At 47.4% G+C, this 280562-nt stretch overlaps 15 protein-coding genes, 1 long non-coding RNA gene and 3 pseudogenes across 73 annotated transcripts; 10 read left to right on the top strand and 9 right to left on the bottom strand.

The window, feature by feature from the left end:
• Positions 1–16730: 16730 nt before the first annotated feature.
• Positions 16731–27391, bottom strand: LOC143646602 (uncharacterized). 2 transcript variants are annotated; one of them, XR_013157550.1, is made up of 4 exons: positions 27208–27391; positions 25066–25230; positions 21500–21601; positions 16731–21367 (listed from the first exon to the last, which is right to left on the bottom strand). It is a non-coding gene; the product is annotated as an uncharacterized LOC143646602 (long non-coding RNA). The 2 variants fall into 2 exon arrangements; XR_013157552.1 differs by lacking the exon at positions 25066–25230.
• A 14454-nt stretch (positions 27392–41845) lies between these two features.
• Positions 41846–52119, top strand: KAT5 (lysine acetyltransferase 5). 9 transcript variants are annotated; one of them, XM_077115694.1, is made up of 14 exons: positions 41859–41981; positions 45031–45260; positions 45708–45776; positions 45867–46003; positions 46265–46447; positions 46537–46611; positions 46710–46784; positions 47132–47380; positions 47458–47547; positions 48840–48980; positions 49065–49158; positions 51145–51304; positions 51412–51493; positions 51592–52119. In XM_077115694.1, the coding sequence occupies exons 1-14, from the start codon at positions 41908–41910 to the stop codon at positions 51724–51726; spliced, it is 1794 nt and encodes a 597-aa protein (XP_076971809.1). In that variant the 5' UTR covers positions 41859–41907; the 3' UTR covers positions 51727–52119. The 9 variants fall into 9 exon arrangements, with proteins under 9 accessions (XP_076971817.1, XP_076971809.1, XP_076971810.1 ...); XM_077115695.1 differs by having other exon boundaries at positions 41860–41981; positions 46292–46447; XM_077115698.1 differs by lacking the exon at positions 41859–41981 and adding an exon at positions 45360–45426 and having other exon boundaries at positions 45136–45260.
• RNASEH2C (ribonuclease H2 subunit C) lies at positions 49847–53329 on the bottom strand. The gene is made up of 4 exons (XM_077115703.1): positions 53116–53329; positions 52833–53023; positions 52635–52754; positions 49847–52330 (listed from the first exon to the last, which is right to left on the bottom strand). The coding sequence occupies exons 1-4, from the start codon at positions 53285–53287 to the stop codon at positions 52304–52306; spliced, it is 510 nt and encodes a 169-aa protein (XP_076971818.1). The 5' UTR covers positions 53288–53329; the 3' UTR covers positions 49847–52303.
• Positions 53330–65659: 12330 nt separating this feature from the next.
• Positions 65660–66507, top strand: LOC143645850 (charged multivesicular body protein 4b pseudogene; annotated as a pseudogene).
• Positions 66508–68173: 1666 nt separating this feature from the next.
• LOC143645849 (cysteine and tyrosine-rich protein 1 pseudogene) lies at positions 68174–68642 on the top strand (annotated as a pseudogene).
• A 9276-nt stretch (positions 68643–77918) lies between these two features.
• Positions 77919–87629, bottom strand: AP5B1 (adaptor related protein complex 5 subunit beta 1). 2 transcript variants are annotated; one of them, XM_077115693.1, is made up of 3 exons: positions 87378–87629; positions 80606–80776; positions 77919–80509 (listed from the first exon to the last, which is right to left on the bottom strand). In XM_077115693.1, exons 2-3 carry the CDS (start codon positions 80753–80755, stop codon positions 78008–78010), a joined length of 2652 nt encoding a protein of 883 aa, XP_076971808.1. In that variant the 5' UTR covers positions 80756–80776; positions 87378–87629; the 3' UTR covers positions 77919–78007. The 2 variants fall into 2 exon arrangements, with proteins under 2 accessions (XP_076971808.1, XP_076971807.1); XM_077115692.1 differs by lacking the exon at positions 87378–87629 and adding an exon at positions 81130–81174.
• A 588-nt stretch (positions 87630–88217) lies between these two features.
• OVOL1 (ovo like transcriptional repressor 1) lies at positions 88218–98910 on the top strand. The gene is made up of 4 exons (XM_077115691.1): positions 88218–88451; positions 94806–95023; positions 96582–96771; positions 96975–98910. The coding sequence occupies exons 1-4, from the start codon at positions 88352–88354 to the stop codon at positions 97268–97270; spliced, it is 804 nt and encodes a 267-aa protein (XP_076971806.1). The 5' UTR covers positions 88218–88351; the 3' UTR covers positions 97271–98910.
• On the bottom strand, positions 90103–170802 carry LOC143646594 (uncharacterized). Of its 39 annotated transcripts, XR_013157524.1 has the most exons (13): positions 168469–170802; positions 166626–166781; positions 151248–151403; positions 138545–138809; positions 113003–113093; positions 105257–105374; positions 101271–101363; positions 100471–100567; positions 99035–99554; positions 98072–98224; positions 97043–97159; positions 93097–93216; positions 90103–92004 (listed from the first exon to the last, which is right to left on the bottom strand). XR_013157524.1 is itself a non-coding variant. In XM_077115686.1 (10 exons), the coding sequence occupies exons 8-10, from the start codon at positions 99499–99501 to the stop codon at positions 97236–97238; spliced, it is 870 nt and encodes a 289-aa protein (XP_076971801.1). In that variant the 5' UTR covers positions 99502–99554; positions 100471–100567; positions 105257–105374; positions 113003–113093; positions 138545–138809; positions 151248–151403; positions 166626–166781; positions 168469–170802; the 3' UTR covers positions 97167–97235. The 39 variants fall into 38 exon arrangements, 4 of the variants coding, with proteins under 4 accessions (XP_076971805.1, XP_076971801.1, XP_076971803.1 ...); XR_013157521.1 differs by lacking the exon at positions 101271–101363; XR_013157515.1 differs by lacking the exon at positions 99035–99554.
• On the top strand, positions 102080–166595 carry LOC143646305 (LIM domain-binding protein 2-like; annotated as a pseudogene).
• A 211-nt stretch (positions 170803–171013) lies between the features above and the next one.
• On the top strand, positions 171014–184758 carry SNX32 (sorting nexin 32). Of its 2 annotated transcripts, none has more exons than XM_077115683.1 (13): positions 171014–171428; positions 180549–180647; positions 180976–181062; positions 181151–181272; positions 181481–181604; positions 181776–181880; positions 182044–182149; positions 182324–182399; positions 182660–182699; positions 183441–183527; positions 183615–183774; positions 183907–183992; positions 184314–184758. In XM_077115683.1, the coding sequence occupies exons 1-13, from the start codon at positions 171393–171395 to the stop codon at positions 184365–184367; spliced, it is 1182 nt and encodes a 393-aa protein (XP_076971798.1). In that variant the 5' UTR covers positions 171014–171392; the 3' UTR covers positions 184368–184758. The 2 variants fall into 2 exon arrangements, with proteins under 2 accessions (XP_076971798.1, XP_076971797.1); XM_077115682.1 differs by having other exon boundaries at positions 180952–181062; positions 184314–184757.
• A 975-nt stretch (positions 184759–185733) lies between these two features.
• CFL1 (cofilin 1) lies at positions 185734–189415 on the bottom strand. Of its 2 annotated transcripts, none has more exons than XM_077115684.1 (4): positions 189125–189415; positions 186968–187275; positions 186613–186689; positions 185734–186396 (listed from the first exon to the last, which is right to left on the bottom strand). In XM_077115684.1, the coding sequence occupies exons 1-4, from the start codon at positions 189125–189127 to the stop codon at positions 186284–186286; spliced, it is 501 nt and encodes a 166-aa protein (XP_076971799.1). In that variant the 5' UTR covers positions 189128–189415; the 3' UTR covers positions 185734–186283. The 2 variants fall into 2 exon arrangements, with proteins under 2 accessions (XP_076971799.1, XP_076971800.1); XM_077115685.1 differs by lacking the exon at positions 189125–189415 and adding an exon at positions 188618–188718.
• On the top strand, positions 187193–197045 carry MUS81 (MUS81 structure-specific endonuclease subunit). Of its 4 annotated transcripts, none has more exons than XM_077115674.1 (16): positions 187193–187682; positions 191957–192086; positions 192295–192380; positions 192904–193002; positions 193100–193168; positions 193357–193442; positions 193974–194114; positions 194315–194410; positions 194505–194626; positions 194712–194812; positions 195343–195459; positions 195555–195650; positions 195809–195937; positions 196046–196149; positions 196723–196806; positions 196882–197045. In XM_077115674.1, the coding sequence occupies exons 1-16, from the start codon at positions 187587–187589 to the stop codon at positions 196946–196948; spliced, it is 1623 nt and encodes a 540-aa protein (XP_076971789.1). In that variant the 5' UTR covers positions 187193–187586; the 3' UTR covers positions 196949–197045. The 4 variants fall into 4 exon arrangements, with proteins under 4 accessions (XP_076971789.1, XP_076971790.1, XP_076971791.1 ...); XM_077115676.1 differs by lacking the exon at positions 187193–187682 and adding an exon at positions 191463–191862; XM_077115673.1 differs by lacking the exon at positions 187193–187682 and adding an exon at positions 191464–191862 and having other exon boundaries at positions 194715–194812.
• Positions 196453–204364, bottom strand: EFEMP2 (EGF-like fibulin extracellular matrix protein 2). 4 transcript variants are annotated; one of them, XM_077115680.1, is made up of 11 exons: positions 204123–204364; positions 203105–203216; positions 202820–202868; positions 201974–202180; positions 201466–201588; positions 201068–201184; positions 200803–200922; positions 199434–199553; positions 199218–199344; positions 198772–198967; positions 196453–197941 (listed from the first exon to the last, which is right to left on the bottom strand). In XM_077115680.1, exons 2-11 carry the CDS (start codon positions 203213–203215, stop codon positions 197780–197782), a joined length of 1332 nt encoding a protein of 443 aa, XP_076971795.1. In that variant the 5' UTR covers position 203216; positions 204123–204364; the 3' UTR covers positions 196453–197779. The 4 variants fall into 4 exon arrangements, with proteins under 4 accessions (XP_076971795.1, XP_076971793.1, XP_076971792.1 ...); XM_077115678.1 differs by lacking the exon at positions 204123–204364 and adding an exon at positions 203994–204012; XM_077115677.1 differs by lacking the exon at positions 204123–204364 and adding an exon at positions 203550–203633.
• A 7366-nt stretch (positions 204365–211730) lies between these two features.
• Positions 211731–215113, top strand: CTSW (cathepsin W). Its single transcript, XM_077115671.1, has 10 exons — positions 211731–211858; positions 212071–212155; positions 213004–213117; positions 213483–213634; positions 213736–213832; positions 213912–213992; positions 214106–214231; positions 214432–214496; positions 214592–214789; positions 214881–215113. Exons 1-10 carry the CDS (start codon positions 211772–211774, stop codon positions 214989–214991), a joined length of 1116 nt encoding a protein of 371 aa, XP_076971786.1. The 5' UTR covers positions 211731–211771; the 3' UTR covers positions 214992–215113.
• Positions 215114–215346: 233 nt separating this feature from the next.
• On the bottom strand, positions 215347–219343 carry FIBP (FGF1 intracellular binding protein). The gene is made up of 10 exons (XM_077115672.1): positions 219145–219343; positions 218727–218925; positions 218401–218527; positions 217505–217605; positions 216879–217012; positions 216485–216593; positions 216340–216403; positions 216009–216095; positions 215826–215923; positions 215347–215471 (listed from the first exon to the last, which is right to left on the bottom strand). Exons 1-10 carry the CDS (start codon positions 219227–219229, stop codon positions 215402–215404), a joined length of 1074 nt encoding a protein of 357 aa, XP_076971787.1. The 5' UTR covers positions 219230–219343; the 3' UTR covers positions 215347–215401.
• Positions 219344–222040: 2697 nt separating this feature from the next.
• Positions 222041–224352, top strand: CCDC85B (coiled-coil domain containing 85B). Its single transcript, XM_077115666.1, has one exon. The coding sequence runs from the start codon at positions 222182–222184 to the stop codon at positions 222788–222790; it is 609 nt and encodes a 202-aa protein (XP_076971781.1). The 5' UTR covers positions 222041–222181; the 3' UTR covers positions 222791–224352.
• Positions 223634–229228, bottom strand: FOSL1 (FOS like 1, AP-1 transcription factor subunit). Of its 2 annotated transcripts, none has more exons than XM_077115665.1 (4): positions 228896–229228; positions 226880–227077; positions 225118–225309; positions 223634–224705 (listed from the first exon to the last, which is right to left on the bottom strand). In XM_077115665.1, exons 1-4 carry the CDS (start codon positions 228995–228997, stop codon positions 224295–224297), a joined length of 903 nt encoding a protein of 300 aa, XP_076971780.1. In that variant the 5' UTR covers positions 228998–229228; the 3' UTR covers positions 223634–224294. The 2 variants fall into 2 exon arrangements, with proteins under 2 accessions (XP_076971780.1, XP_076971779.1); XM_077115664.1 differs by having other exon boundaries at positions 225118–225225.
• A 13087-nt stretch (positions 229229–242315) lies between these two features.
• Positions 242316–244504, bottom strand: C9H11orf68 (chromosome 9 C11orf68 homolog). The gene is made up of 2 exons (XM_077114959.1): positions 244377–244504; positions 242316–243684 (listed from the first exon to the last, which is right to left on the bottom strand). Exons 1-2 carry the CDS (start codon positions 244502–244504, stop codon positions 242928–242930), a joined length of 885 nt encoding a protein of 294 aa, XP_076971074.1. The 3' UTR covers positions 242316–242927.
• A 394-nt stretch (positions 244505–244898) lies between these two features.
• On the top strand, positions 244899–247075 carry DRAP1 (DR1 associated protein 1). The gene is made up of 7 exons (XM_077115663.1): positions 244899–245007; positions 245261–245333; positions 245436–245529; positions 245829–245948; positions 246061–246154; positions 246422–246510; positions 246856–247075. Exons 1-7 carry the CDS (start codon positions 244966–244968, stop codon positions 246959–246961), a joined length of 618 nt encoding a protein of 205 aa, XP_076971778.1. The 5' UTR covers positions 244899–244965; the 3' UTR covers positions 246962–247075.
• Positions 247076–280562: the final 33487 nt, after the last annotated feature.

The following is a 280562-nucleotide window of genomic DNA, read 5'->3' as shown; positions in this document are numbered from 1 at the left end:
TGAATAGATTCACAAGCTGTGGTATAGCTCCGTAACAGAATAGTATACAGTCATGAAAAGGGAATGAACTATGAAACGCATAAATCTTAGTCCCATAAGACTGAATGAAAAAAGTACATAAACAAAGGGAAACATATAATATGGTGCCCTCTTCATAAAAATAAAAGTTAGCAAGCCCAAACAATGTAATATAGACATGCATATATAAATGGATATTTTTTCTTTAAAAACATAATCAAGAGAATAATAAATACAGAATTCTGCACGGGCATAAAGAAGGCAGGTACAGGTGATGAGCAGGGGGTTAGGTATAAGTCACAGGGGAGTGTATCTATGCTCTCGAGGTCTGCAGCAGCTACACTGGTTTTCTTTTTCTTTCTTTCTTTCTTTTTTTTTTTTTTTAACTTTTTTATTGTATAGTATAACATACATACAAAGCAAAGAAATAAAAAAGCAATAGTTTTCAAAGCACTCTTTAACAAGTAGTTACAAGACAGACCCCAGAGTTTGTCATGAGCTATAATATGATCCTCTCAGATTTTTCCTTCTAGCTGCTCCAGAATATAGGAGGCTAGAAGGCATAAATATTTTTTTTAGCATTACAATCGACTTTTTTTTTTATGAAAAATAACGTATGTACAAAAAAGCAATAAATTTCAAAGCACAGCACTACAATTAGTTGCAGAACATATTCAGAGTTAGGTTTGGGTTACAATTCCAATATTTTAGGTTCTTCCTTCTAGCTGCTCTAAGATACTGGAGACTAAAACATATATCAATGTAATGAGTCAGCATTCATATTCATTTGTTAATTCCTATATTCTCTGTATAACTCCACCATCACCTTTGATCTTTCCATACCTCACTTTAGGGGTATTTGGGCTATGACCAGTCTAACTTTTTAACGTTGGAAGGGTCTGTCACTAATGTGGGGTAGGGAGATGGAACTATCTGACGTTCTGGAGAGGCTGGGCTAGGTTTCAGGACTTATCTGGACCAGGGACCCACCTGGAGGTTCTAGATTTCTGGAAAGTTCCTCTAGTGCATGGAACCGTTGTGGAATCTTATGAATTGCCCTAGGTGTTCTTTAGGATTGGCTGGAATGGTCCTGGTTGGGGGTTGGCAGGTCATGATAGGTAGCAAGGTCTACCTGAAGCTTGTGCAAGAACCACTTCCAGAGTAGCCTATTGACTCTATTTGAACTCTCTCTGCCATTGATACTTTGTTACACTTCTTTCCCCCGTTTTGGTCAGGATGTAATTGTTGATCCCAAGGTGCCAGGTCTGGATTCCTCCCTGGGAGTCATCTCCCATGCCGCCGGGGAGACTTTCACCCCTGGATGTTATGTCCCACTTACGGAGGAGGACAATGATGTCACTTGCAGAGTTGGGCTTAGAGAAACTGAGGCCACATCTGAGCAACAACAGAGATCCTCCAGAAGTAACTGTGAGGCATGCCTAAAGGTAGTCTAAGCTTCTCCACTACCTACATAAGCTTCACTAGAGTAAGCCTCGTGATCCAGGGCATGGCCTATTGATTTGGGTGTCCCTAAAGTTTGGCACAGTATCAGGGGATTCCCTGATGGTAAGGTTTAATAGTTCTGTGGTCTTTCTCCCCTCCCTCAGGGGACTTTGCCAATACTTTTTTATTATCTGCTTAATATACTCTAGGATGTTTCCAGACATTACAATACTCTCTCCAAGATTAAAAGACCTGTTTCTTATTCTGTGCTCCCTATGTTTCAATTGTTCAAATGAGTTATACAGATAAATTGAATTAGATTAGGCACTGCAGAAAATTTCAGTTCCAGATCAAATAAAACTTTCTTCCATTGGTCTCAAAGAGTATGTGTGGTTCTAAAATAAAGACACTCTCTTTCTTACCCCTATGTTCTGGATTACTTTAAGCCCAACCTGTTTGGCTTCATTCTTATCACCAAATATCAGGTTATATATATATAATAGCCTCTCAAAATCCAGAAATAATAATCACTACTCCGGATTTAATGTGTTTGGTCTAAAAGCTTACAATCTAGGCCTCTATTTTCTTATAAGCATTTTTCTAAAGGTGACCATACCATGGTTGTTTTTTTGTTTCTGGCTTATTTTGTCTCACCAAATGTCCCACATGTTCATGCACATCGTTGCATGCCTCACGACTTTGTTCCTTTTTGTAGCAGCACAGCCTTCATACATAAGTATACACCATCGTTCGCCAACCTACTTCTCCGAAAGTGCATCCTTCAGCCACCTGCATTCATCAGGCATCATGTAGAGGACCCAAAGTCCCCAGTCCATCAACGTTCTCAATTTTAGATAATTTCATCGTTCCCAAGAGACAGAAAACCAATAAACACACCCGCACCAAATAGGAGATCTAAACCTCCTCTTAACTCTTGTCCTTCCCCCCATCATTTACCTCTGCTGTTGCTGTGGTGGTGCTGATGGTTTCTTTCTAACACAGCTCACAGCATGCGATAGCAGTTCTCCCCCGTACCCTGGATTTAAATACTCTTTATACAAGAGTCATATCTTTGAAGTAATTCTTACGGGAACTCATTCATATTTCTAGTGTGACTCAGTGGGACATGTAGGTCTATACAACCCCTTTCAATCTTGTTCATCTTCAATATGGTAATATTATTTCTAGACCCACTAGAGAATCACTGTTACTTCTATCTATTCCCTTACATTGGAGTTCAACCTCATTAGCTAATCAGTTTGTGACTCATTTTTATCTGTGCCTATTTTAAATGGATAATCGTCTCTTTTTGGCTGATTCTTTAAGCTAAAAAAAAACCCACAACTACATGTATTATGACACTAAGAGAGAAAAATGTTTATTCCAGAAGTTTTTGGTAGGCACTCTACAGGGTACTAGGTATTTATTAAATGTATTATGTTTGATTTATTTGTGTTATTTTCAATATACTTACACTTTGTATTACAGTATATTCTGGCATGTGATTCCGGTTGACTTAAGGAAATTGTGTATATTTTGAATTTATGAGATCTATAGTTTCTCATATGGAAAGAACCATATTTAACAACACTGTATATGAAACTGGGGAAAAAACAGTTATTCAAGCTGTCTATTTTGGGACATTATTTAACTAAGTGTAGTAGATTAGACACAATGTTTAAAAGGTTTCTAAAGGATTGCCATACGACCCAGCAATACCATTGCTGGGCATCTACTCAAAGGACTTAAGGGCAAAGACACAAACGGACATTTGCACACCGATGTTTATAGCAGCGTTATTTACAATTGCAAAGAGATGGAAACAGCCAAAATCTCCATCAACAGAAGAGTGGCTAAACAAACTGTGGTATATACATACGATGGAATATTATGCAGCTTTAAGACAAGATAAACTTATGAACCATGTAATAACATGGATGGACCTAGAGAATATTATGCTGAGTGAATCCAGCCAAAAACTAAAGGACAAATACTGTATGGTCCCACTGATGTGAACGGACATTCGAGAATAAACTTGAAATATGTCATTGGTAACAGAGACCATCAGGAGTTAGAAACGGTAAGATAATGGGTAATTGGAGCTGAAGGGATACAGACCGTGCAACAGGACTAGATACAAAAACTCAAAAATGAACAGTATTACAATAATACCTAATTGTAAAGTAATCATGTTAAAATACTGAATGAAGCTGCATCTGAGCTATAGGGTTTTTTTTGTTTTTGTTTGCTTGTTGGTTTGTTTGTTGTTGTTGTTTTTTACTATTATTACTACTTTTATTTCTTTTCTTTATATTAACATTTTATATCTTTTTCTGTTGTGTTGCTAGTTCCTCTAAACCGATGCAAATGTACTAAGAAACGATGATCATGCATCTATGTGATGATGTTAAGAATTACTGATTGCATATGTAGAACGGTATGATTTCTAAATGTTGTGTTAATTTCTTTTTTTTCTTTCCGTTAATAAAAAAATAAAAAAAATAAAAAATAAAGGTTTCTAAAGGAGCTTATTTATCGGATACTCTGAATACAATTCTCCCGTTCTCCATGTTACTAAAGACTGAAATACTGACATCTAGTGGCAAATATCTAAGCAACTAAGAAGGTAATTTAGAAAGATACCACCACAGCTCACCAGAGAAAATAATTTATTTGCATATCTCTGAAGTTGTTAGAAATTTAATAGCATATGTGATTTAAATATATATAACAGAAAAAATAAGCCCACAATTTTTTTGAAGAGTCTTTGTTCATTTACTTAATATTTTGGCAACTATTGATAAACAAACCCATAGAACTTTAAGTCTTATAATATAAAAGTATCAGAGACCTCCTAATCCACACAGGATTGTCTGAGTTCTGTAAATTTTCCTAAATGGAACACTTACATGTCAAGAATCCATAAAGCCTAGAAGGATACCTTTATTCATTTATTTTTACTTATATATATATTTTTTTTAATTAAAATTTTTTTTTAAACATAACAACATACAAACACGAACATTCTTACCATATGATCATTCCATTCTTGGTACTTAAACAATAATTCACAATATCATCACATAGTTGTATATTTATAACCATGATCACCTCTCAGAACATTTGCATCAATCCAGAAAAAGAAAAAAGAAAAAAAAGTCATACATACCATACCCCCTTCCCCTGTCCCTCACCGATCATCAGCATTTCAATCTACTAAATTTATTTGAACTTTTGTTCCCCCTATTATTTATTTATTTTTAATCCGTATGTTTTACTCATCTGTCGATAAGGTAGATAAAAGGAGCATCAGACACAAGGTTTTCACAATCACACAGTCACCTTGCGACAGCGATGTCATTATACAATCATAGAAGGATACTTTTAAAATCTGGGTTTTTTACATAAAGTCAGACTTTCTAATGTTAAGTAAATGTTCTCTTAGAATCACAGGTTTTGTGGGGTTTTTTTTTTGCTTTTATTTATTTTTATCTTTTTCACTTTTTTTTATTGTGAAATATAACATATATACAATAAAGCAATAAATTTCCAAGTACATTTTAACAAGCAGTTATAAAACAGATTTTGAAGTTTGGTATGGGTTACAGTTCTATGTTTTTTTATTTTTGTCTTCTAGCTGCTCCAAGACACTGGAGCCCAACAGAAATATCAACATAATGAGAATCACAGGCATTTAAAGGTAGAGTTGGCCTCATTTTTCCTTTTACCAATATGGAAACAGTGACTCGCCTTAGGTCATACAGCTGTCCAGGACAGACTCATGCCTATATATATATATATTTTTTTACATGGGCAGGCACCGGGAATCGAACCCGGGTCCTCGGGCATGGCAGGCAAGCACTCTTACCTGCTGAGCCACCATGGCCCACCCTCATGCCTATATCTTGATCTTCCAACTTCAAGCCATTTTCCAATCCTCTTATACCCTGATGCCCTCATTTAAAGACTTCTAGTAAGTGCATAAACAACTCATACTATGGCAAGTATACACAAACACATGCACCTCATGTTATAAATAAATGTTTCCTAAGACACTGAATTAATCACATTTTGGAAGTCAAATCAAACTAAATATTTTAAGCATGCTTTCTATTTTACAGGAAATCTGAGGCTAAGCTCCTCTCTGTCCCTCCTTCTCCTATGAAATAACCCCCAACTTATCTGTTTTATAAACTGTATTGTATATAGGGCAACAAGGCACACTTATAATATGTTAAAATCCTCCTTTGAGATATGAGGTAGGATCAATGGAGAGTGATTTTCCAAAGTCTACACAAGAGGTTTTCCAAATGAAGAGCAGGGTAGCAGCATCGGCTTTTCATATCTTTAGACAACATATAATTTATTCTTGTGCTGCCTCTCCAGAGGGTTTACTTGGATGAGGCAGAGGTCAGAAAAAAAAAATGATGATTATAGCATGATGCAAAGATAGATTTCAACTCTCAAATTTAAGAAGAAGATTTCTAATGTTTCTTCTCCTTCATTCTCCTAATATGCTGTATTAGATTGATGAATTTTCTTATGTTGAACCATCCTTGCATTCCTCAGTTGGTCATTGTTTCAGTTTGCTAAAGCTGCTGGAATGCAATATACCAGAAATGGATTGGCTTTTTACAAAGGGGATTTATTAAGTTACAAATTTACAGGTCTAAGGCCATGAGAATGTCCAAATTAAGGGATCATCACTCAAGAAAGGCCAATCTCATCTGGGGTTCCTCTGTCAGCTGGGAAGGCACATGGCTGGCATCTCCTATTCCTTTGCTCCCAGGTTGCCTTTCTTTCAGCTCCTGATTCCAGCATCTGTGAGTCCTCACTTAGCTTCTCTGGGGCAAACTCTGGTTTCTTCTCTTAGGTTAGCATCCGATTTGTACTGTTCAAGGAATTTGTCCATTTCATCCAGGTTTTCTAATTTGTTGGCATATAATTGTTCATAACACCCTCTTATAATCCTTTATATTTCTGTAAGTTTGGTAATAATGTCCCCAATTTTATTTCTGATTTTAGCTATTTGTGTCCTTTATCTCTTTTTCTTGGTTAATCTAGTGAAATGTTTTGTTGATTTTATTGATCTTTTAAAAAACCCAACTTTTGATGTTGTTGATTCTTTCTATTGTTTTTCTATTTTCTATTTCATTTATTTCAGCTCTGATCTTACTATTTCCTTCCTTCTACTAACTTCAGATTTCGTTTACTTTTCTTTTTCTGTTTTCTTTAGTGTGAGTTAGTTATTAATTTGTGCTACTTATTCTTTTTTAATATGGGAATATAGACCTATAAATTTCCCTTGGTACAGCGCCTTCACTGGGTCTCATAGGTTTTGTTATATTGTATTCTTGTTTTCATTCATCTCAAGATATTTCCTAATTTCCTTCATGATTTCTTCTTTGACCCTTTGGCTGTTTAATAATATGTTGTTTAATTTCCACCTGTTTAGAAAATTTCCAGTTTTCCTTCTGTTACTGACATCCAGCTTTATTCCATTGTGGTCTGAGAAGATACTTTGTATGATTTCAATATTTCTGAATTTATCAAGATTTGATTTCTGGCCTAATAAATTATCTACCCTGGAAAATGTTCTATGCGTACTTGAGAAGAGCGTGCATTCTGCTGTTGTTCAGTGAGTGTTTGGCACATATCCGTAAGGTCTAATTGATCAATAGTGTTGTTTGTGTCCTCCATTTCCTTACTGATCTTTGGTTGAGATGGTCTAGCAATTACTGAAAGTGGTGCATTGATGTCTCCAACTATTATTTTAGAACTATTAGTTTCTTCCTTCAATTCTGTCAATTTTTAGCTTCATATATTTGGGGCTCTGTTGTGAGGTGCATATATGTTTATGATCACTATATTTTGTTTCTGGACTGAATCTTTTATCGATATATAATATCCTTCTTTGTCTCATAACCTTTTTTGACTTAAAATCTATTTGTCTGACAATAATATAACCAGTCTGGCTGTGTGTGTGTATGTGTGCCATCTTGTGCATATTTTATTATTGGTAAAATGGAAATGGTGATTTTTGCTCTAACTTACAAGTTTGCTCTAAGGATCAAATGAGTAACATCAAGAGGCTTAGAAAGGTTTGGAACATTATACATATATTATTTTTTTTAAACATTTTTATTGTGAAATATAACATATATACAAAATAGCAATAAAGTTCAAAGTACATTTTAACAAGTAGTTTTAGAACAGATTTCAATGTTCGGTATGGCCTACAGTTCCACAATTTCAGGTTTTTCCTTCAAGTTGCTACAAGACACTGGAGACTAAAAAGAAATATCAATATAATGATTGAATAGTCCTACTCATTTGTTAAATCCTGACTTCTGTTAAAAGTCCTCCTTCTCCTTTGAGTCTTCTCCCAATCTTTGGGGATATTTGGCCTGTTGTACTTTCTGAAAAGTAAACTTAATGTGAAACTTTTGTAGGATCTCAAATACAGGTGCTTGGGCCAGGAATGCATTGTTGATCCGACGATGCCAAGACCAGGCTCATCCCTGGAAGTCATGTCCCATGTTGCCAGGGAGAATCACACCCCTGGATGTCATTTCCCATGTAGGGGGATTGTAATGATTTTACATACACAGTTGGGCGTAGAGAGAGAGAGAGAGGCCATATCTGAGCAACAAAAGAGGATCTCTAGAAGTAACTATTAGGCATAATTATAGGTAGATTTAGCTTCTCCACTACAGAAAAAAGTTTTGTAAGAGGAAAGCCTCAAGATCAAGGGCTTGGCCTATTTTTGGGAGTCCCTAGTGTTTGAGACAGTATCTGGGGTTTCCCAGGTGGGAAAGTTTAATAGTTCCATATTTTTACTTCAGCCCCTCAAGGGACTTTGCCAACATATTTTTTCCATCCACCCAATTTATTGTACCCATTGTCCCTCCTATTATTTATTTATTTTTATCCACATTTTTACTCATCTGTCCATATCCTGGATAAAAGGAGCATCAGACACAAGATTTTCACAATCACACAGTCACATTGTGAAAGCTATGTCATTATACAATCATCTTCAAGAATCAAGGCTACTGGAACACAGCTCAACAGTTTCAAGTACTTCACTCCAGCCACTCCACTGCAACATAAACTAAAAAGAGATATCTATATAATGCATAAGTATAACCTCCAGGATAACTTCTTGACTCTGAAATCTCTCAGCCACTGAAAAGTTTCTTTTGTCTCATTTCCCTCTTCCTCTTTTTGGTCAAGAAAGCTTTCTCAATTCCTTGATGCCGGGTCCTGGCTCATCCCGGGAGTTCTGTCCCACATTGCCAGGGAGATTTATACCCCTGGGAGTCATGTCCCATGTAGAGGGGAGGGCAGTGAGTTTACCTGCTGAGTTGGTTTAGAGAGAGATGCCACATCTGAGCAACAAAAGAGGTTCTCTGGGGGTGACTCTTAGGCCTAATTTCAAGTAGGCTTAGCCTATCCTTTGCAGGAGTAAGTTTCATAGCCCAAGATTGGGGGCTCGGTCTATGGTTTTGGTGGTCCCTACTGCTAGCAAAAATATCAGGAATTCACCAAATGAGGAAGTTGAATATTTCCTCCTTTCTCCCAGTCCCCCAAGTGAACTTTGCAAATACTTCTTTATTCACTGCTCAAATTACTCTAGGCTATATCAGGGCATCACACTAACCTGGACAAACCAACAAAATCTCACTCCCTATTCAAGATTCCATGTACTTATGGTATTCAACTAAACTGATCGTACAAGTTAAAATAGATTATGATCTACCCACAATATAAATTTTGCACCAAATAAACATCTTTTCCTTTGGTCTCACAAAGAAGTTGAAGTTTTAAAATATGGACAATATCATCCTTTACCCTCTATTCTGATTTACCTTAGTCCTATCCAGATCAGCTTCATTCATATCTCTAATCAAATCTCATCCCTTTTTCGACTTTTTAGCCAGTTGCTATATTGGGTAATGCTGACTTTCATAGACGTAGAGCTCTAACTCAGGTGTCACATAAATACCCACAGTTTCAGGGAATGACCAGGTTATAAACAAACCCCTTAGCATCTCAGAATTTAGAATTAATAGGCACACCTCCTGAATACATGTGACTGCTGTTAGAACTTATAATCCAGGACCCTTCACAATAGACCCCAACCTGATAACCCATACTCCTGACTTTAGTTCACCAACTTCGTATGTTATAGTTAGTCCGTATGATTGAGGAATGATGATACTTGTCTTTTTGTTCCTGACATTTCATTCAACATACAGTCCTTAAGATTCATTCACCTAGTTTCATGTCTCACAACTTCATTCCTTCTTGCAGCCACCTGAGTCCAATGAGTGTATACACCACAGTTCCCTGTTCAACTCCTCAGTTGTTGTACCCTTAGGTCACCTCCATTTGAACTCTGCCACCATAAACATCAGTGTGCAAATGTCCATTTGTGTCTCCACACTCAGTTCCTCCAGGTATATACTGAGCAACGGGGTTTCAGAATCATATACCAATTGTGGTAGTTAGATTCAGTTGTCAACTTGGCCAGGTGAAGGCGCCTAGTTCTATTGTTGTGGACATGAGCCAGTGGTATGCGAACCTCATCTGTTGCTGATTACATCTGCAGTCAGGTAGGAGGCGTGCCTGCTGCAATGAAGGATGTCTGACTTAATTGGCTGGTGCTTAAGTGACAGAGCTCAACGTAGCACAGCCCAAGCTGCTCAGCATACCTCATCTCGGCACTTGCAGCTCAGCCCAGGTGTTTGGAGATTCAGAGAGGAATCACCCCGGGGAATGTTGTTGGAACCCAGAGGCCTGGAGAGGAGGCCAGCAGAGATTACCCTGAGCCTTCCTACGTAAGAAAGAACCTCAGATGAAAGTTAGCTGCCTTTCCTCTGATAAACTAACAAAATAAATCCCCTTTTATTAAAAGCCAATCTGTCGTGATGCCCCGATGAATCCCAGAGTGATTCGATCAGTGAGTGGAAAAGTATTTGCAAAGTCCCCTTCGGGGAATGGTGAGAATGGGGGGAAAACTCAACTTCCCCAAGTTGAATTCTTGATACTCTCACAAGCAGTGTGGACAACCAAAGCTATAGGCTGAGCCCCCAGTCTTGGGGTTTGTTCATATGAAACTTAACCCCACAAAGGATAGGTCAAGTCTACTTAAAATTTAGGCCTAAGAGTCACCCCCAAGAGAACCTCTTTTGTTGCTCAGATGTGGCCTCTCTCTCCAGCCAACACAACAAGCAAACTCTCCACCCTCCCCCTGTCTACGTGGGACATGACTCCCAGGGGTGTGGACCTTCCTGGCAACATGGGACAGAAATCTTAGAATGAGCTGAGAATCAGCATCAAGGGATTGAGAAAAACCCTAGAACGAGCAGAGACTTAGTATCAGGGGATTGAGAAAACCTCGACCAAAAGGGGAAAGAGGGAAATGAGACAAAGTGTCAATGGCTGAGAGATTCCAAACAGAGTCGAGAGGTTATCCTGGAGGTTATTCTTACGCATTAAGTAGATATCATCTTGTTATTCAAGATGTAATGGAGAGGCTGGAGGGAACTGCCTGAAAATGTAGAGCTGTGTTCCAGTAGCCATATTTCTTGAGGATGATTGAATAATGATATAGCTTTCACAATGTGTGATTGTGCAAACCTTGTGTCTGATGCTCCTTTTATCTACCTTGTCAACAAAGGAGTAGAACATATGGAATAAAAATAAATAATAGGGGGAACAAATGCTAAAATAAATTTAGTTTGAAATGCTAGTGATAAATGAAAGCGAGGGGTAGGGGTATGGTAGGTATAATCTTTTTTTTTCTTTCCTGTGTTCATTTTATTTCTTTTTCTGTTGTCTTTTTATTTCTTTTTCTGAATTAATGCAAATGTTCTAAGAAATGATGAATATGCAACTAAGTGATGATATTGTGAATTACTGATTATATATGTTGATATTTTATTTGGTTTGTTAATTTTTTATATTAATAAATAATTTTTTTTTTAAAGTCAATCTGTCTCTGGTGTGTTGCATTCTGGCAGCTAGCAAACTAGAACACCAATACTTCCTAATTACTGCCCAACACACTCTGGGATGCATCCGGGTATTATGTTAAACTGTACAGAATTACAAGCCTCATTCTCATTTGGGTTCCACGTATTGGGTTGTTTAAACAAACTACTCAGACTGATTGAGCTAGATTGCGTGCTATAGAAAATTCAGGTTTTGGGCAAAATGAACCTCTCTTTCTTTGGTCTCATCCAGTAGGTGAAGTTCTAAAATACAGACACTGTCATCCTTTACCCTGTATTCTGGTTTACCTTAGTCTTAACCAGATCAGCTTCATTCTCCTCTCTAATTGAAGCCTGATCTCTTTTCAGTTTTTCAGTTGTTGTATGCAGCGGTGCTGACCCTCAGAACTGCAGGACTCCAGCTCTGCGTCTTAGGTGTCACACAGGTACTCAAAGTTCCAGGGAAATACCAGGTTATACACATATAGCGCAGCATCTCAGAATCTAGAAATAACACTTAAAGTTCAGGAATAAATGGGACTGCTATAGCAGTTTACAACCTAGACCCCAATTTTCTTATAACTATTTTTTAAGAGTGCATACACTATTTGCCCTTTTGTTTCTGCTTTATTTTGCACAACATAATGTCCTCAAGGGTCATTCACCTCATCGCATACCTCACAACTTCATTCCTTTCTGTAGCTGCACAATATTCCATCATATGTCCAGCCACAGTTCATCATTCTACGTCTCAGCCAGAGCATCCTTCAGCCACCTCCATCCACTGGGCATCACGGATAATGTCCAAAGTCAACATGTCTCACATTATCTACACTTGGTTGTACAGTCATCATCACTCAATTTTAGACAATTTTCATTGATCCAAAGAGAAAAAATAACAGACAAACATAGCCTCATCAAAGGGAAACTCGGAAGCTCCCCTTAACTCCTATCCCCTCCTCCCCACAATTATTTACCCCTAGTATTGCCTTGGTACTGGTGATGTCTTCTGTTAAATATAGATCATAGCATGCAATAGTAGTTTCCCCCTTATATCCCTCTATTATTGACTATTGGCATAAGAGTCATACCTTTGAAGTAGTTCATGCAAGAACTTATTTATATTTCTACTGTTAACAGGTGAGATACATGGCTCTGTACAACCCCTTTCAATCATATTCATCTTCAATATGGCAATATTACTTATAACCCCTCTCAAGAACTATCATCATTTCTATCCATTCCCATATATTTAAGTTCAACCTCATTAGGTAACCGCCATCTATCTCTAGCTCCTGTGTATCTCCGGGTCCTCTATATTCTACATCATAAGACTCTGAGAAATCATACAGTGTCTATCCTTTCGTGTCTGGCTTATTTCATTCAGCATTATGGCCTCAAGGTTTCTCCATTTTGTCATATGCTTCAAGACCTCATTCCATCTTACTGCTGAGTAATATTCCATCATGTGTATGTACCACATTTCATTTATCCAGTTATCTGTAGATGGGCATTTGGATTGCTTCCATCTTTTGGCAACTGTGAATAATGCAGCTATGAACATCGGTGTGCAAATGTCTGTGCGTGCCACTGCTTTCAGCTCTTCTGGGTATATACCGTGTACGTGTAGTGCTATTGCTGGGTCATAGGGCAACTCGATACTAAGTTCCTAAGGAACCATCAAACTGTCTTTTATAGTGGCTGTATCATTATACATTCCCACCAGCAGTTCATAAGTGTTGCAATTTCTCTACATCCTCTCCAATATTTGTAATTTCCTGTTTGTTTAATAACAGCCATTCTTTTCCTTAAATTTTTAATGTATTATTATTATTTATTTATTTTTATAGGTATATATTATATATTCACATACCATGTAGTCATCCAAAGTGTACGATCAATGGTTCACAACATCATCATTTAATTGTGCATTTATCATCACAATCGACTTATTTTTCTTTTTTGTGAAAAATGGCAAATATACAAGAAAGCAATACATTTCAAAGCGCAGTGCAACAAATAGTTGTAGAACAGATTTCGGAGTTTGGTTTGGGTTATGATTCCACAATTTTAGGTTTTTACTTCTAGCTGCTCTAAGACACTGGAGACTAAAAGAGATATCAATCTAATGATTCAGCAATCATACTTCGAGATTGGAAGCCTCACTATTGTTAAGATATCAATTCTCCCTAAATTTACCTGTAGATTCAGTGCAATCCCAATGAAAATCCCAGAAGGATCTTTTAGTAGAAATTCACAAGCTGATTCTAAAGTTTATATGTTAATGCAAAAAACCTAGAATAGTCAAAACATCTTTGAAAAAGTACTAGTTTGGAAGTCTTAACCTATTTTATTTAAAAACGTATTTTAAAGCTGTAATAATTGAGAATATAGGGTATTAGCCTCAAGACAGACATAGAAATCATTGGAATAAATTAGAGAGCCCAGAAAGATCTAATACATAGACGGTCAACTGATTTTCAACAAAGGTAGTAAGGCAATTTCAGTGGGGGGAAGCATAATCTTTGCAATAAACTGGAGCAATGCAAAAAATAAAAAATCTCAATCCCTATCCTACACCTTACACAATAAGCTGTTTCTTGTTTCTGTTGATAGTCACTGGTGGTAATTCACCTTCGCGTATTTGGTGGCTGTTGATTGTGAGATCAAACCACAGTCTTGTAGGCTCAACTTGTGAAAGTTTTCCTCCATGGAGGGTTTGTTTAGAGGTTTGTTTCTGTTTCTATACTCTTAGTATGGGTGGAGGAGGGGTCATTGGGTTCATTTTAGGACTAATTTAGTAGGTTTAGTTCCTTTAGTTCCAGTGGAAGTCTCAAAATCAACTTTTTATCTCCATTTTTGGTCTAATGTTAACTACACTTGGAAAATACTAAATACTTCAATTTTGCCGTCACTCTGATAAAATTAATGATTTTGTAAACCATTACTTTATATTAATATAGCGTTTACATTAATAAAGCAATGTAAATATTTTCAATAAAGTAATTCTAAATAGCTCTTTTGTTGGAGTTTTTTTTTTTCTAATAGAAAAGAGCAAAACTAGTTCTAAACTTCCTTGTTTAGGTAGGGGATTTGGAACCAAAAGTTATCAGTCAGGTTTTGTTTTGTTTTTGACACAAATGAGAAACATTTGCACCCATTTAATATGTTTCTATAACACTCCTAAAAACAATTTCTGGGTGTTGTTCCCCCAGGCACGATTTGGAAGCCTGTGAATCAAAATTCAATCAAACAAGAAAAGTACACTTTCTATGCTTAAAGAAAGCACTGCAATGTATCGCCTTCCCAGCTGCCAACAAATTAATTTACTTTACTTTAAATGCAATCCATCCTAGGAACACACACCCCTGGGAACCAACACCCTCTGCCCCCCCTCCAGCACTCTAACAATAGCTAATGTTTATTGAGCACTGGCTGCATGCCAGATGTTGAACTAAGTACTACACATGGGTTATCATTCGAATCTAAACTTACAGCCAGCCTTTGAGGTAGATGTTGTACCATCAATATCTCACATTACAGATCAGGTTGCAGGTTCAGAGACTCTAAGTAACATGCCCAAGATCACAGAGTTTAGTGGAGGAGCCAAGTTTTAAACCTAGCTCTATTGGACTCAAGGACTGGCATTTAACCACTCTCCTTTCCTTCCATCTCAAGTGCAGATACCTACGTACTGTGGCTGGAGAGACCTTCAGAGGCCCTTCAAGTCTGCCATGAAAGAAGTCATCTTCCACAGGGTCCCTTCAGCTCCACATCTGGCCTGACACATGGGTAGCTCAGCCAAAGGGATGCCCACAGCAGCTCGGGCTGTCCAAGGTCCTTTCTAATGTAGAGTCAAAATCTGTCTCCCTCTGGCTTCCATGAGATAGTCCACCTTGGGCCTTATGAAACTTTATAGAAGACATAGGGCTGCTCCCAGCCCTAGGAAGTCTGCTCAGGTCTTGACTCATCTTGTCTTTAGATGTCATGACCTTCCTGGGATAGAGCAGACAAAATCCCATCCCTCATGGAGTTGACATTTTAAAGGGGAGCCAGAAGATTACGATGGGTTGGAGTAACGACCCCTTCCCCGTTATGTCCTCTCTGCTCCCAGTGGCTCTTTCAGACTTCCCAGATCTAAGACCCTTTGGAAAGGTGACCCCAGATGAGGCATCTGCACATAGCACAGGACCCTGGGGCTTGCCGTGGTGGCCCTGGCCAAGCTGCCCAGGCAGATCCTGGAGGCCTGGAGTGGCCAAAGTTCCAGCATAATCCCAGAGCTTCACTTGGACTGAATCCTGGTGAAAAAGGAAGGAAAAATCCTGCCTCCCTGTCTCTGTACACCTGAAAAAGCAAGACAGGCCCCATCCACTCTCCTGCCTGACAACTCTCAAACCCCAGAGCCCCCCAGATGTCTGCTGTTCCCCCACCCGGGGCTCATGGCACTTCTGACTAAATTCATGCCCTCCCTGTCTCCATCTCCAAAGCTGAATGTCTCGCTTATCTTTTCTCCCTGCTCCCTGCCCCCTCTGCGCCATTTCAGACTGTTCCACATCTTCTGTCCTCTTGTACCTCCAAAATCTCTCTCCTGCACAGACGTGGCCCAAGGTCAAGCATCTCTGCTGGTCCTGGGTACTTACACCCCCAGTACGTAACTCTAACAGATGTTTGTAATAGGAGAACATTTTGAGATAGTAGCACAGGTCCAACACATACAAACACACACACCTTGCAATTCCTGTGACCTTCCTATTCAGTGACTCAGGACACAGTGGAGCAAAAGAAGTCACGATGCTGGTTTCAGTGGCATAGATTTGCAAGAAAGAATGCTCAAATATTTAGCCAACCACCTTGCTAAGGGAATAAAGAGAGGAGGAGGAGAGGAGACAGGAACAGCAGTGGAGAAGTTGTGGTGTCTCAGGAAGAGCCTATGTCCCAGACCCCACTGACCCTCACCCCCAAGCTGAGGCTTGAAATGCAAAGAACCCCAGTGCTCTAGTCTGCTAGCTGCCAGAATGCGATAGACCAGAAACAGAAAGGCTTTTTTTTTTTTTAAGAATTCTTTTTTTATTAATTAAAAAAATTAGCAAAGAAAACATTAAGATATCATTCCATTCTACATATACAATCAGTAATTCTTAATATCATCACATAGTTGCATATTCATCATTTCTTAGAACATTTGCATCGATTTAGAAAAAGAAATAAAAAGACAACAGAAAAAGAAATAAAACGATAAAAGAGAAAAAAAAGATTATACATACCATACCCCTTGCCCCTCGCTTTCATTTACCACTATTTCAGACTGAATTTATTTTAACATTTGTTCCCCCTATTATTTATTTTTATTCCATATGTTCTACCCTTCTGTTGATATAGTAGCTAAAAGGAGCATCAGACATAAGGTTTTCACATTCACAGAGTCTCATTGTGAAAGCTATATCATTGTTCAATCATCATCAAGAAACATGGCTACTGGAACACAGCACTACATTTTCAGGCAATTCCCTCCAGCCTCTCCACTACATCTTGAAGAACAGGGTGATATCTACTTAATGCATAAGAATAACCTCCAGGATAACCTCTCGACTCTGGTTGGAATCTCTCAGCCATTGACACTTAGTCTCATTTCACTCTTCCCCCTTGTGACTGAGAAGGTTTTCCCAGTCCCTTGATGTTAATTCTCAGCTCATTCTAGGGTTTTTCTCAGTCCCTTGATGCTGAGTCTCAGCTCATTCCAGGATCTCTGTCCCACGTTGCCAGGAAGGTCCACACCCCTGGGAGTCATGTCCCACACAGAGAAGGGGAGGGTGGTGAGACTGCTCATCGTGTTGGCTGGAGAGAGAGGCCACATCTGAGCAACAAAAGAGGTTCTCTTGGGGGTGACTCTTAGGCCTAAATTTTAAGTAGACTTGACCTATCCTTTGTGGGGTTAAGTTTCATATGAACAAACCCCAAGACTGGGGGCTCAGCCTATAGCTTTGGTTGTCCACACTGCTTGTGAGAATATCAGGAATTCAACTTGGGGAAGTTGAATTTCTCCCCACTCTCACCATTCCCCGAAGGGGACTTTGCAAATACTTTTCCAGTCACTGATCAAATCACTCTGGGATTCATCGGGGCATCACTCTGGACAAACCAACAAAATCTCATGTCCTACCTGAGATTCCAAGTACTTATGACGTTCAATCAAACTATCTACATGAGTTATATCAGGAAATGCTCTAGTCAAAATCTAAATTTTGTAACAAATAAACATTTTTTGCTTTAGTCTCACACATAAGGTGACATTTTAAAGTATTAATTATCATCTATTTTCAGCACCCTGCAATAATGACATTCCTTTGTTCTTCCTCATGCAAAAACATTTTTTAAATTTGTACATTGTACATTTCACTATTATAATACACTCTAGGCATTCCTAGATTATACCATCTCTATCTTTAACATCTATCTTTCTTTCTGATTTCATTTATGTCCCCAGCCCTCCTCCCTCTATCATTCTCTCATGCAGCTTCATTCAGTATTTTAACATAATTACATTACAGTTAGGTAGTATTGTGCTGTCCATTTCTGAGTTTTTGTATCCAGTCCTGTTGCACAGTCTGTATCCCTTCAGCCATCTCATGAAAAGTTCCCACCCACAGTTGGGTGGGTCACATCTCCATGGACAATCAAAAATCTCCCACCCAGCAATACTGAATGAGGATTAAAGGACATGGCTTTTCTGGGGTCCACCACAGATTCTAACTGGCACACCCTTGAGTTGCTAGAGCCCCAGAGACCACTGCTGTGTTTCAAGGCTGGAGCCAGGGTTCAAGGACATCCTGAGGGATGGTGGGTGGTGGGTGCCTTGTAGGGGCTGCATGGAGCCCTGGGGCACCTGAGAAGGATGGGGCACAGGAGCAGGTCCAGGTCCGACGAGAGCAGTGCAGTCCTGGCATCTGGTAGACCTACCAAGACCTTGCGCTAGGGACAGGGAGAGCCAGGATGCAATCTTTGGGACCAAGCCTCTTCCCAGTCAATCCCCAATACCCACCCCCTAACTCAGACAACCATTGATCTGCTTTCTTTCTTTTCTTTTTCTTCTTTTTTTTAACTTTTTTTTATTGTATAGTATAATGTATATACAAAGCAAAGAAATAAAAAAGCAATAGTTTGCAAAGCACTGTTTAACAAGTAGTTACAGGACAGATCCCAGAGTCTGTCATGGGCTACCATACCATCCTTTCAGATTTTTCCTTCTAGCTGCTCCAGAATATAGGATGCTAGAGGGCTTGAATATTTTTTTATCATCACAATCGACTTTTTTGTGTGAAAAAGAACATATATACAAAACAAGTTATGAATTTCAAAACACAGCACCACAATTAGTTGTAGAACATATTTCAGAGTTTGACATGGGTTACAATTCCACAAGTTGAGGTTTTTATTTCTAGCTGCTCTAAAATTTTGGAGACTAAAAGAGATATCAATTTAATGATTCAGCATTCAAATTCATTTGTTAAATCCTATCTTCTCTGTATAACTCCACTATCAACTTTGATCTTTCCATCTCTCTCTTTAGGGGTGTTTGGGCTAGGGCAATTCTAACTTTCTTATCTTGGAAGGATCTGTCACTAATATGGGGTAGGGAGATGGAAGTATCTGAGGTTCTGGAGAGGCTGGGCTAGGTTTCAGGACTTATCTGGACCAGGAACCCATCTGGAGGTTGTAGGTTTCTAGAAAGTTACTCTAGCACCTGAAACCCTTGTGGAATCTTATATTTTGCCCTAGGTGTTCTTTAGGATTGTCTGGAATGGTTCTGGTTGGGGGTTGGCAGGTTACAGTAGATAGCAAGGTCTAATTGAGGCTTGCGTAAGAGCAACCTCCAGAGTAGCCTCTCGACTCTATTTGAATTTTCTCTGCCACTGATACTTTATTAGTTAAACTTCTTTTCCCCCTTTCAGTCAGGATGGAATTGTTGATCCCAAGGTGCCAGGTCTGGATTAATCCCTGGGAGTCATCTCTCATTTCGGCAGGGAGACTTTCACCCGTGGATGTCATGTTCCACGTAGGGGGTGCTTTCTTTTTTTTTAAAAAAAATTTTTTTTTGAAATACACTCAAGCTTATAGGACAGTTGCAAAATTAACACAAACTCCATAAAGAGAACTCCAACATACCCCCTGCCCAGGTACCCAGATCCATCAATATTAACTTCTTTGTCACATTTGCCATATTATTCTATATATCTATCCATCCCTCATTAATTCATTTTCCAAATACTTGAATGTAGGTAATGTTTAATATACTCTTCAAACCCTTAATATTTCCATGTACATTTTCTAAGAGCAAAGATATTCATTATGTAACCACCTTAAGTGCAGTTACCAAGTTCAAGAAATTTAACATTGACATGAAGTTTATAGTCTATGTACCAGTTTTTTCATAAGTTCCAATAATGTTCCTTTGAGCCTTTTCTCCTCCCTTGCTAGATCTCATCCAGGATCATGTATTGCATATAATTATTATTAGTTACCACTTTTAAAAAATCGTGGAAACATAATATAGCAAAAACTTTCCCATGTCAACCACTCTCAAGCATTTCATTCAACGAGATGAATCACATTTCCAATATGGCGCTCATTTCAACATCTGCCATGATTAAACCATTACCATCTCCCCAAAGAGAAAACCTACACCCATTAAACATTTCCTCCCCGTTCTCCCAACCCCACATCCCTCATTTCTGTCTCTACAAATTGCATATTCTCCAATATTTTCTTTGTGGTTACTATGGGGCTTAAACTTAAAATCCTAACTCCGGAACAATCTCATTTGCTTTGATGCCAACTTAACCTCAATAGTATAATACTATATTGCTACATTTCTCCATATCCCCATCTTTATCTAATTCTTGTTGCAAATTACATGCTTAGACATTACGAGTCCAAAACCACTGATTTAGCATTATGTCATATGCATTTGCCTTTCAGATTCTCTAGGGTGATAAGAGTGGAATTACAAGCTAAAAATACAATAGTACTGGCATTTGTATTTACCCATGTCATTACCTTCACCAGAAATTTTTCTTTCTTCATGCAGCTCCAATGTACTATTGTCCTTTTATTTCAACCTGCAGAGCTCTCTTTAGCATCTCCTGGAGGGCTGGTGACAACCTCCTTCAGCTTCTGTTTATCTGGGAATGCCTTCATCTCTCCCTCACTTAAAAAAATATTTTTATTGAGATATCTTTACACATATACAGTCCATCGAAAGCATACAATCAATGCCTCACAATGTCATCACATAGTTGTGTTTTCATCACCATGATCATTTTTAGAACATTTGCACCATTCCAGAAAAATAAATAAAAAGAAAAAACTCATACATCCTATACCTCTTACCCTCCCCTTTCATTGACCACTAGTATTGCAATCTACGCATTTTTTTTACCCCTTATCCCACTTCCCTGATTATTTATTTATTCACTGTCCTTAATTTTCACACATAAAGGGAGCATCAGACACAAGGTTTTCACAATCACACAGTCACATTGTAAAAGCCATATAGTTATACAAAAATCTTCAAGAATCAAGGCTACCGGAATACAGTTCATCAGTGTTCAGTCATCAAGATGGATCGGATTTTTAATAAAAGGGGATATATTAAGTTAAAAATGTATAGTTCTTCAGAATGATAAAGGCAGCTAACTTTTATCTGAAGTTCTGTGTTACTTGGGAATGCACATGGCGATGTCTGCTGACTTTCTCTTCTGCTTTCTCTTCTGGCTTCTGGGTCCAACAGCCTTACCCGGGGCAACTTTTTTTCCCTGGGGCTGAGCTGCGAGTGCTGAGATGAGGTCTGCTGAGCTGTCTCTGGCATGGCAGGCGAGAACTCTGCCACTGAGCCACCACGGCACTGCCCTCTACCAAACACATTTTAAAAAGTTCTTAAAAGGTGAAATTCATTTTAATAATATAATCTTTTTTACCAATACACACAAATATTATTTAACATGTAATTAATATATCAACTATTGATGAGATATTTTACATACCTTTTTCCATGCAAGTCTTCTGAAGTCACTTTACACTGATTAGCACATCTTGATTCAGATGTCAAATTTTCATTGGAAATACTTGTTCTGTACTTAGATTGCCTAAAATTTATATTTGAAGAATTAGATTCACATACTCAAGTTATTTCAAATAACTTAGACATTTTCCAATAACTCAACCAAGTATCGATTTTTACATTTAAATTTAATTGAATTAAAATAAAATAAAATTGAAATTTTCAGTCCCTTTACTGATTTTGCCATTTCAAATTCCCAACAGTCACATATAGGAAGTAACTATCACATCGGACAGCGCAGGGCTAGACCAATCATTTAATCTAAGATGCAGAAAGTACACATTAAGAAAAAGAAATAGGTATCATCAGTGTAAAAAAAAACTAGTACAGGGCAGGCCACAGTGACTCAGCAGGCAGAGTTCTTACCTGCCATGCGGGAGACCTGGGTTTGATTCCCCGTGCCTGCCCATGGGAAAAAAAAAGAACTAATACACCATGACCAAGAAAGAGTTAAAAGGGTACTCTTAAGGCCCAGGAAATTTACAACATAATCAATTATGTCAACGAAATAAAGGAACCATCACCTAGTTTATGAAACTCATCAGCTATTTTCAATAAAAGTTCTAAGTAAAATAGGCCAGAAGGAAACTATTTTATATAAGGAAAACACTCAGCAGTATCCTAAATATCTGAATACTAAAATAATTTCAACTAAAATCAGGATGTATGAATACATTTATTGTCACTGTTATTATTTAGCACTAACTTGGAGTTTGGAGGAAATGCAATAAGAAAATTAATGGTATAAATTTTGGAAAAAACAAATATTACTGCTTTTGCCAAATGTATTAAAATTTCACCTAAAAGACTATGGTGAAAAAAGATTTAAGAAGAGAAATTAAGATAATAAGGAAGAGAATATAAAAAATTAATAGCCTTCCCATATTCTAACACTAAGCACCTTAATTTGAAAAATGAGAAAAAACACTCCAAATCATAATAGAGAAAAAAAATGAAAAAATATTTAAGAACAAAGTAATCAAGAAAAGCACAGGGCCAATACAGAGAAAATAATTAATATATCAAATGACATTCTTAAAAAATTCAGTAACTGGAAAGATACCAGGTTTTTGGAGGGTAAGACATAACAGCATTAAAAAACTACTTTTCTTTTATTTATTAATTAAAAACAAAAACTACTTTTCTCCAAATTAACAGATTCACTGAATGCAATTTCAATTAGAATTCTAACAGAGTTTCTTTTAATTGGTTTAAATGATCCAAATGCTTACCTGGAAGAATATAAGCCTGAGAATAGCTAAAAAATATACGACAAAGCATAGTGAGAGGGTCTTGTCTTACCAGGAAGAAACCATTAACAGCCGTTATAACCAGATCAATATGATTTTGGCAAAGGAATTAGACAAACAGATCCATGCAGCTGAATTGGGAATAAAGAACTAGGAAAAATCTATTTGAGAATTTAATACATAACACATGTTGCATCACAGTTCAACGGAAAAGGGTTGGCTTATGTAATGAGAGGTGCCAAGACACAGTTCCCTGATCAATTGGATGAAAATGCAATCGAGCTTCTCTCACACCAGCCTCCAAAATAAGTCCCAGAAGGAGCAAACCGTTTGCTCAAAAAATTAATTTTATTTAAAAATTGCCAAAATTTACGAACAATCTATACCCACCAAGCAACAGCTCCCCTTTTCTCCTCCCTTCATCCCCTGATAAACTTGAATCTACTTCCTGACTCTATGAATTTGCTATTTTCAAATATTAATAGAAATGAAATTATTCAGCATTTGTCCTCATGGGCCTTACTTATTTCACTCAGCATAACATCTTTAAGCCTCATGCATGATGCAGCCTGTTTCTAGAACTTCATTCTTTCCTTTGGCCGAAAAATATTCTACTGTGTATGTACCACATTTTGTTTATCCTTTCATCTGTTGATGGACACTTGGATTGTTTCGACCTTTCAGCTTTAGTGAATAATGCTGCTATGAACACTAGAGTACAAGTATCTAAGTCCCTGCTTTCAATTTCTTTAGGTAAATATCTAGAAATGGAATTGCCAGGTCATATGGTAATTGTATATTTAACTTTTTGGAGAGCTGCCATATTGCTTTTTATAGTGGTGGCTGCACCATTTTATACTCCCCCATTAGGATCAAACTCTTAAATGTAAAACAATAACACAATAAAAATCTTTTAAGACATTTTAAAGACATTCTTAACCAATACTTGAAATCCAGAATGTATAAAGGAAAAGATGGGCATGACTTCATAGCAAATGAAGTGTGGGAATGGGCACACGCTCATGGAATTCTCTGGTCTTACCATGTTCCCCATCAGCCAGAGGCAGCTGGATTAACAGAACGGTAGAATGGCCTTTTGAAGATTCAATTGCGGTGCCAACTAGTTAGCAATATTTTGCAGGGCTGAAACAATGTTCTCCAAGAGGCTGTACATGTGCTAAATCAGCATCCACTCTATGGTGCTGTTTCTCCCATAGCCAGAATCACTGACCAAGAATCAAGGGAAATGGGAGTGACACCACTCACTATTACCCCAAGTGATCCACTAGAAACATTTTTGCTTCCTGTCCCTGAAACCTTAAGCTCTGCTGGTCTAAAGATCTTAGTTCCAAAATGAGGAATGCTTCCACCAAGTTAAGACTGCCACCTGGCCACTTTGGGCTTCTCATGCCTCTGAATCAATAGGCAAGGAAGGGAATTATCGACTTGAATGATTGATTTTGACCATCAAGGGGAAATAGGACTGCAACGACACAATGGAGGTAAAGAAGTGTTTTCCTAGGATGCAGAAGATCCCCTAAGGCGTCTCATAAAACTACCATGCCCTGTGATCAAAGTCAATGGAAAAATGCACCAACCCAATCTGGGCAAGACTATCATTGGCCCAGAAACTTCAGGAATGAAGGTTTGGGTCACCCCACCAGACAAAGAACCACAGCCAGCTGAGGTGCTTGCTGGGAGTGAAGGGAACATGGAACGGGTAGTGGAAGAAGGTAGTGATAAATATGAACTACAACCACGTGATCAGCTACAGAAATGAGGACTGTAATGGTATGAACATTTCCTCCTTGTTTTGTTACGAGTATGTCTGTATATGTACATAAAGCAAATATCTTTGTTTTTTTCCCTATCAGCCTCCCCATTGAATTGTTCATGTCATAGTAGTCAAGTTATAGGATATCAAGTGTAAGAGTGAATATTACTCAAAGACTTGCACCTTAATTCTGGAGAGATTTAGTGCATTTCTGGTTCTGTGCAGGAAGCTGAGTATTATTAGGTGAAAAAATAGATTTATTATTGTTTTAATTTAGAGATTAGCATGATTTAAGGTGATGTGTATAGCTGGCAAGTTGACAAGGGGTGGACTGTGATAGTTAGGCTCATGTGTCAACCTGGACAGGTAAGGGTGCCCGGTTCTCTGAACAAGAAAACACTGGTCTAACTATTACTGCAAGGACATTTCGTGGACTTAAAGCATCAGCAAGTTGATTGAACTTACCGCTGATTATATCTGCACTCGACTAAGGAGAGTGTCTTCAGCAATGAGAAATATTTAATCCAATCAGATGAAGGCTTTAAAAGGAGAATTGATGACTTCAGTAGTCAGTAGAGAGAACTCTAGTAGTAGAAGTAGTTCAACTCTACTTCAGCCAGCCAGTGACTCCTGGGGAATTCATCAAAAAAAATCTTCATTGGAGTTGCCAGCTTGCAACCTGCCCTACAGAATTAGGACTCATGCATCCCCATAGCTTTGTGAGACACTTTTATAAAGTCTCACACTATTTACAGATATCTCCTGTGGTTCTGTTTCCCTAGAGAATCCTGACTGATACAACCAGGATTACCTGAATAACTTAATTGATGAATAAATGGAGAAGAATAAAATTATCCCATCCAAGTAAATTCCAACTTGTTGATATAGATACTTGCTCCTTCAAGCAAGTGGAACATAATTCCCCACTCTTTAAGGGTGGGCTGTGTATAGTGACCATATATAGTGAAAATTTCTGAACATTTTCACGGTCATTATGAACAAAGAAGATCTGAGAAAATCTCACAGCCAAGGCGAGCCTAATCAGACCTGGGGACTAAATACAATGTGGTACCTTGGTGTGCCCTGGAAAAGCCATATTTAATCCTAATCAATCTTGTGGGGGCAACCATTTCTTCTAATTTCTATTCAGTACTATAGGTTGAAAACTTGATTGGGTTATCTCCACTGAGATGGGACTCACCCACTTAGGGTATTAACCTTTCATTAGAGGGAGATGTTGACCCCACCCATTCCAGGTGGGTCTTGATAGTAAATTATTACTGGAATCTTTTAAAAGAGGAGGCATTTTGGAAAAGGCTTGAGATTCTGAGAGAGCAAAGAATGATGACAGAATGATGAGAGTGATGAATTACAGCGCCCACGCCACCAGGCACCTTTGGAGATGAAGGATGAAAACGGCCCTGGGGGAGCTTCATGAAACAAGAAGCCTGGAGAGGAAGCTAGCAGATGTTGCCATGTATGCCACGTATCTTTCCAGTTGATGAAAGTTCAACTGGAACATCATCGGCCTTCCTTGAGTGATGGTGGCCACTTGTTGGTGCCTTAATTTGGACATTTTTATAAACTTGATTTAATTGGGACATTTTCTTGGTCTTAGAGAAATTCCTTATTAAATGCCTCTTTTTTAAAGCCATTCAGTTACTGGCATATCGCATTCTGGCAGTTAGCAGACTAGAACACTTGGCATGTAATGTTGACTAGAAAAAGATAAAACTAAGGAGAAAGAATAGACTGTAGTTAATCATAATGAATGTACATTGACTTATTAATTATAACAAATGGACCATGCTGATATAGTACAATAAGACAGGAAACTGGAACTTGTTCACATGATAAATCTCTGCACCGTCTTCATATATGTTCTGTAAATCTGAAAATATTTTAAGATTTAAAATATAGCACATTGTTATATATGTCCTGACACATACATTTCATCTAGTATTCCTATTATTAATTACTATGAATCCTCTCCATTAACTAATCCTGTTTTAATAATATTTATGACCCAGAAAATAATCTGATGATACATAATATCAAGTAAAAGTCTATTATACATTTTGATATTTAAGTAAAAAAAAAAGATAGGCATATCTGACTAGGTACAATTTAAATGTATGTGTGCCAAAAGATGTTATAAATGAAGTAAGGGAACAAAGAAGATTTGAAAGGAGAAGACAATAGCTTAATAATTACCCATAAGAAGAGATTTAACAAATTCAGAAAGTGACAAACAATACAAGGGGAAAGTGAGCTAAGCACATAAAGAAGAAATTCAGAGCAATCCTTCAGGAAGGAGAGGGGTAGGAGATGTTACTGGAGCTGATCATTTGAGTCTCCAGTAGAGGACTCAGGTTTGAGGAATCAGAGTGAAAAAAAAAACAACAATTATTCACAAACTTTGAGCAACTCCTTAGCAGCTTTGTTTCTAATAAATACTATATTAAGAAATATTCTGGACTTCCGGAGAAGATGGCGGCTTAGTAAGACGCGCGGATCTTAGTTTCTCCTCCAGAACAGCTACTAGGGGAGTAGAAACGATACAGAACAGCTCCCAAAGCCACAGCAGAGATAAAAAAGACAGCGTACCCCATCCTGGAACGGCTGGCTGGCTGAGAGAACCCGCTCTGGTGAGATCGCCGAGGGGCGCGGGCCTTACCGGGCGGGGCGGCAAGCGGCCGGAGTCCCTCCCTTCCCCCTTCCCGGGCCGGCTGGGAGAATTGGAGAGGCGGTCCCTTCAAACCGCGGCAGCTGGCGCCCACACCACGCGCGGCCCCCCGGACCAACTGAGAGAATTGGATCGGAAATCCCCAGGCCGCGGAGAATGGCGACTGGGGGGGGGCCTTCCAAACCCGTGACTCCCCGGGAACAGTGCACTCTCCCGGGCGGGCCGCTGCCGCTGGCGCCCTCCCGCCACGCTTGGCGCCCCGGGCCGACTAGGAAATTCGGACGGGCGCTTTCCCGGGCTGCGGTGGCCAGCGACCCTCCCCGCGTTCGGACCCCGGGCAGGCTGGCACTCTTCCAAGCCGCTTCAGCAAAGTTAAAGGACCCACAGCACCTTTTACTGGTGGGACCCGCAGACAAACGTGTGCCACGAGCGCCACCTACTGGGCAGGATAAGAAAAACAGAACCCAGAGATTTCACAGAAAAATCTTCCAAACTTTTGGATCCAACACCCAGGGAAATCTGTCTAAATGCGCAGATGCCAGCAGAAGATAACGGATCAAGCTCAAAAAATTGAAAATATGGCCCAGTCAAAGGAACAAACCAATAGTTCAAATGAGATACAGGAGCTGAGACAACTAATGCTGAATATACGAACAGAAATGGAAAACCTCTTCAAAAACGAAATCGATAAATTGAGGGAGGACATGAAGAAGACATGGGCTGAACATAAAGAAGAAATAGAAAAACTGAAAAAACAAATCACAGAACTTATGGAAGTGAAGGATAAAGTAGAAAAGATGGAAAAAACAATGGATACCTACAATGATAGATTCAAAGAGACAGAAGATAGAATTAGTGATTAGGAGGATGGAACATCTGAATTCCAAAAAAAAAACAGAAACTATCGGGAAAAGAATGGAAAAATTTGATCAGGGTATCAGGGAACTCAAGGACAATATGAACCGCACAAATATACGTGTTGTGGGTGTCCCAGAAGGAGAAGAGAAGGGAAAAGGAGGAGAAAAACTAATGGAAGAAATTATCACTGAAAATTTCCCAACTCTTATGAAAGAACTAAAATTACAGATCCAAGAAGTGCAGTGCACCCCAAAGAGATTAGACCCAAATAGGCATTCTCCAAGACACTTACTAGTTAGAATGTCAGAGGTCAAAGAGAAAGAGAGGATCTTGAAAGCAGCAAGAGAAAAACAATCCATCACATACAAGGGAAACCCAATAAGACTATGTGTAGATTTCTCAGCAGAAACCATGGAGGCTAGAAGACAGTGGGATGATATATTTAAATTACTAAAAGAGAAAAACTGCCAACCAAGACTCCTATATCCAGCAAAATTGTCCTTCAAAAATGAGGGAGAAATTAAAACATTCTCAGATAAAGAAGAAATTCACAGAAGAAAAACTCCAGTGGTCAACAAAGGAAAAGATGCTTATGGTGACTAGTAGGGTAGAAAATGCAAGTGCAAGTTATACTGCCACAGTAACTTTACCCATCAGTTTGGCAAGAATTTTAAAAAGCTCTAACAAACTCCTGTTGCTGGTGGAGATATGGAAATGAACTTTCGTGCATTTCTGGGGACTCCATCCTTTAGACTCTATGCAGAGGTTGTATCGTTGCAACTGCGTCTGTGTTGGCATAAAACTGGGAAGAAAGCAAAAGCCCATGCAGAGTCAAATGGTTGGCTTCTGCAGTGGGTTGAACAATGGCCTGGGAGATGAGGTGTGTGCTTGAGTGGTGTCTCAGCTTCCCTTTTCCTGGAGGAAGAGATGCCAAAGCCATGGGAGGTAACTTCTCTTGCTTGCTCTCTCTCCCTTCTTCTCCCTCTCTCTCTCTCTCTTTTTCTCTCTCACCTCCTGCTCCTTCCCTCCCCACCACTATCCCCATGGGTGATCCTGCCCAAACCATAACTTATGTTGCATTTTTTACAATACTTTATGTGTTTTCAAGTTAAAAAAAAAAAAGAATAAATTCTGAATCTTTTTTTTTTTTTTGCAACAAGCTTATATTAAAAGGTTCAGAGATTTACTGGGAAGATAAGATATAATGAATGCAATCAATGCAAAGGTTTATTATTAAGAACCAATATGTTGCAACAAGACTATATATTTTAATAACATGCCAAAATGATCTCTACCTGATGCAGACATTGAATAATAGGAAACAATTAAAGAAGGAAAGATGAACACAAGTTAAGTGACAAATTGAAATTCACTTACAAAATTGAAAAATAATAACGCACATTTTTAATATTTAGAAGTTACCGTTCTCAAAAGGAAATTTCAAACACACAGAGCATCAGTTTCCCTTTCTGATAGCCTTGATCATTGTTTCATGACAAATATTCCGGCTGCAGGAAAAGTTCTCTTCATTTTGTAATGAAGTTGGTCAAATGGTTAAGGGGTTATCCACAGGCATCTTCAACTTGAGGGATGCGTTGCTCCATAGAAGCTCATTTTCTCTCCCCCCTCCCCTGCCCTGGGCAGGCACCAGGAATCGAACCCGGGTCTCTGGCATGGCAGGCAAGAACTCTGCCTGTTGAGCCACTGTGGCCTGCCTCATTTCCTTTTTAAATGATGACAATATTTTGTCTACTTGCCCCTATTTTGGATTTGCTGTTGAAATCAATATTGTTAATTCAGATTTCAGATCAGAGAATTCCGTGACACCCACCCCTTTCTCCTGTAGGTCAGAGAATAACATGAACTTGACCTTCAAGTGCATCAATGTTTTGGGCTCTTGCCTTGGCCTGGAGATGGGTAGATCTTTTTGAACCAGCCATGTGTCCTCGTTGATTGTTAAACTTCAACTCTCATGAGCAGATTATAATACCTTTTCCAGATTTTTTAAAATTGATTTTTCTCAAGATCAGTGTGAGTTATGTAATTTGTGGGGCACAATGCATAATGAAAATGCTGGTCCCCTTGTTCAAAAATTAAGAATTTCGAGATGGCAATGGCAGAGCCTTAAGCCAAATACAGGGTCTGTCTGAGCGTGGGGGCCCTGGGTGATTGCTCCATTCACACACCCACGAAGTTCACCCTGTGTAGGATTCAGCAAAATACACATTTCCCCCCAAATGCCAAGAATGCCGGCATGGAAACACTAGGTGTGAGAGCAGATGGTTGTGCTCAGTGGCTGCCGCAAGCCTCTCACCACCCTATGAGCTGTCAGCTTGAGACAAAGCCAATCCACTGACTTGTTGGCATGGAGAGGCGGAAGAAGGCTGGGGGTACGACGATTCCATCTTTGAGTCATTGGCCAACCAATGACTCAAAGGGGCTGCCACAACTCCAGGAAGATAACTGCACAATTCCGGTTTACTGAGCCAATTTATTCATGGCTTTTGATTATTGACAACTGTGCTGGTTTGAAACTCTTATGTACCCCAGAAAAGCCATGTTTTAATCCTGATCTAATCTTGTGGGGGCAGACCTATTGCTTCTGGTGGAAACTTTGATTGGATTGTTTCTATGGAGATGTGACACACCCAGTTACGCGTGTACCCTTTCAATTAAATTTGGTGACATGACTCCACCGATTCAAGGTGACTCTTGATTAGTTTACAGGAGTCCTTTAAAGAGGAAACATGTTGGAAAAAGCTCTGAGCCTACAGGAGACCCAGATGTTTGGACATGCAGAAAGAAAATACCTCTGGGGAAGCTCTTTGAAACCAGAAGTCAAACATCCCCAGCAGATGCCAGCCACGTGCCTTCCCAGCTGACAGAGGTGTTCTGGAGCCATCGGCCTTTCTTGGGTCAAGGTATCTTTTTCTGGATGCCTTAGTTTGGACATTTTTACAGACTTGAAACTTAAACTTGTAACTTAATACATTTCCTTTATAAAAGCCATTCCATTTCTGGTATATTGCATTAGCAAACCAGAACAACCTCCAAGAATGTCCAACTGGGGCGGGCCGCGGTGGCTCAGCGGGCAAGAGTGCTTGCCTGCCATGCCGGAGGACCCCGGTTCGATTCCCGGCCCCAGCCCATGTAAAAAACAAACAAACAAACAAAATATAATAAAACAAGAAAATGTTTAAAGATGTTTCCCTTCCTTCCATCCTTCCTTCCTTCTCTGTCTTTCCTTCCCTTCCTCCCTCTCTCTTAAAAAAAAAAAAAAAAAAAAAAAAAAAAAAGAATGTCCAACTGATACATGTCCTAATGACACTTTGTTGTCATCCTTGCAGCCCCCTCTGGCTCTCCTCCAATTGCTTTCTTTTTTTTTTTTTTCCCCACAGGGTCTGAAGCTTAACTTTAGCAAACAACAGACACCTTTATTCTGAACCAGATCCTGCTTGTATACTGCAGGGTAACAAAAGGCATGCCTGCTTTTCCCGAGAAAACAAAGTACTTGACTTTCTTCATACTTAATGTAACCATTTGGGGGTAAAGGAACATTCTGTTCCTCCCAGACTGTTCCAAACAAAGCAAGTAACAATCTCCTGAGTTTCTTGCCCACCCAGGGATGCCAGCTGCTCCCAACAAATTCTGCAGGTCTTGTTTTAACCCTTTGGCGCTTACAGTTTCCTGTTCTTCATTTCACTTATTTCTGCTCTAATCTTCATTATTTCTTTCCTCTGTTTGCTTTGGAGTTAGTTTGCAGTTCTTTCTCTAGTCCTTTCAAGTGAATGCTTAATTCTCAATTTTTTCTCTTCTGTTTTGACATAGGCTTTTTTTTTATTAATTAAAAAAAATTAACTAACACAACATTTAGAAATCATTCCATTCTACATATACAATCAGTAATTCTTAATATCATCACATAGATGTATGATCATCATTTCTTAGTACATATGCATCGATTTAGAAAAAGAAATAGCAAGACAACAGAAAAAGAAATAAAATGATAATATAGAGAAAAAATAAAAATAAAAATAAAAAATACAAAAATATATAAGAAAAAAAACAACTATAGCTCAGATGCAGCTTCATTCAGTGTTTTAACATAATTACATTACAATTAGGTAGTATTGTGCTGTCCATTTTTTTTTTTTTTTAGAAATCATACCATTCTACATATGCAATCAGTAATTCTTAACATCATCACATAGATGCATGATCATCGTTTCTTAGTACATTTGCATCGGTTTAGAAGAACTAGCAATATAACCGAAAAAGATATGGAATGTTAATACAGAGAAAAAAATAAGAGTAATAATAATAAGAACAAAACAAAACAAAACAAAACAAAAACCTATAGCTTGGATGCAGCTTCATTCAGTGTTTTAACATGATTACTTTACAATTAGGTATTATCGTGCTGTCCATTTTTGAGTTTTTGTATCTAGTCCTATTGCACAGTCTGTATCCCATCAGCTCCAATTACCCATTATCTTACCCTGTTTCTAACTCCTGCTGAACTCTGTTACCAATGACATATTCCAAGTTTATTCTCGAGTGTCGATTCACATCATTGGGACCATACAGTATTTGTCTTTTAGTTTTTGGCTAGACTCACTCAGCATAATGTTCTCTAGGTCCATCCATGTTATTACATGCTTCATAAGTTTATCCTGCCTTAAAGCTGCATAATATTCCATTGTATGTATATACCACAGTTTGTTTAGCCACTCGTCTGTTGATGGACATTTTGGCTGTTTCCATCTCTTTGCAATTGTAAATAACGCTGCTATAAACATTGGTGTGCAAATGTCCGTTTGAGTTTTTGCCCTTAATTCCTTTGAGTAGATTCCCAGCAATGGTATTGCTGGGTCGTATGGCAATTCTATATTCAGCTTTTTGAGGAACCGCCAAACTGCCTTCCACAGTGGTTGCACCATTTGACATTCCCACCAACAGTGGATAAGTGTGCCTCTTTCTCCGCATCCTCTCCAGCACTTGTCATTTTCTGTTTTGTTGATAATGGCCATTCTGGTGGGTGTGAGATGATATCTCATTGTGGTTTTGATTTGCATTTCTCTAATGGCCAGGGACATTGAGCATCTCTTCATGTGCCTTTTGGCCATTTGTATTTCCTCCTCTGAGAGGTGTCTATTCAATTCTTTTTCCCATTTTGTAATTGGGTTGGCTGTTTTTTTGTTGTTGAGTTGGACAATCTCTTTATAAATTCTGGATACTAGACCTTTATCTGATATGTCGTTTCCAAATATTGATTCCCATTGTGTAGGCTGTCTTTCTACTTTCTTGATGAAGTTCTTTGATGCACAAAAGTGTTTAATTTTGAGGAGCTCCCATTTATTTATTTATTTATTCAGTGCTCTTGCTTTAGGTTTAAGGTCCATAAAACTGCCTCCAATTGTAAGATTCATAAGATATCTCCCTACATTTTCCTCTAACTGTTTTATGGTCTTAGACCTAATGTTTAGATCTTTGATCCATTTTGAGTTAACTTTTGTGTAGGGTGTGAGATATGGGTCTTCTTTCATTCTTTTGCATATGGATATCCAGTTCTCTAGGCACCATTTGTTGAAGAGACTGTTCTGTCCCAGGTGAGTTGGCTTGACTGCCTTATCAAAGATCAAATGTCCATAGATGAGAGGGTCTATATCTGAGCACTCTATTCGATTCCATTGGTCGATATATCTATCTTTATGCCAATACCATGCTGTTTTGACCACTGTGGCTTCATAATATGCCTTAAAGTCAGGCAGTGCAAGACCTCCAGCTTCGTTATTTTTCCTCAAGATGTTTTTAGCAATTCGGGGCACCCTGCCCTTCCAGATCAATTTGCTTATTGGTTTTTCTATTTCTGAAAAATAAGTTGTTGGGATTTTGATTGGTATTGCATTGAATCTGTAAATCAATTTAGGTAGGATTGACATCTTAACTATATTTAGTCTTCCAATCCATGAACACGGTATCCCCTTCCATCTATTTAGGTCTTCTGTGATTTCTTTTAGCAGTTTTTTGTAGTTTTCTTTATATAGGTTTTTTGTCTCTTTAGTTAAATTTATTCCTAGGTATTTTATTCTTTTAGTTGCAATTGTAAATGGAATTTGTTTCTTGATTTCCCCCTCCGCTTGTTCATTGCTAGTGTATAGAAATGCTACAGATTTTTGAATGTTGATCTTGTAACCTGCTACTTTGCTGTACTCATTTATTAGCTCTAGTAGTTTTGTTGTGGATTTTTCCGGGTTTTCGATGTATAGTATCATATTATCTGCAAACAGTGATAGTTTTACTTCTTCCTTTCCTATCTTGATGCCTTGTATTTCTTTTTCTTGTCTAATTGCTCTGGCTAGAACCTCCAACACAATGTTGAATAATAGTGGTGATAGTAGACATCTTTGTCTTGTTCCTGATCTTAGGGGGAAAGTTTTCAATTTTTCCCCATTGAGGATGATATTAGCTGTGGGTTTTTCATATATTCCCTCTATCATTTTAAGGAAGTTCCCTTGTATTCCTATCCTTTGAAGTGTTTTCAACAGGAAAGGATGTTGAATCTTGTCAAATGCCTTCTCTGCATCAATTGAGATGATCATGTGATTTTTCTGCTTTGATTTGTTGATATGGTGTATTACTGTATTAGTTAGGGTTCTCTAGAGAAACAGAATCAACAGGGAACACTTGCAAATATAAAATTTATGAAAGCGTCTCACATGACCGTAGGAACGCAGAGTCCAAAATCCACAGGGCAGGCTGCGAAGCCGATGGCTCCAATGGATGGCCTGGATGAACTCCACAGGAGAGGCTCACCAGCCAAAGCAGGAATGCAACCTGTCTCCTCTGAGTCCTCCTTAAAAGGCTTCCCATGATTGGATTTAGCATCACTAATTGCAGAAGACACTCCCCTTTGGCTGATTACAAATGGAATCAGCTGTGGATGTAGCTGACATGATCATGACCTAATCCTATGAAATGTCCTCATTGCAACAGACAGGCCAGCGCTTGCCCAATCAGATGAACAGGTACCACAACTTGGCCAGGTTGACACCTGTCCCTAACCATGACAATTACATTAATTGATTTTCTTATGTTGAACCATCCTTGCATACCTGAGATGAATCCTACTTGGTCATGATGTATAATTCTTTTAATGTGTTGTTGGATACGATTTGCTAGAATTTTATTGAGGATTTTTGCATCTATATTCATTAGAGAGATTGGTCTGTAGTTTTCTTTTTTTGTAATATCTTTGCCTGGTTTTGGTATGAGGGTGATGTTGGCTTCATAGAATGAATTAGGTAGTTTTCCCTCCGCTTCGATTTTTTTGAAGAGTTTGAGGAGAGTTGGTACTAATTCTTTCTGGAATGTTTGATAGAATTCACATGTGAAGCCGTCTGGTCCTGGACTTTTCTTTTTAGGCAGCTTTTGAATGACTGATTCAATTTCTTTACTTGTGATTGGTTTGTTGAGGTCATCTATGTCTTCTTGAGTCAAAGTTGGTTGTTCATGTCTTTCCAGGAACCCGTCCATTTCCTCTAAATTGTTGTATTTATTAGCGTAAAGTTGTTCATAGTATCCTGTTATTACCTCCTTTATTTCTGTGAGGTCAGTAGTTATGTCTCCTCTTCCATTTCTGATCTTATTTATTTGCATCCTCTCTCTTCTTCTTTTTGTCAATCTTGCTAAGGACCCATCAATCTTATTGATTTTCTCATAGAACCAACTTCTGGCCTTATTGATTTTCTCTATTGTTTTCATGTTTTCAATTTCCTTTATTTCTGCTCTAATCTTTGTTATTTCTTTCCTTTTGCTTGCTTTGGGATTAGTTTGCTGTTCTTTCTCCAGTTCTTCCAAATGGATAGTTAATTCCTGAATTTTTGCCTTTTCTTCTTTTCTGATATAGGCATTTAGGGCAATAAATTTCCCTCTTAGCAATGCCTTTGCTGCGTCCCATAAGTTTTGATATGTTGTGTTTTCATTTTCATTCACCTCGAGGTATTTGCTAATTTCTCTAGCAATTTCTTCTTTGACCCAGTCGTTGTTTAGGAGTGTGTTGTTGAGCCTCCACGTATTTGTGAATTTTCTGGCACTCCGCCTATTATTGATTTCCAACTTCATTCCTTTATGATCCGAGAAAGTGTTGTGTATGATTTCAATCTTTTTAAATTTGTTAAGACTTGCTTTGTGACCCAGCATATGGTCTGTCTTTGAGAATGATCCATGAGCACTTGAGAAAAAGGTGTATCCTGCTGTTGTGGGATGTAATGTCCTATAAATGTCTGTTAAGTCTAGCTCATTTATAGTAATATTCAGATTCTCTATTTCTTTATTGATCCTCTGTCTAGATGTTCTGTCCATTGATGAGAGTGGTGAATTGAAGTTTCCAACTATTATGGTATATGAGTCTATTTCCCTTTTCAGTGTTTGTAGTGTATTCCTCACGTATTTTGGGGCATTCTGGTTTGGTGCGTAAATATTTATGATTGTTATGTCTTCTTGTTTAATTGTTCCTTTTATTAGTAGATAGTGTCCTTCTTTGTCTCTTTTAACTGCTTTACATTTGAAGTCTAATTTGTTGGATATTAGTGTAGCCACTCCTGCTCTTTTCTGGTTGTTATTTGCATGAAATATCTTTTCCCAACCTTTCACTTTCAACCTATGTTTATCTTTGAGTCTAAGATGTGTTTCCTGTAGACAGCATATAGAAGGATCCTGTTTTTTAATCCATTCTGCCAATCTATGTCTTTTGATTGGGGAATTCAGTCCATTGACATTTAGTGTTATTAGTGTTTGGATAATATTTTCCTCTACCATTTTGCCTTTTGTATTATATATATCATATCTGATTTTCCTTTTCTACACTCTTCTCCATACCTCTCTCTTCTGTCTTTTTGTATCTGACTCGAGTGCTCCCGTTAGTATTTCTTGCAGAGCTGGTCTCTTGGTCACAAATTCTCTCAGTGACTTTTTGTCTGAGAATGTTTTAATTTCTCCCTCATTTTTGAAGGATAATTTTGCTGGATATAGGAGTCTTGGTTGGCAGTTTTTCTCTTTTAGTAATTTAAATATATCATCCCACTGTCTTCTAGCTTCCATGGTTTCTGCTGAGAAATCTACACATAGTCTTCTTGGGTTTCCCTTGTATGTGATGGATTGTATTTCTCTTGCTGCTTTCAAGATCCTCTCTTTCTCTTTGACCTCTGACATTCTAACTAGTAAGTGTCTTGGAGAACGCCTATTTGGGTCTATTCTCTTTGGGGTGCGCTGCACTTCTTGGATCCGTAATTTTAGGTCTTTCATAAGAGTTGGGAAATTTTCAGTGATAATTTCTTCCATTAGTTTTTCTCCTCCTTTTCCCTTCTCTTCTCCTTCTGGGACACCCACAACACGTATATTTGTGCAGTTCATATTGTCCTTGAGTTCTCTGATACCCTGTTCAAATTTTTCCATTCTTTTCCTGATATTTTCTGTTTCTTTTTGGAATTCAGATGTTCCATCCTCCAAATCACTAATTCTATTTTCTGTCTCTTTAAATCTATCATTGTAGGTATCCATTGTTTTTTCTATCTTTTCTACTTTATCCTTCACTTCCATAAGTTCTGTGATTTGTTTTTTCAGTTTTTCTATTTCTTCTTTATGTTCAGCCCATGTCCTCTTCATGTCCTCCCTCAATTTATCGATTTCATTTTTGAAGAGGTTTTCCATTTCTGTTCGTATATTCAGCATTAGTTGTCTCAGCTCTTGTATCTCATTTGAACTATTGGTTTGTTCCTTTGACTGGGTCATATTCTCAATCTTCTGAGCGTGGACAGTTATCTTCTGCTGCTGGCATCTGGGCATTTAGTCAGATTTCCCTGGGTGTCGGACCCAACAAGGTTGTAAGATTTTTCTGTGAAATCTCTGGGTTCTGTTTTTCTTATCCTGCCCAGTAGGTGGCACTCGTGGCACACGTTTGTCTGCGGGTCCCACCAGTAAAAGTTGCTGTGGGTCCTTTAACTTTGGAAAACTCTCGCCGTCCGGGAGGTTCGCCAGCCGAAGCGGCTTGGAAGAGTGCCAGCTGGCCCGGGGTCCGAACGCGGGGAGGGTTGCTGGCCGCCGCCGCCTGGGAAAGCGCCCGTCCGAATTTCCTAGTCGGCCCAGGGTGCCAAGCTTGGCGGGAGGGCGCCAGTGGCAGCGGCCCGCCCGGGAGAGTGCACGTTCCCGGGGAGTCACGGGTTTGGAAGGGCCCCCCCCCCCGTCGCCGTTCTCCGCGGCCTGGGGATTTCCGATCCAATTCTCTCAGTTGGTCCGGGGGTCCGCACGTGATGTGGGCGCCAGCCGCCGCGGTTTGAGGGGACCGCCTGTCCAATTCTCCCAGCCGACCCGGGGAGGGGGCAGGGAGTGACTCTGGCCGCTTGCCGCCCGGTGAAGCCCGCGCCCCTCGGCGATCTCACCAGAGCGGGTTCTCTTAGCCAGCCAGCCGTTCCAGGATGGGGTACGCTGTCTTTTTTATCTCTGTCGTGGCTTTGGGAGCTGTTCTGTATCGCTTCTACTCCCCTAGTAGCTGTCCTGGAGGAGAAACTAAGATCCGCGCGTCTTACTAAGCCGCCATCTTCTCCGGAAGTCTCCAATTGCTTTCTTTTTTTGAGTATATAGCTGTTAGTTTTTTTGTTTTGTTTACATTTTCCTTCCACTTCTCATTCAAATTTCTCTTAAGAGGTGTCTCTTTGTGCTGCTTCCATTTCCTTGCCTCCCTCACACTCTGGCTTCTTCCTGTCCCCATGTCTGCAAGGAACTCCTCTCTGGGCTCTGTGAAGAACACCCCGCTGTCCACTCCAGCAGGCATTTTCCAGGCCTTTCTGCCATCTGTGCAGGGGATCCCCAGATCCAAGCCTTCCCTGTGGGCCCTCTGCCCAGCTCAGGCTCTCGGCCCCACAACCTTCTGGACATCCCCACTTTGAATCTAGCAAGCTCAACCACCTCACATCATTTGCAAAATACAAGGCTGTGTTCAGTTTTTCCATAAAGGGACTGTGATTTATTAGAATAAAGATTCTCCTTCCAAAGTAACTGAGACTCCCAGAGATCTTGGGTCTAGATGGAGAACTGCTAGCCCCCAACAGGCCAAGATCCCTATCTTTCTCTCACCACATTTTGTCATTCCTCAAGCTCCTGCCCCCTTCAGCCCTTGCCTCCACAGCTGCAAAAACTTTCTAGTTAGACTCAGGTCTCCACTCGATTGAGCCGTGTCCCCAATAATCCTTATTCACTCAGCTCACCTTTCTAAAACTTGAATCAGATAACACCATTCCTTTGCTCCGAATTCCCCAATGGCTCCCACTGCCTTTAAAGCAAAACATGGCTTTGATACAAGTGCCACAAAGGGCCCTGTGAACTCTCAGACCTCTGGATTATCCTCTGGGACTGTCTCCCTATTCACATTCGCTTCTCTCGTTCTTGGAATAAATGAACTACCCCCACCCTCCCTGGCTTCTGCACTGGCCATTCCTTCCCAGTGGGATCTCACCTTCCCCAGATCTTCTAATGCTGTCCCTTTTCATCATTAAGAACTCAGGTCACATGTTCTCCTTCAAGGGACATCCTGGCTGCCTCCTAACAGCCACTCCACTCTCCCCCATCCAGCAGCTACTGTGTTGATGTGACTGACCCACCCCAGCTATGCGAGTCAAAGCCAGTCAGGGTAGCCCTAGGCCCTTGATCACAGAAACTGGCTGAGACATTGGCAAATTCCCTAAGATGGTTCAACCCAAGGGGAGTTCAGGACTTTCCTGCCATAGCTGGGAAAGAGATTTCTCACTGGACATGACCATGGACACAGGTGGGTGGCCTTGGAGCTGTGGGCTGCAATCTTGCAACTGTAAAGGGGAGTCGGCCTTAATGTGGAAGAAAGGCAACCCCAAGGAGTTGGGAGTGGGAAGACATAAAGAAACCTGAGTTGCTGGTGACACTGTTGAGTCCGGGGATGACACCCTTCCTAAAGCTTCATTGTGCCTTTGGGCTTCATGGGACAAGACAGTCCCTGATTAGTCCAGCTTGAATGGGGCTTTGTGCTACTTGCAGGGGGAGCAATTTTGACAGACAGCTGTCCCAGAGACCTAGAGACCTGCACTGGCAGCCCCACCCTCTCTGACATTCTGTTTTATCATTTCACAGCACTTTTTGCAAACGATCATTTTTGTTTTGTTTTATTGAATTGTTTATGTCTGTCCCAATAAAGCAGGCACCTCATCTGTTTTCACTCATGTTGCTGTCCCAGGGTGTGGCACACAGTTGGTGCTCGATTAATATTGGTGCCCAAAACCAATATTCATGTGTTAACTTGGCCATGTGGTGGTGCCCGGCTGTCTGGTAGGGCAAGCGCTGGCCTGTCTGTTGCTATGAGAACATTTTGTGGACTTAAATCATGATCACATTGGCTGCACCCATAGTTGATTGCATTTATAATCAGCTAAGATGAGCGCCTTTTGAAATGAGGGTGCTTAATCTAATCACCGGAAGGCTTTTAAGGGGGATTCAGAAGAGACAGTCACTCTTCCTTCCTGCTTCAGCCAGTGAGCCTCTCCTGTGGAATTTGTCCAGACCCTTCATTGGAGCCACCAGCTTCACAACCTGCCCCATGGACCTTGGACTCTTACACTTCCATGGTTGTCCAGCCAGGCTTTCCTGAGAGTTCGTTGAGGACCTCATTGGAGTTGCCAGCTTGCAACCTTAGACTTTACATTCCCATAGTTACATGAGACATTTTATAAATTTTATATCTATCTCCTGCTGATTCTGTTTCTCTAGAGAACTCTACCTGATACAGCCCCCAACCCCTTTCTATAGCTAACAACCACCCATCCTCTAAGCCTTAGGTCAGGCATTGGAAGCTCCAAGACCCCTCCCTATATGCCACCTGGATCAGCATCTCTCCTGAGCCCCGGGTTGCCCACCTTACAGGATTAACTCCTGTCTGCCATAAATGTCAGTTCACATCCCTGGCTCTTCTTCAATGTCAGGTGCTTCATCCATTTGACAAGTTTTAGCTGGATGCCTCCTGTGAGTGTGACACTATTCTAGAAGCTGGGAAAATAGTGGAGGACAAAACAATAGAAACACTGCCTTCATCCCAGAGTGGGAAAGACAAACCAAATGAATAAGGAAAATGTATGATTTGATAGCTGGGGATAAATGCTCTGAAAAAAAAAATGAAGTGGATGAGGAATACAGGGTGGAGGGGAGCGTGGGGACAGGTTTAGCTGGGGATGTGAAAGAAGACCTCATTGGAAAGGGGGCCGTTTTGGTTTCCGGAGCTGCTTAAGCAAATACCATGCAAAGGGCTGGCTTAAACAATGGCATTTCAACAGCTCATAGTTTTGAGGTTAAGAAAAAGTCCAAATCAAGGCATCATCAGGGCAATGGTTTCTCCCAGAAGCCTGTGGCATTCTGGGGCTGGCTGCTGGAGATCCACGGTGCTGGGCTTCTCTGTCACGTGAAAATGCCTGTGGCGTCCTCTCCTAGTGTGCTGGTCTGAATCCGTGGTGGACCCCAGAAAAGCCATGCCCTTTGATCCTCATTCAATATTGCTGGGTGGGAGCATTTTGATTGTTTCCATGAAGATGTGACCCACCCATTTGTGGGTGGTAACCTTTGATTAGATGATTTCCATGGAGGTGTGTCTCCACCCACTGAAGGTGGAGTTGCTTGCTGGAATCCCTTAAAAGAGGAAACATTTTGGAGAGAGTCCCTTTTTGGTAGAGCCACGAGAAAGCCAGCAGATGCCGCCATGTTCGCCATGTGCCCTTCCAGCTGAGAGAGAAACGTTGAACGTCGTCGGCCTTCTTGAACCAAGGTATCTTTCTCCGGATGCCTTAAATTGGACATTTCTATAGACTTGTTTTAATTGAGACATTTTCTTGGCCTTAGAACTGTAAACAAGCAACTTACTAAGTTCCCCTTTTAAAGAGCCATTCCGTTTCTGGTATATTGCATTCCGGCAGCTAGTAAACTCGAACACCCACCATCTCAGTTCTCTTTTAGCTTCTGGTGAGTTCTAGCTTCTTACTTCCTCTGGCTTTCTCTTTTAATGTCTGAATTTCATTCTGCTTGTAAGATATAGATAGGATTAAGACCCATTCTGATCGAGCTGGGCCACGCTTTCACTGAAGTCACCTCCCCCAAAGATGTTACTTACAATGGGTTTGCACCACAGGAATGGATTCAGTTTGAGAACATGCTTTTCTGGTACTTACAGCTCTGAACCACCACAGTGCCTTTTTTTTTTTTTTTTTTTTTTTTTTTTTTTTTGGTGCATGGCCCAGGAATCGAACCTGGGTTTCCTGCATAGAAGGTGAGCATTCTACGCTGAGCCATCCATGCACCCCACAGTGACTCTTGAGCAAGGACTTGTATGATGTGAGGGTGTGAGCCCCGTAGACAAATGGAGAGAAAATGTTGCAGGCAGAGGAAACAGCAAAGGCAATGGGGGAGGTAGGCGCTTCCTGTGCCCCAGAAACAGCAAGGAGGCCGGTGTGGCTGGAGTGGGTGACGGTGGGGAAAGATGAGGTCAGAGTGGTAACTTGTGTGTGTGGGGGGAGATGAATTTGTGCAAGGACTCTGAATTTTACTCTGAATAAGCGGGAAACCACGGGTGGGTTTGGATCATCAAAGGGACGTGGTGTCAATTATATTTTTAAAGTTCCCTCCTCTCCTGCGTATGAGGCTATTGCAGTAGTCCTGGGTGCATCTGGGTGATAATGGTGAAAGCAGTGAGAGGATGTGCTGATGGGTTGACTGCAAACCAAGCAGAGAAATCAGGGATGACTTTAAGGTGTTTGGTCTGAGCACATGGAAGGATGGATTCGTGACTGACACGGACAAGAGAGATGGTGGGACAAGCAGGTTGGGAATGAAAATCAAGGGTTTGGTTTTGGACACGCCCTTCAGACATCCAAGTGGAGATGGTGAGTGCGCACTGAGTCTGGAGATCACGGGAGAGGTCTGGGCTGAAGATATAAATGTGAGAAACCTCAGCAAGTGAATAATACTGAAAGCCATGAGCCTGGAGGGGATCAAGAAGGGAGCAAGTGTAGATAAAAGTCCAGGAAGAGGACCCAGCAACGGAGATGAGGAGTGGCAGAGGAAGGAGGAAGGAAACCAGAAGAGTGTCGTAGCCCAGACGCCAAGAAAAGGGTGTTTCAAGGAAGAGGGAATGGCCAATGGTACCAAATGCCACTGAGAAGCGGCCATTAGATTAGACGTGTGGATGGGAGGGGCTGTCACGAATGACCTTGGCCAAGAGGCAGGGCTGAAATCTGCCTGAAGTTGATTCGTGGCAGACTCTCAATAAACATTGTCTGCATCAGTGAATGACCAATTTCAACTGCCTTCCTTTCGGTCTCCCTTTCTGTTCTGACTGCCCCAATTCTGGGACACCGCCACCAGGTGATCTCAGCACAGATGCAGTCTTTCCCCAAATACAACTTCAAAGCAAACCCTGGTGGGATGAACATGTGAACAACTGGCATAAGGATCATCTTTGTGGGATCGTTTGCAATAGGAGAAATTGGACACAACACGAAACTGGCTATGACAGCTAAGAGGCATCTAAGACAACAAAACACTGAAAAGCCATTAAAATAGTGCTTCAGATACCTCACAAGGCTTCAAGTTTACACTGCTAAGTGAACAAGCTGATAACAGCAGAGTGCACACAAGAAGAAACTATTTTTGTGTTGATCAGAAAATAAAGCAGGGGTTGACTAATGGTTTCTGTAAAAGGCCAGACAATAAATATTTTAGGTTTTGTGGGCCTTGTACTCAGTTTTAGAGTGAAGAGAATCAAAGACAATATATGAACGATGAAAGTGGCTATGTTCCGATAATACTTTATGGACCCTGAATTCTGAATTTCATATAATTCATGCAATTTCACACAATGTTCATGAGCCACAAAAGTTCTTTTGTTTTTTTTCCCCAATATTTAAAAAAATTAAAATCCTTCTTAGCTCATAGGCTGTAGGAAAGCAAGCAGTGGGTTGGATTCGGGCTGGTGGCCACCATTTATCCACCTTTGCTTTACCGGAGAGTCAAAATGTTCACGGTGTCCATTGCCCCGTGATGATGTGAGTTTGGGCTTTCTACTCCCTTACTGTGGTCTGTGTTTTGGAATATTTTCCCCTCAGATATGTGCATGGCTCATTCCCTCACCCCTTAAAATCTTGGCTCAAATAATACATTGTAAGCCACCTGCCCAAAGCACTCTAAAATTGCAACTAAACTTTAAAACTTACATTGCTCGATTTCTTTTTTGTTTTCCATCAGTTATCACTCTTTAATATCCTAAACGATTTATTTTTTCACTGTGTTTAGTATTTACTATTTCTATCGCAAAAAATGTAAGCTCCATCAGGGCAGGGGTCTATTTTGTTCGCTGATGTACTCCAGACTCTTCGAATAGTGCCTGACACATGGAAGGGACTCGCCATATATTTTTGGAGTATATGAATGAATAATCCACACATCACTCTCTAAAATCAGAAACCTAATATGCAAAAGAACAAATCTAGACATCTTTGTAAGTCCTCATCTCTAAGGGACGAAGGCCACATATTTGGCCCGGCATGCAAGGCCCTTCCCAGTTTGAGTCCCACCCACTTCTCCAGCCGGGAATAGCTGCCGCCCCCTCTCTAGACCCCCTAGGTCCGCTCAGACACTGCACGCCCCCGCCGGACACACGCAGTTCACTGCCGGCCACACCTCTCGCCGCCACTAGGGGACGCCCGAGCACAGCCGCAAGACACAAGCAAACATTCGTCCCACGTGACCCGCCCGCCTCCACGTGACCGGCGTCGCACCCGGTGGGCGTCACGTGACAGACTTGGTTTTCCTCCAATCGTTAGGCACGGAGGGGGAGGGCTTCCACCTAGGACCCGGCCCAAGACTTGGGACACCCGGTTTTCCCGCCGGCCCATCGACCCGGCCCCCGGCTTCTGGCTGGGCGGCGTAGTCTCCGGCGTCTCACTTCTCAAACGGCTTCAGGAGGCCGCGGCCTGCAGCGTGCTCAGTCCCGGAAGTGACGCCGCCCAGCGGAGCCGGAAGGGCAGTGGAGGGAGGGAAGATGGCGGAGGTGGTGAGTCCGGTGCCCGGGGCGGGGCGGAGGGAGCCAGGGGAGGTGGGTAGAACCCGAGGCCCCCCAGTAGCCGACCCTGGCGCCGCGCTGTCTCCCCAGGGGGAGATAATCGAGGGTTGCCGCCTGCCCGTGCTGCGGCGGAACCAGGACAACGAGGATGAGTGGCGTGAGTGACGTCGGGGGGCGGGGCTAAGGAAGCTAAGGGCGAGGGGCGGGAGTGAGACAACCGACTCCCGGGAGGGGGAGGAGCGCAGGCGAAGGAGGGGCGTGGCCTCTAGCTGCTACGGGATGTCCAGGGCGGGGCTTGGAGAGGGAAGGTGTTTCGAGATTGAAGAGGGGCCCGGTTTGGGCGAGAGCTTCCAAGTGCTAGGAATTGGGGATCAGGCTTGGGGGTGGAGTCTTATGGCCTGGCTGGGTTAAGGCCCCCTGCCTGTGTTCTTCCTGCAGCTCTGGCCGAAATCCTGAGCGTGAAGGACATCAGTGGCCGGAAGCTTTTCTACGTCCATTACATTGACTGTGAGTTCTGGGCCGGGGTGAGGTGGGGCTGTAGGACAGGTTAGGGGGCAGCCTCTGGCATTCCTTCCTGAGCCATTCCCACTACCGCAGTCAACAAACGCCTGGATGAATGGGTGACCCACGAGCGGCTGGACCTAAAGAAGATTCAGTTCCCCAAGAAAGAGGCCAAGACTCCCACCAAGAACGGGCTTCCTGGGTCCCGCCCTGGCTCTCCAGAGAGAGAGGTGGTGAGTAGGTCCCCTCTTCCCTCTTCTCTCCTGCCTCCTGCTTCTCTCATCTTTTGGCCTCAGGGGCTCCTCAATGGGCACTAGGCAGTGTCCTCCCACCCTGGCTTCAGCCTGCAAAGGATGGGGGACCAAATTGCAGACACAGCTTCCAGAGTCCAGTGGCTCTTTTTGTGTCCTTGAGAGGGCAGAGGGTGGGGTTTGATCACTTGGTGCTGAGGCCCCCTTCCTCCCGTTCCCCAATCCACCACCATCCCACCCCAGAGGAAGACCCTGGACCTATCTCTACAGCCGGCCTCCGCCCAGGCCAGCGGGAAGACTTTGCCAATCCCGGTCCAGATCACACTCCGCTTCAACCTGCCCAAGGAGCGGGAGGCCATCCCCGGTGGCGAGCCCGACCAGCCGCTCTCCTCCAGCTCCTGCCTGCAGCCCAACCACCGCTCCACGGTACCCTTGGCAATTCCAGGGACCTTGCTTTTCTCTGAGGTCCCACCTTCTCTACCTTCTGACCCACCTTTCTTGGTTTCTCTCTGCAGAAACGGAAGGTGGAGGTGGTTTCACCAGCAACTCCGGTGCCCAGCGAGACAGCCCCGGCCTCCGTTTTTCCTCAAGTGAGTTTTCAAAACTATCTCTTCTTCCCTTCTTTTCTTTAACCCTTTGACAGCCCCTTCTCACAGCCACCCTTCTGTTCCTACCATTTCACCTGCAGAATGGATCAGCCCGTAGGGCAGTGGCAGCTCAGCCAGGACGGAAGCGGAAATCGAATTGCTTGGGCACTGATGAGGTGGGTCTGGGCAGCAGTGAAAGAGGGAAGCTGGGTGAAAAGGAGGGAGTACAGGTAGAGTGGAGAGTTTAGTGACTTTTATAAATAAATGAGTTCGTGGGCAGCAGTGGCATTGGCAGGATTAGGAGTCAGGCAGAGCATGGTTCAGATCAGTCACTGGGTGATCTTTGGCAAGTTATCAACCCCTCTGGGCCTTAGGCTCTTTGCCTGGAGGGTGGGGATTATACTCCCTCCCTCATAGGGTTGCTGTGAGGCTTGGACAAGGAAGCCTAGGGCAGGGCTTTGTGTGCTCTGAAGTGTCCTGTTTGAGTTCCCATAACCTGGTGTCTTCCACTGGCCCTGGGCAGGACTCCCAGGACAGCTCAGATGGAATACCGTCGGCACCACGCATGACTGGCAGCCTGGTGTCTGACCGGAGCCACGATGACATTGTCACCCGCATGAAGAACATTGAGTGCATCGAGCTGGGCCGGCACCGCCTCAAGCCGTGGTACTTCTCCCCGTACCCACAGGAGCTCACCACGCTGCCTGTGCTCTACCTCTGCGAGTTTTGCCTCAAGTACGGCCGCAGCCTCAAGTGTCTGCAGCGTCACTTGGTATGAGGGGTTCCAGGAGGCTGTGTTCTCAGCTTCCCCCATTCTGCTCCCGCCCCTGATCTTCCTGTCTTCCCCAGACCAAGTGCGACCTGCGGCACCCGCCAGGCAATGAGATTTACCGCAAGGGCACCATCTCCTTCTTTGAGATTGATGGGCGCAAGAACAAGGTTAGTGCTGGGACAGAGGAGAATTCTTGGCTCTGGGGGCCTGGAGTGAATGCAAACGGGCAACCTTTTCCTGCTAGGAAAACACTGACCAGTCTGGCCAGTGGAGTTGTTCAGCCCATTTATGTGTGCTGTGGGCAGGGACTAGGAAGTACAAAGATGAGCAGGAAATACACTCTTTTCTCTCTGAGTGTTCACAGCCCATGGGGGAGACGGAGTGCCAATAGCTACTTATGTTCTAGTGTGATAAGTGTCATGAAACAAAGGGTCAGTTATTAGGATTCAAAGAAGGTGGTGAGCAAAGTTCTAAAGAGGAGGTGGCCTTTGAGTCTTGACATGAAGGACTGGGGGATAAGGGAATTCGAAGAACTGGATTTCTGAAGGACAGCTAGGGAGTACTTAAATAGCACATGTGAAATGTGAAGATGATTCTGATTAACAGGCAGAGAAGAGAGGATGGGGCAAGGTGGTAGGAAAGATGTCAGAAGGGCAAGAATGGAGGACCCTGCAGGTTCGGGGCTTTAGACCTGTCTTAGGCTGGAGCTGTGGGAAGGTAGGAGGAAATAATCTGAAGAGACCGTTGAGTGTAAGGCTCCCCTCTTCCCTGGAGCCTGGAGGGCAGTGAGAGAGAGGCAGGCCCCTAGGATGGCATGTGCAAGCTCTGCCTTGGTGATGGGGAGCCTGAGAGGGAGATGCTGCAATGACCAGTGTTCTGTATTACCGAGTGCCAGTGGGCAGCAGGGAGTTAAAAGTACATGTTTGAATTGCTGGAGGAACTGTGCTTAGAGGTAAAGAAGCAAGGTTAATTTTGGTAGGACAACCCCTAAGGCTGTAATTTTGTTACATTCCAGAATTCCTTGGCTTCTTTGTAGAATGGCAGATCTGTTCCCAAGAGGTGTAACTGGGAGAGGGGGGTGGTGGTTGCATGCTTTGACAGCCAGACTCCTGAGATGGTTACGTGGGCAGAGGCCAGTTTCTCACGAACCTTGGTCAGAGTCTGACTTTGTTGGGACATAACTGTTTGTTCAATATAGCAAAAGATGGTGGGGGGCCCTGGGGCAGGTCTGCATGGAGCTCTGGGGAGCAGGATAAACCTGCCCAGCTCACAGGGAGGGAGGCAGGCGGCTGGACTGGTGCACAGGCTCCTTGGCCCTGAGGAGTGGTCTTGCCAGGGACAAAGGCTTACCACCTACCAGCCTGGGGCATCGCAGGAGCAAAGCAGCGTCCAGCCACCCTGGGGCAAGAGGTCATCTTGAGGCAGTGTCCAGAGTGGTGACAGGCCTTTTCCTTTGCAGAGTTACTCCCAGAACTTATGTCTTTTGGCCAAGTGTTTCCTGGACCACAAGACCCTGTATTACGACACAGACCCCTTCCTCTTCTACGTCATGACAGAGTATGACTGCAAGGGCTTCCACATCGTGGGCTACTTCTCCAAGGTTAGCAGCTCAGCCAGGCGGTCCCCCCAGTCCTGCCTTGAGCCAGGTCCTGTTCCCTCACACTCACCTATCCCTCTTCTCTAGGAGAAGGAGTCAACAGAAGACTATAATGTGGCCTGCATCCTGACCCTGCCTCCCTACCAGCGCCGGGGCTACGGCAAGCTGCTGATTGAGTTCAGTGAGTACCTGTGATGGCCGCACGGCTGGGCCTGGTGCCAGGGCCCCACCACCTGTGTCCGCAGTACCTGCTGCGTTGCTGTACTTTTCAAACCTGGCGGGGCAACCCAGTGCCAAGAGAGCAGGCCTAAAACAAGTATGGGACCCTACCAAGAGTTTCTCCCTTTCAAGGGTTACCTTCCTGCTCTTCTGGAGTTGTTTCTCAGCCCTCCCTCCCTCTTGCTTGGCCAAGGATAAAGGCATTGCCCACCTTCTCCTGTACCTGCCCGGGCCATGGGTAGAAGCTGATTGTGCCATGATACAAGTTCTTGGGCAAGAACCAGTGCTTAATTTCCCCATTTGTCCCCCAAGCCTTGCAGACAGGTATTCAAAATGCTGTTAACAGATATAAGCACCAACTTGCACAGATTTGTTCCCTGCTCTTTCTATTCAGTCAGGTCCATCTAAAGCACAGAAGGGACCCAACCCCCTCATCACACACAGGCTCTTCAGCATCCTCTCCAACCCTGAGGCCACGTCTGCTTTCCAGGTCTTATCCCCCGACCCCACCCTCAGTTCAAGTCAGCACTCAATCCACACAACAACCAGCATTTGAGAAATTTTGCTGTTTTTAAGCTCTCTGATCTGGGGAGACAGTGAGGGAGCCTTAACTGGCTAGTGAAGACAACAAAGCTTGACTTGGTTCATGGTGATAGTTCATATGAGAAATTTTATTAGTCATGGGATACCAAGATAAAATCACATTTTCAGGAAGCTCTCAGCCTGGTAGAGCAGGCAGGTGTTTCAAGGAATTCAGTCAGAGTGAATTATGGATACAGGTGGGGACACCAAGGACGTGTGACATTTCTGTGCAGCACGGTCAGGGAGAGCACCAAAAGCATTTTCCGGGAAGCTCAGGGATAGATGGTTGGTGTTCACTGGGGAGCCAGTTCCCTGTGGCCTTCATTGACGTGCCGGGGCCACAATGCAGTGTGCAGCTCACAAGGCTGAGCAGGAGCCCCTGTGAATGCTTGATTAACCCCTTCCTCTTCAGTGCTTCCCCTCTCCAAACACCAGTCTCTTTGTCTCTCACTACTGATAACTTGGAGATCATGAAAGATCGAACAGAGGTTAAGACAGGCCGATAAACATGTACTAAGGGCAGAAAAGCAGAAAGTGTATAGGTCCAGTATGAGACTGGTTGGTTCTAAGGGTGAGGAAGGCTTTTTAAAGATAGTGGAGACATTCTAGGGCCCTGACATGGGAGAAGGAAGATCTTGCCAAGATATGTAACCAGTTGGCTTCAGAGGGTCTGAGGGTCTCTTCGGGAGCTGGCTGCCAGTGCCCAGCAGAAATGCCTCAGGACCCAGTGCCTAGATCGCAGCCTGGTAGAAGGGAAAGGGCTACTACAGAGTTCAGGGCCATCACTGGGAGAAATGGCCTTGGTCTTAGAAGAGTGCTCCTCCTCTGTGGGTCCTCACAACCAGCCAATCAGGCCACCCTAGGACAGCAGAAGACTCTCCCAAGGCCTCAGCTAGGGGGAGGGTTTGAGAATTCAAACATCCTCAGGCCTGGACTCTGGATGGGGGCCTGCTTCACTTCCCTCCTCACATATCCGAACCCAGCAGGGAGTCTGGGATGACCCAAGGCAAATATATGGCATCTCCTTCCCATAAGCCATTCTCTCTGCACCTTGCACCCTTCTGCCCTCACTGGCTTCTGAGCACCTGGGTGAAAAGTGAATGCTCCATAAAGGAACAGCCAGGTGCCAGCACTTGACATTTGTTATTAATTGTACAACAGACCAAAGAAATAGGTGACTAAAGAAATAGGTGTTAGTCCTTTATGAGGAAACAGACACAACAGACAAGCAATCTACCCATGGTCACAGAAGTACCGAGTGGCAGGATTGGAATGGGGCAAGGCAGTTTATACCAGCAAACCATACTCTTAAATGTTGGTTGCATTAATCTGTGACCACTTACCCTCTCCTACTCCATTGCTTTAGGCTATGAACTTTCTAAAGTGGAAGGGAAAACGGGGACCCCTGAGAAGCCCCTCTCAGATCTTGGACTCTTGTCCTATCGAAGCTACTGGTCCCAGACCATCCTGGAGATCCTGATGGGCCTGAAGTCTGAGAGTGGGGAGAGGCCACAGATAACCATCAAGTAAGCAGGCATCTGGGGAGGGCATGGCCTGTCTGTCCCTGGGCTTTCTCACTCCCTCTGGGGCAGAGATGAGGACCCTAGAGGACCTGACCTTTGCCCTCCCACAGCGAGATTAGTGAAATCACCAGCATCAAGAAGGAGGATGTTATCTCCACCTTGCAGTACCTCAACCTCATCAACTACTACAAGGTAGGGGGCAGGCATGGGGAGACAGGTGGAGTGGGATAGGGTGCACAGAGTGCAGGCCTAGGGTGGGCTGACCCCGTCTGCCTCTCTCCCCTACCCAGGGCCAGTACATCCTCACTCTGTCAGAGGACATCGTGGATGGGCACGAACGGGCTATGCTTAAGCGGCTCCTTCGGATTGATTCCAAGTGTCTGCACTTCACTCCTAAGGACTGGAGCAAGCGGGGAAAGTGGTGACCAGGCACTGCTGTGGCAGCACCAGTACAGCTGGCAGAACTGGGGCTAACAGCCCATCCTGCCTCCATGGGGTCCTGAGAGGCACCTCAAGGGAGATGGGGCTGACTGCCCCAAAAGGAGAGGACAGGGCCGGCTGGTGCCCAGCACCAGGCAAGCTGAGCACTCAGGCCCACTCCCAGGTCAACTGGTTGCAAACCCAGTCTGTTCTGAGCCAGGGACCAGGCAGCTGTGTATAGTGCGATGGGGGGTGGGGGGGATCCTCTGTTCAGAGGGCTGGTTGGGTGTAAAGATTTCTCTTGTAAAGTAGAAGTTGGGGTGGGTATAGGCTGCAGAATTCTAGCCTCTCTTGCCCCAGTTTCCCCACCCCTGGTAATAAATTGTTTCTAAAGGTTAGAGTCATGAAAGGTTCCTGTGCTGGGGGGAAGAGGGCTGTGCCAGCTTCGGACTTGGAGGTGCCACAGACTCACAGGTGTTGTGAAGAGTTGGTTTATTGGCTGATGGGATCAGTGGCTCCAAAGTGAAGAACTGGTTTATTGGAGTGAAGGATTCCGCAGCTTTCAATTTCATGCGCTGGTTCTCAGTCCTCAGACACCTGTGCATGAATCTGCAAAGGAGTCACCTCCAGGGTTGGATTTCTAAAATACAGTGACTGGGTGGCCTACCTACGGGAGAGATCCAACTGCCTGGAATGATACTTACTTCTAGATAGGCCAGAAAAGAGTGGCAGGGAAGCCAAACTGTCTTTCACCAGCCTAAGAGGCCCAGACTTTTACCTACCCCATTGTGCTACCCGAATCCACTAAGGCAGCAAGATGCTGGACAACCGGACTCTAACTTTGTAAGGCACGGGAGGGGAATAGGCGAGGTCTCAGAGGCTCGGGAGGGAGAGGGTCCACCCTTCTACTCACCGCTGCAGCCAGGCCTGGCCACGCCAGGGCCCCACGCACTTTAGCATCCGGGCCAGGTATGGTCTCCAGACCCCATAGGGTAAAACGGCTGAAACTGGAGGTGGCCCCCATAAAGCGATCCTGGGGAAGGGGCTCGGCTCAGCCTCCCGGCCGCAGCCCCACCCACACCTCCTTCCAGCCCCATCCCCCTTTGCTCACGAAGTCCCGCTCCAGCGGCTCCTGCTCCTCTTCCTCGGCGTTCCGCGAACCCCCCAAGAAGTCCTGCTTCCCTTCGAGCCCTGTTAACACCTCTCTCTCCTCTTCCATCGTCAACACGTATCCCACGAGGCCGGGCGGCACCATCAGCTCCTCGCCGCGAAGACTGCGGCCCCGAAACGACACCTGAAGCCCTGGCGGGGGTAGGGGTGGGGGCTCAGCTGCAGCCGGACGCAGGGGGCCGCGCGGGGGCTGCCGGGAGCCGCGGTCCAACCCGAGCGCTCACCGTCCGGGCCCCGGCGGACCGCGGGCGTGAAGAAGCAGCCCACGGGGGCGGGCCGGTTCCGCGGGACCTCACAGGGCAGTAGGTGTAGCGTGGCGGGGGCTGCGCCGCGGAGCGTGGTGGGGCGCACGTGGACGCGCTGCTTCTCGGTGACCGCCTCATCGCTGCTCTCCATTGTCCCGCCGCCGCGATCCTGCTGCTCGCCGCCCAGGCCGAAGCTGGCGCGTCAAGCGCGCGGAGCCTCTCGGGAGGCCGCGTTGGGTCAGCGCGGAGCCTGCTGGGAAGTGTAGTCCTTACTTGTGGCGCCTCCGCAGGATCCGTCCCTTGAGTTCGAGTCCCAGCCTTTATTCTCTTTCATTTGCTTTTAATGATACATGCTCATTATAAACAACTAAGAGGATTCCGAAAAGTATACCTTTTATATTGAAGTATAGGATTGCTCACTGTTAACTTACTAGGAATAGCAACCCTTCCTCAAATGAATTTAAGATATTTTATTGGAATTTGTGGTTCGTCTTCGAAACCTGAGTTTGGGTGATTTTAGTTATACAGAAGACTTTTTTCTTTTTTGTGGGGAGCCTCATTTTTTCAAAACATTTTTATTGTGAAATATAACATGTACAAAAAAGCAATAAATTTCAAAGTGTATTGTAATGAGTATAAAATAGATTTCAGAGTTGGGTATGGTTTTTGGTGCTACAATGTTAGGTTTTTCCTTTTGGCTGCTAAAAGACACTGGAGACTGAAAGAAATACCAGTATAATGATTCAGCAGTTATACTCATTTGTTGAATCCTGCCTTCTCTGTTATACCTCCTCCTTTGATCCTGCTCTGAATGTTTAGGGGTGTTTGGTCTATGCCTATTCTAATTTTTTTATGTTGGAAATGGGTGCTGATAATATGGGATAGGGGATAGAACTAGTTGATGTTCGGAGAGGCTGGCTTCTCTGAGTTTTAGGACTTAACTGGTTTAAGAACCATCTGAAGGTTGCAGGTTTCAGGAAAGTAATAGAACCCTAGTTTTTTTTAACTTTTTTATTGTATAGTATAACATATACGAAGCAAAGAAATAAAAAAGCAATAGTTTTCAAAGCACTCTTCAACAAGTAGTTAAAGGACAGATCCCATAGTTTGTCATGGGCTAACAAAAGATCCTCTCAGATTTTTCCTTCTAGCTGCTTCAGAATATAGGAGGCTAGAAGGCATAAATATTTTTTTATCATTACAATTTACTTTTTTTCCTTTTTTGTGAAAAATAGCATACATACCAAAAAGCAATAAATTTCAAAGCACTGCACCACAATTAGTTGTAGAACATATTTCAAAGCTTGACATGGGTTGTAATTGTAATTGTAATTGTAAAAAATACATAGGTTTTTAATTCTAGCTGCTCTAAGATACTGGAGACTAAGAGATATCAATTGAATGATTCAGCGTTCATATTCATTTGTTAAATCCTATTTCCACTGTATAACTCCACCATCACCTTTGATCTTTCCATACCTCTCTTTAGGGGTGTTTGGGCTATGGCCATTCCAACTTTTTCACATTGGAAGGGGCTGTCACTAATATGGGGTAGGGAGATGGAACTATCTGATGTTCTGGAGAGGCTGGGCTAGGTTTCAGGACTTATCTGGACCAGGGACCCATCTGGAGATTGTAGGTTTCTGGAAAGTTTCTCTAGTGCCTGAAACCCTTGTGGAATCTTATATATTGCCCTAGGTGTTCTTTAGGATTGTCTGGAATGGTCCTGATTAGGATTTGGCAGGTTATGATAGGTAGCAAGGGCTACCTGAAGCTTGCATAAGCGCAACCTCCTGAGTAGCTCTCGACTCTATTTGAACTCTCTCTGCCACTGATACTTTATTAGTGACACTTCTTCCCCCCTTTTGGCCAGGATGGAATTGTTGATCCCACAGTTCCAGGGCTGGATTCATCCCTGGGAGTCGTCTCCCATGTCGCCAGGGAGACTTTCACCCCTGGATGTCATGTCCTACCTAGGGGAGAGGGCAATGATGTCACTTGCAGAGTTGAACTTAGAGAGAGTTAGGCCACATCTGAGCAACAACAGAGGTCCTCCAGAAGTAACGCTGAGGCATGCCTATAGGTAGTCTAAGCTTCTCCGCTACCTACATAAGCTTCACAAGAGTAAGCCTCGGGATTGAGGGCACAGCCAAGCCCTAGATGTTCTTTAGGCTTAACAGAAATAAAATAAAATCTTAACAGTATCCTGTGTATTCTGCTGCGCTTAGGGGAATGTTCTATAGATCTCTGTTAGGTCTAGCTGGTTTAGAGTTGTGTTCAACTTTTCTATTTCCTTATTAATCTTCTATCTAGATGTTCTTCCCATTTATGAAAATGGGTATGTTTCTCTCTTTCAGTCAGAATACAAGGATCTTGGAACTAAAGGGTGGAACTGAGAGCGACTTCTTTCACTATTACACATAATGCTTGTCTCACATTTTTTTCAGCTTCTGTTTGAGATGGTTTTTATATTTACATAAAACTTGCAAAAATAGAACAAAGATTTCCCATGTACCCTTCACCCAGCTTCACCTAATAGTAACAACTTACGTAACTATAGTGTAATTATCAAACCCAGGAAATTAGCATTGATACAATACCATTAACTAAATCTGTAGACATTATAGAATTGTGCCTGCATCCGGTCCTGATTCTGGATCCCACATTGCATCTAGTTTTCATGTCCTCTTGTCCTCTATCTGTGACAGTTTTTGACCTTGACACTGCTGAAGAGCACTGGCCAGTTCTTTTGTAAAATGTCCCTTAATTGGGGTTTGTCTGATGTTTTCCCATAATCGGTGATAGGAATTCATGGCAGGAATACCATAGAAGCAATAGTGTGCCCTTGTCAATGCCTCACATCCCTGCATTCATTAAATAGCGGTGTTAACCCTGGCCACTTGGTAAGTGTCAGGTTTCTCCTCTGAAAAGCCACTATTTTTTATTTTTTAATCAGAAGATGCCTATGCAACCAGTTTCTCTTCGTAAGTTTTACCCACTTATTTAGACATTCATCGGTGGTTCTTGCTTGAAACAATTATCGCTATGGTGTTTGCCTGATGGTGATTTTCTATTTCCAACATTCTGTCTGTATTTATTAATTGGAATTCTGGAGCTGTCCTTTCTTCCCCGTATATTTATTCAACTGTGGATTTATAACAGCATGGGCTCTTGGATATTTATTTTATTCTACAGGTTTTAATCTGTTGCTATCATTATTTATTTTGTTGCTCAAATTGTTCCAGATTTGTCCATTGAGGGATTCAAGTTCCCTGCCTTTGTATATTCAACAAGTCCCTGTCATTTTAAAAAATATATTTTTATTGAGATTTAATTCACATGCTAGCCCCCCCTTTAAACTTTACAACTCAGAGCTTTTTAGTATATTTATGAGATTGTGCAATTGCATTACCTAATTCCAGAATATTTTCAACAACCCAAAAAGAAATCCCATACTCAGTTTCTCCCCAATCCCCCTCCCCAGCCCCCAGAAACCATAAGTCTACTCTCTGTGTCTTTGGATTTTCCAATTCTATATATTTCAGATAAATGGAATAACATAATATTTGGCTTTCTGTGTGTGTCTTTTTCACTTAGCATAATGTTTTCAAGGTTCACCCATTGTTTTGGTTTGTTAAAGCTGCTGGAGTGCAATATACTAGAAATGCAATGGCTTTTAAAAAGGGAATTTATTAAGTTGCACATTTACAGTTCTGAGGCCATTAAAACGTCCAAACTAAGGCATCCAGAGAAAAATATCTTTTTTATGCTGTATGGTGGAGGTCACATTTTGTTCTTTTTCCATGTGAATATCCCCTTATTGCATATAGCACCATTTGTTGACTTTTGTTTGGTTTGGTTTTACATTTGTTTATTTGTTTGTTTGGGAAGTGCATGGGCCGGAAACTGAACTGGGTCTCTCACATGGCAGGTGAGAATTCTACCACTGAACTACCTTTGCGCCCCCTAGAGAATGCTAAAGAAAGACCAGTGGGTCTGAAACAGCTGTCAGCTGGGAAGGCACGTGGCCACCTCTGCTAGCTTTCTCTCCTGGCTTCTTCAAAGGGCTTCCCCAGGGGCGTTTTCCTTCTGCATCTCCAAAGGTCTTTGGCTGTGTGGGCTCTAAAGCTTTTTCCAAAATGGTGCCATCTTACAGGACTCTAGTAAGCATCCCTACCTACGATGGGTGCAGACACAGCTCCAAGGAACCACCTAATCCAAACATCCCCCCCCACACAATTGGGTGGGTCACATCTCCATGGAAACAACTTAATAAAAAAGATCCTACTGCAAAATATTGAAATAGATTAAAGAACATGACTTTTCTGGGGTATACAACAGTTTGAAACTGGCATGCATCAGTACTTGATTCCTTTTTATGGCTGATAATATTGCATCATATGGATATACCACATTTTGTTTATCCATTCATCATTTGATAGACATTTGAGTTGTTTCCACTTGCTGGCCATTATGAATAATGCTGCTATGAGCATTCATGTAAAAGTTTTTGGTTGAACATATGTTCTCAGTTCTCTTTGGTGTGTACTTGGAGGGGGATTACTAGGTCACATGGTTACTTTGTGTTTAATTTTTTTAAGGAATTTCAAAAATTATTTCCAAAGTGTCTGCAACATTTACATTCCCACCAGCAATATATGAGGGTTCCGAATGCTATACTCTCATCAACACTTGTTAGTATCAATCTTTTTAATTATTCCACTCTGGTGGGTATGAAGTAGTATCTCATTATGTTTTTTTTATGATCATTCCGTTCTACATATATAATCAGTAATTCACAATACCATCACATAGTTGCATATTCATCATCATGATCATTTCTTAGAACATTTGCATCAATTCAGAAAAAGAAATAAAAAGACAACAGAAAAATAAAACAAAAACAGAAAAAAAATTATACATATCATACCCCTTACCCCTCCCTTTCATTGATCACTAGCATTTCAAACTAAATTTATTTTAACCTTTGTTTCCCCATTATTTATTTTTATTCCATATGTTCTACTTGTCTGTTGACAAGGAAGATAAAAGGAGCATCAGACACAAGGTTTTCACAATCACACAGTCACATTGTGACAGCTGTATCATTATACAATCATCATCAAGAAACATGGCTACTGGAACACAGCTCTACATTTTCAGGCAGTTCCCTCCAGCCCCTCCATTACATCTTGGATAACAAGGTGATATTTACTTAATGTGTAAGAATAACCTCCAGGATAACCTCTCGACTCTGTTTGGAATCTCTCAGCCATTGACACTTTGTCTCATTTCACTCTTCCCCTTTTTGGTCGAGACGGTTTTCTCAATCCCTTGATGCTGAGTCTCAGCTCATTCTAGGATTTCTGTCCCACGTTGTCTGGAAGGTCCACACCCCTGGGAGTCATGTCCCACGTAGACAGGGGGAGGGTGGTGAGTTTGCTTGTTGTGTTGGCTGGAGAGAGAGGCCACATCTGAGCAACAAAAGAGGCTCTCTTGGGGGTGACTCTTAGGCCTAAATTTTAAGTAGACTTGACCTATCCTTTGTGGGGTTAAATTTCATACGAACAAACCCCAAGACTGGGGGCTCAGCCTATAGCTTTGGTTGTCCACACTGCTTATGAGAATATCAAGAATTCAACTTGGGGAGGTTGAATTTCTCCCTGTTCTCACCATTCCCCTAAGGGGACTTTGCAAATACTTTTCCACTCACTGATCAAATCACTCTGGGATTCAACGGTGCATCACTCTGGACAAACCAACAAAATCTCATGTCCTGCTCAAAGTTCCATGTACTTATGTTGTTCAACCAACTATCTACATAAGTTATATTAGGAAATGCACTAGTCAAAATATAAATTTTGTACCAAATAAACATTTTTTGCTTTAGTGTCACACATAAGTTGAAATTTTAAAATATTAATTACCATCAATTTTCAGCACACTGCAGTAATGACATTCCTTTGTTCTTCCTCATACGAAAACATTTTTAAAGTTTGTACATTTAGTCACTATCATTATACACTCTAGGCATTCCTAGATTATACCATCTCAATCTTTAACATCTATCTTTCTTTCTGATTTCATTTAGGCTCCCTGCCCTCCTCCCTCTATCATTCTCACATTCAGCTTCATTCAGTGTTTTAACATAATTGTATTACAGTTAGGTATATTGTGCTGTCCATTTCTGAGTTTTTATATTCAGTCCTGTTGCACAGTCTGTATCCCTTCAGCTCCAATTGCCCAATATCTTACCCTATTTCTATCTCCTGATGGTCTCTGTTACCAACGAAATATTCTAAGTTTATTCACTAACGTCAGTTTATATCAGTGAGACCATACAGTATTTGTTCTTTTTTTTTTTTGGCTAATCTCACTCAGCATAATGTCCTTACATACTTCATAACTTTATTCTGTCTTACAGCTTCATAATATTCCATCATATATGTATGCCACAGTTTGTTTAGCCACCCATCTGTTGATGGACATTTTGGCTGTTTCTAACTCTTGGTAACTGTAAATAATGCTGCTATAAACATTGGTGTGAAAATGTCCTTTTGTGTCCTTGACCTCATGTCCTTTGAGTAGAGACAGCATATAGATGGGTCCTGCTTTTTAATCCATTCTGCCAGTGTATGTCTTTTGATTGAGGAGTTTAATCCATTAACATTTAGTATTATTACTGAATGGGTAGTACTTTCTTCTACTATTTGCCTTCTGGATTTTATATGTCATATCTAATTTTCCTTCTTTTTACCTTTACTCATAGTCTTCCTTTCTACACTCTTCTCCACATCTCTCTCTTCTGTGTTTTCGTATCTGTCTCTAGTGCTCCCTTTAGTATTTCTTACAGAGCTGGTCTCTTGGTCACAAATTCTCTCAGTGCTTTTTTGTCTGAAAATGTTTTAATTTATCCCTCATTTTTGAAGGACAGTTTTGCTGGATATAGAATTCTTGGCTGGCAGTTTTTCTCTTTTAATAATTTAAATATATCATCCCACTGTCTTCTCACCTCCATGGTTTCTGCTGAGAAATCTACACATAGTCTTATTGGGCTTCCCTTGTATGTGATGGATTGTTTTTCTCTTGCTGCTTTCAAGATTCTCTCTTTCTCTTTGACCTCTGACATTCTGATTAGTAAATGTCTTGGAGTACGTCTATTTGGATCTATTCTCTTTGGGGTATGCTGCACTTCTTGGATCTGTAATTTTAAGTCTTTCATAAGAGTTGGGAAATTTTCAGTGATAATTTCCTCCATTAGTTTTTCTCCTCCTTTTCCCTTCTCATCTCCTTCTGGGACACCCATAACACATATTCATGAGCTTCATATTGTCATTCAATTCCCTGAGTCCCTGATCATATTTTTCCAATTTTTTCCTTATATTTTCTTTTTCTTGTCATATTTCAGATGTTCCATCCTCCAGTTCACTAATCCTATGTTCTGCCTCTCAAAATCTAGCATTGTAGGTTTCCATTGTTTTTTCATCTCTTCTACCATGCCTTTCATTCCCATAAGTTCTGTGATTTGTTTTTTCAGACTTTCCATTTCTTCTTTTTGTTCATTCCTTGCCTTCTTTATATCCTCCCTCAATTTACTGATTTGGTTTTTGATGAGGTTTTCCATGTCTGTTCGTATATTCTGAATTAATTGTTTCAGCTCCTGTATCTCATTTGAATTGTTGGTTTGTTCCTTTGACTGGGCCATATCTTCAATTTTCCTAGTGTGATTTGTTGTTTTTTGCTGGCGTCTAGGCATTTAATTACCTTAATTAGTTTATTCTGGAGATTGCTTTCACTTCTTTTACCTAGGGTTTTCTTGCTGGATGAATTTGTTGTCTATCTGTTCTTTGACATTCAGTTCAGCTTTTTCTGGACCTCTAGCTTAGGTTTTTTTTAACAGAGGAGAATTTTTCAGTTTTTGTTTCTTGCCCTGCCTCTATGGTGCCTTTCCCCCCCCAACCCTTAGGAGGGTCTAGTTAGGTATTAAAGACCCCAGCTGGATTTTCCCAGACCAACTGGCCTCCTATCAGGAGGAAAGAGTCACCTGCGTCAGTTTTCCCTGAGGGTGAGACCCAGCAGGTTGAAAGACTTTCCTGTGAAGTCTCTGGGCTCTGTTTTTCTTATCCTTCCCAGTATGTGGTGCTTGTCTGCCTGCAGATCCCACCAGCATAAGATGATGCAGTACCTTTAACTTTGGCAAACTCTCCCTGCTGGGGACATGGTGGAGACAGAGGAGAGGTTGTAGGCTGGTTTTAATGGCTTCAAATTACCAAGCCCTGGTGTCTGAATTACTTGAGGGAGGGATTCCACCTGAGTTGGGCTTCACCCCTCCCCTGGGGAAGGCACAGGCTCCAGACAAGCCCTCAAACACACTTGTTTCTGCCTATGCCTGGGGCAGTTGCAGCCTGAGAAGCCCTGTCGCTGAATCCAGAGGCAGTCAAGTCTTTGCAGAAACACAGCCACAGAAACCTCTGTTTCCTTTTTTTTCTTTTTCCATCAGCCCTGCTCCCTTGGTGCTGGGGCAAAAATGAGCAACCTCCGCTTTGACCAGGTTCACCTGAGTTGGGGGCCTATTTTTAGTAGTCAGAATTTTTAAATTAATTCCACAATTTACATTTGGTTGGGCTCAGCCCCTGCTGCTGGTAAAGTCTCTTTCCTTTTCCCTCTAGGAAGCAGCCTGTGGGGGAGGGGTGCCGGCCACAGTGGCTTGGGGCACTTACAGTTCTGAGGGGGGGCTAGCAGCCGGTCCAGCTGGTCCATACTGGGGTACACTGTGTGTCCAGCCACTGACGTGGCCCCAGGAGCTGTTCTGTACTGTTCCTGGTTATTTAGTAGTTGTTCTGGAGGACGAACTAAAACGAGCACATTGCTAAGACACCATCTTGGCCCAGAAGTGAACATAACATCTCATTATGTTTTGAGTTGCATTTCCCTAATGACCAATGATGCTGAGCATCTTTCCTGTGCTTATTGGCCATTTGTGTATCTTATTTGGAGGAATGTCTATTTAAATTCTTTTTCCATGTTTAAATTGTGTTATTTGTTTTTATTATTGAGTTGTAAGAATTCTTTATATATTCTGGATGCTAGATCTTTATCAGATATATTATTTGCAATTTTTTTCCATTCTATGGGTTGTCTTTTCACATTTGTGACAGTGCCCTTTAAATACAAAGTTTTAAATTTTAATGAAGGCCAATTTAGCTATTTTTTCTTAGGTTTGTAGCTAAGAAACCATTGCCTAACTCAAAGTCAGAAAGTTTTATGCCTATGTTTTCTTCTAAATATATTATAGTTTTAGCATTTACACGTATATTTTTTATCCATTTTGAGTTAATATTTGTATATACTGTGAGGCAAGGGTTCAAGTCCATTTTTCTCCACGTGGATATCTAGTTGTCCCAGCATTATATGTTAATAAGACTGTTCTTTCCCCATTAAATGATCTTGTCATCCTGGTCGAAAACCAAGCAGACGTATGTTTATTTCTGGGCCCATCATTTATTAAGTACTTCCTTACTTTCTGGCATCACAAAATGTTGCATCTTACCTTGTATTTTCCTTACCTAGCTCTGGAACCAACTATTTATACAAGCAGCCCTAATTTCTTTTGTTTGGAGAATGAGGGAACTAGGTGTGTCCATTGCTACTTGAGTATCATTGCTTCAAGGCCCTCTCAGTGGACATAACTAAAAAATATGTGTGTGTTTGTATAGAAAGTGCAACTAAAGAGTCAGTGACAATTAAATGCAACACGTGACCCTGGAATGGATCTAGCAAGAGAGGAGAAAAGGCTCAAAGAGCTATTATTGGAACATATGAAAGAATTGAAATATAGACTATAATAGACTTAATGTAATTTATGTTAAATTTCTTGAACTTGATAACTGCACTTAAGGTGGTTACATAAGTGAATATCCATGTTCTTAGGAAATGTACAAAGTCCTAGTAAGGGTTCAAGGAGCATGATATATACAACCTACTCTCAAGTGTTCAGAAAATGGATAGACAGACAGGTGATAGCTAGCGAGATAGATGATAGAATGATATGGCAAATGTGGCAAAATGTTAAAATTGGTCGATCTGGGTATGGGTGGGGGGTAGGGGTATGTTGGATTTCTCTGTATGGGATTTGTATTATTTTTCTAACTTGAAAAGCTCAAAAATAGGGCGGGCCATGGTGGCTCAGCAGGCAGAGTTCTCACCTGCCACGCCAGAGACCCGGGTTCATTTCCCGGTGCCTGCCCATGAAAAAAAAAAAAAAAAAAAGCTTAAAAATATTTCAAAATAAAAGGTAAAAAAATAAAATTTTTATTTCAAAGTGAAAAGTAAAAAATTAAATTAAATTAAAAGCTGTTCATTGAACTGCTTTCTCACCTTTATCAAAAATAAACTGGGCATGTTTGTGTGGGTCTATTTTGGGGTCTTCTATTCTGTCCCGTTGATCTATGTGTCGCTTCCTGCACCGTTACCATGCTGTCTGGATTACCATAGCTAGATAGGTCTTAATCCTGGTAGAGTGGTTATTCCCACTGTACTATTCTTTTTAACACTGTTTCAGCTATTCTAGGCCTGGTGCCTTTCCAAATAAGTTTCAGAATAAGCTCTCTATGTCCATTTAAAAAACGCTGGGATTTTGATAAGAATTGCATTAAACCTACAGATCATTTGGGGGAGAATTTACATCTTTATTGTGTTGAGGCTTCCAATGCATGGGTGTGATATGTCTGTCCATTTATTTAGGTCTCCTTGTAGTTCTTTTTTTGTAATTTTCAGCATAAAGATCTTGTACTTGTTTTATTACATTTATATCTAAGCATTTCATTTTGGGGGCAGAGTGATCATAAATGGTTTTCTGTTTTTCACTTTGGTTTCCACATGTTCATTGTCAGTATACAGAAATGTGATTGATTTGGGGTGTAGTAATGGTATCCTGTAACCTCGCTGAGCTCACCTATTAATTCTAGGAGGTTTTCTGAAGATTCAGTCGTCTTTTGACATAGTTTATGGTGATTTTTCCCATGCAAATTTTTAGGTAGTTGAAATGACCAATCTCTCCTTTTTTTCTTTCTTGCCTGTAGATTTTGAGTCATAGTCAGAAAGACTTTTCTATGGTACAATTAAAGAAAAATTTACCCAGGTTTTTTTTCCAGTACTTGTATTGCTCCATTTTTATATTTAGATCTCCAGTTCATTTGGAACGTATTCTTGTGTATAGTATGAAGTATGATCTAATTTTAAGTTCTTCCAGATGGCTACTCAGTTGTCCCAGCATTATTTGTTTAAAAAGTCCAAGTTTGGACTGGGACAGGGCAAGATGGCAGCATAGTGAGGTGTGAAATTTAGTTCATCCTCCAGAGCAGCTAGTAAATAGACAGACACTGTATGAAACAGCTGTTTCAGGGACATCAATGACTGGACACACAGCGTGCACCAGTCTGGAAAGGGTGGAACAGCTGAGACCCCACACATAACTGTAAGTCTCCCAAGCCATGGAGGCCAGCACCCCACCACCACCACCACAATGGGCATGGCAGGCTGGTTCTCCAAGGGAAAAGGAAACAGATTTTACTGGTAGCAGGAAGCTAGCTCAACCAAGCTCCAATTGTGGAATCAATTGACAAATTCAGATTGCTGAAGACAGACCCAGAGCACAGATAAACCTGGAGAAACACTAAAGGAGCTGAGAGTTTTTGCCCTGGAAGAGAGGGGCCAAGCTGACAGAAAAACAAAACAGAGGCTTTTTGAGTAGGACAGTACAAAATAGTGGAAAAGGGCTGGACCCAAAGTAAAGGGAGTATAGAGCCTGGGGACATATATAGAGCCAAATATTAATTCCAGCTCTTGATTGGCAAACCCGGGGAGCTGGGATCTGCCTCTGAAAATGCTCCCCCTTCCCCACCCCCCTTTTTTTTTAACTTCTTAACAGCTCATTCGATAGAACTGCTGGCCCTCTTAGACTTCAGCACTACCCCAGGCAAGGGAGGAATTAAGACATCTCTGAGAGGCAATGTAAGTAGGTGAATGGGTGAATGGGGACAATTCCCTAAAGGATGTATCTTCCCCAAGGAAACGGGGATGGGGCCCAGCTCCTGTGGCAGCCCTCCTTCAGGGAATTCGGGCCCCAGGGGCTGGAAAATAGAAGTGATCTAAGCCTACCCTATACCTTAGCCTCTGTCTTAACCACAACGCTGGCAGGGAGAGGCTGCTCAAATTAAAGGCACAGAATCACCCTACCCTTGTGGGAAGCTGTGGGCAGAGAAGTGCCATGTGCTGGGCATGACAGGGGAAACACAGAGCCTAGAGGCTTCATAGGAAAGTCTGACAACCTGCCAGGCCCTACACACAAAAGAAAATAAAGGGGTGGGGGCCTGTGGGAGGTGGCGCGTCTGAGCCCAGCTGCGGGGCGGAGGCGGCGGCGAGGCCTGTGGTGGCCGGGAGCTACGGAGTCGGAGGCGGGCGCCGGAGCTGAGCCGAGCGGAGCCGGAGCGGGCAGCACAGGCCCGCGCGGCGAGCAACAACCATGTCGGTGTTCGGGAAGCTGTTCGGGGCTGGAGGGGGTACGGCGGGCAAGGGCGGCCCGACCCCCCAGGAGGCCATCCAGCGGCTGCGGGACACGGAGGAAATGCTAAGCAAGAAGCAGGAGTTCCTGGAGAAGAAGATCAAGCAGGAACTGACGGCTGCCAAGAAGCACGGCACCAAAAACAAGCGCACGGCCCTCCAGGCACTAAAGCGCAAGAAGAGGTACCAGAAGCAGCTGGCACAGATCGACGGTACACTGTCCACCATCGAGTTTCAGAGGGAGGCCCTGGAAAACGCCACCAGCAACACTGAGGTGCTCAAGAACATGGGCTATGCTGCCAAGGCCATGACGGCTGCCCACGACAACATGGACATCGATAAAGTTGATGAGTTAATGCAGGACATTGCTGACCAGTGAGAACTTGCAGAGGAGATTTCCACAGCTATTTCCAAACCTGTAGGGTTTGGAGAAGAATTTGATGAGGATGAGCTCATGGCAGAATGAGAGGAATTAGAACAAGAAGAACTAGACAAGAATTTGCTGGAAATCAGTGGACACGAAACAGTTCCTCTACCAAATGGTCCCTCTATAGCCCTACCATCAAAACCAACCAAGAAGAAGGAAGAGGAAGATGACAACATGAAGGAATTGGAGAACTGGGCTGGATCCATGTAACTGGTTTGGCCTCAAGCTGGGCCCAGACAGACGCTGGAGGCCTGCAGCAGCGAGCAGGCGTGTGGGCATATGGGGCAGGCAGGATGTAGTGCAGGCAGGTTGCCAATCGCTCTCTTTCTCACTCCAAAGCAGTAGGGCCGCATCACCCCTCACTCTGCACAGCATGGTCTGCACCCAGCGGGATGGATGGGGGGTGGGCGGGTGGGGGGGGTGCCTGCTGTTTATAATGTTGAATTTCGAGAATTTTGAAAGCCGCAGGAGAAAAGCAATCCATCACATACAAGAGAAGCTCAATAAGACTATGTGTGAATTTCTCAGCAGAACACATGGAAGTGAAAAACGAGATGAAATGAAAATATGATAGAAAGAGAAAAAAACTGCCTATCAATAATTCTATACCCAGAAAAACTGTCCTTCAAAAATGGGGCATGCAGAAGTACTCGGAATCTCAGGTAGGACATGAGATTTTTCTGGTTTGTCCAGAGTGATGCCTCGATGAATCCCAGAGTGATTCGATCAGTGAGGGGAAAAGTATTTGCAAAGCCCCCTTCGGGGAATGGTGAGAACGGGGAGAAATTCAACTTCCCCAAGTTGAATTCTTGATATTCTCATAAGCAGTGTGGACAACCAAAGCTATAAGCTCAGCCCCCAGTCTTGGGGTTTGTTCATATGAAACAACCCCACAAAGGATAGGTCAAGTCTACTTAAAATTTAGGCCTAAGAGTCACCCCCAAGAGAACCTCTTTTGTTGCTCAGATGTGGCCTCTCTTCTCCAGCCAACACAATAAGCAATCTCACCACCCTACCCCTCTCTACGTGGGACATGATTCCCAGGGGTGTGGACCTTCCTGGCAATGTGGGACAGACATCTTGGAATGAGCTGAGACTCAGCATCAAGGGATTGAGAAAAACCCTAGAACGAGCTGAGACTTAGCATCAAGGGACTGAGCAAACCTTCTTGACCAAAAGAGGGAAGAGGGAAATGAGACAAATTGTCAATGGCTGACAGAGTCTGGAGGTTATCCTGGAGATTATTCTTATGCATCAAGTAGATATCATCTTGTTATTCAAGAAGTAATGGAGAGGCTGGAGGGAACTGCCTGAAAATGTAGAGCTGTGTTCCAGTAGCCATGTTTCTTGAGGATGATTTAATAATGATACAGCTGTCACAATGTGACTGTGTGATTGTGAAAACCTTGTGTCTGATGCTCCTTTTATCTACCTTGTCAACAGATGAGTAGAACATATGGAATAAAAATAAATAATAGGGGGAACAAATGCTAAAATAAATTTAGTTTGAAATGCTAGTGATCAATGAAAGCGAGGGGTAAGGGGTATGGTAGTATAATCTTTTTTTTTCTTTCCTGTGTTCATTTTATTTGTTTTTCTATTGTCTTTTCATTTCTTTTTCTGAATTAATGCAAATGTTCTAAGAAATGATGAATATGCAACTAAGTGATGATATTGTAAATTACTGATTATGTATGTTGATGTTTTATTTTGTTTCTTAATTTTTTAATTAATTAATAAATTTTTTTTTAAATGGGGCATGGTGGTGAAAAAAGACTTTGTGCCCAGAATAGCCTGGCCCTGGCCAATGTACCCCAGGTCCATGGAGTCACACCCTGACAGCCCAGAGTTCCTTCCAAGGCTCCCTGGGCAATGGCTGGAGCCCCACCCATGCCCTCTCTAGGGACTGCTGCTCACTCCATCTGACCACCCTCCATCCCCTCTATCCCCTCCAGCTTCTCCCTATTCTGGGCTCTCCCTTGGCTCCAGCCCTCTCTTCAGTCCACCCACCCGTCTATCAGTGTGCACAATTTCCAGCCACTGGCTTGGATGGATGCACCAAGGCTGCCAGGGCTTCCAGGGATCTTGCTTCCAAAGTTGATCCTGTTCTTTATCTATCGCAGACAATTGCCTTGCTCAGTACAGCAGAGACTGCAGATCTTACTGCTGTGATGGAACCACACCCTTCTGTTGCTTCTACTATGCCCACATTGACAATATCCTCAGGCACTGCCATTGCCAGCATTGTGATTTTTGGAATCCTATTCATCATGAGGGTCATAGCCAGAATTGCCACCTGCATCTGCATGTGCATGAAAAGCAGCCACAGGACCTGGGAGGGCGTCATCAGGACCACCCACATCAACACCATCTCCTCCTATCCTGTGGCACCACCCCCTCTAGTTACGACTATGAGAAGGAAGACTCTGCAGACTTGCCTCCACCATTCTCCTCTACACTGCAGGCTTCAGCACAGCCTTCTCCACCCATTCTGTATCCTGGAAATTCATGGAAATAATTCCTCTCCCACAGCAGAATATGTGCCCATCAATGGTCTTGCCCAGAACAAAATGCCTCTACTTGTAAGCATTCAGGAAAAAAAGTACTCAAGAGAATTCTTTGTGAGTCAGACACTATTTCAGGTGGAATGTCCAGGTTAAGAGATCCAGGGCTTCTATCCTGCTCAGAGCTAACCTTCCTGGAACATAATGCTTGGTTCTCTGGGACCACATTTTAAGAGATTTCCTGGTCAACTTAATTAAGCACATTCAGAGAAGAGTAAAATTGGTAAAACATTTGAGAATCAGGTAATTACAGAATAGGTGTATGAAATAGCAATATCAATCCTCAGAAAGAGAAGACTTTTGCGTAGGACCAGGGAGTAACTTGGCTTGCAGAAAAAACTTTACTCTATGTAGCTTTTAATGGCAGAACTAGAACGGTTCAATCTTTCATTCATTGCTCAATGCATTTGGAGTGCCTAACAGCCTTGTACTGTTTGAGGCATTGATTAGAAGTTACAGGGAGGGAACTTTGGTCTTAGTATACAAAAGATCATTTTAACAATTAGAGCTTCCTCACTGATGACGTTTGCTTTGTGAAGCCCCCTGTTACTAAGACTTTTCTGACAAAACCTGGCTGACTATCTAGTAAGAGAAAAGGTATAGAAAGGAATCCTAAACCAAATAGCAGATGGGTCTTTCAGACCCTAATAGTTCTGTTCATGTTTTAGGTAGGGCTGAAGTGAATTTCATTGCCTCCATGATGAACATTACAGGAATAGTTGAATAGTATCCATTTAATCGGACAGTTAAAATAGGATCAGAAGGACTCAACAGCTGCCTAAAGCCAAGAACTCTTTAATTCTAGCTATTGCCACCTAAAAATTATCTGACTTTGTTTAGTGCATTATGACAAAGTTAAAAAAAGTTATATCATGTTCTACAGGCAACAAACACTTTTCTTCAGAGCAAAATATATAAAACCAAATATTGCCACTAGATTTTATATCAAGGAGTGAAATTTCAAAACTGGACCATGAAGAAGAGATAGAACAGACTTACAAAAAGCAGTGAGAGGGGGAGAAAAGGAAGTTAGATTCCTTTCTGTGGCATTCCATTCTGATATAGTTTAGACAGATCTTTCATAACATTTTTGATAATCTATTCCCTTTGGAAAACTTATACAGTTGATGGAATGGTTAACATATTGACATAAAAAAGTTACATGTGAGCAAAATGCAAATATTGTGCAGTGCCTACCTTTAAGAATAAAAGCATCAATAAATAATTATAATGTGCCATGTTTTGCTGCAAGTGACCTTACTTGCAGCAAATATTTTTATTTGTATTCTTTCATGTATTTAAAAATTGTACAGTGAGCAAATATTGAGAATAGATGAGATTTTTCTGCCATTTTGCACTTAAACTAAAAATGTTTAATCTAGGGTGGGCCACAGTGGCTCAGCAGGCAGAGTTCTCACCTCCCATGCCGGAGAGACCCGGGTTTGATTCCCAGTGCCTGCCCATGCAAAAAAAAAAAAAAAAAAAAAGGTTTAATCTAGTATCATCACCATAATTCAATGAAACCTAAAAACAGTATTAAGAATTTTATGAAATAAAACAATCAAAACAAACGTCTTGGGTGGGCCACGGTGGCTCAGCAGGCAGAGTTCTCACCTGCCATGCTGGAGACCCAGGTTCAATTCCCGGTGCCTGCCCATGCAAAACAAAAACAAAAATGTCTTAAGTCATAAACTACAGTTTCATTGATATAACTGAAAAATTATCAGTGAGGTCTTTTTAAAAACTATTTAAATTGACAGATCTTCACACACATATAGTCCATACATGGTGTACAATCAGTGGCTCACATTATCATCACATAGTTATGTATTCATCATCATGACCATTTTTTAGAACATTTGCATCACTCCAGAAAAAAAAAAAGAAAAAAGAAAAACTCATACATCCCATATGCCTTACCTATCATTTATTTATTTTTATCCACGTTTTTTTTCCTCATCTGTCCATACCCTGGATAAAAGGAGCATCAGACACAAGGTTTTCACAATTACACAGTCACACTGTAAAAGCTATATCATTATACAATCATCTTCAAGAATCAAGGCTACTGGAACACAGCTCAACAGTTTCAGGTACTTTCCTCCAGTCACTCCAATACACTATAAACTAAAAAGGGATATCTATGTAATGCATAAGAATAACCTCCAGGATAACTTCATGACTCTGCTTGAAATCTCTCAGCCACTGAAACTTTACCTTGTCTCATTTCTCTCTTCCTCCTTGTGGTCAAGAAGGCTTTCTCAATCCCTTGATGTCGGGTCCTGGCTCATAGCGCGAGTTCTGTCTCACGTTGCCAGGGAGATTTACAGCCCTGGGAGTCACGTCCCACATAGGGGAAGAGTAGTAAGCTCACCTGCCATGCTGGCCCTGAGAAAGAGGCCACTTCTGAGCAACAAAAGAGGTTGCTTACTGGAGCCCTTTAAGAGGAAACCATTTTGGAAAGAGCCACGAGAGCCCATGTAGCCAGAGGCCTTTACAGATGAGAAAGGAAAACACTCCCAGGTGAGCTGCATGACACAAGAAGACTGGAGAGAAAACTAGCAGACATTGCCATGTTTGCCATGTGCCTTTCCAGTTGAGAGATACTCTGAACTTTGTCGGCTATCTTGAACCAACTTATCTTCCTCTGGATGCTTTAGATTGGACATTTCTATAGCTTTGCTTTAATTTGGACATTTTCACAGCATTAGAACATGCAAATTTGCAATTCAATAAGTTCCCATTTTAAAAGCCATTCCATTTCTGGTATATTGCATTCTGGCAGCTTGCAAACTATAAGAGAGACTAAAAGGAAATATCAATATAATGATTCAGTAGCCATACTTATTTGTTAAATCCTATCTTCTCTATTGCAACTCCTCCTTTTCCTTTGATCCTTCTCCCGATCTTTAGGGATATTTGTGCAATGACCTTCTAACTTCTTCACGTTGAAAAGGGGTATGGGGTAGGGGGATGGAATTGGTTGATGCTCTTAGAAAGAATGGTAACTCTGTATTTCAGCACTTGTCTAGCCTAGGAACCATCTGCAGGTTTTAGGTTCCTAAGAAATAAACTTAGTGAGTTAATCTTTTATAGCATCTCAGATAGAGCCCTGGGTATTTTTTTAAGGGTTTACAGAAACCATCCCCTTACTTTTACCCTTTCTGAATCATATTGTTTTAAGTGTGGATGCTCTAGTAAAAGCATACAGTTGGGCCAAGACATTTGAGCCAAATTTAAAATCTTTTTCTTTAAATAGATGAGTTAATCCATTTATGTATCAATACAACTGAATTGTTTGGTCTCAACTCTATCAGAAGCTTTTATAATTACGTGTATTTTGTGTGTGTATACTGAAGCGCCTGATACTCAAAAACGCTTGGGTTCTGGAGAAGCTTCAGAAGGCTGCCTGGGGAGCACATCTATGAGAAAGGAAAACCCCTTCCCCCTGCAATGGCTTTCCAGAGACCTCTACTGACAAAGCTTAACGATGAGTTACTGGCAAAAGAAAGATAAAGGGCCCAGACCCACTTTCATGAGCAGGCAATGAAGGTGAATTTGGAGCTGAAAGATACCTTGACTTATTTTCCTCTTTCTTTCTCCCTTCTTCTCTCATGCTATTATTTGCATTTTTTCTACTTTATCACAATGTAAACATTTGCATGGTCAGGTTCATATGTCAACTTGGCCAAGTGGTGGTACCTGTCTGTCTGGTTGGGCAAGTGCTGGCCTGTCTGTTGCAATGAGGACATTTCATAAAATTAAATCATGATCACGTCAGCTGCATCCACAGCTGATTCCATTTGTAATCAGCCAAGGGGCGTGTCTTCTGCAATGAGTGATGCTTAATCTCATCACTGGAAGCCTTTTAAGGAGGATTCAGAAGAGACAGGCTCTCTTCCTGCTTCAGCCAGCAAGCTTCTCCTATGGAGTTTGTCCAGACCCTCCATTGGAATCATCAGCTTCACAGCCTGCCCTGCGGACTTTGGACTCTGCATTCCCACGGTCACGTGAGACGCATATATTTTACATTTGCAAGTGTTCCCTGTTGATTCTGCTTCTCTAGAGAACCCTAACTAATACATCTCCCCTCATTTCCACCTTTGTTTTAGTCTTAGATCTATATATTCACTGTAAATGAAAGGCTAAAATTTCTCAGTCTTTTATATTGGGTGAAATGCATTCTCTGGCAGTATTTAAAGAAAGACTAATGGGTGCAGAATTGGTGCAAAATTCCTTAAGTATTTGTCAACAGTCAGAAAACTGTTTTTGCTACTTGAATGACAGTTTGTCCGTATATAAAATCTTTGGCTCACACTTAAAAAAAATGCTGCTCTGTTGTTGCATGTGCTTTGAAAAGTCTGATGTCAGTCTAATTCTTTTGCCTTTGGAAGTTATTGGCTCTTTTTGCCTATGGATTTTTTAAAAAATCTTTTAAATCTAATGTTTTATTAGAATGTGTTACAAAGGAGGAATTTACTCAGTTAATTTTCCCAGATACTCAGTAGGGTTCTTTCAATGTGTAGATTTTTTTCCTGGTAAGTTTTCTTCGATTATGGTATTAAATAGTAGTTCTGTACTACTGCTTGGTTTTTCTTCAGGGACTCCAACAGTACGAATGTGATTCCTTCTTTGTCTTCCATTTCTGCTACTGTCTTCTGACTCCTTTTACTTCTTTATCTCAGTTTCATTCTCTTGTCTCCTGTCTCTCTCTCTTTTTTTTTTTTTTTTTGGTCTCCCGTCTTTTTAATTAAATTTTTATTTGGGTCTATTTCTCCTTTGGGCCTCTTATAATTAATCTTTATTTCTAGATAAAATTATTGTATGTTTCTTCTATTTCTTTCCTGAATTCAATCAACTTTCTTTTCATTTCTTTCTGCGTTTATCTGTTTTGGTTTTTTGCTTTAAAATTGCTCATTGAAGGTGATTCTTCATATCTGCAAATGCTTGTGTTGAGTATATTGAGTTCCGTTTGGAGTATTGTCTTACACCTTTCTTTTGCTTCTTGAGTGTATGACTATTCCTTGGTTGATATGTAATGAAATTCATTTTCTGATTTTTTGCAGTAACTCTGTATAGACCTGTTAATTTTTTATTGTTCATTTTTGTGGTTTGGGGGATGCTTCCCAGGATTCCTAGTTTAATGCCACCGTCCCTCTGTCACTACAAAGGGAGGTGACATAGATGCCTTAGTGTGTTCGTTGGTTTATTTTGAGGATGGGGGAGGGGTTTTATTGCTGTTGTTTTTTGTCTTGCAAGACCATAAAATTTCCCCATTTGCTTCCCTTTCCATACAGTGCTGGTGTGAAACGATGTATGTCCCCTAGAAAAGTCATGCTTTAATCAAAATCCCATTTCATAAAGGCAGAATAATCCCTATTCGATACTGTATGTTTGAAACTGTAACCAGATCATCTCCCTGGAGATGTGATTTAATCAAGAGTGGTTGTTAAGTTGGATTAGGTGATGACATGTCTCCACCCATTTGGGTGGGTCTTGACTAGTTTCTGAAGTCCTATAAAAAAGGAAAGATTTTGGAGACTGAGAGAGATTCAGAGAGAGCAGAGCAGAACGACAGAGCCACAAGAAGCAGAGCCCACCAGCCTGTGACTTTTGGAGATGAAGAAGGAAAACGCCTCCTGGGGAGCTTCATGAAACAGGAAGCCAGGAGAGAAAGCTGGCAGTTGACACCGTGTTCGCCATGTGCCCTTCCAAATGAGAGAGAAACCCTGAACTTCATTGGCCTTCTTGAACCAAGGTATCTTTCCCTGGATGCCTTTGATTGGACGTTTCTATAGACTTGTTTTAGTTGAGACATTTTCTCGGCCTTAGAACTATAAACAAGCAACTTATTAAATTCCTCTTTTTAGAAGCCATTCCGTTTCCGGTATATTGCGTTCTGGCAGCTAGCAAACTAGAACACATACCCACTGCCAAAGGCTGCTTCTCCTTTCCTTTAGGCCTTTTTGTTCCCCTGAATATATGTATTTTAAAAAGACTGTCCCTTCAAATCACCCATACCTTTAAATTCCTTCCCTGAGTATGAACTCTGACCTATCCAGACACAACTTAGTATTTTCAGATTTAGACCAGACTTAGTCTTTCTGGCAAGATCTTACACCAACCCTAAGCCTCATTGCCAATTCCCCTTTTCTCTCTTCCCTGCAGTTCTCTCATTCGATCTTTGCTGCAAAGCTTTGTAGCACGGATGGAGCCGTGGGAGCTGCTGCACTGCAATTTGGCTTTTGTTTGGCTTGAGCATTTATTTATATATACATACATATATATAGTTTACTTGCAGCTTGGTTTTGTGTAGTTCTGTGGTTGTCTGTTCTCCTTGTTGCATATTGTTTTGAGGGGAAGTGCCTCAAGATGAGGACTCAGCCTGCCGCCATGGTCTTCTGCTACCTGGAAATCTCACAAAAATGTTACTTCCCATCCCTACAGCTCCTGGCTTCGCTAGTTGGAGTCCTGAGTGCCCAGGGAAGGAAGGCGGCATCCCCGATGGGGAAGCACCGAGGAGGTTCTCCTGAACTATAAGTGAACACTGCCCTCTGCTGTCCCTTTCGCCCTCCTCACACCTTCTAACCTACCGCTCCAGGGTGTCCCCGTGTTGGCCGGGGCAGCTGATCCCGATTCTGAAAGGGTGAAATTGTCGCCGCCACACGAGGTCAGGGAGGAGTCTGCCGCATGCAGAGAATCCCCTGGGCCATCTCCGAGACTTCCAGATCCAGCGATAATGCAAAGGCTTAAAGCCACCCAGAATCAGGAGGACTCAGAGCCCTTGGGAGGGAAGGTGGGAGGCGCCTCAAAGGGTAAAGAAACCTGAAGGCAAAAGGAATATAGAAGGGGTCGGGAAAGAAAAAAGTTACAAATACCAACCTAGGGTTGACAGAAAAAAAATACAGGATGACCAGATAAATTTGAACTTCTGAGAAGCGATAAAGGAATGTTTAATGTCTCATGCAACATTTGGGACATATTTGAGCTAAAAATTATTCATTTGGGTGGCTTTAATGATGTCTTTGGGACATTACACAAAAGAGGACCCCTCTTTCTTCCTTATGTGTGCACCTATATTCATCAGTAGCCTTCTCCAGTTCTTTCCACGTACAAAATGCGTGTTGCTGATGATTCACTTCACAGTTCAGTGTATTTGTCATAGCGGGTCATGGGGAGATTGCGGCTGCACGGTTCAGAGCCCCCAAACCTACGTGAGCTCCAGCAATGCACTATTTTGCCCTGGCTCTGAGGCTGCCTGGATTCCTCAGGCAGAGCTGCCCTCCCGGCCAGGTCCAACCCCCCTTCAGTGGGATGGGGAAAGGACCCAGGGCATCCGGAGGCGGAGACCCGGCAGCTGGTGAGCAAGTGATTGATAATATCCACAGAGGTGAACAAAGTGACTGGTGAAGACGTTAGGTGTCCCCTTTTGGGGTGGAATTTTGGGTCGCCTGAGGATGGTGTGTGGACACTGAGTTTGAAAAGACGTTGGCTCTATCCCCACCCATAAAGCTGAAAACTTACTGACCCTGCTCAGTCGACGTCAGCGTCTGCATGCCCTGTGATGTGGCAATTCTGCTCCCGGGGTGTATCCCAGGGGAGCTGTCATGCAAGTCCACAGAGGGACGCATAAGAATGTGCACTGGGGCACACTGAGGTGGGGGGAGCTGGGGGCCAGCCGGTACCCCTCGCCAGAAGAGCGGGTGGACAAAACGGGAAGGATGCACGGGCGGATGGACAAAGGGATGGGTGGCTGGTCCTTACATGGATCGATTACCTTAATTTTAGGCTCATGCCGCCTTCTGCTTCTGAGGACAACAGGGAAACGACACTTTCTGCAGCCCTTGCCGCTAGTTTTGCACAGGTTAGATACACTCCAGGTGATGTGGACGGGGACAGAGGGGCCGAGGCCACACGCCCTGCAGGCCCAGCTTGGGGAGGATCAGACTTTTAGCGGTAGTGCCAGGTCTCTGCCTTTGTGGGTACCAGGAGGGAGTGGGGGCAGTCCCTTGCTGTGTTTAGTGTGCGGGCTCAGCTTCCTGGATGCTAAGTCGCTGGACTGGAGGGTGTCCCCCACCCCATGAAGCTTGTAGGCCTGACCAGGGGTTCCCGGGGTGGCTTCCAGAGCCCCACTTCTGCAGCCCTTGCAAGCACCTGTTTCTGTCTTAAATCTCTTTTGGACCCTTCCTGACCCAGCAACGGCTTTTCCCAGGTTACACTGCAAGTTACAGCCAGAGCTTGAGCTTGGGGCAGGTCTCCCACCTCTATCAGTTCCCCCGGACCCTTCTTTTCTTTCCTAGCCGCCTAGGAGGAACAAGACTGGCCCATAAGGAGCCTGGAGGAGCAGAGGCAGCAGAAGAGACCCTTTCCCCAAGCCACTGGTCACTTCCCATCCAGGCCCACTGCCCGCTGCTGCTTCCTCGGCATGCTGGGAGCAGGCCCAGGGCAGAGTGCTGGCGACTCGGTGTTCAGTGGCCTTGCAGCATTCTACCCTGGCAGCATGCTGATGGAAACCTGCCACCGGATGACAAAACACGGCTACCAACCAGCTGAGTGACCGTAAGCACGTCCCTCATCCTCTCTGGCCCCCAGATTTCCTCATCTGTGCGGGACTCGGCAGGGTTGTCGCAAGGATTAAATGAGGCAACACGCAGAGAAAACACCAGCTTTGTGACAGCGGCAGAACTGGCCTCAATAGATCTGTCTCTGCAGTGTCTTGCATGTTTGGAAAAATGGGTCTAATTCTTGCATGTGGTGATTCCTAAGCGGACTGGGTTTCTTAGGAGCTGGGGGTAGGAAAGGCCAGCTTGGCTGGAGCCTGGGTCCTACAGTCCCCAAACAGTGCCAGCGGGCCCCTCCCACAGCTGTCCCCAATGGCCTGGGGAAGCCTGCCAAGTCAAGGAAGGAGGCACTGGCCTCTCCAGCCTCCTCCCTCTTTCTGGCTGGCAGCCCACCACCCTATCTAGCCTGAGCTCCCCGGGGCAGGGACCCTGCAAACTTTGGGATTTGAACAAGGCGCCAGCTCCAGCCTCGTTCCCAAATTGCTGGGTGGCCTTGGGCAAGGTCAGACCCTCCCTGGAGAGCAGAAAGAAGGATGTTCGTTCTCCCATTCCCTCGGTGGGGATTCTGGAGACTCCTGGTGCATCCGGGTAGAAAGAGATTAGTTTGGACGCTTTCCCTGGGTCCGTTTTCCCCCATCCCAAAAGGAAACAAGCCAGGTGCACGCAGGGTGGCTTCTGTTTGCTTTTATGAAAAAGGCATGGGAGCGTGCCCGGGCTCTGGGCAGCCTGGCTTAGGCCCCCTACAGGGGCCCCAGGGCTCAGCCGGCGGCTGAGAGCCCGCGGAGAAAGTCCCCGGCCAGGGGCAGCACAGCCCAGTCGTCGGTGCGCAGGGCCACGGGCACCCCGCCCGCTGGTGTCGCCTGCAGCCGCAGCAGCAGCCTGGAGGCCGGGGGCAGGCGGATGGCCACGGAGTAGCTGGTGGGGGGCTGGGCCGCCACCACGAAGGGTTCCAGGTGGCGGGCTACCAGGGCCTCGAGCCCCTGCGGCCCCAGTGGGCACCACACCCGACTCTCGGCGCCCTTCGGCAGGCAGGAGGCCCAGAGCTCCTCGAAGAAGTCCGGCCCGGCCCCCCCAGGGGGCTGCGGGAAAGGCAGGAAGAGGCTGGCAAAGTCCACAGTCACGGGTGGCAGCCGGGCGTGGCACGTGAGGCCGGTGGGTGTGGTGTACAGAGCCTGGACGTGCAGCTGCGTCGGGGCTGGGCGTCGGGGCTGCAGCGGCAGGGCCAGAGGCAGGGGGCGGCCCGGACGCAGGTGGGGCACGTGGACGGCGCCCAGGGGTGCATAGAGCTGCCCCTGCACGCGGAAGCGCAACTCCAGGGAGTAGAGCGGCTCCTGCGCCTCCACCTGGAGCTGCAGCACTGGGTCGGGGCCCTCGGCTCTGCGGGGACCCACACTCAGCCGCAGCGGGGACAGGGCCTCCTGCACGGTCAGCGCCGCGGCAAAGCCCTGGTTCTCGGCCACCAGCGAGGAGGTTAAGGCAGGGGCGGCAAGCGAGGGGCCCAGAGCCACCCCCAGCTTGGGGCCTGCCAGGTGGGCCAGGAGGATGTAGTAGAGGCGGGCATGGTCCCGGCCATCAGGGTCCTCCAGCTGCCCGGCCAGCTCCTGCAGGAAGTCCACCAGGCCGCCCCCACCCCCTGCCCACAGCAGGGCCCGGCAGACCCGCAGCAGGGCTTGCTCCAGGCCCCAGTCCTTGCAGTGGGCAGCTGCCGCCCGCAGGAAGCGCAGGGTGGCAACGGGGGCCTCGCCGTCCACCACCTTTGCCAACATCTGCAGATGCCAACGAAGAGCCCCGTCACTGCCCTCTCTGGACACCACCTCCTGCCGCAACATCACCCCCAGGGGCTTCCCCAGCTCGGGGGCCACTCGATCTAGGAAGTCCACAAAATGGGGGGCCAACGCCGGCCGGGCCCGGTACAGTTGGGCCAGCCCATGGGTCAGAGAGTTCAGCACCGCGGGCTCCCCTGCCAGGCAGCAGGCAACCAAGTAGGAGGCCTGGAAGCAGAGCGTGGCCGAGGCCCGGGGGCCCCCCTCTAGGGCGGCCATCTGCCGCACGCCGGCCAGCAGGTCCTGCAGGTAGCGCCGGGGGCTCTGAGCCTGGACCTCCTCCTCCTCTTCTTCCTCTTCGCCCTGGACACTGAGCAGGCACAGTAGGTGCAGGCGGGCCAGGAGACCTAGCGGGTCGTGCAGGAGGCTGGGCAGGAGGCCGCGGCACTGCCGGGGCCCGAGCAGCAGCGGGGCGGCCTCCTCCCCCGTGGGGCCGAGCGGCCAGTTCTCGGGGAAGCTGAGCAGGCAGTGCAGGTAGAAGAGGTGGGCAGGCACGGGCAGGGCGGGGTGCTGGGCGGCCAGGGCAAGCCGACGGAGCAGCAAGGCCTCGTCCTGGGCTGTGAACATGGCCTCGCCGAAGGCCGCCTTCAGCGCCAGCACAGCGTGCAGCAGCACCAGCTGGGCCGTGCCCAGCAACCGCACCAGCTGCGGCTTGAAGAGCGCTGGTGGCTGTCCCCGCCTGCCCCGCAGGGCCCAGCCCAGGAGCCAGAGGAGCTGGGCCTGGGCCACAGGAGTGAGCAGGTAAGAGGCATCCAGGAGCTGGGCCGCGACAGCCCGCAGCTCCCGCGCCTCCTCGGGGCTGGGCTCGAGCACTTCAAGGCCCCGTTCCTCCTCCTCGGCCGCCGGCCAGCTGGGCGCCTGGGCCTGGAGGTGGCCATCACCTTCCCCAGCTAGCGTCCAGTCCCAAGGAATGGTGGGACTGCGGACATCCCCTGAGGAGCAGTCGCCAGCCACGAGCTGGTCCTGCAGGCTGGCCCCAGCCCTGGCTTGTCCCACCAAGGTGTTGTGCAGGACCAGGCCCAGCAGCAGGCTGAGGGGCTGGACGGGGCCCTCCCGCCCCAGCAGGCCCCGCAGCAGGCCCAGGCAACCCCCCAGCAGCCCCGGCCTGCAGCTCTCCAGCTCCCGCAGGCACTCGCACGCTGTGGCCTGCAGGAGGTGCTGCTCCGAGGCAGGGCCAAAGCCTCGACCCAGATCTCGGCCTGAGGCCAGGCCCAGCAGCAGGGGCAGGAGGCGGCCCGACGCCCCGGAGGCGGGACCCAGCGCCCCTCCTGCTGCCAGGGTTGTGGTGGCCGCCAGCAGCAGGGGCCGCCGGAGAGCAGAGGGCCGTGGGGGTAGAAGGACCAGGGTGTCCAGGAGGAAGACGGCAGCAGCTTCGGCTGCAGGGACGTCGGGCCACAGCAGGGCTGGGTACTCCAAGGCCAGGGTCAGCAAAGAAACCTGGGTGGGGACGGGTGTTGTGAGCAGCGTGATGATAACGGTCAGGGGACTGGGGTGACCAGAAGGCCCAAGGCTGAGGATGCGTGAGGGGCCTACCTTGGTCTGTTCACCCAACTTCTCGCTCCTCAGGTCACTCAGCAGGTCACGGCCCAGACCCTCACCCTCGGGGCCTGCGAGGAAGGCGGATGGGCTGGCCCGGAAAGCCCGGAGGCGCTGGGCCCAGGATTCCCGGCTCAGCGGCCCCATGGCGGCCAGGCACGCGGACGCCTGCGTGGACGGGAGGGAGGCCCACGCCGTGAAGACGCGCCGGGGCCGCCAGAGGGCGCCCGCAGCCGCCGGCCCCGCGCCCGGCCCCCGCCCACGCCGAGGGGGCTGCCGCCTCCCCTGGGTGGTCTCGCAGCTCCCAGCAGGGCTCGCCCGCGGCACCCCCCCACCCCCACCCCCACCCCGCGCGCCTCCCTCCCACGGGTGTCGCGGGGGGGCCCCGCGGGGTAGGGGCGCGGGCGGCGGGCGAGGGGTGCGTGCCGAGGACTCGTCAGGCCGCCCGCCCCCGGCCGCCACCGAAACCGCAGCGCCGCCCGCGCCCCCGGCGCCCGCGGTAACGGGCCGGCGGCTCTCACCGGGCCTGACTCAGCGGCTCCTTCCCGGCGGGCGGCGGCGCGGGGGCGGGCGGGCCGGGGCGGGGCGGCGCGGGGGCGGGGCCGTAACGGGGCCGCCGCCTTCCCCGCCCCCGGCCGGCAGGTGCCGACTCGCTGGTTTCGCTGGGGCTGAGTAACTGTCCCGCCGCGCGCGGGGCGCCCCCCTGCCCCGAAACCGCCGCAGGCCCGCGCAGGGGCGGTGGCGCTGGGGGGGGCCCGGGCTCCGGGACTCCCGGGTGCCCCACCCCCACCCCGGAGCCGCGACTGCGACCCCCGGAACCCCCGCCGCCCGGGCTCCGCCAGCGCCTGCCCGGCTGAGGTGGGGGGGCTACCGGCGCGACCCCCGCCGGCGCCCGGGCGCACCCCCTCCAGCGCCAGCCGCGTCCCCGTGGGGGGGGGGCAAGTGGGGGGGGGACGGCCCGGGTTCCCAGGGTGGCCGCTGGGGGTAGCGCAGGGTGCGGCCCCGGGCGCCCGCAGGAAGTGCGCGCCGCGGCCCCTGCGGAACCGGTCGGGCGGGCGCCGCGGGGCTTGGCTTGGCTTCCCCGACGCCGGGCCTGGCCCCCCCCCCCCCCCCCCCCCGCCAGTCCCGCTCGGCTTGGGGGCGCGGAGCCGGCGCCGGGGTCGAGGCCGGGCGGGAACCGCTGACCTCGGCCCGAGGCGGCCGGCAGGGGGCGCGGCAGCCGGACGCGGCCAGGCCGCCGGGCTCGGGCCACGGGCAGGGAAACCCGGAAGCAACGGGCCCCCGACGCGGGCCGAGCGGACGGGCAGGGCCTGGCGGGCCGCGCGGGGCGCGGGGCACGGCCCGGGAAGCCACGGCCCGCGAGCGGAATGGTCTCCTTCCTCCCAGACCTGGGGCCAGGCAGGACCAGAACCCAGCCCTCCACTTCTAGAGGACGACCCTGGGAATTCGTGGGGGGACACTCAGAGGCTCACGGAGCAGCTCTCCACCGAAGACGCCCCACTCATCGCGGGTTTGCAGGGCACAGACCCGCGGGCCACCAGACCCTGCCTCCCGCCCTGTGGCTTCTGGCTCTAATCAGCGGGTCTTGAAGATGAACCTGGTCTAAGCCCCCATGCCAGCCGCTGCCATCTCATCTCCCCTTCCCCCCCGCTGGCAGGGACTGGGGTGGGGTAAGGAGAACCGGGAAGGAGGATGTCTGGGCCGCCCGTGCCCAGGGTGCATGGGCCCACCCGGAGGGACAGGTCCAGCCGGAAGGCCGGGTCCCGGCTCCTTTGGGCCCTGGTGCTGGCTCCACGTCTGACTCACAGGCGGCAGCCTCAAACCACTTCCCTCTACGTGCCTCAGTTTCCCTGTCTATAAAATGGGAGTGATGACTCTGCTCAGGAGGTAGTGGGTGGGGCGCCAGGGTAATTAACCCTCAGATGAAAAACACAACCCGGGTGAGAGCAGCCCAGGAGAGGGAAGGCTGTCTAGCTTCCCGGTCCTTGAGGTCCAGCGGGTGCTGATAACTGCACGTGTGCAGCCCTCTCGGCTCCCCGGGCGGGAGAAGTGGTTATTAAACCCCTTTTTGCGGTGGAGGAGGCCGGCTTCAAAGGGCCCCGGAAGCCAGGCGCCAGCTCTGGCCCCAGTTCAGCCTCTGCCGACCTCCAGCTTTTCTGAACCTTGGCTCCTTGGGGCCAAGTGTCTGAAGGGAGGGAACTCATGGGGGGGGGGGGGTGGCGGGGGCACCCAGCCATGTCCCTGAGGCTGGGACAAACACATCCACATCAAATCACCGCAACCCAGGATAGGTACCAGATGAGGACAGGGGGCCCAGAGAGGCCCAGCCATTTGCCCCAAATGACACAGGTCCTAAGAGGTGGAATCGGGGGATTTCGCCAACAGCCACTGGCTGGTCCCACACAAGGGGTGAGCTCAGCCTGCCAACACCGTGGGCAAGGGTGTCCCCGAGTCCCCAGGCAGCAGGCCCACCCCGGAGAGCAGCCCCCTGCTCAGTGCCCACACCTTGTCCCTTCCCTTCCTGCTGAGCTTCCACCCTCCCCCCGTACAGCCTAGTTCTGGGGAGGCATTGGACACAGGCATGGAAACAGGCAGGTCATCCTGAGCCTCAGTTTTTCTTGTCTGTGAGATGGGCGGGACAATTAATTCCATCCTCAGAGCTTCAGTTTCTGGGATTATCAGGAAGCTCTAAAAAGAACATTAGGCAGAGCCCTAGAGACACAGTAGATTAGTGGCGGCCAGGAGACTCCTTTTATAACACCATTTTTAATAACTTTGAGGTAGAATTCACGTATCATAAAATGCATGCCTTCTAGATGTACCATTCAGTGGACTACGGTATATTCAGGCTGGTGCTCTGGACACCATCTCTAATTCCCGAACCTTTTTCACCACCCCATACCCATTAGCAGTCACACCCATGTCCACCCCCACTCCCATTCCTAGCTCCTGGCCGCCACCAATCTGTGACGAGAGGGCTGCGGAGACGGTGAGGGTGAGCTAAAGTGATGCCAGAGCAGCTTGGCAGCTGGACCCGTGGCCACGCTGCTCTCCCATTTCCCCTACGCCCAGCCACCCCCCAGCTCCACCAGGGGAGCCTCTGCCCACGTGCTGCACCCCCCTCATCTTTCCCCATCTGCATCTAGCCTCAGTTTCCTCACCTGTAAAATAGGGGCTAAGATTCGTACCTCCCTCATGGGCTGTTGTTTAGATTAAAAGGGCGAATGTAAGAAAAGTGCTTGAGATGGGGCCTCGCGCTCTTGTCTGTGACAGTGGAAAGTGCAACAGGCAAAGGGCCCTTCTCGGCTCCTGCCAGTGCTGGAGACGTCCTAGGCTGTCCAGGCAGAAGCATGCGTTTTACTCCATGGCTTCCCTAAAACTTCTGAGCTCAAACTGCCGGCCACATTCTCTTAATCTGGAAAGATAGGCATGGCCCGGCCTGAGACCCTGTCCACCCCACCCCCACCCCCACCCCCACCCCACCCCTGACACACTCAGACAGGCCCGTGGCTTGGAAACCATCTAGATGCTGGCACATCCCGAATTTCTACCTGCAGCTTTGCCCCTGCCCTGAAACTCCAGCCTTGCTTTCCAGCAGCCCACCCCAGCATGGACACTGAATGCACATTTCAGTCTTAACTAGTCCAAACAATCGCCATCTCCCCTGCCGTCACCACCTGTCCAGCCCCTAGCCTCTCCATCTCAGTAGCTGGCACCTCCACCCAGCCAAGTGCTTAGTCCCAAACCTCCACATCATGCTGAGCTCCTCCTTTCTTTGCACCCCATGTCCACCATACCAACAAGAGACTTCTGTTCGATTTCATGCAACTTCTAAAAGGTAAATCCAATCATATAACTCCCCTACTTACAATATTTTAATGGCCAAAAAAGATTGGCCTTAGAATATCATAACCTTGTCTGTCTTCCAGTGGATCCTCTTGCAAAAGTTAGCTCAACCAAAACCATTCCAGCCAACCCTAAAAAACACCTAGGGCGTTATATAAGATTCTACAAAGGTTCCATGCACTAGGGTAACCTACTACTTCCAGAAACCTACTACCTCTTACCTGGGCAAGGTAAGTCCTGAAATGCAGAGGGCCAGCCTCTCCAGAACATCGACTAATTTCATCCCCCATCCAATATTATCAACAGGCCCTTCCAATATGAAAAAGTTAGAATGGGCATAGCCCAAATACCCCTAAAGAGTGGGAGAAAGATCAAAGGTGATAGTGGAGTTATATAGAGAAGATAGGGTTTACCAAACGAGAATGATTGCGGAGTCATTATATTGACATTTCTTTTAGTCTCCAGTATCTTAGAGCTGGTGGAAATGAAAACCTGAAATGGTGGAATTGCAATCCATACCAAACTCTGCAATCTGTTCTACAGCTAATTTTGTGATGCGCTTTGAAATTTATTGCTTTCTGGTATTTATGTTGTTTTTCGCATGCACAAAAATAAATTTCTTCTAGCCTCCAGTGTTTTGGAGCAGCTAGAAGGAGAAATCTGAAATAGTGGAATGGTAACCCATAACAAACTCTGAAATTTTCTCTGTATCTACTTATTGAAGTATACTTTGAAAATCATTGTTTTTTCTTTCTTTCCTTTGTATAAATGTTATATTTTACAATAAAAAAACGCTTAAAGAAATAAAAAAGAGACGTCTGTTCTACCTTTGGAACACACCTGGAATTGGCTTTCACCCTGGCTCAGCCTACCGTCATCTCCTACTGGGACTATTGCAGTAGACTCCCTGCTGGCCTGCTGCCACTCTCATGTACACTGTCCCTGCACACACACACACACCCCCAATTAACTCACACAGATACACTCCTTTCTCTCCGCAGCAGGCCATATGGCTTCCAAACCCCACAGCTTCCCACTATACTGAGTCTCACATGATGTAGCCTGGCCCATGTCTTCAGCCTCATCTCCTATACCCTCCCTTCTCCCCACGTTCATGATTCTGTCCATCGCACACACACAGTAGGCTCATTCCCACACCAGGGCCTTCGCACCAGCTGTTCCTTCTGCTGATGGTGAGCTTCCTCGCTCTCTGCCTGGCTTCTGCCTCTCACTGTGATCTCAGCACCCCCACCCACCTTCCATCATGTTTAAAGGATCTGCAGCACACTAGCAATTGCCTATTTCTTTGTATGCCTTGCATCACAGAATCTACAGTGCCTGGCTTATAGTAGGTGCTCAATAAATTTCTGCTGAATGAGTTAAGGAATGGATGAAGTGACATTCCTTATGAACGAATGAATGAATGAAGGCATTGTGCAGAGCGCTGGGTACACAGAGCAGGTCCCTGCTTTCGTGGAGCAAAGTCACATGTATGTCACTCCAGAGCCACCCATAAACCACTGGCCATACACACGGGCAGTTTGTGGGTCACATCTAACGCAGAAAGTTGTTTTGTTTTTCGCACGCATAAAAATAAATTTCTTCTAGCCTCCAGTGTTTTGGAGCAGCTAGAAGGAGAAATCTGAAATAGTGGAATGGTAACCCATAACAAACTCTGAAATTTTCTCTGTATCTACTTATTGAAGTATACTTCGAAAATCATTGTTTTTGAGCCATTCTGTGTTTTATAAAAAAAATTGAAATGGCATTTTGAAAATTGGTAGATTTCACATACAAATCCACATTTCCAGTTTCTCTTGGAAAAATGGAAAGCTGTGGCCGTGATGGATTTCTGTACCCGAAGAGCACTGATTGGGTCTACCCCCTTGGAGAGGCCTGTTCTCCACGGTCCCCAACCTCCCCACCCTCCCCGACAGCCAGTGTTACTTGCCTTTTGTCACTGAACTGGCAGTATTGCTTCCCTTATAATAAAGAAATGTGCTCTGGATCTATGCTCTATCAAAAGCTGGAAAATGAAAGGCTAAAGGGTCACATGAGTCAAGAAAAATGGGACACGCAGTCATTCCACAAACGTTTACTGAGCACCTACTATGTGGCGAACACAGCTGGAGAGGCTGGAGATAAAGCAGTGAGAGACATCAACAAAAATTACCTCCCGCACCGGGCCTCGACCCGAACGTTGCATGGAAGTTTCTGCGTACAAGTGGGGTATTTGGACTGGCTGTCTTCACCCCCTGCATTCATCCACCTGCCCTGTAGACATTTGCCTTGCTCCCCTGACAAGAAGGGCCACCTCCTGAGTCCAGGGTCATGGGGAAGGGTTTGTCGCAGTACCCGCCTACTGCAGGATGGCCCAAGTCAGGGTCTGGCGCAAGATTCATTCATTCACTGAATTCATCTCGCCCTGGGGTAACCACAGCTCTCAGGAGAGTGTGTCCTGGAGGGCACCAAGCACTCCCCGGCTCCTAAGGAAGGGTGGGCATCCCTCCAGCTGGGCCTGGGGGCCTGGGCTGATCAGGATGGGTGGGGGTGGGACATCGGCCAAGGTGGGCTGTGGGAAGGAAACGGACCGGAGGTGAGCTCTCTGCGGTGGCGGCAGCGGGGACACAGGCGGCTGCGCCTGCCGCTCACGGATCCTCCGCCCTCAGCTCTCTCGTGCCAGATTCCCCACCACCACCACCCCTCGCTGCACCCGAAGTCCGGCCGTCTGCAAGAAGGATGAGGGGTTCTGCGGGTCTGGCTCTCGGTGGCCCCGGCGCTGCGGTTGGGCCGCCAGAAGACCTGCCGCGGGGCTCGGCGCTTCCAGTTTTGCATTTGCGCGGCGCGCGCCCCGCCTCCCCGCGCCCCGGCCTGAGCGCTCCTGCGGCCCCGCGTGCCTTCCTGCACGGCGCCCAGCACATACCTCAGGGCTGAACACCACGAATTGCTCAGCCAAGCCTTTGGGATCCAGGGACGCCCGGCCCAGGCCCGGTTCAACAAGTGTGGGCCGGGCCGCCCGCTCCCGCCCGGCGGCTCCGCGCCTCCCCGTGCGCCCCAGGCGCGCCAGGATGGCCCAGTCGGGCGAGTTTCATTTCATCACCCGCCGAGCGTGCGAGCACCCGGTGCAAATAACGTTGCCCCCTCCCTTCCCCTCCCCTGTTCCCTCCGAAACTCCCGCTTGCAAACGCTTACACACCCGGCTGGAGCGGGGCGGGGCGGGGCGGGGCGGGGCGGGGCGGGGCGGGGCGGGGGCCGGGCCGGCTGGGCGCTCGGGTACTGGGTGCGGGGTGCCCTGAGCTCGCCTCCTTCCCCTCCCCCGCCCCCCCCCGCCCGCCCGGCGCTCCGCCAGGCCACCTCCCCGGCAGCGGACTGGAAACCGGTTCGACAGGTAACAAATAGGTGGGTTGTCACCGTTATTTCCCAACGCATGCGCCGTCGCTCCCGGGGACGCTCCAAGATAATTAGATCGGATCACTCCCCCCACCCCCCGCCCCAGCCACCAACACACACCGCCGCGAGCCAATAAAGCGTGAACCCGTCGGTCCGGATCGTACTTTAAGACTTCCCGAGCGGCCGCGGGGGACGCCAGTCGAGCCGGGAGACGCTGACCCGCCGCTTCCCCCGTCGCCAGCCCGCTGCACCTGGCCGCAAGGGACGCGGTGGCGAGGAAGCTCGACGACAGCTCCGCGGAGTTGGCAGCGGGCGCGCGCGCTCCGAGGCGCGGGCTCTCGGCGGCCCGTGGCGGCGCTTTGGCGACTCCTTCCCGGACTTGTGCCCCCGCCTCCAACTCAACCCGTCCCGGCCCGGGCCAGGAGGGCCGCCCCCCACCACTCCCTGCCACCACCACCCGGGACCCGAGGCTCCGCAGCGGACCGCGCGCGGCGACAGGGTTGGAAAATGCCTCGCGCGTTTCTGGTGAAGAAGCCGTGCGTCTCCACGTGCAAGCGCAACTGGAGCGAACTGCCCGACGAGGAGCGCGGCGAGATCTACGTGCCGGGTGAGGGGCCCCCTCCGCGCCCGGAGCCCCCCGGGGCCCCACGCCCGCCTGGGGCGGCCGCCTCCTGGGAGGGGAGAGCGGGCAGCGCCGGGGGCGGTTATGTGGATACCGCCGGCGGGCGCCGGGATTTAATGTTTAAGCGGCCGCGGCCCCGTTAACCCGCGGCTCGGCCGACCCCGGGGCTGCGGGGGGAAGGGCAGGGCCGGCGGAAGGAGGCGGCCGGGTGGGGGCGGGGACGGGGCCGTGCCCGGGCGCGGGGCTGGGGGCAGGGGTCTCCGGCCCGCGTGCCTCTGCCCTCCCCTCCACGGGCCCGAGCCGCGGCGCAGGGGAGGCAACGGGGTGTGTCACCGCTCGGGCGACCCCCCGCTCTCGCATCGTAAATCCAGAAAGCCGGGACTTTTATGAGGCGGGAGGAGGGCATTGGAGCGATGCCATTTTGGGGGGCAGGGAGCCGAGCTGGAGTTTCGGCCGAGATTTATGCTAAACGTAAGAGCTGGCTCCCCCTGCCCGACAAAACTGATGGCCAGGAGGTGCGGCCGAGGTTGCTGAGAACCGGGCCGGCGGGGTGGGGCGCAGGGCTCCCCGAGTTTACCGGGGGCTCCCGGCCGCGGGCCCGCGGAGCGCCGAGGCAGTGGGGAAGGCGCCCCGCTCATCGTTAAGGCGAAGGTGGGATCAGGTCTCTCTGTTAGAAGCGTTCTCCCGTCCACCTTGCAGAGGACACAGCGTTCAGAGAAAAGTGATTTTAAGGGGCCCACCCCACAGCGGGGCGACCGAGCCCCAGGGAAGCCGGTGTTTCCGGTTAATTTTTGGAAGACGCCTTGACAGCGTCGGAGTCAACTTTGAATGAGTAACTCCAGTTGTTTCTTGGTTCTTCCTCCCCTGGCATCTTCCTCTCTGAGCCCTGAGAACACTTCTGCTCCCTCCTTCTGGCCTCCTTGCTCTCCCAACAAAACTTAGGGTGGAGAGAAAACCAAGTTCCCTCCGAAGCCCCCCTCCAGCGGCCTGGGGGTGGGGGAGAACTGAACATCCTGCCCAGCGCCTCCACGGGGAGGGGGGGTGGAGAGGTTGTAATTAACCAACCGACTCTGACCCTTGATCTGCCAAGAACCCTGGCACCGCCCCAGGCCTCCTAGGAAGGTGGTGAAATGGGGGGTGGTGAGGGGCCTTGTAAGGGCTCTTGCCTCAGTTTCCCCTTTGAATACACTGTTAGGGACCGTGTGTGGAGTGCCGAGGTCTTTGTGGCCGGAAGGGACAGGACCTGATGACGGATGGCATTGGCAGGGCAGTTTCAGAGCTTGCCCCTCCCTCAAGCCTGCCTTCTGCATCATTCATCTTTAAAGCAAGGCAATGTGCCAGAAGTCCCTAATGGCCCCAGGGGGGGAAACTGAGTCAAAAAGGCACGCGAGTTGCCTGGCCACATGAGGGGGATTAGAGCGAACCAGGATTCCGTCTAGGGTTTCTTGCTTTGCCAAGTTTGCGGGTGAGCTGGCTGGTTCCCACCTCCTGAGGGGGTGCCCCGGGGAGCCCACTTTCCTTGCCCCTACCTCCTCCCTCACCTGTGTTTGACTTGCTGCTAAGCTGCTCCTTGGGATCTGATAAATTGAACTTGGACTGTGGTAAAGGTGAGCTGAGCCTTGAATGAGACACCGTGTGCTGTTATTTTTAGTTTTATTTCACATCCCAATCAGTAACAGATCAAGTGTTGACTTTTAAAAAGGACAAAGAAATTCCGTTTGTTCAAATCATTGACTTCCTTGCACTCTAGTGATTTTCCCCGATGCAGCTCCGGGTAGCCTGGAGTGCAAGTGGGGGGCAAGAGCCCCGCACCCCAGGGGCAGCCCCATTGGGTGCTGGGGAGGGCCTCCAGGTGAGCAGAGATGTGTGGGCAGCTCGGATGATCAGGCTGATGGGGGGGGTGGGAGTCAAAACTCGAGGGGGCAAGTGAGATTTTGCCCCCATCTCTGGCAAGGGGTGAGGGGGGGCCGGTGGGGTCAAGTAAAGCGGAGCGGTTAAGGTACCTAATGTTACCTCTAAAAAACCCTTGTGTTTCCCTGGAGAGTTTTCCCAGTGGAGTTGGAAGTGAGAAAGGGAATGTTCCGGGCCCATGCTCAGCTGCCCCAGGTGGCCTGGCCATTCCATCACCAGCCAGCCATGACCCCAGCAGCCGGCTCGGCACAGCTCCTTCATCCGCTTCACAGACTCAAGGCCCGGCACGTTGTGACCAGCGAGGCGCTGACCCTGTCCCACTGGGGGGCACGGCGGGGTCTGGGGAATGCGAAGGCCTCTAGCTCTAACCTTCCCCCTCAGGGTCCCGGGAGACCCTCGAGGCTCACAGACGGCCTGGAAGGAGCAGGTTCTCTGAGTGGAAATGCTGGGCCCAGTCCGGCAGCCCGGACAGTCACAGCAGCCCTTCTCCTGGAGGCGCAGGAGAGGATCTAGAGGTTCCCACTTAGACCGCAGAATCTTCTTCCTCGGCCTCACTCTCCTCCCGAAACTGAGGAAAATTCTGGCAGTGGGCGTGTGGGCTGGGGAGGTGGCTCCATCCACCCTGGAGAATTGTAAGGGTTCGTGGTTACGCAGCCACCTATTTGGGTGAGAGGCCCAGAGCCCTGGGCCCTGCCGCCACCCCTCGTCTGGGCATGCTGTTGGCCTTGGTCATGCCAGTGTTGACAGTGGAGTGACTGCCTGTTGAGAGCAGAGGCTGAAGGGACGTGCTGGCTCCCTGGCTGGTAGAATAGGGATGGCACCTGCTTCTTCAGCCCCTGCCCAGGAAGGGGAAGGGAAGGCGCTGGGCGAGAAATGAGCCTGGACACGGCAGTGAAGTTCTCCCAGCCTGGGGCTGCTGGGGACTCCTCCAGGCCCCCGACCACCCACACCTCCCAGGCTCCTCCAGAGCTGCTGGTCTGGCCCTTGCAGCCTATCCTGCTGGCTTGTCAGCAGAGGCACCACCCAGAGGAGGTGCGCTGGGCTGAGCGGTGGGAGACTGGCCTGACTTTCCTGCAGCAAGGCTCAGTCTGGCTCGGCCGCTAGGTGGTGTGGGGACGTGAGCAGCGTCCTTCCCAGGGTGAGCTGGGAGGGCTTTAGAAACTTAGCTTGGACTCCAGGGTTCTGTGGGGGCAGGAGAGATTAGGCTTCGGATGGTTATTCTAATAATTCCTGGGCAGGGTTTGATGCTTGCTGTGATCTCCAGGGCCTGGCAGTGTCAGCAGGCAGCCAGGCAGGGGGTGAGAACAGAAGAACCCCTTGGGCCCGGGCTCGAGGGACTCCTCCTGTCCCACCTGGGTGCCTTCATCCAAGCCACTGAGCTCTTTGTTTCTTGGGTGTCCCAAGGCAGATCGCCAGGCTATTGTCCCAGAAAGAGAAGCAGTGAGGCTGAGTTCCCTGAACACGGGCAGCGAAGGCTGGCTGTCGTTGATGGCAAGTTGCATATAAATCTTGTTCATTCGCAACAAGTATTTCATGGTATCCGCCAGGTGTGCCCAGGCCGGCGCCACTGGGAGAATGGGAAGGATGCAAAAGGAAGCCCGGATCCTGGCAGCGCGTGGCGTCCACCCTGGTGTGAGGGCCGAGTGCACGGTTTTAGCTTCATTATGAAAAGCGGTTGGGAAAGGGGGAAAAGATACTGCCTGAGAGAAAAACTCTTGGCACTTCACAGACTGGAGACAAAAGGCTGAGAGACAGGCCCATTGTGTGTGCAGGGCTGCCTGCCTCTGCCAGTTGGCTGGCGCAGGCTTCCTTGCTAGCTGAGCTGCAGGCGCTGGAGGGGAAGCGCCCGGGGACCCCTGCCCTTCCTGATAAGGGTACAAGGCTGCCTAAAGCCAGCCCGGGCTGTGCTGACCCACGGGCTCCCATTTGCCATCCTTCACCTAGTGTGGTCAGCAGGGAGACCCAGGAGGCCCAGTACCCTGCCAGCTGTTTCACTGGCGCTTCCTGAAGAGCTGCATGACCTGGTGCTCTGTCCAACCCTCTGGACCTGCAGATCTCAAGCCATCCTGGAGGGGATGTGCTAAGCGTCAAGGGGCAGCCCCTTCCTGCCTCATTTTCTGCTCTGGGCCCCTGCCCTCCACAGCATCCAGGCCCAGACAAGTCAGGTCAAAAGGAAGGGGACCTGCAGCCCCCTGAGGGGGTAGGGAGAGGGCTGGATGGTTTGGCCTTGCCACACTCCTGGCCATGGGCAGGCGATAAGTAGCCACCGAGGCCGCCACCTTGCTGGAAACATCTAATTAGGGGACAGAGCAGCACAAGCAGGGGCCCAGCCAGTTCTGCGTCCTGCCCTCTGCCACCCAATGACACCCGTTGGCAGGTGCAGACGCCGAGAGCACTCCCAGTGCACCCACGGGGGTGGCAGGCAGGCAGGCGGGTGTGTATGTGTGTGTCCGGGGTGAGTACCCCCTCCCTGGCCACCAGGGCACTGCTCGTCCAGCCTCCCCCGCCCCTGGCTCAGGGGTGCAGCCTGGGCAAGCTCACTCCCTGTGCCCTGGTCCTTGGGACTGCTGTCCTATCAAGGTTTGTGTGCAAGGGGGAGAGGCAGGCCAAGCAAAGAGGTTTCTCCCCAAACCTGCTTGGAGCCCAAGGCCTCTCCTCTAGCGGAGCAAGGGAACCCAGCGGGACAGCCCATCTAGCGCTGAGACCAGCAGGCCCTCACCTGCCGCAGCCTCCTCCCTCTGCTGCTCAGAGGTGGGGCAGCCGGGCTCCACATCTGGGATCCCCATTACACTCTCCAAAGCTGCAAGACAGGAAGGCAGGGCGTCCTGTAGGTCTCCACCTGGATGGAGAAACGGGGGTTCTCGTCCAGTGCTGCACCCTGGCCGTGACCTTCCACAGCTGGGAGACTGGCATCGAAGCTGCCAGCACTGACACACACCATGCCCGCCCCCGGCCCCCCACCCCCAGCCCCGACCACCGGGGCCTGGCGCCAGCCCAGAGGCCAGGCTGGGGCCCGGCGCGGGTGAATCAACTCCCGGAATGAGGTGGCTCATTAAAGTCGCCCGGACAGACGGACGCCAGTGCCAGCAGAACGGGTTCTGGGCGGCGGGCAGGCGCATTCTTCTCCCGTCAGACCTTTGTTGTGTTTTGAGGGGGCGAGAGCTGGGGCCTCTCCTGAAACTCTGGTGCTTTCGTCTTTACCTTGTTCCATGACTCTGCTCCTCCCGCCTTCCCCACCACCCCGTCTGTCCACCTGCGACCACCCACTGGGTCCCAAGGAGGGAGGCCCTGGTTGTGCCTGTCTCAGCGGTTGGGGAGGGGATGGGGTGCAGCCCCTTCCAGTGCTGCCATCCGAAATCCGCCGCCCAAGCCCCTCTCTCGGAAGCTGCTCATCCTTCCCTTCCAAGGAGCCTCTCAGGGTCTCCTTCTGAAGGCTGGGCCGTGTTCCTCGCTGATAGGTTTCCCACGCAGAACTTTGGCATTTGGGAAGAAAAGTAACTAAGCTGAAAAATTAGATCGTGCGCTGCAGCTCTTGTCAACTGGGAGACCTGTCAGCTCCGTGTCACTCAGAAGAGCTCCCCGCCCTCCCATCTTGCTTCCCTGGGCCCGTTTAATGTGAGGTGCCTGCCAGGGGAGCGGCCGCGTCCTAGGGCCGCCAGGTATCGGGGCCGCCCGCTGAGGGAGCCCGGCCCACCCCCCGCTGCGGCCAGCGGTCCCCGGCGGGGGAGCGGGTTGCGTAAGCGCTGGGCAGGCCGCCAGGGCACTGTTAGGCTGCGTCCACCTGCTGCTCCCTGACCTCCTCCCTGGCCCGCCCAGCCGACCTGTTTGCGTGCAGAGCGGGGGCCCAGCCCTGGCGGGGAGCCCCGGAGCCGGGGGTGTGGGGGAGGCCCTGAGGCCCGCCCACCCTCTCCAAGGCCAGCTACTAAACCTGCCTGGTGGAGGGGCTCGGACAGGTACAGATCCCCAGGGACCCTCCCGGGGCGAGGGTGAATCCCCACGAACTGCCCCTGGGGCCAGGCCCGGCCGGGGTGCCCTCTGCCCTGCAGGAGCGGGTATGAGGCCTGGAATGCAGAGGGACAGGCCCGGGTGGGGTACGCAGACAACTCCGGAGGGGTAATTGGCAGGGCAGGTTGGGTCCTCCCAGTTCCGCTAAGACACAAATTACTCAGTGGGCAGGCCTGTGGGCCGCGCTGCTTGGCTGGCGTCACCTGTAATTAGCTTAATGGGGTGGGAGGGGGAGGGAAGTGCAGCATGCGCTGGGCTGGGGCAGCCCTGCTCGGCTGCATGCCCAGAGAGGGAGGGGTGCAGGCTCCAGGTGCCAGGCCAGCTCGAGGCGGGGACGCCTTCCTGGGACCCCACTGGCCCCTCGTCCCCCACCCCACCCCATGCCCACCCCAGGCCCTCACCTGGGTCCTCTCCTCTCCCCAGTCAGCCTGGGCTTCTGCCTGCCGCAGCCCTACCAAGAGCCGGAGCCATCCATGGCCGAACCACCCTCTTGCCCACTGGCTTTGGACATGAGCCTTCGGGACCCCAGCTACAGCGTGGCCCCGGGGCCCTGCGCAGTGGCCCAGCTGCCCTCTGAAGACGTGGGTCGCTTGGCGGAACCCCAGGGCCGAGACCACAGCTTCCTGCGCACCAAGATGAAGGTAATTCCCTCCCGCGCACCAAGGCCAGCGGCGCGTGTCAGGGCCAGGGTCTGGCTCTGAGTCAGGGTGTGGATGGAGGACTGCAGGGGGATGAGCCCAGCCGGAGCCCGGATGTGGGCGGACAAGGAGAGGAAGAAGTCTCGAGCGGGAAGGCCATTCACTGGGGAGAAGCAGCAGGTTCTGATGGCACCTAAGCCCTTGGAGTCCACATCCAGGGGTTTCTTAATTTAATTTCTGGCCAAAAGAGGCAATGAAGCCCATCCTCATGCAGAAGCCCTAGGAAAGGAGGCGAGGTGTGAGCCCCGCTCAGCATCATCTAGTGGGTGAAAATGTGCTCTGGCAGCGACACGGTCGTTAACCCTCCCTGGGGCATGTGCCCAGTGAGTGCCACTGAGCCCAGGTTGACCTTTTCAACCCCCATGTCAGGGTCCGTGGCCTCCCATTGAGGGCAGGGCCAGGCTGAGCAAGCCCACTGCGCTCAGGGGTCCGTAACACAACAGAAATACCCCAGCCTTCAAGGGCCATCCCTGGCTGGGTCTGCGTTCCTGAAAGCTCCAAGATCTAGAAGCTTCTGCCAGCAGAGTTCTCAGGGAAGGGTGCTCAGAGTGCTACCCTACGTGCCAAAAGTGGCAGTGGGATGGAATGCTGTTCTTTCCTTTCCCCCACAGAGGCCCTGCAGAGGGCAGGGGAGAGGGAAGAACAGCCCCTAACCCCACTGCCTTTACTCCTAGCCCAGGAGTCCCTGGGTACAGGGAGGACCTGGACCAGTCAGAGGACAGAGGGAGCAGGACAGCAGCTGAGCTAGAGAATTGAGTCCTGACCCCAAAGGGTCTTGATAACTGGCAACAAGGGACATCTGCCCAGGTGCCCAACGGCCAGCGCCCCAAGCCCCGAAGGAGGGAGGGGTGGCGTGAGGGTGTGTGCCGAGTGCCAGGGCGTTGCCAGTGACAGGGCCACCCACAGAGCCCAAGCAGCCACAGGGATGTGACCAGAAGTGGAGCATCGGGCCGCACGTCGCCCTGTGCTGGCCAGCTGCACCTGGACAATTGCTGCGAGTCCTCTGGGCAGCGTCCTTTAAGGGATGTAGAGTGGCATCCAGGATTTCTGCAAAATCATCCAGGGCGGGGGTGCAGGGAGAAGAGGGGGACGCAAAGGCAGAGTGAGTCTGGCCCAAGTAGCAGGGCACGGGGGCCCCCGATACTAGTCTCTACTTTTGTATATACGCTTGACATTTTCCATAATTAAAAAAAAAAAAATGAAAAAGGCTTACAGACAAAGAGGGTCATAGGTGACCAAGGCATTCAAACCAAGCTACACCAGGCCCACTCCCATGGATGAGCAGAAAGTAGAGACAAGTTTGGCTCGGTCGCCAGCAGATGGCCGGGCCAGGTGACCCTAAGGTCCTTTCCAGCCCTGACACCCCTGAACCGTGAAAGCAGATGGCCTGGAGATGTGGCCTTGGAGGGAGCGCGGGCACTGTTTCCCGCAGGGGCTGGCGCTGGTGCCCTGCAAAGCTGCGCAGCTGGGTGCCCGTCTCAGACACCTCCCTCGCCTGCAGGTGACCCTGGGGGACGGCCCCAGCGGGGACCTCTTCACCTGCCCCATCTGCCAGAAGGCCTTCACCTACCAGCGCATGCTGAACCGCCACATGAAGTGCCACAACGACGTCAAGAGGCATCTCTGCACCTACTGCGGGAAGGGCTTCAACGACACCTTTGACCTCAAGAGACACGTCCGCACCCACACGGGTAAGGGGGCCGCCCGGCCCGGCCCTGCCGGCGCATCTCTCCTCCGGGCCCCAGTGGCCTGGGAGGGCATCTTAGGGCTCGGGGCAGGGTTTTCCTCCCTGTGTCCAGGACGCAGGCTGGCAGCAGGCCCTGTGCGAGACGGGCTGGGGGCGCTGCTGCCTCTGCCCCAGCCCCGACCCACGCTCCCCCCCTGCCCCCCACAGGCGTGCGCCCCTACAAGTGCAGCCTGTGCGACAAGGCCTTCACCCAGCGCTGCTCCCTGGAGTCTCACCTGAAGAAGATCCACGGTGTGCAGCAGAAGTACGCCTACAAGGAGCGCCGGGCCAAGCTCTACGTGTGCGAGGAGTGCGGCTGCACGTCCGAGAGCCAGGAGGGTCACATCCTGCACCTGAAGGAGCAGCACCCCGACAGCCCGCTGCTGCGCAAGACCTCCAAGAAGGTGGCTGCGGCCCTGCAGACCACGGTCACCTCCCTGCTGCAGGGCGGCCCCCGCCTCTGAGCCGCCCACCTGGATGTTTCCCTCTCAGGGGGCTGAGCCTGGGAGGACGAGCGCATGGATGCGCCCCAGTGGGAGCGGCAGGCCCAGGGAGCAGGCACGGTTTCCCCCAGTGGCAGGACTTTCCTCCGGGGGGGGGGGGGGTGGCCCTGCTGCCCCCGCCCTCCAGAGCACAGGGTGGGCGCTGCTGGTCCCCCCGGGCGGTGGAGTCCAAACACCTGCAAAGGGCACCAGTGGGAAGCTGGCGATAGCCCCCTGTTCACTGTGTTGAATGCTCAGGGCTGCCGGGAGGCTCAGCGCTTCCGACAGGGAAATGCACACACGGGGCCCAGCCGTGGGTGTGTGTGTGCACACATGCATGCGTGCATGCGTGCACACAGGCGGCCTTTCCACAGATCACCTCATTTTGCAGATATCAACTACAAGGTGCCAAGGAGGTTTTATTTCCTTTTTTAAAGATGACAAATGTACAGATATTAATATATTTTTGGTGCCTATGGCAACTGTTTTTAAGAGGGGCATGGAGCTGGCTTTTCTCCATCCCCACGTGGTTCTATTTATCCTGGACATTTCACCCCTCCTTTGTGCCCTAGCCCTGACCCACCGCCCAGCCCACACACCTCCCGGTATATTTAACCTACGACCATCCCCAGCTTGTGCCCTGAAGGCCAGACTGCGTGCTCTGCTCTTCCCCTCCTGCCGGACAGCACACGGAACTTCCCCTCTTCCCTCCCCTGTGGCTCTGCCTCCTTCCCTGGCTGTTCCAGGGCAGCCTCCAGGTTACTCGGGATCAGAGGAACTCACCCTCCCAGAGGCCGGGCACCTGTCAGCTGCGGCTCTAAAGGTGAGCACAATGGGATGCTGAGCTCTAGGCAGGCCCAGTCTACTGCCTGAAGTCCTGAGAAGGGTGCAGGGCCAGACCCCAAGGCCGCTTTTTGCCTGATCGAGTCATAAACCCTAGGCAGTAAAAAAACAAAAAATGGGGATAATCGGCAAACACATCAGAAACCCTAGAGGAAGAAAGTACTAGATGGTTAACAGATTTTAGTTTGGCCTTTTTTTTCTGGCTGTTTTGCAAATGGCCAGGCGGGGGTTTGGAAGGCTGGGGATTTTTGAGCAGCATCTCTGGGCTGTGCCTGAGGGAATGGGCAAGGTCTCCCGGGCTCGCTTGGGTTGCCTCCTGATAAAAGGAAAGTCATCACACTTTGCAGCTGTCTCTCAAGTAACACTCTGGGTCTGTGTCATGTGGGTCACGGGGGGAGAGATGGACAGGCGGGGCCAGAGGGCCAGCCAGTGCCTTGAAGCCACCCCCTAAGCAGGACCAGCCTTGGGGTCCCTATCCAGGCCTCAGGAAAGAAGGAGCCTTCTCCTGGCTTCCCTCGCCCTGTCCTCTGCTCCTGAACTAAATGCAGCCTGCATCCGCAGACCGCTGTTCACTTGACTTTATTATTATTATTATTTTTGCAAGTGTCTGTACAATGCTGTATTTTGGAAGTTATAAAAGAACATGATCTGGAAGCTCTGTTTTTGTTTACACTCCTGGACCCACGAGTTCGATATCCACCCGAGGGAGTCATAAGACTCTGTGTTGTCTGTTTTATTTTATAACTTTTCCCGCAACTATTAAAATCAGAGAACTTCTACCCTTTGCTACTTTTCTGTTTTATTTTGGTTTTTGTTTGGTTGGTTTTCGGTCTAATAGGCCTCTTTCTTTTGCCTGAAGGGCAATTAATCAAAACAAACAATCAATTCTCTTCGAAGCTTTACCTCTTTGCCAGTGGGTAAAGACAGGCGCCTGGCCCGGAAAGGTGAAGGGGCCTGTGTAGCATCTGGCTCCAGGTACCAGGTGCATGGCTCCCACAGGGGCCTCCCTCGTCTGTCTTGCATCTGCCTGACGCCCCTGCAGCCCCTGCAGCCCCCGCGTCCCAACAAGCCCACATCAGGCCACACCTCCAGCGCATCAGCTCCCTCAGTCCTCCATCCACCCTCCAGGGTAGCTGCTGACGCCGCCACGCGGCAGAGAGAAGTTGGGTAACTGGCCCAAAGTCCCACGGCTGGCAGGCAGTGAAGGTAGCACCAGCAGCCACTGCGCTCCAGTCTGTGCAGCGGCACCGCCATTTCGCCTCATGGGAACGGGGAGAGGACTTAGCGGGAGGCTCTAGGAAATGTAGAAACTGCCTGGTCTCGCCATCCCCTACGTGGACCAGAATCTCAGGTGAGGGCTCTTCCACCATGAGCAGCCAGCTGCAGGAGGAAGAGGGCTCCCAGGCCTCTGCCGCTGGATTACCTTCCAGGAGGCATGAGAAAAATTTGGTAAGAAAGGGAAACACTGACTGCCCTCTCTAAATCTCCCCACGAGAAGCCCAGAGATTTGGAAAGAACTTGTAACTCTCCCCAAGTCTCTTTAAATAGCCAGACAGGCTTTCTCCCATCTCTAGAAGCCTCCCAATTTGAAGGTCCGACTGAGTGCCACTTTAGCGTGGGCCAAGATCAGCCATAGCCCATTGTTGGGAACTCAGACAATTAATTGCCGAGAAAGGACAAACTCCCAGCAAACTGGACGAACCCCCAGGAGACCAGGGAGGGTTGGGGTGGAGGGCTTTGGGGCTTTATTCGGGCCTCTGCTCTCTCCTCCCAAGAGCTCTCTGGAGTCCTCAAAAGAGCCAGAGCCCTTCCCTGGCCAGACAGGCACATCTCAAGGGCCCAGAATGTTCTCCAGATTCAGTAGGGTGCTGTGGGAGAAACAAGAGAAGCACAGACGGCTCTCAATTGACTGGGAAATGAGGCCCAAGTGGAGGAGAGAGACCACTCCCTGTCAGCCTATAACAGAGGACAAATGGCGTGGCCAGACACAATGCCACAGACTCACAGAAAGGAGCGTTTCTGCAGTGAACGCTTCCTGGAGGAACTGAGGATCTAAACAGGGCAGAGGAGGAGGGAGGGTGTTTGGGGAAGGACCAGAGACTCAGAAGAGAGATGCAGTGTGGGGTAGGCCAGAGGTTCTCAGCATTAGATCAGCCATCTGGGTGGGAACCTTACTTGTTGCTTCATTCATTCATTGAGAACACGGGTTTTTGTTTTTGGTTTTGAGTACCGCCTAGGTGCCCAGAAGAAGACAGGAAAAGATTCTGAGAGATAGGAAAGGTGGGTGGGACTTAGCAAGACAATATGAAAAAGGAGAGAGGTAAAAAGGCCTATCTTACACCTAAAAGAGAAAAGCTAGCAGGCCACGGTGGTTTAGTGGCAGAGTTCTCGCCTGCCATGCTGGAGACCCAGGTCTGATTCCTGGTACCTGCCCATCTGAAAAGAAAAAAAGAGAAAAGCTGCCAGTGTAGGGTGGGAAAACTTTACATCATCAGCAAGTGCTAGTAAGATTTTAACTTTATGTTTTTATGTATTTCTTAAATTTTCTTATAATGATCATATATTATTTTTACAATCAGAGCAAAATAAAGTTATAAAACAGTTTAAGGGGGTTAGTTTACTAGAGGCTCAATACATCAACAGGGAGATGGAGCTGCCAAAAAAAAAGCTAATATGACCTCGGGCCACTTGTGGTCTCCAGGGTCTGCATGGCAGGGAGAGGCGTCTCTGGGTGGGGGAGGCAGGGTGGGGGCCCAGCCCACCTCCAGCCCTGTCTGTGACCTTGGCCATGTCATCTGACCTCTCGGTTCCCGCAGCTACAGGACCAAGTGGTCTCAAGGGTTCTAGAGTCCCTTCCTGTTACAGAGATTTCATGTCTCTAGACCCCAGCTAGATAAAACTCTCAGGGAACTTCACTGACAAGCTGCAGCAGAGACAAGGAGGGCAAAGGCCCGGCGGAGGTCCTCTGTGGGAGCCTGACTGTGGCTTGAGGAAGAGGGGATGGGCTCTCTCCAGGTGGCTCCAGAGAGGGAAGAAGGTGAGTAGTAGGTGGGGACAGATGCTTCCGAGGGGAAGCCCCAGAACCGACACGGGAAGGCTGCAGGCAGAGGCCAGGAGCCATTTGTTAGGGATCTTAAACCTCGGACAGAAGTCTGGCAGTCATCTTCAAGGCTCGTTCCATCATGAAATTCTATAAGGTCAGGCTGATGGGCTGTGGCCATGACTTGGGGACCTAATCACCATTCCCAGGAAGGCACCAGCCAGGGAGGAAATGCAGGGAACAGAAAAGAAAGGAAAAGAAGACGTCACAGTGAGATCGGTTGGGAGGCTGTACCCACACTCTTGGTTTGGGGTAATGGGTGCCTGGACTTGTGGGCAGGGGCTCCCTGCACTGTCATCACCCTTTCTTGTCCTCTGGGGCCTCCCAGGACAAGACCACTCCCTCGGGCAGCTGTGTGACCTAGAACGGCCCACCCTCTCCATAGACCCAGCATGTTCCAAATCAACATGTCTTCATGCTCATGTGAGGCCCCCGTCCCAATTTCCTAGTCTGTTTCGGTAGTCCCGTCCCCCTGGTCTCCAGGCTAACCTTTCCATGCTCTGTAGCTCCCATATCCAATCAGTCCGTGCCCCCCACCTCTGTCCCCTGGGAAGGCATCCGTGGGCTCTGAGGACATGTGCTGACAGGACACTGCCGAAGGGTGGGTTTAGGCAGGGCCTGGTGATGCTGCCCATTAATCTCACAGCAGCAAGTCTCATTTTCTACGACAGGGACCACGGCATCTGGGACAGGGGGTGAGACCAAATCAAGAGGGGATGCTCCTGACTGAGAGTCCTGGGAGCGAACATGTGTTTTGGGCATACACATACACAACCACCTGTCGCTTTCATTTGCTGAGCACCTACTATGTGCCAGGCAGCAGCTCCCATTTGCTGAGCACCTACTACATGCTAGGAAGCAGCTTCCATTTGCTGAGCGCCTACTATGCACCAGGCAGTGGCTCCCATTTGCTGAGCACCTTCTATGTGCCAGGCAGCAGCTCCCATTTGCTGAGCTCCTACTACATGCCAGGCAGCAGCTCCCATTTGCTGAGCTCCTACTACGTGCCAGGCAGCAGCTCCCATTTGCTGAGCGCCTACTACACGAGGTAGCAGCATGCTGGCTTCTTTCTGACCTCATCTCTGATGCCCACAACATCCCAAGGAGGTAGCTATTATAGTTCCTATTTTTAGACAAAGAAATTGAGAGTTGGGATTAAACATCTTGCTCGACATCATGCACCACGTAAGTGACGAAAGCAGGATCTGACACCAAGTCTGTGGACACTAAAGTTTGGGCTCTTTTCTCTTGGAAACAGAGATCCTTCCCACTCCGTCCTTCAATCATTCAGTTTCTGGATGCTTCTGTTCTGGACCATGCGGTCTGCGGAGGCATCAGGTACACCACGAGCAATACAGCCCAGTCCCTGCCCTCCACGCAGGGGAACAGATGGCTGCACACTGGGTGACAACAGAGGGCAGCAGGAAGGGGCAAGGCTGTCCCGGGGCTCGCGGGAGAGATGGCCTAAGCTCCCAAATGTCTCCCAATATCAACAGAATGGAGACAGGAGAGGGGACAGGCGCACAGTTGAGCACTCCCCTCCCCCACATCTATCCAGGGTATTGGGCAGGGGAACTCATTCCAACTAGCCTGAGAGCTTGGCACCATTATTGTCATTTTATAGACGAGGACAGTCAAACCTAAAGAGGTTAAGAAACAGCTGACCGAGGTCAGTTGCCGTGTATGACCTGGCGGAGCCGCCTGGCTGCAAGCCGGGGCACTCCAGGGCACCACTGCCGGCCCAGGAAACACGTGGAAACCGAGGGAAGAGACGGGAGACCCCTGGGCCCAACTGCAGGGATGAGCCAAAGACCTCTGGGGAGCCAAGAGGGGCAGGGCCTAGCCCGGGCCCCAGGAATGCCCGCTGTGTTGTTTCCTGTTAAATGGCAGCCACCGCTGTCTTAAATATTCCTAACTGGGAGAAAGGGCAGGAGAGGGACGGGAGCGGGGCGAGCACCGGGAAGGGCTTAGGGGAATCTGGGAAGGGCCGGGACATTCCAAACCCACAGGTGCGCTGGGCCCAGCGCTCGCCCCGCCCCCACCCTGCGCCCCTCCCTACAGTCCCAGTTTTCCAGAGCGGTGATCGCGTAAGAAACTCATCGTGTCCCGCCACCTCAGCTGGACCAGTCCAGCCGGCTCCTGCCCGGTCCCCTCCCTGCCTCCCCCGCACGAGCTCGGGCACTCCGGGTAACAGGCCCCGGCGCCTCCCCCTCCCCACGCGCAGGCAGCGGATGAGTTGCTGAAGGAGACCTGGAGAACTGGAAGGACCTGCGTCCCTTCCGCCTGAGGCACAAACGAACTTGCCAGCGGTAATAACAGGGCAGAGGAGCGGACCCAACTGCCTTGAGACTCGGGAAGAGGGAGGCTGCCTGCGCCCCGCTGCCCAGGGCACCCGTGCGCGCCCGCCGTCAGCGCCCGGCTCGGTGCCCCGGGGCCCCTGGAGAGTGGGGGGGCCACCCACCTCCCACCAAAGGATTCCCTCTGACTCCAATATCCCCACACGGTTTCACGATTCTTCTAGAAAGTTCTAAGAGGCTCAGGGATTTCTGGAGCCTTTTGCAGGAACCTCTGGCAGAGCCTCCCCACCCCCATGGGGGCAGCAGCCCATAGAAGGGGGAGGAGGGGAGGGTCTGGGCAGATGGGAGGTGAGTGCACAAATCTCAGGCAGCCCTAATGGAGCCCAAAGGAGGCCAGGGTGCTTCTGGGATGAGCACTGGATGGGGAACCCTCACCAACATGCCCTCGTTTGGAGTTTGGAATTTACACTAAGATGCACAGACTGGGGAGATTTTGTCAAAGAGAAAGGAGTAGAAAAAAAGAGCAAAGAATCAGGGGTCTGGGTGGGAGAGGCAGGAGAAATCAACTTGTACACAAATTCAGAGCGATTCTGGAATAGCGGATGTCCAAATGAGTCTTTAGCAGGTAACATTTTTAGCCTGTTTTAGATTTTAGCCTTCTTAATATAGAGTTCTTTTTTATCAATAAAAAACACATGCCATGGAAAATTGACAGATAATATGGATGAGTTATTCATTAAAAATTTCAAATGATAAAAATCATTTGGGGAAAATATGACTTCATTCACAATCAAAGAAAATAAAATAAAAATCAACCACCTTTTAACTATAAAGAGAAGTCAATGATAAAACGGGTTAAAGTATTGGCAAAGTAGAAACAATCTAAATGTTTAACTGTAGAGTACCATTAAAAATGATCATGAAGTATTATGTATTTACTAAACATGATATAAAATTTAATAACAAGAAAATGTCTACAATATATTAAGTAAAGAAAGCAGGTGTCAAAACCGTATTCTGAGGTGGTCATATCTTCCATTTTAGTAAACAAAACAGGGACACCTATGTCTCAGAAAAGTTATGGAAGATTTACCAGCTCACTGTTCCGAGTAGAAGTTATTGCTCAGTGGCAGAATTGTGATTTTTTAAAATTTTCTTCTTTTTGTTTGTCTATAGTTTGTACTTTTCTGCAATGATCATACAGCTTCTGTAGTGAAAAGAAAGCTTGGTGATTTTGAAAGCATTCTTGGTGGGGGAAATGTACCATTTGCCTGATGTCTGTATATACCCTTCTCTGGTTTAATGGTCATAGAAGTAAAGGTGGGATGGAAATGGGTAAGAGGAAGGCTGGGGGGTGGGGGGATGGGAACAGACTGTTTGAGGTCACTTGGGCTGCAGGAATAAGGAGGAGGAAAGAGCTCCAGGAACCCTGACTTCTGGTGTGAGAGCATGCCACCACAGAGACAGCACCAAGTGAGCTGAAGTCAGAGCATGTGAGTCTCAATCCTGGGTCTACCAGTTGACCTTGAGGAAGCCATTGAATTTCCCTGAGATTAAATTTCAACACCTACAAATGGGAGCTACAGTAACAGGGCCTTATGGTGAGGATTCATGGAGATAGCACATAAGAAGGCGCTCTGAAGTTTACAGCACTGAGCCAATGTTGGGGGATGCAGTTCATAATACTCATCCCTAGTTAACCCCCTTTGCCTGTACCTGTTTACTTACTGATGTTTGGGCAGAAAACGCTTGGGGGCTGAGTTGGGTGGACCGAGGATGCCATGGCTTGTCATTTTAGGAGACTGGGAGAGGCTGGGTGGTGGTTCTGGTTGGATGGGTCCCCACCCTGCACGAGACAAGGGGAAGTCATGGCTTCTGGGTGGAGGCGGTGAGCATACTCATGAATCACAAGCCCCTCTCGCCGGGACTGGTTAGCTCGTACTGACAACTCCACGAACTGCTTCCCGCAGTATGGCCCCAAACATCCTCAAAGAGCACCACTTTCTCCCTTCCACCTAGCTGAAAAGGGCTTAGTTATCAGTTGACAGGCTCGCTAAGTACTGGTCATATCTGGGATTCTAGACTGTACGGCCCTGAGTCCTTCAGTCCTTCAGATGACAGACCTTTTCTTCTTTGTTGTTCCTTCCTGTCTTCCCTTGGGTTTTACCTCCTTTTCTTTTTGGGGATTGCTTTCATTGCTCTTCTTTCCCTGTTCCAACTAGCACTAGCTCTTCCTCTGTGCAATTCATGTCCAGGTACTCACCACCAGAAGCCACCTGATACCTGGGTGTTCCGAGCTAAAGCCCAGGGGGACTGTGTGACAAGGGAGTGGGGCGCTGCCCTTCCCCACCCAGGACCACTGTGGCTGGGTGCTCACAAACTTTTTTAATTCCTCATTTCATCACTAAACTTTCTCAGAATTATCTGATAAGCCTAAAATGTGCATGTATATTTGGTTTTCTGTATTTTTTCTAATACTCCTGCTAATCTTATACCCCCCAACCCCACACAAAAAAATCCCTTCCTCTGTGGAGTCCTTTCGATTTATCGCCACCTTGCTGGTGCTAGCATGCCCTGGGTTGAAAGTGCCATCCAAGGTGTGGTTTTGCCCAGCGAACGGAGAGACTCAGGGAGCCTCCTCCGCGGGAGTGGGGAGAGGCAGTCTAGGAACAGCCTTGTGCGGCTTCAGCTGGGTTCCTGGTCTCCCTCCATTCTAGGCCCTTCTAGGCTCTTCTGTTCATCCCCGCTATCCAGCGGCGTCGGGATGGGAGTTTTTTCTGTCTCCTTCATTCCTTAGAACCCCACCCCACTATATTTTTTCTAAATCAGAATCTCATTTCGAAATCTCCTGCCCAAGGGGTTTCCCAACACCTCCCAGTTTTGAATCAACCTGCTGTTGACAGCACTCCCAGATCAGGAAGAGAGACGTTAAGTGGGATCAGCCTTGGCCCCACGCCTGGAAGACGCTCCTCTCTCTGTGATAGTCATCAGCCTGCTGGCATCTGGACAAACAAATCTATCCCCTCCTTATCTTCCATGAGGTATAAACCAAGTAGGCTATGCAATGATATTGTGAGTCACCGATTCTATACTTTGGATGGACTTTAGGGTGCATAAAATATCTCAATAAAAATATTTAAAATATATGTGTATGTGTGTGTGTATCTATCTATCTATCTATCTATCTATCTATCTATCTATCTATCTAAAGACAACCAAGTAGGCTCCAAACTGAGAACCAGGACTGGCGGGACAGTGCCATACTCCTTCCCAGGGGAACGCAGGTGTGAACTATGCAGTGGACATCCTCTCCAGATGCCCCATGGAATCCTCTGCCCTCAACAGTGGTTTGCTGGAAACCAGGAAGACCGAGGGCAGAGTTTCCCACCACTGGCCCCACTGGTGGGCCACCTCACAGGAATACATATGTTGGTCCCTGCTGGTGGCCTGATGGGACAGACATGGGGCGACGGGAACCCCGCCTCAAGAGCAGCCTCTAGAGCAGCCCCAGAGAACTGGGTCAGTGAAAATGGGCCATCCTCTCCACATGACGGATGACACACAGACCCAGTGTTGTAATGCTCCCTGTCACAGAGGAGGGTCGGTCTGTGGTCTGCAGCCAGGTAGGGCACAGTTACTCTCCGGAGGAAGCCGGAGGACAACTAACAGGGTTGAAATGGCAACCTGAGTCTCTGCGTCCAGCTAACAAGACATTTCACCTTCATTTTTATTTGAAAAGTCTGTTGAAAGCTTCCATCCTGCAGCCAGTTCCCAGAGAGCTCATCCGGATGAGGAAGGCAGGAGACAGACGCCCAGCTCGCCCCTGGAAGCCCTCGTCACCCTCTCATTGAGCTGACCACTGCTGGACTGGAACTAAGCTTTTCTCTCGGCTCCTCCAGTTTGCACAGCAGAGGCACCTGGTGCCCCGGCAAGCTCCTGTGCCTGGCACTTGGTGTCACTCTTGCTGCACCGTCGACTGAGGGCACACACTGACCGGTGGGTACCACCTGCCCCCGCCGTCCCCACCACATGCACACAGGCACACACACACACTGACACGCATACTCACACCCACACACCCCTGGGCTCACATTCGCACGCTTATGCATACTCACACTTACACACAAGCACATACTCACACGCACATGCAGAGACACACTCACACACCTTCCCAGGGCAGGAGCCCAGCCTGCCTGGAGAAAGGGCAAGTGTCCAGGCCAAAGGATGACGACCATGCCGAGGCACAGGAGTGTCACCTGGGAAGCCGGAGAAGGGCCCTGGGGGACTTCCTGGAGGAAGCCTCACCTTCCCTGAGCAGGGCCTGGGTGGAAGTGTTGGATGCTGACTTTGCCAACATTTTCTTAAAGCCCCGAATTACTCAACAGACACTCTAACAGCACCAAGAACATGAGTGACTTGACATCAAATCGGCAAATTCTGGTGACTGAAGCCCGGAAAAGAGGCACGTTCAGCTGTTTATGGTCATAAGCCTTGCCATCCTCTTCATTTCTAGTGCGTTACCTACCAGTCCTTTGTCAATCAATATGTCCTACTTCACCTGCCCAGCAGTCCACAATTTTGTTCTGCTAAGAGCACCTGTTGGCAACCAAACGAATTTTATAATCCCTTTCAGCTCCTATAATTAAACTTCTCTCATGTTCCATGGCCACCACTGCCTCTTCCCCGTGTCACTCAGCCTTTGCTTGTACCCAAAACATCTGCCAGGCTCCTCTCAACGGGAGTTTAATGAACTCCCGCTGGACTCTGGGTTTACCCCAGAGTCTCCTTCTGCTCCCTGCAGCCCCCTCCATGAGAAGATTCCTTTGTCCTTGCGGCGCTCCTGTGGGTGAATGGCCCTCGTGGGGATGGTGGGACACACAGATCTCTTTTTTTTCTCATAAGAAATCGACTCTCTTATTATTGTTTTGGGGTGAGGGAAGAGTTTGGACAGCCCTAAATATCACAGGTGTGGTGAGGAACCAGTTACCCAAGAAGAGTTGGGGTGGAAAGGGCCAGCTGGCCCAAGCTACAGCCTCCTTTACCCCTGCTCCTGCCCGCAGACGGGTCAGCACCATCAGCCTCAAAGCACCTTATCTGGGTTACAAGGCTTGAGGTTACCTTGATGTTCCCTGACTCTGGCCAGCTGACAAGTGGGCTGTCCAGAGCAGCCGCTCTCCCCACTCTCCTGGGGCAGGTGGCGCTCCCTTTCGGACACCTCACAGCGCGGGTGAGTGGGTTAACTATTTCCCTGCCACCTCATCTTTGAAAACATCTCGTAAAAGGGCATCAGAGGAAAGAATATTTTCATTCCACCTATTATTAGTTCCTAGAAAAGGGGCTGGAGATGTGGAGAAGCCCAGCAGGTTGCCCTGGAGATGATCGAGGCTCCGTGGGACAAGGAGACACCAGCAGCCAGAATGCTGTTTGTTTCTGGAGATAAGACTGTCAATGCCAAGGTCAGGAACGCATGTCTCCCACCCCCTTCTCTCTCCGGCACCGGAACAGGCCGTGAGGATGTGTGACTGACCCAAGGGCAATAAAGAGCTGGCTGTACTTTCTTGAAGTTGTTCTAAGGATTTTATGGCCGTTATCTCATTGCTCTTACCAACATCAAGAAAAGAACAAAGAAGCATAAGTCCTCTTATTTCATCCAAACAAAAGTGAATGGGCAGGGGAGGGAAGGAGAAAGCTTTCCGTGAACTGGCTACAACTCTCTCCACCCGTAACATCAGTTAAGAAGTAGACATGAACTCAAAAGCCCCATCTCTAGCCTCATGGCTATAGTAAATCCCACAGGCAGAGACCTGAGTAGGGGTTGGGGATGGGGTCCTTGACTCTGGCAGCATCTGACAATTCTGACTGATTTCATAAAAAGAAATTGAAATTGGCACCTCTGTCAAACCGCAAATTCCCCCTGCCCTACCTCCCCCAAACTTTGCAAATAACAGAGACGCTCATTCAAGTAATTAGAAAGAAAAAAAAAACCAGAACAACACTGTCAGCTAAGTAGTTTGAGAATGTTTAGGTGTGGCTTGAAGCCAGACCTGTGGACAGTCAAAAATACTAGTTTAATAAGCTTGTAAATTTGGAGTGACTCTTCACATCTTACAGTGAGGTCTGGAGTTCAACTATTTCATCTTTAAAATTGTAGCCTTCATCCCTAACCACTCCTCCGTTCTGCTCTGTACTTTGCTTCTTCACAATTCATTCTTTTACCCAGTTAACTGACCCAAATAATGGGACAGTCGGTGCTTTGTCAAAGGAAATAATAACTCTTGACAGACAATGTTTTCTGAGGTTTATTGTCTTCCTTACCTCCTTAGCCTGCCCCAAGCTACCTGAAATACCTCTTCCACTGCGTGGACATTCTTTGCACGTTCCCGTGCTTCTCTGAGAGAAGGACCTGTCCTGGCTAAGTCCCACCAATCCACAAGGTTCCCTAGTGCCCACGTTACAGCACTCTCCGTCATCATTGCTTGTGCGAGTGCCTTTCTAGCTCTTTCTGTTCACAATGTTTCTAAATAATGAATTTGATTGAACTTCAGGGAAATCGTGCATAATGTGCCACAAGATGGCAAACAAATAATGCAAACAATATCTTGCTGATGGGGTGAGTCTAACATTAGAAATAGTCCTGTCAGCAGCCTTGTCCCGGCTGTGAATGCAAATACACAACAGCCTCAGGGGCTCCCTGTGGTGACACAGAGTGATGTAATACATCTGGGGCCACACTAGGCCATGGCTGTAGTTAAAGGTGCTCCCTCTTCCTACACCGCTGGCTTTTTAGAACCTAATATTTAGGGCACCATTTCAATATTTCATCCAATTTCTGACCCATGGCAGCCTGGAGACTAAGATAGAAAAAAGTCTCCAAATGAGTAATATTTCCAGCGCCCTAAGACAGCATTGCTAATATTCAATGCCAATATCCCACATCATGGAACTGACTATCTATTGGTTAAACAGACAGACAAACAACCTTTTACAATTGGGTCAACTCCATATACTCTGACTTAAGCCCTTGGGTTCCTTTCAAGAGACAAGTATTTTGAGGGCATTTCTCACTGACCAGTAATCAAGAAACACTCTCTCTATACCCAAAGGTGGGCTCTGTAGAGCTGAGTCTGGGCAGATACCAGAAATGAATATCTGGTCATCTCTGGCATCTGCCCTGCTAGCCTGAGCCTCCCCTATGAGCCTCTGTCTTTCAGACCCTGTTATTTTGACTGGTTTTCTTGTTCTGAGGCTCTCAGCAAGACAAAAGAGAAGTCCCAATCATTGGAACACCGTCATGACATCCTAAGAATTCATGGTGCAAAAGTTTCCTGATCCCACTCTCTCACCCAGTCCAAGACACAGATGCACCCTTGGTCCCAGGTTGGTTCATCTCAGCCAGCGAGGCCTCTACCATCTTATACAATCTCCCTGCCAACTCAATCCATGCCCGACCGGTTACCAACCGGAGCGCCTCAAAAATAGCAAGAAGCACCCCTAGAGGGTGACAGCTCATTTGGGGGAGCCTACCATCACCCTGAGAGCACTGCCCCAATGCCTTCCCCCCTGGGCAGGTGGATAGAGGACTCCGGAAAGAGGGGGATGTCCTAGGAATGCAGCACCCCAGGTCTGGAGCCAAGGAGAAGGCACGGAGATGTGATGTACTGCACAGGTCTAAGCCGGGAAGCAGAACTAGAAACTGAATGATGAAACAGAAATGCATTCTCAACAGCACTGATCAAACTCCCAGATTAGCTTAGCTTTTTTTTTTTTTTCTTTTTCCTTCCTCTCCAATTTTTACTTCATCACTATCACACCAGTTTTCCCTGGGCATGTGAAACTTGCTGCCTCTCTTCTTCAGAACTGAGAGAGGTGAGAAACAGTAGCTTCTGACTCAGGTCATGAACAGACGGATCTCTCTCCTTATACATATCTAATATAACCTACGAACCTGTTATCTAACATTCATTGGGTGTTGCGAACAAGGCATAACAGCGGGGAAGGAGCTGTAAAAGACACAGTCCCTGACTCTGGGAGCTCTTGTGAGCCTGCTCAAGCCAGCTCAGATATACCCAGCTTCAAGCATCTGCTCTTGAAAGGTCTGTACAAAGTGAGCTTTTTCTAAATGGAAGCCTTGTCTCTCACTGACCCACTGGATAATCAAGGACCATTTATTTTCATTAAAGACTGACTTTCCTCTGATCATAGCTTCTAATAGCTCCCAGTTTCTTCTGTCCTCCCTCCTATTTAAATATTCCAGAAGAGTTCTGTATTTTAAGAAGCCCAAGTAAGAAATCTGATAAAGTGGAGACTATTTCTGTAAATAAGTAAGTCTCCCCGAATCCTCAGCTGGGATTGGCATACATTTTGTCTAAAAAGGGTCTTCATCACATATCACATTTTCTTTTCATGTTTTCCCTCTTTTTTTTAATTACCAGAGATTTGCCACTCAAACTGCAAGAGTAAATGACAAATTTCTATCCTGCTGCATCAAAAGGTCTTTAAGTTTCTGCAGACACAAGTAGTTATTGGCAAAGACTGGCATGAGAAGGGAAGAAATGGAACCGGAAGTGTCTGGAGCAGTGGCAGGTAGCACTGGAGATCCCAGCTCTGCCAGGGCCTCTCTGGTGGCCACATTTTCACAACCAAGAATTGGTGGCAGTCAGAGACATGCCTGACAAAAGGCCAGTGTGCTTTCTGCCCCAGAAATTGAGACTGTCCCAGAAAACAGAGGCCACATGGTTGCCCAGAGGACAGCGCTAAGAAGCCATTCTTGGATACCTCCAGCTTAGTAAATGCTTCGGGGCCTCTCCATCATTTCTTCTCTCAGTTCTTCCCCTCAGCCACTCTCCTTAGGCACCAGAGTTAGTGAACCTGATTAAAGCAGATATCCCAACGAGTCCCCAAGACAGACCAATCCATAATTCTCATTTTCTCCTTTTTTCTCAAATCTGTCTTCCCTTTTAAAAAGAGACATGCCAGCAGTAAATGCACATAACTTCCACATATTCCAGGCAGAAGCCGTTTATTGCACGGTATTATATTGGCCCTTTGCAGATTGAAAAAAAAAGTGACTATTCCAAAGAAAGCTTTATGGTTAAAATTAAACCACAATCCAAAAGCTTTAGCATCTGGACTTGGACAAATGCCAAAGAGGACAGTTCTAGGCATCTTCCTGAGCGAAAAGGAAGGAGACACGCCAGAAGGGAGAAATCTTAAGTGAAATGATGATATTAAAAAAAAAAGGTAAATAAAATGTTGAAACCTGTTCAGCCACCCTACTCCAGTTAGAAGGCACTTTTTAACAACATTAGGAAAGCGAAACCAGAGGTGGGTGGGGTGGAAATGCTGCCAGGCCATCCTGCCTGAAGAAACTCAATGATTGCGCCGACATGAGAGACGTGGCATGCCACACGGCGGTACCAGTTCAGCAGTTTGGGGTGGGATAGGGGTCTCCCCACCCAGGGTGGGGGGCTGTACCTGTGTTCTGGGGATTACTAGCTCATCACTTGAGGTGATCTGGGTTACTTTCGCTGTTTGCCACTCCGCAGCTTGGTTAAGAAACAATCATCTGCGAAAACACAGGTGTATGGATCAGCGTGCAGCAAAAAGCCCAAGGGAGTTGAGAGCTGGCTGGGTCCTAGGTCCAGGTGTGTCTGGGGGTGGGTGAGACTCTGGGAGGTGACTCTGAGCCAGCTCAGCAGTGCCCTCTACTGGAGGGCCAGGAGCACACCCCTGTGGGCTGGTGGACGCTGGACCACTCTGGTGCCTGAGTGCGGCTCCTTCCAGCCAGTGAGCCGCTGCCCTCTGTCGGACAAAGTGCTTTCGCTTCGCCCGACAGTTGGCTCAAGCAGAAAGAATGCAAGCTGTGAACACCGCAGGTGACATCCGGCAAGGCATGACCTGCAGGGCCTGCTTCCACATCCGTAAAATGGGAGTGGTGGTATTATCTGTCCTTGCAGACCTCAGAGAGTTGATATCAGGAGCAAATGAATGAAGTTCCATGGATTTGACCTTTGCTGCCTACTCTATGCCCTGCTCCGACCTTTCTCTCCAGTGTCTCTAGAGTAGAGACAATTATAAAAGCAACCTAGTTATGTTAGGCTAGTAGCTTTTAAAGCTAGTGGCATCTCTTCTAGTAGCTTTAATAACATAACAAAGATTTTTAACATGAGCCTCAAAATATCCTCAAAATATCCTCCATATTTTTTTTCTTACAAGTGTTTATAGAAACTTAATTTTCTGGCAATTATCTGTTCAAGGTCTAAATCTCTATAGTTTCTGAGTCAGAATTAGTACTATTTTCACTAGGTATCCTAATACCTGCCTAGCTACTGAACAAGCAGAGACTCAATAAATGTCTATAGAATAAACACATAGATGAAGCATGGTGAGGGGGAGTAAGCCAGGAAGGAAAGGGGCAACATCAGACATAGAGAAATCCTCCTTCTAGAGTTACAACATAATTTACCATTAAAAGTAAAAGAGCAGCTCTCGCCCGCCATGCCAGAGACCTGGGTTCGATTTCCGAAGCCTCCCCATGTTAAAAAAAAAAAAAAAAGTAAAAGTGCATATACATATACATATACATATACATATACATATACACACACAGACAACGATTTTCAACAAAAGTACAAGAGCAATTCAGTGGAGAAAGGAGTATTTTTATTAACAAATGGTGCTGGAACAGTTGGATTTGAAAAAATGAATTTTGATCCATTTCTTCCACCATATATAAAAATAAACTAAAAATAGATCAAAGCTTATCATAAAACTTTAAACTATGGACTTTTTAGAAGAAAACATACAGGAAAATCACTGTGACCTAGGATGAGGCAAAGATTAGGTACAATTCCAAAAGCATGTCCCACAAAAGAAAAAATTGATAAATTTGACTTCATCAAAACGGACAACTTCTACTTTGAAGGACAATGTTAAGAAAATGAAAAGACAAGACACAAAGTGGGAAAAGATATTATGTCTGGTAAAGGGCATGCATCTATAATATATAAAGAACTCTCAAAACTCAATAATTAAAAAAAAAATTAACTCATTTTTTTTAAATCGGCAAAAGATGTAAACAGAATCTTCACCAAGGAAGATATAGAGATGATATGTAAACACATGAAAAGATGCTCAACGTCATCAGAGAAATGCAAGTAAAAGTACTACATAATATGACTACACACTTATTAGAATAGCTACGATTAAAAAGAATGACCACACGGTGTGGATGCAGAACAACTGGAGCTTGCTTACTCTGTGGTGGGAATATAAAATGGACATCCACTTTGGAGAACAGGCCATTTCATTAAAAGTTAATCATACATCTACCACACCTAGCCATTCTATTCCTAGGTATTTACCCAAGAAAAATGAAAGCATATGGCCCTATAAAAGTCTGTACTGGGGTGTTCACAGCAGCTTTATTTGTAATAGCCAAAAGTGGAAATAATCCAAAGTCCATCCACAGGAGAACGAGCAAATTGTTGTATGTCTCCATACAATGGAATACTACTCAGCAAAAAAAAAAAAAAAGGAATAAGCTCTCTCTACATACCACAACATGGATAAATTCCAAAATACTTATTCTGAATGAAAGAACCTAGGCCAAAAAAAAAAGTACAGACTGTATCAGTCCATTTATATAAAGTTCTAGAAAAATGGAAATCAATTTGTAGTGAGAGAAACTAAATAATCGATTGCCTGATGATGGGGTATAGGACAGAAATGAGAAAGGGACAGGAGGAAAGGATGAAAAAAGGGTAAGAAGAAACTTTAGGGAGTGATGGAAGTATTCATTAATCTAAGTGTGGTGATGGATTCATGGATCTATACATGTGTTAAAACTTATCAAATTGTCTACTTTGAATTGCATAGTTGATTGTATGTCAATTATACCTCAACAAAGCTGTTTCAAAAAAAAAACTCACTGAAGCTTTTACAATGTGACCACGTGATTGTGAAAACCTTTGCCTGATGCTCCTTTGATCCAGGGTATGGACAGATGAGTAAAAAATAGAATAAAAATAAATAATTAATGGGGGTAAAAAAATGGGTAGATTGAAATATTAGTGGTCAATGAGAGGGAGGGGTAAGGGGTATGGGATGTATGAGTTTTTTCTTTTTTCTTTTTATATCTTTTTCTGGAGTGATACAAATTCTAAAAATGATCATGTGATGAATACACAACTATGTGATGATATTGCGAGCCACTGATTGTATGCCATGTACGGACTGCATGTGTGTGAAGATTTCTCAATAAAAAGGTACTTTAAAAAAATTATTGCCAGATGAGTAAAACATATTGAATAAAAATAAATAATAGGGGGAACAAATGTTAAAATAAATTTAGATTGAGAGGAATCCCAGGAAGATGGTGGCTTAGTAAGATGCGCGGATCTTAGTTCCTCCTCCAGAACAGCTACTAGGGGAGTAGAAACGATACAGAACAGCTCCCGGAGCCACGACAAAGATCAAAAAGACAGCATACCCCATCCTGGAACGGCTGACTGTCTGGGAGAACCCGCTCCGGTGAGATCGCCGAGGGGCGCGGGCTTTCCTGGGCCGGGGCGGCAAGCAGCCGGAGTCCCTCCCTTCCACCTTCCCGGGCCAGCTGGGAGAATTGGACAGGCGGTCCCCTCAAGCCGCGGCGGCTGGCGACCCCCCCACGCGCGGCCCCCTGGACCAACTGGGAGAATTGGATCAGAGATCCCCAGGCCGCAGAGAATGGTGACCGGGGTCCCTCTCAGACACGTGACTTCCTGGTCCGGCTGGGAATGGTGCACTCTCCCAGGCCGCGGTGGCTGGCGCCCTCCTGCCACGCTTGGCGCCCCGGGCCGACTAGGAGATTCAGACGGGCGCTCTCCCGGGCTGTGGCGGCCAGCGACCCTCCCCACATTCGGATCCCCGGGCCGGCTGGCACTCTTCCAAGTCGCTTCGGCTGGCGAACCTCCCCCATGGCGAGAGTTTTCCAAAGTTAAAGGACCCACAGCACCTTTTACTGGTAGGACCCGCAGACAACCGTGTGCCACGAGCGCCACCTACTGGGCAGGATAAGAAAAACAGAACCCAGAGATTTCACAGAAAAATCTTTCAACCCATTGGGTCCAACACCCAGGGAAATCTGACTAAATGCCCAGACGCCAGCAGAAGATAACGGATCACGCTCAGAAAATTGAAAATATGGCCCAGTCAAAGGAACAAACCAATAGTTCAAATGAGATACAGGAGCTGAGACAACTAATGCTGAATATACGAACAGAAATGGAAAACCTCTTCAAAAACGAAATCGATAAATTGAGGGAGGACATGAAGAAGACATGGGCTGAACAAAAAGAAGAAATAGAAAAACTGAAAAAACAAATCACAGAACTTATGGAAGTGAAGGATAAAGTAGAAAAGATGGAAAAAACAATGGATACCTACAATGATAGATTTAAAGAGACAGAAGATAGAATTAGTGATTTGGAGGATGGAACATCTGAAGTCCAAAAAGAAACAGAAACTATAGGGAGAAGAATGGAAAAATTTGAACAGGGGATCAGGGAACTCAAGGACAATATGAACCGCACAAATATACGTGTTGTGGGTGTCCCAGAAGGAGAAGAGAAGGGAAAAGGAGGAGAAAAACTAATGGAAGAAATTATCACTGAAAATTTCCCAACTCTTATGAAAGACCTAAAATTACAGATCCAAGAAGTGCAGCGCACCCCAAAGAGAATAGACCCAAATAGGCATTCTCCAAGACACTTACTAGTTAGAATGTCAGAGGTCAAAGAGAAAGAGAGGATCTTGAAAGCAGCAAGAGAAATACAATCCATCACATACAAGGGAAACCCAAGAAGACTATGTGTAGATTTCTCAGCAGAAACCATGGAAGCTAGAAGACAGTGGGATGATATATTTAAATTACTAAAAGAGAAAAACTGCCAACCAAGACTCCTATATCCAGCAAAATTGTCCTTCAAAAATGAGGGAGAAATTAAAACATTCTCAGACAAAAAGTCACTGAGAGAATTTGTGACCAAGAGACCAGCTCTGCAAGAAATACTAAAGGGAGCACTAGAGTCAGATACGAAAAGACAGAAGAGAGAGGTATGGAGAAGAGTGTAGAAAGAAGGAAAATCAGATATGATATATATAATACAAAAGGCAAAATGGTAGAGGAAAATATTATCCAAACAGTAATAACACTAAATGTTAATGGACTGAATTCCCCAATCAAAAGACATAGACTGGCAGAATGGATTAAAAAACAGGATCCTTCTATATGCTGTCTACAGGAAACACATCTTAGACCCAAAGATAAACATAGGTTGAAAGTGAAAGGTTGGGAAAAGATATTTCATGCAAATAACAACCAGAAAAGAGCAGGAGTAGCTATTCTAATATCCAACAAACTAGACTTCAAATGTAAAACAGTTAAAAGAGACAAAGAAGGACACTATCTACTAATAAAAGGAACAATTAAACAAGAAGACATAACAATCATAAATATTTACGCACCGAACCAGAATGCCCCAAAATACGTGAGGAATACACTGCAAACACTGAAAAGGGAAATAGACACATATACCATAATAGTTGGAGACTTCAATTCACCACTCTCATCAATGGACAGAACATCTAGACAGAGGATCAATAAAGAAATAGAGAATCTGAATACTACTATAAATGAGCTAGACTTAACAGACATTTATAGGACATTACATCCCACAACAGCAGGATACACCTTTTTCTCAAGTGCTCATGGATCATTCTCAAAGATAGACCATATGCTGGGTCACAAAGCAAGTCTTAACAAATTTAAAAAGATTGAAATCATACACAACACTTTCTCAGATCATAAAGGAATGAAGTTGGAAATCAATAATAGGCACAGTGCCAGAAAATTCACAAATACGTGGAGGCTCAACAACACACTCTTAAACAACGAGTGGGTCAAAGAAGAAATTGCAAGAGAAATTAGTAAATACCTCGAGACGAATGAAAATGAAAACACAACATATCAAAACTTATGGGACGCAGCAAAGGCATTGCTAAGAGGGAAATTTATTGCCCTAAATGCCTATATCAGAAAAGAAGAAAAGGCAAAAATGCAGGAATTAACTGTCCACTTGGAAGAACTGGAGAAAGAACAGCAAACTAATCCCAAAGCAAGCAAAAGGAAAGAAATAACAAAGATCAGAGCAGAAATAAATGAAATTGAAAACATGAAAACAATAGAGAAAATCAATAAGACCAGAAGTTGGTACTATGAGAAAATCAATAAGATCGATGGGCCCTTATCAAGATTGACAAAAAGAAGAAGAGAGAGGATGCAAATAAATAAGATCAGAAATGGAAGAGGAGACATAACTACTGACCTCACAGAAATAAAGGAGGTAATAACAGGATACTATGAACAACTTTACGCTAATAAATACAACAATTTAGGTGAAATGGACGGGTTCCTGGAAAGACATGAACAACCAACTTTGACTCAAGAAGAAATAGATGGGGCGGGCCGCGGTGGCTCAGCGGGCAAGAGTGCTTGCCTGCCATGCCGGAGGACCCCGGTTCGATTCCCGGCCCAGCCCATGTAAAAAACAAACAAACAAACAAAATATAATAAAACAAGAAAATGTTTAAAGATGTTTCCCTTTCTTCCTCCCTTCCTTCCTTCCATCCTTCCTTCCTTCTCTCTGTCTTTCCTTCCCTTCCTCCCTCTCTCAAAAAAAAAAAAAAAAAAAAAAAAAAGAAGAAATAGATGACCTCAACAAACCAATCACAAGTAAAGAAATTGAATCAGTCATTCAAAAGCTTCCTAAAAAGAAAAGTCCAGGACCAGACGGCTTCACATGTGAATTCTATCAAACATTCCAGAAAGAATTAGTACCAACTCTCCTCAAACTCTTCAAAAAAATTGAAGCGGAGGGAAAACTACCTAATTCATTCCATGAAGCCAACATCACCCTCATACCAAAACCAGGCAAAGATGTTACAAAAAAAGAAAACTACAGACCAATCTCTCTAATGAATATAGATGCAAAAATCCTCAATAAAATTCTAGCAAATCGTATCCAACAACACATTAAAAGAATTATACATCATGACCAAGTAGGATTCATCTCAGGTATGCAAGGATGGTTCAACATAAGAAAATCAATTAATGTAATACACCATATCAACAAATCAAAGCAGAAAAATCACATGATCATCTCAATTGATGCAGAGAAGGCATTTGACAAGATTCAACATCCTTTCCTGTTGAAAACACTTCAAAAGATAGGAATACAAGGGAATTTCCTTAAAATGATAGAGGGAACCCACCAGAATGGCCATTATCAACAAAACAGAAAATGACAAGTGCTGGAGAGGATGCGGAGAAAGAGGCACACTTATCCACTATTGGTGGGAATGTCAAATGGTGCAACCACTGTGGAAGGCAGTTTGGCGGTTCCTCAAAAAGCTGAATATAGAATTGCCATATGACCCAGCAATACCATTGCTAAGTATCTACTCAACGGACTTAAGGGCAAAGACAAAACAGACATTTGCACACCAATGTTTATAGCAGCGTTATTTACAATTGCAAAGAGATGGAAACAGCCAAAATGTCCATCAACAGATGAGTGGCTCAACAAACTGTGGTATATACATACGATGGAATATTATGCAGCTTTAAGACAAGATAAACTTATGAAGCATGTAATAATATGGATGGACCTAGAGAATATTATGCTGAGTGAGTCCAGCCAAAAACTAAAGGACAAATACTGTATGGTCCCACTGATGTGAACGGACATTCGAGAATAAACTTGAAATATGTCATTGGTAACAGAGTCCAGCAGGAGTTAGAAACAGGGTAAGATACTGGGTAATTGGAGCTGAAGGGATACAGACTGTGCAACAGGACTAGATACAAAAACTCAAAAATGGACAGCACAATAATACCTAACTGTAAAGTAATCATGTTAAAACACTGAATGAAGCTGCATCTGAGCTATAGGGGTTTTTTTGTTTGTTTTTTTTTACTATTATTACTACTTTTATTTCTTTTCTCTATATTAACATTCTATATCTTTTTCTGTTGTGTTGCTAGTTCCTCTAAACCGATGCAAATGTACTAAGAAACGATGATCATGCATCCATGTGATGATGTTAAGAATTACTGATTGCATATGTAGAATGGTATGATTTCTAAATGTTGTGTTAATTTCTTTTTTTTTTCCGTTAATAAAAAAAAATGATAGAGGGAATATATGAAAAACCCACAGCTAATATCATCCTCAATGGGGAAAAATTGAAAACTTTCCCCCTAAGATCAGGAACAAGACAAGGATGTCCACTATCACCACTATTATTCAACATTGTGTTGGACGTTCTAGCCAGAGCAATTAGACAAGAAAAAGAAATACAAGGCATCAAAATTGGAAAGGAAGAAGTAAAACTATCACTGTTTGCAGACGATATGATACTATATGTCGAAAACCCGGAAAAATCCACAACAAAACTACTAGAGCTAATAAATGAGTACAGCAAAGTAGCAGGTTACAAGATCAACATTCAAAAACCTGTAGCATTTCTATACACTAGTAATGAACAAGCTGAGGGGGAAATCAAGAAACGAATTCCATTTACAATTGCAACTAAAAGAATAAAATACCTAGGAATAAATTTAACTAAAGAGACAAAAAACCTATATAAAGAAAACTAAAAAAAACTGCTAAAAGAAATCACAGAAGACCTAAATAGATGGAAGGGCATACCATGTTCATGGATTGGAAGACTAAATATAGTTAAGATGTCAATTCTACCTAAATTGATTTACAGATTCAATGCAATACCAATCAAAATCCCAACAACTTATTTTTCAGAAATAGAAAAACCAATAAGCAAATTTATCTGGAAGGGCAGGGTGCCCCGAATTGCTAAAAGCATCTTGAGGAAAAATAACGAAGCTGGAGGTCTCGCGCTGCCTGACTTTAAGGCATATTATGAAGCCACAGTGGCCAAAACAGCATGGTATTGGCATAAAGATAGATATATCGACCAATGGAATCGAATAGAGTGCTCAGATATAGACCCTCTCATCTATGGACATTTGATCTTTGATAAGGCAGTCAAGCCAACTCACCTGGGACAGAACAGTCTCTTCAATAAATGGTGCCTAGAGAACTGGATATCCATATGCAAAAGAATGAAAGAAGACCCGTATCTCACACCCTATACAAAAGTTAACTCAAAATGGATCAAAGATCTAAACATTAGGTCTAAGACCATAAAACAGTTAGAGGAAAATGTAGGGAGATATCTTATGAAACTTACAATTAGAGGCGGTTTTATGGACCTTAAACCTAAAGCAAGAGCACTGAAGAAGAAAATAAATAAATGGGAGCTCCTCAAAATTAAACACTTCTGTGCATCAAAGAACTTCATCAAGAAAGTAGAAAGACAGCCTACACAATGGGAGACAATATTTGGAAACGACATATCAGATAAAGGTCTAGTATCCAGAATTTATAAAGAGATTGTCCAACTCAACAACAAAAAGACAGCCAACCCAATTACAAAATGGGAAAAAGACTTGAACAGACACCTCTTAGAAGAGGAAATACAAATGGCCAAAAGGCACATGAAGAGATGCTCAATGTCCCTGGCCATTAGAGAAATGCAAATCAAAACCACAATGAGATATCATCTCACACCCACCAGAATGGCCATTATCAACAAAACAGAAAATGACAAGTGCTGGAGAGGATGCGGAGAAAGAGGCACACTTATCCACTGTTGTGGGAATGTCAAAGGGTGCAACCACTGTGGAAGGCAGTTTGGCAATTCCTCAAAAAGCTGAATATAGAATTGCCATATGACCCAGCAATACCATTGCTAAGTATCTACTCAACGGACTTAAGGGCAAAGACACAAACGGACATTTGCACACCAATGTTTATAGCAGCGTTATTTACAATTGCAAAGAGATGGAAACAGCCAAAATGTCCATCAACAGATGAGTGGCTAAACAAACTGTGGTACATACATACGATGGAATATTATGCAGCTTTAAGACAGAATAAACTTATGAAGCATGTAATAACATGGATGGACCTAGAGAACATTATGCTGAGCGAGTCTAGCCAAAAACTAAAAGACAAATACTGTATGGTCCCACTGATGTGAACCGACATTCGAGAATAAACTTGGAATATGTCATTGGTAACAGAGTCCAGCAGGAGTTAGAAACAGGGTAAAATACTGGGTAATTGGAGCTGAAGGGATATAGACTGTGCAAAAGGACTAGATACAAAAACTCAAAAATGGACAGCATAATAACACCTAATTGTAAAGTAATCATGTTAAAACACTGAATGAAGCTGCATCTGAGCTATAAAAAAAAAATTTAGATTGAAATGCTAGTGATCAATGAAAGGGAGGGGTAAGGGGGATGGTACGTATGGATTTTTATCTGTTGTCTTTTTATTTCTTTTTCTGAATTGATGCAAAAGTTCTAAGAAATGATCATGATGATAAATATGCAACTGTGATATCGTGAATTACTGATTATATATGTAGAACGGAATGATCATATGTTAAGAATGTTTGTGTTTGTTATATATTTTTAATTAAAAATCTATTTAAAAATTTAAAAAAACACGTAATAAAATTCGTTGAGACTTCTGGGAAGATGGTGGAATGAAAGGACAAATAGAACTCACTACTCCACCAATAACACCTAGAGAAACAGGTAGAAACTGTCCAAAGCAGCAGTTCAGGGGCTCGGGAGACCAGGGAAGGACCACTGCAATATATAAGGAAGAGCTGGATGAAAGAACAGAGAAGGTATGACTGAGAACCAGGGGTGAGTGAACCTGTTGGTGCCCGTGCTCCAACCCCGAGTTCAGCAGTGGTGCATCCTGGTTCTTGCCGGTTGCTGAGATGTGACACAGTCCTGGTTTATCCGCTGGCGGGCGAAGTTAACCCTCTCAGTCCCGCAGCCTACAGTCTTTCCACGCTGGAGTCCAGAAGCCAACGGCTCTATTATATCCACAGAGACTCCACCTCAGTTCCTGGTAACCCGCCCCCACCGCCCCCGCTCTGAGGCCAGAGGCTTCGGGTGTGCCCAGATCTGGGAGAGACGGGAGGCCCACCCCTTGCAAACAGAGGGGACTCCGAACAATCCTGTTCTAACAGTTGGCCAGTGAGGGTGACCCTCTGGGTCCTGCAGCCTTGAACCTTTCCACACAGGAGAGCAGGAGGCTCATGGCTCCATTATTCCCATGAACAGAGAAGCTGCGTGGATGGAGAGAGCTCCACCATGGCTCCTGGTGCCCATCCCCCACTCCAAGGCTGGCAGCTTTGATTCCATCCTGACTCCACAGGCAGGGCTGTGGGATAGGCTGCCCAAGTGCGCCATCTTCTGGAAAGGCTTGGAAAGTGCACTCTGTGAAGCTGCTTTCCTGCTACCCTCTAAGACCCTCTGGAACAAGTCTTCACCCCCTGTGTGAGACCCTGGCCCTGTTTGGCTGGGAAATACTAACGAACCAAGTGCCAAAGGAGACCCTCAGTGTGAACTCAAGCAACAACAAAATCTTAAGCACGACAGAGAAATCAACTTTCAAAATAATCTTATCAAGATAATCAGATGCCCAGAAAATGGCCAAAAAATTACAAGGCACATCAAGAAATAAGAAGATATGGCCAAGCCAAATGGTCAAATTAAAAAGTTGGAGAAGACTCAGAATTTGGAATAACTAATCAAAGCTATTCAAATAAATTTCCTTAAAGGCTATCTTAAAGAGATAAAGAATATTAAGAAGACACTAAGAGAGCATAAAGAAGAATTTAAAAGAATACATACAGGGTGGGCCACGGTGGCTCAGCAGGTAAGAATGCTTGCCTGCCAAGCCCGAGGACCCGGGTTCGATTCCCGGTGCCTGCCCATGAAAGAAAAAAATATACATACAAAATTAGCAGATAAGGGACTAGATGCAAATGTTCCAAGAAATTATTATGATGATGAATATGCAACTATGTGATGATATTGTGAATTACTGATTATATATGTAGAATGGAATGATCAAAATAGGAATGTTTGCATTTGCTTTGTGTTTTTTGGTATTTAAAAAAATAAAATAAATTAAATTAAAAAAAATTAGCAGATAAGGGCAGACCACGGTGGCTCAGCAGGCAGAGTTCTCACCTGCCATGTCTGCCCATGTGCAAAAAAAAAGTACATGTAAAAATTAGCAGATAATACGGAAATGAAGGGTACTGTAGATGAAAATTAAAATATATGAGAGACATACAGTAGCAGGATTGAAGTGGCAGAAGAAAGGATCAGCAAACTAAAGGACAAAGCAAATGAATCTGAATACACAAAAGAACAAATGGAGAAAAAAGTGGAAAATTTTGAACTGGGTCTCAGGAAAATGATTGACAATATGGAGCATACAAATATACAAATCATGGGTTTCCCAGAAGAAGAAAAGGGTAAAAGTCCAGGAAGAATATTTGAGGAAACAATAGCAAAACATTTCCCAACTCTTATAAAAGACATAAATATACAAATAAAAGTAACCCAACACACTCCAAATAAAATGAATGTGAATAGACCCACTTCAAAATACATTCTATCAGACTATCAAATGCCAGAGAGAAGAAAGGAATCCTGAAAGCAGCAAGAGAAAAACAATTCAACACATACAAGGCAAGCAACATAAGGCTAAGTGTTGACTACTTATCAGGCACAGTGGAGGCAAGAAGGCAACGTGTGATATATTTGAGGGCGGGCGACAGTGGCTCAGTGGCAGAGTTCTCTTGCCTACCATGCCGAAGACCCAGGTTCGACTCCCGCAGTCTGCCCATGCCATAAAAAAGAAAAAAAAAAGCATGATATATTTGAGATACTGAGAGAGAAAAATTGCCAGCCAAGAGTTCTCTATCCAACAAAGTTGTCCTTCAAAAATGAGAGAGCTTAAAAAATTGACAGGTAAACAAAAAGCTGAGGGAATGTGTGAACAAGAGACCTGCCCTGCAAGAAATACTAAAGGGAATCTGGCAGCTGGATTAAAAAAAATAGAAGAGCAAGGCTGGGGGCAAAGTATAGAAATTATTATTATCTGTAAGGGCAATTAAAAGGATAAAAAGAGAATATTAATATATCTGACAAATAACAATGAAAGGATAAAATGGTTGAAGTAGCTTTTATAGTAATAACATTCAATGTTAATGGATTAAATTCCCCAATCAAAAGACACAGATTGGCAGGATGTGTAAAGAAATACAATTTATCTGTATGCTATTTACAAGAGACTTGTTTTAGACCCAAACATATAATTAGGTTGAAAACAAGTGGATGGAAAAAGATACTCCACACAAGCTATAACAAACAAACAAACAAAACACTTGGGTAGCTATACTAATATCAGACAAAACAGACTTTAAGTGAAAAAAGTTATGAGTCAAAGAAGGACATTATATATTAAAAAAAGGGGTAATTCACCAAGAAGAAATAACAGTCAAATATTTAGCACCTAATTAAGCTGCCCCAAAGTACATGAGACAAACACTGGCAAAACTCAAGGGAGTAATAGATATTGCTACAATAATAGTGGGAGACTTCAACACACCACTCTCTTCAATAGAGAATATGTAGATGTAGGAGCAATAAGGAAACAGAGAACCTAAATAATATAAATGAAATATACCTAATAGGTCACTGTACCCCAAAACAGCAAGATATGCATACTTCTCAAGTGCTCATGGAACATTTTCCAGGATAGACCATGTGCTAGGGCACAAAACAGGTTTGGGGGGGCAAGATGGCAGCTTAGTGTGGTGTGGAATTTAGTTCGTCCTCCAGAGCAGCTGGTAAATAGCCAGGAACAGTAGAGAGCAACTGCTGGGGCCACATCAGTGACAGGACACAGGGCTGGATAAGCTGGATCTGCTGCGACCCCACCCAGAACCATGAGCCCCCAAGCTGTGGAGGCCAGCGCCCCTCCGCCCAGGCTGGTTCCCTGAGGGGAAAGGAGAGAGACTTTACTAGTAGCAGGGGTTTAGCTCAACCAAGCTCCAACTGCAGAATTAATTAATTCTGGCCACTGAAAATAGGCCCCCAACTCAGATAAACCTAGAATAAGAGATAAAGGTACTAGGAGTTTTTGCCCCGGCAGAGAGGGAGTGGGGCTGACAGGGGGTGGGGGAGTAAACAGGCTTTTGAGTCGGACAGCACAAAATATTTGAAAAGGGCTGGACCCTAAAAGAAAAGGGGCACATAGAGCCTGGAGATGCATAGAATCACGTATCAAATTAAGCTCTTGATTGACAAAATCTGAGGAGCGGGGGGGGGGGGGGGGGGGGTCCTGCCTTTTTTTTTTGGCTGTGTCTCTACTACTTAACAGCTCACTAAATATAACCGCAAGGCTTCTCAGTCTTCAGCACTGCCCCAGGCAAGGGCAGAATTAAGCTTGTCTGAGAGACAAAGTAACTAGTCAGGTGAAAGGATTTAACCACTAAAGGTTGTACCTCCCCCAAGAGAAAGGTGGGGCCCATCTCAGGTGGAATCCCTCCCTCAAGGAATTCAGGCCCCAGGAACTGGAAAACTGAAGCAAGTAAAGCCAGTGTACAAACTTTCCTCTGTCTCAACCATGCCCCCAAGCAGAGAAAATCTGCTGAAATTAAAGGCACCACAATCACTTTTCGCTGGTGAGACACTGCAGGCAGACAAGCACCATATGATGGGGAGGATAGGGAAACAGAGTCTAGAGGCTTCATAGGAAAGTCTGTCAACCTGCTCGGTCTTGCCCTCAGGGAACACTGATGCTGGTGACTCTTCACTCCTAAGATGTGGGCCTGTCTGGAAATATGACTGAGGTCTATAATATCTGAGGAGACCCTCCTCGCAAATGAAAAGAAAAGAAAAAGGCTCCGTATAGGCAGGACAAGAAACAGAAAAACAAGAACTGAAAAATTTTGTACAGTTAAACAGAACCTATGCTACAGGTCTAGAATGATGAACTGAGTATAAAAGAACAGTTAGAGAACAAAGCCACCCAGCAAGAAAATCCTAGGTAAAAGAGTAAAAACAACCTCCAGAATAAACTAATTAAGGAAATCAAATGCCTAGATGCCAGCAAAAAATAATGAGTCCTCCTAGGAAAGTCAAAGATATGGATCAGACAAAGAAGCAAACCAACAATTCAAATGAGATACTGGAGTTGAAACAACTAATTCAGGATGTTTGAACAGGCATGGAAAATCTCGTCAAAAATCAAATTAACGAGGTGGGGGAGGATATAAAGAAGGTAATGGGTGAGCAAAAAGAACAAATCAAAAGTTTGAAAAAACAAGTTACACAACTTATACGGAATGAAAGGCACAGTAAAAGAAATGAAAACAAAAAAAACAATTGAATTCTACAACGATACATTTGAAGAGGCAAAAGAAAGAATTAGTGAAGTAGAGGACTTCACATTTGAAATCTAACACACACACAAATATGTATATATAGGGAAAAGAATGGAAAAATACAAGCAGGGTCTCAGGGAACTGAATGACAACATGAAGTGCACAAATATACATAGTAAGGGTGTCCCAAAAAGAGAGGAGAAGGGAAAAGAAGAAGAAAGACTAATGGAGGAAATCATCACTGAAAATTTCTCATCTCTTATGAAAGACATAAAATTACAGATCCAAGAAGTGCAGTGTACCCAGACAGAATAGATCCAAATAGACATACTCCAAGACACTTACTAATCAGACTGTCAGATGTCAAAGAGAAAGAGAGAATTTTGAAAGCAGCAAGAGAAAAACAATCCATCATATACAAGGGAAGCCCAATAAGACTATGTGTGGCTTTCTCAGCAGAAACCATGGAGATGAGAAGACAGTGAATGATATATTTAAGATTCTAAAAGCGAAAAATGGCCAACCAAGAATTCTATATCCTGCAAAATTGTCCTTCAAAAATGAGAGGGGGATTAAAACATTTTCAGACAAACAATCACTGAGAGAATTTGTGACCAAGAGATGATCTCTGCAAGAAACACTAAAGGATACACTACAGGCAGATAGGAAAAGGCAGGAGAGAGAGGTGTGGAGAAGAGTGTAGAAATGAAGACTATCAGTAAAGGTAAAAAGAGAAAAAAAAAAAACTATACATGACATATAAAATCCAAAAGGCAAAATGGTAGAAGAAAGTACTGCCTTTACAGTAATAACAGTAAATGTTAATGGATTAACTCCCCAATCAAAAGACATAGACTGGCAAAATGGATTAAAAAACAGAACCCATCTATATGCTGTCTACAGGAGACTCACTTTAGACCTAAGGACAAAAATAGGCTGAAAGTGAAAGGTTGGGAAAAGATATTACATACAAACAATAATCAGAAAACAGCAGGAGTAGCTATACTAATATCTGACAAATTAGACTTCAAATGTAAAACATTTAAAAGAGACAAATAAGGACACTATATTAATAAAAGGAACAATCGAACAAGAAGACACAACAATCATAAATATTTATGCACTGAGCCAGAATGCTCCAAAATACATGAGGTAAACACTGAACAGAAAAATAGACACATCTACCATGGTAGACCTCAATTCCCCACTTTCATCAATGGACAGAACATCTAGACAGAGGATCAATAGAGAAACAGAGAAATTGAACAATACAATAAACAAACTAGACTTAAGAGACATTTATAGAATATTACCCACAACAGCAGGATACATCTTTTTCTCAAGTGTTCATGGATCATTCTCAGGGATAAACCACATGCTGTGCAACAAAGCAAGTCTCAATAAATTTACAAAGATTGAAATCATAGAAAACACTTTCTCCGATCTTAAAGGAATGAAGTTGGAAATCAATAATAGGCAGAGGGCCAGAAAATTCACAAATAAATGAAGGCTCAAACACACACTCTTAAACAACCAGTGGGTCAAAGAAGACATTACAAGAGAAATCAGTAAATATCTCAAGGCAAATGAAAATGAAAACACAACATAACAAAATTTGTGGGATGCAGCAAAGGCAGTGTTAAGAGTGAAATTTGTTGCCTTAAATGCCTATATTAAAAAGAAGAAAGAGCAAAAATCAAGGAATTTACCGTCCACTTGAAAGAAGTAGAGAAAGAACAGCAAACTAACCCCAAAACAAACAAAAGGAAAGAAAATAATGTAAATTAGAGCAGAAATAAATGAAACTGAGAACAATTGAGAAAATCAATAAAACCAGAAGTTGGTTTTTTGAGAAAACTCAGTAAAAATGATGAACCCTTACCTAGGTTGACAAAAAGAAAAAGAGAGAGGATGCAAATAAATAAAATCAGAACTGGGAGAGGTGACATAACCACTGACCCCGCAGAAATAAAGGAGCTAATGAGAGGATATTATGAGCAACTATGTGCTAATAAACTAGACAACGTAGATTAAATGGACAACTTCCTAGAAAGGCATGAACAACCAGCATTGACTAAGAAAAAATAGATGATCTCAACAAACCAATCACAAGCAAAAACATTGAATCAGTCATCAAGAAGCTCCCAGAAAAGAAAAGTCCAGGACAAATGGCTTCACATGTAAATTCTACCAAGCATTCAAGAAAGAATTAGTACCAATCCTGCTCAAACTCTTCAAAAAAATTTAAGAGGAGGGAAGGCTACCTAACTCATTCTATGAAGCCAACATTACCCTCATACCAAAGCCAGACAAAGATACTACAAGAAAAGAAAATTACAGACCAATCTCTAATGAATACAGATGCAAAAATCCTCAACAAAATTCTTGCAAATTGAATCCAGCAGCACATTAAAACAAATACACATCATGACCAAGAGGGATTTATTCCAGGTATGGAAGGATGGTTCAACATAAGAAAATCAATTAATGTAATACACCATATCAACAAATCAAAGCAGAAAAACTACATGATCATCTCGCTTGATGAAGAAAGGCATTTGACAAAATTCAACATCCTTTCTTGATGAAAATACTTTAAAGGATAGGAATATAAGGGAACGTCCTCAACATGATAAAGGGAATATATGAAAAACCCACAGCTAACATCATCCTCAATGAGGAAAGACTGAAAGCTTTCCCCCTAAGATCAGGAACAAGACAAGGGTGTCCAGTGTCACCATTGTCATTCAACATTGTGCTGGAAGTTCTAGCTAGAGCAATTAGACAAGAAAAAGAAATAAAAGGCATCCAAATTGGAAAGGAAGAACTAAAACTCTCACTGTTTGCAGATGATATGATACTATATGCTGAAAATCCTGAAAAATCTATAGCAAAGCTACTAGAGCTAATAAATGAGTACAGCAAAGTGGCAGGGTACAAGAGCAACACCTGAAAATAAGTAGCATTTCTATACAGTAGTAATGAGCAATCTGAGGAGAAAATCAAGGAAAAAATTCAACTTATAATCGCAACCAAAGAATAAAATATTTAGGAATAAATTTAACCAATGATACAAAAGACACAGAAAACTATAAGAAACTGCTAAAAGAAATCAGGGAAGACCTAAGTAAATGAAAGGACATGCCATGTTTATGAATTAGAAGACTAAATATAGTGAAGATGTCAATTCTACCCAAATTTATTTATAGATTCAAGGCAATATCAATTAAAATTCCAAAAAATTACTTAACAGAAATAGAAAAAACAATAACCAAATTTATTTGGAGGGGCAGCGTGCCCCCAACAGCTAAAAATATCTTGAGAAAGAAAAATGAAGTGGAAGGTCTCAGACTACCTGACTTTAAGGCATATTACAAAACTACTGGTGCTCAAAACAGCATGGTACTGGCATAAAGATAGATATTCTGACCAATGGAATCGAATAGAGTATTCAGATATAGACCCTCTCATCTATGGACAATTGATCTTTGATAAGGGGTCAAGCCAACTCATCTGGGACATGCAAAACAAAACTACAATGAGATATCATCTGACACCCACCAGAATGGCCATTATCAAAACAACAGAAAATGACAGGTGCTGGAGAGGATGTGGAGAAAGAGGCACACTTATCCACTGTTGGTGGGAATGTCAAATGGTACAACTACTGTGGAAGACAGTTTGGCGGTTCCTCAGGAAGCTAAGTATAGAATTGCCACATGATTCAGCAATCCCATTGCTAAGTATCTATTCAGAGGGCATGAGGGCAAGGACACAAATGGACATTTGCACACTGATGTTTATAGCAGCATTATTTATAATTTCCCAGAGTTGGAAACAGCCCAAATGTCCCTCAACAGATGAGTGGCTAAACAAACTGTGGTATACATATACATGTAACAATGTGGATGGAATTTGAGGACATTATGCTGAGTGATATTAGCCAGAAACAAAAGGATAAATACTATATGGTCTCGCGGATATGAACTAACATTAATGAATGAACTTAGAGAATTAAAGTTAAGAACACAAGTTATCAAGGGGATAGAAATAGGGTAGAGATTGGGCAGTTGGTGCTGAAATTCAAATATGGATAGTACAATACTACGTGACTGTAGCACAACAATGTAAGTGCACTGAATGAAGCTGAATGCGAACATGGTTGAGGGAGAAGGGCTGGGGGCATGTATGAAATCAGAAGTTTGCATAGAGGATAAAGACTGAGACAGAATAATTTAGGAATGCCTAGAGTGTACAATGATAGTGACTAAATGTACAAATTTAAAAATGTGTTGCGTGATGAACAAAGGAATGTCAGTATTGCAGGATGTTGAAAATAGATGGTATGGGGAAAAGTACAATCAGTGTAAGCTGGGGTCTACAGTAAACAGTAACATTGTAATATGCTTCCACTGAATGTAATAAAGGCATTCTGCCAAAACTAAATGTCCGCAGGCGGGTGCATTGGGAAAGGGGTATGCATTCTTTGTGGAAGGAAAGGAAATGCTTTAAGACAGAGTATGGTGGCGAAGCCCTGTCTGGATTAGGCTGGATTGTATGACATGTAAATAAAACTATTTAAAAATGGTCAGAGAGAAACAAGTGCTAGAGAAAATGAGGAGAAATAGAAGTACCTATTCACTGTCAGTAGGGAAATGAGAGGTGCAGCCCCTTGGAGAGCGCTGTGGTGGTTCCACAGGAGGTTTGGGGTGAGGTTGCCATATAATCCTGAAAGCCTGTTGCTCAGTATATACCTGGAGGAACTGAGTGTGGGGACACGAATGAACTACTGAGCTGCTGCAAGAAAGAAGGAAGGTGTGTGGCATGTAACTAGATGAACGAACCTTAAGAGCTGTATGTTGAATGAAATGCCAGAAACAAAAAGACAAATATTATCATTCCTCAATTATATGGGCTAACAGTAATATAAAAATTCAGTGAACTAAAGTCGAGAGCATGGGTTACCAGGTTGGGGTTATTGTAAAGGGTCCTAGGTTGTAAGCTCTTACAGCAGTCACATGTATTCAGGGGGCATAACTGTTCATTCTAAGTTCTGAGATACTGAGCTGTTTGTATATAACCTGGTCTTTCCCAGAGACTTTGGGTATTTATATGACACCTGAGACTCAGAGGCAGAGCTCTGAAGCTAAGAAAGTCAGCAGTACCCCATACAACACTTTTTAAAGTGTTGTAAAAAGGATCAGACTTCAACTAGAGACATGAATGAAGCTGATCTGGATAGGACTGAGGTATATCAGAAGACTGGGTAAAGGATGATGCCATCCATATCTTAAAACTTCAACTTCTATGTAAGACTAAACAGGGAAATGTTTATTTGGTGCAAAATTTATATTTTGGGTAGTGCATTTCCTAATTTAACTTGTATTGTCAGTAAGTACATGGAATGTTGAATAGGGTGTGAGATTTTGTTGGTTTGTCCAGATTAGTGTGATGCCCCAATATATCCCAGAGTAAAATTTGGGCAATGAATAAAGAGGTATTTGAAAAATCCCCTTGGGGGACTGGGGAGAAAAGACGAAATACTCAACTTCCCTATTTGGAGAATTCCTGATATTCTCCCAAGCAGTAGGGATAACCAAATCAATAGGCTGAGCCCTTGATCTTGGGGTTCACCCCTATGAAACTTATTCCTGCAAAAGATAGGCTAAGCCTTCTTAAAATTAGGCCTAACAGTCACCCCCAGAGAATCTCTTTTGTTGTTCAGATGTGGCCTCTCTTTCTCTGTAAGCCAACTCGGAAGTGAACTCACTGCCCTCCCTCCTACATGGGACACGACTTGCAGGAGTGTAAATTTCCCTGGCAACATGGGACAGAAATATGAGCTGGGACCCAGAATCAAGGGATTGAGAAAGGTTTCTTGACAAAAAGGAGAAGAGAGAAATGAGACAAAATAAAGTTTCAGTGGTTGAGAGATTTCAAACAATTGAAAGGTTATCCTGGAGATTATTCTTATGCATTATACAGATATCCCTATGGTAACTGGAGTGGTTGGAGGGAAGTACCTGAACTATTGAGCTGTGTTCTTGAAGCTCAATAAGGTGACTGTATAAAGATACAACTTCTACAATGTGACTGTGCGGTTGTAAAATCCTTATTTCTGATGCTTCTTTTATCCAGGATATGGACATATTAATTAAAAATATGAATGAAAAACAAATAAATAATAGGGGGGCAAAGGGTAAAATAAATTGGGTAGATGGAAATACTAGTGGTCAGTGAGAGGAAGGGGTAAGAGTTTGGAATGTGTAGGTTTTTGTCTTTTTTTCTTGCTCTGGAGTAATGCAAATGTTCTAAAAATGATCAAAGATCATAGTGATGAATACTCAACTATGTGATGATATTGTGAGCCACTGACTGAATACCTTATACGGGCTGTATGTGTAGTACAATTTCTCAATAAAAATATTTTTAAAATAAGAACCAAATGGAGATAAACATTTCTCTTATTAATATTTATGCCAGTTTGAATTTGTTGTATATCCCAAAATAGCCATGTTCTTTAATCCTGAGTCAAAATTGTTGGGAGGGATGTTTTGATTAAGTTGTTTCCATGGAGATGTGATCCACCCAATTGTGGGTGGGATCTTTTGAGTAGGTGGTTTCCATGCAGATGGATCTCTACCCATTCAAGGTGGAATTCTTTAAGAGGGAACTATTTTGGAAAAAGCTGCAGAGCCCACACAGAGACCCTTGGAGATGCAGACAGAAAATACACCTGGGGAAGCTGTTCGAAGAAGCCAGGAGAGAAAGCTAGCAGACTTTGCCATGTGCCTTGCCAGCTGAGAGAGAAACCCTAAATGTTATCTGCCCTTTCTTGAGTTAAGGTATCTGTTCTAGTTTGCTAGCTGCTGGAACGCAATACACCAGAAACAGAATGGCTTTTAAAAGGGGGAATTTAATAGGTTGCTAGTTTACAGTTCTAAGGCTAAGAAAACATCCCAGTTAAAGCAAGTCTATAGAAATGTCCAATCTAAGCCATCCAGGGAAAGATACCTTGACTCAAGAAGGCCAGTGACAGTCAGGGTTTCTCTCTCAAGTGGAAGGGCATATGGCGAACACAGTCAGAGTTTTTCTCTCATATGGAAAGGCACATGAAAACACAGTCAGGGTTCCTCTCTCATCTGAAAGGGCACATGGCGAACATGGCATCATCTGCTAGCTTTCTCTCCTGGCTTCCTGTTTCATGAAGCTCCCCGGGAGGCATTCTCCTTCTTTATCTCCAAAGGTCGCTGGCTCATGGACTCTCTGCTTCGTGGTGCGCATTCTCTGCTCTCTCTGAAACTCCTTCACTCTTCAAAATGTTTCCTCTTTTATAGGACTCCAGAAACTCATCAATACCCACCCAAATGGGTGGAGACATGTCGTCACCTAATCCAGCTTAACAACCACTCTTGATTAAATCACATATCCAGGGAGATGATCTGGTTACAGATTCAAACATACAGTATTGAACAGGGATTATTCTGCCTTTACAAAATAGGATTTAGATTAAAACATGGCTTTTCTAGGTGACATACATCCTTTCAAACCAGCACAGTATCTTTCCCTGCATGCCTTAGTTTGGACACTTTCATAGCCTTAGAACTTTAAGCCTGCAACTTAATAAAGTCCCTTTCTGAAAGCCAAAAAAAAAAAGAAAGGGAAAAGTTAACACATTTGCAGATCAATGAAAACTGAAAGAATTCATTATCAGAAGACCTGCCCCACAAGAAATAGGCAGGCTAAAATAAAAGAACACTAGACAATAACTCAAAGCCATTAAGAAGAAATAAAGGACACCTGTAAAGGTAACTACATAGGTAAAAATAAAATTGTGTATCATTATACTTTGGGTTTGTAACTGCTCTCCCCTCCACATATAACTTATGCAAATATGTAAAGTAACATTTTAACTATATGTTAATGGGCCTACAATGTATAAAGATGCAATCTCAGACTAAACAAAATAAAGTGGAGGGGAAGGAGTTATATAGAAGTACAGAGTTTGTATTAGTCAACTATACAAACTAGGTTGTATTGGTCAAACTAGGTTGTATTAATTTAAGATGTTAACTATAGTTACAAAAGTAGTCACTAATAAAATAACTAAAAAACATAAATAAAAGGAAAGAAGAAGGGAATTAAAATGGTACATTATAAAAAAGCAACTAAACACCGCCAAAAATGTAGTAGTGGAGTAATTGCAGTAATGGAGTAATTGCAGTGGATTTTTAGATTTTACACCAAAAGCATAAGCAACAAAAGAAAAAAATAGATAAAATGAACTTCAGAAAACTTAAAAATTTTTGTGCATCAAAGGACACTATCAAGAAAGTGAATGGGAGGGAAATTTGGAACCCATATGTCTGATAAGGATTTAATATCTAGGATATATAAAGGACTCCAACAAATCAACCACATATAGATAAACAATCCAATTAGAAAATAAGTCAAGGATCTGAACAGACATTCAGCAAAGAAGATATTTAAATGGCCAATAAGTATATGAAAAGATGCACCACATAATTAACCATCAAAGAAATTCAAATTAAACCCACAATGAGATACTACTTCACATCCACTAGGACGGCTAGTATTCTTAAAAATTGAAAATAACAAGTGTTGAAGGAGATGTGGAGAAATAGGAACCTTCACACGTTGTCAGTGGGAACGTGAAATGGTGCAGCCCACTATGGGAAACAGTTGGGTGGCTCTTCAGAAAGCTACACATAGCATTGCCCTATAACCAGACAACTCCGCTCCTAGATACACACACAAAAGAACTGGAAGGAAGGACTCAGATATTGGTACATCAGCGTTCACTACAACATTAGTCACAATGTCCGAAAGGCGGAAGCAACCCAAGTATCCATCAACAGATGAATGGAGAAACACAACGTGGAATATCAGTAAAATGGCATATCACTCAGCTATAAAAATAAGTGAAGTGCTGATGCGTGCTATGACATGGATGAACCTTGAAGACATGTTGAATGAAAATAGTCAGACACAAAAAAGACAAATACTATATAATTTCTCTGATGTGAAATACTTAAAAAAAGCAAATTCACAGTCACAGAAAATAGAATAGTGGTTAGCAGGGGTGGTGAGAGGTGAATGGGGAGTTATGGTTAAATCAATATGAGTTTTGGTTTGGGATGATGAAAACAGTCTGGAAATAGTGGTGACAGTTACACAGTATGGTCAATGGACTTAATGTCAAGGAATTGCCCACTTAAAACGGTTAAAATGATTTTTTTGTTACGTATATTTTACCACAATCGAAACAATAAATGAACTATTTTTTAAAACTGCAAACAAAATCACACAAACATGAGATGTCATCGTTTGTCCAACCTGACCACTGCCTTGGGGGGTTATATTACATCTTAAATGTGACAAAATACTTAATATGGACAAACATATTGCCATCTTGTGCCTCACATTTTAACTTAGTGGTACAGACATGTTTTCAACCTTTAACAAATCATAAAACTTTTTACAAATGTTCTGAAATAATTTCTGAACAGAACTCCAAGCTATGAAAGCTAGGGCCCACCCACACCCATCCGCACACAAACATTTTTCCCAAAGCCTTCCTCCTAATAAGGCCAAAGTACACAGATTGAATTCAAGCATATTATTAATTACGCAACAAATCAAATTTTAAAATGCGTGGTTGGCATCGCTTTTGCCCTAGATAGAAAGAATAGAGTGCTTTCTATTTCGTTTTCACTCTTCTCAGTCCTGTCCTACCTGCACGCAGCCCTCCTGCTTCCATCCCCACTCTCTCTGCCTTGGCTTGTAGCCTCCTCCTGTCTACCTGAATTGTTTTGATTGTATCCCCTGCTCTACTGAGCACCTCCTGTGTGCCGCACGCCGTTCTGCTTGGTTAGTCGTCTATGCTTAGTCTAAGTCCCTTAGTCCTGAAGTGAGGACTTCCTAGGTCTTGCTGCAGATTCTCCCCAGGGTTACATCCTATCAGTCTCTAGAACATTCTCTCTGCTCCTGCCATACAGAACTACTCTTTTTGCTAGCCCCAAACAGGCTGTGTATTTCCCGTCACTGTACCTTGGAAACATCATTCTTTCTAGAATTTTAGAATGTCTGTCCTCCGTGTCCCCTTACTTGGCCCTTCCTTACCACTCCCAGTCCAGCCCCAAATGGTCATTTCCACCATGAAGCTGCCTCTAGTCACCCTGTGGTCAGGCCCCGCAGTCAGGCCCTCTGTCTGCTGCAGCTCCCTCCACTCTCGGTACCCAGCTCTCTTCCAACACGACTCTCATGCAGGAGATACAAGGTCAAGGGCAAGGACTTGGTCATACACAGCGTTTGCATTCCCAGCTGGCAAGCAGTGAGTTCTCAATGTTTGCTGAATGAATTAATGAAACCGACTGCAAGGGTATTTTAACCGAAGTCAAGAAATACTGTCACTTTTCAAGGAACAGGGGTCTTTGGGAATATACCAAAAAGAAAAGTAGGATAAGAAAAATATTTAGAATCACTCAGGAGTCCTCAATTCCCTGTAATATATACATATTGGTTAATTTTATATAAAGGATTATATATATAATGGATCTATAGAATGTTCCCACTGCCTGAAGGAATAAAAATATCTGCACTTACAAGGTAGCTGGCATTTGTCACGGTGTCTTGATCTTGACTTTGCTTTAGGTGACCTCGGTGGAGGGTATCTGAAATCCAAGGAGAACATGTAATGCAGCCAGATAACAGGTCTGACTTTTGGTTCACAATTTAAATATTGTGCAGCGCAATATGAGAGGTCTACACAGTGAAAATTTCCTGAGTCTCAGCCTCATGCTTGAGGTTCCTCCACTCTCAGAGAATCATCCAAGGAGGCTGGAGTAGACGATCTCAGGAGGACAGAGATCTGGGAAAGAAAAAAAAAAATCATTGTTTTTGGCATTTATGCTCTTAAAAACTTGCCACTAGCGATGCTCATCTTCATTAGCTATAAAGGAAATGCAAATCAAAACTACAATAAGATATCATCTCATACCCACTAGAATGGCTGCTATTAAACAAACAGGAAACTACAAATGTCGGAGAGGATGTGGAGAAATTGGAACACTCATTCACTGGTGGGAATGTATAATGGTACAGCCACTGTGGAAGACCGTTTGGTGTTTCCTTAGAAAACTAAGTATAGAGTTGCCCTATGACCTGGCAATATCAATATATACTCGGAATAGTTGAAAGCAGTGACACAAATAGACATTTGCACACCTATGTTCATAGCGGCACTACTCATAATTGCCCAAAGATGGAACCAATCCAAGTGCCCATCAACTGATACATGGATAAACCAAATGTGATACACACATATGATGGAATATTATGTAGCAGTAAGATGAAATGAGGTCCTGAAGCATAAGACAGCATGGATGAAACTAGAGGACATAATGCTGAGTGAAATAAGCCAGACACAAAACGGTAGATGTACTATGATTTCCTATTATGACTTTGGTAAAGAGAGCAAACTCCAAATCATACGGCCCAGGAAGAAAACCTGTACTCGTTTATAGCAATGAACTAGATGTTGCATCTCTGCAGCTAGAGTACACATATGACTTCACAAGCAACAGCTCTCATATGTTTCCCATTTTTAACATTGACCATTCATAATAAAGATCCTATAAAAGAGAAAAAAATAATTAAAAAAGACTTTAGACAGAATTATTGCAACAATGGTAAAGACAATTAATTTCCATACACCCCACACCCACTTCCACCCTTGTTAGTGTCTTACATTTACATGGTACATTTGTCACACATGCACACATAAAATAAAACAAGGTACTATGAGCACATAAAAAAATGTTCGTTGTTATTAGTCAGCACGGAAATACAGATCAAAATCACAAGATGCCCTTTCACACTTACAATCCAATAATCAAAAAGACAGACAGTAGCAATAAAGTTGTAAGTATTGGCAAAAAAAATTTTTTTAATAAATAGCTTAAGAGGCCTCTGCGACAGCATCATGAGTATGGACATATACACATTAGGGGGTGCCAGAAAGAGAATAAAGAGAGAAAGGGGTAAAACAAAACAAAACAACAACTTGCCACTGATGCACTCATCCCTCAAGCCTTCGCTGTGGGAATGAGGGGGTTTTATACAACCTCATTCCCAAGTCCCCCAGACAGGGTCCCCAAGCCCTCCCTTCGCAGGCCTGGAGACTCCGTGGCGGGGCAGTTGAGCAGAGTGGGGCTTGGGGTCATCGCCCTGGCAGTTCCTAACTGGTAAAACTGGTAGATTAATTCTTCTGTCTAAAAATGCCATTGTGGGGGAGTAAATGACAGAGAACATGTGAAGTGTTTCACACGGTGCCAATTAAATTACTCTGATTATTACAAAAGTTCAGTAAATGTTAACTATCTCTATCATTTGCCAAAAATATCCTCCCACTGCCAGCCAGAGTACCAAAATCTATGAGATGAACAAGAGACTGCAGTCTTGCATGGAGGGTAGTGACGGCCTCTGGAGGGATGCATCTGCAACTGAGGTTTTCAAAGATGACCTCACAGTACATGCTCAGGGACTCGAAAGAGTCCTAGTCCTGCTCATCTGTCGTGGTGGACTGCGACCGAGGTGCCACGGGCAGGCAGCACGGGAAGCCCTTGCTCACCAAGGTCTGCACAGAAGGCAGGCTGGTCTCGGAGCTCCCCTCTGATGGGCTCATGAAAACAAAATCTTGGCACTCTACCATCAGACCACAGAGGGGTGGTCCCAAGAAGGCAGCTGGCCGTGCAGACACAAGGCCCTCCACTCCGGGATCAGGTGTCTGAAAGCATCGGCAGGATTGGGGCTAGCAGAGTTCACCCTCAGCCAGCTCAGGCTGCCTGTCCTACTGCAGTCAGAGCAGGAGCCGGTGCCCAGACTGAGGCTCGCAGCCTCAGTCCACGAGACTGCTGCAAGACTGCCATGTTCCAGAAGTGGCAGTGGGTGGTGGTGACCCCAGCAGAACCTACAAGGCAACTGATGACTAATGGGAAAAAAAGGAAAAAATTCCATCAGCAGCGCTGGGAACGATGCCAATAGCACTGGCAGCATGAAGATGGCAAAACTGAGCCTGTCGGGTCAGGACGTGATCGGGGAAGAGAGCCAAGGAAGAAGGTTTGGGGACAAGGACGAAAAGCTCATCACTAGATTAGAAAACACCCAATACGATGCAGCCAATGGCATGGATGACGAGGAAGACTTCGACAATTCACCAGCCCGGGGGAACAGCAGTCCACCACTCATGAGACCAATTCAGAAAACCCGAAGCTTCCCAGTAAGACCATCCGTACCAGTATCCGCCATCAGTAGCAGACCAGTGGGGAAGCATTACTATTGCAGACCTTTACATTGTACAGCTGAGAAAAGAGGAGAAAAAATGTTTCTCATGGATATCTATTTCTAAACTACCATGATCTTTTTCTTTCTTCCTCCCTCTCTCCCTTCCTTCCTTCTCTCTTTCTTCCTTTCTCCCTACCTTACATCGATCTTCCTTTTTCCTTTCTTTCTTCCCTTCCATCCTTTCTTTCTCCCTCCTGTCCATCCACCTTTCTTTCCTACCTTCCCTCCTTCCTTCTTTCCTTCCTTCTTTTCTTTACTTTCTTTCTTTCTCTCTTCCTTCCTTTCTTCCTTTCTCTCTTTCTATTGAGAGGATCTTTCCAAATAAATCTTCCACAACTGTTCCTTGGAAGCCATCATAGATACTTTAGATACTGGCACTGATCATAATTAAAACATGATAAAAATGCTAATGCATCCCTGGCACATTCCTAACATGTCTGTGTTGAATTTCTTTTTCATGTAACAAATGAAGGCCATATTGTCAGTACATCCTCAGTGCTCAGGATCTCATTTATTTATGCCAAACCTGAATATGGATGACTTTAATGTCGCAAAAATGTTTTCTGCTTTTAGACTTGCATCTGAAAATTTCTTGTTTCAGTAAAAAGAAAAGAAAAAAAATCGTTTGGGGAATGTAAGTTAAATGTACCTTATTTTTGCCTCCATGTTTTCTTTCATTGGGTAGCAGTTCTAAGGGGCCAGCAAGGTAATTTATGGTGAGGCTGATGTCCATTGATCTGGGGGTAATTTAGCTCAAGTGCCAAAAGAAGAAATATCCTTTTTGTCATCAAAGAAATGAAGGCAGATTTTTATGTGAAGAAAGGCATTTGACCCCTTGAGAAAGCATGCTTTTGTAAAATTGCTGTTCATTCAAAAATTTTCAAGCCATATAATCCATTGATGTTGTGAGCAGTTTAATACATTTGAAACTCTTTTTGTGTTTTGAGGTTTTTTATATATATAGTACCTTAACTGACTGTTCTTTCTTTTCATACTGTATTTCCTGTATATTATTTTGTCAAGTCTTCAACTACTTTTCTTTTGGGTACAATTCCAGTGTATTTGTATGAAACTTTATAAAAGAACTAATTTGTCCATTTGCCTATGAATATGCTCTTCTACACTTGTAAAGACAGAGTGACTCAATGTGTTATAAAGAGCTGTATTTTTTGCATGCTTTACAGATAAGTGTGCTAATAATAAACTGTATTAATGACCATATTATCAAGCCGCCAACTAATAAGCTTGATCTGTCTGTTACCTTACCTTTATAACCCTTCCCACCTCCAACAATCTCTACAATATCTGTGGGATCAGAGCTCCTAGAAAACAGAAGAAAGATCAAGCTATCAGCTTCTGACAATAAAGAGGCAGAGCTAATGAAGATGGGAAGAGGGAAACAGGTCACATACAAAGAGAACTTGGTGATGTACAACAGACCAAGCATACGAATGGATCTGAACTTCTCATCGGCAAGGCTGGAAGGGAGATAACACAAGCCTTCAAAGTACTGAGGGAAAATCATTTCCAATAAACAATTCTATACCCAGACAAACCTCAAGTATGAGTACGGAATAAATACAGTTTGGTGCATTTGAGGCTTTAAAATATATGATACAGATATCCTAAGAAAGGGGGTGAATTACTACAGCAATTGCTCAACAAATGTTAAATAGTATTGAAACAGGCTGAGTCACTGAACGTAATGGAGTCCCACCCTCGGGTTGGTAACCAAATAGATGCACACTGATAACCTCGTGGAGCTGTCATCCTAGAGGGGAGAACAGATACTTAACAACTACTGAGGGAAAATTCAGAGTATTTCAGAGGGTGCTGATACTGTGGAGAAAGAAAAAAAAGTTCCTCTAGCCCCAACTTCCAGAATTCAGGAGCTAGAGCAGATGGCGGAATGGATTAAATGACATCGACAGGACACAATCAGGCAAATCCAGAGTGTGTGCCACTTGTAAAAAAAGTGACTGAAGGTGCACAGGTGGCTCAGTGGCAGAAAACAATGCTCACCTGAGCGGGGAGAAATTCAACTTCCCCAAGTTGAATTCTTGATATTCTCACAAGCAGTGTAGACAACTAAAGCTATAGGCTGAGCCCCCAGTTTTGGGGTTTGTTCATATGAAACAACCCCACAAAGGATAGGTCAAGTCTAGTAAAAACTTAGGCCTACGAGTCACCCCCAAGAGAGCCTCTTTTGTTGCTCAGATGTGGCCTTTCTCTCCAGCCAACACGATAAGCAGTCTCACCACCCTCCCACTCTCTGCGTGGGACATGACTCCCAGGGGTGTGGACCTTCCTGGCAACATGGGACAGAGATCCTGGAATGAGCTGAGACTCAACATCAAGGGTCTGAGAAAAACCCTAGAATGAGCTGAGAATTAACATCAAGGGATTGAGAGAACCTTCTCAACCAAAAGGGGGAAGAGTGAAATGAGACAAAGTGTCAATGGCTGAGAGATTCCAAACAGAGTCAAGAGGTTATCCTGGAGGTTATTCTTACGCATTAAGTAGATATCACCTTATTGTTCAAGATGTAGTGGAGAGGCTGGAGGGAACTGCCTGAAAATGTAGTGCTGTGTTCCAGTAGCCATGTTTCTTGATGATGATTGAACAATGATATAGCTTTCTCAATGTGACTCTGTGAATGTGAAAACCTTGTGTCTGATGCTCCTTTTATCTATCATATCAACAGAAGAGTAGAACATATGGAATAAAAATAAATAATAGGGGGAAAATGTTAAAATAAATTTAGTTTGAAATGCTAGTGGTAAATGAAAGCGAGGGGAAAGGGGTATGGTATGTATAATCTTTTTTTCTCTGTTATCATCTTATTTCTTTTTCTGTTGTCTTTTTTTTCTTTTTCTAAATCAATGCAAATGTTCTAAGACATGATGAATATGCAACTATGTGATGATATTAAGAATCACTGATTATATATGTAAAAAAACAAAAACAAAACAATGCTCACCTGCCATGCAGGAGACCTGGGTTTGATTCCCGGACCATGCACCACGCCCCCTCCAGCCCATCCCCCAAAAAGGTGGTCTGAACTCTTCAAAAGGTCAAAGTGGTTAAAAACAACACAAGAGAGAGATCTTTTTTTAGATTGAAAGCAACTAAAAGGCGTTAATAATCACACACAAACTCTGCTTGGACATAAAAGATATCTGGAGGATAATGAAGGATGTTTGAACATAGATTTAGTATTAGATGTTAGAGAATTATTTTTTAGTTTATTACATTTTAAAAAATTTTTTAATTTACCTAGATACTGTGGATTTGTAGAAGCCCTTTATTCTTAGGAGATGCATGCTGGAGTATATAAAGATAAAACAAATGGGGCAAACCATTGACAACTTTTGGATCTAGGCAGACAGTATTCAGTTGCTCATTGCTCTAATCTTTCAACTTTTTTGTAAATAAAAAAATGCTCAACATATAAAGTTGGGGAAACAAGAACGGAGGAGAAGACTTTAGAGAAAGCAAGCTTACACAACTTCACAGAAGAGTTCTGCTGTAAAGGATAATGTCTTCGCTTCCTAGGGCTCGTGTGCCAGTTATCACAGATTAGGTGGGTGGTTTGCAACAGAAATTTATATTCTCATAGCTCTCAAGGCTAGAAGTTCAAAATTAAGGGCGCAGGGCTGCGCCCCTATGGAAGCTCTAGGGGAGGGTCCATTCTTTGCCTCTTCTGAGTTCTGATGGCTGCCAGCATTCCTTGATTTGTGGCTGCATCACTCCAATCTCAGCTGGTGGTCTCAGTTCCCCCTCCTCATCTGTGTGCATCGGATCTCGCACTGCGTCTCTCTTAATAAGGTACTTGTGATGGAATTTGGGGCTCACCTGGATAATCCAGGATAAACTCCTCCTCTCAAGATCCTTAATTTAATCCAGATTAAGCAGTGAATGTATGTGGAGAGGGAAGGGGCATTTTTCCGCCCATCACAGGGCATAAGAAAATGCAGCAATTGCTAGATGGGAATGTGGGGTCAAGAGAAGGTTTTGTTTTTAAGATGGTTAGAAATCACAGCCTGTTTATAATAACTGATTTAGTCTGGTATATTTGTTCAATATATTAACCAGTTTTGCAAAGGAAAATTCATTAAAAAAATACAGCAAAGTACCTTCAGGATTAAAATTAGGGTTACTTTTTGAGAACTCGATTAAGAACAATCAAATGTAATGAATTAGACTTTTCGTCAAATATGGCAGATTGGAATACACATATACACATGCATACATGCATACCCACATGGATTTATCTCCAAACCCCACTAAGGTGAAAGTAAGGGAATAAAAATGGCATAAGCCCATAAGAAAAAAGAGGACAAGACCACAGCATATTAGAGCAGTCAACAATTGTTTGGAGATGGAGTGGAAACTAAGTTCCAGAGTGAAGGAAGCTGAAGAGGAGAATATAAATTAAAGGAGTAACAGTTCAACCTCCTGATCCCCAGTAAAATTCAGGACTTGAAGGAACCTCAGATGGAGGGAGAAAGGCATGGATCCGAAAACAGGGAAATTGGTTAGAAGTCTGTATATAAAGCAGTTAAACTCACATAGCTCTATCCCAACATTTTCTAGCCTGGCAACAAGCCCCCTTGGGATACCAGAGGGTTTATTCTCTGAAGAAAGCGAATCTGAGAACCACCAACTCAGGGACACCAGGCAGAGCTGAAGGTAAGGGTGAGCACTGGGCCGAAAACCAAAAGACCAGATGAAAATATGCACACTAAATGTTGGGTCCACAATCCTATTCAACTTGTCTTGCTGCCATAACATCAACAGTGGTAGCCATAGGAATATTTCCTGAATTGGAGATTGGAGAATTCTTCTCTGGAAAAACTGAATAGCCCTTGGCTTGCAGCCACAGCACACAGAGTCTAAGGATTCTGACATTTGGGGGATACCCAATTGAAAACACCTGCTTGCTCCATTCACCTTGGAGTGAAGCCCATCAATCAACAAGCCCCACCCATGCACACGGAGTTTTCAATTTGCTCTGCTTATGGCCTTATTCTTAAATATAAATACACAGCCAAAGGTCAAACATCTCTGTTGTTGGACAATCTCCAGGAACAACACATACCCAAACACAACAGGGAAAAAAGGGTGATGAATGGGATTCAGAGGAAACGATTTAAGAAGGAAAATAAAGGGGTAATGTTTGTTTAAAAAGCTTTTAAAAAAGAAATTGAAAAAAGAGATGAAAACATTAAAAAGCTATAATAACTTTACTTGGAGAGCAGAGAGAAGAAATATATTAAACAGGAACAGGAATGTTATATGTGAAAAGAAGCAATCAGTGAATAAGAGAGAGTTGAAATGAAAAATTCAATAAAAAGGATAAGAAGATAAAGTTAATGAAATCACTCAGGCAATATAATAAAAATAGAGGACAAAAGGAGAAAAAAAATTAAGAAAGAGTTATTACTTGGGCTCCAACATCTTTTAGTGGAACCACAGAAAATGAGGTTTAGCCATGGGGTGATAGAAAACAGGTAATTTACATAGGAGGGGAAAAACTGGTAATATCCATAGAATCAAGAAAGAGAACAAAACTGGACTTATCAACAACACTTGGAAGTTAGAAACAGTGAACCAATGCTTTTAAAATTCTAAGGAAATCCTACCTAAATTGATTTACAGATTCAATGCAATACCAATCAAAATCCCAACAACTTATTTTTCAGAAATAGAAAAACCAATAAGCAAATTTATCTGGAAGGGCAGGGTGCCCCGAATTGCTAAAAACATCTTGAGGAAAAAAACGAAGCTGGAGGTCTCGCGCTGCCTGACTTTAAGGCATATTATGAAGCCACAGTGGTCAAAACAGCATGGTATTGGCATAAAGATAGATATATCGACCAATGGAATCGAATAGAGTGCTCAGATATAGACCCTCTCATCTATGGACATTTGATCTTTGATAAGGCAGTCAAGCCAACTCACCTGGGACAGAACAGTCTCTTCAATAAATGGTGCCTAGAGAACTGGATATCCATATGCAAAAGAATGAAAGAAGACCCATCTCTCACACCCTATACAAAAGTTAACTCAAAATGGATCAAAGATCTAAACATTAGGTCTAAGACCATAAAACAGTTAGAGGAAAATGTTGGGAGATATCTTATGGATCTTACAACTGGAGGCGGTTTTATGGACCTTAAACCTAAAGCAAGAGCACTGAAGAAGGAAATAAATAAATGGGAACTCCTCAAAATTAAACATTTTTGTGCATCAAAGAACTTCATCAAGAAAGTAGAAAGACAGCCTACACAATGGGAGACAATATTTGGAAACGACATATCAGATAAAGGTCTAGTATCCAGAATTTATAAAGAGATTGTCCAACTCAACAACAAAAAGACAGCCAACCCAATTACAAAATGGGAAAAAGACTTGAACAGACACCTATCAGAAGAGGAAATACAAATGGTCAAAAGGCACATGAAGAGATGCTCAATATCCCTGGCCATTAGAGAAATGCAAATCAAAACCACAATGAGATATCATCTCACACCCACCAGAATGGCCATTATCAACAAAACAGAAAATGACAAGTGCTGGAGAGGATGCGGTGAAAGAGGCACACTTATCCACTCTTGGTGGGAATGTCAAAGGGTGCAACCACTGTGGAAGGCAGTTTGGCGGTTCCTCAAAAAGCTGAATATAGAATTGCCACACGACCCAGCAATACCATTGCTGGGAATATACTCAAAGGACTTAAGGGCAAAGACACAAACAGACATTTGCACACCAATGTTTATAGCAGCGTTATTTACAATTGCAAAGAGATGGAAACAGCCGAAATCTCCATCAACAGAAGAGTGGCTAAACAAACTGTGGTATATACATACGATGGAATACTATGCAGCTTTAAGACAGGATAAACTTATGAAGCATGTAATAACATGGATGGACCTAGAGAACATTATGCTGAGTGAGTCTAGCCAAAAACTAAAGGACAAATACTGTATGGTCCCACTGATGTGAACAGACATTCGAGAATAAATTTGGAATATGTCATTGGTAACAGAGTCCAGCAGGAGGTAGAAACAGGGTAAGATAATGGGCAATTGGAGTTGAAGGGATACAGACGGTGTAACAGGACTAGATACAAAAACTCAAAAATGGACAGCACAATAATACCTAATTGTAAAGTAATCATGTTAAAACACTGAATGAAGCTGCATCTGAGCTATAGGTTTTTGTTTTGTTTTGTTTTGTTTTGTTTTGATTTTACTATTATTACTTTTATTTTTTTCTCTATATTAATATTCTATATCTTTTTCGGTTATGTTGCTAGTTCTTCTAAACCGATGCAAATGTACTAAGTAATGATGATCATGCATCTATGTGATGATGTTAAGAATTACTGATTGCATATGTAGAATGGTATGATTTCTAAATGTTGGGTTAATTTCTTTTTTTCCGTTAATTAAAAAAAAAGAAAAAAAGAGAAGGGGTAATTGGAGCTGAAGGAATACAGACTGTACAACGGGACTGGATATAAAAACTCAGAAATGGACAGCACAATACTACCCAGTTGTAATGCAATTATGTTAAAACACTGAATGAAGCTGCATGTGAGGTATAGGTTTTTTGTTTCTTGTTTTTTTTTTCTTTCTATTATTGTTTTAATTCTTATTCTGTTGTCTTTTTATTTCTTTTTCTAAATCGATGCAAATGTACTCAGAAATGATGAATATGCAACTATATGATGTTATTAAGAATTACTGATTGTACATGTAGAATGGAATGATTTCTAATTGTTTTGTTAATTCTTTTTTTAATTAATAAAAAAAAAGAGAGAGAAAAAAAAATTCTAAGGAAAAGTATTTCCAAACTAGAATTCGAAGCCCAGCTTGCCATCAATCTAATATGAGGGAAGAACAGATATTTCAGAAAGATATGGTAGCATGAAGTTTATCTCCCATGGACACGTTCTCTAGAAGCTATTAGATGACGTGGTTGACCCAAATGCAGGAGCAAAACAAGAAGGAGAAATACCAAAGATCCAGGCAGTAGGAGACCAAATATAGAAGCATGGATGTGGCTGGTAAGAAGCCCTAGAAGACAGCTGTGGAGTAAACATAGAAAACAGTGTAGATTAGACCTAGAGCATGAAGGACTCCAAGGAGATTTCCAGAAAAAAAAAAAGTAGAATTGATAGGCAATCTGTTAGGTTTGACCATATGGACAAAAATATGGCAGGGCATATACAGGCCTTTTGGAGCGGTGGGGGAAAATTAGCAAGGGAGCTTGTCTTAGTTTCCTAGAACTGCTATAATAAAGTACCACAAATCTGATGGCTTTAAAACAACAGAAATGTATCGTCTCATAGTTTTGGAAGCTAGAAGTCCAAGATCAATATGTCAGCAGAGCCAAACTCCCTCTGATCTGTAGAGGAGGATCTTTCCTTGCCCCTTCCTAGCTTCTGATGGTTTGCTGGCAATGCTTGGCATTCCTTGGCTTGCAGCGACAGCACATCAACCCCTGCCTCCATCAGCACGTGACCATCCTCTTTCCTGTGCTCAAAGTTCCCTCTCCTTAAAAAGGACACCAATCACATTGGATTAGGGTTCACCCTCATCCTGTTTGACCTCAACTTAACTAAATCCACCTGCAACGACCCTATTTCCAAATAAGGTCACATTCTGAGGCACTGAGGGTTAGGACTTCAGCCCATCTTTTGAGGGAACACAATTCAACCCATAAAAGGTATGCAAAAAACTTAATTTAAAAACCTGAGGCTATTTCCGGGGAGTGGGCTTATACAATAAAGAGAAGATACAGGGTATTGCCTAACTCAACAATGAGCAATATTCATATTGTCACAATAATGTAAACACTAGATAATTTGACTTAACCTCAAATGGTAATATGGTTATATTGGAAAGATGGCAGAATGGAAATGTGTAAAGGTCCAGGGACACAGGAAAGCTAAGTCTTCACCGACTTCAGAAAAAGTCAACAAATAATGTCTAAAAGTTAAAAATCAAAAAATAGCTATCCAAGCTACCATTTAGAAATATGGATGCATAGACAAAAGAAAAAACTAGAAGAGTAGGAAGGAGAGGGGCTAGAGATGGCCAGGATGGGGTAGGGAATTTCTGTTTCTCATTATAAGTCCTATAACACTACTTGACTTTTAAAGCTGCGTACATATACTACTTTGACAAAAATAAAATTTCAAACAATAAGTGAAAAAGATTATTGGATGAGTTAAATTTAGAGAATGGTTTATTAATCCTTATCTATGATATGATCCCATTTTGTTAAACTAAAGGGATAATTTATAGCCACACATTCTAGAAAGAATTCTAGAAAGAATCAAAGTGGCTGAGGTTTTTTTTCTTTTTTAAAAAAAGTAACTGTATTTTCTAATTCCTCTATTAATAAGTGTTGCCACTGTCATAAGAAAAAAATGTTACTGATATAGCAGTTTCCACAATGGTTAAGAATGTGGGTTTTAGAAGCAGACCACTGGGAATGATTCCTAGGCCTACAATTCATTGAATACATAACCTTAGACAAACAAATTTATCATTTCTAAGGGATAAGAGTGCTATTTACATTGGGCTGTTGTAAATACTCCATGAAGCAGTTCATAACACAGAGCTTAGCACAGTCATTTTTTAGTTTTAAGTTTAGAGAAAAGTAATAGATGAACGGATCATAAGCAAAAATGACAAAACAATATAACCAATGAAATAATACAGAAATGTGTGACTAAAGAATGAAATTCAATGACTTGATTGTAAATATAGTAAATGTGTAGCCTTGTAAAGGCAATACTGGGCTTGACTGTAACTGAAAAAAAAACCCTGTAATTTAACCAGTTGTATTACATACAAGGGAGCTTGAGATAGAGATCTCACCAGGGCCCATTCAATAGCTTTGGCCTAGGGCAGGGGCAAGAGTACTGTGCAGAGGCAAGAGTACTGACCTCCAAGGCAGGCCGTGCCACGTAATGAACTGGGAGGGTTACTGAGGCGCCATCATCACCCACATCAAACTTTCTACTTCCCTTTGTTCTGAGTCCATGCTCACCAAGCTACCTTCTGATTGACTGCTTCTTCTTCTTCCAGATTCCTTGAGTTTCCTAGAAAGCAAACATGAGAATTCCAGCCTTAGAAACAGATCCTCCTGATAAACTCAATAAAGTATATTCTAACACGTACATCAGTCTCTTGCGAGTTCGTTGAGCATTAGGTATGAGCTGAAAATCTGATTCATTCCGGGTCCTTTTATCCTTCCGTAAAATCAAGACCCATATAGGCTGAGCCCCCAGTCTTGGGGTTTTTTCATATGAAACTAAACCCTGCAAAGGATAGGTCAAGCCTACTTAAAATTTAGGTCTAAGAGTCACCCCCAAGAGAGCCTCTTTTGTTGCTCAGATGTGGCCTCTCTCTCCAGCCAACACAGCAAGCAAACTCACCACCCTCCCCCTGTCTACGTGGGACATGATTCTCAGGGCTTTGGACCTTCCTGGCAACGTGGGACAGAAATCCTGGAATGAGCTGAGACTCAGCACCAAGGGATTGAGAAAAACCCTAGCATGAGCTGAGACCCAGCATCAAGGGATTGAGAAAACCTTCTCGATCAAAAGGGGGAAGAGTGAAATGAGACTAAGTGTCAGTGGTTGAGAGATTCCAATCAGAGTGGAGAGGTTATCCTGGGGGTTATTCTTACGCATTAAGTAGATATCACCTTGTTATTCAAGATGTAGTGGAGAGGCTGGAGGGAACTACCTGAAAATGTTGAGTTGTGTTCCAGTAGCCATGTTTCTTGGTGATGATTAAATAATGATAAAGCTTCCACAATGTGACTGTGTGATTGTGAAAACCTTGTGTCTGATGCTCCTTTTATCTACCATGTCAACAGATGAGTAGAACATACGGAATAAAAATAAGGAATAGGGGGAACAAATGTTAAAGTAAATTTAGTTTGAAATGCTAGTGATAAATGAAAGTGAGGGGTAAGGAGTATGGTATGTATAATCTTTTTTTTCTATTATCATTTTATTTCTTTTTCTGTTGTCTTTTTATTTATTTTTCTGAATTGGTGCAAATGTTCTAAGAAATGAATATGCAACTATGTGATGATATCGAGAATTACTGATAACATATGTAGAAGGGAATGATACATTAATGTTTTTGTTTGTTCTCAATTTTTTTAATTAATAAATAAATTTTTAAAAAAATTAAAGAACAACAACAAAGTATGACCCCCCAGTACACCCTGTCTAGGTAACTGGCCAGCCCTTCCCACCCTCCAACCTCCCTTCGCCCTGCCCCCTTCTTTCACCTTTTAGACCACAGCAGCCCCATTGCAGGCTTTAAGCTCTTGCCAAGCATCAGTGTTAATTTACCATCAACCATTTGGTAGATTGAAGCACAGTCCCCTATAGCCTGCAGAATTCCAACTGCCTTACAAGACCTAAAGACAATCTGGTTTGATATTTAATGAGAATTTCAAATTTACTAAGTTTTGTGAGACCGGCCTGGGAAACGAAGAAGGTGAAGGGAAAACAGAGATTTCTGCTCTCCAAAAATTTTATAGACTTTTAGCAGTACTGGAGGGAGATTTCTAGTCATCAGGGTGGCAGTACCCCAGGACTCTGTCCCAGCACAGAAGCATTAAGCAACAAACAAGAACTGGTAGAACTATTTTTCTCAAAACTCCAGAAAACAGTTAAAGGGGTGCAGTAGCAGGACAAGCGCCAAATCAAGAAAAAGGCAACTCAAAAATGGTAGGGTCTCATCACACCCTGGCTGGCCCCTAACCCAATCCCTCACTGGCTTGGCATGGAACTGGCCTCTGCTCCCGGTACAGGTTCCAGAGGAAGCACAGTAAGTAACCCTCCTGCACATACTGGGAGCATGTATGTCTGTGTCAATTTGTCCGGTGGTAGCCTGAAAGATTGAATCAGGACACCCGTCAGAGATTCACCATCCCAAAATTGTCCTGCATGTAGAAAACAGACCACAGGGCTCCTTCAGAATACTGTAGAACAGCCAAATCACAGCTGCCTGGGGCAAAGTTTTGCTGGCTATGGTGATAAAGCACAGTGCCTAGGACTGTAAGGAAACATGGTTTCTAGGGAGGGGATCTTAGGATTCATGTAAATGCGGGTATTTCCAAGGCCACTAAGCACATGCCCAGAAAAAGATGCATGCCTAGAAAAGACTGAGGAGGAACCAGTGCTTTTGTCTCAGGCTATTCTCTTAACCTATTGTTAGGACAGAAGACTCAAGTACAGCACTTGCACAGGCCAAGTGTGTTTCTTGGACTGAGAAAGAGTGTTTCTTTTTTCTCTTCTTTTTTTTTTTTTGTTAGTTCTTGGAATTAAAGGAAATCTCTATCACAATACTAGCAGGATATGCTAAGGAACGAATACCTCCATGTCTAAATTTCAGAGATAACATTTAAAAATATTAAAATGTTTAGGTTGCAACTAAAGATTACAAAACACACTAAGAAACAGGAAACAATGGCTTACGCAAGGACCAAAATAAAGAATTATAAGCTATCAATAAGGAAGACCAGAGGTTGAACCTACCAGGCAAAGCCTTTAAAAATGGTGCTAAATATACACAAAGAACTGAAGGAAATCAGGAAAACAACAGATAAACACAAAGAATGTAAAAAAAAAATGATATAAATCATGAAAGAGAACCAAACAGAGCTGAAGATCACAATAATAGAAATTTAAAATTCCCTAGACAGGTTCAACAGCAGATTGGAGCGGGCAAAAGAAAGAAGCAGTCAATCTGAAGTTCAGACAAACAAAATTATTCAGTCTCAGCAGCAGAAAGAAAAAAAGAATGAAGAAAAGTGAGCAGAGCCTGTAAGACTGTAGGACACCATCAAGCATATCAATATACACACTGTGGGAGCCCCAAAGGGAAAAGAGAGAAAGGAGCACAGAAACTACTCAAAAAAAGAAAATGGCTGAAAACTTTCCAAATTTAACAAAAGACACGAATACGCACATACCAGAAACTTAATGGACTCCAAACAAGATAAACCCAAATACACCCAATTTTAAGAGTAACGCTTTCCCAATTTCCAATATCCCCCAACTCTTCCAACTGAAGCAATTATGCACATTCCTGCACGTACTCCCTTAGCTCTGTGCTTTCAGTCATCTTTTCTCAAGGCTAACTTTGTCATAAGTTATGCCCAGAGAAACAAACATTAAGAAACAGTTGCCATGGGCGGGCCAAGGTGGCTCAGCAGGCAAGAATGCTTGCCAGAGGAACCGGGTTCGATTCCTGGTGCCTGCCCATGTAAAAAAACAAAAAGAAACAGTTGCCAGCAGAGGTAAATAACGGGGGAGGGGCAAGAGTTAAGAGGAGGTTTAGATTTCCTATTTGGCGAAAGTGTATTTATTGGTTTTCTTTCTCTTGAGAACAATGAAATTACCTAAAATTGAGAGTGTTGATGGACTGTGGACTTTGGGCATTATACACAATGCCTGATGAATGCAGGCGGCAGAAGGATTCACTGACTGAGAAGTAGATTGGCAAATGATGGTGTATATTTATGAATGAAGGTTATGCTGCCACAAAAAGGAATGAAGTCGTGAGGCATGCAACGATGTGAATGAACATGTGGGACATTTGGTGAGGCAAAATAAGCCAGAAACAAAACCACAACGATATGGTCTACTTTAGAAAATGCTTGTAGCAAAACAGGATTGTTTTGTTAGATTGTAAGCTTTTATAACAGACTCATTAAGTTCAGAGTGGTAATCATTATTTCTGGATTTCAAGAGGCTGTTATATATTCATATATATAAAACATATTTTTATTTATATAATCTATATATATATATATATATATATATATATAACCTGATATTTAGAGATAAGAACAAAGCTGATCATGTTGGGGTTCAAGTAATTCAGAACACAGGTGTAAGGAAGACACAGTCTATATTTCAGAACCCCTCATACTCTTTGAGATGAAAGGAAGAAAGATTTATTTTGTCTGGAATTGAAATTTTCTGTAACACATAATCTGACTCAACCTATCTGTATAGCTCATCTGTACAACTGAAACACAGGGAGTCCAGAATAAGAAAGAGGTCTTTTAATCCTATATAGATTAATGTAATGCCTAGATACATTCTAGAGCATATCAAGCAGATAATCAAAAAGTATTGGCAAAGTCCCTTGAGGGATGGGAGAAAAAATATGGAACCATTAAACCTTACCATCAGGGAATCCCCTGATACTGTGTCAAATTTTAGGGACACCCAAATCAATAGACCATACCCTTGATCCTGAGGCTTACTCTTCTGAAGCTAATGTTGGTAGGGGAGAAGATTAGCCTACCTATAGGTATGCCTAAGAGTTACTTCCAAAGGACCTCGTTTGTTGCTCAGATGTGGCCTCACTCTCTAAGTCCAACTCTGAAATCATTGCCCTCCCCTCTATGTGGGACATGACATCCAGGGGTGAAAGTCTCCCTGGCAGCATGGAAGATGACTCCCAGGGATATGTCCAGCCCTGGCACTGTGGGATCAACAATTCCATTCTGACCAAAAGAGGAAAAGAAGTGTAACTAATAAAGTATCAATGGCAAAGACAGTTCAAATAGAGTTGAGAGGCCACTCTGGAGGTTGCTCTTACATGAGTTTCAGTTAGACATTGCTATCAATCATAACTCACCAAACCCCAACCAGGGGTTTCCAGCCAATCCTAAAGAACACCTAGGGCAATATAAAAGATTCCACAAGGGTTCCATGCAGTAGTGTAACTGTCCAGAAACCTACAACCTCCAGATGGATCCCTGGACCAGATAAGTCCTAAAACCTAGAGGGCCCAGCCTCTCCAGAACATCAGATAGTTCCATCTCCCTACCCCATATTAGTGACAGAATCTTCCAACATTAAAAAGTTAGAATGGGAGGGGAGGAGCCAAGATGGTGGCTTAGCAAGGTGTGGGATTTAGTTCGTCCTCCAGAGCAGCTAATAAATAGCCAGAAACAGTACAGAACAACTGTTGGGGCCACGTCAGTGACGAAACACACAGCATACCCCAGTCTGGACCAGTTGGACCAGCTATGAGCCCCGCCCCCAGAACTGTGAGTTCCCCAAGCCGCAGCAGCCAGTGCCCCTCCCAAACAGGCTGCTTCCAAGAGGGGAAAGGAAAGAGACTTTACTAGCAGCAGGGGCTGAGCGCAACCAAACATCAATTGTGGAATTAATTAACAAATTCTGACTAATAAAAATAGGTCCCCAACTCAGCTGAACGTGGAGTAAAAGTGGAGGTCGCTGGTTTTTGCCCTGGTGCAGAGGGGGCAGGGCTGACAGAAAAAGAAAAAAGAGAAAAACAAACAAACAGGGTTTTTTTTATCTGAAAAGGTCTGGGCCCTGCAGGAAAGGAGAGGGCACATCAGACCTGGAGATACACAGAGCAATGTACCAACTCAAGCTCTTGATTGGCAAACCTGAGGAATGGTGTCCTGCTCTGAAAAGGATTTTTATTTTTCTCTTTTGTGGCCATGTTTCTATGGATTGATTACCCTTTGGATACAGCTGCAAGGCTTCTCACCCTCCACTGTCCCAGCACAGGCAGAAACAGTCTTGTTTGAGAGCTTATCTGAAGGCTGTGCCTTCCCCAGGTGAGGGGTGGGGACAGCTGAGGTGGAATCCCTCCCTCAAGGAATTCAGACCCCATGGTCTGGAAAAGGGAAGTGATTAAAGGCAGCCTACAACCTCTCCTCTGTCTTCACCATGCCCCCAGCAGGGAGAGTCTGCTGAAGTTAAAGGTACCGCATCACCTTATTCTGGTGGGACCTGCAGGCAGAAAAGCGCCACATACTGGGCAGGGTAGGAAAAACGCAGAGTCCAGAGACTACACAGGAACACCTTTTAATCTGCTAGGTCTCACCCTCACGGAAAACTGACGCAGATGACTCTTTCCTCCTGAGAGAAGACTAGTTTGGTCTGGGAAAATCTGACTGGGGTCTATAATACCTAAGTGGACCCTCCTAAGGGGTAGGGAAAAGGCACCATACAGGCAGGGCAAGAAACAAACAAACAAAAAAACACAAGAACTGAAAAATTCTGATCTATTAAACAAAACCTAAGCTAGAGGACTAGAATAAGATGAATTGAATGTCAAAAAAGAGATAAACAACAAAGTCATCCAGCAAGAAAATCCTAGGGGAAAAAAGTGAAAACAATCTCCAGAATAAACTAATTAAGTAATTAAATGCCCAGACACCAGCAAAAAATAAAAATCACACTAGGAAAATTGAAGAAATGGCCCAGTCAAAGGAACACATCAACAATTCAAATGAGATACAGGAGTTGAAACAATTAATTCAGAATGTTTGAACAGAAATGGAAAATCTCATCAAAAATCAAATCAATGAATTCAGGAAGAATATAAAGAAGGCAAGAAATGAACAAAAAGAAGAAATTAAAAGTCTGAAAAAACAAATCACAGAACTTATGGGAATGAAAGGCACAGTGGAAGAGATGAAAAAAACAATGGAAACCTACAATGTTAGATTTCAAGAGGCAAAAGATAGGATTAGTGAACTGGAGGACAGGACATCTGAAATCCGACAAGCAAAAGAAAATATAGGGAAAAGAATGGAAAAATATGAGCAGGGACTCAGGGAATTGAATGACAACATGAAGCACATGAATATACGTGTTGTGGGTGTCCCAGAAGGAGAAGAGAAGGGAAAAGGAGGAGAAAAACTAATGGAGGAAATTATCACTGAACACTTCCCAACTCTTATGAAAGACTTAGAATTACAGATCCAATAACTGCAGAGTACCCCAAAGAGAATAGATCCAAATAGACGTACTCCAAGACATTTACTAATCAGAATGTCAGATGTCAAAGAGAAAGAGAGAATCTTGAAAGCAGCAAGAGAAAAACAATCCATCACATACAAGGGAAGCCCAATAAGACTATGTGTAGATTTTCAGCAGAAACTATGGAGTCAAGAAGACAGTGGGATGATATATTTAAGATACTAACAAGAAAAACTTCCAACCAAGAATTCTATATCCAGCAAAACCATCCTTCAAAAATGAAGGGGAAATTAAAACATTTGCAGACAAAAATTCACTGAGAGAATTTGTGACCAAGAGACCAGCTCTGCAAGAAATACTAAAGGGAGCACTAGAGACAGATAAGAAAAGACAGGAGAGAGAGGTGTGGAGAAGAGTATAGAAATGAAGACTATCAGTAAAAGTAAAAAGAAGAAAAATGAGATATGACATATAAAATCCAAAAGGCAAAATGGTAGAAGAAAGCATTGCCCATACAGTAATAACACTAAATGTTAATGGATTGAACTCCCCAATCAAAAGACATAGACTGGCAGAATGGATTAAAAAACAGGACCCATCTATATGCTGTCTACAGGAAACGCATCTTAGACCTCAGGATAAACATAGGTTGAAAGTGAAAGGTTGGGAAAAGATATTCCATGCAAATAACAATCAGAAAAGAGCAGGAGTAGTTATACTAATATCTGGCAAATTAGACTTCAAATGTAAAACAGTTAAAAGAGACAAAGAAGGACACTATGTATTAATAAAAGGAACAATTCAACAAGAAGGCATAACAATCATAAATATTTATGCACCAAGCCAGAATGCTCCAAACACATGAGGCAAACACTGAAAAGAGAAATAGACACATCTACCATAATAGTTGGAGACTTCAATTCCCCACTCTTGTCAATGGACAGAACATCTAGACAGAGGATCAATAAAGAAACAGAGAATTTGAATAATACAATAAATGAGCTAGACTTAACAGACATATATAGAATATTACACCCCAAAAAAGCAGGATACACCTTTTTCTCAAGTGCTCATGGATCATTCTCAAGGATAGACTATATGCTGGGTCACAAAGCAAGTCCCAATAAATTTAAAATGATTGAAATCACACAAAACACTTTCTCAGATCATAAAGGAATGAGGCTGGAAATCAATAGGCAGAGTGCCAGAAAATTCACAAATATATGGAGGCTCAACAACATACTCTTAAACAACCAGTGGGTCAAGGAAGAAATTACAAGAGAAATCAGTAAATATCTCGAGGAAAATGAAAATGAAAACACAACATATCAAAATTTATGGGATGCAGCAAAGTCAGTGCTAAGAGGGAAATTTATTGCCCTAAATGCCTATATCAAAACAGAAGAAAGAGCAAAAACTCTGAATTAAACAAGAAAAACTTCCAACCAAGAATTCTATATCCAGCAAAACCATCCTTCAAAAATGAGGGGGAAATTAAAACATTTGCAGACAAAAATTCACTGAGAGAATTTGTGACCAAGAGAAAGAACAGCAAATTAACCCCAAAGCAAGCAAAAGGAAAGAAATAATGAAGATTTGACCAGAAATAAATGAAATTGAGAACATGAAAACAATCGAGAAAATCAACAAAACCAGAAGTTGGTTCTATGAGAAAATCAATAAGATTGATGGACCCTTAGTGAGGTTGGCAAAAAGAAGAAGTGAGAGGATGCAAATAAATAAAATCAGAAATGGAAGAGGAGACATAACCACTGACCCCACAGAAATAAAGGAAGTAATGAAGGGATACTATGAACAACTTTATGCTAACAAATTACACAATGTAGATGAAATGGACAACTTCCTAGAAAGGCATGAACAACTAACATTGACTCGAGAAGAAACAGATGACCTCAACAAACCAATCACAAGTAAAGAAACTGAATCAGTCATTAAGAAGCTCCCCGAAAAGAAAAGCCCAGGACCAGATGGCTTCACGTGTGAATTCTACCAAACATTCAAGAAAGAATTAGTACCAATCCTGCTCAAACTCTTCAAAAAAATTGAAGGAGGCTTCAAAAAAATTGAAGTGGAGGGAAAGCTACCTAATTCATTCTACGAAGCCAACATCACCCTCATACCAAAACCAGGCAAAGATATTACAAAAAAAGAAAACTACAGACCAATATCTCTAATGAATATAGATGCAAAAATCCTCAAGAAAATTCTAGCAAATTGAATCCAGCAACACATTAAAAGAATTATACATCATGACCAAGTAGGATTCATCCCAGGTATGCAAGGATGGTTCAACATAAGAAAATCAATTAATGTAATACACCATGTCAACAAATCAAAGCAGAAAAATCACATGATCATCTCAATTGATGCAGAGAAGGCATTTGACAAAATTCAACATCCTTTCCTGTTGAAAACACTTCAAAGGATAGGAATACAAGGGAACTTCCTTAAAATGATAAAGGGAATATATGAAAAACCCACAGCTAATATCATCCTCAATGGGGAAAAACTGAAAACTCTCCCCCTAAGAGCAGGAACAAGACAAGGATGTCCACTATCACTACTGTTATTCAACATTGTGTTGGAAGTTCTAGCCAGAGCAATTAGACAAGAAAAAGAAATACAAGGCATCAAAATTGGAAAGGAAGAAGTAAAACTATCACTGTTTGCAGATGATATGATACTATATGTCGAAAACCCTGAAAAATCCACAGCAAAACTACTAGAGCTAATAAACGAGTACAGCAAAGTGGCAGGGTACAAGATCAACATTCAAAAATCTGTAGTGTTTCTATATACTAGTAATGAACAATCAGGGGGAAATCAAGAAACGAATTCCATTTACAATTGCAACTAAAAGAATAAAATACTTAGGAATAAATTTAACTAAAGAGACAAAAGACCTATACAAAGTAAACTACAAGAAACTGTTAAAAGAAATCACAGGAGACCTAAATAGATGGAAGGGCATACCACGTTCATGGATTGGAAGACTAAATATAGTTAAGATGTCAATTCTACCTAAATTGATTTACAGATTTAACACAATACCAATCAAAATCCAGAATTTTGATTTGAAATCCAGAAATTTCAGAAATAGAAAAACCAATAAGCAAATTTATCTGGAAGGGCAGGGTGCCCCGAATTGCTAAAAGTATCTTGAGGAAAAAAAAATGAAGCTGGAGGTCTCACACTGCCTGATTTTAAGGCATATTATGAAGCCACAGTGGTCAAAACAGCATGGTACTGGCATAAAGATAGATATGTTGACCAATGGAATCGAATAGAGTGCTCAGATATAGACCCTCTCATCTATGGACATTTGATCTTTGATAAGGCAGTCAAGCCAACTCACCTGGGACAGAACAGTCTCTTCAATAAATGGTGCCTAGAGAACTGGATATACACATGCAAAGGGATGAAAGAGGACCCGTATCTCACACCCTATACAAAAGTTAACTCAAAATGGATCAAAGATCTAAACATCAGGTCTAAGCTCATAAAACGTTAAAGGAAAATGTAGGGAAATATCTTATAAATCTTATAATCGGAGGCGGTTTTATAGACCTTACACCTAAAGCAAGAGCACTGAAGAAAGAAAGAAAGAAATGGGAACTCCTCAAAATTAAACACTTTTGTGCATCAAAGAACTTCATCAAGAAAGTAGAAAGACAGCCTACACAATGGGAGACAATATTTGGAAACAACACATCAGATAAAGGTCTAGTATCTAGAATTTATAAAGAGATTGTTCAACTCAACAACAAAAAGACAGCCAATCCAATTACTAAATGGGAAAAAGACTTGAACAGACACTTCTCAGAAGAGGAAATACAAATGGCCAAAAGGCACATGAAGAGATGCTCAGCGTCCCTGGTCATTAGAAAAATGCAAATCAAAACCACAATGAGATATCATCTCACACCCACCAGAATGGCCATTATCAATAAAACAGAAAATGACAAGTGCTGGAGAGGATGCGGAGAAAGAGGCACACTTATTCACTGTTGGTGGGAATGTCAAATGGTGCAACCACTGTGAAAGGCAGTTTGGCGGTTCCTCAAAAAGCTGAATATAGAATTGCCATATGACCTGGCAATATTGTTGGGATCTACTTGGAGGACATGAGGGCAAGGACACAAGTGGACATTTGCACACCAATGCTTATAGCAACATTATTTACAATTGCAAAGAGATGGAAATAGCCAAAATGTCCATCAACAGAGGAGTGGTTAAACAAACTGTGGTGTATACATACGATAGAATATTATGCAGCTGTAAGACAGAATAAAGTTATGAAGTATATAACAACATGGATGGACCTTAAGGATATTATGCTGAGTGAGGTTAGCCAGAAACAAAAGGACAAATACTGTATGGTCACACTGATATGAACTGATATTAGTGAATAAACTTGGAGAATTTCGTTGGTAACAGAGACCATCAGGAGATAGAAATAGAATAAGATATTGGGTAATTGGAGCTGAAGGGATACAGATTATGCAACATGACTGAATATAAAAACTCAGAAATGGATAGCACAATACTACCTAACTGTAATACAATTATGTTAAAACACTGAATGAAGCTGAATGTGAGAATGATAGAGGGAGGAGGGCTGGGGCACAAATGAAATCAGAAAGAAAGATAGATGATAAAGACTGAGATGGTATAATCTAGGAATGCCTGGAGTGTATAATGATAGCGACTAAATGTACAAATTTAAAAAATTGTTTTTGCATGAGGAAGAACATAGGAATGTCATTACTGCAGGGTGCTGAAAATTGATAGTAATAAATATTTTAAAATTTTAACTTATGTGTGAGACTAAAGCAAAAAATGTTTATTTGGTACAAAATTTATATTTTGACTAGTGCATTTCCTAATATAACTTATGTAGATAGCTTAATTGAACACCATAAGTACATGAAACCTTGAGCAGGACATGAGATTTTGTCGGTTTGTCCAGAGTGATGCCCTGATAAATCCCAGAGTGATTTGAACAGTGAATAAAAATGTATTTGCAAAGTCCCCTTCAGAGAATGGTGAGAAAGGGTGAAAATTCAACTTCCCCAAATTAAATTCTTGATATTCTCACAAGCAGTGTGGACAATCAAAGCTATAGGCTGAGCCCCCAGTCTTGGGGTTTTTTCATATGAAACTTAACCCCACAAAGGATAGGTCAAGCCCACTTAAAATTAGGCCTAAGAGTCACCCCCAAGAGAACCTCTTTTGTTGTTCATATGTGGCCTCTCTCTCCAGCTAACACAACAAGCAAACTCACCACCCTCCCCCTGTTTACCTTGGACATGACTTCCAGGGTGTGGGTCTTCCTGGAAACGTGGGATAGAAATCCTGGAATAAGCTGAGACTCAGCATCAGGGGATTGAGAAAACCTTCTCGACCAACAGGGGAAAGAGTGAAATGAGACAAAAAAAAGTGTCAATGACTGAGAGATTCCAAACAGAGTCGAGAGGTTATCCTGGAGGTTATTCTTACACATTAAATAGATATCACCTAGTTAGTCAAGATGTAGTGGAGAGGCTGGAGGGAACTGCCTGAAAATGTAGAGCTGTGTTCCAGTAGCCATGTTTCTTGAAGATGACTGTATAATGATATAGCTTTCACCGCGTGACTGTGTGATTGTGAAAACCTTGTGTCTGATGCTCCTTTTATCCACCTTATCAACAGATGAGTAAAACATATGGAATAAAGATGAATAATAGGGGGAACAAATGTTAAAATAAATTTAGAGTGAAATGCTGGTGATCAGTTAAGGGGGAAGGATGGCGGTACAGTATGTATGAATTTTTTTCTGTTGTCTTTTTATCTCTTTTTCTGAATAGATGCAATTGTTCCAAGAAATGATCATAATGATGAATATGCAACTATGTGATGATATTGTGAATTACTGATTATATATGTAGTACGGAATCGTCAAGCGTTACGAATGTTTGCATTTGTTTGGTGTTTTTTGGTATTAAAAAATATTAATTAATTCAAAAAAAAGATGTAATAGAGAGGCTGGAGGGAATTGCCTGAAAACGTAGAGCTGTGTTCCAGTAGCCATGTTCATTAAAGATGATTGTATAATGATATAGCTTTCACAATTTGACTGTGTGAATGTGAAAACCTTGTATCTGATGCTCCTATGAACTAAAACATTAACATATATAATCAGTAATTCACAATATCATCAGTTAGTTGCATATTCATCATTTCTTAGAATATTTGCAGCAATTCAGAAAAAGAAATAAAAAGAAAACAGAAAAAAAAAGATTATACATACCATACCCCTTACCCCTCGCTTTCATTAGCATTCAAACTAAATTTATTTTAACATTTGTTCCCCCTATTATTTATTTTTATTCCATATGTTCTACTCATCTTTTGACAAGGTAGATAAAAGGAGCATCAGACACAAGGTTTTCACAATCACACAGTCATATTGTGAAAGCTATATCATTATTCAATCATCCTCAAGAAACACGGCTACTGGAACACTGCTCTACATTTTCAGGCAGTTCCCTCCAGCCTCTCCATTACATCTTGAATAACAAGGTGATATCTGCTTAATGCGTAAGAATAACCTCCAGGATAACCTCTCGACTCTGTTTGGCATCTGACAAAGTGACAAAGTCATTGACACTTTGTCTCACTTCACTCCTCCCCCTTCTGGTCAAGAGGGTCCCCTCAATTCCCTGATGCCAAGTCTCAGCTCACTCTAGGGTTTTTGTCAATCCCTTGATGCTGAGTCTCAGCTCATTCCAAGATCTCTGTCCCACGTTGCCAGGAAGGTCCACACCCCTGGGAGTCATGTCCCACGTAGAGAGGGGTAGGGTGGTGAGACTGCTCGTTGTGCTGGCTGGAGAGAGAGGCCACATCCGAGCAACAAAAGAGGCTCTCTTGGGGGTGACTCTTAGACCCAAATTTTAAGTAAACTTGACTTATCCTTTGTGGGGTTAAGTTTCATATAAACAAACCCCAAGACTGGGGGCTCAGCTTATCTGATGCTCCTTTTACCTACCTTATCAACAGACGAGTAAAACATACAGAATAAAATAAATAATAGGGGGAACAAATGTTAAAATAAACTTAGATTGAAATGCTAGTGATCAATGAAAGGGAGGGGTAAGGGACATGGTATGTATGAATTTTTTCTGTTGTCTTTTTTTTTTCTGAATTGATGCAAATGTTCTAAGAAATGATCATGATGATGAATATGCAACTATATGATGATACTGTGAATTATTGATTATATATGTAGAATGGAATGATATTTTAAGAATGTTTGTATTTCTTTCTTGTCATATATATTTTTTAATTTAAAAATTAATTTAAAATTTATTTTAAAAAGTTAGAATGGTCACAGTCCATTCTAAAAGGTGGAATAGTCCATTCTAAAAAGTGAGATAGAAAGATCACAGGTAATGTTGAGTTATATAGACAAGATAGGATTTAACAAATGAATATGAACGCTGAATCATTAAATTGATATTTCTTTTAGTCTCCAGTATCTTAGAGTAGCTAGAAGTAAAAACCTAAAATTATGGAATTGTAACATATGTCAAACTCTGAAATCTGTTCTATAAGTAATTGTCATGCTGGGCTTTGAAATTTGCTTTTTTGTATATCATGGTCAGGTATCATGTGTCAACTTGGCCAAGTGGTGGTACCTGTTTGTCTGGTTGGGCAAGTGCTGGCCTGTCTGTTGCGAGGAGGACATTTCATAGAATTAAATCATGATCATGTCAGCTGCATCCACAGCTGATTCCATTTGTAATCAGCCAAAGGGGCGTGTCTTCTGCAATGAGTGATGTTAATCTAATCACTGAAAGCCTCTTAAGGAGGATTCAGAAGAGACTGGCTCTCTTTGTGTTTCGATTGGCGAGCCTCTCCTGTGGAGTTCGTCCAGACCCTCCATCGGAGTGGTCAATTTCACAGCCTGCCCTGCGCATTTTGGACTCTGCGTTCCCGTGGTCACGTGAGACACTTTTATAAATTTTATATTTGTGAGTGTTCCCTGTTGATTCTGTTTCTCTAGAGAACCCTAACTAATACATCTATATATGTTATTTTTTCTCAAAAAAAAAAAAAGTTGACTGGGATGATAAAAAAATATTTATGCCTTCTAGCCTTCTATATTCTGGATCAGCTAGAAGGAGAAATCTGAGAGGATCATATGGTAGCCCATGACAAACTCTGGGACCTGTCCTGTAACTGCTTGTTGAGGGGTCCTTTGGGAAATATTGCTTTTTTCTTTCTTTGCTTTGTATATATGTTATATTATATAATTAAAAAGTTAAAAAAAAAAAAAAAGAAACAAAGGAGTTAGCTTTGTCAGCAATTACATGCACACATTATCTTGGCTGTATGCCTTCTTTGTCCATTTCCACTATGAAAACCTGCCTTCTCTTCTGGTTAGTGTGAACCATCAAGCACAGAACTGATGTCTCTCCTTCCACTGCCCAGGACGAGGACCCCATGTAAGTCCCCCAATAAATACTCCATCTTACTCACCAAGCTGGACTTGTCCAAGTCATCCTTTGGTCTGCTGTACCCCTTGCAGTTCAGTGGAAGGCTGTCTGATTCCATAGCCCCTCACCTTACTCAGAACAGCCATATTGAGACATATGATAATCAAACCATTGAATGCCAAAGATAAAATTTTGAAAGCTGCAAGAGAAACGCAACATATCAAATATAAGAGAGCCTCAATAAGACTAAGTGCTGATTTCTCACAGAAAACCATGGAGGCAAGAAGGCATCGGGATGATATATTTAAATGTTGAAAGCAAAAAAAATTGCCAATCAAGAATTCTATTATCTGGCAAAAGCATCCTTCAAAAATGAGGGAGACAGGGCAGGCCATGGTGGCTCAGCAGGCAGAGTTCTTGCCTACCATACTGGAGACCTGGGTTCAATTCCTGGTGCCTGCCCATGCGAAAAAAAAAAATGAGGGACAGATCAAGACATTCCCAGACAAACAAAAACCGAAGGAGTTTGTCACCACTACATCAGCCCTACAAGAAATGTTAAAGAGACTTCTTCATGTTGATATGAAAGGACACAGGACAACAAATCAAAGTTACATGAAGAAATAAAGATCTCTGTTAACAGTAATGACAGGGATAAATATAAATGCCAGCACTATTGTATTTTTGGTTTGAACCCCACTTTTTACTTCCTACAGCATTTAAAATGCAAATGCACAAAAAGTAATGATAAATCAAATCTTTGAATTTTACTGTATAAGTAGTAATTTGTGACAAATAATACATAAAGTTTGGGGGACACAGGGGAATAGGAACAAAGCGTATGCATGTTATTGAAGTTAAGTTGGTATCAAGCCAAACAAGAGTCTTACCACAAAGAAAATATTGGAAAAACATGCACAGAAAGAAATGAGTAGGGATTCTAAATGGTTCACTACAAAAATGGGCAAAGGACTTGAATAGACATTTCTCAAAAAAAAAAAAAAAAATACATACAGATGGCCAATAAGCACACGAAAAGATGCTTGATGACATTAGCCTTAGAGAAATGCAAATCAAAACTACAAGAAGATACCGCCTCACACTTACTAGAATTGCAATTATTTAAACACACACACACAAGCACAGAAAGTGACAAGTGCTGACGAGGATGTGGAGAAATGGAAACCTTAGTACACTGTTGGGGGAAATGTAAACTGATGTAGCCACCGTGGAAAGCAGTTTGACGGTTCCTCAGAAAACTAAATATAGAATTATCATACCATATGATCTATCAATCTCACTTCTAGATATATGCTCAAAAGAATTGAAACCAGGGACTCAGACCAATATTTGTACATCAATTTTCATAGCAGTATTGTACACAATAGCCAAAAGGTGAACCAACCCAAAGTCCACCAGGAGGTGAATGGATAAACAAAATGTCTTCTAGCCATATGATGGAATATTATTCAGCTGTTAAAAAAAAAAGAATGAAGTTCTGATATATGCTGCTTTATGGATGAACCTTGAAGACATTATGTGATGTCAATGAAATAAGTCAGACACAAAGGGACAAATATGTATGAATCCACTTATATGAAATAGAATATACAAATTCAGAGACAGACAGTAGAGTCCAAGTACCGAGTGGGAGAGGAAACTGCTATTATGTTGAAGTGGTTAAAACAGTGGAGCCCAGCAATTATTCTAGATACAATTTGGGGGTCAGTTAGAGGGAAGATCAGTGAGAATAAGCTTGGTCCAGTTACAAAGGGCTCTGGGAGAGGCCTGTCACATGAGACTGTAAAGTTGTTTACATGGCAGAGGAGAGTATAGAAACAGAAATAATGAAGAAAATAATTTTAAAAACCAAGAAACATAATCACCATTATGGAATTTAGCTTCCTCTGTTTTTTTTCCCCCCACTTCTTTTTCTCATCTCTTTTCCTCTTGCTTTTGTCACTTTGGAGCCCCTCATTCTCCTTCAGGATCCTCTTTCAGACATTGTCTTTGCTCGTGTCAGCTTGCATCATTTATAACCCCCAATATCTATCCTTTACCTGACTGTAATTCTCCATCTTTCTCACTCTGCATTCTCCTATATCTCATGTCCCCAATCATGTGGTAAGCTAAACCCTTCAGCCCATCCTAAGTCCACCTCTCAAACGTTTTCCTACAAGCTCCTCAGTTGCGGCTCTTCTCCAAGTAACCAGTATTCATTATTATGCCAACTCATTATCAAATCTTTTCTTTCTCCTAAAACTGTTTCCATTCCCCTCTTCCATTCTTCTTCATTTCCTTTGGTCCTAGTCTCTGCCTTCATCTCCAGCATTTCTTCTTCATCCCTACCTCTCACTTCCCTTGGGCTCAGATTACCTCCTTTCCTCCCTCATCTTCACCCCTTTAGGATAAATAATGCTCTACTTAGCTCTAATTTCTTTTCTTTAATTTTCAATACTTCCCCTATCTGCTTCTCTTTTCTTCTTCAGCTTCAGTCCTTCATCTGCCTCACTCACTCGGACCTTCACCTATAACTTCTTTCTCTTCCACAGAAACTGACTCATCAGCAATATCCTTCACTCCCTGCAAGCCATCCCCCTCAACTTCCACTCCTTCTGCAGCCCCTTCTAGATCTTCATCACTCCTTCCCATCCTTTTGGAAGTCTCCACCTCATCATTAATTTCTATCACTTTTTCCTCATCAGTAACTTCTATCCCTTCTTTGATTTCCTCTTCATTTATGCTCCCTATTCTTGAACCCCTTAACTTCTGTCCACTAGTCCCCAGCTTCTCCCTACTGGAACCCATCCTCTCCCTACTGGACCCTAGCTTCTCTCCACTGGATCTCAGCTTCTCTCCACTTGACCCCAGCTTGTCTCCAGTGGATCTCAAATCTTCTCCACTGGTCCCCAGATTCTCTTCAGTAGACATCAGCTTTTCTCCACTGGATTCCAGCTTCTCTCTGCTCAACCTCAGTTTCTCTCTACTAGATCTCAGCTTCTCCTCACTGGACCCCCGTCTCTCTCCCTTGGTTCCCAGCTTCTCTCCACTTGACCTCAGCTTCTCTGCACTCAATTTATGCTCCTCCCCAGTCCCAGATCCTGGTTTGTATCCTCTGGATCTCAAATCCTCTCCACTAGTCCCCAGCTTCTCTCCACTTGATATTTTCTCTCCAATCGACCCCCGCATCTCTCCTCTGGCCCCCAGCTTCTCTCCACTTGATATTTTCTCTCCAATGGACCCCCGCATCTCTCCTCTGGCCCCCAGCTTCTCTCCACTTGATATTTTCTCTCCAATGGACCCCCGCATCTCTCCTCTGGTCCCCAGCTTCTCTCCACTTGATATTTTCTCTCCAGTGGACCCCCGCATCTCTCCTCTGGCCCCCAGCTTTTCTCCACTTGATATTTTCTCTCCTGTGGACCCCCGCATCTCTCCTCTGGTCCCCAGCTTCTCTCTACTTGATATTTTCTCTCCAATTGACGCCTGCATCTCTCCTCTGGTCCCCAGCTTCTCTCTACTTGATATTTTCTCTCCAATGGACCCCCGATTCTCTCCCCTCGTCCCCAGCTTCTCTCCACTGGACCTCATTCCTTCTCCCCTGGTCCCCACCTTCTCCCGAGTAGGCCTCAACCTGTCATCAAACTCAGACCCCCTCCTAGACCCTGGCACAGTCCCTGACCTCTCAGATTCAGCCCCTATTTTGCGGTTCACCTCTTGCTTTCCCCAAATCTCCCTCGGGGTGTCTTTCTCCAAGCCTGCCGAAACAGGCAATGCACTTGCTACATTCTGCAGTAGCTTCACATCCATCGTTTCCTGACTCCGGCCAGACTTCTCTTTCAACTGGGTCTTTTGGGCAGCTTCGGGTCTCCAATAGACTGACTCTAGCTTTTCGACCCACAGCCTAGGCTTTTGGGCGATCCTACCCAGAAGCTCCACTCTCTTCCCGATCACGACAAGCCCGTTCCAGGGCACCCACATTTTCTCGCGCGGCATCTGGGTGCCCCTGCAGCCCGGCTGCGGCTGCGGCTGCGACGGCCCGGGCGTCCGGGCCTGGCCGCGGGCCTTGTCGCGCCCCCTCGCCTTCCTGTGCGCCTTCGCCCACGGCTCCCTCATGCCCCGGGGCGGAAATCCTAACGGAATCCCTCTCTCCACAGACGCTGCCCGTTGCCCTCGTCCCTAATCCGCCGCCACCGCCCCGCCCCGCTCCCTCCCATCCCACCCTCCCCTCCCACCCTCGGCCCCTGGCCCCGCCGCCCGGCCCCCCGCCGGCAGTCCGGGAGGCTGGGCCAGCGCGCACGCGCGGGCCGCGCGAGGCCGTTGGAAAGCGGGGGCCCGGCGCGGCGGCGCGCAGGAGTGCGCCGTGAGCGCGCGCCGCAGGGAGGCTGCGCGCCCGAAGGTGGGGTGGGGGGGGGGCGGAGGCGGAGGCGGGGGAAGGTGATGTGGCCCACGAACTCCGCGACTCCAAGGTCCCCGACCCCGCTGCTCCTACACTGTCGCCTCTTCCCGGCCCGCTCTCGGTTCTGTAGTCCACCTTAAAGCTGGGGCCTGGGCGCAGGAATGACAGTCGTTGCAACCAATGGCGTCGCGCACCGCAAACCTTGCACCCAGTCACAGGCCGCGCCTGCGGGGGAACGGGGTGGGAGCCACCCCCGACTCCAGGTGACTCCCGGGGTGGGAGGGGGAGAGTGTCCCCATCAGCTGATAGGATCGCCACTCAGTGGGACTTCGCGGCGAGTTAGGGCGGACGAAACGGCGGGAGCGGAGCGGCGGGCAGCGGAATCCTGGTGGGCCGCAGCCCAGTGGGAGAGTGATGGAGGAGAATCAGGAGGCTGGGAATGAGGCCAAGGTAAAGAAAGGATGCAACCCTCTCCTAACCTTTACACCACTCCATTACCCCATAATGCCCATCATGGAGTGGTGTCTGTGTGTGTGTGTGTGTGTGTGAGAGAGAGAGAGAGAGAGAGAGAGAGAGAGAGAGAGATGGAGACAGAGAGATAAGAGCCCTGAGCAACACAAGGAATGGAGACAACCAAAGCAATAGGCTAAGCCCCAATCTTGGGGGTTGTTCGTATGAAATTTAATGTTGCAAAGGATAGACTGAGCCTACTTAAAATTAGGCCTAAGAGTCACCCCCAAGAAAATCTCTTTTGTTGCTCAGATGTGGCCTCTCTCTCCAGCCAATATGACAAGCAAGCTCACTGCCCCCTGTCTACGTGGGATATGACTCCCAGGGGCGTGGACCTTCCTGGCAACGTGGGACAGAAATCCTAGAATGCGCTGAGACTCAGCATCAAGGGATTGAGAAAACCTTCTCCACTGAAAGGGGAAAGATAGAAATGAGACAAAATAAAGTGTCAGTGGCTGAGAGATTTCAAATAGAGTGGAGAGGTTATCCTGAAGGTTATTCTTATGCATTAAACAGACATCACCTTTTTAGTTAAGGCAACAGAGGGGCTGGAGGGAAATGCCTGAAAATGTACAACTGTGTTCCAGTAGCCATGTTTCTTGAAGATGATAGATTAATGATACAGCTTTTATAATGTGACTGTGTGGTTGTGAAAACCTTGTGTCTGATGCTCCTTTTATCTACCTTTTTGACAGATGAGTAAAACATATGGATTAAAAATAAATTAATAATAGGGGGAACAAATGTTAAATTTAGTAGATTGAAATGCTAGTGAGCACTGAAAGGTAGGGGTGAGGGGTATGGTATGTATGAATTTTTTTCTGTTTCCTTTTTCTTTCTTTTTCTGAATTGATGCAAATGTTCTAAGAAATGATCATGATGATGAATATGCAACTATGTAATGATAGCGTGAATTACTGATTATATATGTAGAATGGAATGATCATATGGTAAGAATGTTTATGTTTGTTTAAAAAAAAGCCCTGAGCAAGGAAGTGGGGTGCCTCTGTGGCACCTGCATGGGGTATGGAGGACACTAAGGGAAGGAGGATTTTGCCTTTGCCCTGAGAGGTGGGAGGGGACTCTGTCATTTCTCCCCAGAACCGACTCATGCTGGCTTGATGGGGAAGAAGAAGAGCAGGAAATGTTAGGGATTGAGAAAAGACGGTGTCCCCTCCTTGCCCAAGGTGGGGGGATTGTGATCGGCACCACATGTGTATTTGTGTTCATATAATCATAAGTCATAAGGCCATTCATTCTTCATTCTTTCCCCTCGACTTCATTCATTCAACAAATGTTTATTGAGCATCTACCTTGTGTCAGGGACAGTTAGGGACTGGGCGTGCAGAAGTGAACATTTTGGGGGTTGGAGGGCATGTGCACGGTGAGCTGTGGCTGAGGATGAGAATGGAGCAGCTGTGGTCCCATCTTCCTCAAGCAGGTACCAAGTGCAGGTCAAAGCAGAGGTGCCAAGGCAGCAGAAGAGAGGCAGGAACTTGGGGACCTTCTGCATCCATGAGCCGAATTTTATATGTTGTGGGAGAGGGCGTTGGTCAGATGCAGAGCCTGCCCTGGGGGTGTGGAAGAAGCCAAGAAGTGGGGTTCAAGTGGAGTTTGGAAGGGTGAGAAGAGCTAAGAGAACATAAAGTATCCGTTTCAATGTTTAACTATGCCCATGGTCACGATTAAATTAGTTAATATACACGAAACATGTAAAACATTTAGAGTGGTGTCTGTTATATTGTTAACTATTATATTATTATTATTACTGTTACTATTATATGATGCTGTGTGTTCTGACAATGCACTAAGCTATCAAATTGACGGGTGCACTCCAGTCTTTATAAGTGCACATTTTCTGAATGTCCACTCTTAGCATTTAGCCTCTAAGTTAAGGATTGACCTCTCTAAGATTTGCCTTTAAATGTGGAGAAATTAAAAAGAATATGTAAGTAAAAATATAATAGAGAAAAATGAAATAATAATGTAAAGTACTTTATTAATTCAGCAGAATGCAAGAAAGAGAATAAAGGGGAAAAAAACAGATGGGACAACTAGAAAGCAAAGAACAAGATGGCTTGTTTATAGCCTACTATATGAGTAATTACAATAATATGAATGGACTAAACATTTCCATTTAAAAACAAACATTATTAGACTGGATTTTTTAAAATAAACTACGCTATGTTAAAACAGACACTCTTCAAATATAAGGACACAAAAAAAGTTGAAATAAAAAGATGATACATACACATCATGAAAACACTAACCTAAAGAAAGCTTCTGTGGCTACATTTCAGGCAAAGTAGACTTTAAATCAAGAAGTATTATTAGAATAAATACATTTTGTAATAATAAAAAGTCAATTCAACAAGAAGATGCAACAGTTCTGAGTTTATATGCACCCAATAACATAGCTTCAAATATGCTAAGTAAAAGATGATAGAAGTGAAAGGAGAAATAGATAAGCCTACAATTACCCTAAGATATTTAACACAATTGTCTCAATAACTGACAGAACAGATCCCCAAATGAAATCAGTAAGGATTTAGAACATTTAATAGCATGGTTAATCAATATGATCTAATCGAGTTATGTAGACTCTATATCCAATGACTGCAGAAAACACATTATTTATTTATTTATTTATTTATTTATTTATTTTTGCATGGGCAGGCACCAGGAAACAAACCCGGGTCTCCGGTATGGCAGGTGAGAACTCTGTCACTGAGCCACTTAAAAAAAAAAAGGGGCGGGCCACGGTGGCTCAGCAGGTAAGAATGCTTGCCTGCCAAGCCCGAGGACCAGGGTTCGATTCCCGGTGCCTGCCCATGTAAAAAATAAATAATAATAATAAAAACGTTATTTTTAAGTACACTTGAGACATTTATCAAAATATACCATATGCCAGACATTTATCAAAATACATCATATGCCAGACTACAAAGCAAGTATCAAAAAAATTTAAAAGGCTGAAATCATATTGCGTGTGTTCTCTAACTCTGTGGAATTAAAAATAGAAATAGAAAAAACTAGAAATAAAAAAAAGATAACCAGATTCCTAAATATTTGTTAATTAAGCAACATGCTTCAAAACAACCTGTAAGTCAAAGACAAAATTATAATGGAAATGAGAAGATATTTTTAATAAATGATTATGAAAACATGATATGTCAGAATTCATGGGATGCAACTAAAGCAAGATCCAGAGGGAAATCTATACCTCTAAATGCATATTTTAGAAAGGAAGAAATGTTGAAAAGTCAGTGATCAGTGAGCTCAGTTTCAATCTCAAGAATCTGGTAAAAGAAGACCAAATTAAAGCCCAAGAAAGTATAAGGAAAGAAATAATAAAGATAAGGGCAGAAATCAATAACTAGAAAGTAAGCAGGCAGATAGAGAAAATCAATAATGAAAAAAAGGTTTTTTAAAACATTAATACAATTAATAAAGCCCTCTCAAGACTGATAAAAAAGAGAGAGAGAAGGAGACCGAGGGAGAAAGGGACAGCTGTCCTGTGTGGGTACCAATTTCAGGAATAAAACTAAGAGCACATATGAACAAGTTATTGCCAATAAATTCAATAATTTGGATGAACTGGGCAAGTTTGTTAAAACTGACACACACAAAAAAGTAAATCTGAGTTGTCCTACACCTATTAAAGGAACTAAATCTATAATTAGCAACTTTTCAAAACACATCTCTAAGTACAGATAGCTTCACAGGTGAATTCTCCTAATCATTAAAGGAGAAATAATGCCATCCTTTACGAATTATCCTAAAGAAGAGAAAGAGAGGGCACAGTTACCGACTTGTTTTGAGGATAGCATAAGCAGTGTATTTAAAAGATGCTTCCAGGAATGCAAGTTGGTTTAACATACGAAAATCAATCAAGGAAATTCAGTACATAAACAGAATAAGAGAAAAAACATAGGATTATTTCAATAAAGGAAGATAAAATTGATAAAATTCAACACTCCTCAAACCAGGCATAGAAGGGAGCTTCCCTAAGCTGATAAAGGGTATCTAAAAACATCATCTGGGTAAAATTGTGAATACATTCCTTCTGAGATCAGAAACAAATAAAAAGATATCCACTATCATATCACCACTTCTAGTCTACACTAAACTTAAGTCCTAAAAAATGAAATAAGGCAAGAAAAAGAAAAGTTATAAAGGTTTGGAAGGGAATAAATAAAACTAGTTTTTTGTCAATTAGTTTAGGTTATAGATCATATATGTAGGAAATCCAAAAGAATCTACAAACTGTTAAAGTTAATACATTTAACATAGTTCTTGGATACAAGATAAATATATAAAAACTAATTGTGTTTCTATATACTAACAATAAACAATTAAAAAATAGAATTTAAAAAAATAACATTAAAAATAGAAGTATCGCAAAATACCCAAGAGTAAATCGAACCAGAGATGTGTGATTCCTCTACACAGAACACTATAAAACATTACCAAGAAAAATTCAAGAATACCTAAATAATTGGAAAGATACTCCAGGTTCATGGATTAGAAATTGATATTGTAAAGATATCTATTCTTCCCAAATGATCTATAGAGTCAATGCAATCTCAATCAAAATCTCAGCAAATTTTTTTACGGAAATTAAGCTGACTCTAAAATGTAGGTGGAAATACAAAGGATTTTTAAAAGCCAAAATGATTATAAAAAAGAACAAAATAGGAGGCCTTATACTATCTGATTTCATGTTGCCTATTAAATTACAGTAATCAAGACAGTTTGTGCTATTGTAGTAAGGATAGACGTTGATTTCAATGAAATAGAATAGAGTCCAGAATTGATTACACTTATGAGGTCAATTGATTTTTTTTAACATTTTTTATTGTGAAATATAACATATATACAAAAAGCAATACATTTCAAAGTATATTGTAACAAGTAGCTATAGGACAGATTTCAGAGTTTGGTATGGGTTACATTTCCACAGTTTTAGGTTTTTCCTTCTAGCCGCTCCAAGACACTGGAAATTAAAAGAAATATCAATATAATGATTCAGCAGTGATATTCATTTGTTAAACCCTATCTTCTCTGTTATAACTCCTCCTCTCCTTTGATCCTTCTCCCAGTCTTTAGGGGTATTTGGGCTATGCCCATTCTAACTTTTTCACTTGGAAAGGCTGTAGACAATATGGGATAGGGGGATGGAACTAGTTGATGTTCTTGGAGAGGCTGGTCCCTCTGGGTTTCAGGACTTATCTGACCTAGGAACCCATCTGGAGATTGTAGGGGTCTGGAAAGTAATCATCGAGCATGAAACTTCTGTAGAGTCTCAGATAGAGCCCTAGGTGTTCTTTAGGGTTGACTGGAATAGTCTTGGGTTGGGGGTTGGCAAACCATGGTAAATAGCAATATCTAGCTGAAGCTTGTATATTTGAACTCTCTCAGCCACTGATGCCTTATTTTGTCACGTTTCTTTTCCCCTCTGTGGTCAGAACGGCATTGTAGATCCCACGGTGCCGAGGCCAGGCTCAGCCTGGGGTCCATGCCAGAGGAGGTCAATTGATTTTTATTATTTTTTTTTATTCAGTGTTTTAACATAATTACATTACAATTAGGTAGTATTGTGCTGTCCATTTTTTTTAGAAATCATACCATTCTACATATGCAATCAGTAATTCTTAACATCATCACATAGATGCATGATCATCGTTTCTTAGTACATTTGCATCGGTTTAGAAGAACTGGCAATACAACCAAAAAAGATATAGAATGTTAATATAGAGAAAAAAAATAAAAGTAATAATAGTAAGAACAAAACAAAACAAAACAAAACAAAAACCTATAGCTCGGATGCAGCTTCATTCAGTGTTTTAACATGATTACTTTACAATTAGGTATTATTGTGCTGTCCATTTTTGAGTTTTTGTATCTAGTCCTATTGCACAGTCTGTATCCCATCAGCTCCAATTACCCATTATCTTAGCCTGTTTCTAACTCCTGCTGAACTCTGTTACCAGTGACATATTCCAAGTTTATTCTCGAGTGTCGATTCACATCATTGGGACCATACAGTATTTGTCTTTTAGTTTTTGGCTAGACTCACTCAGCATAATGTTCTCTAGGTCCATCCATGTTATTACATGCTTCATAAGTTTATCCTGTCTTAAAGCTGCATAATATTCCATCGTATGTATATACCACAGTTTGTTTAGCCACTCGTCTGTTGATGGACATTTTGGCTGTTTCCATCTCTTTGCAATTGTAAATAACGCTGCTATAAACATTGGTGTGCAAATGTCCGTTTGAGTTTTTGCCCTTAAGTCCTTTGAGTATATTCCCAGCAATGGTATTGCTGGGTCATATGGCAATTCTATATTCAGCTTTTTGAGGAACCGCCAAACTGCCTTCCACAGTGGTTGCACCATTTGACATTCCCACCAACAGTGGATAAGTGTGCCTCTTTCTCCGCATCCTCTCCAGCACTTGTCATTTTCTGTTTTGTTGATAATGGCCATTCTGGTGGGTGTGAGATGATATCTCATTGTGGTTTTGATTTGCATTTCTCTAATGGCCAGGGACATTGAGCATCTCTTCATGTGCCTTTTGGCCATTTGTATTTCCTCCTCTGAGAGGTGTCTATTCAAGTCTTTTTCCCATTTTGTAATTGGATTGGCTGTCTTTTTGTTGTTGAGTTGAACAATCTCATTATAAATTCTGGATACTAGACCTTTATCTGATATGTTGTTTCCAAATATTGATTCCCATTGTGTAGGCTGTCTTTCTACTTTCTTGATGAAGTTCTTTGATGCACAAAAGTGTTTAATTTTGAGGAGTTCCCATTTATTTATTTCCTTCTTCAGTGCTCTTGCTTTAGATTTAAGGTCCATAAAACTGCCTCCAATTGTAAGATTCATAAGATATCTCCCTACATTTTCCTCTAACTGTTTTATGGTCTTAGACCTAATGTTTAGATCTTTGATCCATTTTGAGTTAACTTTTGTATAGGGTGTGAGATACGGGTCTTCTTTCATTCTTTTGCATATGGATATCCAGTTCTCTAGGCACCATTTATTGAAGAGACTGTTCTGTCCCAGGTGAGTTGGCTTGACTGCCTTATCAAAGATCAAATGTCCATAGATGAGAGGGTCTATATCTGAGCACTCTATTCGATTCCATTGGTCGATATATCTATCTTTATGCCAATACCATGCTGTTTTGACCACTGTGGCTTCATAATATGCCTTAAAGTCAGGCAGTGCAAGACCTCCAGCTTCGTTTTTTTTCCTCAAGATGTTTTTAGCAATTCGGGGCACCCTGCCCTTCCAGATAAATTTGCTTATTGGTTTTTCTATTTCTGAAAAATAAGTTGTTGGGATTTTGATTGGTATTGCATTGAATCTGTAAATCAATTTAGGTAGGATTGACATCTTAACTATATTTAGTCTTCCAATCCATGAACACGGTATGCCCTTCCATCTATTTAGGTCTTCTGTGATTTCTTTTAGCAGTTTTTTGTAGTTTTCTTTATATAGGTTTTTTGTCTCTTTAGTTAAATTTATTCCTAGGTATTTTATTCTTTTAGTTGCAATTGTAAATGGGATTCGTTTCTTGATTCCCCCTCCACTTGTTCATTGCTCGTGTATAGAAATGCTACAGATTTTTGAATGTTGATCTTGTAACCTGCTACTTTGCTGTACTCATTTATTAGCTCTAGTAGTTTTGTTGTGGATTTTTCCGGGTTTTCAACGTATAGTATCATATCGTCTGCAAACAGTGATAGTTTTACTTCTTCCTTTTCAATTTTGATGCCTTGTATTTCTTTTTCTTGTCTAATTGCTCTGGCTAGAACCAGAGGAGGTCAATTGATTTTTGACTAAGGTGTGCATCAAAGCAGTTCAATGGGGGGGAGGGGGTCGTGTCAATAAATAGTGGTGAAATAATAACTGGCTATTTATGTGGCAAAAGTGAATCCCAATCCATACCTCACAGAATATACAAAATGAGTTGAAGATGGACCATAAACTTGAATGTAAAACCTAACATTATAAAACTTCTAGAAAAAAACCCAATACGGATATGTCCATGACCTCAGGATGGGTAAAGTTTTCTTCAACTGGGCACAAAAGACTAATATATTGGTCTTAAAAGGACGAACCATTAAGAAAGTCTCCCTAGATAGGTACAAATTAATTGAGTTTTACATCTAAGATGTATGTACTTCACTGCATACAAGTTATACTTCAATTTAAAAAATAAAAAGTGTGAGAGGTGACCTCAGGGTCCGTTCCCTCATGCGAGTGAATGAAGCAGCTGCAGGAATCCAAAATGGGGAGAAGAGATCACCAGCCCTGCTGTAGACTCCTTATTTGGTGGAGCCGTGTATGTTTCTGGACCCACGTGTCACTCAGCCCCATCTCTAGGAGCTGGTGAGAGGAGAGAGTGGGGAGACCTCTGGTGTGAAAGGAGGGCAAGGCTTGAAGGTAGAGTGGCTTCTAAGCCCCATCTCTTCTCATTTGTAGCACTTGGCACAAATGGTATGTACACCCTAGGTGTTCAATAAATGCTCATTGAATGGCTTAATCCAAGAGTGAACAAGTTGCCTGGTGCCTCACAAATCTTTTTCACTTGAAGAAATATGAAGCACCAACAAGTAACGGAAGAAATGGTTTCAGGAAGCTCCCAAAAGAGCTGGGAACTTCTCATGCAACTCACTTGAAGTGCTGGCGAAGGGGAACTTGAGCTGGTGGGCGAGAAGCTGAGAAAGTGGTGGGGTTTGGAATCAAGAAACAGGGTCCCAATCTGGCCTTGCCATGTTGTAGCTCTGCGACCTTGGACGAGATACTTCACTTCTCTGGTGGCCTCAGCTTCTACCTCTGTAAAATGGGGGGATGCCCGCCTGCCCCAGAGGGTTGAACAAGCTGGAGGATGGGAGAGCGTTTGGCCACTGTAAAGTCCTGAGCAGGGCAGCCTGTTACCTGGGTCGTTGCAGACGCTCCTGAAGCGGGCTTGGCAGGGGTTCTGCGGCGAGGCTGGGACCAGGGGCACCACCGGTCAGTCATGGCTGGGGCTCCCTTCCCCCCACAGTCCTCCTCCGTGGATCTGCAGGGAGACAGCTCCTTACAGGTGGAGATCTCTGACGCGGTGAGCGAGCGGGATAAGGTGAAATTCACTGTTCAAACCAAGGTGAGCCTGCACAGGGGGGTGAGGGGGCTGCCGGGATGGACACCTGCAGGGGCCCAGGAGCCCCAGTAGCTGGCCCCCCATTGCCAAGAGGGAGCCTCAACCTAGTCCCCGTCCCCCAGGGGTATCTTGTCTACTCTTAGGACCCTGAGCCCTAACCATCCCTGTCCACCCCTCTGAGTGAACTCGGTCCTCACCTGGGAAGTGGGGTTCGGAAGCCCCAAAGGTGGGGTGCCCGGGAGGCTTGATGGGCGTGTGGGGCTTGGGGAAGGGAAGGGAGACCACAGACAGGCTTCCCGGCTTCCAGAGCTGCCTCCCCCACTTCGTCCAGACCGCGTTCTCTGTGGTGAGGCAGCATGAGGAGTTCATCTGGCTCCACGACACCTATGTGGAGAATGAGGAATATGCCGGCCTCATCGTGAGTCCCCGGGGGGGCCGGGGGGGCGGGGAGCAATGCTCTCAGCGGCCACGAAAGGCCTCCACGATCCGCTCCCTCCTTCTGGCAGATCCCCCCGCCCCCTCCGAGGCCCGACTTTGAGGCTTCGAGGGAGAAGCTGCAGAAGCTGGGTGAGGGGGACGGCTCTGTCACCAGGGAGGAGTTTGCCAAAGTGAAGCAGGAGCTGGAGGCGTGAGTGCCACCCGTGGGGGGGCCCCTGCCCCAGCCCCCTCTAGACAGCCCCTGGCCTTCTTCGCCCGACTTGTCCCCCCAACACACCACCTTTGCATGGTTTCGGGAGCCTGATTTTGAGGGACTCGGAGCCCTGATCCCGGGGCTGAAGGGGGTCCCTGAGGGGGAGGGGGCCAGCACCCTCAAACTGCCTGCCGCCCCCCTGTAGGGAGTACCTGGCCATCTTTAAGAAGACAGTTGCGATGCATGAAGTCTTTCTGCAGCGCCTGGCTGCCCACCCCACCCTCCGACAAGACCACAATTTCTTTGTCTTTTTGGAATATGACCAGGATGTGAGCTGGACCCAGATGTTGGGGTCACCCACAGGGGCCGGGGACTGAGACCCCGGGGGAGGGGAAAGCGGGGCTGGAGAAGGGGCTCCAGCTGGGCGTGGCACATGAACTGGGGCTGGGGGGGCACCAATGGCATCCCCCAGCATCACCCCCTCCCCGTGTGTGCCTCAGCTCAGTGTCCGAGGAAAGAACCGGAAGGAGCTCCTTGGGGGATTTCTGAGGAATATCGTGAAGTCTGCAGATGAAGCCCTCATCACTGGCATGTCAGGGCTCAAGGTGAGGCCTGGATTGAGGCCAGACTGGCTGGTGGCGGGGGGTGGGCGGGGGGCACAGGTGGGACCTGGCCTGGTTGGAGGGAGTTGGTACCCACCCCAGGTGCCCGTGGCTGCCATGCTCCTGGTGACCCGAGCCTAAGTGGGGTCCTGTCTGGCTCCCTTAGGAGGTGGATGACTTCTTTGAGCAGGAGAGGACCTTCCTGCTGGAGTATCACACCCACATCCGAGATGCCTGCCTGCGGGCGGACCGTGTCATGCGCTCCCACAAGTGTACGCAGGGCCCAAGGGGTCCTGGATTCCTCTGGCCCCCTCCCCAGTGATCCTATTCCCTGGGGGAGCGAAGACAGCAGGAGAAGCCATAGTGTCCTTCCTTGGCCATGAACACCAAGGGTGGGGCTTGCCGTGTGGACCAAGGGTCTCTGATGCAGGCTTGTTCCCCAGCAGGCCTGGCAGATGATTATATTCCTATCTCGGCTGCACTGAGCAGCCTGGGGACACAGGAAGTCAACCAGCTAAAAACGTGAGGACCTGCTCCCTCTCGCCCCTTCTGCTCTCTCCCTATGCCTGTAACACCGTGTCTGCCCATGTGGGCCCCTTCTTGAGAAGGCTACTAACAGGGGAGGTGCAGACACTCCTGCTGGGGTCTGAGAAGAGGGAGGGGGAAATGTCCCCAAGGGAAAGCCTCTGCCCTGTCCCCCTCCTTAAGAGAGGCTAAGGGCAGGGAGGCTTTGAGCAACCCCCTCATTCCCCTGCCCTAACCTCCACCCCACCACCCTCTAGGAGCTTCCTCAAATTGGCTGAACTCTTTGAAAGACTAAGGGTGAGTATCCCCTTCTGTGCTGAGGCCTCCCCAGGGATCCTTTGCAGGAAAGAATGAGTCCCGGGAGAGCAGGAAGTTCCAGGATCTTGTTAGGATGTGATAACTTGAACTCCATGACACCCTGGGCTCACATTTGAGACTAACATTTTTTTTAAAAAAGTGGACTGGAGACAAAGGTCCAGCGTCAAGTGTGTGTAGTGACTGCAGGGGTGGAGAGGGCAGAACCGGGCTCAGAGAGGCACTTAGAGGATATGCCACGTGCCTCTCGTAGGCTGCGCCCTGACCCAGACCTAAACTTCCCAAACTCTTCTCCAAGAAAACACTGAAGTGTACCTGTCTTTCTAAAACATCTTTTGGGCCGCATCTCTCGTCCGCTCAAAACCCTTCAGTGCCCCTGCCCTTCCAGAAACTGACCACGACACAAAGCCCAAAGCCATCAGCTTCATTCTAGGCCTCTCGTGTTCTAGCCACTACCTCCCTTCCCTGCTCTGCCCAAGTGCCCCTCGCTGAACACACACTAGGCCTGCGCATGTGCAAACCCTCTGGCTAACTCCTGCTCAACCCCAAGATCCTTGTAAGAGGCCACCTCCTCCTTGAGGTTTTGTCTAGCTTGCTGCCCTGAACATCAGGAGCTGACACAGAGGGGTACCAGTTATTCCTGGCTGTAAATCGAGAGAAGTGCCTCTCCACGCAGCTGCCTTTGTGCAAAGCTCCCTCCCCAGTCCCCACCTTCTCCACCAGAAGCTGGAGGGCCGGGTGGCCTCTGATGAGGACCTGAAGCTGTCAGACATGCTGAGATACTACATGCGAGACTCACAGGCGGCCAAGGTGAGAGGCGGCGGGTGGGAGGACAGAACTAGGCTGGGCCGGCCAGAGCTGAGGGCAGCAGCGCCCCTGTGCCCCTGCCGGCCCCAGGACCTGCTGTACCGGCGGCTGAGGGCGCTGGCTGATTACGAGAATGCCAACAAGGCGCTGGACAAGGCACGCACTCGGAACCGGGAGGTGCAGCCCGCCGAGAGCCACCAGCAGCTGTGCTGCCAGCGCTTCAAGCGCCTCTCTGACTCTGCCAAACAGGGTGAGCCCCGTGGCCATGCAACCACCCCCACCCCACCCCACCCCCACCCCCACCCCACCCCCACCACCATCAGCAGCAGCAGCAGCAGCAGCTGCCTGCCCTGATGCCCCCATTCCTCTCCCTTCTCTCCAGAGCTCATGGACTTCAAGTCCCGCCGGGTCTCTTCCTTCCGCAAGAACCTCATTGAATTGGCAGAGCTAGAGCTCAAACATGCCAAGGTGAGCCCTCCAACCTCCCCACCCCCCAACCCCAGGCCTCTAGGTTCTTAGCATCTGCCAGCACGAGGGTGTCGTGTTGGAGGAAAGGATCAGCAGCCTGTAAGCAGCTCCAGCTGAGGCTCAGAGCCATCTGTTTGCCCATCTCGGGCCAGGACCCTTCCCTTCATCACTGGGAATAAGCCCCCGATAAATGGCAGCAGTTATTGCTGAGGGCAGGGACGTGGGGAGGGAGGGGGCCTGAGTGACCTGAGGTGGTAGCAGGCCTGACTCCAGGATCAGGATGGAGACTCTGGGCGGGGCCATCAAGAACCTCTCCTGCAGGCCAGCACCCAGCTGCTCCGCAACACCCTCGTCGCCCTCAAGGGGGAGCCATAAAGCAGCCAGCGCCCAGGCGGACCCTGCTCCCAGGCCTGGGGTGACAAGGGCGCCCCTGAACCCATTTCCCTCCTCCTCAGCAAGTTACCTCTTTCCCTGCCAGAGGCCATCAGCTATGCCCCCAGCCTGCCCCATGCCCTCCCAGGGTGAGGCCGACCCACCCCCCACCCCCCATCCCAATGTGCCAGGCCCTGGAAGAGGAAGGATAGGGCAGTGTGGGTATTACACTTGCTCCCAGGTAAGCCAAGAGCTCCAGCCCGGGAGAGCCCCGCCCCCCCAGGGGGGTAGAATGGGAATCCTCACCCATTCTGGAGCCCCAGCCTCTCCTTCACAAATAAAGAGCCTGGCTTTGTAACTAAGGAGCCATGAGTGCTTACTTCCCACAGCTCAAGAGCCCACACTTGGCGAACACCGCTGCCTCCTCACAGCCCCTTCTCCCAGAATCCCAGCAGGTTGAAGGGATGATACAGGGCCGAGAACTTGGAACCCAGAGAATCTCCAAGGTTTGTCCCCGCCATCACAAACCCTAGTGTGTCCCGGATGTCTTAAAACTAATGACAAATCCTCCACACCCAGTAAAAATGGAAATACCCCTTCCTGCCTCCCTCCCAGAACTGTTGGCAAACTCCAGGGAGCCGAAGGGCCAGTTCTAATTCCAAAGGCATTTTCAGTTTGGTTGGTTGAGAACATATCCTACATCACTACTCCCAATTCATCCCACCCTAGGGCCAGACTTTGATACCTTTGCCTGCTGGGCAGGTAAAAGCACAAAGTGCAGGGTCAGGGCCCAGCCAACACCCATTAATTAAACACAGGGAGGTGTGGCCCAAGATACGTGGGTTTGAAGTCCTGGACTCACCTGGATGCCACACCCTCAATGTACTGCAGCCATATCTGCAGGTCAAAGGGCAATTGGACCTGGTCCTCTGTCCTCAGAAATACAAGTCACCAACCAGGGAAGAAGGCAAAAGAAAGGAAAAGACCAAACAACCTTGAGGGTAAAATGGGCCAACAGGCAACCCATTAACACTCAAGAAATCGTACAGCCTAAACCTGGCAGAACTAAGTGAGGAATCTGAGATTAGAGTTCGCCGTCCTCACTGCCCCACTAGGTGAGCTCTCAGAAGACAAAAGTTCAGGCACAAACCTTGGGGAACCCCTGCAGCCAGCACCAGACATCCTAGCTCAACCACCCCTAAAATAGCCAGTCTAGCATCAACCGCGGCACCATGCACAGAACGGCAGAGTGGCGGTTCTCAGGAGGGAGGCTCTTGGGGTAGGGTGGAGAGGAGGAGATGCATTTTCCCAGTCTACCTCTCCCACCCCACAGGGTCCCCTGGGCCCCAACCCTGAGACACACATCCCATTAGCGAGCCTTTTTATTGTTGATTTTTTGTTTCTTTGTTTTTAATTGAGGATTTCTTACTAGTCCTGCTTCCACCTGAGTGGCCAGGACCAGGGGAAAGGGAGAAGGGGACCGGTGGGCACAGGGAGGGATCATCTCCACAACATTCCATTTATACACAGAACTAAACAGACAAACACAGAGTCAGTATTGTGGTTAGAAGTTGGCAGCATGGGACAGGGAGGGAACAGATGGGAAACAGGGGGTGTCGTTAAAAAAAATACAGCCCCCCTCCCAAACTGGGATGCCTGGGGAGGAGACTTGGTCTGCTTCAACCCAAGAGGAATCAGAAGATCAAAAGTAGTTTGGGGAGGCCAGAACCATCAGGGATGGAGGGAGAAGGAAGGTCCAGGGGGTGGGGGTGGGGCTGTTTGGCAACTGGGGTGAAAGGATTGCCCTCCCCCTGCTGGGATCCCCCCAGCCCCTCAGGTCTGGCAGGAAGGGGGCAGCCTGCAACCTCCATGGACAGGTCTGGGGCTGCCGGATGCTCCAGACAGGGGGCTGGAGGGGCTCACAAGGGCTTGCCCTCCAGGGAGATGACAGCGCTGCCCCCCAGCTTCTCTGCCAGGGTGCAGCGGTCCTTGACCTCCTCATAGCAGTTTGCTTGTAATTCATGCTTGATCCCTGTGAGGAAGAAGAAGGAGCATCCGTGAGCAGGAAGCTCTGGGGTGGGGGAGAAGAGTTCCTGCAGCTGGGAAGGAGCCAATCAGAGCAGATGGTGGGAACAAGGTTACCTTCCAACAGGCAGGAAAGAGAAGAGGAGGCCCCGCCCCCCATGCCAGTCACCTTAGCACACAGCAAAGCTGAAAGGCACACAACAGCACCCGTGATGGCCCTTACCTGTCAGTTTCTTCTTGATGGCATCCTTGGAGCTAGCATAGATCATTTTGCTCTTGAGGGGTGCACACTCAGGGGCCCTAGAAAGAAACACAGCCGGGGAGCTCACGGCAAAGCCCCTTCTCCAAGCTCAGCAACCACCCTCAATAAACGACTCTGAAGAACCATCTAACCAGCTTTCAAGCATTCAAGCCTTGGCATTGCCCACCGACACTGAAGTGTTTTTGCAACAACCCTCTCCCCACAAGCACACACCCCTAGGTTATACCAAGAGTCACAAAAATTACCATCCTAAGAAAGGGGGACAAGGCAAAGCTGGGACAGGTGACACGAAGAAGTGCCTGAATGAGGAGCTCACCAGAAAATAAACACCAGGTCCTCCTTCTTGCTCTCCTTGGTCTCATAGGTCGCATCATAAAGGGCATAGCGGCAGTCCTTGTCTGGCAGCATCTTGACAAAGGTGGTGTAGGGGTCGTCGACAGTATGGCCCACATCACCCACCAGGATCTCCTTGCCCTCTTCCAGGATGATGTTCTTTTTGTCCTCACTCAGGCAGAACAGCACAGCCTTCTTGCGCTTCTTCACCTCCTCTGGAGTTGACGACTTGCGCACCTTCATGTCGTTGAACACCTTGATGACGCCATCAGAGACAGCCACGCCAGAGGCCTGGAAGACAAGCAGTATGTGCCTCTTAAGAACAGGTGGCTGGAATCTCCCCAAAGTCTCCCTTGTCTTCTCAGAGGGCCCCAAGTCTGGATGCCACAGTATAGTCCATGACCCCACACTCCAAGGCAAATGTCATTATTTTCCCCACACAAGCCACTGCCAAAGGACTGGATGGGACATGGGAGACAACCACAGGACGGCAGCCATGGAGAAGACCTCGGATCACATAGTTCTACACCCCCCTGCGTTTCACAGGCAGGGAAACTGATGACGCGGGACAAGCAGGACCTCAGCTGAGATGCCAACCCAGCATGAAAACGAATCCACAGGCTACCAATGCGTTTCCTACTCAGAATACTCAATCTTGGCTTGTGAGAAAAGTGCTGACCTGGAATATCTCAGAGATGGTAAGAGGACCCAAACACCTAGGCCATGGGTCTTCTCTTCAGGGAACAGGTAGCCAGAACCCCAAACGCTAGACGGGACACCACGGTGTCCAACAGTTCATCACAACTGCTCAATACAGTTATTACCTAAATTATTCACTAAATTATTGTTTTAGTTGTCCCCCAACTAAAACAAGAATGACATCTTCCAATGAGGGCTCTGCAGGACAATTCTGTCCCCGGGGGATGATGCAAGGCCTCAGAGATCATCGGTAGAAGCTAACAACCCAAACTCTAGAGCCCAGAGTGCTAGAGAGTTTTTTAAACTTCTACCCTACGTCCTCCTAGGGGAAGCCCCAGTAAGGAAAGACAGGGACTGTCCGCGGTGAAATCTGTACTCCCCTCTCTGGAACTGCAGAGGAAGCCGGCCACGTGACGCAGCCGCTTCCGGAGTGGGAGAAGATAGGTTAGGCCTGGCCCTCCCCAAGAGAGAAACCCTTGCCCGAGGCAGCAGCACCTCCGGGCCCTTAACCCTTAGCACCGCTTTTCCCGACGGGCATTTCAAACCCTATCCCCTGCGGCACGAAAGTTGGACAGCTCAGGTCGAGCACAGTGGGCGGGGTGTTCTCAAGCGGTAACCGCCTGGGTCATTTCCCTCGGCTCGGCTCCACCCTCAGGCCATCTGGGTAGGCCGATGGCCCCGCTTGTCCAGGGCCTCGGCCCCCGCGGCCGGGCCCGAGCGTGTGCGCACGCGCCGGCCGCCAGCGCCGTTCCAGCCCGTGCCGGGTATACCCAGCAGAGGACCCGGATCGCTTTGCGGGTTCGCTCGCTCCCGTGCGCGGGCGTTGGAGGGGAGGCCCCAAATCCAGCCCGACCAGGTTCCCACCCGCTCTCCGCCGCCCCAGCATCCCCGCTTTAGCCGCGCCGCCCCCGCCCTTCCCGGGCATCCCTGCCACCTGCTCTCCAGACAGGCCCGTTAGCCGGCCGAGGGAGGATGGCGCGGAGGCACGAACAGCCCTTGGGTGGGGCGCACGTGCCCAAAACGCTCGCGCGCCTTCCCCTCGCCGCCCCCGGGCTCTGAACGCCGCATGCCCCGGTCGAGCGCGCGCCCCACGGGAACCGACTCGCTTCGGTCCGCGCCGCCGCGCGCCGGCTGCATCGCGAGGGGCAGGCGCGCGCGCGACCCGGACCCCTCCCCCCACGACTGATGTCCGCGCGGGCGCATCAGCGGGATGGGGGAGGGGAGGGGAGGCCAGGGGGCGCGCGAGCGACGTCCGAGCCGGCCCTCCTCGGCGCCCGCGGGCGCGCACGCGCACCCCGAGCCGCCCGCCCCTCAGCGCGAGACCCTCGTCCCGCCCGCGGCGCCGGCTGAGGGGTGCCGACGTCGCTCCCCGTCCCCTGCCGTGCGCACAGACGACCGGCCCGCAGCCGCCTCCCCTCGGGCGCTGAGGCCTGCCGCTCACCATGTTTCTGGATGCTAAAGGGACACAGCAAGGAGAACCGGAGAAGATGAGAACCGCTGCAGCTGCCGCCGAGATCCGACTGAACGCGGCCTCTCCCGACCCCTTCCGTTTAGTATGAGCCGCACAATGAGGGGCGGGGCGGGCTTCCGGCGCCCCTCCCCGCGGGCGGACGGGAAATGAAGTCCGAGGGTCCTGCGCCGTCCTCCGGCTCGGCTGGTAGCGGGGTCTTTCTCGACAGCCGGCCTCCGGCCCCGCACTGCATGCCGGAAAGTGTAGTCCAAGGTTGCGGGGAGGGGGTCGGGAGGCGGGCAGTGGGAACGGAGAACGCGCCCATTGGTGGTTTCCTAGGAAACGCGCTGACCTGAGCAATCTGTGCCGCCGCAAGTAAAGGTTGACAGGGAAAGGAGCCCCGACTTGGCGGCTCTTTATCCCGAAGCCAAACGATTTTCCTCAGACCCATGTTGGCACTTTCTGGATCTCTCAGTCTGGCCAGTTTGAGTGGGGTTAGGATTTTGCTTTTCGGAATGGAAGCAATTATCCATGAACTGGAATCCAGTTCTAAAGCAAGGAAAATGACAAGTACAAGGGCCTTCAATCCAGCATTCACTCAGCACCCTCCGTGTGCACAGCCACTCTTGTCCCCCGAGAAAAGGCCATACGCAACTTTAAAAAAAAAAAAAAAAGGAGAAAAGAAACACAAGGGACAGGCAGGCTACAGGGAAAACTTTGAAAGGAGGACTTTGTCCTTGTTTAAAGATGTTTGGCAGACATTCATCCATGGGGCAATGAAAAGGGAGGGCAAGGATTTGTGCATTCAATTCAAGGATTCTCTACGTGCCTTTTACTAGACACAGAGGAAAGGAAACATATTAAACCTGACTCGAATCTCCGTGCCCACCTCGGATACCTTGACTTCAAGCTCCCCACTCCTGTTCAAGTTGCTGTTCTCGAGTTGATAGCCAGTTAGATGATTAAACTAATACCCGCAAAAACTGAAACTAACGAAATAAACCGTTTGGGGTGAAGGGCTCCGGGAAGACTTCGCTGACCGGGACAATGACCATGACCTCACACCCTGCAAGAAAAGGCAAGATTGCAAACAAGTCAGAGACAAACCCAGCAATGGGACCGGGGGCGTGGATCTCATAAGCCGAATAACGGGTGTTAACGGAGAGCAGGCAGCCGGGTCTTCGCGAAGCCCGGGAGTGGGGGTACCTCGCAGAACATGCCGGGATTTGTAGTCCGGGATCTGCTGCTGTACCTCCCCCACCCCCACCCCCACCCTCGAGCTCCCGGGAGCCCCAGGGGGAGGCCGCAGCTCGAACCCCATCTTTCACAAGGGCGCGTGCCAGACTGGTAAGTTGATCCCACCTTTTTCGCGCTTCGCAGTTTTCAAGCGCAGCGAGGGGAGTGGGGCGGGCTTGGTAGTTACCCTGGAGACGTGCTCCCGCCCACCCCCCAGCCGCGGGATGCCCTAGATGTCCTTATTAGGACAGGAGACTGGAGGGGGTGGGACCAGCCCGAACGCCGGCTCCAGGCTCCTTATAAGGCCGCTTCTGGCGGGAGGCGGGCGTCCCTAGCGGTTTCGGGGTACCAGGGTCGCGGACTGGGTGAGGTCTCGAGGGGCGGGCCTGGAGATCTGCATCTAGCGACTTCCGGCATATCAGCCCGAGGCCTGGGTCTGCTCCAACTCCCTAGTGAGACCCTTAAGCCCAGCCCCTCAACCTTGAACCCCTTTACACGGTTCTTCAAACCCCCTGGGGGTGCCCCACCTCCAATGTGCCACAAAAACGTCCAAAGTGTTCTCCCCTTCTCCCTCTGTCTCGGCTTCTTACCCGCAGCCTGCTACCCCGGATCCAATCATGCGCACCCCATCTCAGGCTCCCCACCTACCAGCACCTCCTACCTGTAGTCCCCTTCTACCTGCCCTCGGCCTTATCCCGCCCGTCTGGCTTCGGCCCTCTTTTCAAGTCCCCGATTTCACGGTCCCCACTCTGCCCTGCGACCCCTAACTCCTGACCGCCATTTCCTCCGGTGGTCCTTCAGCAACTCCTGCCTTCCCTCTGTGCCCTCCCCTGTATCCTCACGTAGATATTCCTCCCGCAAATACACGTGCACCCATCTCCCACCCACCATCCCTCTCCGGGACTCCTCGTAAGCCCAGTCGGGCTGCCCAGGCTCTGCAAGGATGAGGCGGAAAAGCTCGGTTAAGCGCGCCCGCAACGCGCACTGCCAGCCGCAGGGGGCGCTGTCCGCCTTGCTTTCGCCCGCCCGCGGAGGATCTTCCCTAATCGCCCGGGCTCTGGACGCGGAAGTGGGCGGAGGGGCGTGGCTGAGGCTCGCGGGGCCCGGGTGGGGCGCGGGCCGAGGCCGAGTTGGGCGGTGGGAGCGAGCGGAGCGCTGAGCCGCGGAGATGGCGCCGGGAGCCACTTAGAGAAGTGTAGGGGCGGGGAGGGGGAAGGGAGGCTAGCCCGGAGTTAGTGTCTCGCGGGCGGGACCACGTGATCGGAGAGGCCCGCCTCCCCTCGGAGCCAGGTGTTCGAATCTCTCTCCCGAGCGGGCGGCGTCGCAGTCCCGCGAGCTTGAGGCCTGCCGCGGCGCCCATGGCGGCGCGCGTCCGCCTGGGCCGGAAGCGCCCACTGCCGGTTTGTCCCAACCCGCTCTTCGTCCGCTGGCTGACCGAGTGGCGGGACGAGGCCGCCAGCAGGGGGCGCCGCACTCACTTTGTATTTCAGAAGGTGGGTCCCGGCCGGGCCCGAAGGGGACCAACGCTGGCCGGGCTGGACGCGGAGGCCTGCCCTGACCCGGTACCGCACCACTTCTCCCCGCCAGGCGCTGCGCTCCCTCCGGCGATACCCACTGCCCCTGCGCAGCGGGAAGGAAGCTAAGATCCTACAGCACTTCGGAGACCGGCTGTGCCGGATGCTTGACGAGCGGCTGCAGCAGCACCGAGCATCCGGCGGTGAGCGCAGGGGCCGGGGGTGGTCGTCTCCAGCCGCCCACCCAGGTGCAGCCTCTGTGCCCACCTCGGATACCTGGGCTTCAAGCTCTCGCACACCTGTCCCAGTTGCTACTTGATCTCTGGCCAGTGGCAGAGTCCCTCCCAGCCTCCTCCCCAGCTGCCGGATTCCTGTGGGAATGCCAGGAATGACTCTCGTCTGGCTCCGCAGGTGCCCATGAACCGGGCTCACCACCTGGAAGAAAGAGCCCTGCCCAGGATGGGCCACCTGCAGAAGCCCAGGATCCTTCTGTGTCGGTGAGGAGGGGGCCGGGGAGCAGAAGGAAAGATGGGATCACCAGAAATAAGGTTTATCTGGTGATATGGATGATTTTGAGGAATATTTGACATTTAGCAGGCCTGGAGACAAATCTCCCCATCAGTGATGCCTGGCCTCCGGCAAGTGATATCCTCTCTGAGACTTGTTTTCTCATCTGTAGGCAGGGATATTGGCAGGAATCTTTCAGAAAGTTCTATGAGCAAGCTTCATAGGGGGCCCAGCCCGGTACATCGTTGAGGTTGCCATTACTGAGTTGCCCTTTACTGAGATTGTACCGTGGGCAGCGGTTCTGGAGAACTGAGGCTGGATCAGGCAGTTCCAGTCCCCCACAACCATTCCCTGTCCCAGCCCAGCTTTGCAGGGAATCATCCAGTCATCTGACTAGTTTTGCAAATAAAACTGAGAGGCAGCTGAGTGACTTGGTCGACCTAAACCTCAAGTCCTCTGGCCCTGCCAGGCGTCCCCACAGAGCCACTGTTCAGAGCCCTCTGTACCTGGCAGGTTCCAGCCAAGCCCAAGGCAGGAGGCTCTGGTGGCTACTGGCCAGCTCGGCACTCAGGGCCACGAGTGGTGCTGCTGCTGCTTTATGAGGAGCACCTGGTGAGTGTCTGGCCTGCCCAGGAGTTGGGAGAACAGAGGCAGTGGGAGCAGAGCAAAGGGGGCTGAGCCTACCCTATCATTTTGACCTTGGTTTCAGACACCTGGCAGCCCTGGCTTCCTAACCAAGGAGCAGCTGCTGCAGAGGTGTTCTCAGAAGGCTCCTAAGGTGAGCACTGGGGTAGAAGGAGGATGGGGCTGAGCAACTTTACTTCTAACCCTGAGCCCACCAGAGACTATCCATCAGGAGTGAGCAATATGTGGGGTCGGACCCATGGCTGGGAGCAGGGATAATGTGGACACTCAGCTCCAGTGAATCCCTGAGAGCCTCAACCTACCCTGCCTCCCCATCAACAGGTAGCCCCTGAGAGTGCTCGACCCTGGCCAGCCCTCCGTTCCCTCCTTCACAGGAACCTCATCCTCAGGACACACCAGCCAGCCAGGTGGAACCAACTCGGGGAGACACAGGAAGCAGAGAGGGGGCATGACATCTTCGTGGGGTGCTGCATTCATCCAGCAATGCCCAGGCTTCATGCTAGGCACTATGGAGACTGGGGCAAGGGTACCAGGAGGGTCTGAGAGATGGAGGCAATGAGTGGAAGAAGATTGCCAGGGGTTACTGGAGAAGCAGAAAGGCTTTGCTGAGGAGGCAGTATCTGACATGTCTTAGAATCCAATGCAAAGAGATGCAGGAAAGACATTTCAGGAGGAGAGAACAGCATGAGCAAAGCTGGGAAAAAAGGAAAGTTTGAGGCATGCTTACCACCTGAGATCTGAGAAGTGGTGCTGGGGAGGTCCAGAGGAAGCCAGTCTGATCGTGCAGGGCAAGGACAGCCTGGGGAGGGGAACCCAGGAGACTTATTGTGCAGGGTCGCCAAGGGGGCAGGGCAGGCAGCCTCACTGGGGGCAAGCGGGAAAGCCTGCCAGGCTTCGGTGAAAAAAGGAGATCTGTGTTCATCAATTGGGTCTTCCAGGTACTCACTGACCCCGGAGGGCCTGGAGCTGGCCCAGAAGCTGGCTGAGTTGGAGGGACTGAGCTCACTGAATGTGGGTATCAGGCCAGAAGAGCCCCCTGGGGAGGAGGCAGAAGTGCCAGGAACAGCTTCAGCTGAGCTGTGAGTGGGAGGGGAAGCTATGGGGGCAGAGCCCAGTGGAGCAGGAGGGCTCTCTGAAATGAGGCCAACACCATACCCCTACGTCCATCACCTGCAGCTGAGCCCGGCTGCTCCCTGCCTGTACCCATGGTGGGAAGAGTTGGTCTGCCTTGACCCTGGGGATTCCTGTCTCCCCACGCACTAACCGCCCCTCCCTGCAGTGGTGCCGGCGAAGCGGGGGTCCAGCAGCCACTGCTGGAGCTGGGGCCTGGAGAGTACAGCCTGCTATTGTGTGTGGATGTCGGCGAGACCACGGGGTGAGTGTGGTGCGGGAACAGGGTGGAGGTATCAGCAGAATGCCAAGGGGGGAGTGCCGCCTGCCCTGACAAGGTCCCTACTTTGCACCTCTAGGGCTGGGCACAGGCCAAAGCTGCTCCGTGAGCTGCAGCGGCTGCGCGTGCCCCACACCGTGCGCAGGCTGCACGTTGGGGACTTCGTGTGGGTGGCACAGGAGACCAGGCCCAGAGATCCAGGTGAGGGGCTGTGGGCGGGCCCTGGAGTCAGGGCCTGGTGGGCAGGGCAATGAGAGCCAACGAACACAACTCTCCTTGGCCTCAGCAGCAAGACCCGGTGAGCTAGTTCTGGACCACATAGTGGAACGCAAGCGGCTGGACGACCTGTGCAGCAGCATCATTGACGGCCGCTTCCGGGAGCAGAAGGTCCATTCACTGAGCTCGGCCTTACTCCCTGCTCTCTGCCCCCAGCACATGTTCCCTCAGCCCAGAGGAATCCGGGGCCCTGTGGGTGGGCCCCTCGAGGCAGCGTCTCCTCAGCTCCATCAGAGTTGCTGCAAGGGAGCCCTCGGATCAGGCGCCCATAGGCCCCACCAGGCCTGCAGGAGGTGCTCGGGGCGACTCTGCTGGACTGAGGGGCACATTAAAGACCCTTTGGGTCCCCAGCCCTGAGGTCTCAAAACAACCTGGCCGAAGCCTCTGTACTGGAACTGCAGAGGCTGTGTCCTGTTATTTGCTGCTGAACTGACCCCAAAGTTAGCAGAGCGTGCGTTGGAAGAATGGGCATTAGTCAGGGAGGATGGGAGGGCATTTGGGGCGAGAACACCATTAGCAGAGAGTGGTGAGGAGGCTGAGGAGTATAACTGGCAGCACCAGAGTTGCAGGGTGGTTTTGCATGAGGCACAAGGGAGAGCCCCGGCCTGATTCTCCCTGTTTCCATCCATCCGCCTCCCCAGTTCCGGCTGAAGCGCTGCGGCCTAGGGCACCGGGTGTACCTGGTGGAGGAACACGGCTCAGTGCAGAACCTCAGCCTTCCTGAGAGCACGCTGCTGCAAGCTGTCACCAACACTCAGGTGAGCCGGAGGGCAGGACAGGCCGGCAGAGCCTCTGGTTCTTGGTTTGGCCTGGGAACCACCCTGCCTCCCTGCCTCCTTCTCTCCTCCATTAGGTCATCGATGGCTTCTTCGTGAAGCGTACGGCAGACATTAAAGAGTCCGCTGCCTACCTGGCCCTCTTGACACGAGGCTTGCAGAGACTCTACCAGGTAAGCAGATGCACCTGCCCAGCACTGGGCCTTTACCCAGGTGGGCTGGGTGAGATCCCATTTCTCAAGCCAGCCTCCTCAGGCCTAGGATCAGACAAGGACTGGCTGGGGGTTGTCTCCTAGAGCTCTGGCCTGGCCTCAATCCCCTCTCCCTTCAGGGCCATACCCTACGCAGCCGCCCCTGGGGAACCCCAGGGAACCCTGAATCAGGGGCCGGGCCTTCCCCAAACCCCCTCTGCTCACTCCTCACCTTCAGTGACTTCAACGCGGGAGCCATCAAGAACAAGGTACCGCTTCTGCCCAGCTTCTCCTCCCTTGGTCCAGCCCCTGGTCACCCTGCTGCAGCCCTCCCCGGCCCTAGGCCACCCTCACGCAGCCCACCCCCACAACCCCAGGCCCAGTCCGTGCGGGAGGTATTTGCCCGCCAGCTGATGCAGGTGCGTGGAGTAAGTGGGGAGAAGGCAGCAGCCCTGGTGGACCGGTACAGCACCCCTGCCAGGTATGCCAGTGGAGCCGGGCAGGGGGGGGAACCTTCAGGGGGCCCTCAGCCCTTGCCCTCCCTGCATAGAATTCAGCTCAACCAAGGCTTTGGGCAGGAGAGGGGGGGTGGCTCTGCACAGACTGTGCAGACCCAAAGACAGATGGACCTGGCTGAACCCCCCAGGAACTTGCCAGAGTAGGGGGGAAGGAAAACAGCCAGCCAGGATCAGACAGTATCCCAAACATCGAGGAAAGCCACAGGAGGGAGGGAGACGTTCAGTCTGGTGGAGGGAGCATGGGGGCTGGGCCATAAAAATTGTGCATTTTGCTGGGCCAAGAACATCGTGTGCAGGGAGCCTTTGGAGCCTTTTCTGGCTCCACCCGTGTGCCCACATGAAGGGACAGCAAAGCAGGATGGTGTGGGCCCTCGAATGCCAGGCTCTGGAAGGGGGGCTGAGAGCCCTACCCTTCTAACCTGTGCCGGCCCCCTCCTGCCTTGTCTCCTGTGGTGTTGGCTCGGAGTGAGCAACCAGTCAGCCACTGTCAAGCCTTAGAAACTCAAAACACCCCCCACTCCCTGCCCCTCCCCCAGGCTCCTGGCTGCCTATGATGCCTGTGCCACCCCCAAGGAACAGGAGAGCCTGCTGAGCACTATCAAATGTGGACGTCTGCAGAGGTGAGGGCAAGGGACAGAGTTGGAGGGAGTGGCCAGGGGCCAGGGCTGCCCTCATCTGCTTCTCTCTTCCTGCAGGAATCTCGGGCCCGCTCTGAGCAGAACTTTAGCCCAGCTGTACTGCAGCTGCGGTCCCCTGACCTGAGCCACACACGAACAACTCCTGCCCCTGTCTTCCCTCTATCCAGGCCAGCCAGCCTTTTAACGAGAATCTTTTCGGCTTCAATAAAAATCTAAGTGCATGCAGCCTGTTACTATATAGAGAAGGGGCTCCAGGCCCCAAAGGCTTTAAAAAATATTCAGGCAAGAACTGGGGAGACCATTTACTCTGATCCAGTGGTTTTTAAACTGAGCTCTTCAGGACCCTGGGGTTCCCTGGAGGATCACAGAGGCTGCCAGGAGATGGAGTCAGTAGGGCACTGCAACCTTGAATCTAGTTTATGTAATCAGAGGGTCCCCGGTAAATGAATTTTCCTTTGATAAGATGTTCTGTACTCTGAAAAAGAAGTTTGCAAACCACTGATGATCCAGTCGCCTCATTTTATGGATGGGAAGGCTGAGGCACCACTACCAGGGCTTGTCCAAATTCACAGTGTGAGGCCGAACAAGGACTGGAACCCAGGGCCTCCTGGCATTCTCCAAGCCCAAATCTCTGCATACCTTATAACCTCCTCCCTGAGCAGGGTGAGCCTGATGCCTGTGTTATGTAGGCCAGTCTCTGCCTCGAGCACATGGCTCCCAGCTCCCATCAAGGGGCCCCATTAGGTTGACTTGGCCCTGCCTCCTGCGGGCCTGTCCCCGCCCCCAATCTGGGACTCACTGCGGAGTCCCCACCCACCTCAGCCACCAGGACACCTTCTTTCTCCCTTTATTGCCTTTCTCTCTGCACCCTTCAGAACATCTTCCCTTTTAGCAGAGCCCAGTCACCCCCAGCCCCGAGCTCCAGCTGCAGGGGGCTGTGGAGCCAGCCCCCTCCTTAGAAGGTGTAGGCCCCCACAAAGACGGTGAGTCTCAGGACAGAGCTGGCCCGGTAGCTCAGGAGGGAGTTCATGGTGACCATCTCCAGGTCCAGCACATATTCTCGGGGCCCCGTGACTGGCCGGGCGAGGACCAGCATGGCACTGACGTTGTTGATCTGCTGCAGGGCACAGTACGGAATGGGGGGGGACGTGTCAACCTACAAGCCAGGGCCTGCCTCTGCCCCCACCCCCACCTCCCAGGTCTTGCACCTGCTGCTGCCAGCCACAAGGGGCGAGGAGGGCCCAGGCTGTGACCCTGCTGCTCAGTTGGTGGCAGCAGGAGCTGGGCATGACCACCCTTGTCCCCTCCTGTGAGGTCCCTTTCCCCACCCCCTCATTGCCAGCTGGTTCTTCCTCTAAGCAGGATTAATGGGTGATGCGCACATGAGACAGGGCGGAGTGGGAGACTCCTGAGATCAGATGGGCTTTGGTGACCTGGAGCAGGCAAGCTCCCCCTCAAAGCGTTCTAATTCAAAAAGAATAAAACCCTGGTACCAAACCCCTTCTCATGCAGAATACACGGGGGACTTGGGTTCGAGACCCTCGCCCATCTCCGCTCCTCTGGCTAAGCCACACCTGACGGTGCTGCCAACAGAGAGCCCGCTCTGAGCCCAGGCCGTGAAACAAACCCCCGCTGCCTCTTCAAGGCGCAGCTCTGTGCCTACCCCTCTCTGCCATGCCTGTGACCTTGGAAGGCCTCTCGCCCTTCACAGGGGGAACCAGCACGGGGCCTCAACTTCCCACGGTCCCTGTAGTTGGACCGTGGTGGGTGGGGCCGCCCCTACCTTCCAACAGAAGTCCCCCCCCCCCCGCCCCGTCGAGGGTGGGGGTGGGGCTCTGGGGGAAAGGATGGAGCCTAATGGCATAATGGAGTCTCCCTTTTTGGGCTTCCTGGAGTTAAATTCGGGACCAGGCATGGCAGTCGCGCAGTGGAGGTGGGGAAAGTTACCCGAATGTAGAAGTCCCCCTGCGAGTTTCCGGCGCGGATCTGAAAGGCGTTGTAGGCGCCAGGGTATACTGAGGTCGCCTGGATCTGGAACACGTCGGCAGGGACGCTGCGCTCCGAGGTGATGCTCATGTAGCGGTGCACGATGGAAGAAGGCTGCTCCCGGCACAGGGGGTTGGAAGTCGGACAGAGGCAGCGACTAGAGACCCCAAGGTGGGGGGGCACGAATGAGCTCCTAGCCCGTCCCCCCTCAATTTGCCCACCCCAAAAGGAGGGCACGGTGGAGCCTCCCACGCCTGATGTACAACTCGGCATGGTTTAGCCAAGAAGGACTACAACTTCCATCCGCGCTGGGGGGAGCCGGCTGGTCAGATGCACGCCAGTCAGCCCCAGAGCCTGATGGGAGTTGTAGTTTCCTGGAGGAGGGACCTGGCGTTGAATTGACTCACTTGTCGGACACCTGGACATAGGGCTCCACGCAGCGGTTGCTGTCTACGCAGCGGTAGCCCCCGTAGAAGTTGACACAGGTCTGGGCCTCAGAGCACTGGTGCGCCCCCAACTCGCACTCATCGATGTCTGTGTCAGAGGGGAGGGGCTGGAACCCAGGCACCAGATCGTCAGCCCCTGTCACCACCCTGCCCAGGCCCTGGCCGGGCCACCTGTACCTTGGCAGAGGCGCGTGGCCAGCAACTGGTAGCCCTGCGGGCACTGGCAGGAGAAGCGGCCTGGCTCGTTGACGCAGCGGTACTGGCAGAGGTAACTGGAGTAGCTGCACTCGTTGATATCTGAGGAAGGGCGGGGTTGTCAGATGGGGGTGGCCTGCAGGTGGGGGTGGGCAGGAGGAAGCCTCTCAGTCCATTCCACAGACATTTGCCAACAGGCCCGGTGTCAGAAGGCAGAGAGGAATGAGATAAGCCCTGCAGAGCTCAGTAGCGGGCACAGGGGTCAAATAAACATCTATCCAGGCTGCTCCCTGCTCCCAGGCTCCTCTCTCAACCCCGGGGCCAAAAGAAGATACTAAATACAAGCACTGGGGACGTGGAGGCCTGGGTTTGAATCCTACTGACTGATTTTGGGCAACCTCAATTTCCCTGTGAGTAAAATGAATGGGTTGGCCTAGATGAGACTTGAAGACCAAGCCTGTTCTGGTTTTCAATAACTTGCCAAACTCCTGCAACCCAGAGTCAGAGCATGCACCCAATCACCTCCTGAGCCCACAGGAGGACACAGGGCCAGGTGTTCTCCTGTTGCTCCCAGGCTGCCTAGCGCTGAGACAGGTACCAGCGGGTTTTGTCAGCAAAGCATGGATAAACAGGTACAAGGCCAGTTGACATGGAATAAGAAGTCCAGGGTCGAGCCCTGGCCCCATCTCATCCTAGCTGTGTGACTTTGGACAAGTCCCTTCACCTCTCTTAGTCGTACAATGAAAGTCTCACCATTTATCCAGGACTTTATGCTTACTCTTTTTTTTGTAATCCTCCCAATAAAGTTTGAGGGAGTTACTAAGGCCTTCAATTTTCAGAGGAAGGGGGAAAAATCATACTGACCTTAAAGGATTGTTGATAGGGTTAAATGGAGCAAAATATGTCAGTAAAGCACACTGCCCAGGGTCAGTTCCCAATAAATGACACAGTTCACTTTAAAGCATTGTGGCTGAAGTCTCGATGAAGCCTGTTTTCATTTTCCCACCTAATCCTCAAGACAGCCCATTTCACAGAAGAAGAAACAGGCTCAGAGAAAAGAGTGACTCGGCCCAGGATTCAGAGGCAGGTCAGCCTGACCCCCAGGGAGCATGGCTTGCTCCTGGCGAGGATAAGCGAGGACCCAACCGCGTGTTCCCCGCCGAGGCAGGGAGCTCTTGGGGGCACATGTGCAAGTGCCCTGCAACCAGCCCCGGGAGGAGTGCACAGGAGGTGGTGGTGCAAAACGGACAGTGAACAGGAAGTGAAGATATCAGATAGTGGCAGGAAATGCAGATAATACAGGGCCTGGGGACCAGGAAGAGGGATCCATGGCCTGGGGTGGAGCACTCACCGTTGCAGGAGAAGCCATCCCGGTGCAGCTCGTAGCCCTGGTGGCAGCGACACAGGAAGGTCCCATAGGAGTTGAAGCAGCGCTGCTCACACGGGGCCCCCATGTCACACTCGTTCACATCTGGGGAGAGGGGGGGCAGGTGCCGGCAGAAACAGGGTAGGGGTGAAAGCACAGGAGCAGCCCAGAGCCTCCAGGCTACTTGGTCCGGTCTGGACGGGAGCTCCCCTAGCCCACACCTCCCTGCCCAGGTGAAGCCCAGTCTCACCCACACAGGAGCGGTTGTTGGGCCCCAGCTGGAAGCCGGGCTCACACTGGCAGCTAAAGGAGCCAGGCAGGTTCACGCAGCGGTGCTGGCAGTAGCGGTAGCGGCACTCATCTATGTCTGGGGAGGCAGGGGGAGAGGACAGGAATCAGAAGCCACGTGGGGCTCGAGCTGGCTGGCACGCAAGACCCCATCACCCAGAGGCCTGTCTGTCTCCGAGGGGGGTGGGGTGCTGGGTCGACACCCCGCACACATCCATCGGGCCCTCTCTGTTGGGTGGATGGGAAGGTGGAGGAGACGGGACTGCGGTGAAGCTTAATTCCGCCTGGGGGTGGGCTCCTGGGGTGGAGATCAGGCCAGGAGCTCAGAGAAGGGAGCCGAACAGTCCCTTCGGCACATACCCACGCACTCAGGCCCTATCTTGCGGTAGCCGTCGGGGCAGGTGCACTGGTAGGAGCCGGGCAGGTTATGGCACTGCTGGCTGGGACGGCAATCGTGCAGGGCCTGGTCGCACTCATCCACGTCTGTGGAAACACTGCTCAACCCCTGCTTGGGGGCCCACGCGCCACCACCACCCCCCAACATGACAGGCACATCACATGGGTGTGTGGGTGCCTGGCACCCCCACAACGGGAAGCCCGGAGTTAGACCCAACAAGAAAGACCCCCTAGGCTGTGAGGCCCCGTATCAGGAGAGCACAGGAAACAAAGCCCCGGGCCCCAGCACCCTCTCCCTCCTCCAGGGCCCATGGGGCTGGCTGGGCAGACCCCACAAGTGAGGGTGAGGGGCTGCGGGGGCTCGGAGGCATCTGAGCTGGGAAGGAACCCGGGGGTCTGAGTGTTTCAGATGCGACATTGGCGGCATGCTGTGAGAGCCGGAAGCCTCGGCACCAGCACGCCTTCCACTCACCCACGCAGCTCTCCTGCTCGTCGGGTTCATAGCCTGGTGGGCAGAGGTTGGGGTGGGAAGCAGGGGGCACAGGTGGTGGGGGTCCCTCGCCATGCAGGTCATTGATGACGGCCGCCGAGCGGGGCAGGCACAGGTAACCCCCGTAGTGATTGATGCATTTCATCTCTCCTTTGCAGGCCTCAGGGATGGTCAGACACTCATTGACATCTGCAGGGAAAGGCCCGCTGGGCACAGCCATTCTCCTGGGCTGGCCCTGGAGGGGAGAGGGGCAGGAGCCCAGCTCGGCCTTCTCTGGGGCTCTGTGACCTGGGCAGGACCTTTCCTTCTCAATTCAACAAACTCAGACTGCCTGCCCAGGGCCTGCCAGGGCTGGAGGTGGGAAGCAGCTGTTACCAGTGCTGCCCTGTCTTCCTGCCTCCAAGTGAGTCTCTATTCCTCTCCAAAGCCCTGGCCATGGCTCAACCTGAGAGGGTCCTGCAGGCCTCCTCACCCAGCCCTGTGGACAGTGCCCTCCTGGGCTGGGATGGGACCCAGAGCTGGGACAAGGGAGTGGCTCAGGAGGGTGGCCAGGACCCAGCTCTTCTGGGCAGCACTGTTTCCTTTTTGCCTACTGGAGGTGGGGGCAGGGTTTCCTGGATTTCTCAGCAAGGGAGGGGCCTGGATGGCTCCCCACTCTTCGCTGAGCTGGCCCCCAGAGAACCAGAGCTGGCCTTTGCCCAGGGGAGCCGGGCAGAGGACAGACCAACGGGGTCCCCCTGCAGATCCGGGGGTGGGGCTGTCCTTGGGAAGTAGCTATCCCCTTCCCTGGCTCCTGGGGGGGAGGACGGGTTCCCCAGGCACACTCACCCCGGCAGTGCTGGCTACCAGGGTCCCACTCATAGCCATCTGTGCATTCCTGGAATGGAACCAGAGGTGGCCAGTGGTCACCCCCGCCCCCCGTCCCTTCCAATAGGCTAGGCCAAGATCAGGGCCCAAGCCCTGCCATCCCCCAAGCCTGCTCCAAACAATGGCCCCCAGCTGTTCCCCCAACCAGGGGAGGGGACAATCCTTCCCAGCAGCAGCCACCCGGGGTTCCTGGCCTCAGTGTCCCTGCCCAGCCCGGCCCCGGGCCAATGGCCCCACTCTCCCCACCGTGTAGCTGTCGGGCTCCTCCGGATCCTGGGGAGACGCTGCCCCCAGGAGCAACACCAGCAGCGCCCAGAGCAGCAGAGACCCGGGGAGGCAGGAGGCGAAAGGGAGCATCCTGGGGTCGGGAGGTGGCGGGTGCCGGTCAGGGCATCTCCGCCATGGCACCCCCCAAACCTCCCCCCACCCCAGGAGGTCCCAGAGCCCTGGTCCCAGCCGCCTCCCGCTCAGGACAGTGCCTGGACGCCAGGCGCCTCTCGGGGTTGGGGACCCGGCCCCACCCCCACCCCACGCAGGCCCGGGTCGGGGCCCCTCGCCCGCCCGGGCCGCCCCGCCCCTGCCCGGTGCCCCAGCGGCGCGGGGCGGAGGAGCGCGGGCCTCTCCGCGGCTCCCTCCCGCCGACTCGGCCGAGACTCGGGCCCGCGCCCTCCGGCCCTGGGCGGCCACTCACTTGGGGCCCGCGACGCCCCCGCGGCCCGCGGCTCCGGCGGCTCGGGTGGCTCGGGCAGCGCCTGCGGGCGGACGGACGGACCGACGGACGGCGCAGCTCCCTGGACGCGCGGCCCCAGGAAGCGCCCCCCGCCCGCCCGCCGCGGCGCGGCCCACCCCGGCGCCTCCGCCCGCCTCTTGGCGGATTCCTGAGCCTGCGCCAGGGGGAGGGACCCCGACCCCCCGCTTCTCCGCCCCCGGCCGGCCGCAGGCCCCCACCCGGTCCCCCGCGGCGCCGCCCGGAGCCGCCTGCCGGCGCTCGGCCGGGATCCCCTCGCTTTCGAGCCCGGGGCCGTTGACCCTCAGGCCAGGCCCCAGACCCACCCAAGGGCCCCCAGACCCTCACCCTGCTCACCTCGACCCTACCTAATCTGTGCCCCCCAAACCCCATCCCGTGCAAACACACCTTCAGCCGGGGGCCCCCAGAGTCTCGTTCTGCGCCAGCATGTCATCCTGGGGCCCCCAGACCCCACCTCATCCTGGAGCCCCCAAACCCCCACTCTTCCAGAATTTTACTCTGTGCAGTCAGACCGACCCTCCGGAAACTCCAAAACACCGAGGCGCCCCAAGGCCCTCGTCCAGGGACGAGATACTCCTGGAGATGGATGCAGTCCATCTCGGTTCCTTCTCCCCCAGGGCGACCTCCCCCACCAGTTTGCAGCAGTTTGGGGGCGGGGGCGGCAGGCCCCTTTTGGCCCAGAATGAATGGAAGCCCTTGAGGGGGCGGGCAGGGCTGAACTCGGGCGCAGGGTCGCGTGCCAGGACCTGCCCGGCCCTCTTCCCACGCCGCCCCCCCCCCCAGGGTCCCCGCCTCCGCCACCCTTGGAGGCGGGGTCTGGGCGGGGCGGGCTCCCAGGAAGGGGCGGGGCCCCGCCTGACCCACGTCTCGGGGCGGGACAAGACGGGAAAGTGCTGCGTGTCCGGGGATCCCCCCCGCCCGCCTAGCCCCCAAACGGGAAATTCCCGGTCCTCGCGTCCCTTTCCCACCCCCTATTCCCAGTTCCCTCAGAGGTGAGCATTCAGAGTGCAGGACGGCCCGGAGCGCGTCTCCCTTTGATTCCCCTAGAAACGCTCCCAGGTCAGGGTGAGGAGGTTAAAACAACGGTCCTTAAAAGAACGGACAGACAATAGCAAGTGTTGACGAGGAGGTGGAGGACTTGGACGTCTCCGTCGCTGGTGGGACTTCACATGCTGCGCTGGCTTTGGCCAAAGACAGCTGGCAGTTCCCCCAAAAGGTTAAACAAAGAGTGGGAGTTAGCTCGTGACCCAGCAGTTCCCCTCCTAGAGAATTGAAAACACATGTCCACGCAAAACCTGCACACAAATGTTCATAGCAGCATCCTTCACAGTAGCCAAGAAGGGGGAATAACCCAAATGCCCATCACCTGATGGCTTAGTAAGCACATGTGATTTATCCATACTACGGCCCCATATTTTTTTTTAAACATGGACTGGAAACCGAACCCGGGTACCGAACCCAGGTCTCTGGTATGGTAGGCGAGAACTCTACCACTGAGCCATGGTGGCCCACCCAGTCTTGCACTCTTTAGCCATAAAAAGGAACGAAGTACTGATCCATCTACAACATGGAACCTTGACACCTATGGTTCTACTAAAAGCAAGAAACTAGACCCCAAAGGACAGATATATGTTTCCACTCACATGAAGTGCCCAGGGCAGGCAGGTCTGTAGAAACAGAAAGGAGATTAAGTGGTAGCCAGGGGCTGGGGGAAGGGGAGACATGGGGAGGGGCTGCCAGTGGGCTCTAGAGTTTCTTTTAGGGGTGATAAAAATAATTCTGAAATTAAATCAACTCTGTGAATTACTAAAAACCATGGGATTAAACATTATAAAAGTGAATTTTATGGCATGTAAATCCCATCTTGATAAAGCTGTTATTTAAGAAAATAATAGCTCCTGGTTATTACAATTTCACAACCTGGGTGGCAGCAGGCACCTCCTACAGAGCCAGAGAGGGGCTGCCCTGCTCACTGCAGTTCACAGAGGAGGGTTCCAGGCCCAGGCAGAGGGGTAAGGACAGGATTTGAACTCGAGCCTCTCTAAATCCGAGCCTCTCAATGTGTCAAGGACCCACCATATGGAGACCTGTTTTGTGCCAGGCAGGGTTGTGGGTGCTTCACCAAGGGCCGGACCCCTCAAGCCTCTCCCCCAGGGGCCCCATTGTTGCCATGTGAGATGAGGAGCGGGGGTGCAGAGGGGAATGGCTGGGGGCCTGGCTGGTGCCTCCAATCAGGACCGAGCCCCCTTCTCTGCCCTGTTCTTCCCTGGTGGGCCGCTGCCTCCCGGGACAGTACGCCTCTTCTGACCTCTGCAACCCTACTGGCTCTTCTTGCTCTCGCCCCTCGCACTGAGCCCCTCTGCGGCCTTCTCTGGCTTGGTGTGTCTCTCCCACCAAGCCTCTCCCAGGTTGTGAGCTCTCTGGATCTTCTGGGAGCCCCCTGAGGTCCCCCCACTTTGGCCCATAGCCCAGGCCTTGCTGGTGCCAGCCAGGAGCTGCAGGACGAGCGTGGGAATGAACAAATGCATGAGTGAGTGGGGGGAGTTCACTCATTCCTCCACAAATATTTATTGAGTGGCTACTGTGGATCACTGACCAAAACAGACCCCAAGTCTCCCAGCCTCGTGGAACTCACATTCCAGGGAGGGCAGCAGAGGGAGCAAAGAGGAAGGCTACCAGCCCCAGAATTTGTTGTGCTTCCCCATTTTGACAGCCCCCCCGCCACAAGCAGAGGTGGGTTTGATGATGCCCAATTTGGTGCCTGGCCTGGGGCCTCAGCCACAGGTCACACATCACACGGGGCCCAACCGGGAGCTGGTCCCACAGGCAGGCCCCACCCCGTAGCTCTGATGCAATGAGCTCAGCTCTTTATTCCAGATAGAGGCGTCTCTTGGCTTCCTGCTGGGTGTGGTGGCCTCCTCCCTTCTCCTTTGTTCCTCACCCCCTTGGAGCCCCTAGAAGGCAGGGGTTTTTCCTTCCCCATCTATAGATCTGGGGCAGTGGTCCTACCCTGGGGCCTCTAAGGGGGGTCCCCAGCCCAGGGACCCTCTCAGCATCAAGGTAGCAATAACAGCTGTTACTACTACCCTCACAACCCCCACCCCTGCTGCCTGCAGCCCTCCTGCAGCAAAAGGGGTGGAATGGCATAGCTCAGAGAGACTTGTCACCTTGCCAGCTTAGAAGCTTGATCCCTCCCATGATTCCCCAATCCCCTCTCCACCCGCCCCAGGCCCAATCCAGGCTCAGATGCCCTCCTCTGGGCACCTGCCATGGTCTCCACTCTCACTTCTGCAAATGTAACCTCCCTCCCTCCAAGGTCGGGGTGGTCTTTCCCAGAACACAAGGAGATGGAGCTACCCCCTGCCTAAAGCCCTTCATAGTTCCCCATTCCCCTGAGGACAGAGTCCGCACCTCCCCCTGGACCACAGCAACCTGCCCAGGGTGTCCCAGTCTCCCTATCAGCAGTCCCTCCAGGCAGATGGAGCCACGAAGGACACCTGCAGGCCTGCCCACCCCGCAGTCACGCTGCTCTGGCCCCCGGGCCTTTGCACCTGCTGCACTCTGCTGGGAACACTGTTCACCCAACTAACTCTGCCAGCTCATCCTCAGTCCTCAGTTGGACAAAGCCTCTGTCAGCAGTTTTGCACCCCACCTAAACCTGCCGTTACAGCCCTGCACATGCAACAGGCACCCCCCAAGCACGGCTGTCCCCCCATTGGGCTGTGAACTCTGGGAGGGCCAGAGTAACGTTTGGGAAGGGATCCCCGGAGTTTGCTGGGTTGTTTCATTCTTTTAGCTTCTTATTTAGAAATCATTTTCAAACTTAAAGGACAGTTGCAAAAATAATACAAAACCCATATAGAGAACACCAACATATTTCCAATCAGATTCACCAACTTTTAACATTTTGCCATATTTGCCATTTTCTTCCTTCCTATTGCCTGTTTTCTAAATATTTGAGTAGGTTGTATATATCATGCTCCTGGAACACTTACTTCCATGTATGTTTCCTAAGAACAAGGATATTCACTTATGTAACCACCTTAAGTACAGTTATCAAGTTTAAGAAGTTTATCATTGATGTAAAACTTCAAGTCTCTATTCCAATTTTTTCATTTGTCTCGATAAAGTCATTTTAGGCATTTCTCCTTCATTATTAGATCCAGTCCAGGACCATGTATTGCATTTAACTATTATTGTCTCTCTCTCTTTTTGATACTTTATTTTTTAGACCAGTTGAAGGTTTATATAAAAATCCCACAGAATGTACAGTTTCCATATGCACTCCCACACAGTTTCCCTTTTATTAATATTTGCATTAGTGTGGTACATTTGTTACAGTTGATGAATCAATATAACCATAATTGTATCGTAAACTAAAAGTCCCTAGTTTACACTGGGGTGCACTCGTTGTGTTGTACAGTTCTATAGTTTTTTTTTTTTAAGTATTTATTGTGGTAACATACATACAACATAAAATTTCCCATTTAAACTACTTTCAAGTATACAATTAACTGGAGTTAATTATATTCACAATGTGCTACCATCACCACCATCCATTACTGTTTGGGGTGCCTTCCCAGCACCCCAAATAGAAGCCCTGCACCTATGATGCATTATCTCCTTAATCTGCCTCTCACCCCTGGTGACCCGTACTCTACTTTGTCTCCATGAATTTGCATATTCTAGGTTGTTTTTTTTTTTTTTTTCATATAAGTGGAACCATACACCATCTGCTGCATTTGAGTCTGGCTTATTTCACTCGGCATCACGTCATCAAGGTTATCCATGTTGTAGCACATATCAGAACTTTCTTCCTTTTTATAGCTGACTAATATTCCATTGTATATAAATATCACATTTATATACAATGTCCATCTGTCCATCTGTGCTGGACCCTTGAGTTGCCTTCCCTTTTTGGTTATTGTGAAAGATACTGCTATGAACATTGGAGTACAAGTTATCTGTCTGTAGCCATGTTAGTGGGTGGGAAGTGGTATCTCATTGTGGTTTCCATTTGCATTTCCCTGATGGCTGATGATGTTGAGCATCTTATCGTGAGCCTATTGGCCATTTATATATCTTTTTGGAGAAATGTCTATTCAAGTTTCTTGGTCATTTTTTAAATTGGGTTGCCTTTTGTTGAGTTGTTGTATGTCTTTATGTATTCTGGATATTAGACCCTTATCAGATCGATGATTTGCAACTATTTCCCTCATTCTGTAGGTTGTGTTGTCACTTTCTTGATAATATCCTTCGATTAACAAGTTCATAATTTTAATGAAGTTCAATTTATTTTTTCTTTTTTTGCTCATGCTTTTGGTGTAAAGTCAAATAATCTCTTGTACGTTATCCTGGATATATTTCCTTATGTTTTTTCTAAGAATTTGATAGTTTCAGCTCTTACATTTAGGTCGCTGATCCATTTGGAGTTAATTTTGTAAATGATATGGATTAGGAGTCCACTTTTATTCTTTTGCAAGAGGAAATCTAGTTTTCCTAGCACCATTTGTTGAAGACACTGTTCTTCCCCAATTGGGTGGACTTGGCAATCTTGTCAAAAATCAGTTGGCTATGGAGGTGATGGTTTAGATCTTAACTTTCAATTGTTCCATTTTTCTTAGTTCCAGTACCACACTGTTTTGATGATTGCAGCCTGGCAATAAGTTTTGAAATAGGGAAAGGCGAGTCCTCCAATTTTGTTCTTTTTCAAAATGATTTTGGTCATCCAGAGCCCTTGCCCTTCCATAGGAATTTAATGGTTGGCTGTCCTAATTTCTGTGAGGAACACTATTGGGCTTTAGGTTGGGATTGTGTTGAATTTGTAAATTGTTTTGTATATCCATGACCGTGGAATATCTTTCCGTTTATTTAGGTCTCCTTTCATTTCTTTCAGCAATGTTTTGTAGTTTTCAGGTACAAGCCCTTGAGATCCTTGGTTAAATTTATTCCTAGATATTTGTTTATTTTACTTGTTATTGTAAATGGAACCATTTTCTTGATTTCCTTTTCGGATTGTTCATTGCTGGTGCATAGAAACACCACTGGTTTTTGTGGGTTGATCTTGTACCCTACAACTTTACTGAATCTGTTTATTAGTTCTAGTAGCTTTTTTGTAGATTCTCTGGGATTTTCTTATATACAGGATCATATGATCTCAAATAGGGCAAGTTTTCCTTCTATCTTTCCAATTTGGATGCCTTTTATTTTTTTCTTGTCTAATTGCTCTGGCTAGAACTTCCAACACAATGTTGAATAGCATTGATGATAGAGGGCATTCTTGTCTTGTTTCCAATCTTAGGGGGAAAACTTCTAGTCCTTCTTCAAGTATGATGTCAGCTATGGGTTTAGCTTGATGTTTACTGAATTAACATAACTTAATGTGCTTTTGAAGAATTAAAAAAGAGGAAGATGGGTTTCTTATTTAAAGGACCATGCATTTCATAGATGGGAAGTGTGTGGGGGGGGCATAAGCACAGGTCCTGAGTAGGCCAAAGGTCAAGATGGGCTCCCTCTTGCTCCCAGTTAAGAGGAATGAATTAGGGAAGGAGAGAGGAGGGTAAAGATCAGGTGAATGAATCAGTGAATAAATGATAAATGCTTCTGACTCTGCAGAGCATACTGTCCAGCCAGAGAACTTGGCTTTCTCCACCCCAGATGTTCCTTTGGGCCCACGGCCCTTGTGGGGGAAGAAAACACTCAATTCCAGCCCAAAGCCCTTTGGAAACAATTCCTGATGCCCAAAGATGGAGACCAGAAGGGGGTGTGTGTTTCGGGAGTGTGGGGTGAGGTCCAGAGCGCTAGAGTTCTGGGCCCCCAGGCTCTGTTTGATAGGGGAGGGAGATTGGAGGCTCAGGCAGAGTAGGTGGTAAAAGGGGAGAGGGGACGGAGTTGCAAGGTTCCTGGCCCCATATTGCCTCAAGAAGCCCAGAATGTTTCCTAGATCACAAAGCAGGTGTCCAAGGCCATCAGGGGCACGTCTGATCCTGCAGAGCCCAGCCCAACCCCCAAGGACCAGGCCTGCTCCTGGCCTCCTGCCCTCTAGCTTCTCTGGGCCTCAAGGCTTCCTCTGCAGGAGTGTCCTGCAGCTGTGACACCTTCCAGAATTCACAGAATTTCATGAGAGGCAGAATGGTGCAGGGTCCAGTACACCAGAATTAGCTTGGGTTTGCATCTCACAAAACACCTTTTGCTTTGTGACCTTGGAAAGTTTCTTAGCCTCCATAAAATGATGCTGACAGTACTGTATTATCTCCTTCGCAGGATTGCCAGGAAGACTGAGCAAATTATCTATAAAGCACCCAGAATGGTTTAGACACACAATTTGTGCAATCTAACTGTTCCATCTACATTATTACAAATCCCAGGGGCTGCCAGGGACTTACAGAGGCCACGTTGTACCCTAGTTCCCTAGGCCCCTTTCCACACCTTCCTGTCTACTCTGCAAAACAGTCCCATGCAGAAAGAAGACAGGTTAAGAGAAGGAAAGTGACTGTCCCAAGGTCACACACCTGATGGAACTAGATCCCAAGCAGGAGATACCATTGCCCAGCCCCTGGCCTCAAAGGCTAGGCTGTGCTCTGTCTGCAATTCTCACCTTGTTCTTCTGACCCCACAGTGCCACCCAGACCCAGCATCCTCATCCCAGACCTTGGCAGGGCTGAGGGACAGAAGGAGGCAACAGCCTCCTGCTTAAAATCCAGGATGATCAATTACTCAGTCAAGACACTCATCGAACTGCTCTGTGCACTGTTCTGGGTGCTCTGATAGATCCACCGTGACTGGAAGGCAGATGTCAAGCAGGCCCAAGAGGGCAGGGGCTCAGGGGAGCTGCAGGTTACCCCAAAAGCTGGGGAGCAGGGAAGGCTTCTTGAAGGTAAACTTCATAGGACGAACCGAGTGGTTCCTGGTGTAGAGTGGGGGTGGGGGCCTGGCCCCTTTCAGCCCTGGCCAGTTGTCAGAAGACTGAGGCTCCTACAGCCCCCTGGGCTTAGGTGGGGGAGGCAGGTAAAGGGCCAAACGCCTGAGGGCCTGAAGCAGCTGCCCTAGAGCTGGGTTCGTGCCCTCCAGGGGTCCACCTCCTCCATGGTTTCTCTGGCTCCGCCCCCCCATACCCGCAGCCCTCCTCTGCAGTTTCCTGCCCTGCCACTCCCGGCTGCACGGCCATGGCGCCAACTCCTCACCTTCTCTGCCTCCTGGCTGTTTTGATGGCAGGCCTGGCCCAAGGCACCAGGGACTCCCGCAGGGCCCAGGTAAGTGCTCCAACCTGCTCCTCATATCCTCCCCAGGGCTCACCCATTCAGAAGCAACTGGCTTGTCATTCCCCAGAGGTTGGAGCTGTGGTTGGCAAGCCCAAGTTCACATGGGGCATCAGAACAGGCTAACAGGTTGCATGCTGGGAATCAAGTCCCTGCATGCCTAAGAGCCAAAAGGGGGCCCCCAGCACTGATTCCCCACCTGCCAGGACCCAGGCCCGCAGCCACTGGAGCTGAAAGAAGTCTTCACGCTGTTCCAGACCCAGTACAACCGGACTTACTCAAGCCCAGCAGGTACCGACTACATGTTCCAGGCGAGCCCTCCCCACTCCCATTTTAGGAGGAAACTGAGGCTTGGCGTGGGGGATGACCTTGGCCAAGGCCACTCAGCAGGATGATGGCAGGGCTGGGGTGGACTCCCTGGTTTCCTGCAGGCGGGGGTGGATACAGGATCCTTCCCTGGCATGAAGCTGGGGAACAGGTAGCAGCTGCCAGGGGTCTGCCCCAGTCTTAAGGGACCTGCTGCCTCCATAGGCACATCCCCGTGATCCAGGCAGTGGACAGAGGACCCCCGTGTACCCATGAGTTCATTCAGCAGAAGCCCAAGGCTGCCTGTTTTGTATCGTTTTATCCCGAGCTAGGGACTCGCTCCCTGCCCCCCATAAGCCGCCAGTCCTGCTCCTGCCCCTGCCCCCACCCTGGGTTTCACCTCCCCGGAAGGGGGCCATCTGAGGCCGTACTTTCTCCTGAGCTGTCTGCCCTGTGGCCCTGCACCCCGTCTTCCCCCCATACCTCCAAGCTGCAGCTCCAGACCTGCGGTCAGAGGTGTGAAGAGGAGGTGGCCTGACAGGAAGCCCAGCTACCCACCTTTCTCTTCTGAGTCACTCCGCCTCTAGACCCCTTGTTGCTCCCCCCCAGGGTAGGGAGAGACACCCCATCCCCCTTCCTGCCTCTGGGGAAAACCTAACCTCATGTGGGCTGGGCAGCCACTTTCTCCGCCCACATGTGTGCAGCGGGGCCTGTGGGGGCTCCAGGAAAGGAGCCAACACTCACCTGAGGTGGTGACCTGAGGTGGGGCATGGCTGCCCCGCCAGCGGCCACTTCCTGCCCCTGAGGCTTGACAGCTGGCCCTTTCGGTCCAGAGCATGCGCGCCGCCTGGACATCTTTGCCCGCAACCTGGCCCTGGCACAGCGGCTGCAGGAGGAAGACTTGGGCACAGCCGAGTTTGGGGTGACCCCATTCAGTGACCTTACAGGTACTGGGACCCCTCTCTCAACCCTGAGATAGTGGCTAGGGAAGGACTGCCTTCTCCTGGGATTCAGGCAGGTGAGCAGGTCACAACTGGGGATTTCACTTCCCAGAAAGGGACTCAGGGCCAGGCATCTGGCTGCTTGCTCCAAATCACAGTGGGCAGCAGTGGGGCAGGAACCCTGAGCTGGGTCCCAGCCTAGCTCGGGGAACAGAGAGATGTGGGGCCAGGCCTCAGTTTCCCTGATTTGCCGCCTCCCAAGGTCTTATGGGGGTTCAAATGGCCAAGGATGTGGACAACTGGAACAGGACAGGCAGGATAGCAAGGGGGAGAGTCAAAATTGTGATCTCAGTGATTCCATCTGTCCCCAGAGGAGGAGTTTGGCCAGATATATGGGCAACGGAGGGTGACTGGAGAGGTCCCCAATGCGAACAAGGCAAGGTCTGAAGAGTGGGGGAAACCAGCGCCCCCCACCTGTGACTGGCGGAAGGCACCTGGTGTCATCTCACCCATCAAGGACCAGGTATCTGCCCCCACTTAGTCTGGCCAATCCAGCCCCAGCAGTAGGTGGGAGATGAGCAGGGCAAGGCCTGGACACCTCGACCCACCCCTTTTACCCACCAGAAAAACTGTGCATGCTGCTGGGCCATGGCGGCAGCAGACAACATCGAGGCCTTATGGGGCTTCAAACACCATCGGCTCGTGGAACTCTCTGTGCAGGGTATGGCTGGCAGAGGGATGGGCAGTGGTGAGGAGAGGGCTGGGGACCTGGACACTCATGCTGTCCCTTCTTAAACCAGAGCTGCTGGATTGTAACCGCTGTGGGGATGGCTGCAAGGGTGGCTTTGCCTGGGATGCATTCACCACTGTTCTCAACAACAGTGAGTAACCCACGTCTGGGCAGCTGCAGGATGAGGTGGTCCAGGGTGCAAGGGAGATGGGGGTCAGTACAGGAGCTGAGTCTCCTTCCTTGTGTTGCTTATTGCTTCCCCAGGAGGCCTGGCCAGTGAAAAGGACTACCCGTACCGGGGGAACACCAAGTCTGATAGGTGCCTGCCCAAGAAGCACAAGAGGGTGGCCTGGATCCAGGATTTCATCATACTGCCGGCCAACGAGCAGAGTGCGGGCAGGAGGGGACACAGGCGGGGATGAGGGTTGAAAATGGAGGGAGAGACAGACCAGGATGGAGGCAGGCAGACTGGGCTATAGACAAAGGTAGAGAGACAGAAAGGGAGGCACACTCCCAGCATGCTCTTGGTTCAAGGGCCAAGAGTAGGGGCCTTGAGGTGGGTGGGGCCTGATCACACCTTCTGCCCTCAGTAATCGCCAACTACCTGGCCACCCATGGCCCCATCACCGTGACCATCAACAAGAAGCTACTGCAGGTGGGATGGCGTGGGGAATGGAGGAAGGCGGCAGGGGGAACGGCGGGCAAGGGGAACAGTGCCCCAGACTCAGCCCCTCTGCCCCACCCCTGCAGCAATACAAGAGTGGCGTGATCAAGGCCAAACCTACCACCTGTGACCCCTACCATGTGGATCACGTGGTCCTGCTTGTAGGCTTTGGCAAGAGCAAGGCAGTTCCGGGGATGGGGGCAGAGGCACCCCAGTCTCGTCCTCACCGCTCCACCCCATACTGGATCCTGAAGAACTCCTGGGGTGCCAACTGGGGCGAGCATGTGAGTGTGATCTATTGCTGGGGGAGGGGGATAGATAGGGCAGGGCAGAGCTCTCCCCACCTTCCGGCCCTGACATTCCCTAACTTTGCAGGGCTACTTCCGGCTGCACCAAGGGAACAACACCTGTGGCATCACCAAGTACCCACTCACTGCCCGTGTAGATATATCAGCTAAGAAGCACCCAGTCTCCTGCCCACCCTGAGCTCCCCCAGCAGCCCCTCTGCTCTCTCCCGCTACACCAGCTGCCCACTCACTGGCCCCAGCCCCAGGTTTTTGCACAGCCTCTCAATCTTCTGGCTACAGCCTGAATAAACCAAGACAGGATGCCTGGCTTCCAAGTGAACTTGACTGGGATGGGGGAGATGGGGGTAGGAAAGGCACACACTCCATCCCCAGGGCCAGCATACACTTGCCCTCCTTGACACTTACAGACACATATACACGGGCACACCCGCATGCACACACACTCCCACCCTGGTGCAGGCACTTACAGCACCTTGGCAGGAAGCCACACGTGTCCCCCACACAGGCTCCTCCCATTGGAGCAAAGGTCTGTCTCCAAACTCATGGCAACTTTATTGTGAGGGTGGGCAGGGCAGCGGGTGAGGGGCCTCAGTCGTGGTAGAGGCGCAGGAGGCAGCCACGTAGGGTGCCCATGTAGCGGTCCCAGAGGGCCTGGTGCCTGTAATGACCAGTGAGGGGGACAGTCAGTAGCAGCTGATGCCACTGAACACGGGCCACGCCAGAGACACTGCTCCAAACCCTCCATCCAGCTCAACTCATTTACTCCCACAAGACGCCAAAGAGGCAGGTCTTACACCATTTTCACGTCTGAGGAAACTGAGGCACGGAGAGGTTAAGAAACCTGCCCAAGGTCACCTAGCTTCTAAAAGGCAGAACCAGGACTCTGGTACACAGAAAACACTTCCACCCCCTAGGGCAGCAGAGCGGGGAACCCTGAGCCTGCAGGAGGGCTGGGCCCTGGCAGGGGACTGGGTGGGTGAGGCTGAGTGGGACAGAAAGGCTGGGGTCTCACCGGAAGCCATCCAGGGAATGGACGGACACCGAATACTGACTCAGGAAGAGCCGCACATCACTCAGCGGCCAGTGGTCGGAGCGGCAGGGTTCCACAAACTGTAGGCCCAAGGGAACATCTAGTGCTTACCACGGCCCGGGGACAGGCCAGGTGGGGGTAGGGGCGCTGGGCAGGACAGCTCACCTTCTCTACCAGGTCCACGAACAGGTCTCTGACGTCCTTATTGTGGGTCAGCTTGGCGGCCACATTTACCAGCCCCCGGGACAGGTTCTGCGGGGCAGGGATCCTGGGAGTTCTGCCTGCTGCCCCAGAGTCTGAGGGCTGAGCCCCCATTTCCTCCATCCACTTCCCACAATCAATTTATTCCCCACTGTTTGTGAGCTGCCCCCCCCACACAGGCCTGCAGAAGGAGCAGCAGCGCCACCTGTCGGTCAATCTCTGGCATAACCAGAGCGGCCTGGGGCCAGGTAGGCTGAAGACGCCCAGGGGACAGAGGCTGGATTGGACCACAGACCTTGAAGTTGGCTTCCATCTCAGAGAAGACGCCGAGCTTGCCCCGGAGAGCTGTGCACACCAGGCTGTACACGGAGACAGAGTCAGCCCTAGGGCCCTCCCAGCTGCCATCTCAGGCCCCAGTCCCAGGGACACCCCAAGGTCACCTCTTGTGCAGGTCCAGAAGGTCCTTGTCAGCCACCAACATCTTCAGCTCTTTCAAGTCCTGGAGGAACTCCTTGTCTAAGTCCATGTCCATGTCGTCCACCTGGGAATCTGAGTGAAGCCATAAGGGGGTTAGAGTGAGTGATAAACCCCCTGCCGTGATGTCCTGAGCCTTCCTCACTGTGTCCCCTTGCGGAGAAGAGAAAATAGAGTCTCAGAAAAGTAGAGACACGGTGTTATCAGGAAACTGGGATAAGAGCAGAGGTGGCCCAGGTGGGGCCTTACGGAAGAAAGGATGCAGGGAGCTGGGGTCAGCAGGAGAAAGCACTGGTGGGGGGCCAGGCCTCGAGAGGACAGGGGAAGGCCGAGCACCCGGCACAGCAGTGGGAGCCTCACCAATGGCTCCGAGGGTCCAGTTCTGGATCATGAGCTCGGCACAGAAGGCAAAGTCACCGAAGCTCAAATACTGCAGCTTCTTCTTCCCCGTCTCAAAGCGGTTGTTGGCAAAGAAGACAATGGCTGCATAATCCCTGCAGCGAGGGGAGAGGGAATTCTCTTGGGATTTGAAATCCCCTTTGGGCGCCACCACCTGCCACCTCGGCTGGACACCTGGGATTTGGCCCCTCTGCCCTAACTCACTGGGTGACCTGTCTCAAGCCACCTCTCTCTGGGTGCCTCCATCCTATCTGCGCAAAGAAAAGGTTTCTGCTCAGGTTTCCTAAGGGACAAAACGGAGACCTCAGCGGAACAGCTACCATTTCCTGAGGACCTACGAAAGGACAGGTACTGTGCCAAGGGCTTTACCTCATTTAATCCTCCAACAGCCCAGCGGGAACATGGCTGCGCTGGGATCTCAAACCAGGTCAGTCTGCTCCAAAGTTTAGACCAGAAGTGGGAGAATCATACCACCAGCACAGCCAGGAGGCCGAAGGGTCTGGGGTGGAGAAGGTGGACCAGGCCCAGGGCCCAGGGAAGTGGTGTGCAGGAGAAAGTGAGAGCTGACTCCTCCCCCAACCCCTCACCTGGCCAACCGGTCAGAGAGGAGGAAGTGGTGCTGGATGTTATCGACCAGAGAACCCCGCATTTCCTCCACCATCTTGAAGACTCGCTTAAAGTTGTCAAACTGCAGGGTAGATAGGGAAAGAGGAAAGAATGGGTAAGAGGGCAGTCACCCAGTAAAATGTTGACTGAACAGTCATTTACCACATAGCCACTTATCCAGTCAACAAACAGTTTGTTATTCCTTCAGCAAACTATTAATTATTTAGTACCTCTTACTGATTCAACACATGTTGATCAGCTTTGGCCATCCTGTCTTGGATAAATGCTTACTCACTCTTAACTCTAAATTCGACCCTATTTCAGCACTGTACTCTGCAATTCTTTAGGAGCTTGAGCTAGAACTGACCCTGCTGGCTACACCCCAGGAAATCAAAGATGAGTACATGCTAAGCTGTCCCCAGGGTGGCTCACAGGAGACACAGGGGGAAAGACACTAAAGGTCCAGAAAAAGAGTTAATTCCTCCTGGCACCACCAGAAAGGCCCATGGGGGAGGTAGCATCTCACACTCTGCTTTGGATGTCAAAGAGTAGCTATGGCCAAGGAAAGACTCCTTCAGATAGAAGAACAGGCCAAGGATGGTGACAGTTATTGACGGAGACAGTGGTTGTCAATGAAAGTTTACAGGCAGGGAAAGCCATAGCCATATCTGGGTTTTGGGAAGGTCACTCTGGATGTAGGGTAGGGGATAACTTGGAAGGGGCAAGAATGGGGGAAAAGGAGATGGGGGATGCTACTGTTGCCACAATCAGAGAGCCTAGGAGACTGGAGCTGGGGCAGTGGCCAAACGGATGCAGCCAAGGAGAGAACAGTACATGGATGTTGGGAAAGAGGGGGCGGGAGGGGTGTGGCACCCACCTGTCTTCGGCAGCTCTTGAGGGTGATGCCTGTTTTGGTGCTGATGTCCTCCAGGTCCTTCTTGGTGCCCTTGGACAGCTTCTTGCCCAGCACCTCCCGCACAAAGGCCTCATCAAACGCATAGTATCTGCGGGGTGGTGGAGGACAAGGCTGACCCTGTATAAAGGAGGGGTAGGGGGGAGGCCTTGACAGGTCCTAGGTTCTGCTCCCAACTTTCTGAGTGCCCGGGTAAGTCCCATTCCCTCCATGGGCTTCGGTTTCAGCCTGCAAAATGGGTATACGGTGAGAGTGGTTGCGGCTACCCCACCAGCCCGCCAGGTGAGCACCTCTCGATGAGCAGCGCCTGTCGGGAGGGCGGGATCTGGAAGATGAGCTGGTGCAGCAGCTTGGGCGGCGCATGCAGCAGACGCTCGAGCATGTGGAAGGTGCGGTAGTGGTCCATGGTGTCGCTCTGCAGCACCGCTGCGGTGGCGCCCGTCTGCTCCAGGATCCCTGAGCGCACCCGCAGGGCCACCGCGTCGCTTACTGGGGAACCGGCGCCGGCGTCAGGTCCCACTTCATCAACTCCAGGGACCCTCCAGTGATCCTCCAGTGACGCCAGCGCCCACCCCTCTACGTCCCTTACCCCCCGATCCCCGGCTCCTGCCCGCAGCCCCACAGGATGATCAACTCCTGGCCCCGCCCCTTCTCCAACCCAAAACAACCGCTCCGCCCGACCGGGCCCCCAGGTGACCCCCCACAGACCCGAGTAACCGTCCAGCCAGAGGCGATACACATCCTCATCGATAAGGGTCGTGTTCCCCACGAAGATGTCCAGCTCGCTGGTCATGGCGACACCCGGGCCCGGGCACCCGGTGAAGGAGTGACCACTGGCCCGGGCCCGGAGCGCCGCCGCCGGGGCACTTCCGGGAACGCCAAGATCCCGCGCCGGGCACTCGGAGCTAGAGAAGGACCACTTCCGGGGCAGGCTCGGCGGGGGCGGGGCGGCGCGGGAAGGGGCGGAGCAGTAGCCGGAGTGGGAATCCCAGGCCCATCTGTGCCCCCTACGCCCCCCTCCTCATTATTTCCCAACACGGCGATTAGCAGGAGGGCGTCGGGAACCGCCGTCTCCCGTCATTCTCCCCTCCACCGGCCCCTCTGCCCTCCCATGGCGAGGTTTCCCTCCCACCTCTCTGTCCTCTTCCACGCCTCCCTACTTGGTCTCTGAAACTTAGGTGTTTCCCACGGCTGTATCCTAAATCTCTTCTCTGCAGAGAGTGTATGGCCCGACTTCCGAGGGCTTTTGTTTGGGGTCCCTTCGCACAGCCTGCGAGCAGCACCTCTCTGGGCCATCTCACCTGCTCCCAGGGCTTTAACCACCCCCCCACCCCCCATCTCCCACCCCCCACCCCCCCCCACCCCACACACAAGTTAATGGGATTCTGCAGCCCAGAGCTCCGAGTCCACAGCGGTGGGCCGCCTGTCTCCCAAGTCCCTCCACCTCACCTTCCTATAGGCCCGTCGAGCTCAACATATCCCCCTCTCCTGAGTATGTTACTTTCCTGCATCCCCATCTCAGTGGCAGCCCCAACATCCACCCGGTTCTAATGTCAGAAACCTGGGCATTCTCCCAGACTGCTCTCCCACATTCTTTCTGCTGATTTTGCTTCCTGAATGTTTCTGGTATCTATTTGCTCCCTTTCCATTCCCCACTGGCACTGCCCCTGCCAGGTTCTTCTGCATAGCTCTGGCCACAGTATTCTTACTTATCTCCCTCCTTGCACTCCTCTCCCCTCCAGTCCATCCCACACAGAGCAGCTGGAACGATCTTTCTTTTAGAAATGCACATTTGATTTAGTTACTCCCTTGTTTGAAATCCTTACTGCCTGTGGAGGCTCCCCAGCCTGATATCAAAGGCGCTTAAGAATCTGGCTTCTGACTACTTTTGTCGTCTCTCTCCCCCGTTTCTTACCACTTTCTCCACCTTTCAAAAAACATCAAACTAAGTTCACTATTCCTAAAACAGCTAGGCTCTTTCAGGCACCAGCATCTTTCACCATGCTATCCCCTCTCCCTGAAATAGCCCTCTCTTTCCTCTTTTAAAACTTATATATATATAATATAACATACATGCAAAGCAAAGAAAGAAAGAAGCGATAGTTTTCAAAGCACCCTTTAACAAGTAGTTACAGGACAGATTCCAGAGTTTGTCATGGACTACCATCCTCTCAGATTTTTCCTTCTAGCTGCTCCAGAATACAGGCGGCTAGAAGGAATTTTTTTTTACCATCACAACCGACTTTTTTTCTTTTTTTGTGTGAAAAATAACATATATACAAAAAAGCAGTAGATTTCAAAGCACAGCCCAACAATTAGTTGTAGAGCAGATTTCAGAGTTTGGTATGGGTTACAATTCCACAATTTTAGGTTTTTACTTCTAGCTGCTCTAAGATACTGGAGACTAAAAGAAATATCAATATGATTCCGCAATTATACTTGTTTGTTAAACCCTACCTTCTCTGTATAACTCCATATTACCTTTGATCTTTCTATCCCACTCTTTAGGGGTATTTTGGCTATGCCCATTCTAACTTTTTCATGCTGGAAGTCAATAATATGAGTAGGGAGATGGAACTAGCTGATGTTCTTGAGGGGCTGGACCCTCTGCACTTCAAGACTTACCTGGTCCAGGGACCCATCTGGAGGTTGTAGGTTTCTGGAAAGTTACCCATGGAACCTTTGTAGAATCTTATGTATTGCCCTAGGTTTAGGATTGACTGGAATGGTTTTCGTTAGGGGTTGGAAAGTTATGATAGTAGCAATGTCTAACTGAAGCTTGTGTGAGAGTGACCTCCAGAGTAGCCTCTTGACTCTATTTGAACACTTTCAGCCACTGATACCTTATTAGTTACACTTCTTTTCCCAGAAATAGCTCTCTTTTACTTGTTAAAGTCCCGGGCATCTTTCAGGGCCCCATATCACCCACATCATCTCTTTTGGAAAACCTTTCTAGGTCCCCTCAGATCGTGCCGCCCCACCCCACACCCTTCTGGTTTAAACAGCCTGTCACTCCTGGCAGATTGCGACCTTTTTGAGGACAGGATCAGGATCTGATCAAGTTTATTTCTGTATGGGCCTGGCACATAAGAAACGTTTATTGAACAAAGAGTCCTTGTATGCCCCTCCCCACCGGCAGGAAACAGTCCGCGGGAGGGAGGATGAGCTGTTGGCGAGCCAGGAAGTTTGGACTCAGGGCTTCGAGGGGCAAGGAGCGATGCTCAGTGAGCCAAGACTCGAGTGCGAACTAATCTAGGAGGGACTGGGGCGGTGATCGGTCTGGGCTGCGTCGAGGGGTGGGCAGGACGGGCGGGGGCCGAATCCCGAGTCTTGGTTCTCCGAAGAAGCCAAAAGACCAGCTTGAGGAGGTCCGGGACGGCGAGGTACGAGGCGCAGAGTTTCGGGTTGAGACTGACGCAGAGGTCGGAGATACCAGAGGCGGGTGCCCGCGAGGGCCAGCGACCCGACGGCGGTGTGTGTGGGGGGAACCCGTAAGGGTCTTTCGGCGCTCGGGTCCCGCCCCTACGGGGCGGCTTTCTCGAATTGGTTGTCCTTCCGTGACGTCACGAGGCCCCGCCCTAGCGCGCGCCCCGGCGCGTGCCCGCCCCCGGGTGGCTGCTGCCGCCTCCGCTTCCTTGGCCACTGCCTGCCGCCCGCCCAGAGCCGAAGCAGCGCCGGGCCCGACGTGGGGCTCCCGAGCGGCGGCGGCGGGCGGGCGGGCGATGCTCCAGCGGCCTGACCGGCCATGGAGGCCGAGGCGGGCGGCCTGGAGGAGCTGACGGACGAGGAGATGGCGGCGCTGGGCAAGGAGGAGCTGGTGCGGCGCCTGCGGCGGGAGGAGGCGGCGCGCCTGGCCGCCCTGGTGCAGCGCGGTCGCCTCATGCAGGAGGTGAACCGGCAGCTGCAGGGTCACCTGGGCGAGATCCGCGAGCTCAAGCAGCTCAACCGGCGCCTGCAGGCCGAGAACCGCGAGCTACGCGACCTCTGCTGCTTCCTGGACTCCGAGCGCCAGCGCGGGCGGCGCGCCGCGCGCCAGTGGCAGCTCTTCGGGACCCAGGCGTCCCGGGCCGTGCGCGAGGACCTGGGCGGCTGTTGGCAGAAGCTGGCCGAGCTGGAGGGCCGCCAGGAGGAGCTGCTGCGGGAGAACCTGGCGCTTAAGGAGCTCTGCCTGGCGCTGGGCGAGGAGTGGGGCCCCCGCGGCGGCCCCGGCAGCGCGGGGGGCTCAGGCTCGGGAACGACACCCGAGCTCGCCTTGCCCCCCTGCGGGCCCCGCGACCTGGGCGACGGCAGCTCCAGCACCGGCAGCGTGGGCAGCCCCGATCAGTTGCCCCTGGCCTGCTCTCCGGATGACTGAGGGCGCTGCTGCTTCTGCGCGGGCGCCCGCCCAGATTGCGCCCCGAGCGCCGGGATTGCCGTGGATCTCCCGACCTGGACGCCACTCCTGCCCCGCACGAGGGGCCGTCGGCTTGGGCTTAGAATCGCTGGCACGGAAGGGAGCCCCCCGCCCTCGCCGGCGGGGCATTAGGGGGACTGGAGGCCGGAGTGGAGGGACTTGTCGGGGACTGGGTGGGGACCAATAAACCGGGACGGAAGCGGAGTCGGTGGTTTAGGCAGCGTCTGTTTCGGACTCTTCGGGATTGGGGCGAGGGCGGGGACGTTGAGACGGGGTACCATCCCCATTCAGGGGGACTGCAGAGCTAAGGTGGCCGACTTAACCATTACCTCGAAGCTAGGGTGGGATGAGGGCCCGCGGTAAGCCACTGATTCCCCCCTCGGGCCGTGGGACAGGCCATGATCCGGTCCCATAAGTGGCTCCTGCCCCCTTCCTGGCTCTTTCCTGTCAAAGACAATGGGGCAGGAAGCAGGTGTCGGGGGCGTAGAACCCACTCGGCCTCCTCCCCCGAGGCTAAAGGACCATAGTAGCGCCCCCCTGTGGCAACACTCGGGAGCAACGTGGGCTCCTACCGGGAGGAGAAGGAAAATCCTTGCTTGCACCCCTGAGCGCTCTTCCTCCGCTCAGACCTGGAGATGGGGCAGAATAGAGGTAGCCTCGTTTGTCAGAATACACAATTCAGAGCTAGAGATACCAAAGAATTTGCTCAAGATCACGCAGTGAATCGGTGGAGATGAGCCCGGAAACGGGGCTTCTGGCTCCAAAGGCCCCCTTTAAGGCTTGGGGTCCAGAGACACTCAGGTCAAAGCTTCAAGCCTCTTGTTTTATTTGGTAGGTTTGTACAAAAATATTCTTTTTAGGAAAATAAATAGCAGCTGCCCTCACTGTGGGGGCCTGGATTCCCTGGAGTGGAAGGCTCCTCAGAGCTGGGGACTGCAGGGCAGCTCATCACAGGAGCCTCTGACACCTTCCTGGGCTGTGTCAATCAGGAGGGGCCGGCAGAATGGCCTGGTCCAATCATCTGGTGCTGCTGGCAGTGGGACTGGGTGAATTAGTGTTCTGGGCTGATAGAATGGCACCTTTTGTCAGAGGGTTGGGTTGGGTGGATCACAAGAAGAGGGTGACAGAGACTGTGGGACTGCATCTGGGGCTCCAGAGGTCCTCTAGGGCTTTATGAAGTCCTTTGGGGCTGCCCAGAGGTCTATGGCAGAAATGGGAAATATTTTATCTCTGATTTAGTGCAAACTGTGCCAGAGGGGTCAGCTCTAGAGAAGCAGCTGGCAGTTTTGGTGGGCCCGAGCTGGCTCTTCTGCAAAGCAAAATATTCTCAGTCTCATCTGGAGAAATGGAAAAACACAAAACCTGCTGGCGTAGGATGTGGGGTACCGTCCAGGCCAGCTGGACCAATGGGGGCGGCAGAATGTCGGGCTATGGTGGCTCCCGCAGGCAGGGAGGCTAGCGCACCTCACAAGGCCAAGAGGGTGGGGGAGCCGAGAGGGTCAGAGGACGGGTCCCCGCTGCTGCTGCTACTCCTCCGATGAGCCGAGGAGCAGGGTTCGGGAGTGCTGGGGTAGGTGAAGACCAGGCTGGGGGTGAATGGGGTCAGGGAGGGTGTAGTCATGAGTGTGGGGGTGTGCAACGCCTCGGGCTCAAGCACCGGACCGGGGGAAAGGGAGATACAAGGCACAGGACGGGAGGGGCCGGGCGGGCTGCTGCTGCCGCTGGGACCACCTGCGCCACTTTCCTCGGCCCCCTCCGGGATTTTGCAGATGGGGCGGTGGGCTTCGAGCACCAGCTCCAGGCGCTCCTTCTGCTTCTGCAGCTCCTCAATTTCTCGCTGCAGCCCGGACTTCTCGCCCTCCAGTTTGTCGGTCTCCTGGAGAGGGAGGCGCGGGAGTCATCAGGAAGCTGAGGGCTGAGGATCCCGCGGCCTCGGGGGAGAGGCAGGGTGGGGCGGGGAGGGGGTTGGACTACAACTCCCGTGAGCCCCCGGGAGAAAATGGGCCGGGCTCCCAGAAGGCCTGGGGGCGTCTGTCTTCCGTGCCCCTTCCTCCTTCCGCGAGAAGGATTGAGTCGGGGAGGACCGGCGATTTGCCTGGATTACAGAGTGAGGCGCGCTGCCACTCGTTTTAACTCGCTGTTTCCTCGTCCTTTTCCTGGAAGGGCTTCCCCCCCCTCGGGCAGGCAGCCGGGAGGTGGGGGAGAGAGAGTGGAGACCACTGGCCCCCCGCGCACCCTAGGGCGCCCCCGGACCCGCCGAGCCTCGGTGGGCCCGGGTCGGTGCTCACCGCCTGCAGGAAGTCGGTCAGTTCCTTCCTCCGGTTCCGGCACTTGGCGGCGGCTAGCTTGTTCCGCTCGCGCCTCACTCGGCGGCGCTCCTCCTCCTCAGGACTGATCTGGGGGACCGGGGGTCGGCGGTGAGGCGGGTCCTGGGCCGCAGGGTGCCCGGCACTCCCCCACGGCGGCCCCGCCGTAGGACCCTGGCGGAGGGCATGGCAGCGGGGGCGGGGGGGGGGGCGTCAGTCGGGTTGAGAGAGCCCCGCACCCCGGCCCACTGACTCCCAGCACCCAAGCTCCCGTCAGCCTGGATTGGTCCAATTTCTTTCTAGCACCCAGCCTTTGCCTCTTATCATTTCCCGGAATGTTAACCCTCCTCATCTCCCAGAACTTGGCGAAGATGCCCCCGCCTCCAGGAAGTCTCTTATTCCCCAGCCAGATGTGGCCTCTCCCCCTCTGAGCCCTGGGGACCAAGCCGCCTCTTTTCGCAGGACCCTCATCTGTCTCCATCTCTGAACTCTTGATGACCCAGTCTCCTCTTTCCCACGGGCTGTGAGCACTAGGAGGGGCTAGTGAGGGCCACTGAATAAACTGCAGTTTATTGGGAACCTACTATGTGCCAGCCAAGTGCTTTATGGATACATAGCCCCACTTGCCATGTGAGGAACTAAAGCCCAGGGGGGAATGAAAAATGTGTTCAAGGTTCTGGAGCAGGATTTAGGACCCACTAGCTCTTCAAGGAGGCCAGCTGCTGGAGACCACCTCCCTCAAAAGAACCCCCACCTCACAGCTCTCACTGGGGAGAACCCAGGGGGCTGAAAGTCCAGGAGGTGGCTGCCTCTGGGGCCCACACCGCTCTCCCATCCTCCAGTTGGTCACAAAGGCCAGCCATTCTGATTCTGGAAACCCCATGCTGGTCCATCTCACATCTTCCCCAGGACCCAACTTCCCTCCCCATTCGCTACCCTACTGTCCTAGAAAAACATTTAAACAACAAAGCCTCACCCAGTTGTCAAGTACTAAAGCTCGCCAGGGAGAGGAAGGAGGAGGCACCTCTTTTAAGACCCACATTGCTTATTTATTCATTTTGGTGAGGGCACCTGGTAGGGGAGGCAGAGTCCCTGGCTTCCAGCCTGCTGGTGACACCTGTCAGTGCAGCTTTGGTGGTTAGCAGCCTACTTTAGAGTTAGACCTGTCTCATTGCTCACCACTTATGGGATCTTGCCTGAGTGACTCTACCTTTCTGTGCCTTGGTTTCCTCAGCTGTAAAAAGGAGGAGAACCAGCATACAATCCCCAGAGCGTTTTTGTGAGGATCAAATGAGAGGGAAACAGACTCAGAGAGTAGCTGAAGGGGAGCCTCTTGTTCCTGTTCTCTCCCCAGCTTTACAGAGCCGTGGGTGGCATAAGCTCACCCTTCCATGCATGTCGGCAGGTAGAGGCCCTCCGCTGCCCATTCACCTTTCCCCATGCACATCCTCACCTCCACCTCCATTCCTTGCTCCTGCCATTCTGTCTACCTGGAACTTCCTTTCCTTCATCTCTACATGTGCAAATCCTACCCATATTTTTCAGCTGTTATGCCCCTGTTCCAGGAAACTTTCCCCTGCTCCAGCAGTGACCTTGGCATCTGATCACTTTCTGCTTTGAGCAATAGTTGCCAGTGGTCCTGCCTTCCTCCCACCCCACCCCTACCCTTTCAGACAGGCGCTCTTCCTCCCTGCCATAGCACGCCTGTAGGTATCAGGACCAATGCAACGCCACTGTCCCTTACCTGTTCACAGGGCCGGCGCCGGATGCCTGGAGGTGGCCCCAAGGCCCGGATGACACCTGGTCGAGGTTGTGGGGGACTGTACTGGGGGTAGGCCAGGGGCCTGGGGTAGTTGCTGGGCCCCACGAAGTGAGGCTGCACCATCCACTGCAGCTCTTGACTGCCACTCACAGTGTTGAGGCTTGGCACAAGGTGGAACTTCTGGGGGGATAAGAAATGGAGGACCAAGGATTAAGGGACATCTAGTGGATAGGGCCACACTGCCATCCACCCCCAATGTAACTGCTGGTACTGGGAAACCAGAAAGAGATTGACCTGTGGCAAAGCCCTGCTCACGAGCTGTGTGACTTTGGGCAGGTACCCTAACCTCTCTGTGCCTCTGTTTTCCCATCAGAGTTGATACTTATAGAGTGTGACCTGCCGGGTAGTATTCTAACCACCATACAGATACCAACTCATAATTTGCACAACAGCCCTAAGGTGGCAGCTCTAGTATTATCTTCATTTTTAGACAGGGGAGCAGATGTCCACAGACAAACAGCTAGGAAGTGGAAAGTGGAATTAAACCCCAAGGGGCCCAGCTCCAGAGTCTATGCCCTTCCCCACTCCTGCACCCTGCCTGAGTGCCATCTGCCCAAAGAGGATGATCACACTTCCCAGCTCCCAGGTGGCTGTGAAAATCGGGTGAGAGAATTTAGGTGACAGCCTGGAAAGTGGGAGGTGCCCCGTGCACAGGCTTGTGGTAGGCAAGGGCCACTGCTCTGGATTCCACCTGTCCCAGTTCTAATCCTAGCTCAGTTGCTTACTGGGGCAAATCAGTGTGCCTCAGTTTCCTCATTCGTGACACTGTAAAAATGAGGATTAGAGCACTTCAGTGGTGTTACGAATTACCTTTTAATTGCTGAAATATTAGCTTGTTTCACACCCCCACCCCCCTTTAACGTGCATAAAATAATGGTGGGTTTTAAGATCAAGGGCATCTTAGATTCAATGAAATGCGGTAACTGAAGTGGAAAGCACCCAGCATGGAGCCTGCATCTGAGGAATGGGCTGGGTCCATTGTTCTGAGAGAATTGGGTTTGAGCCCTGGGGCTGGGCCCTGGGTGTGGGCACCTAGTCGTCCGGGAAGCGCCCTACAGGCCCAGGCAAGTCCGGACAGTGGTGGCCCCGGTGCAGGCTGCCGTCCCAGCGGCCGGGTGACCCCAGTTCCGGGCCTGAGAGACCGCCGACGGCATCTCCGGCTCCCGAGGTTGTCCGGGCCCGGCAGCTCCGGGCCAGGAAGGGAGGGGCGCCCCGGGTGAGTCAGCCTCCGTGACTCGGCGGCCGTGACTCGGCGCAACGGACGCCCGCTCTTTCCCTCCCCTGGCGACACGTGTTGGCAGCCCCTCGACAGGAAATGGACACCTGCAGCCTCCTGGCTGCCCCCCGCCGGCAGCGGGCGCTGTTCGGTGCCAGGAGTCGGGGACGCGGGAGTTGCCCGCAACGTGGCCCCGCGCACGTCCCGGCACCTCCAGGGCTCCAGTGGCCCGATCGTGGGGTTGAGAACCCGTCCCTGGAAGCCCACCAGGCTCCGCTGCCCGGGCCACCGCTGAGAAGGGGACAGGGGCTTGGCGAGGGGTGGGGAGGGAAGGACAGACAAACGGAGCGACACACAGACAGTGCCAAGGAGTCCCACTCTGTCGGGACCGGTCAGCCCAAGGACCCCGCCTCCCTCGGTGCCCAAGCCCAGACTCCAGATTCCGGAATTTAGCCCGAGATGGAGACACGCTCTGATCCTACTGGGGCTACAACTAACCCAGGCGTCCTGGGTCCCTGGGCAGGAGGAGGGGACCCGGGAAGTGGCTGGGGGGGCACGCGTCCCCCCTGGGCGGTGGAGGAAAAGTGGCCGCTCGACGGCGGAGAACGGGCAGGGTCCTGCCACCCGGCTCCCTACCCCAGTCCCCAGAGCCACTCTCGAGCTCACCCCGGCGTCCCAGGCGCTGTCCACCCGAGCACCAGTGGGCGTCGGACCCCTCTTACCTGCTGGGCGGCCGCCTGCGCCGCGGCGGGGGGCTGCGAGGGGCCGCCGTACGCGCCGCCCGCGCCGGAGCTCGGTCCCGGTTCCCCGAAGTCTCGGAACATGCCCTGGGCTGGCTGCTGTGCGGGGTCCGCGTCGGCGGCTGCGGTTCTGACTCACTCGCTCCCCAGTGGAGTCTTTTTTATGAATGAAAAGTTCTTGGGCTGAACCACTTGGACCGGGGGGCGGGGGGTGCGCGGCGGCGCGGGTCACCTCGGGGCTCCGCCTCTAGCCTTTTGCCAGTCCGCCCCGAGCTTTTCGACACCTCCTACTGTCCGGTAGCTGCCTTTTCTTGGGGAGAGGGGGTGGCTTCGGCGTCTCCCGGCCGGGAGTGCTGCAAGTATCCTCCCCCCCTCTGACGTAGCTGCCCATACATGGTGCAATTTCCTCGCCGCGCCCAGGTGGAGCCGAGGGTTCCCCTCACGGAATTACGCACCTGCCCAGGAGCCGCGCGCCCCGCCCCGCCCTGCCCCGTCCGGCCCCGCCCCGCCGCGGGTGCAGACAGAAAGCCAGCCGCGGCGTTCCCGGCCCCTATCCTCCTAGTTTGGCCGGGTCTCAGTTTTTGCATCTGTAAGATAGGACGATATAATCTCACAGCTACCTTGCCACGCGTGGGAGTTTGGAAAGATGAATGTGAAAGCGGTTTGGAAGCTGTAAAGTGAATTGTAAATGTGATGGGTGATGGTGATGATTTACTGGGTGCTTATTTCAAGCCAGGAACCTTGCTCAGTGCCACCCACAGCTTCCCAGGCGTGGCGTGAGGCCCCTCCACTGGCATGGTTTTAAAGTTTCAGGTATACTAGAAAGTGAATAAAGGACAAACCAGATTACAAAATTGGTGGTACGGATTGCAATGAATAAAATACTACTTTGAAGACCCATAAATACAATACAATAATAATTGTGCTACTCACAGGGTAATTCCAGGAGCTATAACAAGCTTTAGTACAGAGTCCCTACAGGCAGTGGGAGCCTCCAGTGGGACATGGGTGTAGGTGTTTGATGAACGGCGTCTTCTTTAAATGCCATCTGTGTTCCTTGTGGTCACCAGCCTTGTTTGAATGTGTGAATGGGAAGCCAAGAGCCAAATGTCAACAACCAAAGACCAATAACCCTGGGAGGTGGGTGCCATTATCATCCCCATTTCACAGATGGGGAAACTGAGGCTGGGAGATATTGAAATGAATTGCCCACTAAATGAGAACTGGGTTCTCAAACCGGGGCTGTGGGAGCTCTAGGCCAGGCTCAGCCAAGACTGTTCAAAGCCTCACAGCTTCACAGACATCTTTTCACTCACACCAAATGTCAGCACGGGGTGGGGGGGGGACCTGTCTGGAAGCTTCTTCCCTGCCCCCTCCCATTTTATAGATAAGAAACCAAGGCCCAGAGAGGGCAAGGAGCTGCAAGTGGGCTTAACTACAGAAAGAAGATTGGGTTCTCCTGCTTTTCCACTGGTACCGCCATTTGATCAGCTCCAGTTTAGCCCACAGAAAAGAAGGGTCCAGGATTGCCTTCCTTGGGAACAGAAGCCAGAGGGGTCTGTGGACTCAGTCAGGGCTTAGCCAGAAGCCCAGGTTGGCCCCTTCAGGGCCAGAGCTACTGTTTTCTGTCTGTGTGTGACCCTGGGCAGGTCACATTTCCTCTCAGCTCCAGTCCCGGTGGGTAGAATTGGGACTCTCCACTGAGCTCATGGGGCTGCTATGAGGAATAAATGGAATGAAGCTGTAAAGTGCCATCTACTCAGGAGGTCCTTAGCAGCCTACTTACCCCCGCCCTTGTCCTAATCAAGGCTTGTCTTCAATGAAAAACAAAAAGAAACCATAGTAATTGAAGAAGTGCATGCATCAGATGATTCTGGGTCCTGGGTTTGAATTCTGGCCAGGCCGCTCATCAGCTGTGTGACTGTAGCTGAGGCATGCAATCTCTCAGCCTCCATTTCCTCATCTGTAAAATGGAGACAATGATAACTACACCTCAGAGTTGTAGAGGCATAGAAGTACTGTCCCATGCCAAGCACAGCACCTGGCCCCATAGTAAGAACTTAACAAATAGTAGTGGAAATAAATCCACATACTACTCAAAAGCCTCAGAGATGGGAGCACCTTGGGACTCTGGAAACAGGAAGCACTCACACACGTTGATATCTGGCCTCCTTGGCTCAGCTCAAATTGGGAGGGATGACACAGGAAGCCAGGTGGCATCACCTGCAAGGACAGTCTTGACCACATCCACCTGCCTGCCTCAGAAGCAACTACCTGAGCAAGGGCTTGCCCCACTCCTGACATGGGGCAAGCCTCTTAGCCCCTCTGAGTTTGTTTCCCCATCTCTTCCAAGTTATGCATGTGTGTGATTACACGGCTCTGAAAGTCCCTTCCTGCTCTAACCGTCGGCTCAGTCACAAGGAGGCCCTTTCAGAGGCAGCACATTCCAAACTCCTCAGTCACTAACTCCCACCTTGTGGCTGCAGAAGTCTTCTTGGTCCCTGACCTCACCGGCTCCAACTTCAGGAGGCCAGGAGAGAACTCCAGGGGGTCACAATGAGGATTGCTGAGAGCCTCGTGGGGCGCCAGGAGGCCTGAGAGACCATGCACTAGCCCCTTGGCAGCCATGGGACCCTGGCCCAGTCATTTCCCCTCTCTGGGCCCCAGAGAATCCCAGCTTTGGGGGTTGCAGTGAGGTAAAATGGTGTGATACATGAGTGTGCCCAATCAGTGCCACCAGAGCATTGGAGGGGATGCTTATTTTTTCAGTTCCATTACATTTTTGTTTGTTTGTTCTTTTTAAGTTGCAGCTTAACATGCATGCTGGAAAGTGCGCTCCTAAGGGGTTCAGCTCAATGCTTTTTTTTTTTTTAAGCATCACAATTGACCTTTTTTGTGTGTGAAAAATATCAAAATACAGCGCAACAAGTAGTTGTAGAACCAATTTCAGAGTTTGGTATGGGTTACAATTCCAGTTTTAGGTTTTTACTTCTAGCTGCTCTAAGATACTGGAGACCAAAAGAAATATCAGTATAATGATTCAGCACTCATACTCATTTGTTAAACCTTACCTTCTCTGTGTAACTCCACCATCACCTTTGATCTTTCTCCCACCCTTTAGGGGCACTTGGGCTATGCCCATTAGCTCAATGTCTTTTGACATATAGATAAACCTGTGCAACTACCACTCGCATTATGATGTAGGGCACTTCCCTGTGTCCCTTCCCAGGTAGCCACTCTTCTGACTTTTACCATCACAGATAAGATCTGCCAGCTCTTGAACTTCATATAAATGGAGCCATATCTTGTGTATTCTTTGGAGGGGAGTATGTGTCTTTTCATGCATCCCATCTGGGGGGGGTTTGTCCACAGAGCTGAGTGAACCAGTAGCTCTTTTCTGTTGCTGTATTGCATTCTAGTGTGCGCAAAGTATCAAAAGCGGGCAACACTGGGGGTGCTTCCAGTTTGGGGCTAGGATGAATGAGGCTGCTGAGAACACTCTCAATGTGTTCTTTGGTGGCCATTTGCATTCATTTCTCTCGGACATTTGCCCAGGCAGGACTGGAATTGCTGGGTCGTGGAGGTAGGCGTGTGCTTGGCACTTTAGTCGATTCCGCCAAACAGTTCTCCAAAAAGTGGCTTTACTGTTTTACGTCCCACCAGTCGTGGGTAAAGAATTCCGGTTGCTTCATGTCTGGAAGTACCACTCTAATTCCGGTCAACGGGCTGGCCCCATCCTCTCTCTTTCTCCTGGACTTTTTCCCATTCTGCAGCTCAGCACCCTCCTTTAGGTCTCCCACTTTGCAACCTGGAGGATATATGTATTTTTTGTTTATTGACAAATATTCACACACATACGGTCCATATCATCACATAGTTGTGTAGTCATCACCATTATCATTTTTAGAGCATTTGCATCACTTCAGAAGGATATATGTATTTTTGGGGGGGAAGGGTGCATGGTCTGGAAATCGAACCCAGGTCTCCCGTATGAAAGGCGAACATTCTACTACTGAACCACCTGTGCACCCCCGCATATATGCATTTTTAATCATGAAAATGTTTCCAGAGGAATCTTTTAAAGTCTGTCCACATCACTCGCTGTATTGGACCCTTCTGAGCTGTAGCACCTTCAGCAAGGCTACAGGGAGGTGCTGAGGCCTGGGGAGGGGCGGGGTGGCGGATGGGTAATGCACCCTCTTAGGTGATGTGTTGATTGGAGGGGCTGGAGGGCCTCGGGGATGACACTGTTGAGCTCCAATGAACCAGGCATGGTTCAAAGTAATTTATTCAATCCTCGGGGTAACCCTGTGAGGTAGATAGTAAGGTTATACCCATTTTACAGATTAGGAAATGGAGGCACAGAGAAGTTAAGTCACCTGCTAAAAGCCACACAGTGAGATAGTGGTGGAGCCAGGATTTGAACCTACGTACCGGGTCTCCAGAGCCGGGGCTTCTCATAGCCTTGTTAGTGTGTCCCTCAAAAGGGACCAGTATCCCTAACATTGGCATTTCAAGCCCTCCCAGACATGGCGGACCTGGGCTCCTGCCTCGCCAGCATAGGCTCATTCAGTGGACCCCTTCCTTTTTGGGGGGATTGTGGTGGTGCATGGTTCAGGAATCGAAGCTGGGTCTCCCGCATGGAAGGCAGGCATTTTACCACTGAGGACCCCTCCACTTTTGCACAGTCTGCTCCCTCTGCCCCAGGGAGCCCTCCCCACCCCCCTCCACCAGGCCAACTCTCTCCACTGCAGTTACCCACTGCTTCCTCCATGAGCCCCTGTTCTAGTCAAAACCCTTCCTGCAGTACAGCCCCCTAGCATGATGCTCACTATTACATCTTTTTTTTTTTTTGTATGGGGACTAGAATAATTTTTTAAATGTTTGCATTTTTGGGGGGGGGTATATATTTTCCCACTGAGTGGTCATAAAAAGGACGCGTGGAGGAAAAGGAATCCAAATTTCAAAACATGATTTGTATTTTTAATGTCTTTAAATTTTTAATGGCATTGCTTCTTCCACTAGGTAATACATACGTTCCCATACTTCAAAGTCCACACGTTCCAGAAGTGTTTACAAGGAGAATGTCCCTGCTAATTCCCTCCCATTTCTGCTTCCCCGCTCAAGGAAACGATGTACCCAGTTTCTTTTATATCTTTTTGCCCAAAAGGTAGTCTGTTCTACACACTTTCCCCCTTGTTTTTTTTTGTTTTCTTACATCTTGGAAATCTTTCTGCTGAGCATAACCTATAGATCTCTTTCCCTTTTAAATATCTTACATTGGGGGTGTATTTTACATTAGCTAAAATCTGTACTTTTTTTTTAAATGGTAGAAGTCATATTTCATTCTTTTTCCATGTGACTCTTCCATTATTGCAACACCATTTATTGACTTTTTTTTGGGGGGGGGGGGTAAGTGCACGGGCTGGGACTCGAACCCAGGTCTCCTGCATGGCAGGCGAGAATTCTACCACCGAACCATCCTTGCATTCCCCAAATCTGCACTTTCTAAACATACTGGCCTTGCGTTTTGCTCATTGTGCTCCGAGCAGCCACTGATCCGATCAAGACCCAGGACATTTCCATCCCCCAGAAGCTTCTTTCCTCCCCTTTGGCAGTCAGTCTATCCCCCACCCCACCCCCACCCCAGGGAATCACTGAGCTCATCTCCATATGATAGATTAGTTTTGCCTCTTCTAGAATATTCCACGCCAGTGGGAATCATACAGTACGCACTTTTCTGTGTCTGGTTTCTCGCTCAGCATGGTGTTTGTCAGATTCACCCTGCTGTGGGTGCAGCAGTTCATTCTGTTTCATTGCGCTGCAGCATCCCAGTGCATGGCTGTGCCCCAGTGTCGTTATCCTGTCTCCTGAATTAGCTGAATGAAACGGTGGGTTGAGCCAGATAGCGGGGAGGCAAGGATGATTCAGGACTTGGTCCTCGCCCCAAGGGGCTCACAGCCCAGGGAGGTGGTCAGATGCCCAGGTGCCAGGTAGAAAGTGTTGGGGCTGTTCCCCCCCTGTCTACGCGGGACATGACTCCCAGGGGTGTGGACCTTCCCGGCAACGTGGGACAGAAATCCTAGTATGAGCTGAGACTCAGCATCAAGGGACTGAGAAAACCTACTCCACCAAAAGGGGGAAGAGTGAAATGAGACAAAATAAAGTGTCAGTGGCTGAGAGATTCCAAACAGGGTTGAGAAATTATCCTGGAGGTTATTCTTACGCATTATATAGAGATCACCTATTTAGATTAAGAGGTATTGGAGAAGCTGGAGGGAACTGCCTGAAAAGGTAGAGTTGTGTTCCAGTAGCCATGTTTCTTTTCTCTTTTTAAAATTTATTTATTTATTAATTAAAAAAAAATTTAACATCAAGCAAACAAAAACATTAACATATAATCATTCCGTTCTACATATATAATCAATAATTCACAGTATCATCACATAGCTGCATATTCATCATTTCTTAGAACATTTGCATCAATTCAGAAAAAGAAATAAAAAGACAACAGAAAAAGAAATAAAACGAAAACAGAAAAAAAAAAGATTATACATACCATACCCCTTACCCCTCCCTTTCATTGATCACTAGCATTTCAAACTAAATTTATTTTAACATTTGTTCCCCCTATTCCTTATTTTTATTCCATATGTTCTACTTATCTACTCGTCTGTGACAAGGTAGATAAAAGGAGCATCAGACACAAGGTTTTCACAACCACAGAGTCACATTGTGAAAGCTATATCATTATTCAATCATCATCAAGAAACATGGCTACTGGAACACAGCTCCACATTTTCAGGTAATTCCCTCCAGTCTCTCCATTATATCTTGACTAACAAGGTGATATCTACTTAATGCATAAGAATAACCTCCAGGATAACCTCTCAACTCTGGAATCTCTCAGCCATTGACACTTTGTCTCATTTCCCTTTTGATTGAGAAGGTTTTCTCAATCCCTTGATGCTGAGTCTCAGCTCATTCTAGGATTTCTGTCCCAAGTTGCTGGGAAGGTCTGCACCCTGGGAGTCATGTCCCACGTAGACAGGGGGAGGGTGGTGAGACTGCTTGTTGTGTTGGCTGGAGAGAGAGGCCACATCTGAGCAACGAAAGAGGCTCTCTTGGGGGTGACTCTAAGGCCTAATTTTAAGTAGACTTGACCTATTCTTTGTGGGGTTAAGTTTCATATGAACAAACCCCAAGACCAGGGTGTTCCAGTAGCCTTGTTTCTTGAAGATGATTGTATAATGATGTAGCTTTCACAGTGTTACTGTGTGATTGTGAAAACCTTGTGTCTGATGCTCCTTTTATCTACAGTATGGATAGATGAGTAAAAAAATATGGATTAAAAATAAATAAATAATAGGGGGAACAAATGTTAAAATAAATTGGGTAGAGGGAAATGCTAGCAGTCAATGAGAGGGAGGGGTAAGGGGTATGGTATGTCTGAGTTTTTTGCCTGTTTTCTTTTTATTTCTTTTTCTCAAGCAACGCAAATGTCCTAAGAAATGATCATGGTGATGAATATACAACTATGTGATGTTATTGTGAGCCACTGATTGTAACTATGTATGGAATGTTTGTGTTTGTATGTTGTTTATCAATCAATAAAAATATTAAAAAAAAAAAAAGTGCTGGGGCTGAAGCCATGGAATGCCGGAGGCATTATGGGAGCTCTTTCCCATTTATTCATTTCCTATATTAAGAGCTCTTTCCACTTGGGTGGGGTGGGTGGCAGAAGGCTTCCTGGCAGAGGCGGGCTTGGGGTCAGAGAGACAGTCCTGGTGTTGGACACCGTGGGTACGAAGGCTTGGGGAAGGGGCAGCAACCGGCAGCCCCTGATCTGCTGGGGTGAGAGGGGGGAGCCTGAGAATGGGGTGACAGGCTCCAACTGCCCTGGGTCTGGATCTGCAGGCAGAAGAGCTGCTCCAGGAAACTCGAGGAGCCGGGCAAGGGGACAGAGCCATCTTGGGCACTGGCAGTGCAGTCCTGGGCACCCTTCGCTGGGAAGAAATGGTCACCAGGCACAAATCGCATCAGCCAGAATCCTCACTGGCTGTCCTCTGACCCTTGACTGAACCTGGGCCGGGGCTCACTTACTCTCGCACCCATTCCTGAAGGGCAGATACAGCTATTATCATCTCCTTTTCACCAATGAAGACACTGACGTCCCAGGGGGCACAGCTAGATGAGCCGGGATTCAAACCCAGGCCATCCGTTCCATAACTCATGTCATTAACCCCTGCCACCTCCCAGAGCTGCAGTGGTTGGAGCTGGGATGAGGGGCCCGTTGACCAGTCCCTCCCCTGTCCCCACCACTGGAACTCTGCTGAAACCTTTGACATTAGAGAGCCTGGTCAGTAAACCACTGACCTGCAAGGAGGAGAAACTGAGGCTCCCAGAGGGAAAGGAACTGGGCTGAGGTCGCGTAACAAATTGGAGACCCAGCAGGGGCTGGGACAAGGCTTATGGCGCCCTCTCTGCTGCCTGGGATGGGGTGGCTGGCATAGGGCTGGGCACCTAGAGAAGGAGGGGGGAAACGGTGGCCTGTCCTTGCCTCCCTAAGGTTCTTTAGCCAGTCTCTCTCCCTTTTTGCAGTCTCAGGGTCCCCATGGGCCTCATGGGGACAGGACTGCCATCCCAGCAGGGTGGCATGAGGCTCCAGGGACCCATGGGTCGTGGCTGCTCAGCCGGCGTCTGGGGAACTGGGGAGAAGGCAGCGCCTGCGTCCACGGCGATACCAGGTCCTGCAGGCAGCAACCCCGAGCCACTCTCACCCCAGCCCCTTCCTCAGCCCCGGGTCCCACCAGATGCCTCAGTCTCCAGCGAGGGACCCCACCCCTCTTCTTCCCAGACTCCAATTCACTTCCCTGCTCAAACACCACCCATGCCCTGTCGACCACCCCCAGACCAAGTCAAGCTCCTCAACCTGGCATTCAAGGGCCCGGGCTTAGACCCTCCCGCAGCCCACCCTTCGGCTCCCACACAGGAACCCCGAGTGCCCTGGCTACTCTGCCCGCCCCCCCCCCCCCAGCTCCTGGGAGCCAGGTACAGCTGCCCCCGCCGGTGCCATCTCCTGCTCTGGGCCAAGAGGGGGATGAGATGCTCATCCTGGGATGAAAGGCTGGCCGCCCCGGGTTGGGCCAATAAACCGGCCCCACCCATGCTGGGAGGACCTCCAGGCACCGGTGTAAACTGAGTCATGGGGGGCAAGGGGGTGAGTCAAGCAGCCTGAGTGGGAGCCAGATGGGGCAGAGCTCGCCTGCTTGGGGCCCCTGCCCCCACCTGGCAGAGCCACAACTCTCAGCCCCCCTCCCCCACCCAGCAGCTCCCCTTCCCCCCGCCCCCCCCACACACCCAGGGCAAAGGGGAGGGGCCGGCTCCCTGAAGGGTCAGGATGGGGGACCAGAGCCTGAAGGCTGGACCCCAGGGCGCCGTGGGACACGTGGCAGACAGGAAAGGGAGGCTCTGACTCGAGAGGAAAGGATTAGGGTTTGGAAAGAAGTCAAAGCCCTGGCGGAGAAGATTTTGGTGGGAATGCTTCGTGGCTGTCTCCCAACCTCTGGGGGTTTGGCTGATTTCCCCCCCCAAAGCCAGCTTTCTCCCTTTAGCTAGGGCAAGAGCAGCCAGAAAGGGGAGGGAGATGGATGCGTCGCCCAGGAGGGTGTTGATGGGGCGAAAGTTGGGCCCCCGAGGATAAGGAGATCCCCAGAAGCCAATGGAGAGTTCACTCCCCCCCACCCCAGAGGGGACCTCTGCCCCAGGGGCCAGAGCTGCTGGGGACACAGGTCAGGGCTGTTGTCGCAGAGACGCATATAGGGCCTTGTGGGAGACGCTGCAGCTTGGCCAATTACCCTGTCCTGTCCTCTGTTTCCTCATCAGTAAAACGGAGTCTGCAGGGATGGAAGTGAGTTCAAGCATATGGAGTGCTGGGGGTGGGGCCGGGCACTGAGTAGGTCTGCGGGTTTGTGCTCACCCAGTGGCAGTTTCTCATCCACAAAGGCTGAGCAGCGGATCCCGAGGCGCCCAGGAAGCCTCGTTTTGGTCCAGCCTCCGGGCTTGGTTGCCTGGGACAATGTTCCCTCTGTGCTGCCCCCCTGCCCTGCTCCGTCCCTCCGGCCAGGAGGTCAGTGGCCGAGGAGAGATTGGGTTAGAGGGCTTCGGGGCCGGGTGCCCTCAGGTTACCCCTTGGCCGCCCCGGGGATGCGCGTCAGAGAAGTGAGGAGTTTCCCTTTGCAGATGAATCAGCCGTGTGATCCAAGCTTCGTCCCTGCCAGCGCCCGTCCCAGCGGGCGGGATGGGGTGCAGCTGCCCCGCCGTCGGGAAAATCCCCACGAACCCCGCCAAAGAGCTGGCCAAAGTTTTCTCTCGACTCAGCTGCTTCTTATTCTCCCCGATTCAGCCCCAATTCCCAGCTGGAGGCAGGGGTCCGGCAGAGAGTCCCAACCCCTAGAGTCTCCAACGCCCCAGATAGCCCCGTTGAAGGTTTCTCTCTGGGGTTTAGAGGTGTGCAGGGAGTGGGAGAGGGAGGGCTGGGGTCTCCTCCTTTACCTTGTCCCTGGTTTTGTAGGGCTTCCCCACTCCCACGTGGGAGGGTCTGGCCAAACAGGGCGGAAGCCCCTGCCAGCCTGATGGGGTGGATTTCGGGGAATCCTTGGCCTAGCAGAGGGGTAGCCTGGGAGTTACTACTGTGGGCCTGGGAAACTGTTTCTCCCCAGGTGGGGACCTCTGGGGACCTCAGTCTCTTCATCAGTAAAGTGGGAATCTTTGTCTCAGCCCTGTCTCTCTTGCAGGGCAGTTCTGAGGACCCAACGCTTGTGCTTTACAAGTCAGACCCTCTGTCCTCCTGGGTTTTATTTGTCCTTGCAGCCCCCACCCCCACCCCCACCTGCACATAGTGGGGAGGTGGGGGGCTCCATAATGAATCTGCCTCACAAGCACTGGAGGTTGTGGGGTGCACGGGTATGCTCAGGAGCCCTGGAGCCTGATGGTTATGCTGCCCTTCGAATCTCGGCTCTGCCACTTTCCGGCTGCACAGCCTTGGGCCAATTACCAAACCTCTCCCGGCCTCTGCTTCCTCTTCTGCAAAATGGCATCAGTAATAGAGCCGGGTGAATCTTACAGGAGATGACGTAAGTAAACACTTAGCATAGCGCCTGGCTTTTGGTATGATTTAATAGAAAGCGGAAAACAAGGTCCAGAGACAGAGTGACTTTCGCACAATCACTCATTTAGTCAATTGTCTCTGTGACCTGTGCTAGGTCAGGTCCTATGCTGGGCACTGAGCACACCCTGGGGGATCAAGTGCAGCAAGGGCAGGTGGGGGTCATGGGACCTTGGGGCAGGGACCTACCCCAGCTGGGCTGAACCAGGGAGGGGGACCCTCCACGGGTATGTGCCGTGGAGTTGCCAGGTCAGTGCGGGGCTCAAGCCTGCCATGCAGGGGCCCTGGCACTGCACAAGCAAAGGTGCAGAAGTGAGAAAGGCAGAATGCGTGCAAGCACACCCCAGGCAGCTCGTGATTCCTGAACAAGAAGCGTGAAGCAGGGAGTGAAGGAGGAATGGGGCTGGAGGGGCCGATGGGATTCCAGACTTGAGTCATTCATTGGTTCATTCATTCATTCATTTGTGGGGAGGCTGCCTTGGCAAAGCCCTGTGCTAGACTCGGGGTGGGGAGGGGGCAGAGATTAGATGCTGCTCCTGCCCTCATGCAGTGTACAGTCTGAGCATGTGGCTCAGGGGCCAGTAGAGAGACGGATGTCACTCAGGTGATCACGTAGGCAACCCCACCAGCCTAACTGTGATCAGGGCTGCATAGCAGGTGTCCAAGCAGAAGAAACAGCTTGAGGCCCAGGGCTGCATGCCAGGGATGGAGGCAATGCCAGCTGGCTTCAGTGGGTCAAGCATAGGTGGGCAGGGTGCCCAAGGGAAGCTGGAGCAGTCAGTGGGGGTCTGGCCACGGTTGGCCTGGGAGAATAGACTCTTTGTCTGCCTTGTAGGCTGTGGGGAGCCACGGAAGGACTTTGAGCAGGACAAGAATTCCTCGGGGCCTTGGGTGTAGGGAGGTGGGAGTGACAGGGACCAAGCAAAAAGGCAGTGGTTTGGGAGGGAGATGACAAAGTCTCGGCTACAAAGGACCATGAGGATGGAGAGGAGGGGATGTGGTGTGAAATGCTCTGCAGGGGAAGGTGAACCAGGTCTTGTTTACACGATTTGGGCATCTTTGTGGGACTCACGAAGACGCAGCCAGGACCACCCCCCCTCCCCCTGCCTAAATTGACCCGGTTTGGTTAACTGCTAGGTACTGACAGTGGGGGCAGGGCACCAGGCTCCAACTCGGAGACCACCCAGCTCTAGGGACTTCCTAGGGCCGGGCTGTTGGGGACCCAGCCCCAGGGAAGCTCCGGGTGAGGAGGAAGCCGGGAGGGGGCTGATCCAGAGCTCATTACTCACCCACTTCCACCCAGTCAGCCGAGTGGCATCTCCGCTCCCCTGCTCCAAATTCCAATTTGGTGAAGCTGCTGAAGACTGAGTCAGCTACTGCACGGCACGAGAGCAGCATCCAAAAGGGGCTCCCTGCCAGACGCCCTGCCCCCCACCCAAGGCCAGGGCCAGGTGTGGGGTTGGGGGAGGGCAGGAGCCAGGTTCCCAGCGGCTGCAGCGGCCTCAGCCATGCAGGGCAGCCTAGCCAGACGAGATCATGAGTGAAAGTGCTTTGTGGATTGTGAAAAGCTAAGTGGGGGTGAGGTTTTCTTTACTTGGTGAGGCCTGGGACCGCACCTCGCAGAAGGTGGAGGCGGGCATTGGGGTGCAAGTCCTGGCTCTGTCGACTCATCGCACAGCCCTGGGGGAATTCCCTTAACCTCGGCCTCATTTTCTTTGGCCACAGAATGGGACCAGTATCTCCTTAAAAAGGGATTGTGAAAATAAAGTGATGCACATGAAAGTGCTTTGCAAACTGTCCAGTTGGCCCGTGGCAGGGAGGAAAGCTGTCCACTGCACAAGGGCACCCATACTTAGGATGCTGAAATACAGTCCAGCCTCTGCTCCCCAAACCAGGTGCTCTGGCTTTGGGCCACCTCTGCTGGGACCAAGAGGGAATCTCTATCTAAAATATGCACAAAAGCATTCCGAGAGCTAGTAGTGGGCCCTTGGACCTTCTTAGAAGGCCTAAGTCCCTGGATTTATGGGATATCTCTGAGAAACTCCTTGGAAGTTTCTCCTTGGGATGGAGAAGAAGCAGGGTTGGCTTCTCACAGAAGGAGTTGGGTCTTGGCAGTGAGGCATGTCTTATTACTGCGGCAGATGGAGAGGCCAGGTCAGAGGGGCAGCCCCCTCCTGGCCTTGCCTCTCCCCAGTAAACAAAGCAGGTAACTATCACAAATGTTTGAAAAACCACTCAAGACACAGACCCAAGCTGGGCTTTATTGAAATGCCAGGAACAGGCACATGACAAGGAAGCCAAGGAAAGGAGAAGGTGGTGCAAGCTGTGAGTCGGCAGGGAGGGGCGGGCCCATGTCCATGGCCCTGGCCAGGGGCTGAGTGGGCACCAATACCCCACGCAAAATGGCATGCTCAGGCCTGTAGGGCCCCTGTCCCCTGGACTATGAAGGCTTCAAGGGGAGAGACTGGAAGCACTAAAGTTTTTCTCCCTTACGAGGGAACAGGGTGTGGGGAAGGTACAGCCAGTGATGGGGATGGCCAAGGAAGGCTTATTCCCCTGGGTGTCTGGACCCAGCCTGTGGTCCTGGGAGGTGGAGGGGAGCAGCAGCGAAGAGAGAGGTTGAGGGCACGGCCCTCAGGGGAGCCAGAGCCCCCAGCCTGTGGGGGCTTGAATCAGCCCTGAACACAGGGCAGAGGTTCAAGGGGTTCAAAGATGCAGGCGGTTCCCAAGTGACCTAGCCCAGTCCTCAGGGTTGGGGGCCTTGGCCTCCTTGGGACAAGGAGAAGGAAGACGGGAGGAGCCATCCCTAGTAGGGAGGGTGGAGAGTGGCCTCCCCACCTGGCCCCACTAGGTCAGTTCCACATTGTTGGCGCGGTCCAGCACACGGGAGCCGCGTGCATTGCCCCCCAACTGGAAACGGCTCTCATAGAGAGTGGGGCAGAGGTGCCAGCGGTTGGCCCGGTAGATGCCCAGATAGGTGTAGACGTCGGGCTTGTAGGTGAGCAGACACTTAATGCCTGCCGCGCGGATAGCTGTGTCTGCCTCCAGTACACCCAAGCGGTCCGTGAAGTCGTCCGTGTACACGCAGATGACCTGGCGCCCACCCTCCTTCGCCCGTGGGCTCACTTTGGCCACCTGCAGTCGGCCCTCGACCACAGCCCGGGCAATGCCAGTCCAGGCATGGTCCAGCTTGAAGCCAGGTGCCAGGTGCATCAGCCACTTGCCAGAGAGCACATGGTGGGTGATGGCCAGCTGGCGCAGGGTGCCCGGCGTGATGGGCCTCCCGCTGGTCTGCAGAGCCTCCCAGGCTGCCTGCAGGCCCTGCACATCACCCGAGTTGGGGGTGTAGCCCTGCCCATACACCGCAATCCAGCCTACAGGCTCAGAGTTGGGGGAGCCAGGATCCCCATAGCGGGTAACTTGGGATGGTGGGTACTTGGCTAACCAGGTATCCAGCTCGGTGGCGGGGGTGGTGCGGGCATCAAACACCAGCCAGGGATCCATGTCAGCCGCCATGGCCTCAGCTGCCAAGTGCTCAGCAGTGAAGCCATCCTCCCGGCCGCCTGGAGAGTCCTCCTCCTCCGGCTCCTCACCTGGCTCCATCCTGTTAGAAGAAAACCGAGTTAGGGCTGGTCTGGGACAATAACTTTCTAACTGCCTCCTGCTGGGCTCTGGCAGGTACCAACCACTGGGCTAAAACGTGTGGCCTTGGGTAAATCTTAATCTCACTGTCCCTCAGTTGTCTCATCTTTACAATGGGATAACACTGTTACCTGTCACGGAGCTAGAGCTAACCTGAGAATTAAACACCTAAGGCAGAGTATGCTCCGCATAACTGTTACCTCTATTGTTAGCAGTGCTACGGTAGACTTACAGCCGAGGAAACTGAGGCTCAGGGAGAAGGGACCTGCCCAAGGTCACACCTATAGTGGGTGACAGAAGCGAACGTGAATTCAGGTCTGGACGCTGCAGGCCCCAGCTCCACCTCCTGGCCCTCCATCTGGAGGGAGACATGCAGGCAGCCTTAGTGCGGGGATTTAATGGAAGGAATCAAGCACCCGGGACGCAGGGCCTGGCTCTCGCGTGAGCGTCATCGGCCTACATAACGCCGCGGACACGGGGGGCGCAGAGGGGGCAGTAACGGGTCTGAAGCCAATGGCCGGAGCCCGGACTCGAACTCCGGCTTGTTAGAGCCTGCAGGAGGGCTTGCCTCTCACCCCGCCGCCCCCGCCGCCATTAGAGCCCGCGGGCCGAGCCGTGTCCCGGCCCTGCCCCCTCCCGCTGCCCCGCCGTCACCTCCGGCCCTCGCTGCGCTCGGCGCCGGCCCAACCCCGGGCCCGACTCCGCTCCTGCCGGGGCTCCGCGCCGCCGCCACCGCCGCCGCCGCGCCCCACCCCCGCCAGGGCCGCCGCCGCCGCCGCCATCTTAGCGCCCGCGCGCCTCAACAACAACTTTATAGACAAGCGCAACCACGGGGCGGGACCACCCGGCCGGGTCGGCCCCGCGGCGGGGCGGGGCAGGCAGGGGCGGGGCTGACCCCAGGGCGTGGCTACCGCCGGGACCCAGGGAGGGGCGGGTCGTGAGGGAGGCGGGGCCAACGTTCGCTCTTCTGGCCTTGGGGGCGGGTGAGAGCCGCGCTGGGGTCGGGGACCCACGCTCACAGCCCCGGCAGCCTCCGAGGGGAGGTGCGCTTTGGTGCTGCAGGTGGCGGCTGAACCGGCGGCGCTAGGACCCCGTTTGGGGACGGGGGGGAGGGAAGCGGCGAGGGCGGAGCGGGCGGCGCCAGGACCCGGGGGAATCCCGGCGGGCCGGCGGCGAGCAGGCCCCGGGGCCGGGAGGCTGCGGGCGGCGGCGCTGGGCCCGGCGCTGCGGGAGAGGCGCCGAGATGCCTAGCAAGAAGAAGAAGTACAACGCGCGGTTCCCTCCGGTGAGCACGTGGCCGGGCCGGGGAGGAACCGGGCCGGCTCGGGGGAGGCCCCGGCCCAGGCCCCGCTGTGGGGAGCGAGCGCAGCGCCGGGTTCGGGGGTTCGGACGCCCCGCCCCCTTCCGTCCCCTTCCCCGGCGTCCGTGCCACCCCCCTCCCCTCCCACCCGGGAGACCCCCCCTCTCCCCCCCACCCACCCCAGCACCCCGCTCCGGGGCGGAGGCGGCGGGGTCCGAGCTGTCTGCCCGCTCCTCAGGCGCGAATCAAGAAGATCATGCAGACTGACGAGGAGATCGGGAAGGTGGCGGCGGCCGTGCCTGTCATCATCTGTATCCGGCTGGGGGGCGGACTGGGGGAGGTGGGGAGGCCAGCCGGGTTCGCCGGGCGCGGTCTGGGTCCCCTCCCGGTTCTCCTTGACGTCGGTTTCTCAGCTCGGGCGCTCGAGCTCTTCCTGGAGTCGCTGCTGAAAAAGGCTTGCCAGGTGACCCAGTCCCGCAACGCCAAGACCATGACCACGTCCCACCTGTGAGTGGCCGCCGAGCGGGGAGGGGCCGCTGGGGCCGTGCCCCGGAGTTCCCACGCTTAGCGGAGACTCGACACGACCCCCACCCCCACCCCAAGGCAGGCACCCCTGATGGTGCCGGCTGCCGGGAGACTGGCCAGGCCTCCGGGGCAGCGGGTTGGGACTGGAGGAGTAAGGTTTGGGTTTTCCAGACTGTTCTGCTACCCCCCCCTTCCTTCCCCCCTTCCTCCCCACCTTCCGCCTCCAGAAGCCCAGGCATCTGGGTCTCACTCAAGTGCTGTCCCCTTCCCACCTCTTCCAGGAAGCAGTGCATCGAGCTGGAGCAGCAGTTTGACTTTTTGAAGGACCTGGTAGCATCTGTGCCTGACATGCAGGGGGATGGGGAAGACAACCACATGGACGGGGACAAGGGTGGCCGCAGGTAGGGGCTCTCAGGTCAGGGGTCCAGGTGGGGAAAGATCAAGGCCACAGGGGTAGGGGTGGGGCTGAGGAGGGGGACAACCTTTTGGCAAATGGACTGTCCCTTCCCGAAGGGGCCGGAAGCCAGGCAGTGGCAGTCGGAAGAATGGTGGAGTGGGCAGCAAAGGCAAGGACAAGAAGCTGTCGGGGACAGACTCGGAGCAGGAGGTGAGTGGGACCCTGGCCCTGTCTCCTGTCCCTGCTTACTGGAGAGGGCAGTCCGTGCACGCTGTGGCATCTGCCCAGCCAGCTGGAGACTTGGGCCCATCCTCACCGACGCCTTCCTTGCACCTAGGTTTCCATATCTGTAAATTGGGGCTATTGGAATCCACCTCCTGTCCCTGCCACCCCTCAGGGGTCAAGGGTCCCCAGCAAAAGCCCCAGACAGGCCTCTTTTTTTTTTTTATCTCTACCACCTCTTTGCCTCACCCCCAGGACGAATCTGAGGACACAGACACCGATGGGGAAGAGGAGACACTGCAGCCCCCGCCCCAGGCCAGCCACCCCCCTGCCCACTTTCAGAGGTAAGCAGGCCCGCAGCACGGGGTGGGGTGGGGGGCAGCAGCCTGGAGTCCCCCAGGCTGACTTGCTCCTCCTGTCCTCCCCAGCCACCTGATTCTGTTGCTTGTGGCAGTTTTGGGGGAGAGGAGGGGAGGATCTTAGGCGGCCTTAGAGTAGGGAAAGGTGCTCTCAGAAAGGTTCCCTCCCCACCCCGGGCAGGGACTGTGCCACCTGCACTGGGCCCTGGCTTCTCTGGGGCTTGGGGGTCCCACTTAGTACAGAGACGGGTGGTCCCCGTGGCTGCCTGCATGGAGGGTGGGCTCAGCGGGCAGTGAGTGGCCTGATTTTCCTCCCCTTTCTGTCCGCAGCCCCCCAACACCCTTCCCGCCCTTCACCTCGACTCTGCCTCTGCCCCCAGCACCTCCGGGCCCCTCAGCACCAGACATGGAGGATGAAGAGGATTATGACTCCTAGCGCCCCCTGCCCCCCAGGTCATACCCCCTTGCAGTTGGTTTTAGTTGCTCTGGGGGGAGCAGGGAAGGTAGAGCTGTTCTTAAGTTTATTAAAAAATAATAATAATAAGAGGGAGCAATAGCGTCTGACCCGGCCTCAGTCCCAGGGTTTGCGGCCGCCGTCCCACCCGCCTGTCCTCTTGCCCTGCACTCAGCTGGGGCTGGGAGCAGCGGCTGCATGAAGGGTGAGGTCAGCTGGAGAGGCCAGTGCCCAGGGTGCTGGGAGATCCAGGGGTGCTGCCAGAAGGAAGGTGGCCAGAAACCTGTGGGGCCTGAGCCAATGGGGACTGGACATGCCAGGGCCACCCACCCCCTGGTGCTGTGTGACCTGTGACAGGGCCCCATCCTTCTCTGAGCAGCCTCTTCTCATCTCTCTGATAGAGACCATTGTGCCTGCCTTGGGCTACTGCGAGGGGACAAGTGGGACAAGAAGCAGATTGGGGAGCCCCATCCCCGGAGCTGGGATGCAAGGGCAGTAGCAATGGGGCTGGAGGTGGGCCGGACACAACCAAACAATCTGCCTGCTTCTCTGAGTAGGCCCTGGAGTGAGGGTGGCACCCTCGGGGAGCAGCAGCCTTGGGCACCTCCCCTCCCAGGGCTAGGGAGCGTCTCGCGTCTAAAGACCCAGAGCCAGAAGGCTGTGATTCTCTCTGGCTTTACAAGATCAGGGTAGCTTCTCCTTGGAGGCATCCAGGGCCCACCTGCTGGGAATCTTGTAGGAATCCAGGCCGGATCCGGGTGGCCTGTGGCCAGGTGGCACAGAGGGCAGGGAGAGCAGTGGACAGAGCTGAGGTCTTCTTTGCAGTAGAGTCAAATGTGGGTGACAGCCTGGAGGAGCCAAGACAGGGCATCGTGAGTGACTTAGGAGGGAGAGTGGGGGCACAGGGAGAGGGGCAGGATTTGGCCTGATGTCCATAAGTTTGGCTGTGATGAATTTGGGGTGCCTGTGACACTGCTAAGGGGAGATGTCGAGTGGACAGTTGGACATAGGGGCCCGGAGGCAGGTGCGGGAATCGAATTGCAGGAAGGGTGGGGGTGGAGTGCTTGGGACTGACTCAGGGCCACCTAGGAGGCTTGAGTTGCTGACCAGGGTGCCGAAAGGGGAGAGGTCAGCTGTGAAATGCCAGCCAAGGAAGCTGGTGACTGCAGCATCCTTCAGCTTTTGAGATCCTTCACGAGAGGCACTTCTTGGCTTGGTAGTTGTTGACAGGTGGGAGCGGGGTGAGGTGAGAAACTCAGAAGTGAGCGGACACAAAGCTTGAAATAGAGATGAGAGAGCAGTGGCTCAGGGTGAAGACTGAAGGGACAGCCTTTTTTTTTTTTTTTGGGTACTGGTCTGGGAATCGAACCCGGGTCTCCCACATGGAAGGTGAGCATTCTAGCACTGAACCATCCATGCACCAGGAACAGGGTTTTTTTTTTTTTTTTTTATGTAAAAATGGCCGGAGCTCAAGCTCAGGAAGAGGGAGGGTCTGATAATGGATGATTGAAGCGGGAAGGGCCCAGGGCAGAACCTATCGTCAGCTGATAGTCCTCATTTGGGAAGGAGGAGCGAGGTATTCACAGCTTCATCCCATGGTGTCTTGAGTTCTCTGTGAAGTAGGAGGCAGGGGTACTTGCCCAGAGTGAGGGGCAGAGAGAGAGAAGCTGGGGTAAAACAATAGCCGAGGCCAGGGGCAGGCCGGGCTGGCTGGAGGTACAGGGTGGATGGCTGCAGGGGATGGGCCTGGGGAGCTAGGGACCAGGTGCCTCTGTAGGCTCTCTGTCTAGTAATAGCACCCTCTCATCAGCTTCCTGTCTAGTAATAGCACCCCTGTTCTCTTCTGGGGAACCATCCCTCCTCCAATCTCAACCTGGGGTTTGTGCAGCTAACTCCGTTCCCTGGGGTTGAGGATAGGGACGTCACATCAACCTGGCCAATCACAGCACCGCCTGCCCTGGTCACAGTTCAGGAATGGGGTCATGACCCAGCCAGCCCCTGGGACTTGAGCTGGGAGCTTGGGAAAAGTGGCTGGCTGTGTGGCAAAACCGGCGGAACGTAGGCTGGAAGCTGCTGGAAACCTTACCACCACCAAATCCTTCCTGAGCTGAAGGTAGCACAACAGCAGAGCCAAGAGGTGGGAGACGCTGATTTCTGATGGCTCCTAAGCACCTGGATCCAGCCCTGCTGACATCTATCTACTTTGGACTTCTTAATCACATGAGCTAATTAGGCTTCATGCTCCATCTCCTCCAACATGCCGGTTTTTCTGTCACTTACAATCAAAAGTTTGACCGACCCAGGGCTCCGGAGTATAAGGTGGTTCCCGTGGGCCCAGGAGTGGTTTTCTCTGGCAGACCCAAGGTGAGTGGACGCTTGGGATCACTAGAGGTCATGTCACCCAGGTATGAGGAGGAATGATGGGGTGAGAGAGGAAGAGACTCCTAAGAACCTGTTGCTGGGGTCCATTCAAGAGGTGACCTGCTGCACTGAGGCCTTTGGAGAGGAGTTAGAGCAAGGAGCAGGTGACACTGAGGGAGGCCCGGGCACAGGGCTCAGCTGCCCAGGCGGGAGTGAAGGGCTGCCCTGGACTGGCTGGCCTGCAGCCCTGCACCCCCAACCCACTGGCCCAGCCCTGCAGAATGCTTACGACCCAGGATGTGAGACCTGGCTCTACCCCTTGACAAGCTTGGACAAGCTCACCAGCTCGGTGTCCCAGTTTTCTCAGCTGTGAGGTGGGACCGGTTATTGCCTGTGTTAGTTATCTTTGCTCTACTGTATAGACACGTTACATCTATACCGGTTAAGGTAAAGCTTGCTGATGTAACAGACACAAATGTGTTAGCTCAAATGCAATTGAGGACGTTTCTTTCCTTGCTTGCATCATGTCTGTATGGGACTTACCTGATCAAGGGGCAGCAGCGCCTCTCCAGGGACTCCAGGCTCCTGCCCTCCTCCGAGTCAGCCATCTTCGTCAGAGGTCACTGGGGAAGGGGATTGCTCAGAGCCCACGGGAGGGTCTTGTGGGTTAGGGCTGGCGGGGATCACACGGCCTCTGTGCCTCCCCCCTGGCCCAGTCCTGTCACAGGAGGGAGGCTGGACAATGTGGTCCTGTCGATACGGGTGACTCGCCAGTTGCTGCCGCAGGGCAGGGCCTGGCATGTTTGCCAGGTGTAAGGAGAGCAGCCCCCCGAGTCAGGGCCCAGGGCAGGCGGTGCTCTCAGCTGGGCCTGGCCTTGGGGAGGCTCCGGGACGTGGGGAAAGGTGGCTTCTGCCCCCAAAACGCCTCTGAGTCCCAGGAGGAAGCAGCCTGGCACGGCCATCTGCAGAGCTCTGCTTGGGCAACCGGGTGATTTCTTCTCTTGATTCTTCATGGGGATTCTTGGCCTCGAGCCAAATACTATTAGAATGCCTCAGCCTGGCCTCAGCAGGACCAGGGTGCAAAATGGGGAGCAGCTTCTGAGGCCGGCAAGGCAGCCAAGGCTGGAGACACTCAGCCACCACGAAGGGCTCAGAGTCCTGCCAGGTGACGTCTCCCTCCACAGCCCACCCCAGGGTTCATTTAGCAAGCGTTTATTGGTCACCCAACATCAGCTGGGAAATAAGATACCACAAGCCACCCACCAGAGTGGATGCAATTAAAAAGTCCCATATTTAAACATTAGGGACTTACAAGTCAACAGGCCACAACCTTGATCTTGAGGTTTGCTCTTATGAAGCTTATTTCTGTAGTGGAGAAGCTAAGCCTACCTATAGGCATGCCTAAGAGTTACTTTCAGAGACCCTCTTTTGCTCAGATGTGGCCCCTCTCTCTAAGCCAAACTCTGCAAGAAAAATCATTACTCTCCCCCCTACATGGGACATGACATCCAGGGTGTGAGTCTCCCAGGCAACGTGAGACATGACTCCCAGGGATGAGCCTGGCCCTGGCATTTTGGGATCGACAATGCCTTCCTGACCAAAAGGGGGGAAGAATTGTAACAAAATAAGGTATCCATGGCTGAGAGAGTTCAAATGGAGTCGAGAGGCTACTCTGGAGGCGACTCTTACGCAAACTTCAGCTAGATATTGCTGTTTACCATGGTTTGCCAAACCCCAACCAAAACCACTCCTGCCATCCCTAAAGAACACCTAGGGTTCTATCTGAGAGTCTACAAAAGTTCCATGCACTATGATTACTTTCCAGAAAAGTACACCCTCCAGATGGGTTCCTAGGTCATATCAGTCTTGAAACCCAGAGGGGCCAGCCTCTCGAAGAACATCAACTAGTTCCATCCCCTTATCCCATATTATCGACAGCCCTTTCCAATATGAAAAAGTTAGAATGGGCATAATCCAAATACCTCTAAATATTGGGAGAAGGATCAAAAGAGAAAGAGGAGTTATAACAGAGAAGATAGGATTTAACAAAAGAGTATGAGTGCTGAATCATTATACCAGTATTTCTCTTAGTCTCCAGTGTCTTGGAGCAGCTAGAAGGAAAAACCAAAAATTGTTGAGCTGTAACCCATACCAAACTCTGAAATCTGTTCTATAAACTACAGAATTTAGTTTACAATGTGCTTTGAAATTTATTGCTTTTTTGTATATATGTTATATTACACACACACACACACGCACACACGACAACCCACATTGTCAAATGCTGGAGAGGAGGTGGTGTCACTGGAACTCATATGTGGCTGGTGGGAAGGGAAGTTGGTCCAACCCTTTTGGAAAACTATTTGCCAGTTTCTTTTTAAATTTAATTTATTTACATGTAAATTTGTGCAGTTTTACTTTTTAGGCTTTGTAAATGTGGTAACGTATAATCAGTGCAAAATGTCCCATTTTAACCATTTTAATATTCACAGTTAAGTGATAAATTGCACTCCTCATGTTGTGCTACCACCACCACCATCTGTTACCTCAAACCTTTACATTACCCCAAACAGAAACTCTGCGCCCATTAAGCAATCATTTCCCATCCCCTCTCAACCCCTGGCTACTTTCTGCCTTCATGGATTGGCATATTTTAGGTATTTCATTTACACGAAATACAATATTTGTCTTTTTGTGTCCAGCTTATTTCATTCAGCACGATGGCTTCAGGTGGCATGTATCAGCCCTCCACTTCTTTTTAACAGCTAAATAGTATTCCATTGTCTGGACTCTTCCATTTTGTGTCTCCATTCATCTGTTAGATGACACAATTTGAGTTGCTTCCACCTTTTAGCTACTGCGAATAATGCTGTGATGAACACTGGTGTACAAATATCTGAGTGCCTACTTTTTTTTAAAATGTGATTGATTTTTTAAAAAATTTATTAATTAAAAAAAATTTAACAAACCAAATAAAACATCAACATATATAATCAGTAATTCACAATATCATCACTTAGTTGCATATTCATTATTTCTTAGAACATTTGCATCAATTTAGAAAAAGAAATAAAAAGGACAATAGAAAAAGAAATAAAATGAAAACAGAAAAGAAAAAAAAAAGATTATACCTACCACACCCCTTATCCCTCGCTTTCATTGATCACTAGCATTTCAAACTAAATTTATTTTAGCATTTGTTCCCCCTATTATTTATTTTTATTCCATATGTTCTACTTATTTGTTGACAAGGTAGATAAAAGGAGCATCAGACACAAGGTTTTCACAATCACACAGTCACATTGTGAAAGCTATATCATTATACAATCATCATAAGAAACATGGCTACTGGAACACAGCTCTACATTTCAGGCAGTTCCCTCCAGCCTCTCCATTACATCTTGAATAACAAGGTGATACCTACTTAATGTGTAAGAATAACCTCCGGGATAACCTCTCAACTCTGGAATCTCTCAGCCATTGACACTTTGCCTCATTTCCCTCTTCCCCCTTTTGGTCGAGAAGGTTTTCTCAATCCCTTGATGCTGAGTCTCAGCTCATTCTAGGATTTCTGTCCCATGTTGCCAGGAAGGTCCACACCCCTGGGAGTCATGTCCCACGTAGACAGGGGGGGTAGGTGGTGAGTTTGCTTGTTGTGTTGGCTGGAGAGAGAGGTCACATCTGAGCAGCAAAAGAGGCTCTCTTGGGGGTGACTCTTAGGCCTAAATTTTAAGTAGACTTGACCTATCCTTTGTGGGGTTAAGTTTCATATGAACAAACCCCAAGACTGGGGGCTCAGCCTATAGCTTTGGTTGTCCATACTGCTTGTGAGAATATCAAGAATTCAACTTGGGGAAGTTGAATTTCTCCCCGTTCTCACCATTCCCCAAAGGGGCTTTGCAAATACTTTTCCACTCACTGATTGAATCACTCTGGGATTCATCGGGGCATCACTCTGGACAAACCAACAGTATCTCAAGTCCTACCTGAGATTCAAGTAGTTATGGTGTTCAATCAAACTATCTAGATAAGTTATATTAGGAAATGCTGAGTGCCTGCTTTTAATTATTTTGGGTATACACCTAGGAGTAGGATTGCCGGGTCATATGCGATATACCAGAACTGAAACAGTTTTTAAAAAGGGGAATTTATTAAGTTGCAAGTTTATGATTTGAAGACAATGAAATTGCCCACAACAATTTCACAGCACCAACAAGAGGTTACCTTAATTCAAAGAAGGTCCTCTGTCAGCTGGGTAGTCACATAGCTGGCATCTGCTTATCCAGGTTCTGGCTGGCTTAATGTCTCACGGCGACATCTGCTGGGCTCCGAGCATCTCCAAACATCTGTGTCTCTGTTCTCCACTTGTCAGCATCTGTGTCAGCTCTGCTGTGAAGTTTCTTTCTGCTCTGACAGCTTTCTGTCGTTCACGTAGGCTCTGCTCTGAAGTTTCTATTGGCCCTGTCGTTCCTAGCGTTTCTCCAAAATGTTTACCCTTTTAAAGACTCTAGAAAACTAATCAAGACCCACCTGGAATGGGTGGAGTCACATCTCCATGTAATCAAAAGTTAATATCCGGGGCGGGCCACGGTGGCTCAGTAGGTAGAGTTCTCGCCTACCATGCCGGAGACCCGGGTTCGATTCCCGGTACCTGCCCATGCAAAAGAAAAAAAAAAAAAAAAAGTCAATACCCAGAATTGGACACGTCTTATCTCCACGGAGATAATCTAATCAAAAGATTCCAACCGGGGCGGGCCGTGGTGGCTCAGCGGGCAAGAGTGCTTGCCTGCTATGCCGGAGGACCCCGGTTCGATTCCCGGCCCCAGCCCATGTAAAAAACAAAAAACAAACAAACAAAATATAATAAAAAAAAAAACAAGAAAATGTTTAAAGATGTTTCCCTTCCTTCCTTCCATCCTTCCTTCCTTCTCTGTCTTTCCTTCCCTTCCTCCCTCTCTAAAAAAAAAAAAAAAAAAAAAAAAAAAAAGATTCCAACCAACATTATTGAATTGGGATTAAAAGAAACGCTGCTTCCACAACATGGAATCAGGATTGAAACATGGTTTTTCTGGGGGTACATAATGTATTCAGACTGGCACAGGCTCGGATGCACCAAGTCCTTGGCACAGAGCCTGGCACCAAGTGGGCAGGCGACGAATCCCCGTTACTAACTTGCATAGGAGAGCATGTTGGAAGGCCGTGCGTGCAGCCGACAAGGATGCAGGGCTATGGGGAGGGAATGGGGGATGGGGGGTGAAGGAGCAAAACCATGAGAAGGGGAAGCTCTTCAGGGCCCTGGGGTACACAGAGGGTCCCCCACAAGGGACATCGGCTGCTCAATTCTGAATACTGCGTTAAGATAAAATGTCTTCCAGACTGGGCTAAACCATTATATCGTCCCAGTTAGTGCCCCATCAGGGCTGGGCCGGTGGGGCTCGCGTGTGTCTTAAAGAATCCTGCCCTTTGCAGGGAAAATCTTTTTTCGGGAGGGTGTGGGTGAGCACCGATTACAGGGTCAAAGCCTGGGCCCTCCGTTCCTCCCCTAGAGGGCCCTGCTTCATCATCCCTGGGGCCCTTCTCCCCTGGGTGTCCAACTCCCCACCACACTCAAGGCAGCCCAGCACCCAGGCTGAGTTTGGCCTCTGTGCATGAGATTCCTTAGTACTGGATTCTAGTGCCACCCTTCATTCGCCTTGAGACGCTGAGCTGACAACCCAACCTTTGTTTCCTTATCTGGAAAATGAGCAGAATAATTTTCCCTACCTCGCAGCGCTGTTGTGCATGTTGGCTGATACGAAGAAAGATCTGTTGACCACAGCACGTGACAGGCTTGGTTCTAGCCACTGGCAATCAGCCACACACAAGCCAAAGGTCTGGAACCATCCAGGGTGGTGGGGGTTTTACCCATGGCCATGCACTAGAATCCCTGGGGAGCTTTAAAAAATGATAGGTTGGGTGGACCACAGTGGCTCAGCAGGCAAAGTTCTCACCTGCCATGCCGGAGATGCGGGTTCGATTCCCAGCGCCTGCCCATGCAAAAAAAAAAAAAAAAAAAAAGACAGGTTATCTCTAGAAACTCTGAACCAACGGGCTGGAGAGGAGTTCAGCCATTGAAAAGTTGTAAAAGTGCAGTCAGAATTGGAAACCACGAGGCCACTACAATGCATAAGTATAGTCGGCGCGTTCTTGGATCCTAAACTCTTAGTAATGCCAGCATCATCTCTCGCCTGAATTATTTCAACAGGTTCCTCACTGGCCCCGTTGGCTCTGGGGTCCCACTTCTTAGTCATTCTTCATTGCAGAGCCAGATCAACCTTTCTAAACTCAAATTTCATCCTGCTCCTGCCCGTGGTAGATTAATTTGTGTACCCCCTCACACGACACGTTCTTAACGCAAGTTCTTGTGGGTGTGAACCCATTTGTAAATGGGGCCCTTTGAAAATGGATTTTCAGGTAAGGTGTGCACTCATTTGTGAATAGGATCTTCCGTCAGATAGGTCTTATTTTTTTTTTAATTAACACAACCAATCAACATACAACAAGAACATTCTTAACATATGAACATTCCATACATGGTGTGCAATCAGTGGCTCGCAATATCATCACATAGTTGTATATTCATCGCCATGATCATTTTGCAGAACATTTACATCACTCCAGAAAAAGAAAGAAAAAGATGAAAGAAAAAGACTCATACATACCATACCCCTTATCCCTTCCTTTCATTGATCACTAGCATTTCAATCTACTAAATTTATTTTAATATGTTTCCCTATTATTTCTTTATTTTTAATCCATGTTTTTTACTCATCTGTCCACACCATAGATGAAAGGAGCATCAGACACAAGGTTTTCACAATCACACAGTCACATTGTGAAAGCTATATCATTATACAATCATCTTCAAGAAACATGGCTACTGGAACACAGCTCTACAGTTTCAGGCAGTTGCCTCCAGCCTCTCGAATACACCTTAAATGAAAAAGGGGTTATCAGTATAATGCGTGCGCTGGCTTGAAAGGAAGTATGCCCCCTAAGAAAAGCCATGTTTTAATATAAATCCCATTTCTTAAAGGTAGAATAATCCCTATTCAATACTGTATATTTGAAACTGTAATGAGATCATCTCCCTGGTTGATGTGATTTAGTTAAGAATGGTTGTTAAACCGGATTAGGGGATGACATGTCTCCACCCATATGAGTGGATCTTGATTAGTTTCTGAAGTCCTATAAAAGAGGAAACATTTCGGAGAAAGAGACTCAGAGAGAGAGCAGAGAATGCTGCAGCACCACGAAGTGGAGAGTCCATTGGAGATGAAGAAGGAAAACGCCTCTGGGGGAGCTTCATGAAACCAGAAGCCAGGAGAGTAAGCTAGCAGATGACACCGTATTCGCCATGTGCCCTTCCAGCTGAGAGAGAGAAGCCCTGACTGTGTTCACCATGTGCCTTCTCACTTGAGAGAGAAACCCTGAACTCCATCGGCCTTCTCGAACCAAGGTATCTTTCCCTGGATGCCTTTGATTGGACATTTCTAATTTGGACATTTTCTCGGCCTTAGAACTGTAAACTAGCAACTCATTAAATTCCCCCTTTTAAAAAGCCATTCCATTTCTGGTATATTGCATTCCAGCAGCTAGCAAACTAGGACAATGCGTAAGAATAACCTCCAGGATAACCTCTTGACTCTATTTGAAATCTCTCAGCCACTGACACTTTATTTTGTCTCATTTCTCTCTTCCCCCTTTCAGTCGAGAAGGTTTTCTCAATCCCTTGATGCTGAGTATCAGGTGGGTCTTAATTGTATTATTGGAGTCCTTTATAAGCAAAAGAAATTGAGACGCGGAAGCCATCAGAAGCCGAAAGAACAGACGCTAGGGGATAGAGAAAGCCATGCATAGGAGGCAGAGATGTAAGCCAGGGAACCCTAAGGATCACGACCAGACAGCATCAGAACCCTACAGACTTTGGGGAGAAAGCACGCTCTTGGGACACCTTGATTTCAGACTTCTAGCCTCTGAAATTGTAAGCCAATAAATTCTTGTTGTTTAAGCCAACTCATTGTGTGGTAGTTGTCATAGCCACCCTGGCAAACTGAGACACTGCACCTCCCCGGTCACTGTCCCCTTGCTTTTGAATCCCATCGCCCTCATGATATAAAACTCATCCTATTCTCCCAAAGAAGTTATCTAACCTCACCTACTGCCAACCCTTCACTTGACCCTATTGTGTGATAATTAATTCTTGTACCTCACTCATAATACCTCTGTTCTGACTCAGGGTCTTTGCCCAAATGGACTTCTTTGGTCTTCATATTCCTAAATACTATATAGTCTTTAAAGGTCAGCTCAAATGTCACTGCCTCCAGGAGGTCTTCCTGGATGTCTGGCTGCAATTGGCCTCAACTGCATCTGGTCTTGAGTTAGTGTTTGCATGGTATATTTTTTCATCCTTTTAGTTTGCATTTTTTTAGCAGCTTTATTCACACACCATATAATCTACCTGCCATGGTCAGGTTCATGTGTCAACTTGGCCAGGTGGTGGTACCGGTTTGTCTGGTTGGGCAAGTGCTGGCCTGTCTTTTGCTATGAGGACATTTCATAGAATTAAATCATGATCACGGCAACTGCGTCCACAGCTGATTCCATTTGTAATCAGCCAAGGGGCGTGTCTTCTACAATGAGTGATGCTTAATCTAATCACGGGAAGCCTTTTAAGGAGGATTCAGAAGAGACTGGCTCTCTTCCTGCTTCGGGTTGCGAGCCTCTCCTGTGGAGTTCGTCCAGACCCTCCATCGGAATCGTCAGCTTCACAGCCTGCCCTGCGGATTTTGGACTCTACGTTCCCATGGTTATGTAAGACACTTATAAATTTTATATTTATGAGTATTTTCTATTGATTCTGTTTCTCTAGAGAACCTTAACTAATACACTATCCTAAGTGTACAATCAATGGCTTTTGCTGTAATCACAGTTATACCTTCACCACCATAGTCGATATGAGAACATTCCCATTTTTTCTGAAAATGAAAATCCCATTCTCCATATATCCCCCTGTCATTGACATTTAACTTTGGTATAGTGCCTTTGTTACTATTAATGAAAGAATATAACAGTGCTACGGTTAACTATAGACTTCAGTTTACATCAGTTGTATTTTTTCCCGTATGCCACCCTATTATTAACACCTTGTAGTAGTGACACATGTTTTTTCATGAAAGAATTTTTTTATATTTGTACAATCAACCAGCTTTCCTTATAGTGAAATACAAACCCTAGCCTTCCTTTTTCAGCCATACCCACACTCCGCTTTGTTCATTATTCTTACAATACTGTGCCACCATCCCACAGTACTGTTCTATCCATTTCTGAACTTTTACAATCAACTTTATTAAACATTCTGTACTCCTTAAACACCACTTGTCCAGTTGTTACCCTCTTTCTATCCCCTGATAACCTATACTCTTGAATTTAACTCCCAGAATTTGTTCATTATAGTTAGTTCATGTTACTGAAAATATACAATATTTCTCCTTTTGTTTCTGGCTTATTTCACTCAATATAATGTACTCAAGGTTCACACATGTCACTACATGCATCACAACTACATTCTTTCCTACAGCAGCACAATATTCCATCGTATGGATATTTCCCAGTTCAGCCATCCAATTCATCAGTCGATGGATCCTTGGGCTTCTTCCATCCATTGGCAATTGTGAATAATGCTGCCACAAATATCGGTGTGCAAATGCATCCATTTACTTTTTTTTTATGGCATGGGCAGGAGCCAGGAATCGAACCCAGGTCTCTGGCATGGCAGGTGGAACTCTGCCTGCTGAGCCACCGTGGCCCACCCCCATTTCCTTTTTTTTTTTTTTTTAATTTTTTTATTTCATTTTTTTGAATACCAAAAAACACAAAACAAATGCAAACATTCCTATTTTGATCATTCCGTTCTACATATATAATAAGTAATTCACTATATCATCGCATAGTTGCATATTCATCATCATAATCATTTCTTGGAACATTTGCATCTATTCAGAAAAAGAAATAAAAAGAAAACAGAAAAAAAAATTATGCATACCATACCCCTTACCCCTCCCTTTCATTGATCACTAGCATTTCAAACTACATTTATTTTAACATTTGTTCCCCCCATTATTTATTTTTATTCCGTATGTTCTACTCGTTCGTTGGCAAGGTAGATAAAAGGAGCATCAGACACAAGGTTTTCACAATCACACAGTCACATTGTGAAAGCTATATCATTATACAATCATCTTCAAGAAACATGGCTACTGGAACACAGCTCTACATTTTCAGGCAGTTCCATCCAGCCTCTCCATTTCCTCTTAGATAACAAAGTGATATCTACTTAATGCATAAGAATAACCTCCAGGATAGCCTCGTGGCTCTGTCTGGAATCTCTCAGCCATTGACACTTTGCCTCATTTCACTCTTCCCCCTTTTGGTCGAGAAGGTTTTCTCACTCCCTTGAGAACTAGAGAACTCTGCCTGCTGAGCCACCGTGGCCCGCCCCCATTTCCTTTTTTTTTTTTTTTTAATGTTTTTTATTTTATTGTGAGAAATAACATATATAAAAAAGGAGTACATTTCCAAGTACATTTTAACAAGTAGTTACATAGCAGATTTTAAAGTTTGGTATGGGTTACAGTTTCACGATTTTTCGTTTTTTTCTTCTAGCTGCTGCAAGACATTAGAGACCAAAAGAAATGTCAGTATATTGATTTAGCAGTCATATTCATTTGTTAAATCCTATCTTCTCTATTTATTATATTCTTCCTTCTCTCTTTTTTTCTTTTTTGATCTTTCTCTCACTCTTTAGGGTTATTTGGGCTATGCCCATTCTAACTTTTTCAAGTTGGAAGGGGCTGTCAATAATATGGGATAGGGGGATGGAACTAGTTGATGTTCTGGAGAGAATGGCCCCTCTGCATCTCAGGACTTATCTGGTCCAGGGACCCATCAGGAGGTTGTAGGTTTCTGGAAATTTACCCTAGTGCATGGAACCTTTGTAGAATCTTACATATTGCCCTAGGTGTTCTTTAGGATTGGCTGGAATGGTTTTGGTTGGGGTTTGGCAAGTTACGATAGTAACTTGTCTAACTAAAGTATTTGCATAAGAGTGACTCTCAACTCTATTTGAACCCTCTCAGACACTGATACCTTATTTGTTCCATTCTTTCTCCCCCTTTTGGTCAGGATGGCATTGTTGATCCCATGATTTCAAGACCAGACTCATCACTGGGGATTATCTCCCACACTGCCAGGGAGACTTTCATCCCTAGATGTCATGTCTCACATAGTGGGGAGGGCAATGGTTTCACTTACGAGTTGGGCTTGGAGAGAAAGAGGCCACATCTAAGCAACAAAAGAGGTTGTCAGGAGGTGACTCTCAGGCCTACCTGCAGGTGGGTTAAGCTTCTCTGCTACATACATAAGCTTCACAAGAGATCAAGGGCTTGGCCTACTGAACTGGGTGACCCTAATGTTTGATACCGTATCCAGGGTTTCCCCTGTGGTAAATTTTAACAGTTCTATATTGTTTCTCCCATCCCTCAAGGGACTTTGCCAGTACTTTTAATTATCTGCTTAATATATTCTGGGATGTATCCAGGCATTACCTTAAGTTATACAGGATTAAAGGCCCTCATTCTTATTTTGGGCTCCCTGTGTTTGGATTGTTTAAATAATCTATCCCGACAGGTTGAGTTAGATTATGTGCTACAGAAAATTTAGGTTCTGAACATAATAAAACTTTCTTCCTTTGGTCTCAAAGAGTAGATGAAGTTCTAAAATACAGGCAATGTCTTCTTTACCCCTACTCTGAATTACCTTAATCCTGACCAGATCGGTTTCATTTTTAATTCTAAATACCAGGTCATACCTATATAAAACAGCCCCTCAAAATCTAGAAATAACAATGACTGCTCCTGACTAAATGTGACTGCTATAGGAGCTTACAATCTAGGCCCCAGTTTTCTTATAAGTATTTTCTAAATGAGATCATACCATATTTGCTCTTTTGTTTCTGGCTTATTGCCTCACCAAATGTCCCACATGTTAATTCACATCATTGCACAACTTTGTTCCTTTTTGTAGCAGCACAATGTTCGATCATACGTATATACTATCGTCCAACAATCTGCTTCTCAGTCAGGGTGTCTCTCGCCATCTCTGTCTGCTGGGTCTCATGTATAACATCCAAAGTCTACAGTCCATCTGTTTTAGATAATTTCATTATTCCCAAGAGAAGGATAGTCAATAGACACTTCCTCACCCAATAGAAAATCCAAACTCCCCCCTAACTCTTGTCCCTCCCCGCATTATGTACCCCTGGTGTTGCTGTGGTACTGTGGATGTTTTCCTATTAAACATGGCCCATAGCATGCGATAGCATCTTCCCGCTAGGGCATCCTGAACTTATACAGTTTTTGTACAAGATTCATACCTTTGCAGCAGTTCACGCAAGAACTTATTTATATTTGTAGTGTTAATCTGTGGGACACATGCGTCTATACAACCCCCTTTCAATCATGTTCACCTTTGATATGGTAATATTACATATAGACTCACTAGTGAACAGCTTTCACTTCTATATATTCTTTTACAATTAAATTCAACCTCATTAGCTAACTGTTCACCCATCTCAAGCTTCCGTGCATCTCTAGGTCCCCTATATTCTGTATTATAATCCTCTGATTTTACCTTTACCATAGTCATAAAAGTGGAATCATGCAGTATTGTGTGTCTGGCTTATTTCACTCAGCATTATGACTTCAAGGCTCAATCATCTCATCAGGTGCTTGAGGATGTCACTTTGTCTTACTGCTGCATAATATTCCATCATATGTGTATTCCACATTTTGTTAATCCACTCGTCTGTTGATGGGCACTTGGATTGTTTCCATCTTTTGGCGATTGTGAATAATGCTGCTATGAACATCGGTGTGCAAATGTCTGTTTGTGTCACTGCTTTTAGCTCTTTTGGGTATATACCAAGTAGTGGTATTGCCAGGTCATGGGCAACTCAATATTTAGTTTCCTCAGGAACCCCAAACTGTCTTCCATAGCAGCTGCGCCATTATACACTCCCACCAGCAGTGCATAAGTGTCCCAGTTTCTCCACATCCTCTTAAACATTTGCAGTTTCCTATTTGTTTAATAGCAGCCATTCTTATAGGTGTGAGGTGGTGTCTCATTGTAGTCTTGATCTGCATTTGCCTTATAGCTAATGAAAATGAGTATCTCTTCATGTGCTTTTGAGCCATCTATATATGCTCTTCAGAAAAATGTCTATTCATATCTTTAGCCCACTTTGTAATTGGGTTGCTTGTTTTTTGTTGTTGAGTTGTATGATTTCTTTATGTATACAGGATATCAAACCTTTGTTGGATGTGTGATTTCCAAATATTTTCTCCCATTGAGTTGGCTGCCTCTTCACATTTTTGACAAAGTCTTTTGAGGTGCAGAAGCATTTGATTTTGAGGAGTTCCTGTTTATCTGTTTTTACTTTAGTTGCTTGTGCTTTTGGGTATAAAGTTTAGGAAGCGACCTCCTATTACTAGGTGTTGAAGATGTTTCCCTACATTTTCCCTATGGCGTGGACGGTGCTCGTGAGTCTTTGCATGATGCCAAAGTTGTCATGGATGACCTTGGACAGGGGGCCAGGCAGCTGGTGGGGCAGGAAGCACTGCTGATGACCTTGAGGGGGTTGTCATACTTCTCATGGTTCATGCCATCACAAACACGGGGGGCATCAGTGGAAGGGGCAAAGATGAGAACTCTTTTCACCCCATCCTTCAGGTGAGCCCCAGCCTTCTCCAACATAGTGAAGACACCAGTGGATGCCACGACATTCAGCACCAGCGTCACCCCATTTGATGTTGGTGGAATCTTGCTCCTAGAAGATAGTAATGGGCTTCCCATTGATGACAGACTTCCCGTTTTCAGCCTTGACCGTGCCTTTCAACTTGCCATGGGAGGTATCATACTGGGACATGGAGACCATCCAGTTGAGGTCAATGAAGGGGTCATCGATGGCAACACCCTCCACCTTGCTGGTCTCTAGTGATCAGGAGCCCAGTATGGCCAAACCCATTTACTCCACCCTTCACCATCGTGACTGACAGATAAGGCAACAATGGCCCCATACGGAATGTGGCTGACTATTGAACAGGGAGAAGCAGAAAGCTTCAATTATGTTTTTTAATAATAGCTTTATTGAATTATAATTCATATACCACAAAATTTATGCTTTAAAAATGTACAATTCAGTGGTTTTTAGTATACTCACCATGTTATACAATGACATACTCACCAAGTTATGCTTAATTTCAGAGCATTTTCAGCACCCCTAAAAGAAATCCCAGGTACATTAGTAGTAACTCCTCATTCCCTCTTCCCCCTGCCCCTGGAATTACTAATCTGTTTCTTGTCTGTATAGATTTGCCTAATCTGAACCTTTAATATAAATGGGATCATAAAATACTGTGGCCTTTTGTGTGCTTAACTGCTTTCACTTAGTATAATATAAAAGGTTCATCCATGAACCAGAACTTCATTGCTTTTTATGGCCAAATAATATTCAATTGTATGGATATTCCACATTCTGTTTATCCATTCCGCTGTTGATGGGTATTTGGGTTGTTTCCACCTTTTGACTTTTATGAAAAGTACTGCTATGAACATTTGCATACAAATTTGTGTGTGGACATATGATTTCATTTTTATTGGGTATATACCTAGGAGTGAGTCATGTGGCAACTCTATGTTTAACTTTTTGAGGAACTGCCAAGCTTTTTCCGAAGAATCATCATTATTTTACATTCTCACCAACAATGTATGAGGGTTCCAAGTTTTCCAATCCTTACCAACATTTGTCATTGTCTTTTTTACTGTAGTCATCCTAGTATTTCTTAGGCCTTAGTGGTATCTCTTTGTGGTTTTGATTTGCATTTCCTTGAGAGCTAGCAATGCTGAACATCTTCTCATGTGCTTATTGGCCATTTGCATATCTTCTTGGGAGAAATGTCTATTCAAGTCTTTTGTCCATTTTTCAATTGGCTTATTGTTGTATTGTGTTTTTCTTTATTCTTGGATACAAGTCCCTTCTTAGATACAAGGTTCATAAATATTTTCTCCCATTCTTGGGTTGTCTTTTTACTTTCTTCATGGTGCTCTTTGAAGCACAAAAGATTTAAATTTTGTTGAAGTCTAATCTATCTGTCTTTTTTTTTTCTTTTACCACTTGCGCTTTTGCCATTGGAGCTAAGGAACCATTACCTAGTCCAAAGACATGAAGATGTATTCTTACTTTTTTTCCCCCAGTATTTTTATAGTTTTTGTTTTCACAATCAGGTATATGATTCATTTTGAGTTAACTTTTGTAGATGGGGTAAGGAAGGCATCTACCTTCATTGTCTTGCATGAGGACATCTAGTTATCTCAGACCCATGTGTTGAAAAGACTGTCCTTTCCCCATTGAATTATCTTGACACCCTTGTCAAAAATCAATTGACAAAAAAATAAATAAAAATCAATTGACCATAAATGTAAGGGCGCTAATTCCTGGACTCTCAAGTTTTATCCCATTGATCTGTATGTCTATTCTTCTGTTAATACCACATTCTCTTGATTCCTGTAGGTTTGTATTAAGTTTTGAAATGAGGAAATGTGAGTCTTTGCAACTTTGTTATTCTTTTTCAAAGTTGTTTTGGCTATTCTGGGCCCCTCGAATTTCCTAATAAATTTTAGAGTCAGCTTGTCAAATCCTGTGAAAGGCAGCTGAGGTTTTGATAGAGATTGAATTAAGTCAATATGAGGACAAACGTCATCATCTGAGTTTGCTTTTAAATGATTGCTTTTTCTCCTGGTTATTGACTTAAAATTTCTTCCTTTTTTGCATGTGCATTAATTTTTTATTGGGTGTCAAACGTTATGAATTTGACGTTGTTGAATACTGGGGCTTTATTGAATTCCTTTAAAAAGTGTCAGACTTTTCTGGCATTTAGTTACTTGTGGATTAGCTTGAGCTTTTCAAGGTTTATTTGAAGCTCTTTTATAGTAGATCTAGACTAGACCTTACTAAGGGCTGATTTAAACCTACTTCTTAGGAACGGGGTTCTGGGCTCTCTACTGAATTTTTCTATATACTCAATGAGTTTTCTTGTACTGGGTTAAGTAGTGTCCCTGTAAAATTCATGTTTACCTGGAAGCTCAGAATGTGACCTTATCTGGAAATGAGGTCTGCTGTGGATTGAATTGTTTTGCCCTAAAAGATAAGTTCAGCTCCTCACCCTTGGTCTCATAAATGTGACCCCTTTTTAGAAATAGGGTCTTTGAAGATATTTTTAGTAAAATGAGGCTGAAATAGATTTGGGTGGGCCATTATTTCATTATGACTAGTGTCCCTATAAAGGGGGAAATTTGGACACAAAGAGACAAGATGGCCATGTGACAGAGAAAGAGATTGAGTTACATCACAAACCAAAGAACATCATTGACTTCAGAGGAAACATGGCTCTGCTGACCCTTTGATTTCTGTCTTCTAGCCATCAGAACTGTAAGACAATACATTTCTGTGATTTAAACCATCAGTTGTGTTACAGCAGTCCTAGAAATCTAAGACAGGTCTTTACAGATGTAATTAGTTAAATTAAGATGAGGTCACACTGAATTAGGGTGGGTCCTAAATCCAGTGACTGCTGTCCTTATGAAAAGGTCACTTGAAGATGCCCAGACACATAAGGAAGAAGGCCATGTGATGACAGAGGCAGAAATTGCAATGAGGTATCTACCAGCTAAGGAAACCCAAGGACTGCTGGCAATCAGCAAGGAAGGAGCAAGGAAAGACCCTTCTCCAGAATCATGTCCTGGTGTTGGATAGAAGGTAGAGTTTTAAAGTGATGAGCTGGAATACTTAGCTAAAGAGATTTCCAAATGAAATGTGGAAAATGCAGCTTGGCTTTTCCATGCAGCTTCTAGTAAAATGCATGAGGAAAGAGATAAGCTAAGAATTGAGCTCTTGGGTAGAAAGAAACTAGAAATTGATGGTTTGGAAAATTCTGGACTTCCAGAAAATGAGACCCCCAAAGAATAATGCCCCACGTGAGGATTTAACCAAATATTGAACCAGTCAGCCATGTCAGGACAAGCCAGGACTGGAGATGGAGTTATCCAGAAAGGATTTGTGGAAGGTCCTATTGTCTGATGGCTCTGATCCCTGGATGCTACATGCTAAACCAACACTTTTTTGTGTGAGATTGGTATAAATGTAACTATTACCAGTCTGGACTAAAAGGGACAGAAAAGGTACAGACTGAAATAAAAATGACTTCAAAGGCAGAACCATGAAGCCTAACTGAATTCAAGGAATCTTGGAGCAGGAGAGTGGACTCACCCATCCACATGAAAAGGGTGAGTTTGTCCTGGAGGCAGAGGCCAGACAGAAGAGCGCTGCTGCCTCAGACCTTGGAGAGGGTGGAGCACATTCCCTGGGGATTAGGGAGAACCTTGCTGCTAACGCACTGTTCTGAAGAGGTTAGGCGTGGGTGCTGGAGATGGAAGAGAGTCTGATGCTTCCCTGATGCTTGAGTAGGGTGGAGCTAAGAAAAAGGTGGTCTCCCCAATGCCCACCAACATTGCAATCTTCATCCCAGTATTTGGAGAGAACAGGGCCACTGCAAAAGCCCTTGGAAAGGGTGGAACTGCTGTTCTCTTGAGCCCTGTGGATAAGTGACTCAGACTTTGAAATCCAATGGAGGTTGCCCTGCAGGTTTTTAGAACTGTTTGGGTCTGGTGATCCCTGTTTTCTTTAAAAATTTTTTTTATTAATTAAAAAAAATTACAGAAAGAAACACAAACATCCCAATATGTGATCATTCCATTCTACATATATAATCAGTAATTCACAATATCATCACATAGCTGCAGATTCATCATCCTGATAATTTCTTAGAACATTTGCATCAATTCAGAAAAAGAAACAAAAAGACAACAGAAAAATAAAACAAAAACAGAAAAAAATATACACATCATACCCCTTACTCCTCCTTTCATTGATCACTAGCATTTCAAACTACATTTATTTTAACATTTGTTCCCCCTATTATTTATTTTTATTCCATATATTTTACTCATCTGTTGATAAGGTAGATAAAAGGAGCATCAGACACAAGGTTTTCACAATCACACAGTCACATTGTGAAAGCTATATCATTATACAATCATCTTCAAGAAACATGGCTACTGGAACATAGCTCTACAGTTTCAGGCAGTTCCCTCCAGCCTCTCCATTACATCTTGACTAACAAGGTGATATCTACTTAATGCATAAGAATAACCTGCAGGATAACCTCGAGACTCTGTTTGGAATCTCTCAGCCATTGATACTTTGTCTCATTTCACTCTTTCCCCTTTTGGTCAAGAGGATTTTCTCAATCCCTTGATGCTAAGTCTCAGCTCATTCTAGGGTTTTTCTCAATCCCTTGATGCTGAGTCCGAGTTCATTCTCGGATTTCTGTCCCACGTTGCCAGTAAGGTCCACAACCCTGGGAGTCATGTCCCACGTAGAGAGGGGTAGGGTGGTGAGTTTGCTTGTTGTGTTGGCTGGAGAGAGAGGCCACATCTGAGCCAACAAAAAGAGGTTCTCTTGGGGGTGACTCTTAGGCTTAATTTTAAGTAGGCTGGACCTATCCTTTGTGGGGTTAAGTTTCATATGAACAACCCCCAAGACTGGGGGCTCAGCCTATAGCTTTGGTTGTCCACACTGCTTGTGAGAATATCAAGAATTCAACTTGAGGAGGTTGACTTTTTCCTCTTTCTCACCATTCCCCAAAGGGGACTTTGCAAATATTTTTCCGCTCATTGATCAAATCACTCTGGGATTCATCCGGGCATCACTCTGGACAAACCAACAAAATCTCATGTCCTACCCAAGGTTCCATGTACTTATGTTGTTCAACCAAGCTATCTACATAAGTTATATTAGGAAATGCACTAGTCAAAATATAAATTTTGTACCAAATAAACATTTTTTTTGCTTTAGTCTCACACAGAAGTTGAAATTTTAGAATATTAATTACTATCTATTTTCAGCACCCTGTAGTAATGACATTCCTTTGTTCTTCCTCATGCAAAAACATTTTTTAAATTTGTACATTTAGTCACTGTCATTATACACTCTAGGCAATCCTAGATTATACCATCTCAATCTTTGTCATCTATCTTTCTTTCTGATTTCATTTGTGCCCCCAGCCCTCCTTCCTCTATCATTCTCACATTCAGCTTCATTCAGTGTTTTAACATAATTGTATTACAGTTAGGTAGCTTTGTGCTGTCCATTTCTGAGTTTTTACATTCAGTCCTGTTGCACAATCTGTATCCCTTCAGCCCCAATTACCCAATATCTTACCTGATTTCTATCTCCTGATGGTCTCTGTTACCAATGAAATTCTCCAAGTTTATTCACTAATGTCAGTTCATATCAGTGAGACCATACAGCATTTGTCCTTTTGTTTCTGGTTAACCTCACTCAGCATAATGTCCTTAAGGTCCATCCATTTTGTTACATACTTCATAACTATATTCTGTCTTACAGCTGCATAATATTCCATCATATGTATATACCACAGTTTGTTTAGCAACCTGTCTGTTGATGGACATTTTGGCTGTTTCCATCTCTTGGTAATTGTAAATAATGCTGCTATAAACATTGGTGTGCAAAGGTCCGTTTGAGTCCTTGCCCTCATGTCCTTTGAGTAGAGACAACATATAGATGGGTCCTGCTCCCTAATCCATTCTGCCAGTCCATGTCCCCCAATTGGGAAGCTTAATCCATCAACATCAGTGTTCTTACTGCCTGGGCTTTTTGCCTTTTAGCTTTTATATGTCCTTTTAATTTTCCTTCTTTTTACCTTTACTCATGGTCTTCTTTTCTACACTCTTCTCCACACCTCTCTCTTCTGCCTTCGTATCTGTCTCTAGTGCTCCCTTTAGTATTTCTTGCAGAGCTGGTCTCTTGGTCACAAATTCTCTCAGTGATTTTTTGTCTGAAAATGTTCTAATTTCTCCCTCATTTTTGAAGGACAATTTTGCTGGGTATAGAATTCTTGGTTGGCAGTTTTTCTCTTTTAATAATTTAAATATATCATCCCACTGTCTTCTTGCCTCCATGGTTTCTGCTGAGAAATCTACACATAGTCTTATTGGGCTCCCCTTGTATGTGATGGATTGCTTTTCTCTTGCTGCTTTCAAGATTCTCTCTTTCTCTTTGACCTCTGACATTCTGATTAGTAAATATCCTGGAGTACGTCTATTTGGATCTATCTCTTTGGGGTACGCTGCACTTCTTGGATCTGAAATTTTAAGTCCTTCATAAGAGTTGGGAAATTTTCAGTGATAATTTCCTCCATTAGTTTTTCTCCTCCTTTTCCCTCCTCTTCTCCTTCTGGGACACCCAAAACATGTATATTCATGCACTTCATATTGTTCTTCAATTCCCTGAGTCCCTGCTCATATTTTTCCATTTTTTCCCTATATTTTCTTTTTCTTGCCAGATTTCAGATGTTCCATTCTCCAGTTCAGAAATCCTATGTTCTGTCTCTCGAAATCTACCATTGTAGGTTTCCATTGTTTTTTTTTCATCTCTTCTACTGTGCCTTTCATTCCCATAAGTTCTGTGATTTGTTTTTTCAGACTTTCAATTTCTTCTTTTTGTTCATTCCTTGTCTTCTTTATATCCTCCCTCAATTCATTGATTTGGTTTTTGATGTGGTTTTCCATGTCTGTTTGTATATTCTGAATTAAATGTTTCAGCTCCTGTATCTCATTTGAATTGTTGGTTTGTTCCTTTGACTGGGCCATATCTTCAATTTTCCGAGTGTGATGTGTTATTTTTTTGCTGGTGTCTAGACATTTAATTACCTTAATTAGTTTATTCTGGAGATTGCTTTCACTTCTTTTACCTAGGGTTTTCTTGCTGGATGAATTTGTTGTCTCTCTGTTCTTCGACATTCAGTTCAGCTTTTTCTGGACCTCTAGGTTTTGTTTAACAGAGGAGAATTTTTCAGTTCTTGTTTTCTTGTCTCTTGCCCTGCTTGTATGGTGCCCCCCCCCCCCTTAGGAGGGTCTATTTAGATATTATAAACCCCAGTCAGATTTTCCCAGACTGAACTGGCCTCCTAAGAGGAGGAAAGATTCACCTGTGTCGGTTTTCCCTGAAAACAGACCTTCCTGTGAAGTCTCTGGACTCTGTTTTTCTTATCCTGCCCAGTATGTGGCGCTTGTCTGCCTGTAGGTCCCCCCAGCATAAGGTGATGCGGTACCTTTAACTTTGGTGGGGGGCGTGGTGGAGACAGAGGAGAGGTTGTAGGCTGGTTTTAATGGCTTCAAATTACCAAGCCCTGGGGTCTGAATTCCTTGATGGAGGGATTCCACCTGAGTTGGGCTTCACCCCCTCCCCTGGGGAAGGCACAGGCTCCAGACAAGCCTTCAAACGAGTTTGTTTCTGCCTATGCCTGGGGCAGTTGCAGCCTGAGAAGTCCTGCTGCTGAATCCAGAGGCCGTCAAGTCTTTGTAGAAACACAGCCACAAAAACCTCTGTTTCCTTCTCTTTTTTTCCTTTTTCTGTCAGCCCTGCCCCCTTGGTGCGGGGCAAAAATGAGCGACCTCTGCTTTGACCAGGTTCACCTGTGCTGGGGGCCTATATTTAGTAGTCAGAATTTTTAAATTAATTCCACAATTGGCCTCAGCCCCTGCTGCTGGTAAAGTCTCTTTCCTTTCCCCTCTGGGAAGTTGCCTGTGGGGGAGGGGCGCCGGGCGCGGGGAACTCATGGTTCTGAGGGGCTCACAGCGGGTCCAGCTGGTCCAGACTGGGGTACGCTGTGTGTCCGGTCACTGACGTAGCCCCAGGAGCTGTCCTGTATTGTTTCTGGTTATTTACTTGTTGTTCTGGAGGATGAACTAAAACGTGCACATTGCTAAGCCACCATCTTGGCCCAGAAGTCTCCCGTTTTCCTTTTGATGTCTCCGTATGGCCATGGGAATGTTTATTTATGACTGTCTTTCCTTTGTATATTGGAAGCAGATAGCTTGTTCTAAATTTCACAGGTCCACAGCCAGAGGAGAATTTTTGCCTTAGGGCAGACCATACCTATAACTGACTTTGATGAGATTTTGTAGTATTTTTTAGTTGATATTGTATTTTTATTGTTACTGAAATGATTTAAAGCTTTGTGATATTGTGATGGAAGGAATGTATTTTGCATTTGGAAAGAACATATCTTTTGGGGGTCCTCCCCCTCTGAGCCCACCTCCCCATGGGGTGAGGGTGGGGAATCTGACCACACCTCTCCCTGGTTGCTGGCTTCCCTGCCTGAAGAAGTCTTAAGCTTTTAACAAAATTCAGGTGACTTATTACCTAATGATTCACTAATTGCACAATAATGATTGGACATGATAGCAGACCTGACACTTTCATTTCTGAACTGGGGCTGTTCTTGAGCCTAGCAGCGATGAGAGGATTTTTTTCCCACCCAAGAGACCTGAGACACTGTGGCCCCTGCTGCGGTTACAGCCAGGGCGGGAAAGGCAGGGTCCACAGACTAGGATGACTGCGGAGTGAGGGCTAGGGTGTAGCTGTCTCTTTCTCCACCGTCTTATTTAGGGTGTGAGCCCCATGCATGTTTTCCATGCATAGGAAACCTCAGGGAGAATACACACAAAAATTGAAGGGCGGCTCACAGTTCTACCATACGGATTTCGGTATTGGTTTAAATTTTTGATACTGTGCATGTATTACCTCTATTATCTGAAAAATCAATACCCATGCATGTATTGATTGCTTTCAAGAGATGCTGGTGTTTACATGCACATCGGTTATTGGGAAATTTTGTGGCACTCATGTGGCTTTACTAACCCACCATTGGGGCCTGTCTTGGAAGTCAAAGAAAAGTCCTTGATTGAGAAGCTACCAACCCTCCAATGGTTCTAAGTCATTTCCATTGGATTTCTCAACAAATGATAGCTCCCAGCTGCTGCAATTTTGTTCATTCAGTCATTCCATCAATATTCTTTGAGGGCCCACTATGTGCAGGCTCTGAGTGAGCCATTGAGGAGATATCTGTGAACAAAGCTCGGATCTAGCTTGGGGGAGCCAGACAATAAACACAACAAGTACGTGGGTTTCACACAAGATCAATGTTAGAAAGTGGTCAGTGCAATGGAAGAAAAGGGTAGGGGGCATTGAGCGTGTCTGTCTGTGGAAGAGATTGCAGGTTTTAAAATTAGGTGGTCAGGGTGGGGTCTCTTTAAAAAGTTGCCATTTGAGTGTGAACATGAAGAGAGTAAAAAGCCGAGCCCTTATGTCGACTTGTGCCTTTCTCAGGTTGGGCCCCCATAAGAAACTGGGTAAGAAATTAGTTTGAGGTTTATTGCTTTGGTGGTTTGGAGCTGTATGTACCCCAGGAAAACATGTTCTGATATTTAATTCATTCCCTGTGGGTGCAAACCCATTGTAAGTAGGATCTTCTGATGAGGCTACTTCAGTTAAAGTGTGACCCAGCTCAACCAGAATGATTCTTAATCCTATTACTGAAACCTCTTTATAAGAGGATGAAATTCAGACATACACACAAATATACACACACGGAAAGCCACAGGAAGCAAGAAACTGAAATGGAACCCAAAAGAGAAGGGAGAGCCCAGCAGACGCTGTCACGTGCCTCGCCACGTGACAGAGGAGTCAAGGGTTGCCGGCAGCTGGTCTTCAGGAAGAAAGCATCGCCTTGGTAAGGCTTTGATTTGAGCTTTCTCATGGCCTCAAAACTGTGAGTGAATAAATTCCCATTGTTTAACCCGATCCATTTCATGGTATTTGCTGGAGTAGCCAAGGAAATGAAAACAGCCATGCAGATGTCTGGGGGAAGAGAATTCCAGGCAGAGGGAACAGCCAGGGTAAAGGTGGGAAACAGGACTGGTGTGTCCCCCGAATCAGCTGGAGGACACGGGGTGAGCAGGGATCAGCAGAAGATGAAGTTAGAGAGGCAGGGAGTGGGGAGTCCGGTGACGTGGACCCTGTAGGCCATTGCAGGGCTTTTCAAGACCATTGCAGGATTTTAAGGAGAGGTTTTATTTTTATTTTATTATTTTTTTTCTTTTAGAGACTTTAATAATGCATAGAGTACTTTTTTATGGGAGTTTTTTTTTTATTGATTTTTAATTTTTTTTAAAATACCAAAAAAAACACCAAACAAAAGCAAACATTCATAATTTTTTATCATTCCATTCTACATATATAATCAGTAATTCACAATATCATTACATAGTTGCATATTCATCATCATGATCATTTCTTGGAACATTTGCATCTATTCAGAAAAAGAAATAAAAAGAAAACAGAAAAAAATTAATATCTACCATACCCCCACCTCTCCCCCTCACCAATCACCAGCATTTCACTCTAAATTTATTTTAACATTTGTTCTCCCTATTATGCATCTTTGTTCCATATATTTTACTCGTCTGTTGATAAGGTAGATAAAAAAGGAGCATCAGACACCAGGTTTTCACAATCACACAGTCACATTGTGAAAGTATATCATTATACAATCATCTTCAAGAAACATGGCTACTGGAACACAGCTAAGGTGAGGTTTTAAAAGAGTCGTTCAGGCTGCAGGATTGAAAGCTGACTGTAAGGGGCAAGGGGAGAAGTGGATGTCTATTTAGGAGGCTATTTTTAGGAACGTAGGTGAGTCGAGTGGTCCAGATTCAGGTTGGGGGGGGGGATGGGAAATGTTCAGATTCTGAGTACATTTTGGAGGCAGAGTCCCCAGGATTGATTGATGGCTAGCATATAATGGGATAGAAAGAGAGGCACCCAAGTTTTTAGCCGAAGAGACGAGGAGAGAATAGACATTAGCCAAGATGGGGAAGGTGTCGGGAAAGCTCATTTTTGGACACATTGCCTTTGAGATGCCAATTAGACGTCCAGGTGAAGTTGAAGAGGAGGTGTCTGGAAGAGGGGAATTGAGTTTCAAGTTTGGTGGTGACGTCTGATCTTCAGATCGATTTGGGACTCCTTGGAGAACAGCTAGTATTTAAACCCTGGCTGAGACTGCCAAGAGAGTGAGTGTGGAGAGCAAAGATAAGGACCCCATGGGCTGAGTCTATTCCGGAAAGGGGGCTCAGGACCACAAAGGGGCTGGTATGGAATGGCCTCGTTGGTGGGAGGAGAGAGGCTGCACCTTGCGGTCACAGAGCCGTCACTGGTGACCTCACGGGAGCAGGTTGAGTTGGGTGGGGGTGGGTGGTAGGGGGGGGGGCAGCCTGGGGTAGGTTCAAGAGACCACAATGGGGAAAACTGATGTTGACAAGTGAAGTCAACTCTTTTGGGGTTTTACTGCAATGGGGAACAGAGAAATGGGTCTGTTTTAGGGAAGGGGGAGTGACATCAAGAGAGAAAGGGCAGCACAATTGGGTGGTGTTCTAGTTTGCTAGCTGCTGGAATGCAATATAACAGAATCAGAAAGGCTTTTTAAAAGGGGAATTTAATGAGTTGCTAGTTTACAGTTCTAAGGCCGAGAAAATGTCCAATTAAAACAAGTCTATAGAAATGTCCAACCACAGGCATCCAGGGAAGGATACCTTGGTGCAAGAAGGCTGATGAAGTTCAGGGTTTCTCTCATCTGGAAAGGCACATGGTGAACCAAGTCACAGTTTTTCTCTTGGCTGGAATGGCACATAGTGAGCAAGGCGTCATCTGCTACTTTCTCTCCTGGCTTCCTGGTTCATGAGGCTCCCGGGAGGTGTTTTCCTTCTTCATTTCCAAAGGTCACTAGCTTGTGGCCTCTCTGCTCTCGTGGCTATGTCATTCTTCTCTGCTCTCTCTGAATCTCCATTCTCCAAAATGTTTTCTCTTCTATGGGACTCCAATAAACCAATCAAGACCCACCCAAATGGGTGGAGACATGTCATCCCCTAATCCAATTTAACAATCACTCTTGACTAAATCACATCATCCCAGGAGATGATCTGATTACAGTTTCAAACATACAGCATTGAAAAGGGATTATTCTACCTTTATGAAATGGGATTTTGATTAAAACATGGCTCTTCTAGGGGGCATACATCCTTTCAAACCAGCACAGGTAGAGTTGGAAATGATTCCTAAGGAGAGCGGGGGGAGAACGTGTGTGATAATCATGAACAGTCAGTGGACACATGAATATTTGTGAGGAGGTGATAGGTAAAGCCGAGAAGGGGACGGAGCTCCTTAGGTAGGCTGGTCGGGGAAGGCTTCTCCTGTTAGAGAAACCTGATGGGAATGAGTGGTGAGCCATGTGCATCCTGGGGAGAGAGCATTTCGGGAAGAAGAAACAGCCAGTGCCAAGGTCCTGAGGTGGGACTGTGTCTGGTGGGCCGGAGAGTCAGTAAAGAGGCCAGTGTGACTGGAGCTGAGTGAGTGAAGGAGTCCGGGTGCAAGTGAATCACACAAGGCCTAGAAGCTTTCATTCTGCAGGGGATGGGAGCTGCTGGAAGGTTTTGTTTTATTTTTAAATAATTTTTTAAAACTTTTTTTTAATTGCATAATATAACATACAAAGCAAAGCAAGAAAAAGCAATAGTTTTCAAGGCACTCTTCAACAAGAAGTTACAGGACAGATTCCAGAGTTTGTCACGGAAACTCTCTCAGAGTCTTCCTTCTAGCTACTCCAGAATATAGGAGGCTAGAGGGAATAAATGTTTTTTTTATCATCACAATCGACCTTTTTTTTGTGAAAAATAACATATAAAAAAAAGCAATACATTTCAAAGCGCAGCACAATTATAAGTTGTAGAACAGATTGTAGAGTTTGGTGTGGGTTACAATTCCACAATTTTAGGTTTTACTTCTAGCTGCTCTAAGACACTAGGGACTGAAAGAGATATCAATATAATAATTCAGGTGTCATATTAGTTTGTTAAACCCTACCTTTCTGTATAACTCCACCATCACCTTTGATCTTTCTGTCCCACTCTTTAGGGTTTTTGGGGCTAGGGCCATTGCAACTTTTCCATGTTGGAAGGGGCTGTCAATAATATGGGGTAGGGAGATGGAACTCACTGATGTTCTGGAGAGGCTGGGCCCTGCTGGGGGGTTTTGAACAAAGCCATAACGGGCTCTGGTTTTAGTAGGGTCACTCTGGCTGCTGAGGAGGGCAGAGAATGGGGGCAAGGGTGGAAGACGGGGGTGGGTTAGGGGCTGCTGCAAGGATCCAGGCGAGGGGTGGGGGTGCTTTGGAGAAGGTTGTACCTGGTGGAGGTGGGAGGAGAGATGGATTCGCAATGTCTCAGAGGTGGGGCTAGCACGGTTGGCCTGGGCGCTGGGCGTGCATGTCAGGGAAAGAGGGGAGCCCAGGGTCTTGCCTGAGCGACAGGGAAGATGGATGTGCCCTTACCTGAGATGGGGAAGCCCAGGTCCGACATTAGACATGTCGAGTTAAGATGGGAAGAGGCTGAGCGGGTCGCCAGATGCAGGAATCTGGACGCGGCAGGAGAGCTCAGGGCTGGGATATGTAAACCTGGGAGTCGCTGGAATGCAGTTGGCTGTTAAAATCGTAAGACTGCATGAGCTCACTTAGCGAGGGGGTGTGGCCAGAGAAGAGGTCTGTAATCCTCATGAAGGTACTGGCCTGAGAAACCCAGCCTTGCCCTCTGTCAAGAAAGGAAGTGGCCCAGAGTTTTGGACTGTCCAGGAAGTCAACCAGGCTGGGGTCCGGAGGGGGTGGCAGCTGGGTCTCTGAAAATGGTGCAGTCTACACACGTGTCTTCTGCTTGGGCGCTGAGAGTGACACCTGGCAGAGAAAGCAGATGGGAGGGGATGGCAGCCGGCCAGGGAGAATACAGCGTGCACATGTCGGGTGGCAAAACCTCTTCACCTGGCGTGTTATTTAGGATGTTAAATTGGATGTGTTTGTTCCAGATCTGTCCTTCAGACTGAGGGTCCTCGGGGCCAAAGGTCTGAGAATAACATGCCCCTGGGGCCTCTGCTGGGATTTATTCCCACAGCCTATCTCTCTGGGGTCGGATGTGGGTCAATTAATAAGCTAACACTTGCACAGACCTTACGGCGAGCCATGTCAATGTGCTGTGTGCATCTAGAGATGAGACTGATTTATTCCTCGCCATGGTTCCAGCAGCAGGTATGAATATAACCAGCCCCATGTGGTCCACAAGAAAATGGAGACACAGTGAGGTCATGTGACAAGGCTGTTGGTGGAGGAACAGTGATTTGAACCCATGCCATCCCTCTGCACTTTTAACCATTGTACTCTGCTGCCCTGCAGTAATGGTCAGTTACTATTATTAGTCCTTGGGTTAGTTTCCTAGGGTTGCCGGAATAAGGTACCCATGCTGGTTTGAAAGGACCGTGTACCCTAGAAAAGCCATGCATTAATCCTAATCCAATCTTGGGGAGCAACCATTTCTTTTAATCCTTATTCAGCACTATAGGTTGGAAATTTGATTAGATTCTCTCCTTGGAGATGTGACGCCACCCATTCCAGGTGGGTCTTGATTATTTTACTGGAATCCTTTAAAAGAGGAAGCATTGTGGAGAAAGCTTCAGAATGACAAGAGCTGTGAGAGAGACACGAGAACTACAAGAGCCCACATAGCCCTTTGGAGACCTTTGGAGATGAATATGGAAAATGCTCCCGGGGCAGCGTCGTGAAGTGAGAGGCCTGGAGAGAAAGCTAGCAGACGCCGCCATGTTTGCCCTGTGCCTTTCCAGATGAGAGAGGAACCCTGAACTTCATCGGCCTTTCTTGAGTGAAGGTAACCTCTTGTTGGTGCCTTAATTTGGACATTTTTATAGACTTGCTTTAATTGGGACACTTTCACAGCTGTAGAACTGTAAACTTGCAATTTAATAAATCCCCCCTTTTAAAAGCCATTCCATTTCTGGTATGTCACATCCCAGCAGCTAGCAAACTAGAACAGGACCACAAACTGGATGGATTAAAAACCAGAAATGTATTGTCATGCACTTCTGGAGGCCAGAAGTCTAAAATCAAGTTGTCAGCAGAAACCTGTAGGGGGACGATCCCTCCTTGCCTCTCCTAGCTTCTGGTGTTTGCTGGCATTCTTGGATGTCCCTTGGCTTGTAGATGCATCACCCCAACCTCTGCCTTCTCCGTCTTCACACATCTCCCAGCACCTGTCTCTGTTGTGTCCAAGTTTCCCCTTCTTATAAGGATACCGGTTATATTGGGCAAAGGCCCTTCTCCAGTATGACCTCATTTAACTTCACTAATTCCATCAACAATGACCCTATTCCCAAATAAGGTCACATTCACGGGACTGGGGGTTAGGACTTCCATGTGTCTCTTTGGGGGACTGTTCTAGTTTGCTAGCTGCCAGAAAGCAATATACTGGAAGCGGAATGGCTTTTAAAAGGGGAATTTAATAAGTTGCTAGTTTACAGTTCTAAGGTCGAGAAAATGTTCCAATTAAGTCTATAGAAATGTCCAATCAAAGTCATCCAGGGAAAGATACCTTGGTTCAAGAAGGCCGATGAAGTTCAGGGTTTCTCTCTCAAGTGAGAAGGCACATGGCGAACACAGTCAGGGCTTGTCTCTCGGCTGGAAGGGCACATGGTGAACACGGCGTCATCTGCTAGCTTTCTCTCCTGGCTTCTGGGTTCATGAAGCTCCCCAGGAGGCATTTTCCTTCATCATCTCCAAAGGTTGCTGGCTCGTGGACTCTCTGCTTCATGATGCTGCAGCATTCTCTGCTCTCTCTCCAAATCTCTTATCTCCAAAATGTTTCCTCTTTTATAGGACTTCAGAAACTAATCAAGACCCACCTGAATGGTGGAGACATGTCATCACCTAATCCAGTTTAACAACCACTCTCGATTACATCATATCTCCAGGGAGATGATCTAATTACAGTTTCAAACATACAATGCTGAATAGGGATTAGAAGAAATGGCTGCCTTTACGAAATGGAATTAGGATTAAAACATGGCTTTTCTAGGGGACACACATCCTTTCAAACCAGTACAGGGACACAGTTCAGCCCATAAAAGAGATAATAACATGTTGGCTGAATGCATTGCCTTTGTGATTTCCTCTGGCCTTTACAACAAACCTATGGGGTAGAACCATGATTCCAGCTTTGCAGAGGGGAGAAGGGACTTGCCCAGTGTCATGATCAGGTTCATTTATCAACTTTGCCAGGTGGTAGTGCCCGTTTGTATGGTTGGGCAAGTGCTGACCTATCTGTTGCCATGAGGACATTTCATAGAATTAAATCATGATCACGTCGGCTGCATCCACAGCTGATTGCATTTGTAGTCAGCCTAGGGGAGTGTCTTCTGCAATGAGTGATGCTTAATCTAATCACTGGGAGGCTCTTAAGGAGGATTCAGAAGAGACGGGCTCTCTTCCTGCTTCAACCGGTGAGCCTCTCCTGTGGAGTTCGTCCAGACCCTTCATCAGAGTCATCAGCTTCACAGCCTGCCCTACGGATTTTGGACTCTATGTCCCCACAGGAACATGAGACACTTAAAAAAAATTTATATCTATGGATACTTCCTGCTGATTCTGTTTCTCTAGAGAACCCTAGCTAATACACTCAGGATCAGAGTCACAAGAGGTCCCACCCAAGTGCAGCCCTGGCTGCTCCATCTCCAGGGTCTAAGCTCTGCACTGTGTCCCTGTCCCCAGCCTGTTGGACTTAGAGATCAGTGTCTGGCACCCCACGGGAATTTAACATCCCAGAGGGTTCTGGTGACGTTTAGAAGTTTGGGATAAAATTTAAATGCTGCAATTCCCTCCAAGCCTCTGCTGAGCTCTCGTGTGCCTGCTGCCTCTCTCCCAGGCATGATGATGTTTAGCTTCCGGGAGGGCAAGTGGTTTGAACAAGGCCCTGTGAACATTCAATCTGACCCTTGCAGGACCTCAGCTGGGGCAGAAGGATAGCCGAGAAGGCAGGCTGAGGGAGGGGACCCCTTTCAGGCACAAGCCTGGCATCTCATAGAACATCAGGACTCTTCAAGATGGCCAAGTCCTACAGTCCTGTTTCACAGAGAGACAGGGGAGCAGGTCAAGAGAGGGCAGGGGCCTTACACCAGGCTGCATGGTCGATCTACAGCAGAGACCGGGTCTCTGGACTTCTATGCCTGGACTAGTCCCCAGCATCCTGTTGAATGTCC

The sequence above is a fragment of the Tamandua tetradactyla genome, chromosome 9 (genome assembly GCF_023851605.1).
Source record: "Tamandua tetradactyla isolate mTamTet1 chromosome 9, mTamTet1.pri, whole genome shotgun sequence".
NCBI lineage: Eukaryota > Metazoa > Chordata > Mammalia > Pilosa > Myrmecophagidae > Tamandua > Tamandua tetradactyla.
Note: the sequence above shows the minus strand (reverse complement) of the source record. Positions and strands in the feature narration are given on the sequence as shown.

Coding starts and splice junctions, on each gene's coding strand:
- AP5B1 (XM_077115693.1), bottom strand. CDS start 80,755: ATGGGGCCGCTGAGCCGGGAATCCTGGGCCCAGCGCCTCCGGGCTTTC. Junction 80,510..80,605: donor AGTTGGGTGAACAGACCAAG/GTAGGCCCCTCA, acceptor GTCCCCACCCAG/GTTTCTTTGCTGACCCTGGC.
- CTSW (XM_077115671.1), top strand. CDS start 211,772: ATGGCGCCAACTCCTCACCTTCTCTGCCTCCTGGCTGTTTTGATGGCA. Junction 213,635..213,735: donor TCTCACCCATCAAGGACCAG/GTATCTGCCCCC, acceptor TTTACCCACCAG/AAAAACTGTGCATGCTGCTG. Junction 213,993..214,105: donor CACCACTGTTCTCAACAACA/GTGAGTAACCCA, acceptor TTGCTTCCCCAG/GAGGCCTGGCCAGTGAAAAG.
- LOC143646594 (XM_077115686.1), bottom strand. CDS start 99,501: ATGGTGGAAGAGCCCTCACCTGAGATTCTGGTCCACGTAGGGGATGGC. Junction 98,225..99,034: donor CTTTACCCACTGGCAAAGAG/GTAAAGCTTCGA, acceptor TTTACTGCCTAG/GGTTTATGACTCGATCAGGC. Junction 97,486..98,071: donor GGTGCCCGGCCTCTGGGAGG/GTGAGTTCCTCT, acceptor TGCCCTTTGCAG/GTGTTTGGACTCCACCGCCC.
- DRAP1 (XM_077115663.1), top strand. CDS start 244,966: ATGCCTAGCAAGAAGAAGAAGTACAACGCGCGGTTCCCTCCG. Junction 245,008..245,260: donor ACAACGCGCGGTTCCCTCCG/GTGAGCACGTGG, acceptor CCCGCTCCTCAG/GCGCGAATCAAGAAGATCAT. Junction 245,530..245,828: donor ACCATGACCACGTCCCACCT/GTGAGTGGCCGC, acceptor CACCTCTTCCAG/GAAGCAGTGCATCGAGCTGG.
- SNX32 (XM_077115682.1), top strand. CDS start 171,393: ATGGAGGAGAATCAGGAGGCTGGGAATGAGGCCAAG. Junction 180,648..180,951: donor AATTCACTGTTCAAACCAAG/GTGAGCCTGCAC, acceptor CCCGGCTTCCAG/AGCTGCCTCCCCCACTTCGT. Junction 183,775..183,906: donor CTCTGACTCTGCCAAACAGG/GTGAGCCCCGTG, acceptor CCTTCTCTCCAG/AGCTCATGGACTTCAAGTCC.
- RNASEH2C (XM_077115703.1), bottom strand. CDS start 53,287: ATGGAGAGCAGCGATGAGGCGGTCACCGAGAAGCAGCGCGTCCACGTG. Junction 52,755..52,832: donor AGCCGCTGGAGCGGGACTTC/GTGAGCAAAGGG, acceptor CCCCTTCCCCAG/GATCGCTTTATGGGGGCCAC. Junction 52,331..52,634: donor GGCCAGGCCTGGCTGCAGCG/GTGAGTAGAAGG, acceptor ACTCCTTTGCAG/ATTCATGCACAGGTGTCTGA.
- CCDC85B (XM_077115666.1), top strand. CDS start 222,182: ATGGAGGCCGAGGCGGGCGGCCTGGAGGAGCTGACGGACGAGGAGATG.
- OVOL1 (XM_077115691.1), top strand. CDS start 88,352: ATGCCTCGCGCGTTTCTGGTGAAGAAGCCGTGCGTCTCCACGTGCAAG. Junction 88,452..94,805: donor CGGCGAGATCTACGTGCCGG/GTGAGGGGCCCC, acceptor TCCTCTCCCCAG/TCAGCCTGGGCTTCTGCCTG. Junction 96,772..96,974: donor ACACGTCCGCACCCACACGG/GTAAGGGGGCCG, acceptor TGCCCCCCACAG/GCGTGCGCCCCTACAAGTGC.
- EFEMP2 (XM_077115680.1), bottom strand. CDS start 203,215: ATGCTCCCTTTCGCCTCCTGCCTCCCCGGGTCTCTGCTGCTCTGGGCG. Junction 202,181..202,819: donor TGGTAGCCAGCACTGCCGGG/GTGAGTGTGCCT, acceptor CTTTCCCTGCAG/ATGTCAATGAGTGTCTGACC. Junction 199,554..200,802: donor GGATGGCTTCTCCTGCAACG/GTGAGTGCTCCA, acceptor GCCCTTCCTCAG/ATATCAACGAGTGCAGCTAC.
- FIBP (XM_077115672.1), bottom strand. CDS start 219,229: ATGACCAGCGAGCTGGACATCTTCGTGGGGAACACGACCCTTATCGAT. Junction 218,926..219,144: donor CTGGCTGGACGGTTACTCGG/GTCTGTGGGGGG, acceptor CCGGTTCCCCAG/TAAGCGACGCGGTGGCCCTG. Junction 215,924..216,008: donor TCGTGGACCTGGTAGAGAAG/GTGAGCTGTCCT, acceptor TTGGGCCTACAG/TTTGTGGAACCCTGCCGCTC.
- C9H11orf68 (XM_077114959.1), bottom strand. CDS start 244,504: ATGGCGGCGGCGGCGGCGGCCCTGGCGGGGGTGGGGCGCGGCGGCGGC. Junction 243,685..244,376: donor GAGCGCAGCGAGGGCCGGAG/GTGACGGCGGGG, acceptor TTCTTCTAACAG/GATGGAGCCAGGTGAGGAGC.
- FOSL1 (XM_077115665.1), bottom strand. CDS start 228,997: ATGTTCCGAGACTTCGGGGAACCGGGACCGAGCTCCGGCGCGGGCGGC. Junction 227,078..228,895: donor CGCAGGCGGCCGCCCAGCAG/GTAAGAGGGGTC, acceptor TTATCCCCCCAG/AAGTTCCACCTTGTGCCAAG. Junction 224,706..225,117: donor TGACCGACTTCCTGCAGGCG/GTGAGCACCGAC, acceptor CTCCCTCTCCAG/GAGACCGACAAACTGGAGGG.
- MUS81 (XM_077115676.1), top strand. CDS start 191,728: ATGGCGGCGCGCGTCCGCCTGGGCCGGAAGCGCCCACTGCCGGTTTGT. Junction 192,087..192,294: donor GCAGCACCGAGCATCCGGCG/GTGAGCGCAGGG, acceptor CTGGCTCCGCAG/GTGCCCATGAACCGGGCTCA. Junction 194,627..194,711: donor GACCAGGCCCAGAGATCCAG/GTGAGGGGCTGT, acceptor CCTTGGCCTCAG/CAGCAAGACCCGGTGAGCTA.
- KAT5 (XM_077115694.1), top strand. CDS start 41,908: ATGCCGCCATGTTCGCCATGTGCCCTTCCAGCTGAGAGAGAAACGTTG. Junction 47,381..47,457: donor AGTGTCTGCAGCGTCACTTG/GTATGAGGGGTT, acceptor TGTCTTCCCCAG/ACCAAGTGCGACCTGCGGCA. Junction 49,159..51,144: donor CAAGCTGCTGATTGAGTTCA/GTGAGTACCTGT, acceptor CCATTGCTTTAG/GCTATGAACTTTCTAAAGTG.
- CFL1 (XM_077115684.1), bottom strand. Junction 186,690..186,967: donor GACCTGGTGTTTATTTTCTG/GTGAGCTCCTCA, acceptor GTTTCTTTCTAG/GGCCCCTGAGTGTGCACCCC. Junction 186,397..186,612: donor CATCAAGAAGAAACTGACAG/GTAAGGGCCATC, acceptor TCTTCCTCACAG/GGATCAAGCATGAATTACAA.